At 40.4% G+C, this 243,793-nt stretch overlaps 2 protein-coding genes and 1 pseudogene across 47 annotated transcripts; 2 read left to right on the plus strand and 1 right to left on the minus strand.

Moving 5' to 3' along the window:
- The first annotated feature begins 63,710 nt into the window (after window positions 1-63,710).
- Window positions 63,711-177,476, plus strand: LNX1 (ligand of numb-protein X 1). Of its 4 annotated transcripts, XM_031687924.2 has the most exons (12): window positions 63,738-63,882; window positions 69,665-69,767; window positions 81,458-81,950; window positions 139,904-140,145; window positions 140,664-140,816; window positions 146,042-146,244; window positions 148,541-148,912; window positions 160,834-160,968; window positions 166,949-167,126; window positions 168,945-169,176; window positions 176,112-176,270; window positions 176,894-177,476. In XM_031687924.2, the coding sequence occupies exons 3-12, from the start codon at window positions 81,559-81,561 to the stop codon at window positions 177,027-177,029; spliced, it is 2,202 nt and encodes a 733-aa protein (XP_031543784.1). In that variant the 5' UTR covers window positions 63,738-63,882; window positions 69,665-69,767; window positions 81,458-81,558; the 3' UTR covers window positions 177,030-177,476. The 4 variants fall into 4 exon arrangements, with proteins under 4 accessions (XP_015105715.1, XP_015105730.1, XP_031543784.1 ...); XM_015250229.3 differs by lacking the exon at window positions 69,665-69,767 and having other exon boundaries at window positions 63,711-63,882; XM_015250244.3 differs by lacking the exon at window positions 69,665-69,767 and having other exon boundaries at window positions 63,731-63,882; window positions 146,072-146,244.
- Window positions 177,477-178,260: 784 nt separating this feature from the next.
- FIP1L1 (factor interacting with PAPOLA and CPSF1) lies at window positions 178,261-243,216 on the minus strand. Of its 43 annotated transcripts, none has more exons than XM_015250270.3 (19): window positions 242,731-243,198; window positions 241,550-241,594; window positions 241,407-241,446; window positions 238,262-238,319; window positions 237,035-237,138; window positions 233,854-233,918; window positions 233,197-233,307; window positions 232,647-232,777; window positions 232,288-232,356; window positions 225,252-225,355; window positions 218,661-218,768; window positions 209,816-209,909; window positions 207,956-208,112; window positions 197,368-197,394; window positions 195,284-195,338; window positions 194,194-194,249; window positions 186,025-186,238; window positions 179,369-179,506; window positions 178,261-178,626 (listed from the first exon to the last, which is right to left on the minus strand). In XM_015250270.3, the coding sequence occupies exons 1-19, from the start codon at window positions 242,813-242,815 to the stop codon at window positions 178,479-178,481; spliced, it is 1,809 nt and encodes a 602-aa protein (XP_015105756.1). In that variant the 5' UTR covers window positions 242,816-243,198; the 3' UTR covers window positions 178,261-178,478. The 43 variants fall into 43 exon arrangements, with proteins under 43 accessions (XP_015105756.1, XP_072799976.1, XP_015105753.1 ...); XM_072943875.1 differs by having other exon boundaries at window positions 233,197-233,304; window positions 242,731-243,197; XM_015250267.3 differs by having other exon boundaries at window positions 225,252-225,361; window positions 233,197-233,304; window positions 242,731-243,195.
- Window positions 188,819-190,250, plus strand: LOC102534546 (cyclin-dependent kinase 1 pseudogene; annotated as a pseudogene).
- Window positions 243,217-243,793: the final 577 nt, after the last annotated feature.

Below are 243,793 nucleotides of genomic sequence, written 5' to 3' on the forward strand. Positions count from 1 at the left end.
CATATGTTTGGCCTGGTCCAAAGCAGCTGGCGCAGCATTGTTTACCCACAGTGGGTGCGTGACTTTGGTTGGCCTGGTGTCCTTGGCTCTGCAGTTCTAAAATTAATATGAGGCTAGCTGGGAACTTACCCTCCTTCAGTGCTGTAGGAGCAGAGATTGGAGTTCTGTGATTTGCTTGGTAAGTCCTTCCTTGCATTCAGATTTCACTGAGATGCCCAGTTTGCTCTCTATCAATGCGGTCAAATAGAAATTGAAATGTTCCACCCTATAAAGTTTAGCTGGCCCATCCTCTTGCCTGCAAGTACTTAACACTAACCTCTACCCATATGTTTTATCATTCCCTTGGTCAGGCTGTCAATTTTCTTTTCTTGTTTAAGGGAAATCCATGGAGTCATTAAGCTCGGAAAATATTCTGAAATGTTTTCTCAACTTTCATTTGCATTTGGCTTTTGATGAATTACAATGTTTTATACATAGTAGCTGGGCAACTTTTAAACTTACTTACCAGCAAAATATACTTGTGTGGTTGAAGATAGGTAGATAAATAGATAGATAGGATATTTCTCTATGATATATAGCTATATAATATATCTATTTTATATTTATGTATGGAGATATATGTATATATATACATATATATATATAGTCCATGAAGAATAAAGGGGGAAATTGCTGGAGAAGGTGGAAAGAGACTTACACAGCACAATTAAAATGTAAAACCTGTCAAAGAGCTACACAGAAGGAGGATTGGGTAGGAAGAGCTTCAGCCTGCAGTGCAGCTCTGAGAGTCTGCCAGGCTGATGGAGAGTCTTGAGCAAAAGCAGCCCATTAGCGGAGCGCACACTGGGCAGGAAAGCCCAGCTCCGGTGCCCCCAGCTGCCCTCAGTCATCAGCAGGGAGCAGTCTGGGGCACCGTGGCCTTGGTGCGAATGCTGTCGTGGACCTGATGGTGGGAGCAGGAAGCTGTCAGTCCACAATGCTCGCTATGGCAGGTTCTCTTGAGGGAGATCTTTCCAGACACCTTCTTTTATTTGAAGGGAAACTCTTCCCCAGAAGTCCCCCAGCTGACTTCTCCTAAATTCCCATTGCCAATACTGGGCCCCATATTCTAGCTGCAAGGGAGGATGGGAAGGGAATGCATCTCCATCCTCTTCCAGGAAGGAGGAACAGGAGCCAACAGGTCTACCATGCAGAAGTTGATGTGATCAGAGCCTCTGGGATCAAACTGATCAGAATGCTGGCTCCTCTACTTAATACCACTGTTGAGCAAGTTGCTTAGTTACTCGGTGCCTTAGTCTCTTCCTCTGTTGCGTGAAGTAAATGCAACAATATATGTAAAGCCCTGTATAGTATCTGCCACATGCTTCCTGGTAGGAATCATAGCTATTTGCATATCTAGGATCACAGAGGGTCTCCTGGGACCCAGGGTTTGTCCAGATGCTCTGGCTGAAGGTTTGGCTAAGCTGGATTTACGTTGTTGTGATGCTAAATTTTTATTGCACCTTGACCCCTATAGCCATCTTTAATTCTTCAGACTTACTGCCTATCATTGTCATATATTTTTAAAAGCTTTTAGCTGGCAGCCTTTTCTATTAAACTTATTTCCAAAGAAGCTCCTAGAGATAGAAAAAGTGTCTTTGGACCCTATGGGAGGTGCCAACCTCCTTGGAGATTCCATCTACTCCTCTTTTGCTTTGCTCCTGTGTCTGATGCCTTGGTCTGTTCTCACGACAGATCAGAGCAAGCACTAGTTTCACACATCCCTATGCCTCATCTCAGCTCTGTTTCCCAATCACCTTGCTTCAAAGTAGGGCGAATTCAGAAAGAGGACATAAAGGCGCTATTAGGATTTTCCTTTAAAATTTGATACACTGTTAAATGGGATGGAAATTGGCACAACCTTTCTGAAGTGCAGTTTGACGCATCAAATATTTAAATGCACTGTCCCTTGACACAGCAACTCCACTTCTGTAAGTGTAAGCAATAAATTAAGTCCATAAAGCATTGCTTACATTAGCAAACATTTCCGACAACCTAAATATCTGTTATTAGTAAATATGTTAAATAATTGTGGCATTTCCATATTATGAAATTTCCACGTTGGAACTTTTTTTGAAACATGAGGAAGATCTTTATGTACTTCTATGAAAGGGTGTCTACAACAGATCGTTGAATTTTAAAACAGCGAAATATAGACTATTGTTTATCACATTGTATCAGTTTTCCATTACTTCATAACAAACTATCCCTAAAAGTTTTATGCCTTAAAACAACAATATTTATTTATTCATGATTCTGTGATTTTATGATTTGAGTTGGGACAACTCAGCTTGTCTTTCCTGTATGTGGTGCTGGTCAGACACACTCATATATCAGAGGCTTAAGCAGGGATGATTGGGACGGGTCTCTCCACCTGGTCTCTCTCTTCCCATCCTCTCTTCCTCAAGGAGGCCAGTCCAGGCTGTGCACATGCCAGTAGCATTCCAAGACAGCTGAGAGCAGAAAAGGGAAATCTGGTAGTTTGGCTCAGGAAACTTACAATGTTATTTCTCCCAATTTCCGTTGGTCAAAGCAAGTTGCAAGGCTGGACCAGAATCAAGGAGAGGAGAAATAAGACTCCACCTCTTTTTTGTTTTAATTGAAATGTATTTGATTTACAATGTTAGTTTAAGGTGTACAGTAAAGCTATTCAGTTATACATATACATACATATATACATATATTTTCAGGTTCTTCCCCATACAGCTTATTACAAGAAATTGATTATAGTTCCCTGTGCTGTACAGTAGGTCCTTATTCTTTATCTGTTTTATATATAGTAGTGTGTGTCTGTTAATCCCAAATTCCTAATTTATCCCTCCCCCACTTTCCCCTTTTGTAACCATAGTTTTTTTTTGTCTATGTCTGTGAGTCTATTTCTGGTTTGTAAATAAAATTTGTATCTTTTTTTTAGATTCCACATATAAGTGATATCATATGATATTTGTCTTTCTCTGTCTGACTTACTTCACTTAATATGATCATCTCTAGGTCCATCCATGTTGCTGCAAATGGCATTATTTCATTATTTTTATGGCTGAGTAGTATTCCATTGTCTATGTATACCACATCTTCTTTATCCATTCGTCTGTCAGTGGACATTTAGGTTATTTCCATGTCTTGGCTATTGTCAACAGCACTGCTATGAACATTGGGGTGAGTGTGTTTTTTCAAATTAGAGTTTTCTCTGGATATATGCCCAGGAGTGGGATTGCTGGATCATATGTAGACTCTGCCTCTTAGTGGGAGTTGCTGTCTCAGCCATCATCCAAAATGTCCCTCAATCATCCTCATTTCCTGGGATCTATGCCTTTGTATAGTCCCTCCCTTACTGAACCTGGACCAACCATGTGATCAACAGAACTTCTGAATGTGTGACGGTGTGTCACTTCTGAGGCTAGATCATAACAAGCCTTGCACCTTCCACCTTGCTCTCTTGGACTGCTCCCAGTGCGGGAAGTCAGATGCCATTTCAAAAGGAAATTCAAGCAGCCTCTGAAGAGTCCCACATGAAGAGGAAATAAGGCATCCTGCCAGCAGCCGGCACCGATATGTTGGCTGTGGGAGTGAGCCACCGTGGAAGCAAATCCTCCAGCTCCATCACATCTTCAAATGACTGTGGCCCCATCCAACGTGTGAGCCCCCAAGCCCCCCAGAACCACTCAGTCAAGCCACCCCCTAATTCCTGGTCCATAGAAACTGAGAGATAGTAAATGATTGGTGTTATTTTAAGCCACTAAATTTTAGAGTGATTTGTTATACAACATTAGATAATGAATAACAGATGTAAATAATTCATGACCTATGTGTGTTTGTACACCCACATAAATATACACATATACATACACACAGATATAGTCTGTCTCCTTATCTGTCTGTCTGTCTATCTATCTAATGGTTATCCCTAGAGACTGGGAATAAGGGTGTGTGTGTGTGTGTGTGTGTGTGTGTGTGTGTGTTTGTGTGTGTGTTGTTGTTGTTGGGCATTAAGAGGCAGGCAGACTTATACTTTTTGCTGGAAACCCTTTTCCTTTCACACTTGTTTGAGTTTTTTCAGTAAGAATGTTTTGCTTCTACAATTTTTTAAACAAAAAAAAATTTCTCTTGATGTTTCAAAGCATTTGTATGTACACATGAATATGAGCAACTTGGCCGGGAAGGAGGTACAACTCCATGCACGAGAGTCTTCAGAGGCCATCTGGCACGATTGCTCTGGATATTTCAGTCCGAGTAACTGTACCACACGCCCCAGAGCATCAGCACAGGTTTGTTGGACCAAGACAAATGCTCTCCAACCAAGTATCGCATTGAGACTGTGCTAATAAGGCAACTACAATGAGATTTAAGCATCCATTTTCCTTTGAAATGAGACTTTCCCAAAAAGACATCTAACCTAGTCAGTGAAATGCAATTAGTACATACAGCTGGATCTACTTTAGAACACTAAGAATCTGTTTGAAAAAGCAAACACAAAATGGTGTCCAGCTGTCTGAACCAGTTTCGAGAGCTCCACGTTTAAAAACACAGTGCTCCTATCTGTTTTCTAACAGCTTTTTACATTGCAATGTGGTTTTAAAAATCAACCGACCCAATTAATTGATCAGTGCAAATGACCGAGTCTTTTCAAAATGAGGAATCTAAAGCCTTTTGTCCCCTGAAAATAGAGGTGTTATAGAATCTTTTTTTCCCCTAAAGTCTAAGATAACTCTGTGAATTTCTTTCCAGATTGTAAGAAACCTGAGTCCCCTGACATTGTTATTTTCATCCATAACATTTATTATTACTATTTTTATTTCTTATTTATTAAGTATTGACAGTGTCCTCAGGGCTGTAAACAAAATTCTAGAGGAGATGATCACTTTTACCTGATAGATTGTAGTTGGGTTCTCTTCTCTATGACTGTCCCAGAATGTACAATATTTAATCCATGGCATTTCTCAGAGCCCTGAAAAAGTTAGTTTCACCTCAAGGGGAAATACCCCTAACTTAAAAAAAAAAAAGCATGAAATAAATATATGTGTGAAGATGACATCTTCCTAACCCCTGGGGATCATAAGCAAATTGCTCAGAATTTCTAGTGTTTGTGACTTAGTGGAAGACTTTAAATCTATATGTTCTTCCTCCTCTGATTAAAAACTTAGAGACATTGCTATCAAGTTGGATTTTTCTTGATGTCACAACTCCTTTTATTTACCCTTATTCCCCAACCGTTGCCCCAAAATTCCCTTGAAGATGGGAATCTGGGGCACCTAATGTGTATAAATATGAAAAGGACAGTCTTTCCCCAGGGACTGCAGTTTTCTCAGGAGCCAGTTAGGAGAAACTGGAGCCACTGCCAAGTAATTTGGGATTTCTAGCGTGCAGGTTTGAGAACTGCATATCTGATTCGTACGCCCATCTCCAAGACTCGCGTGGTTTCGAGCAAGCCCTGTACATCCTTCTAGGCCTGTTCCCTTCAAGGATATGACACTTATTTGTGAGCGAAGCATTATAAAACTGTTGTTATGTAGATGACAAAGGTGTAGAGCAGGAATCACTGGACTGGAGATAGGGTGCCTGGCTGTGTGCGCTTGTTTGTGTGGACTCAAAGCCGCTTAGCAGAAAATTCTTAAGGAAGTTTTTCTGGGTTGTGTTGAAAAATCTAGGATGTAGAAAGACTTCATTTTTAACACTGGTTTTGGAGTTGAGGCAAACACCTGACTGACACACTTTGGAATTTCAGTGTAAGATTTATTTTCACATGCATTTTATATATAGGTATAGAAAACTTGTTTATGTAAGAGACAAGTTAAAATTCAGCACAAATTCATGAAGTTGCAGGGAAGAAGCGCCCCTTCTGGTTGGGGACAGAAATATGGATAGAGCAAGAAGGATCTTCTTTTTTTTTTTTTTTAAAGGAGGTACTGGGGATTGAACCCAGGACCTCACACATGCTAAGCATGTGCTCTACCATTGAGCTATCCTCTCCAAGTGGGCACTTAACATAGCATCTGTTTTCTGAGGAGCTGGATGGGGAACGATGCAGACCTTCCTGCCGTCCTCTCTGGGCTGTGATCCCCACAAGAGTCTGACTCCTCCAACCAGTGAGAGGGGAGTAAATGGAATCAGGAGAGTAGAGACCTGTATCGGCTTGCCTGGCTTCCCACATGGCCTGCCTTTCACCGGGAGACAGAGGCTGCACAGGCAGCCTCCCTTCATCCAAGTCTTGCCTGACAAAGTCCAAGAGGCAGAGGGAAAGAGGCCCTTGCTTTTCAGTGCAGCAGCCCGATACCCAGGGAAGGACCTGTTCTCCCTGCCTCACCGATCAGACTGGTCATTACTGGTCCTTTTGGGAGAGCAAGACTGGAGCCGGGGAGGTGGCTGGAAGTGTGATTCCAGATTGCTCCTTCCTGGGGAATGAATCGGAAATTCCTTCTGAAATAGGGACAGGAAAATCAGTGTTTCCTGGCTCTGCCTCAACACGAATAAATGCAATCCCTGAGAATAAATTATCACAAGGGCATTTGCACTGCCATCAACGCATGCTCACCAGAACCCATCTAAGAGGAGAGGTCAGGGAGGGTGTGGCTGGTCATGAGTCACCATATATCTGAAAATTCATGTAAAACACAAAACAGGCAGCTCCTGCTTAGTAAGTTATATATTAAACAAATAGGCAAATAAATAATATGCTAACAAATCACATCAAGTACAACAAAGGAAATGGGTGTGGGGGGATATGTCTCTAGGAAATGACATTTGAGCTGAGACCTGAAAGATGAGAAAGAGGCGAGAGAGCGAGTGTGTGCTTTTGGCCGGGGAGGTGAGCGTGTGGGGTGGAGGTCATTAGACGGCAGTCCAGGAAGAGCAAGCTGCGAGATGGAGAAAAGTTTGGAGTGTTCAAGAAACTGACAGCAAGCTAGTGTCGCCGAGGTAATGCTGGAGAAGTGAGCGGGGATTAAATCATGCCAAGCCTAGCAGGCCAAGTTGGGGATTTTATATGTCGTTTCTTCCTTATTGCACTGGAAAGCTTTGAGGCTTTTAGATAGGCTAATGGCATAATCTGAATTACTTTTTAAAAAGTCTACTCTGGCTGGAATGTGGACTGTAGGTCAGGTGGAGGGACTGAATTTGGGTAGATGACCAGTTAGCAGACCACTGCGGCATCCAGGTGAGGGCTGATGGAAGGTCGGCAGTTGCAGTAGTGGAAATGGAAAACAGCGGGCGCGGTTAATCATCATTTTGCAGGTGGAATTGACGGAACATACTCATACATTGGTTGTGGGACTGAAGGGAGAGACTGAACAATGCTCCATCCAGGCTGGAGCACTTGCAGGGATGAAAGGGCCATTTGCTGAGATGGAAACAGCCGGAGGGGTGAGAAAAGATGAAGCATTGGCTTTGGATGGTGGAGTTTGTGATGGTTGTGAGACTCTGAGAATGCGGTCAGAAACTCAGAAGAGAGGTCTGAGCCAGAGATATAAATATGGGAGCTGTTGGCACAGAGATGACATTTAAAGCCTCGAGGTGGAGCTTTGGACTTCTCGTTGCCTCGCCCATGTGTGTAGGCTCGGGTGGTCTACGGCCACACCACCCCGAACGCGCCTGAGCCTCCATCTGCCGGCCTTATCGCCATTGGCGGGCAAACGAGTTATGTGCTTGGAGGAGGAAAAGAAAAGCAATGAGTCCACAGCAGTTTAAGGAAACCATTTTCTACCTCCTATTTTGATAAATCCATGTTATCCTGAGCATCTTGTAAGGGTGAAAACGGGCCTGAGACAAAGCTAGCTCAGGTTCTGATTTCTTTATCGCAGAAGACTAAAATAGCTCCTCCAGCATTTTACATAGCTCAGATTTAATATTCCCTCCCTCAAAATGCACCAAAAACAAGGACATTTTCTCTGCATATAACTGGGCATATTACTTTTCTGGGACACTCTAAAAATGGGCCATTTTTCCTTGCGTGGCAAAGTTACGTTTGCTTTCCCATAATGATGAAACGCCATGAGGATTTTAATTGCCTCTGGACGTTTCTGCTGAGTTGGAGCCTGTCACTCATCTGGAAGATCCCACACCAAATGGAGTGGACGCTCTAAAGCCATGGAGCTTGAGCAGACCCAGGTCCCCACACCAGAAGCTGCCAGGGAGTGAGTAATTCTGGCTTTGGAAAGGGTACATTTGTAAAGCTAAATTAATACGTCCTGTTTTTCATCCGTGACTTCTCTGTTTCCAGTTTTAAACAGTCAGCTGCCTTGGTTACATGACCATGCAAAAGATTTTTCTGGGAGGTTTGTGTGTTTATTGTCAATCCCAGAATGGACTTAACTCTTGGAACCAATTCAATCAGTACTGATCCAGATGTTCAAAGGAGAGGAAGGAGAAATGAGATCCGTCTACCTCACTGACCTTTCTGAATGGAAACCCCCGAAGCTTCTGACAGTCCCCAAATCTGCTGTCTGTATTTCCTGGTTGTGTAAAGCTGTGAGGCAGATGAGGAATATGAAAGCCTTCATTACCCCAGCTCCTTTCCAACATTTTGGTTTTTCGTTTCATACGATAAGGTTGAAAGGCCCATTTGATGGTTATGAACTGCGTTTCCTCATCAAAGAACTCCAAGACCAGAGCCTATAAACATATTTGGGCGCTGTGTTTAGCTGCAACCACTGGGAAAGAAACATGAAATGACATCTAAACTCCATGCCCAGCCTGTCTCCCATCTTCTTTTTTTTATTGCCATGAGTCTGATCAATAAGCCTGTAGTCTCTGTTGAGAACCAAAAGCTGACCAGCCTCAAGTTTAAAGGCTTAACGTGGCCCCAGAGCAAAGTACCCCCAAGCGCCACCAAACCAAATACAAGTGTTCCACGTGCAAGCAATTGCCCTAATGTCACAACTCCTGTATTTACAAAAACAGATGACTTGGACCTCACTGGGAGGCATCTCCTTGTCTCCTAATGAAAGGTTTTACTTTCCTTTGACCAGCGGCCAGCTGCCCTGGGTAACCACACACGAGAGCTACATGCTAACAATTGGAAGTAAAGATGAGGCCAAAAAAAAAAAAATTGCAGTAGGACTTGAGGACTGAAAACACACCTGCCAATTTCTTCTCATCATGCAGAAATTTCCGGGCTGGGACTTAGAATCGTTCATCCCAGGGATTATTGACTAAAAGAAGCTCGTAACTATTAGGCTTCTAAAGTCAAAAAGACAACCTTGTGATCAGGCCATGACAGAAGCACACACAGAGGCTGAGAGATTTACAGGGCACTTCCTTGTTGGCAAATCAGAATCACGGTGGAGAGCCACGTGCCAGCAGCCAGCAGCACCCCTGGGATGAGAGAGAAGAGAGGGCACGGGCTCCGTGTGGTCTATGGACCAGTTACATAAAGGCAGCACCAATTCACAGCCCTGGCGAGAGGCCACTGAACTAGCCGATGATCCATGTTTCTGTTAAGAATTCTGTTCCCAGAACTAAGAGTTTTGTTTAAGCAAGCTTTTTGGCCACTGCCAGAGCTGTCAGTCTACAGAAATGCTTAAGCAGACCGGTGGGAAAAACAAGACTCAGAAGACTACACTTGAAGAAAGGCAATTTCTGCATTTTTAACTAGCTGGTTCTCTTTGCAGGAGTGATTTAGTCTGTCAAATCCTCAGTTTCTTCATCTATAAAATGGAGCTATTTATAGGATTATGTTGAGAATCAAATGAAATAATGCAGGTGAGGTCACTGGCACAGGATCTGGCAGACAGTAAGCTCTCAACAAGTGCTGACAAGGATCATGCTGCTGATGTGGCCGTGACTCCGAAGAGGAAGTGAAAGGAATCCTAATTTAAACGATAATCCTGTATCTTTAGAGGATATCTTTGAAAGTCTCATCTGGATCTTTAAGGGTCTTACCTAGAGTCAGCCATAAACTTGCTCATTCTTTTTCTTTGTCTACAAAGCTTTGCCAGTGTTCGCTTATGAGAGATGCTGTCTATGGAAAAATCTTTGAAAGATTTGGCAAGACATTGGAACGAGTCAGGATTGCTTGACTTGTCTGATACAGATTTCATGCCTCTGATAGAGATGCACGCTTCTTTGCACGTTTAAAAATTAAAAGATGCCCAGGATTCTGAGGCCTGTCCAGGCAGCGGCCAGCTCCTGCCTCTTTGGGAAGTGGCCCCCAGCATGATGATGTCCCAGCCTGGTGATGACCTGGAGGGCCAGTGACCCTGTGTTTATTTCCTTGTTGATTTCCTTTCCCCGGCTCCAAGCTCATTTTCCCACTGCCTGCAGGAAAACAACAGCCAGGGGTGCGGTGGGCCTGACTTGGCAGCCTCAAAGGTGAACAAAAGGGTCCTGGCTTTGGCAAGAGCAGAGGGAAGTTGGAGGGAGCCTCAGCCCCATCCAAACCATAATAGAGTTGTCGCCAATGCCCCTGGGTGGCTGCTCTGTGGGGACCGCGCTCCCCGGGTGTCCCCAGGGACTGCTCTCAGATGTACAGGTCAGCTCTGTGCAGAGGCCTGCAGAAGGGGCAGAGGATGAGCTGGTGAACTCCAAGGCGGAGTGGTTCTCATGCATGTCTGGAAGACGGCGCACAGGGAAGAGAAGGAGAATTTCCCTGGGCCACTGCTGAGTCAGAAAAACTCAGCTCCCAAATGGACTTTACCTGGAGGCCTCCTGTGGCTGGGAACTGATGCGCAATCCAGCAAAGGTAAGAGGCCTGCTTCCCCCAGCTGGTCACAGCTCAGGCAATTGAGGAAAACTTTACCCCTGACTTCCCGAGCCCAGCCTCCACCCCACCCCTGCCCCCCCCCACACACACACCAGATTGTTGGGAACTGACAAGATAGAAATATCATGTTCTGTCTCTTTCAAAACAGTCTAGAAAGGCCTCAGGACATTTGTTCTCTTTCTGCCTGATTTTTTTCTGCGCCAGTTTTCGTGCATACCTTCGTCGTTTTACTTTGAAAAAGAAAAACTGCTTTTTTATTTAACTTTTTACTGGCCAAACAGGTCAGTTAAAATGTAAGGTCACTTAATCAATGGTGACTAGGTTCCTATAACGTTATTCTTCATCAATATTGAAAACACAGTCACGTATTTTGTTTCATTTCTACGGTAGAAATAGGGGTCACCAGTGCAGTTTTACCCACGGAGAGACTTTGGTCCAGAGAAACTGGGACTTGCCCAGCAGCGTGTAGGTAGTTGAGTGACAGACAGCAATCTTGTCTCCACTCGTGTCTCTTTTCAGTAGAGTGGTGACTCCATTTTCTAAACCAAAATCCAGACTGCGTATCCTGGCGAAAGATCTGATGAGAGGAAGGAAGCTCAGCCCTTGGAACGCTTCTGGATGATTGGGAAGTAGCCACAGCGCCCGATACAACACACCACTGTGTTGCTGACCCCTGTTTATGTCCATCCCTGAGCATCGAATCCGGTTCAGCAAACGTTGATAAGCGATGGCCCCGGTGCCCGCCTCTGGGTCACAGGTCAGGGCGTGGTGCAGACCGTCCGCCGGGCAGTGCTGAAGGCATCCAGAGGGGGGGCTGGGGGAAGGCTCTCCACAGGAACGGGGCGTCACACTTGGGCTTAGCTCGGAGTGGGGACTGGCTTGAGGGAGAGCGTTTCAGAGCCGCACGTTCCCCCAGGCAGGGAAGGAGTGCACGCTTACAGTAAAACTACAGTAGCAGAGCAGGGGGTGAAGCACAGGCTGGGGAACTGGATTATCTGGATGTGAATCCTGGTTCTAACACCCACTAGCTCTGTGTCCCAGGGTCACTCAGTTCATCCCTGTGACCTCAGTTTTCTGACACATAAAATGGGAATAAGGGTGACGCCTCCCTCCTGGAGTCGTCTTATGGTTTAAATGAGATAATACCCGTGCAGTCTTTGCCCACATCTAAGTGCTCAGTAAATGCTATTTAATCACCTTGTGCCTGGCTCCATGGGAGATGCTGAGAATACAGATAAGAGGAGCCTCTCTTTCTGATCACATCTTGTGGTTTGTTGTGTGCAACTAACTGTACGCAGTGTGGTAAGTGCTGTGGAATCGCAGAGGGGGATCTGCTAAATCTGGGAGATTCTGGATGGGTCATTCTGGGCAGCCTGTTGAGGGAGACGGGGAGAAGTTTTACAGCAGAGGCCCTGTGTATAGGGAGGTGGCAGAGAACAAAGCTCCACAAATTTAATTTTGAGTACACACTTCATCTCCCCCAGATGCACAGCATAACTGTGTTAGTCTGCTCAGGTTGCCATAACAAAACATCACAGTGTGCCTGGCTTAAATGACAAAAATGTGTTTTCTCGTAGTTCAGGAGGCTGGAAGTCCAAGGTCAGGGCTAGGCCGCTCTCCTTGGCTTGCAGTTGGTCTCCTTCTTGCTGTGTCTTCCCATGGCTGTCCCACTGTGCGCCTGTACCTCTGGTGTCTCCCTGCATGTCCAAATTTCTTCTTACAGGGACACCAGTTTGATTGGATTAGGCTCCACCCTAAGGACCTCTTTTGAACTTCATCACCTCTTTAAGGGCCCTATCTCCAAATCCAGCCACCTTCTGAGATACAGGGCTTCAGCATACGAATTAAGGGGAATACCATTCACCCTGTAATAATGAGCCTGCTTCTTGAAGCCTTATTTCCTCATCTATAAGACGGAGGCAATACTTAACAAGGAGAACCATCGTAGTAACTATAAAAAGAACAAATGAAACACCGAGGCCAGTTTCTGGCCCTTAGAAGGTACCTGACAGACAGTGGTGGTTCTTGTTAGCACTTCAGGCCAAGCCTCAGATGAACATGGGGTTCCCTGAAGAAGCCACGTTCCAGATAGTCACAGAAGAACTGGCCTCCATTATGCCACAGATTTCCCCAGAGGACAAAGGGGCCCTCTGTGTTTCTACTTTCTTGGTTCTGGCAGATGAACCCAGCATCAGATAAGTCAAGTAGTTGGCACCATCAGCCCTACAGATACTGCGTTCTCTCTGTCTAGTTATTCTGGAATCTGTCCATCCTTTACTAACAGAGTAGAGTGAGAACGCCCATCTCTTCCACCTCATGCGAGAACCAACATGCCGCAGATAAACCCTGGTTCTGCTCCTGGGGCAGCTGCTCCATGCTCTGTGGAGCTGTCTCTGGGTACCTGTGCCCTGCAAATCTGGAAAACATAATCATTCTAATCTAACATACTCATTACATGTGGAGATAGATAGATAATAGATAGATAGATAGATATAGAATAAATGAAGATATATATACTACTTTGAAAAACCTCAAACTTACAGAAAAGTTGCATGTACAGTCCAAATAATTTTGTACTATATTTTCCCTGAACTCTTTGAGAATAAGCTCCCAGGATGATGCCTCATCTTCCCCCAAATACTTTAGTGTACATTTCTCATGAGCAAGGACATTCTCCTATACAACCAGAAAATCAGGAAATTAACATTGATTCATGACTATTATCCAATCCTCAGACCCCAGTACATTTTCATCAGTTCCCATTGCATCCTTAGACCAGTTCTAGTTTTTGTCCATCATCCCAATAATAGCCTTTCTAGTGAAAGAGTATTCTAGAATCAAGAGTTGCACTTAGTCAGCACCTCTACTTAGTCTGCTCCAATATGGAACTCTTCCTTGGTATTTCCTTCAGTTTCACGACCTTGACACTTAAAAAATACAGGCTAATTATTCTGTAGAATGTTCCTCACTTTGGGTTTGTCAGTGTTCTTACCCTTAGATTCAAATTCTACAACTTTGGCAAGAATATCACAGAAATGATGCTGTATGTACCCTTAGAAATGGTTAAAATGGTAAATTTCATATTATGCGTATTTTACCGCAATTAAGAATAACAACTAAGAAATACGAATAAAGCCTGACTGCTTTTCCTTAACAAAGTGATTCTGGGACAAATGGTTAGGAGAATTGTAGAAGGAAAAAAAATCCTATAGTTTTAAAAAATTGAAGTAGAGTCAGTTTATAATACATCAATTATTTCTGATGTACAGTGTAGTATTTCAGTCTTACATGTATATGCATGTATTTGTTTTCATATTCTTTTTCATTATAGGTTACTACAAGATATTGATATTTTTCCCTGTGCTATACAGAAGAAACTTGTTTATCTATTTTATATATATACTAGTTAATACTTGCAAATCTCAAACTCTCAATTTATCCCGTCCCACCCCTTTCCACCCCCCCACCCACTGGTAACCATAAGATTGCTTACTGTGTCTCTGAGTCTGTTTCTGTTTTGTAGGTAAGTTCATTAGTGTCTTCTTTTCTCTCTTTTTAGATTTCACATATGAGTGATATCATACGGTATTTTCTTTTTCTTTCTGGTTTACCTCACTTAGAATGATGATCTCCAGGTCCATCCATGTTGCTGCAAGTGGCATTATTGTATTCTTTTTTATGGCTGAGTAGTATTCTGTTGTATAAATATACCACAGCTTCTTTATCCAGTCATCTGTCGATGGACATTTAGGGTGTTTCCATGTCTTGGCTATTGTAAATAGTGCTGCTGTGAACATTGGGGTGCATGTAACATTTCGAACTAGACATCCTTTGAGATATATGCTCAGGAGTGGGATTGATGGATCATGTGGTGAGTCTATTATTAGTTTTTTGAGGAATCTCCATACTGCATTCCATAACGGCTGCACCAAACTGCATTCCCACCAATAGCGTAAGAGGGTTCCCTTTAATTCGCACCCTCTCCAGCATTTATTATTTGTATACTTTTGAAAGATGGCCATTCTGACTGGTGTGAGGTGATACCTCATTGTAGTTCTGATAATTAGTGATATTGAGCATTTTTTCATGTGCCTATTGGTCATTTATATGTCTTCATTGGAGAGTTGCTTGTTTAGATGTTCTGCCCATTTTTGGATTGGGTTGTTTGTTTGTTTGTTATTTAAGTTGTATGAGCTGTTTATATTTTCTGGAAATTAAACCTTTGTCAGTCACATCATTTGCAAGTAGAAAATCCTATAGTTAATAGAGAAATTTTACATATCTCAGAGTTTCCTAGAAATATTAGAGAACTAAATTTCAATACTAAAATTTTACTGTAAAGCTCTTCTCTGGGAAAATAAATACATAAAATAAATCTTGGTCAGAACTTGGGTATGCGCTCAAAAACTTGGATGAGACATTCTCTGCTAAATCACAAAGAACTTACAACTCTACCAATGATATCAGGAGATTGTCTCCTAAAACAAATGAGATCAATATGGTATGGAAGATCCAGAAATGAAAGAGACATTGTGAGATATGTTTGATTATTCAGTTGTGTGTGTGTGCTCTTGAACTATTTTAAGCATGTAGTTCTTGACTAGTGGCAGGTGAGCCAAGGCATATGAGAAGGACACTGATGGTCCCTTCTGCACTAAAAGGTGGGGAAACAGACCCAGCACAAGGTTGACTCTGAACTCTGCTGTTAGAAGCATCCTCCTAACTTCTGGTTCTGGGACAGGAAGAAAAGAGGAACTGGAGCAAGAAGGGCTTTTCCTCCCTCTTTCCTGAATATCTGACCAGGAGGCCAGCTCTGACAGTCTGCGGGGTGGCCCTGACTTTCATAGCTTCCTCCTCCTCTAATCTCACAGATTCACGTCATCTCCTCAGGGGCCTCAATTTCCTTACATGTAAAATTAGAACAATAATGAAATACTAGAGGACCATGATGCATTATAAACCATAAAAACACTCATGGGTTTTTATTTATTTGTATTCTACTTCATTCCACAGAGGAACATTCTTCATTGTGGCTACAACCAGAAAATACAAATTAGAAAAGAGGTCACACACTAACATGGCCCGTTTCTGGCCAGCATGGTGTTTTTAATGTTTCATATTTGCCACCAACACCTAAGAATCAGGAGATTTCATATAAAATCCAAATTTCAAATTCTGTTAAAATGTAGGAAAAATCTAGCCACACTGGTCTCACATTCATTCATTAACTCACTCACTCCACAGATGTGGGTTGGGGGACAGTTCTGTGCCAGGCACTGCTCTGGGTACTGGTGAACAGATAAAAAAGATAATTACAGAAAATGATCAAGGCTATGAGTAAGCAGGTCTAGGGGATAGAGATTGGTTATGGGATCAGGGGACGATGCTTTTTGAGTAGAATCACCAGGAAAGACCTCCCTCTGTTAACCACAGTCTTCACCAAGCCCTATTACCCCGCTTGCTTCAGTTATTTACTGCTACCTGTCTGGCAATTGGAGGCATCTGAGGTTGTGAACACTGCGATAAAATGATGGGAAACATCATCAAGAATTTAAACGAGAAACAAGGGAAGTATAAGTAAGATTAGGATGATAAGACCAGAGGAATTAAGACTCAAGTGCAGATTCCGTAAGAGCCTTTTTCATTGGTCGAGTTGGGCATCAGCTTTAACTCTGAGCTTCCCAGCAACCGGAGCAGAAGGGAGATATACCCAATGACATCATTCTCACGTTCAGAAAGGAAGAAAGCAAGCCATTCCTTTACAGGTACAAAGGTTTCCTCATCTAAACTTGGAGTAGAAATTGACCGTGTTAGGCTTTATAAAGGGAACTGTGACTGATACAGTGATTAAAATCCTCATTAACATGCACAAAAGTTGGTATTTCCCACTGATTCGGTCATTCATTCAAAACACATTTATTGGGACACTGACATAAGCACTAATGATGCCAAAATGCCTGTTTCCTTTCTTTTTTTCTTTCTTTTTTCTTCTTTCTTTCTTTCTTCCTTTCTTTCTTTCTTTCTTTTTCTTTTCTTTTCTCTTCTTTCTTTTTTCCTACTGTCCATAGATAGGAGATGAGTGCATAGTTCTTCTAAACTAAACTCAGTGAAGGTAGTTATGTGAGAGGTCAAGAAAGAGACATGCAGACCTCTTGCCCCTGCTGACCTCAGTTCACAGAGTGTCAGAAGAAAGGACAGAATGCCTGTCACTCAAACTATCTCCCTTCCATAAGTCTATCTTTTCTCAGCTGGTTAGATAGAAAATAAAGAGTAGAATTAATAGTTCTTTGTCACCTTCCTCAGTGACAGCCACTCCCGTTACTAAAAGGCAATTTCTCTGGCCCTCGAACTCTTTGATTTAAGTAGATAAATCTCTTCCCTTTTCAGGACTAGCCCAATGGGGAAATGCTGATGGTTACACCCGCTGACTTCTTAATACTGAGAACAGCCCACCCTAGTGAAGGAAATTCCTAAATCTATTCATTCACCCCTTGGACAGGAAAATGCTGCCATACTCCTGGGGTGGCCACCAAATGCTGGGAAATCTAGCCTGTCTTCTGGAATGTTCCTAGGGAGCTCTGTCATGGCTGCAGTGTCCAAAGCTTTCTAAGAGTTCCCTTGCCAAGGGAGCCTGAAGGATTTTTGCTTTGTGTTAGCTCCATGGTGTATCCCCAAGTACGGAGCAAATCTATGCTTTTAAATATGTCTCCTGCCCCACGAGAAAACACACAGGCGGAAGTACAGTTAAGCTATATTTTCAGCCCTTATTTTTGGCCCAGAGGCTGCCTGCCTGAGTTCTTATCGCCCAGATTATCTCCTGGCTCACTGGTGATTTTGTGGGCTTGATCACCTGCAGCTGTCAAGAATCAGGGCATTGTCTGAGGGCCAGGGCCAAGCATTGCCTCTCCCTCACTCTTTTGAAGATGGAGAAGAGCATTTTGACTGTGCTGCGTGTAATCCTTACCCAGACTTCCTCCACTCCATTGCCACACCTCTCTGTTACTCTAAATACCCTCTTTGAGCCAACCTCACAGAACTGGTTCTCTGAGTTTGCAACAGTGACCTTCCAGAAACACCCTGAGCTCAGTCTGGCACGAGCCTCAGAGTCTCTGCTTGGCCATCTGTCAAAGAGGCCCTTCTGGTGCCCAAGTAACTGATCCCACCCGAGATGTCCTCCAGGTCACCTGACGTGGAATCCCGCTCCGTCCTGGAACAGGACAGCCCTAGAGTTCCCCAGGCTTTGCTACAAGAGTCCTGGCTAGTGCTGTGTTTTCTGACAGACTTCATCGTATAAACTTCTTTCCAAGGACCATAAACAAATACATAGGCTTATACCTACACGTGTGCATAAACACCTCAATATAGACTACATTGTTTTCTCTTAGCTCACTTTTAATTTGCCTTCTTTATCACTAAAGTGAAATTTGAAACAGTGAGTTCAACATACTTTTTGGGCTTTATTCCTGAAGAGTGAGGCTTATCATTGTTAAGACTCTTAATGTTTTGTAGACTAATAAAAAGTTGTCACCAGCTGGCACTGAGTGGCTAGGAAATACCTGGAAAAGGTGCCTTGTGTTCAGCAGGTACTCAGTTCATGGAATAATAATAGTCACTGAGTTCTTCTCATGTGCAGATACTGTCAATCTCTTTACAAGACTTAGCTTATATTGTTTAATTCTCATGATTCTGAGAAGTACTATTGTAATTTCCATTTTTTAGGTGGAAAAACTGAGGTTTAAAGAGGTTAAGTCACTTGTCCAAAGTCACCAAGCAGCAGGACTGGGTTTGAAACCAGGTCTGCTACTCATCCAAGCTCTTAACAGGATGGAAGAGGGCAGGGAGGGAGGTGGTGAGAGGGTGAGAGGTCTTGGGCAGCCCGCCCTTCACATCCCCTCAAGCTTCCTGACCAGCCCTCTATGTCCATACTGTGGTGATTGTCTGCTTAATGGACAAAGAACTGCTCTTTCAGAATTGGCATCCATCATATTCTCCATGCATTCGGTTGACATCTGATTAAATGATCAAGATCCAGGTTTCCCAGCCTCGCCAACACCAGCACTCAGGGCTGGATGGTTCTTGGCTGTGGGAGCTGTCTTGTGCAGTGCAGGATACGTAGCAGCATCCCCAGCTACTGCCCACTAGACGCCACTGACACCTCCCAAGTTTTGACTATTAACAATGTCTCCGGATGTTGCCAGATGCTCCCTGGAGGGCAAAACCCCCCTGTATGGAGAAGCACCGCACCAGACATTGTGACAGACAGGAGGTGAGAGGAGATAAGAGTTCCTGGGAGGGCATGCCGAAATTCCCCAGAGAGTAAGAGCTTCTGTGGGTGTGGCTGGGAGGCCTCTGGGAATTCTTCAGACAAAGCAGCGCTCTCAGGCACCGCACCGTTCTGACCTCAAACTAACTGACAAAGGCCAAGACTCTGACCACCCAAAGGAAGTCTCAGGTCCTGTAGGCGTGCAGATGTGTGGAGCAAGGGGGTTCCTCTGAAAGGACCCAAGGGCTGCGATTGACCCTCCCCATGTCACCATTTAGGTAGGAAATTTGTGTCTCTCTGGGAAATGGTCCTTTCTTCCATAGCCATCTCTGTAGTGTTCATCTGACCCCAATCATCAATGGCTACAGAGTAATTATGGCAGATATGAGTTTAGGGGGCATGGGGTACATGAGAAGTGCCCAAGCTGTCCGGTCTCTCATGGTCTTTCACAAGCTGGCCAGCGGGCCAGGAGAGCCCTTTGTGTCAGGCCCCACACTGGGCCCCCAATTTAAAATTTTGACATCATCTCCGATGTTATATACATGCTGAGTGTTTGCATACGGTCCAAAGCACTAATTTGTTCAATATATACATTTAAAATGTACCATGTTTTTCGTATGTCTATTTTGCAATTTCTTTTATTTTTAATATTCCAAAAGCCTCAAAAAGCCCAGGCCCAACTTGACTTCTGGCATGGCCTGCTTTCATCACTATAAGGCAGAGCAAGGCACATAGGGAGTGTGACCTCCAGGGGCTAGAAACCCTGGGCCCCCAAATTGTTCCCCATGTGCTCTGATTAGTGCTAAAAATTCCATGAAAACTGTCTATACAATGTCTTACATTTCAGGATAATTCTGTAAATAAAAAATATCCCTGGGAGAATGTATAATGACCCCCTCAAATCATGAGAAAATAGACAAGCCAATTTAAGAAATGATCAAAAGATTTAGAGTCACTTTGCCAAATGAAGATATATAGGTAACAAATAAACACATGGAAAAGATGCTCAACATCAGTAGTCTTTAGGGAAAAGCAAATTCAAACCAGACACCATTACATACCTATTAGAATAAACCTAAAAAAAAATAACCATACCAAATATTGGAAAATATAAGTAGGAACTGGAATTGCTGGTGGGAAAAAATGGTTCAACCCCTTAGGTGGGCAGTTTCCTAAAAAGTTGAGCATATACCTTCCATGTGATCCATCCATTGCACTCCTCAGCATTTATTGAGAAATGAAAGCTTATAACCATACAAAGACTTGTACACATATATTTATAACAGCTTTATTAGTCATCACTCCAAACTGGAAACAACCCAAATGCCCACCAACGGGGTAGACCATGGTACGCCCATACAATGGAATACTACTCAGCAGTCAAAAGGAATGAACTATTGATATACACAATATGAATGAATTGCAAAAGTATTATGCTGAGTGGAAAAAGCCAGACCCCCCCCAAAATAATACTGTCTGATTCCATTTATTCTTTAAAATAAATGTGCATTGGTTAATTCTAGCTTCTAGAAAACACAAATAATCTGTAGTTATAGAAAGCAGATTGATGGTTGCCTGGGGATGTGGTGGTGGAGGGAGGAGCCAGAGGAGGGATTACAAAGGAATATAAGGAAACTTTAGGGGGTGATAGACATGTTTATTAGTTTGATTGTGGTGATGGCTTCATGGGTATATCTGGATGCCAAAATCAGATTGTACATGTTAAATATGTGCATTGAGATGGAACTCGGGAGCTACGCTGCTGTGAGGGGGACAGAGGCGCAGTCATTAATTAAATCCCCTTGGGTGATTTTTCCACATCCCTCTCCTCGGGCTCAGCGCAGAGGCTGTAGCCATCGGTCTTGAGCACTGTCTGGTTAGTGTTACTGGAGTCAAGGGTGAGAAACTCACACTTCTGAGTGGGCGAAAGCCCTGCCGTGACACCCTCTCATACTGCCTGAAGGGCACCTTTTATCTGGGTGAGTCCTCATGAGGCCAGAAGAGATTAGCTCAAAATACATCAGATGTATTTGCATGGCTAAAAAACCCCTCCTTCTTAGAGAGGAGAGACAAGAGGGTGCCTCCCCACCAGAGCGGAGAAAGTGGCTGAGCAGCTTGGATCCCCTCCAGCATATTCAGGCCAAAAAACTGTGCAATGTCCCAGTGTTCATTGAGGAAATCAAAAGCACACACACACATGCAGCAGCAGCAGCAGAGCTGAGACGCCTCCGAGGCTGGGGTCTGCAGGTGCAAGCTCCAATTAGAGCAGCCGGCCTTCCAGTACCTTTTCATCCTGAACAAGGGCTGGGCTTCAGCCCCCGCCAGGGATTGAGGAAGGTCCCGGAAGGACTGCCGACCAGACTGGAGGAAACAAAGACTGTCCAAATAAAAGCAGCTCATGTGAGTCGAACCTGAAACCCTCCCTTCATTTTAAATACTCTTGTGAGAATTAACCAGTGCACATTTTGTGGAAAATCAGTCACTGGCCACGAGGAAACGAACCGCCTTCCAAGGCCCTCCATTTCCTCAGTGAAGTTGTCCTGGGGAGTTTTCTTTTACAAACCAGTGAGGCGCGGTATTTCTGTAAATGGCACAGTCTCGTTGTTTGTTTCCACTGTTGACAACAGTTCCCCCTAAACTGATGTGTTTTTCAGGGTTACGGATGCAGAGTGATCCCTCTGTAACTGGTGGCTGTTGATCATCAGTACTGCATCAAGGCTTAAAACAAATCACTTGTGCCCCTTATTATTAGCAAATGTCTGTGTTTGATATGCTTGCCAATGATCTATCCTCAACAGAAAAACACTAAGACCACAGACTCATTTTCTCCACTCCTCTCCTTCTCCGTCCCAATGTTTCTTTTATTGATTTTTTAAAGAGATGGCTAGAAAGGTCAAGAAGCTTATATAGAGCTCTGTGCTTCCTCCATAATCAAGTCAGCTTGTCCACAGACAAGGAGACTTTCTAGGAAAAGGACATTTCTGCAGGAGGGCCACTTCCTGGTGGGCTCTCTGAGCTGCTTAGCCACTGTCACCACCCTCTGTCAGGGGCTGCTTCCTCCCTTTCCTAACCATCTCACTTGGTTTTTTTTTTTAATATTTAAATATCCAAAGGAGTGCCAACAAAAGAGTGTTAAAAACCTATATTCTCACCACTGCTGTCAAACTATTCTGTGTTTCCTTCCAGATTTTGTCCTTGGACATACATTTTTATCTACTTAATAAATGCATGTATGTGTATGTATATGTGTGTATACATAAGTATAATTATTATTATTCCTCTGACTTGACTTCTCCACTGAGTTTGTAATCATGAGATATAAATGAAATGGCTGGTAAGTTCGCAACAGAAGAAAGAGTCCTTTTGATACTTTAATATCCAAAAACAGCCCATTCTCACTAATAAATAAGTAGTGCTCCTAGGGGAAATACAGAATTAGGTTCCTATGTGCCTCTGGTTATAGCAGTTTCATTAATTTATCTAACATAATCTTGTTTTATCTGTTTCTGTATAAAGACACCTTATTTAACATGTATCGTTTATTCATTAACATTGAACTCACTGCCAGCAGTGCTGTAAGTTGTGTCTGAATAAAGCTCATCTAACACACCTATTTTCTCTGGAAGGCCCATCACAGGCTTCTTGCACGTAGGAACACGTGAGAATTATATCTGGGGGCTATTTTAAATGGTAAAATCACTAGCAACAAGCACAAAAATGCAAAAAAAAAGTGGCACTGAGTATGCTATGAAAAGGACACTTTTGTTCACAGTGTGAGAACTGAAGCAAGAAGGCATTTGCCTTGTGTGACCTCAGCTGGGAACATGTGCATCAGGCAACTCAAATTTTTCACTGTTCTGCAAATGATTATGACAGTGCCATGAGTCTAAATTTGGGCTTATAAATAAACTTTAGTGAGTAAGTAAATTTGCAAATATGGGATCCATGAATAATGAGGACTGACTGTACTTATGTTGTATTAATGCAGTATATTGTGAAGACAGGAGTTGAGTGGCCTTTCATATATGTCCCTTTGAAAATAATTTGTTGTTGCTAAAAATGCTACCATGGTGTCTCCCTCCTATCATGATGAATCATTTCCTGCTAAAGTGGTGGTTTCAGGAGAACCTAGTGGAGCCTTATGTCTTCCTTCCAAGATCATCTTTAAAAGTGTAGGTCTGTTTGAGTGGAGTCCACTTGGTTTGAAGTCAGGAGGTCTGAGTTTGAGTGATGCTTCAGGTCTCAGTCTCTATCAGCAGCCCGACCTTGAACAAGGCATACATTTCCTCACCTGTAAAAGGGGAAGTCCAGAGTTCATCCATTCTAAGACACTCATTCTTTCACATCTTAACATATCTGAAACTGTATGGTCTTTTTATTTTTGTTTTGTTTTTGTTTTACAATTGATGGCGTGTCGTGGTTTAATTGGCAGCATTCTGTTTTCTCTCCAGGTGATATATATTCTACCGTTTGGCATCTTAGAGGTGATGAAATACAGGAATAATACTACCTACCTCATGATATCTTGAGGACTGGGCAATGCTACAGCTCCTCAGTGTCATTGGGAGCAAGTAAACAGTCTGAAAGGATGTGTACAGTGCAAAGCATTTGCAAATTAAGGAATTGTTATCATGATTGGGAGTATTTCCTTGCTCCTGGAATAGATCCATCTTTTATTTTTGAAGTTCCTTAGGAAAGTTCATAAAACTTGCACCGTGATCCCCTTTGATTCTATGTTTTTCATGCAATTTTTGGTACAAGCAGATTCATTTAGTGGATCATGAAATGTTTATGTCATTGGAAAGAGATTCCAAAAAGAGTTGGAGAACTACTGCTTTGGGAAAAGCAAAATGCAAGCTCCTTGGGGGCCAGAGCAGTCCTTTCTCCATGCCTATGATGTTGCAACTGTGAGGCTGCATGGGACCTGATTGTTGGGATTCTCTTATTTGCATTATGAGACTCTTTGCCAGTGGAAGTTGGATTTCCTCTCATAAAACTGTGTTTGCGTATGGTCTGTTGTCTCAGTAGTAAAGGAATGTGAAACAATTGAGGTAGTAATTCAGTCCTAAGTGATTAATACAACCCCAGATTCTTCCATGTAGGTCATCACCTCAATTGCTCTTTTTGGGGGGAAGGGTTGTTACTTAGATCCCATGTACCAGAGAAAGCTGACCACACCTTCAATCCAAACCGATGTTTTAAACTACAGCCTTTGGCCATGTGTCCTTGTACATGTTTGTTTGTTCCTTGGTATAAAGGAAAAATAAAAATCCAAGACATTTCTCTGGAATCTAAATACGGACATATGGTGGGATGAGCTAACTGTGTGCGTAGGGCTGAATGTCTGCCGAGGGTTTTCTCCCTCAGAGTAAAATATGGAGGTCGCTTTGTCTGCTGTCTTGTTGCCAAAGTACTTTTTCCAAAGTGCCATTTTGTTAGGTGCCTGTGTGTGACTGTTTCAACACAACGAAATATGAGCATTACCATTTTCATGTTCCTAGTTTCAAAGCCTGGCCCTCGAAGGTGAAATGATTTGTGTAAGATCACAAGAGCAAGGAACAGAATCACCTTAACACCCAGATCCTGCCTCAAAGCCCTGCTTATTCTGTTCTAAGGGGCAACAAAGGGCCAAACAATGTCCCCAAGATGTGGTTACAATAGCCCTGCCATCCACTTTTCCTACCACCTTCTCCGAGGGGAAGTACAAACCCGGCTACTTTATCCACATTGTTGTCTTCTTACCACAGTGACGTGCATAAGCAGTTACTTGCTAATTTTTCTGAGACAGTGTTTTGTTTTCCTTCAAGCCTGGCATGGAGACATCCCTTTCACCCCATCACTCCTCCTCCCTTAAATAAAAGGAGAGAGAAAAAGTAGTAGATGTGTGGTCTCCATGACGTTCCTCTTTGATTTCCATCCTCGATAGCAGGTATTGTCCTTGGAAGTTATTACTTTTGAAGAGCTGGCCAATAATGATTAGCATCTCCTTTTCTTAAATGTAGTGCAAGAACACAGAGATTTTAACTGACCTGCCCAGAGTCACACAGGAATTAGCAATGGACCCAGAAGAGGCGCCCAGGCTCTCATTCCCCTTCATTGGCCGTATCAGCCCACACTGCTGTTTTATGTACACTTAGTAAATATTTACAGCCCTAGATATCTTCCCCATCGTGGTTAGCACAAGCAGTACTTTCATATACATGCATGTGCATGCAAAGCAGATGTGAGAACTGTAAACCTGAATTAAACGGACACGATGCCCTGATAGTGACAGTACTGGACTACACCCTGGGAGAGCCAAGATTAAGACTACTGCTTTGTCCTTTTCCATCTCTTGGTTGTTCTTTAATGTTCTGAACAGAGAGTACACCTTTGACAACGAGACCTAAAATCTGCTCCTACACTGCACCTACCATGCACTAATGAGAAAGGACAAGGAAAATGTCCACTGCATTGCAACCCTCCCAAATTCATGATACCCTAAAACATCCTATGTTGGGAAAAGCAGTAAAAGATGTAAGGCAGCTGGTTTTTGTGTTGGATAGAATATTGATCAAATCATGCCCCTACTTCCCAGGAGACATTCTTCACATTAAATCATATATAACTTACACCAAGATATGGGTTCTACTTTTCTTAATAATAATATTGAAATACAGTTGACCCTGGAATGATGTGGCGGTTGGGGCACCGAAGTTGAAGATCCACATATAACTTATAGTCAGCTCTTGGTATCCATGATTCCTCCATCTATACAGTTCACGTCCACAGATTCAACCAACGTCCGATCATGTAGCACTGTGTTCACTATTGAAAAAAATTATGTAGGAATGGATTCATGCTATTCAAACCGGTGTTATTCAAGGGTCAGTTGTAATTGCAATATATTAACATTGAATGGACTCATTCGATTCTAATCACATATGTTCTTTAATATGAGATACTCGAGGAAGGAGAACACCTATCTAAATGGAAGTTTATATTGTTTTAAATTAGATTCTTTTAAACTTTGTAGTAAGTTCTGTGACATAACCTCAATTCAGACTAACTAAAGAAAAAGAGAGATTTCATTGACTTACATAACTGGAAGGTCCCGAGGTGGGATCTGTCTCAAACAATCTCAGTGTTCTCTTCTCTCTCCACATCTGGCCTGCATGTCTCTCCTGCTTCCGAGCACTGGTAGCATTCTATCCTCCTCACCCCCGGTGACAGGAAAGAGGGGTGGCGGGCTCATCCTAACTGCTTGTTTTAAAAGCAGGTGGAGGTGCTGTCCTTCTTCCTCTTATTCCAAAATGCTGGGGAAGGATTCTGATTGACTTGATGAACGAGCCATCCCTTGGACCAGTCCAATCCCCGTGACCAGAGAGAAGAGGACTGTGGTCAGTGGAGGCTGGGTCATTTGCCCACCCTCCCTGCAAGGGGTAAAGGTGAGTTGGTTGGGCAATGAGATGCCATGATCACAGCCCCACTAGGACCAGGGGTTGGAGGTGGAGCTCCCCAGAGGAGAGGGAGTGCCGACGCCAGAAGAAGGAGAGAAAGACACAAAATATTAATTAGCTCAGGCTGTCCCACTGGGCTTATGATGATGATTATTATTATACAAATCCACTTGAGCAGCTGGTATTGGGTACTCAAGGCTGATATGTGACTTTCAGATTTCCCACCGCCTTCAATGTAGAGTGTGACACGTGACAGGCATGACTTACCATATACGGCATGCCCTGCTGAGTTGCAATGCTTTCATAATATCATTAACACGAATACTAGTAACAAAACACATTGTGTTCATTCGGTTTCTGCCCAGGGTTCCAGTGCTTCCCAAATAACATTTTATGGATTCTAGGAGGTCCCTTGTGATGTAGCTGGCACGTATTTTGCTACAGAGCCTTTCTCGTGATGGAGAAACTAGGCCCTAAGGAGGTTATGCAATCTCCCCAAAGTCCTGCAACTAGTTTGTGGCTGAGCCAGTAAGCACTTGTCTCAAGTCCTGAGTGTGGGGATCAGCTCCCTTCTGCTCCACCATTTGGCCCAGAAGTTGAAGATTTATGTTGACGAGGGTTCCTATGTCAAGCACTAGTGTAATTGGTTTTTAATGGCCTTTATTTTCATCTTATAAAGAAAATAGCATATCCTGTCCTGGCTAAACACTATTTCGGGAAAAGCCACAAACCATCCCCCTAAGTCCTATTTATAACACTGAACCCAACCTAACTCTGCTGAGCTGGTAAAAACTGATAACCTCACTGCAGCTTCCCTGGCCGTGGCCCACAGGACGAGAATCTGTATTCTGGTTATTACTGTTATATCTGGTTATATCTTTCTTAGTCTGTCATGGCTGGAGGAAGTGAAAAGCACTACCAGAATGAGGTGAGAAACCCTGGGAAAGGGAAATAATAAAAGGAAGATATAAAAGGGAAGGAAGAGAATGGGAGAAACTAAGAAAATCATAGTGCATGGGGACCAAAGAGGTCAGTGGAGAACCAAGGAGAACCAAGAGGGAGGTGGCAGGAAGGTCCCAGGAGGCAAGAGAAGCTGACATTACTGAATCCCTACTACCTATGTGCCATGGACTTTCACATCCATTCTCTTATGGCTTTTAATGTCATCATCACAATGTCCTTGCAAGGATGTGTGGCCACTCTGTATTGTATAGAGAAGGAAACAAGATCCTAGCATCCAGGTAACTTGATGGGTTCATACAGCTAAGAAGTGATGACATTGGGGCTGAAGCCAGATGTAGCTGACTCCCAAGTCCATATTCTTTCTGCCCCACCCTTTCCATCACCCGCGGTCTGTCTAATCACTATTTGTTTTAAGACAGGTTATGTAGAAGCAGAGCCTGAGACAAGGATCTCTGTACAAAGGATTTCTTGAGGAAGTGCTCTATGGGGAAGGGGTGAAGGAGCAGGACAGGGCAGGGAAGTTCGAAGCAAGGAAATAGCCTTGCTCTCACTTGGGCCTGAGCTGACAGGGAACACAAATTGCCCTTCAGAATTCATCCCACCTTGAGGCAAGAGAGTCAGACTTTGGCCCCTCTGCTAGTCAGTCATTATCTCTGGGCCATCCCTCTTGGCCTGGGTGGAGAGGGGTGTGGCGGGTGTAAAATCTCAGGGGAGTGGCTGTTTAGCAGAAAGCAGGTCTCTGGAGAAGGAGGCGTCTGTAAGCCCTTAGCAGCCCGCTCCCAGCAGCTGGGGGATGGGAGCAGCAGCCCAGCAAAGGCAATCTGTGCAAGGCACCAGCATCCTCCTTGCACTCAGCTACCAGCCTCTTACTGTGCGAGGAAAGAGAGGAGAGGAGGAACAGCTGCCCCAGTGGTCCCTGAGGACCCACTCCAAGTGCCAGGGTAGCTCCAAAGGCCTGGCCACTGCAGCAGCCAAACTGTAGGTAGCAGACGTTACACAGGGACAGTTCCTAGGATAATGAGGTCCTAGATCTGCCCCCCAAACCACCCTGCTCCCCTCAATGGCCGACCTGCCTCCCTTGTCAGGTCAAGATTCAATGAATTAGAAGAACTAGAGGACCAGGAGCTTAGAAGGGACCCAATGGCTGATTTCACTTTCACGTGACCTTCATTCATTTATCACATTCAAACATTTCACCATTTTCATATTTATCACCAGTTCGTTCTCCGCTCTCTCTTCCTTGCTTTTCTCCAGCAGATTTTATTTCAAAATTTCAAGCGTGATAACTGGCATCTCATGGAACCAAGAATTCTCAAGCACTTTAAGAAATTTACACCCAGGCTTTTTCCACCTTCAAGGGCTTCTGAATCCATTCACCTGGGATTTCTTTCTTTTTTTTCTTTTTTATTATTGAAGTATAGTCGGTTTACTATGTTGTGTTCATTTCTGGGGTACAGTGTAGTGATTCAGTTATACATATTCCTTTTCATATTCTTTTGCATTATAGGCTATTACAACGTATTGGATATACCTTATGCTGTATATACAGGTATATTGAATATACCCTGTGCTATACAGTAGGACCTTGCTGTGTATCTGTTTTTTCCTGGGATTTCTTTTAAGATGAGTCTAATTGCAGTCAGAATCGAGAATCACAGTGCCAGGCATACCTCAGTCATTTGGGGCCAGTATATTACAATCACCTGGGCACTGAAGATACCACCCATGCTTACGTCCCATCCCCACAAAATTCTGATTTGTTTGGTCTTAAGTGAGAGTCTGATACCAGAGTTTTTTAAAGCTCCTCAGATGCTTCAGATGTGCAGTACAGGTTCAGAACCATTGGCTGGTGGAGCAGTGAAAGAGGGGTTTTGGGTTGTGCTGTGGGGAAACTTGTCAGGGTTTGGAGCTGTGTTGGGATCAGAGTCCTAAGGAAAAGGAAAGAAGCCCCCACGGACAGGAGCAGCAGAGGTGAAAAAAAGAAACTCTCACTTTTAATTTGACAGCTAATAGCCAGTTTGATCACATTTTCTATCAGGTGGAAAGAAAAACTAGATTTTTCAGAAATCTTTTTGTTTCTTCAGGCTTCCCCTTGGAGAGCTTTCTGTTAATAGTTTTCTGTGGGAGGTCCACAAGGAGGATCCTCCCAAAAATGGTGGGTGGAGAGGGGATTATTGTACCTGAGATTAAACCCAGAATGAATTTACTCAATCCAGGCAGGTCAGGCTCCTGTAGTATCCCACTCCACTCCTGATCCTTCACCCCCACTGGGTGTACAGACCCCATGAAAACCAGCCATTGGATACAGACATTGTTTCCAAGTGGCTGTATCCTTCATGTACACGGCCCTTTGCCCTCCTTCCACCCATCTCACACACACACACACACACACACACACACACACACACACACCGCTCCGTATTGACCCAACCCCTAGGACTCCTCGCCCAGTGGGCCTTCCTGCAAAGTCTTTGCCTAGTTCTCCTCGTTGGCTCTCCTGGACTGGCTTGCTTGAGCTGGTCTCTGCAGCCAGGTAGGCCCTGACCCACCCAGGTAGGCTCATGCCCTGTCCGGAGTCACACTTCCAACTTTTAAAAGCTGATACAGTCAATTCTCCATATTCCCAGTAACTGTATTCTGCAAAGTCACTGCAAACACTGAATGAGCAAATACTGAACATTGCTCCCAGGAGAAATACAGGGTTAGCTTCCTGCAAGCTTCTGGACACATTTTCAGCACCCCAGCAATATATAGCCTTTTTCATGCATGTCTCTGTTTACAGACACCTTATTTAGTATAGATTGTTGATTCATTCACGTTGAACTCATGACCAGCAGCACCATAACTCGAGCCTGAATGTAACTTACCCGACATACCTGCGTCCTCCACAAGGCACATCACGGCCTGTCTTACAGCAGCCTGATGCTTGGGGGCCACTGTAAGTAGTGAAATCACCAATGGAAAGCACAAAAATGCCACAAAAAAAAATCGTGACACTAAATAGACCATGAAAAGGATGCCTGTTTACAGTACGAGAGCTGCTGAAAGAAGGCAGATGTATCTGAGCATGTCCATATGTAAAAGGGCCACGAGCATTGAATTTGGGGTTACAAATGACTTTCAGTAACCAGAGGAATCCACAGCTATGGAATCCACAAATGATGAGGATCGACTGTGTAAGCATCCTGTTCTGAGTGACAGGATGTTTCAGTGCCTCGTTACTAATTTAAAAGCCTCTGTTTTAAGCAAGGGCTCCTGGAATATGATAGAGCTCAGGTAAAAAGATAACTCACACAGTGCTGTTACCCCCTCCCCTTTTTTAACTGAGAAATTATTCTTGTGGAAAAATACTCATTTTCCCAAAGATGATTGAGGTTTCCCCCTACCAACCAATGAAACATAATAGAAAAAAAAAAACAATGTCTGTATATTGTGTAGATTTTGGCTTTTCACTGGAACAGTGCCTTGGAGTAATAAGAAAAATAGATGTATTTGTGGTCCTTATTGTGGATACATAGAGAGGATCTTTTTTTTTTCTCCTTCTTTCAAAATGATACGATCCATTAAAAAAAAATCAAACCTGTAATGTAAAACAAAGTAAAACAAAAGGCTTAATCCAAGCCAGGGGAATTGGTCCCAGTGTTGTCCAGCTGAAATCTGATGGAAAGAGGCACACACTGAGCGCCACCACCCTGATCACCCCAAAGACTGAGCAGGCATGGGGAGTGGGTGTCTTTTCCCACCTCCCAGGTCTGAGCCTGTCCCTGACCTCTGGTTCAATTCTGCTGTGACACCCGTGGGGCAAACATCTTTGATACTGGTTCAGAGACCCTTGGGCTGGGCTGCAGCCCGTGGGCAGATGAGCCATTTGGAAAGCATATCGCATCTTTTACAACATTCCTTCTTTCCAGGTCTGGGAGTGAAGGCGCACTTGGCACTGCCTGGGACTTATTTGAAAGAATGGGCCAACACAGGGCAGAAGGAGCCAGAACGAGCTCTTAGCACTGAAACTCTGCCCCTTCGCTAGAGTTGGCATGAGCTTGGTCTGTTTCTTGGTGGCAAGAATCTTGTAGCCATTATTCTGGTTTCTGGAGCAGCTTCCAGTCCTGTTTCGTTTGTAGATGCGCCGAGGGATGGCTAGAGGCGGGGAGGTGGGGCTTCCCAACCCCTTCCATCACAAGTAGCTCCCTCCTCAGCCCAAACAAATATTCTAAACCTGTGCGCCTGCCACATGGGCTTGGCTTCAAGATGTCTTTACTTACCTTGTCCTTCCAACTGAATGGATGCCTTCAAGCTTTGCCTAATAGAAATCTTTGAGATGATTCTGTTCCTAGTGAGCTTGAATTTCATTCCCACGTGAAAACGTGAAGAGGCACTAAAGAAAAATGCCTTCAAGTTGGTGTCTTCTCTGTTGGTGGCTTCCCAAATGCAGTTTCCCTCAGAGACTTGTGAAGTCGGAATTAGGTAAACCCCGGGTCCTCTTGGCCCAGCGCTGAGCACCCCCACTGAGCATCCGTCCTGGAATCCTCCTGTGGGAAGTGCAGAAGGAGGGCTGACTAATGAGGAGGGCACAGGCTCCTTAAAAAGCTCTTCTAGATGCTTCAGAGGGGCAGCTATGGCAGTGGAGATTTCAACAGGTTCCAAGTAAGCTCAGAGAATGACATTTGAGCAAATTGTGGCATCCATCTTCAGAAGGATGCTAACCCAAGACTGACACCCAAAAGCACATTTAAAAAAGAGAAATAAAATACTTTGCTTCCATACATTCTACAAGTATTTGATTTTTTTTAATGTTTGAAATTTTCCTTAGGTTGAGAGAATTCCGTTTGTGATTATTTCATTTGATTGGAGTCAAAGCAAAAAACCGACTCAAAGCAAGAAACCTTGTCTTGGTTTTCTGTAATGGAGTTCCTCTGCACACGAGAGCTTACTCTTGGTAGGAGTTCTCGTGGAAATGATGTGAGAGTCCATCTAAGTTATTTGGAAGCAAGTTAAACTTTCAACAAGATTGCTCAGCTCTGTTAGGATCAGTTTAACAAAACTTGATTAGGCTTTTCTTATAAATGTTAATGAGCAGTTCACATCGGGAAGGAAAATGAACACATCCTGAGGACCACGCTGTACCACCTAGGATTATGATGAGAGAGTTAAGAGGATAGGGAGGCCCATAGGTAATCGACAGCTCCAAACCTGGTCCTCTTCACACCATCTAGGGGGTTCTTATTACACTAGCTATACTTTCTTTCTCCATGAAGACACCACTGTTCTAAGAGACACAGGCTGGGTGCAAAGCTTTGATTGTCCCATGCCACAGCCCCATGAAAACCTGTAAGCGTACCTGGGGCCAGTGAGGCTGACGGGTACAAGCAGGAGCTATGCTGGAGCAAGTGGTGCTCCCCTCCTGTACACCCAAGCCGGCCTTGGATCCTTGACCACTCATCACACAGTGTTTTCCATCAAAGATGTGTGAGGAATGAAGGTCCAGTCATCCAGGCTACTTGGCCACACTCCCAGCTTCACTTTTCATTTTATACTTTTAACAAAGACAGGCATACGGTGTACCTTTTTTTATTAGATTTCAAAAGTAAAATTAACACTCAAGTCTGGTTTTTATGATTGTAAAGCTCTTTTCTGAAGCCCCTAAGGAAGCATGGAGCTTTCTCTGGATCACAAAAGAGCTGAAGAACTTGTTTCCCTTCCTTGGTTTGTCTCTCTGTGGTGAAAAGAATGTAAGGAAATGACTTCTGTCTGAGCAGAGATGTGATTTTCTCTGTATTGGCTAACTCCACATTTTGTCAGCTGTCCATATGGCTTCTGGTGCCCTTCCAATCTGGCTGCCACGCTGAAGTTAGAGGATCTTTTCAAAATGCTCTTATGCCCAGCATCTGACACAGTCCCTTGCTCAAAGGATATTCCACAGAGGCTCGATAAATGCATGAATGAGGAAATGAACATGAGCTTGCAGGTAGCTAACCCCTATTTATTTTTTCTTCTTTTAAAAAAGCTTTATTGAGTTATAATTCATACACCACAAAATTCACCCTTTTAAAGTGTACAATTCATTTACAAGGTTGTGTAACTATCAACACTCAAATTTCAGAGCATCTTTATCACCCCAAAACAAAAACCAGGCCCTGTCACAGTCCCTTTCCATCTCCCCACCTCTGCTCAGCCCCTGAAAACTTCTAATCTATTTTCTATCTCTGTGGATTTGCCAATTCTGGACATTTATTTTTTTAAGTATTTATTTATTTATTATTGAAGTACAGTCAGTTACAATGTGTCAGTTTCTGGTGTACAGCACAATGTCCCCATCATGCATATACATACGTGTATTTGTTTTCATATTCTTTTTCATTAAAGATATTGAATATAGTTCCCTGTGCTATACAGACGAAACTCGGGGTTTTTTAAATCTATTTTCATATATGGTGGCTAACATTTGCAAATCTTAAACTCCCAAATTTATCCCTTCCCACCATCATTCCCCCTGTAACCATAAGATTGTTTATTATGTCTGTGAGTCTGTTTCTGTTTTGCAGATAAGTTCATTGGTTGGACATTTTTCAAAAGTGGAATCATATGATATGTGGCCTTTTGTATCTGGTTTCTTTCACTTACCATGTTTTCAAGGTTCATCCATGGGTAGTATGTATCAGTACTTCATTCTTTTTATTGGTGAATAATATTTCATTTTATGGATATACTGCATTTTGTTTATCCATTCATCAGTTCATAAAAATTTGGGCTTTCTCCATTTTTTGGCTATTCTGAAGAATGCTTCTATGAACATTTATGTACACATTTTGTGTAGATGTATATTTTTAATTCTCTTAGGGATAAATATATCTAGGAGTGGAATTGCTGGGTCATAGGAATCTCGGTTTAACATTTTGAGGAACTACCAAACTCAGAAGTGGCTGCTCACATTTTACAAACTCAGCAGTGCTTTCCAACATTTTTTGTTTGTTTGCTTGCTTGCTTGGTTTTATTTTGTTTTGCCATTTTTAAGTGTATGGTTTAGTGGCATTAAGTACATTCACTCATTGTGTAACCATCACCATCTCCAGAACTTTTTCATTTAACCAACCTGAAACCCTGTACCCACTAACCAATAACTTTCCATTCCTCTCTCCCTCAGCCCCTTGCAACCACCATTATACTTTCTGTGTCTATGAATTTGACTACATTTGGTATCTCGTATAAGTGGAATCATACAGTATTTGTCCTTTAGGGATTGGCTTATTTTACTTAGTGTTGTGTCTTCAAGGTTTAACTATGTCATAGCCTGTGTCAGAATTTCCTTCCTTTTTAAGGCTGAGTAATATTCCATTGCATGTCTATATACTATTTTGTTTATGCATTCATCCATTGATGGATACTTGGGTTGCTTCAACCTTTTTGCTATTGTGAATAATGCTGTTCTAAACATGAGTATACAAATATCTGTTTGAGGTTTGAGTCCCTGCTTTCAGTTCTTTTGGATATATACCCAGAAGTGGAATTGCTGGATCATATGGTAGTTCTATGTTTGTTTGTTTGTTTGTTTGTTTGAGGAACTACTGTTTTCCACAGTAGCTTCACAATTTTACATTCTCTTCAGCAATGCACAAGAGTTCTAATTTCTCCACAACCTGGCCTGATATTATTTTCTGTTTTGTTTTGTTTTGTTTTGTTTTGTTTAATAATAACCATCCTAGTGAGTGTGAAGTGATATCTCACTGTAAGTCAGCATTTGTGTTGTCTATACTTTTTATTTCAGCTATCCTAGTGGGCATGGAGTGGTATCTCATGGTTTGGTTTGTATTTCCTTAATAACTGTGATGTTGAGCATCTTTTCATGTACTTATTGACCATTTGTGTATCTTCTTTGGAGAAATATCTATTCATATCATTTGCCTGGTTTTTAACTGGCTTGTTTGTCTTTTTGTTGTTGAGTTGTAAGAGTTCTTTATATACTCTGTTTTTTTTATTGTTTCCACTTTATTGCTCAAACACAGAACTTGAGGCGAGCCTGGTGAGTTCTTTGTATATTCTGAAGACAAGATCTTTATCTGATACAAGATTTGCTAATATTTTCTCACATTCCATGTGTCCTCTTTTCATTTGATGGTGTCCTTTGAAGCACAAAACTTTTAATTTTGATAAAGGCAAACTTACTTATTCTTATGTTGTTTTTTCTTATGTTTTATATCTAAGAAACTGTTGCCTAATTCAATTGTCAATTCATGAAGATTGACTCATGTTTTCTTCTAAGAGTTTTAGCTTCTTGCATGTAAGTCAATAATCCTTTTTTTAAAATTGAGATATAATTGACATATAACATTAGCTTTAGGTATAAAACATAATGATTTGATATATGTATATATTACAAAAATGTGTATATATTTCTGATTCCCAGAAAAAGTTAACATCCATCACCACACGTAGTTACAAAATTTTTTTCTTGTAATAAGAACTTTTAAGATCTAATGTTTTAGCAACTTTCAAATATACAATGTAGTATTTTTAACCATAGTAACCATGCCAATGATCCATTTTGAGTTAATTTTGATGTATGATATGCCTACAATTTTTAAAAATATTAACCAAAAATATATAAATCTTTTTTAAAACAGCTGAATTTAGTCTGCCAAGGAGGGCTGTTGCTTCAATGCTGGGCAGCTTCCCTAACTAGAATCCTTTTTTTATGAATTCTTTAAAAATGAACAAGGATGTTCATATGTAAATTTTTTCTGGTCTTTAGCTGTATATACATTGTATTTATAGAAAATATTTGAATATTTTTTAAACCAATTATTTAATAAGTTTTTGTGTTCCTAAAGTGCATGCAGATCTCCAAGCAGTGGATGGTCCTCAGGGCCAAATACTGCAGAAAGGTCAAGGTGAAGGACAACCAGGAAAGGCCTTTGGGCTTGGTGGTTAAAGATCGTATGTGCCCGTGAGGATGTAAGTTCAGCAGAGTGGAGGGTAGGCAGTGAGGGCCATGAAGTCACAGCAAGACACTACTTGTTGAGGAAAGGAGAGAAATAGGATAATGATTAAAAGGTACAAACAGTCAAGTAAAGAATCGTTCGGGAAGCTGGAACATGAGTGTGTTGATGAAGATGAGCTGAAGATGCTCAAGAAAAGGAGGAACTGAGAACCCATTTCTCAGAGGCAGGCAGAAAGGACAGCGTGAAGAGCACAGGTTACCCAAGTAATCTGGAAATCAGACAAGCCTATATTCCTTTGAGGATGTAACTATCTGTATGTAGATCTTCCAGTGAAAAGTTGTCATTTAAACTAAAAGAAGTTCAAAACGTAGAGCTTGAGCTCCAGGCGCCAACAGACATGGGATTAAATTATGGTTTTGCTACTCATTAGCTGAGCAACCTTGGGTAAGCTGTGAGACTCTTCTAGACTTCAGCTCCCTCTTCTGTGAATTGGGAACAATAATAGACCCACCTCGTCAGGTTGTTTGTGTGAGGATTAAGTGAGGACTACATATAAATCTCTTAATAGTTACAGAGTCTCTGTAGCTCTCACAAGAATAAAACACATCCATGTGACTTCAGTGGAGAATTCAATTGGCTGAAATGATATTTTATTCTGTCACAACCCTCCTCCTACCATTTAGTCATAATACTCCTGGCAAATATCTGAGAAGCACATATGGTTAGCATAAGAAGGCTCTTGACTCATCTTCACTCATGTTATATGGAGTCAGAGCTCTTTCCCCTTCCATCCTCTGGTGTGAGGGCTATGATATTAGCCCTCATTTTAGCCAGGCAAGTCACAGTGGCTGACCTGGATGTATTGTAGCGGCACAGTGTATGCAGCGCTGCGTGGGTGCGCGGTCCAGGGTGATGGACCCTGAGTGGTAACATCAGAACACCATTTTGAAATCTCTTTCAGCCCTGAGCTGGGGTAAGTTATTGAGGCTCTTTATAACTAAATACCGCCATGCAACGTTTTCCCTAATCTCTGGGTAATGAAAAGGCAAGCTGTTTTCACCTTTCTTGTACAATCCTATTCACAGCTGGAAAAAAACTCATGAAAGCTCCCCTCCCAAAGAATAATATTTTACTTCTAAGAGAAATGAAATTGTGAAAGAAAAGGCCATTGACTTCCAGTTAATGTGAGTTAGATTTTCAACTCTGGTGACATACACAATGGTGGGCGATCTTTCCAGCAACATACGCATCCGCCCAATACGTACTCTCTCCAGCAGTGCTGTTTTTTCCCAGTAAATACAAGTAACTGCACTGCGTTAGGGGTATTTGGTTCTCTCATAAATGTTTCATTTACACTTTTAAACCTTTCCTTCTCATGAGCTTCCTTCTTTGTTTTCTTTACTGTATCCTGTTGTAATAAGAGGATATTGTTTTTATACCAATTTGGAAAGCTTCCTTCCTGGCATTCAGATTTCTCCTCAGATGTCAGAATGAGAGATAATGGTCCTTTGCTAGCCGTCGGATGGGGGAGTGATGGAGAAACAAGGACTGCTGTAGTGTGTCCGGGCTGGCCAGGTTGGCGTCTCCATGTGTGAGAGCAGCCCAGTGTGTGCCAACAGCGCCTTACTGTTTACTCCCACGACACCGGGGCATTAACATGCAAGGCTAGTGTTTCGAAAATTGTCAGCATTTTCTAATCTACGCACTCTTTGAAACGTCAATGGGTTTTCTAAAGAACTTAATCACTCAGAACAAAGTTGGATTCATTGCAAATGCCAGCGTTCTTGATCAATATCCGCTCTTCCTGGCTTACGACATGCCCACATCTTTCTGAAGCAGGTTCCATTCAATAGTTTCCTTCTTGTGAAAAACTGAAAATACCATAAATCATGCTTTTTAAAATATCTAGGCAGGGGAGGGTAGAGCTCAGTGGCAGAGGGCGTGCTTAACATGCACGAGGTCCTGGGTTTAACCCCCCAGTACCTTCATTTAAAAAGTAATCATAATAATAAATCAATCAATAAATCTAATTACTTCCCTCTCCCCCCAAAATCCAAAATAAATAAATTTAATTTTTTTTAATGTCTAGGGAACTAGAGGAAACTTATAACTTTAGTGTAACTTGCCTATGAAAGAGATTTTGAAAACTTACTATCCTCCAGAGCCCTGTTCAAATAAAACCTTAATTTCCCAAAGTTGTCTACATCAGATTATACTAATATCTAACAAATATTAGAATTTTAGTGTTTAAAGCAACTCGTGGTGGGTGAGGGAAGACCCAGGAGATTGATTAGTCCAACTCCCTCACTTACTAACAAGGAGACAGAGCCCAGGGACGTGAGATGAAATTACCAAAGTAACTCACCCCAGATCAGCACTGTGTTCAGAACTCAGCTCTCAACCCAGAGCTGACTTCATGTCAGGCCCTACCTTCTGTCTTTTGAGGTAGGATCTGGTAAATTAAAATATAATAAGAAAACATAATATGGTCTTTTCAAAAGTATAAACTAGATTTTCTTTTTTAACCCTTAGCCACTGCCCAGTCTCCTGTTGCCCTAACTGTCTGGTCCTCTCTGATGCTAGTAAACTAGATAACTGACCAGAATCATGTGACTGTGGCAGAAGGGAGTGAGTCCTGAGGTCAAATCCACCCAAGATGTGGTACCTACACTTGGGTGGATTTGGCACATCTCATTGATCCACATGTTGTTCCATCAAACGAACATTGACTAGGCACCATTACATGCAAGGAAGCAAGTAGGGCCAGAATCCCTGCAAATAACAGGAAAATAAAACCATCTCTCTGCCCTCGAGAAGCTCACAATCTAGTACTGAAGACTGATAGGTACATAAACAACCTGCAGTCCGAGTGCTGTCATGAAAGGATGTCCACCTTCTCTGGAGGGTTCAGAGGAGCCTAAAGAGGGAAGAGGATTCTGGACAGAGAGAGGATGCTACAGAGGATGTAACTTTTGGAGGATATAATTTGGCTCAGTCCTCCATAGTATAGAGCTGTGCTTCTGAAACTTTAATATGCATGCAAATCATTTGGGGTTCTTGTTCACCTACAGATTCTGATTCTGTAGGTCAGGAAAGAGCTCTAAAATTCTGCACTGCTGACGAGTTCCCAGATGATGTCACTGTGTTCTGTGGCTCTTTGAGTAGCAAGGAGTTGCAGGGTGGATCAGGTAGGAGTCAGTTAGTAAAGTGTTTTGAAGGTCACGTTATAGAATTTGGAGTCTCTCCTGAAAGTAACAGGAGTAACAAATATACTTGAATAACCTGAAACTGACGTTGGCTTTGTAAGTTTACCGGAAGCTCAAAAGACATTTCCTCCAGGAAGCCTTCTCACGCTTCCCTGGATGGAATATCACGTGCATACCTTCATTTAGAGCCGGTTGCCCTATAAGATAACACTGATTCACCCATTTATCAGATTCACTTACTAAGCACTGGAAGGACAATCCTTTTCAGCATTGAATCCTCAGACGGAGTGTACCTAACCCCCACCACCATATCTGACCCGTTGGGATTTGTCTATAAACTGTGAACATATGACGTTCTTGCTCTAGATCAGTGGTTTTCAAATGTTCACGTGCATCAGAATTACAGAGGGCTTATTAAAGCAGAGATGGCTGCACCCCACGCTCAGCGTTTGTGATTCGGTAAGTCTGGAGTGGAACCTGAGAGTTTGCATGGCAAACATGTTTACAGGTGATGCAAATGCAAGTGGTCTGGGGACCACACTTTGAGAACCATTGGTCTAGAGGAGACCACTGATTGCTTTCTACCAAGTAGTGTTATGAGATAGAGGAAGTTAATGGCTTAAAAGCATGGACCCTAAGCTGTGGAATCTCAGGCAGATTATTGAACCTCTCCAGGCCTCAGAGTGTTCATCCACAAAATGAAAATGGCAATTACAGCACCTACCCCCAAGGGCCAGTATGAGGATCCAATGAGCAAATAGATATAAAACCATCAGGAATTGCCAATAAGTACTAACGGTTATTGCTAAAGGAGCTCACCTCACTTGCTGATGGCACAGAGAGACTAAAACAGCTTTTTAGCAAAGCTGCAATGTGTTTCTTTATAAGTCAACTTGACAAATATGAGCTGAATCCCTAATCTTTTAAATCTGTAGGAATGTCATAGCCCCAGTTGCATTTTTGTAACCACAGTTTTAATATTTTTTAATCTTTAAAACATTGACTCATGTTTGTTAAAAAATGTATGCTTCACACCCATTGGGATGATTATAATAAAAAAGACAGATATTAACAGATGTTGGTGGAATTGGAACCTTCATACTCTGCTGGTGGAAGCGTAAAATGGTGCAACCACTTTGGAAAACAGTTTGGCAGTTCCTTAAAAAGTTCAACACAGAGTTACCATGTGACCCAGCAATTCCATTCCTGGGTATATACCTAGTAGAACTGAAAACATACATTTTCACAGAAATGTTCACATGGATGTTCATGACAATATCGTTCATTACTAGTAGCCAAAATATGAAAAGAACCCAATGTCCTATCAGTTGATGAATACCTAAACAAAACGTGGTCTATATGTGTACGGTGGGCTAACATTCAACCATAAAAAGGAGTGAAGCACTAACTCATGCTACAACATGGATAAAACTTGAAAACATTATGCTAAGTGAAAGCAGTCTGATGCAGAAGGCCGCATATGGTAGGAGTCCATTTACATCAAATGTCCAGAGAGACAGAACGCAGCTTAGTGGTCACCAGGGCTGGGGAAAGAAGGAAATGGGGAGTGACTGATAATGGCATGGCATTTCTTTGGGGATGATGAAAATGTTCTGGAATTAGATATTGGTGATAGAGCACGGTGATGCACAGTCTTGTGAAGATACTAAAAACCACGGAATTATATGCTTAAGAGGATGAATTTTATAGTGTGTGAATTATATCTTAAAGTAAAACAAAAATTTTAAGAACCTATAATCCTACTTGGAGAGAATAACATGTTTATCTTAGAATTGCACCATCCAATAAGGTAGCCACTAGCCACGTGTGGCTCTTGAGTTCTTGAAATGTAGCCAGTCCAACTTGAACTGTGCTGTAAGTGTGAAACAGACACTGGATTCAAAGACAGTTAAAAAAAAGAATGTTCATTATCTAAATACATTTTTAACATTAAAATGATATTATTTGGGGATATATTTAGTTAAATAAAACATAATATTAAAATTAACATACCTGTTGATTTTTACTTTAAAAAAAGCGGCCACTAGAAAATGAAAAATTCTGTATGTGGTTTGCATGATCCTTCTATTGGCCAGCTCTGCCTCTGAGATCCTCCTTGGTAGGTTAGTGTCTTTGTAGAGACGCATGAACGTTGTGCATCTGGGGTTAGTGAATCCGAGGCTGGTCCTTCTCCTTTACATAAAGGGCTTTGTAGCGAAGGTTTGATTAGCTCTGTTCCATTAGCATGACTCAACGCATGTAAACAGGGCAATTCAATGGATGTTTCCAGTTTTTGTTCTTTGAGGAGAAGGCCACCTGCAAAAACAGAGCCTTGTTATCTCAAAGAGCAAAGTTCTGGACCATTATTTTTAAGAAAGTACTTTTTGTGTCTCTTGCTAATGAACTACTCAGCAAGTCATCTGAAAAAGAAATTTTTAAGGCATAAGTTTTTTCCTCCTTACAGTAATTTTTTTCCAAGACTCAAGTCCTGTGTCAAAGTTTTCTTAGCCTTGACATAAATTTCTAGAGACCAGTGAAAATTGATCATAAGAATTCTCCTAGAAGGGAAATTGTTTTCCCACGACCTGAAGACAAGATTTATTTAGTAGGCAAAATAGTTAAGGGCAAATTATTTAAATAGTATAGGAATGTCTATCAGTAAGAAGTTAAGTAGATTGATTGCTTTTTAAAAATTGTATTCTCTTTTTATTATAAAAACAATGTATGCTATTTTGAAATTTTTTGAAAACAACAAAAAGCAAAGAGAAGCAAATAACTAACACTCTTAATCACACTACCAGATATAATCATTGTTAATATAAAGATGTCTATCCTTTCAAGTACAGAAAGGTCTTGACAGGTCAAAATTATTCTATATAGAGAAAATTAGCCCCAATTCTATTAGCTATTGGTCAAAAAATAGTAGGAGAGTTACTTTTCATCAGATAAAAATAACTCCACTGGCACTCTAAATTTTGAGAAGATAAATACAATTTTTATAGGTTGGGTTATAACATCCCTGTGTTACAATTTAGTGGCTGGGCTGAATGTAATCCTTTAGCCTTTACTTCAATAAAACAAGAAAGATATTTACATTACACATATCAGAGATGTGGGTGGGCATGTCTCTATACATTTTTCTTTTCTCTTCACCAGCAAGGTTGTATAAAAATATTTACTGCTTCCCCATAGGCTCATGTATGTGGTGTTGTGTCCACGTCATAAGGCAGAAGGATGGATTATTCACTGGAGTTTTTATGAACCCACATTCAAGTGTTTCCCCAGCTGTGTTTACAGCTTTGGGTTTCTAAGCCTCTTGAAAAGTAATCAGTTTTGATCATCTTAAATCCCAAAGTAAATTTTCTTTTCTGGAGATTATTCTAGTTGCTAACCCAGGTTAGTCTGGCCTATGGAACCATCATTTAGTGCCGTGACATCCAAACATGAAAGCTGGGGTTTTGCTTCAAGAAGAAAGGGAGATTTGAAATATGACTCAGACTCTTCCCTGCAAGAGGTGAGGTCTCAGAACTCCTTTGCTCTTTTGTCTTTTTAAAATTGTGTCTTGTCTTGACTCTTTGGTCATTTTATCGTGTAAGTCTTTTCTCTTCAAAATAGCATAAATACCTTTAGAGACAAGATTCTTACATGATGCCATTTTTTTGTATTAGTTTATATCTGTGTATAAGCGTGGACACGTTATGCTTTCGGTACTACCTGTTTCTTGACTAATGAGAAGTGCAGTAATATATAAGTTTCGGAGATTATAGAATTATAATAGGTGATTTCTTGTTAGATCACTTTTATAAATGACGATGTTTAATATTCCACAGTTTAAACCTTTCAGCTGTAACTATACAATTAGCCACAAAGAGACGGAGCGTTTGCTAAGAGAGAACGCTCTTAGCTGTGTAACTGTGTTAGCGTGGGCAGGTAAATCAGCCCATTTGTACCTCAGTGTCCTTATGAAAATGATAAATAACTAATAAACTGCATTAGTTAATTTGTGTCAAGTGCATAGCGTGATAACTGGCATATTGACAAGGTGTCAGTAAACATTTCCGGCTGGGCTGCTTCTGCAGTCAGTGCACTCCTGACCAGTGAGCCCAGTCCTCCTCCAGCTGGAGGGAGGCTCTCATTCCAGGCTGGGACCTTTGAGAGAGCTTTCTACGTGGAAAAGTGAGGCAACAGGGGAACATCTGTAGAGCTGGCCAGGTAAGCCAAATCAACCGCGAATCACCATTCATTTTGTGACACATGCAAGTACTAAGAAAAATGAGATGAAAGCAGCAACTGGGGTCCCGCGAGACACTTAATTCAGTCAACACATGCTGACCCCCCACTGGCTATTCGGTGCTGACCTGGGTACAGGGACTGAAGGAAAGACCTAAGGTATAGTGCCGGCCTTTGCAGTCGTCTGTCTCCAAGGACTTTTAAATGTATGGTACTTAGAAGTTATTTGTGTCCATGGGGAGAATGTGTTTTCCTAGATTTCTAGGGAAAAAAAAATTTAAAGGAGCCTTATTATATACAACAAATTAGAAAAGAGGGGAAAAAAAAGACAATTAAAATGTCCAAACCTCTATATTCATCAACTTTGCTGTATGATAAACCACTTCAAAACGCAGTGACTAACCAGCAGCCATTTATTATTTCCCATAATTCTGGGGGCTGGCTGAGCTAGTCCTCTGTGGGCTTTGCCTGGGATCCCTCGTGAGGCTGCCTTCAGCTGGAGTCCAAAACGGTGTCCCTCACAATGGTGTCTGGGAGCCATTGGTGAGAGGTCTTTTCCTAAGGCCTCTCATTCACCAGCAGGCTAGCCTGGGCTTCTCTACAGCATGGCCATCTCAGGGTTCCAAGAGGGCAAGAGTGGAATGACGAGGCTGTGGAACTCCCACAGCATCCCAAGGCCAGCCCAGGCAGATCCACAGGGGTGGAGAAGTAGTGCATAATTCTTGTTGGGAGAAGCATATTCCATTGCAAAGGGGTTGGACACAGCATCCGTTAACTACTTTGGCATAACAACCTACTCCAAAGGTTAATGGCTTAAAACTAATCTCCCACAGCCCATTCACCTCCCTTTAAATTGTGTCATGTTCTGTTGAGTGGCATGTCCAATCATCCCTCCTGTTTCTGCATTTAATCGGTTTGAAGTGTCATGACAAAATTAGGGTCAATGACTTAAGGAAAAAGGAAAACGACATTTCTTTCTCACTCTCCAGAGTTCAAACGCAGATGAGCGAATTTAGGAATAGCTCCAAAAGTCAGCTTGGGATAAGATGAAGAGAGGACATGTTTCATTAAGAAGAGGAGCCAGATTCTGAGGCCAAGCCACGCCCCTCGGGTCCTCCCTGCACCTGGAGCTTCCTTTGAAGTGAAGGAAATTGCTCCACCACAAGGGGATGGAGGGAGGCGACAGATGTGAGCATGGAATGTAAAACTAGTAAACATTCTGTAAACATCAAGGGGGCGAGGGACTCATGAGCAGTAAACAGCGTGGGCTGATGAATGGTATCTGAAGTTAGTTTTCTTGGCTTCTTATATTTTACCTCATATTTGATCCTGAAGAAAAGCTCACAGTTTGGACAAATTCAAAGTCCTAGGACTTATGATCTAAATAGCAATAGGTCATTTTCTAGGTACCTTCACCTTCCGTCTTCTCTGTTGTAGACAGAGAAGGACCATGGCCCGACAACACAAGAGAATCCACCCAGAATGACCTGATTTGCTTTATTTAGAAAGATGAACCTGGGAGTCATTTCACAGAAGGAAGTATGGGCAAGGAGGGACAAAGGATATCCATTTCCAGAAGGATGTGGAGCCTTCCTGAGTGCTATTTCTGAGATGAAACACTCTGCCTTGGGAGGGGTGGTCTTAGAATTAAGAACAAGAATCTCAGAATCAGAAATTCCTCCCTGGAGAATGTGTTGGTGCAGGGATACTAGTGGAACAGGAGATTTTCCTACAAAGGAAGCAGTTATTTGGGAGACTGGGTCCCTTGAACTGGCCGGGTGAGCTCTTTATATTTGCACAGCACACAGTCATACATCTTTCACAAATGCATGTATGTGATCGATTTAAGCATACGTACATGTGTGTGGTCATGCGTGGGTGTCTTTTTGTTTATTTTCCTTTTTTTATGGGCTTGGCCTCATCTCTTCTCTTACACACAGCAATTCCCAACCCACCCACCTAACCAGATGATCCATATTAATAATCTAATATGTATCTCTCCTGTTGTTACCCATGGCTATATAATCATATGAAGAGGCACACACACATACACACACAGGCGCTTTCTGATCATTGTTTGTTTTACAAAAATAGAAGCATATTACCTTTTATTTTCTGCATTGTGCTTTACTCAGTCAACAATACTTTCTGAAATTCCTCCTGTCAATCAGCATGACTGTCATTCTTCCTAACATCTGTGTTGTTCCATTGTACAGCATTGCCATAATTTATTCAGCCATTCTTCTCTTGCTGGAAACACATCATAGCTTTCACAGATAAGCTGAAATACAGAACAAAACAAAACAATTCCCTCCTTCCAAAAAGACCACTTTAGATGAATCCTTATGTTCTGGTGACTTTATTTCTGTTGGAGAGACTCCCAGGGACAAGACTGCTGGCCCAAAGAGGATATATATTATAAATTTTAGTAGATATCACCATATTGCTTCCCGAAGAGGTTGTAGCATTTCTCATTTCGTCCGTGAAAGTGATCCCTTTTCTACAACCCTGCCAGCAAGAAGTGTTACAGATCTTTAAAATTTGAGACAATCTGGTAGGTATAAAATGATATCTCAGTGTTAATTTGCATTCCCCTCACTTTAGGTGAATTTGAGAATCTTTCCATGTTTCTTGGCCACTTGGATTGCTTTTCTATGAATTGTACATTCGTATCTTTGCCCATTTTCCTACTGGTTTGTTCTTGTTTCCCTTGTCAAATTATAAGAAATATTTGTATATTATAAAAATTAAATGTTATCTGCATTATATATTTCTGCAAACCTACTACGGTCAATGATATTTTTATGATATCTTTGCCTTAAAAGTTACGGTGTTTAGAGCTAAATACGCCTATCTTTTCTCTCATAGCTTTTGACTTCTTAGTTTGTGATCAAGAAAGTTTTCTTGCAAAATATAGTACGTATAATCGACTAGATTTTCCTGCAAGAGCTTTGCTTTAACTTTATATTTTCACTCATAATATTTATACTATACCCTTGGGTGTGCAATAAAATTCGGATTGAATAAGGTACTGATTTGAATATCATGGCTTTATAGAGAGTTCTAATAACTGGTGAGGAAGTCCCTGCCCCAGGTTTATTTTTCTAAAATTACTTATCTTTCCTTCAGTTTTAATCTTTTTCTAGAAACTTTAAGATCACTTTATCCAATTGCCAAAACACACCAGAACAGCCCCTTCTTGTGAGTTTTAGTGAACTACATACACAGTTTGAGGCAATTTAATATTTTGATGGCATTCTGTCTTCTCATCCAAGAATATGGAACCTCTTTCCATTTCTTCATTTCTCCTTTTACATACTTTAGTATGATTTTGTTATTTCCTTTTTTATTATATCTATCTTTAAGTATTCCATAGGGGTCTCTTTTTCATTATTTTAAATGATTTTTTTCCATGCCTATTCTTATTGCTGGAGTAGAGAAAAGTTAATGGTTTTTTTTGCATATTTTTGGATCCATCTACTTTCCAAAATTCCCTTTTTAATTCTAGATTTTTACCAGATTCCTTTGGGTTTTCTAGGTTTACGGTCATATCATCTGCAAAAATAGATCATTTTTCCTCATCTTTTCCAATGTTTTTTCCAGTTTTCAAATTTGTTACCGTGAAGTTTCATATTATATTCTCCTTTACTACTTTTAGTCATTTTAATATCTGTTCTTTCTACTTCCTGGTCTTTTACAATTTTGCTTTTTTTCCTTTTTAAAAATTGAGTTGTCTATCAAATGTATAGATTTTTAATATAACAATATTTAAAACTTATATGTTCTATTTTTTTCTTTCTATTTCATTAACTTCAGCTTTTACCTTTATTAGTCCATCTTTTATTGTTCTTTTTCTAATTTCTTAATGTGGATTTAGTTTCTTCTCATCTTCCTTCTTTCACAAGGAAAGCTTTTTGGCTATAAAATTCTTCTGGTACAATTTCACAGAGCCTTAGAAGAGTATATGATAAAGTTTTCCTTTTCATAGCTTTCAAGATAATCAGTAATATTCCTTTTGATTTCTTCTTTGAGCCAAATATTTTCTAAGTATTTCTTAATTTTTAAGTAGACTATTTTCGGGCCTCTTTTAATAATTTTTTTTCTTATTCAATAAATTAGGATCAGATAATGTAAGGTAAATAAATTCAAATAAATCTTAATTTGAATTTGCTGAAGTTTCTTTGTAGCCAGCTACATGATCAGTCTCTGTAAATGTTCTGCAGACATATAAAAAGTAATAAAAATTCTCTGTATTTGGAATGTAGGTTTTTTAAAAATTGAAATACCATCAGTTGCAATGTGTCAATTTCTGGTATACAGCACAATGTCCCAGTCATGCATATACATACATACATGGAATGTAGGGTTTTGTTCAGCTATTATGTTGGGAAGCAGTGTGGCACAGAGACTAAAAGCAAAGACTTCAGAGAGAATATGTTTACTTTCAAATCTTGAACTTACCATGTGACCTTCACCGCATCTGTAAGATGTAAATAATAATAGTATCTACTTCGTAGGGTGTCTGTGAAGATTAAATTATTTAATATTCATAAAGTACTTAGAATAGAAATTAGAGCATACCAAATGCCATATGTTAATTGTTATATAAACGAAAAGAATTAGTCAATTCATCTGTCTTTATTTTGTGCTTTCTACAGAATTGTCTAATACAGTCCAAAGAGATACATTGAGTTAATACAAAATTTTGGCTTGTGTGTCAGAACGTTATTCTGCTACTATTTTTTTTGAGTTTAGATTTTAAATTATTAAAGTGAGAAATTTTAAAATGTAAAATCTTTTTTCTTTAGATTGTCAATGATCATTTTAATTCCTTGAATTTTTCTTATCTTCATTTTTTTTTATTTTTTCACACCTGCCCACACTTAAAATTTCTTTGCCCTTAATAAACTTGGTCCCAATCTCATTCTTCCTTAACTAAGTTGCCTTTTCCTCCAAATAGTACATAAATAACCATTTTTGTTACACTTTAGAATGATGGATTTCCTTCAGGCTAATTCAGTAAAGTAAAGTAGCCTATGTAATCAGATTGGATTACAGATATGCTCCCAAATGATGTTAAGTGTACTGAGTTCTACAGTCCACTCATGCTTACAATTTCCAGTGCCCTTTGTTTCTTTGTGTAAATCCAAGTTTCTGTCTCATATCACATTCCTTCTGCCTGAAGAAATCCTTTTAAGATTTCTTGTAGATCGTGTCTGTTAGTAATAACATGTCTCTGTCTTTGTTTATCTGAAAAAGTCTCAATTTCCCTTCATATTTGTAAGACTCACTGGGTATGGAATTTGGGGTTGACAGTTTTTCCCTTCCAGCACTTTAAAGACGTTCCTTCACAGCCTCAGGCTTTATTGGTTTCTGGTAAGAAGTCTGACCTTTCTTATCTTCCTTTCACGGGCCATGAGGAAGGCTTTCTCCCACCTTCTACCCTGCCCCCATCTTTCTCATGTGGTCTGCGCAGAAAAGCCTGTGATTGGGCATGAATCCTCCTTTCATCTGTGACTCCCAGGGTTTCTGTCCTGTCACGAAAGCCCAAACTTGACTTTAAAAATTTACTACAAATTTTAGCTGAATTTTTCTTACCCTACTTTTATGGCAGATCGTCCTCTTCCCACGCTCTGATTGAGATTAGCTGGTGCCCGCCTTATAGTTGTCCTCGGAGGTGCCTGTTTTCTCATAGATTTCAGGCTAGTCGGTTGCCTTACAACCTCGGCTCTCTACTGCGCCCCAGGAGAGTTATGACTTTGTGGATTAGTCTGCTTTTTCTTTTTCTTAGGGTGTGAGTGATGCTCTTTCCAGCTTTTTATATTCTGAAGGGAAGCCACTTCCTTAGATTTTAAGTTTAATTTACAAACATTACTATTTAATGTATAAATCTAGCAAAGAACATACAAATAGGGTACTTCGTAACTTAATTTATTAAATTTCTTTAACATGTTCAGCTGCACTATAAATTGTAAAGATCATATGTTAACATTCCTTTTGAGGTATTCCAGTTATCTGTTGTAGTAGGCTGTATTTCCCAAAATGGCTCCCATAGCACCATTCCCATCCCATATGCTCTTTCAGTGTGATCTTGCCACTTTCCATCAAGAGGCAGAAACTATTTTTCCATCCCTTTCAATTTGGGTGACCTGGGACTCTTTCTATCACCAGAATATGGGAGAAGTTCTGCTATACCAGTCCTGGGCATAGCCCGTAACTGACCTGGCAGCTTCCCTACCACTAGGTTAGTGGGGACTCCAAGTCTTGCAGTGACCTTGTCTCCAGGTTCCTTGGATTCTCCCTTGATTCTTTGATGAGTATGCAAACCAACGAGGGGTTGTGAGGAGAGAGAAGTTGTTTCCGCTCTTGTTTACCGTCTGTTCATCTTTTTGTTACTAGATTCCATTCTCAATTATTTTTACATTCTTTTTACAACTCTTATTAAATTACCTCTCATTAATTTTACATATCTCTTCAGTCTTGTCTGATTTTGTGTTCACAATTCCCAAGTCATTCTAATGACACCCTAAAGTTACCCACCAGAATTGTATTTTCTTTTTAATCGAGTTGTTATGTTCCTTAAAGTGTTTGGTTTATAGTCAGATGTTTGATGCATACTTTGGTGTTTGATGCCAACAGAATATAACTGTTATATCTTCTTTATAAAAAGTGTCTTTTATTATAATGAAATACACTTTTTCTGGTTCTGTTTAATAATTTTAAACTTAAATTTTACCTCTGCTGATACTAATATTCTACTTCAGATCTTTTTACCTTTGCGGTTATGTGTTTTCCTGGCTTTGTTTTATTATATTAACAGCATTCAGTTAAATTCTTTGTTGGAAAGCCTCTGCTGTTGATTTATTCAGCAAATATCTATTGAGCACTGGCTATGTCTTAGATTCTATTCTGGGCATTGGTGTATAAAACAAAGATCCCTGATCTTAAGAAATGTGATGGGAGGAGATGGACAATAAGCAAAACATGTAATAAATAAGCAATTAACATAGCATGTTAAAAGTGCTAAATGATGTGGAAAAAAATAAAAACAGAGCAGGGTATGTAGGATTTGGAGTACAAGGAGGAGGAGGTTGCAATTATAAATAGAGTGGTCATGATCAGACAGATTGAGAAGGTGACATTTGAGTAAAAATTAAAGGAGGGAGGTAGCTGGCTATGTGGACATCTGCGTGTTCCAGGCAAGAAGAGCAGCCAGTACCAATCTGTAGGGTGGAGGTCGGCTTGCTGTGGACAAGGGAAAGCAAGGAAGCCCGTGTGCCTGGAGTACAGTGAAAGGGGAAGGTACTAGATTGAGACTGAGAGTCATTGTTGAGATGCAACATGGTCGTACATCATTGGTGACTCAGCCAAGTTTTGATGGAGTGGAGAGGAAAGGCCACGTTTTTCATTTAGTATATGGTGGATATATTTTATTCTGTTTCTTCTCTCTAATTTATTTATTATCGATTTGCTTTTACTTTTTACACTTTTTCTTTTCCCTAGTTTTCACAAGTTTGCTCAGTTTCTGAGGCGGGATATCTCCAGGCTGAATTCTTGAGTTTTCGACTGCCTGGCCCTAAGCTCATTTCTGTCCTTGCCTGCCGCAAGAAAGGGCAGGGATTTTTTTTTTTAATTGAAATATAGTCAGTTTACAATATTGTATCAATTTTTGGTATACAGCATAAGGTTTCAGTCATACATACACGTATATCCCTTTTCATATTCTTTTCCATTATATGTTACTACAAGATTTGGCAAGGATTTTTAGCTATTCTTTCCTGCAGGCCCTGGACACAGAAGAAGACGGCTGTGTGTGACTTTGGGCCACTCTCTCAGTCGGGGTGGAAAATGGGTGTCATAGTCTATTAGACTATATCAGGTGAAACAGCTGAAAAGGGGCCATTCTCAGAGGTGAGCAGAGGGACAGTGCAGACTCGGTGCTAGTCATGGTGTGTGTTCCAGTGGGTGGGGGAGCCACTGCCACTCAAGAGAGAAGCAATGACTAGAACTCTAAGAGGAGAGCTTGTGCCCTGTGTCAGAAAATGAACCAATCCATGCATCTAGAAGGGGAGCTTAAATGATCATAAACAAGCACGTCACTTCCCTCCAAATTCTGCACATCCAAAGCATCATCTTTTCCCGTTTCCTGCTCTTGCATCACTCTTTTCTTGGAAGAGGTGACCTGTGACCTACTATCCCCACCCAAGAGGTTCAGCCCCATCCCAGACATGAGTACAGATTTTTTTCTCTTGGGGAATTATATGAAAGACAAATAAGTCTGTCTCTGATTTTGGACTGACATTCATAATTCATGTATGGTTGCAAGAAGCAACAAACCCAGCTAGGCTAAGTATCCCCAGATATCAGGCGTGTCCCCATGCACACCCTTTAGAGATCTAATTAAACGTGGTCCGAACCCCAGAACCACCACCCGCGGGAGTTCGGAGTCCACAGTACACTCTCCAGGGGTGCCTGGTTCCTTTCTCTAACTCCTCCCTGTCTCCACACTCCCACCTCCATATGGTCTCGTCTAGTTCCGCTTCTTGTCCACCTGGCTTTTACATCTAGACATTTCATCAGTTTGCCCCCAAACATCCCTATTATTTCAGCATGTTGTGAGTATAAAAACTTCAATGACAGGTCACATTTCTTTTAGTCTCAGTTCATTTTTTCCTTCAAACATTCTCCAGTTTAAGGAGGATGTCCTGTGCTTGTGAGGAGAGCACAGAGCAGAAGGGCACCAGCGTTAGTTGCTAGTATATTTTTAGTGGGGCAAAAGTAATATAAATTCTTTCCTAGGTAGAGCTGAGCAAAAAAATCAGCAGCTCATCAGAAACCTGGGACAGACACAGCCTCAATTTGATAAATCGCCTTCCATCAAATTCACAAAACAACAAGTGGGTTTGGGCAGCCCCCCTTGTTCTGGTGCCACCACCCTCTGTGAGAACTGTTCATGTGCATGGTGGCCCTACGTTGCAGTGAAATGGCCATCAGAAATAAATTGTTTTCCATTTGTGAAACCATTGCCAAATATTCAAGGCAATTTGATAGGTCCTATAACGAGAGATGATTTTCATAATTTTTAACAATCAGTACAGCATGGGCATCAACCAGCCAGAATAGACCTGACCAATCAGAGGGGATGTCAGGAGTGAGCACCCAGTACAGCCCGATGGTGGACACCAGCTGAATATCTGCCCTGCCTATAATTTAATAGCAACTCTGCTAATTCACATCATTTTGTACCCAGATGCTTCCTTTCTCCTTCTTTTTCCAAACAATACTTTATTCATTGATTCATTCATTCAACAAAGACATGATTAAGCTTTCCCATGCGCTGTCCCAACCTTTCTCAGTTCCTGTCCCACTGTTGCTCACATGGGTATCTTCCCTAATTAAATCCTTGCATGTTCAGTCTCTCCCTAGCATCTGTTTTGCACAGGACCCAGACCCCGCCACGACATCCCCAGTGGTGGTGTCAAGATCACAGACAGCAGAGCTCACTTGTTGCATAGGATCCATCCCAATATCACTACAGAGGGTAACTTCATTTCCATCACTTTGGGCATGCACAGTGACAGACCCTGATTGCTCTTTCTCACTCTGTTCCTCTTTCCATCATACCAGCAGAATTCTAAGGCTTCCCAGTGAGGATCCACTTTTGCTTTTGTATGAAATCTCATGTGATCATGTGTCCACGGGAGGACAACAGTGCAGAGGGAAGTCAGCCATTTAAACAAGGGTGAAGAAGGTGGGTAGAATACAGGCTCTATAGAATGAGAAGGTTTGCAGGAGAGGGGGTAGGGGCAGGGAGAAATAATGGCAATCAGTTTAGAGCGTTTGGCTTTCAGATGACTGGCACTTGGGACTGATGTACTGGTGACCCCTGGTATGTGGTTCCTGGTGCCTTTATTCTGGAGATGTTACCTTATTGGGTAGAGGGTAGACCAGGAACCTCACAGATCTCCAACTTCAAGTTCAAAGAAGTTGGTATGTGCATCACCCCCTAGGGGCAGAAATGAGGAGGGGACATGCCCAGCACCACTGCGGTACCCCCTGCCAGAACCCTGCAGCGACACAACACTGAAGAAAAAGCATCCCTCGGGCCATCTGGTGTGCTGCCACACATACTCAGCAGTCCCAGCTGCGAGGTTGTGGGTGGGTGGGCAGGACACAAACAGTGTTGATCCAAGTGCAGTCGAATCACCTAGGAGGACTGGCCACCCTGGGGAGGCAAGTTAGTGAGAGTCACCCAGCGCGGGGGTGTGAGTGCAGCTGCGGCAGGACTTGTCAAAGCTGCACTTCCAGTCTGTCTCCTGGGGCAACTCAGAGAAAGCGGGAGAGAGGACTGCTAGGGCGGCTTCCCTTTGCCACGTGGACCACGCCACTTCAAGGGGCCGGCCTGAGCTGGAAGGACCAGCCTGACCACCCTAGGCTGATGGCCAGCACTGATATCGACAAAGCCTCAAATTAAGACAGTACAAAAAGGGAACTTGGAGATCTGGGGCCTCTATTACCCAGACCGGTTAATAACACTGCTCCTAGTTCTTTAATCCCCATATGTGTTCATTGAACTGAGCTGAATGGATTTGAAAATAAAATGCAGGCTGCTTCTCAGACATCCTCATTCCCCACGGGGAGTGAGTTCCTGCTGTCTCACTTGGACTTTGGTCCCTTGGTTGCAGCCGAGGTCAACATTTCCAATGCAAGGTTAGTTGAGCCACCCAGGAGGGAGGACTCCAGGAAAGGTTCATGGGGATAACAATCCCACATTCTCGTAATTGGCCAAGGATAGTGGGAGGGGAAAGTATTCATTACTCTGCAATAATCTGAACTTCGACTAGAAGTGCAGCTTCCCCGCTGAACTTGGGAGGAGCTGGCTGCTCCTGGGACCAGAGTTACCAGGACCAGACATGGCGATGCTGTCTCCACATGCCCTGAGCGCATGTCCACCACTCCATCTTGCTGTGCCTTCACAGCCACCAGGAAGTGCTCTTGTTTACTTCGGGCACCTTATCATGGATTAGTGGCAGGACCCCAGGGGAATTCAACTCTAAGAAGGGCTGAAAAGAGAGGCAAGCATCCAGGTTCATTGTCAAAGTTGAGAAAGAACGTCTTCACCTGCTCATGATTTGGGAAAACCAAACAAACTTCCCTTTGCTAAGACTGTTAGTCAGAATCTGACCAAGAACCGTCTCCCCATTGATGGTGAGTGGTTTTCATGATATGCTCTGTCTTCTATTCTTTGACTAAGGAGAACTGAAGGACAGGCTTCCTGGTAGTGATCCCTGTCTTTGAGGACCTGCCCTTTCTTGGATGGAAGCAAAAGTCCATTGGGAGGGAAAACACTTCCCCACCTAGAAAGTCGGCCCTTTTTGTGCTTATCACACCTGAGGGGACCAGCAACACGACTCCCTCTTGCTTTTGCCTTTTCCACTCCATCCTTTGTTGGGATACTCTGTGTGTGTGTCTGTAAGTCACTTTATGTTACTAATTATTAAGAATTTTCAACTATCTTGGGAAAAAATTGGAAGAAGTTAGGCTCTTAGACGTGGCCAGAGCACCCTATTAGACAGGATAAAAGACAAGTATATGGAGGGCTTGTAAAGAAAACAGTAATTCAGTCTTCTTCACCGAGGACTGAATATACAAAAACTAAAATTAAATGGGATTTAAATTACACAGCGGTTAAAAAACTCATGAAGTTTGAAATGGGGATCTTTAACAAAGGTTTACTGAAGTCACCAATGCTACCTTAAAGGAATTTTAATTCATCTAAATATCTACGCCTGTTACTGAGAGAGCGAGTCTTCGAAAAGTGCCAGCCAATCCTGATTGTGGGCACGAAATGACCGCGTTTGAGAAATAGTCTTTCTACCCACTTAGAAAACCCACCTCTGTATTTGTGAAAATTGTAAAGGTGTAAGAAGTCTCAGGTTCTCTGGGGTGACACACAGAAGCACCACAGGTCCCTGTTCCCATGGGCCCCCTTCTTGGTGAAGGGCAAGGCGAGGCTGTGTGGGGCCCTGGGAAGGTCATGGGCTCCAAAGTTAGCGGAACTGCGCCCCAGCGTTAGCTCTGTCATTTACTAGCTGGGCGAACTTGGGCGGGACTTTTTTCTTTTTTTAGCAGAGGTGCTGGGGATTGAACTTAGGACCTTGTACGTGCTAAGTGTGCACTGTACCACTGAGCTATAACCACCCGCCTTGGGCAGGACTTCTTAACAACATGAAGCCTTTAAATGAGAAGAAACAATGCTGACCTTCCTCCTTCATGCAACTGCACGGGTACCTGGCAATTTCCACCTTGTGCTTGAATCCTTTGTCTTGAACTTTGCTTCTCTATTGGTTATGATTCCTCAAAACATAGACTCTTTTTATCCTTGACAATGACTAGCACATTAACAGTGTGTAATAAATTTTTTGAATAAGTGAATACTGAATGTCTAGATTGTAGTATTACTGTGAAAATTCTATGTAATAAAGCTAGTTCCCCTCCCAAAGCCTACAGGCCTAGACTCCTGGGAAAAGGAAGGGGTACTTCTAAGATGTAACCTAACGATGGGAATTCCTTCCATCCCTCATTCCTCTCCTTGTCTTATAGTCATCTTTAGTTCTTTTAACTCATGTTTCCGGAAGGCTATGTTCCTCCCAGGCACAGGGCTAAGTCCTGAAGGTCTATGAAAGTCATGTCTAGGGAACAGACCGTCTTTAAAAAATTACCATCACTACAGTGACTGCTGTAGTAGAGCATACGCAGAGCCCAGCGCCAGCCAGTGTCTGCCTGGGGAATTCAGGGGAGGTTCTGTAAAGCAGGTGACATTTGAGCTGAGCCCGAAAGACGGAGCAGGAGTTTCCCAGGCTGAGAGGGGAGAAATAGCTGAGTCTCAGGTCTGCCTGTAACCAGCTGAGCATGTTGGACAAGTTGCTCGACCACTGGGAGACTCAGGTTCTTCATCTGCTGAGTAGAGTTAGCTGGTGGAGTTTCTGCCAGGATCCTGTAAGAGAACATATAAGAGTGCAAACCATCAATCCGGCGATGGTAAACGGCCACAAACTGTCAGGATGGTGCCACACGGGCAAGAGCCCAGCAGCGAGAGACCCTGGTTGTTATGGGAACCACACTCAGGTTGGGGAGGGATACCCAGGGGGGACTCCAGTAGACAGTGCCTCTCCCACCTAAGTTTGGGATAATTGGAGAAAAATTCAAAAAAGTAATTATGAAGGTCAAAAGATCACCTTGTAAATGGTAATGGCTAAACTGGAGAACAAGGACTGGAATGAGGAAAACAGCTTGAAGGCACCCAGCCCGGGCAGATCTGGACTTGGCGGCATCTCAGACAGACCCAGCCCGGGGGAAGACCCAGCACATGGAGCAGCAGAGGAGAACTCACCCCCAAGATGGAAAGATGAGGGGCGAAGGCGAGCTTACCTGATGTTCCTTCCTACTGTTACCCCAGAAGGTAAAGACCCCGGTTCTTTTCATACCCGAAAGATAAGTTTACAGTCCAGAGATGGTGCATTGTGTAGTAAAAGATTTTAAAAGGTTTATGTAAGAAAGGAAAAGTACACCTCCAAGAACGAAAGGCGGGCTGCTCCAAGGGAGGAACAGCGGCCGTCTTGGTCTCCCCTCACTCCTGCACCCTCACTCAGAGGTGGTCTCTTGATTGGTGACGGCTCTTGTCCCTGGAGTGCTTAGTCGTGTTTGGCCCCTTTGCGCATGTCTTTACCCATGGTGCACACAGAAAAACCCCTGGCGTTGGGGAGCTAAACTGCAATGTTAATTATAATACAGTAAGCATTGGGTTGTGTCCAGTTAAGTCCTTCCTGCTACCGCACAGTTGTGGCTATCAGGTTCTAATGGGTTTCTTGCTGACACTCATTTAGAGGAAGTCCCTTTATGCTGGATGTGGGCATAACATCTTCTGGACCATCCTCCCTCTCCTCCACCTCTCTGCCCAGTACCCCCACTTACCTACCTAACACCATCTTTGCAGTGAGGGACTCTCAGGGGCAGAGTGACTGAAGGATGCTGCATGGTCAGAGTTTGCTTTGGAAACCACTTTCCGTTGAAAATGAGGTGGAGGGCAGTCCTTTCTAACACAGTGTTATGAGGGCATGGGGGCTGGGGAGTGGTTGGTATTCTGTGGATGGAAAGGATATGGAGATGTTGATGAGGTTTGATAGGCAGGTAGGCGCCAGGTCATGAAAAGCCTTGTGCACCAGGCAGGGCAAATGAGCTGAAGGTGGGATGGCTGCAGAGAGCAAAGGAAGAGGTGCAGACCAGGACTGCCGAGGAGACTAACAAGTGCAGCTGGCATTGCCTGGCATATGTACACAGTGGCACCAACCCTTGTGCTTAGAGGAAGAGAGAAGGCTGGCACCCTGGTTCTTCCAGGCCACTAGAAAGTTGAAGACGCTGGCAAGGAAGTGGAATCTGGGCCAGATAGGCTTGAAGCGAACACAGTAGGGAACAAATATTCTTGGGCAGCCTCCAATAGTCAAGAACCAGGGGTCACAATTAATTCAGAGAAGGCAAAGTTTGAGTAGAGTGAAAAATCTGAATGGTTAAGACAATACAGGTGACGGTAGTATTTTCAGATTTTTTTTTGAAATGGAAGATTTTTAGATGTTAAGAAGTTCCAGGGGTTGGCCCTGAGAATGGTTAACTCAAGAGGAGTAGAGGCAAAAGTCCTCACAGTTAAGAAGGTCAAAGATACTGGAGGGGTCATCTACAAAGTCATGGAAGCCCCCAGGTTGAGGCCAAAGTTCAGAAGGAGAGGAGACATTTTACACCTTTGGTATATGGTTTCAGGGCAATTATAGTAGCTGTACATGATGGAACGAGGAAAGAAACAGAGATATGACAACCTTCAAAATAGTAACAACCATCACCAAAAAATCAAATAACCAACCTGGTTTATGCAAGGATGGAGTCAGATATTTACAGTTGTGAAACACGGGCCTTGTTTGACAATTATAAAGACAGTAACAATGAGGTCTTTTTTTTCTTGTTTTCCTACTAAAGAAGAGTGTGCTGGCCACAGATCTGTGTAGGAAACCTTCACAAAATGCATGCCATCTTTAATGACTCCCAGAAGCACGTAACCCAGAGAAGTGTCTGCTCTCTAACTGTAGATCCATAGAATATCCTAGAAGCTCATCTGCAAACCAGACAACACAAAGGCTGTGAGTTTGTCAGGGAGATGCAATCTCTTCCACATACACAGAACCAGATGTCCTCTGTCTCAAATGCTGATATTTGTGGTTATTTCTGTTATTTACCATAATTGCCCTTCTGGGTTCTGCTTACTAGCACCATGCTAAGCACTCGTAATTAGCCAGTGAAAGATTTGTAACTAAGCTAATTAAAGGGGGAAAAAAATAACTGTGGCCAACCTGATGGAATGTGTACAGCAATTCCATCTCACAATGCTAAATACTTTCCGCTAAAGAGATGCCTTTTATTAAAATCAGATGGAATATGTTCACTTTTGTTGTGGCATTCGGTCATATGAGACAACTCTACCAATATGCTACAAAAAAAAGGGGAAGCAAACAGGGGCAAAGTAATTCCGACGAGTCTCCGGGTACTTACGGTCTTAGCAATGATTCATTGCCAAGAAGAATCCTTGAGAATGCCAACCTTTATTGTGGTGATCTAGAAGGAAAGAGCTTTGAAAACAGACCTCCTTTTCCCCTCTAGATTTTCCTGTCAAGATGCATAAAAGAATTCAGACGAATCAAAAAGTCCAAGTGAGCTGGCTGGGTAACTAGGACAGGCCCAGCCTTGAGTTCAGAGAGCTTTCTCTAATGCGTTCCACCCGTCTCTCCAAAGAACAAAGTTTACAGGATACGTTGACTGCAAAGGAAGCTTGCAGTCATATGGTAGCTGAAATGGCATATCATGGAAGTTTAACTCAACACTGAAAATATTGTCACTCTTAATAAATTACCCATGCCCAGGATACTGGATTTCTTTCTCTTTCTCCTTCCTCCCCTCTTTCTTTCTTCCTTCCCTCCTTTCCCTTCCTTCCTTCCTTCCATCTCTCCCTCCTTCTTGTTTACTCATAAGAAGAGAAGTAGCCAGCAGTGATGGGAAGACCATTACTCATCCAAACTTAGTATAGGATGAGTCCTCTTCAGTCCAGCGGGGTGAACATTTCATTGCTGTGTCTTCCCCCTCCTCCCCCACTACACACCTTCCTCCCCAGCTCACACAGGCTGTGATCATCCCTGCCTCCATCTGCTTGTCCTGCCTGCATATGATTGTCTTTATCAACTATATCTCCAAATCCTTCAAGGTCCCATTCATGTTCCATTCTCCATGAAATCTTGCCTAATGACACCAGCCAACAGCAATCTTTTCCTTTCCTGATTATCCCTCCCACTTACTTTCAGACCAGGAATAGAAATTGCTGCTGTGCTTGAACTTGTGTCTTGAAGATTCCAAGGTTATGTCTGAGCTCCAGGGCACCACCTTCTAGCAATGACAATGAGAACAGTATGGGAGGAGGGAATGGAACAGTGTGTGTCTGGTATTTACCAACCCTGGTCTAAAGCAGTTAAAGCAGTAGTTTGTATGGAACTTAATTTTACACTGTCTCATATTATCCAATTATATGTCGTTCTATGTTCTTATGGCCCTTCTCATAGATTTTTTTCAGATTTTAAAGGGATAGACTGTTAAAGCTATAGAGAGAAATAATCATAAAAGATAGCACAGACAGTTAGAACTGACCATTCTGGAGGGGTCCCTCAAGTTGGCCTTCCCTTCTTTGGGATCTATCAAAAAGATGATTTCATGGATGCCTCCAGGAGTGATGGATTTCTTGGTGAGTTTTCTCATCAATATATGTATAAGTGTATCCGTATGTATATATGTTCTATACCTACATAGTGTATAAATCAGATTACTAATTCATTTACAATTGGAGACATTCCTTCCCAGGGCTACTTCTACAGGCATTTCCTTCTGAATAGAGAGGTAAGAAGTTTGATTAGTGTCCAGGAAGTTGCCCAGGGAGCGTGAAGTCAGAACTTTCCCCCTTTTTCCCCAGGGGCTGAAACTACCCAGGCCCTGCCACTTACTGGCTGTGCTGTCCTTAAGCAAGTAGTCAGCCTCTCTGTGCCTTGGTTTCCCAGCTGTATATTCAAATAGACGAGAACCGGGCTTATACAGCTTTTGTAAAAAGTGCTTGCAATAATTAGCACCAGCTAAGCACCTATTCAGTGCTGGTTTTTTTAATGTTATTATATATATCTTTGCACCAGTACTTTAGAAGTAGTATTTCCATAATAATGCAACAGCTCTCAGGGAGTAATGAAGCCTGTATTCATTTTTTTAAACTTTAAAGATGATTGTAAATCCAGGAATCCTTAGTCGAATGGCCTACTGTATCAAAAACATCTAATGTTTTCTTTCCTTTTATACACCATTCCTGAGAGTGAGCTCCACTCCTGGGTGAACTTTTGTTCTCAGTTTTTACTCATCAAACCAGAGGAGCAGAAAGCTGCAAGTCTGTGAAAATAGCAAGTGAAGCCCCGTAGCCTCCAGGGCTTTGGGTAAAGCTTTCTGCGTTGTCACTTCCTGCAAGCCGCATTACCCTCCTCCCCTCCCCCGCCGCCGCTGTGACCCGAGGTCCGCACCCCCCCCCCCCCCAGGTGGGACCTGCTGCCCTTCAAAGGTGACTGACACACTCGGGCAGGCAGGCCGCCACGACCGCCGGAGGCAGGCTTTCTAGGCGATTCATCGGGCTGGCGGCTCGCCGTGCCCCTCCTCCGGTCCCTGTCCCGGGGACACCCAGTCCCGTGCAGGAAAAGCCTTTGTTTCGCCGATGTTTCTCAATTGAGTATAAGCTGGTGGGCTGTACTTATTCTTGCAACACCCGCAAGTAAAAGGTTTTGCTGCCTTTATCTTTTGTTTTCATTGTTAATTATAAAGGAGTAGCCACACCCACCATCGTTTCTATTGGGTAGAAACGTGAGTGGGGATTTTTTTTTTTTAAGCTTCCAGCTCTGTCCAAAGTGCACCCAGTTCCCAGGTGGGGAAGGTAGTCTAGAGCAGTCCTGGGCGGCTGCGGAGAGGAGCCAGATCTTTTGCCAGTGAAGAATCCAGAACCCGCCCTGCACCCCAGCCCTTGACTAGAATTTCTCCTCCTTCCCTCCCCGGTTGTTTTACAAGGTATTGAATGACTGGAGGCACCCAGTCAGTGTCGAGGCCAAGGGAACGAATCAGGACCTTCCTCCTCCCATCCTTGCCCTCCCCTCCTCCTCCCTCTCCCCCTCCCCCTCCTTTTCCCCTTCCTATTTATCCTTCCTCCACCCCTCCCGAAGCCACACCACCAACCCACCTACCAACCAACCCATTCAAAGACCTCCTAAGAAGTCCAGTCTTAGAACGTGTGGAACCAAAGCATTACCAGTCACAAGAGAAGAGGGAGACGGAATAGGGGGGAAAATAGGAATTTCAACATTTCTTTTTCTTCCATCTACTAAAATATAGTAGATCTTTCTGAGCAAGCAGGCCATCTTCTTGGGAGGGGGAGCCCACGATTTCTCCAGGTAGCACATTCCAGAGAGTGAGTAAATTGTCCAGAGATGCTGGACAGGGGGACCCCAGAAATGCAGGACGCTTAAATACAATGATGGGAGCTGTTTACAATCCTCTGAAAGATGCCAGAGGGTTTAACAGTCAGTCGTCACAGTCATAGCTCACAGCTGCCGCTGCGTACGGGCTGGGTTGCTGCTCTCCTGTCGTTTCCTGTTGGCAAAACTGCAGCAAAGCAATGACTTGCCCAGGGTCACGCACCAAGTTGGGGACAGAAATAATCCTGACTCCTCCTTCCTGGCCCTACCCAGCCAGCAACGCCACCTTATTACTGTACTAGCATTCGAATCTGAATCATGTCAATTGCTCCTAATTGCAGGCCTGCAGTGAACTGTAACCGCCATGTGACACCCCCGGGCCAGGTGGGAGTGACTGAAGTTTCACAGACTCCTGAGTATGGGGTGAAATGCTGGGACAGGATGAGGCTAAGGAAAATGTGTTTGAAAACTTGACTCTGAAATTGCTGACAAGCTTCATATTTCGATTTTTTAAAAAGGAGTTTGAAATACCATTTCTCATTTATTATATTGGAACAGAGACACACACTTGGGATTCAAAGGGATGCCGTTCAGAAAGGCATTTGGGGATAAATCTCAGATCTTTTCCAAGCAGTCAGTCTTCACAAACTTCCTTTTTATGCTCATTACACAACCGTCTGTTTTTGCGTTTAAACTTCCTATGTTGTCACTTATATGTGGAATCTAAAAGATAAAACAAATGAATGTATATAACAAAACTGAAACAGCCTCATAGAGGATAAACTAGTGTTTACCAGTGGGGAGAGGGGAGGGGAGAGGGACAAGATAAGGGTAGAGGATTAAGAGAAACACACTACTATGTATAAAATAAAATAAGCAACAAAGATACATTGTACAGAACAGGGAAATATAGTCATTTTTTGTAATAACTTTAAATGAAATATAATCTATAAAAATATTGGACCATTATGTTGTACACCTGAAACTAATATAATATTGTAAGTCAACTTTACTTCAATTAAAAAATAGAGTTTTAAAATGAAAAAAATAAAGAAACTATCTTTTTAACTCTTTTGTAGGCAGTTAGTAGGAGCGGGTGGGAGGAGGGGGCTGTGGACGCAACCAGGCATATACATTCAGATCTGTCCACGGGGCTGGACACGTGCTGCGCTCGGGAAAGTAAGTAAATTCCATCCAGCAATTTGCTCTAACTGATTCATTTTTCCACACAGAGACGCCACCTACCTGCTCGCAGGTATTCAGGTAAATGACAGGTGGGCGGGACCTACTGGCTGTTTCAATAGCTAAGGTCCCAGCAATGTTTTATCTGTTGAGGCGCCCGTGATGTCACACATTTCCTGCTCTCCACCGACCAATGCCCTCCTCCTTCCTCTAGGCACCTGTTCGCCGAGGTGGAGGCTGGTCACTGCTCCTCGAGTGGCCCGAGGAGCTGCTGGATTCACCCACAAGGCGGGAGAGCTGCTGGGTTGCTGCTGCTTTGAGAGCCCCAGGCAACACTTGGGAAGGTGAGCTGAAATTCTCCATTTTTCTCTCTGGGCATTTAGACCGCTGGCTCCTGACGGATCTGAACAAGGAATTTGAGTGAAAAATATAAGCCGAACGACTGAGCCCTGGGTGTTTGTCCCAGAGGGAGAAGCCCTTTTGAAAGGAAAGAGATGCTTTTGACATTTTAGTTGCACAGGAAAGTTCTCCCAGGCCAGATAGTTAATCCTTTTTGTTTCTCTTAATCATTAATCCAGCCTCTGCTTGTCTGGGAAGTTGAACTGATTATTATTATTTTTTTAACCCTGAAATGGAGTGGAGTGGAAACTTTTTGAAACTTAAAGATGCAGACCTGCTCAGCCCGTGTAATGGGGGTGAGGAGACAGACTGAAATCAGAGTTGCCTTATTTGCCTTATTTTGCCTTATTTTCTGTGTTCATCTCACCAGAGGCAATTTCTATCTAAACCTGTAAGACAACTTTAATTTTTTTTTTTCCTGAAAGTCTCTTCCTCCAACAGGTAAATTCTGTTGCCCTTACTCCGAAGCCCTCCACTCCAGCGTTCCTCCTTCTTTCACAAAGTCTACTGTTTCCTTTGTTCTTTGTCGAACATTCTTTTTAAAACTACTTGGCGGTCTGGATGAGGATTGTTTGCATTCAGACGTGGAGAGGCTGCCTGCTGACCTTGGGTTAAAGTAAAGACTATTTCCTCAATGTTTACAAGAGTATAAGCTCAGGTCTGATTTGTAATTGTTTTTGAACTCTTCCATTTTTTTTCTCTTTTTCTTTTCATAGCAGATATACCAGGGAGATTGTTCTGCCAGGACCTTTTTTTTTCTTAAGTAATTTTACCTCTAGGATCCATTTTTGTTTTCTTTATCCTGACCACGCAGCTGGTTACTACTCCTGTTCTCGACCACCCAATAGCCACACTCTCCACCCAATACTGTCGCTCCAAACCCAGTTCCCCACTGGGACGAGCTGGAAAACTGGGGGAGAAAAAATCAACCTGTGTGGGAGATGTTGCATTCTGGGTGCCTTCATGGGCTATTTTTCTGAGATTTCAGTTTGCAAGGGAATCTGTTAGGAATATTCGTATCCTAGGAATATTCATCTCCATCCACCCAGAAATTCTAAGTGCATGTCAGTTCCCCAAAAGTATAAATTGAAACAAGCTGACATTTTTGTGTCCGACAGTTGCTTCTCCCCGACTGAGACTCTGCCCTCTACTTGTTACCAGTCTCTCTTGCTCCTCAGAGGCTGAGGTTGCTCTTCACCTGACCTTTGTGTCTGTTCTTTCCCCCAGCAATGTGTTTGGGTGGTGGCTGCTGTTTGTCCTCCACTAGTGTGCTCACTTGATTCAGAGTTTTGTCAGCAGAGGAGAGAAAAATATCTCTTAGATCCTGAATCTTCCGGATAAAACTGTGTCTTTAAAGTCACAAACCTCTCCGCAAGATTGCCTTCCCTCTGGTTGACTGTGGTTCATTAATTCTTTGCATAGAACTTAATGTATGATTAAACCAATCATTTCATCACTGTATGTCGGGGTCCCTGGGTATTAAAGGAACAAAGCTGTGGACTCTTCACCCCCAGATGTAAGAAAGGGAAAAAATTACAGAGACAGGAACTCAGAGTCAGGTCATCTAGAATGCAGTTGATCTCTTGGATAATGCATATCGGACGGAGAGTGTCAAAACGTCCCAACTGAATAGTCAGTTTTATCCAAAGGGGTAAAAAGACCTACAGTGGTTCCCTTCCTGTAGTAACTCCATTCCTTGATTAAGTGGCAATAAGGCCTAACTGGGAAATGTACAGTCTCTCCCATTTAGTTATTTTATTATTTCTCTGACCTTCAGTTTCTTTATCAGTAAAGTGAGAGGTGGTATCCCTACAATATAAAGCAGTCCTGAGAAGTACATGGTGTAAAATATATGGAGCATCGAGTGACATATCTGGTGCTAATTGAGCTATCCTTCTGGAAGGCATTGTCCTGGGCTGCTAGGAGGAGATGGTCCGACCCTTCCGAGATAAAAGGTTACAATTGTTAGGAACCCCGATAGTTCTTGTTACAGTTATTGCTTGTAAGTAATTAACGCCAATGTTCACAGTTCAGAGAAAGGAGACAGGCAGGAGGCAGGAGAAGGGTTAAACTGTGTCATTAAACAGGCCAGGCAGATTGATCTCTGCCCATCTTCCAGGAGTGTTTAGCAGCTGCTAGCCACTGCTGTTACTCTCATCCCACAACAGACCCACAAAATGTGGTCCTCCGCGGGCCTTCGGGGGAAATGTTTTGTTGCTATTTGCTGTAATCTGACTTGGCAGGCAGCCCTTTCTGCTTTCCATTGTGCTATCTCCAGGGCAGACTGGTGCTTGGTCTCCTCCAATCTTGCAGATAAACACCCTTCACCGCAGCCTGGTGAGCTGGCAGGCCAAGTTCCTGGGAGAAGGAGGCTGCCAGTTTGGAGTCTGCCCTGTACTGAGGAAGGGAGACTTGTGTGTCCTTTGGCTATGATTGTCTCCCTAATGGACTGTCCTATGCCCTTTGATGACCTTGAGCCATTGCATGAGAGCAGGTGTGTTTCCAGGGCCCTGGGACCTTCTCCAGGTCTCAGCCCATCCTGAAAAGATAAGGCATCTTTTCATCATTTACAAGCAATGTAACAGCCTAGTGGATTGAGGCCAGGGGTTTGTAACCTTGAACTGACTACTAGCTTGCTTAGGGGAACCCAGGGAAGCACCTCAACCTCCCTGTCCATCAGTTTCCGTGTTTACCTTTTCCCTGCAAAGGGATGCTGACATGGTGTACTTCACACCTCCGTGGGTCCCGTAACAGAAGCTAGATGCACATTAGGTTGACTGCAGGGAAGTGGGCAATGCCTCACTTGGAAATATTAGCCTTATTTATTTAATTCTAGGTGGAATGGTGCTGCTGCTTTAAAACAGTGGTGTGGTCTCTGCCACCAGAATCCCTGGGTTTAAAACCCATCTCCACCTTGTATGAGCTGTGTGACCTGGGCTGGGTTATTTAACCTCACTTTACCTCAGCTGTAAAATAGGCTTATTGTGAAGTTGAAATGAGTTGAAATGTATAAAGTGCTTACAATAGCCCTTGGCACAGTGCCAGCTATCATTCGTATTATTTTCTTGAAAAGAAGGCATAGTGGGTAGAATCAGTCCGATCTGGGTTTGAGATCCAGTTCCACCGTGCAATTGCCAAGCTAAATAAGTAAGTTAATATCTCCTTGTCTTGGTTTCGTCATCTGGAAAACGGAATATTCACGAAAACCAGTGCTGTTGTGAGGAATAACTGAAATGGTTTCATGTAAAGTGCCTGTATATAGTAAGTGCTCAATAAATGGTAAGTCTTGTGTTACTATAGGAAACAATCATTATATTGGGGACAGCTAGACTTCTTAGGCCACGTTGAAGTTTGGATACAATAATGATAGAAACAGTAGTAATTTGAGGGCCAAAAAGTCTCTGAGGAAAACAGGTTTCCCGAAAGGCTCCCAAAGGCTCAGAAGGAAAACCTGGTGACAGGGATGATCTTGGAGTTCCAGGGGAGTGTAGCTGCCAGTTGAAATACCTGGTCCTTGGCAGAACTGTGAGCAGCAGGATTCTATGATGTAAGTAACCAGTGGGTTTTCCTGGAGCAGGGATTCCTGGCTTCCTGGCTTCCAGTAGTGTCTCCTTTTTAGATTTGAATTCCTCACTTAAAGTAGAGAAAACAGAGTTTGCTAGGATTCTGACTACTTAAAAGGCCATTTGGTAAGATGCTGCCAAGAGGGATCGGATGAAGGCGACTCTAAAATGTGTCCTCCTCAGTGCCTTGCTATTCATGGACTTCCTGGTGGTACCCAGCTATTCCTGATATTTATGTGCTGGCATCACGTAGACTCACTTTTATGTGGGTGGCAACTTGATTGTCCTCTGACAGTACCTCCAAAGTATCAAGGGCTTTTCATAACCATTTGAAACTACATCACCCTTTCTGGGTTAATGGGATTTAACTGTCTATCCTCCCCAAAGACTAAAGATTTACATGAAAACCATACAAGTTGCTAAGCACAAAAACTGCACTGAGCTGAAATCAGAAACAGAAAATGTTGGTTGTCCCCTATTAACTTCTTCCAGTCACCATTTCCTCTTATCTCGTTTTGTTCTAAGGGGCACGTAGACACCACAGTGGCCTTGCTTAGTTACCCAGAGATCTATTTCAGATCAATAGAAGGAAGAAATTTCTAAGAAATAGAATTGTCCAAAAGTCCAGTAGGTTGCCTTTTGGGGCACTGAGTTCCCTGTCACTGAAGGTGATTGTTTTGATATATTTGGTATCCAGTACCTATTCACTAAATGAATGAATGTATGAGTGAGGGAATGAATGAATGCCAAAGAAGACTTGAGGGATTTTTTAGTAGCACATGCCACTCATTTATAAAATAAAGATTATATCACTGATCTCATAAGGATCATTCTTAGGATTTAATGAGAAAATACATGGAAAGAATCTAGCATAGTATCTTTTTTTAAAAACAAATGTTATTTTCTATCCTGCAACTTTTTAAAAATTTATTTTTATTTATTTTTAAAAATTTTGTTGTGAGGGGAGGTAATTAGATTTATTTATTTATTTTTAAATGTCAGTACTGGGGATTGAACCCAGGACCTCGTGCATGCTAGGCATGCGCTCTACCACTGAGCCATACCCTCCCCCTCAGCATAGTATCTTGCACTTAGTGAACTGCTCATTAAATAGTAATAATTATTGTGTTTTATTTTATATTCTATTCTAAAAAGAAGGGGAGAGAAGGAATTTCTGGGATTCAGGTAGAGAGTAGACACGATGACCTCTAAATTTGAGGTTTGCAGTTTTTATGACAGTCTTTTTTATTCCTGTTCTCTTCACCCCTGCCCTTCCATGTCTGCCTTTCTAGAAAAACTTCTCCCCCTGTTCCAGGGAGCCACACTCCTTGACATGGTGGATCGACAATACACTTCTAATAGTGGCAGTAGGTTCTGTCCCAATTAACCGGGGGCATTTTATTCCTCATCAATAATATGTGACTTGGAATGTGTGAACTTAAATTCCACCATTATTTTCCAGTGACTCTCAGTTGCTTCTTGTGTTTGATGCATTTGTCATAGGGACATAAAAGACTTCAGCAACAGCAGAATGGAAACTCTCCAAGAATTTTCTTTAATAGCCTCGTGTCTTAGTGTGTGGCAACAGCATACGCATGACGGTGAGGTCTAAATATGTCATCGCTATCTGTTGAGATGATTTGCATAACTTGCTTATGACTGCTTCTGTCTGTCTGTCACATGGCCTTTTTTGAACAGTATGCTGCGTGTCTAGGCTCCTGCCTGCTCACATTAATAGGTGAATCACCTGGTGTTTTCAAACTCCTCGTTAAGTATCATCATTATGCTTGTATTATGTCTTCTACGGCACACACACAAAATCAGCTCTTCTCTCTGTAGTCTTTTTTTTTGCCCCTTGAGGCTCTAGCAAATTTGGTTTAACAGTCCTCTCTGAAAACATCTGTGTTGTAACTTAGCAATGAATTAAAAGAAAATTACCACACTTTTATACTAGGGCAGAGCTGCTGTCCTGAAGTATCTAGCTGTCTAAGTGGCTGCAACTCAACACATTGTCCCCAAACCATGTAGAGAGGCGTTGGAAGAGGTCATTGGAAATGGGTACCTAGTTCCTGGGAGAATACCCCTCTATTAGTTCCCTATTGCTGCGGTAACACATTACCATAAACTTGGGAGCTTCAAATAATACACATTTATTCCCTCACAGTTCTGGAGGCCAGAAGTTTGACATCAAGGTGTTGGCAGAGCCTTGCTTCCTCCAGAGGCTCCAGGAAAGAATCCTTGCCTCTTCCAGCTGGTGGTGCCTCCAGGTATCCCAGGCTTGTGGCTACATCACTCCAATCTCCATCTCTGTCTTCACATCACCTTCTCCTCTGTGCCTGTGTCTTCTCTTCTTCTCTCTTATAAAGACACTTGTCATTGGGTTTGGGTAAATCAGATAATCCAGAATGATCTCATCTCAAGATCTCTGACTTAATTACATCTTCAAAGACCCTTTTTCTAACATGGTCACATTCACAGGTTCTGGGGGTTAGGATGTGGGCATATCTTTTGGGGCTATCATTCTACCCACTACAGCCCCCCAGGTGACATTCCTACACATAGGCCCCTCCCATTACTTCTGGAGTAATTTCTTTTCCACTTGGAGGCTGAAATATTGGGCAAAATATAGGCAAGGAGAGTTAGACTTGGTAGCCTTCACCACTACCATTATTTATTCCTCTGTTCAAAGCACAATAGTTAAGTTTTTTATATTCTAAAGACCTACTGAATTTTATTAGTCAATCGTATGATTTATCTACAAAAAGCAAATCAGTAAAGGTCATTTTAGGTTGCTTTAAGAGACAAGTAGTATCCTGATTAAGGAAGTGATTATTCCACTGAACCCTGAGCGCAGACCTCATTTGGGTAAGTTATCACTTCCAAGTGCCATGTTTTCAATGGGACCTTAACAAACTAGAGAGCATCCTAGGTGGACCCTTCAGTACCACCTGGACTACCCACAGAGACAACTGGAAGAACCAGAGACAGAAAGACAAGAGAGAAACCACAGTGCTATCTTTACTTTGGTGGAGGCGTCCTGTTATGAGGGGATAAATGTGATCTATTTTCCACTGCAAGACAGAACAATGCCCTAAGTTCATACTAACAAGAGGGAGGCATTCAGCTGTTGGCAAACTCATGAGCTCCCATCATTGGAGGTGTTTCAAACAGAAGTTGGTAGGTGAGCCCTCCAGGATGTTGTAAAGAGGATCCCTGCACTTGGTGAGAATCTAAGATCCTTACCCAACTCAAAATCCTGTGGCTTCTCAATAATTTTAAAATCTCAAATACAAGTCATCATGTGGGAACACCAGATACCAGGGGGTGTAGTGCTCTTCCTCTCACCTGGATTTCTTCCCACTTGTCCAAGTCCCATTTCATGATTCACCCTGAGGACCATCTATTCCTTGAACTTGACCTGGGCCACACTACACTGCTCCCTTGCTCCTTTCTCTCCATGCTTGTCCATGGCTGCTATTTTGTAAGACCATGACCATTGTGTATTCTCTTGCAGTGTTTTATCTTTTGTTCTGTATATAAGGTCCATTTTCCTAATTAGACTTACACTCATTGAAGGTGAAATTGAACTGCCTATGGGGATTCCCACAGAAATGAAGACGAATGTCAGGCATGTAATAGGTGATACATGGACACCTGTAGAACTGAAGCAGTAGAAAAATTTTGAGAATTCAAATATCTTCCTCCACCTTGTCCTTCCCTCCATAAATCTTGGATGTCTGTTAAAAAACATGTTTCTTGAGTATATTTTTCAGCCTTGGGTGACAGAAGGCCAGTCTGTCTTTACCCTGCTTCTTCTTGGACACCAGGCCTGCCCAGGGCCCTGTGACAACTGGTTGCAAGGGCCAAGGGCCCTTGGTCAGTGCAAAATACTCTGCCTTCATTTTTGTTGTTGGCAGGGGATCAGCTCCATTTCACCATGTTGGGAGACCAGGAAATGGAAGGACATCTTCTGTGGGCCAGAGTTCTTACCAACCAATCCGAGTTTGAAAGGTGTGCAGTGGTGACACCCCAGGGGAAAGGCAGTAAAAGCTCCTCTCTAACAGGCTTGTGAAAGCCCATCCCTGACTTCTAAAGCTTGTATCTAATTGGCTAGCTCCTGGGACTCCTTTCACCTAACGCTTCCCTTGTTTTTCCCACTTTCTGAGCATCTATGTTCTCAGTTACTGACTCCAGATGTATTACACAGTCTCCTTCTAGTTCAATTCTTTAATTTCCCGGCCATATTTCAACCTCTTCATAGGCCATTTATATATTTTTTCTCTGTCTTTTCTAGTGTTGGCAACACTGTGCAGGCTAGTGTCATTCACAGACTGTATTAGTGAATTGCTTACTCCCTCTGGAAGACCACTGATTGAGATATTAGGTAGGAGCAGAGCTAACCCTGACCTTTGCAGCAGCCCATAAGCACGTGCCCTTCCTCTGGTCCCTCTCCCTTTCCTCTGCAACATATGTGGCTCCCCTGCCTCCCCAGCCTCCATATCCAATCCAGGCTCTTGGTCCAAAGACAGTTTTTAATCTGATGTGTGACTCTTATTCAGGTCTCTAAAGCACCTAATTTTTTTTAATTTGCATTCTTTTTACTCAAGTACAGTCAGTTTACAATGTTGTGTCAATTTCAGGTATACAGCATAACGTTTCAGTCATATATATATTTATATATATTCAGTCATATATATATATAGTATATTCATTTTCATATTCTTTTTCACTATAGACTGCTACAAGATATTCAATATAGTTCCCTGTGCTATACAGAAGAAACTTGTTGTTTATCTATTTTATATATAGTAGTTAGTATTTGCAAATCTCAAACTCCCAGTTTATCCTTTCTCACCTCTATTCCCCCTGGTTACCATAAGTTTGTTCTCTATGTCTGTGAGTCTGTTTCTGTTTTGTAAATAATTTCATTTGTGTCTTTTTTTTTTTTTTTTAGAATCCACATACAAGTGATATCATATGGTATTTGTCTTTCTCTTTCTGGCTTACTTCACTTAGAATGACAATCTCCAGGTCCATCCATATTGCTGCAAATGGCATTATTTTATTCTTTTTATGGCTGAGTAGTATTCCATCGTATATGTATACCACATCTTCTTTATCCTTTCATCTGTCAATGGACATTTAGGTTGTTTCCATGTCTTGGTAAAGCACCTAATTTTTCCCCATTACATATGTGTCTATAAGCTAAGGAACAGACCACAGAGCATTGGTCCATCTTCTTGTATACCTTAGTTCACAATTGATATTTATGAAAGAATTGATGGCACTTTAATACCTCCAAGTCTCACACAGTTTATCTATAATTTAAAATGTAATTGTAAATTCACTTTGTGTAATAGGAGATAGAGTTTACCCTAACTTTGGCATTTATTTCCCCCCCAATAATCTAATTTAGGAGTTGAAGCTAGAGCCAGGGCAATGGTGAGACAAACATGCCTGCCAGATAGTCATTTTAGAAAGAGAGATAAGGCCACTGGTGTGAAGAATGAATCAGCACTGGTCCATCCTAGTCCTCCATGGGTGTATCTCTGGCCTTCATGGTTCGGGATGACATGCCTGACTGTGAATGTGACCTTGGCACTGAGGTGTGGCCTCAATGACCTGTTTGAAAGCAACTTGGCAAGCCATTCTGCACTGCGTAGCTTCACCCAAATTTTAATGCATCATCAACAACAAAAACATCTTAAGTTCAGTTTCTTGAAGGTAAAAGACTAAGGGATTCTTGGTCTGTATGTGTGTGAGACACATGATAAAACATTAAGGTTGGTTGAAGGGATTAAAGATTTTGAACAACATTAAATAAGTCAGCAAAAATTACAAAGCAAACCGAGTGCAGAGCCTCACACTGCTTGTACAGCTGCAGTCTGCACAGGGTCCCTGCTGGAGAGAATGCTTATGTCACTTGACTGGGCTCTCCTATCTACTCACGAAGAGAAGCTCTGTCAGGATCCAAATGTTTCGTGATCATTTTGGGGACTTGGCTTCAGATTACACTTTTCCCCTCTCCTTTGAAAGTTCTTCCTCTTGCCTCATGAACCCTTCAGCAGACTGCTCATCTGGCGCCTCTATCAAGTACAACCATCAGCTAGAGCAACAGTTAATTTCCACCTTGGTTAAAATTTAGTGGCACACCTGTGACAAGGTTGTAATTCTCCACTTTTGCCACTGCACCTGGCTGGAAACCAGGGCAGGTGGAAGGAAAAGATGGAGACCCACAGAGGTGGTTTAATGCAGAGCTGGATCCTAATCACAGCCTTGACACCCCATTCTCTTTACCTAAGTCTCTAAAATTAACAGTGGCAGGGCATTGAGTAGGTGAGGCAAGTAAGGTGCTTACCTTTGGGTACAAATTTTAAGGGGCACCAAAAGCATTTTGTAAAGACTTACCACGTGATCTAGCAATCCCACTCCTGGGCATATATATATCCAAAGGAAACTCTAATTTGAAAAGATACATGAACCCCAGTGTTCATAGCAGCACTATGTATAATAGCCAAGACATGGAAACAACCTAAATGTCCATTGACAGATGACTGGATAAAGAAGTTGTGGTATATTTATACCATGGAATACTACTCAGCCATAAAAAGAAGAAATTAATGCCATTTGCAGCGATATGGATGGACCTGGAGATTGTCATTCTAAGTAAGCCAGAAAAAGAAAGAAAAATACCATATGATATCACTTATATGTGGAATCTAAAATATGATACAAATGAACTTTTTAAAATATATCCTGGTATATAGGTTCTTTATTTTTCATTTTTTTGTATATATATTTTTATGGAAGTATAGTCAGTTTACAATGTTGTGTCAATTTCTGATGTACAGCACAATGCTTCAGTCATACAGGAACATACATATATTCGTTTTCATATTCTTTTTCACCATAAATTATTACAAGATATCAAATATAGTTCCCTGCGCTATACAGCATGAACTTGTTGTTTATCTACAAATGAACTTATTTATGAAACAGAAAGAAACTCACAGACATAGAAAACAAATTTATGGTTACTAGGGGGGAAAGCAAAAAGAGAGGGATAAATTGAGTGTTTAGGATTGACAGATACAAACTACAATGTACAGAATAAATAAACAACAAAGACCTACTATATAGCACAGGTAACTGTATTGGGCTTGTAGTAAACTGTAATGAAAAGGAATATGAAAAAGAATACATATAACTGAATCACTATGCTGTACACTAGAAACTATAGTCAAGTAAATTGACTATACTTGAATTAAAAAAACCCCAAAAACTTAGTAGTCACGATAAGTAATATTTTAAAATAGTATTTTAAAAAACCAAAATTAATGCAAAAAATCCATGATAAACAATAGATCAAAAATTTTAAATTATTCAAGATGATTAGTCAAACCTGGCAATTTCCTCAGCTGAAAATCAGACAAGCAAAGAGATAGATTTGGAAAACAGTACTGATGGCCTTGTTTCCTTTAAAGCCAGGAAAGTAAAACTATGGAGGAAAAAATTCTGGTTTTAGTATAAGTAAAATATTTAAATTCAAAATAATGCTGTATGCTTAAACACGTAGTTTTCATGTTTCTCACTTTTTTTTTCCCAACTACCTTAATGATTACGAAAAACAATTTAACCACTAAAAAATACACAAAACGTGTATATTAGGACTCAGGTTTCCTTTTGCCCTAGGCTGCAACGTGGGTCACATGGCACTGGTGGGATAAGTGTATCTGTTACTTAGGACTGTCTTCAGTGGATTTTTAGGACCATGTTTGTCACAGGAGAAGTAGAAGTTTTCCATAAGCAATGCTTTCTGGCAGGTAAGGGGAGAACCCTAATGGTCCAAGGTGACTGATTGGTAAAGCCTCTGAGGACACTTTCCTTGTCGAGCACTTGTGTATCTTTTTTTTTTTAACTGGTGGGAAGGAAGAGGAAAGGAGCATCTGGAGCTGTAGGACTTCTAGTTTATCCCTTTGCTTGCCCCCCATCAGCTGCCCTAGGCCTGTCAGTGTTTTAATTTTTTCATTTATTAGTGAATGTCAGTGAAAGCTCATTGATGCTTATGCTCTGGATGAGAAAAATTCTCTTTGATTTACCATTTGTTGAAATGGTTTCCATTTCTCTCGTGTTATTTATGTCAGGACATTTTAGAACAAGAGTTGTCAACATAAAGGAATGCTTACAAACAAATGGTGGAGCCCCAAATTCCCCAAATACCATTCGTTCTTTGAATCAGATTATATGCTGAGAATTCCAATACTGGAACTTCTTAGCTATTGAGGCCTTCATTCTGTTTGTATAAACCTCTAAATATCTTTGCATTTTCTAAACTGTGTTCCTAGCATTTGATTTTGCTTTTAAAAGCATCTACCTTTCTATTAGTCTTGATTCTTTTCCCCATCTATGGCCAAGAATTGCTGATAGCTTCCTCTAGGACTCAGGGCAGCGTTCCCTGCTCAGCTCTGGCAGGACTGCAGTACCAGCCCGGGTGTGCACTGCTGCCCGGGGAGCAGATGCAGTCTTTGGCTCTGGGAGTGGTTAGTTACTCCCACTTCACTTTGTCCTGGAGACCTGGGGTTCATGCTATCCATAGATTGCAGGAAGGACGCTGATAAATTGGGGAGCTTGCAGAAGAGTGCAGTCAGGCTCTTGGAGTCTGTAAACCTGAAGGAAGGTCGGATACACTTCAGGCTGCTGAACCTAGGGGGCACTTGGAGTCTGCCCTCAAATAATTGAAGGATTTAAGGAATTAGACATATTCTAAATAGGACCCATGGAGGTGGTGGGTGAGGTCTAGGGGGGTGAATTTTGGGTCAATACATGGACTTTCCCTCACTAGTAGATTAGAGCTATTCAAAGGCAGAATGATCTATTTTATAAGGAAATAAAGTCCTGTTTCATTTAAGGACCATTTCTCAAGGCTCCCTTTCAACCTAAAGAGCCTATGGCTATCATGTTTCATGTTTGTCAAGGTTAAAGTACCAATGCAGGACACATTGCCATTTGACTACAAGGACAGATTCTTTTGAATATCATGAGATCCCATTACTATTGTTGGAAAGCTATGACTCATGCACCTATTCAAGAGATGCTCTGGAGTCAAGTCCCTTCAGTAGGAGGAAAATGTGAAATTGTCTGCGCAGCATGCCAGGTGACATGTTTATCCATCACTTTTCCAGTGCTGTATATGGTTTATTCTGACTACATCAGATAACCACTTTTTGTAAAGCCAGTGTGCATTTAAAGGAAAATTAGTGGGACAATGGCCACCAGAGACCCCATTGTTCTTGTAGATTATCTCATGCAAAATTTTTTCTGCTTCCAAACAGGCTGTATCCCAAAGGCTGTTCTTTTTGTGTGTGATTTTTTTCCACCCAATTTTATTGAGATGTTGTCAACATACAGCACTGTATAAGTTTGAAGCGTACAGCATAATGATTTGATGTACATACATCATGAAATGATCACCACAATTTGTTCAGTGAACGTTCATCATCTCATAAAGCCACAAAATAGAAGAAAAATGTATTCTTCCCTTGTGATGAGAACTCTTAGGATTTACTCTCTTAATTTTCACATGTAACATACAGCAGTGTTGATTATATTAATCATGCTGTACGTTTCTTCCCTAATACATACGTATGTTATAACCAGACGTTTCTATCTTTTCACCACTTTCATCCAGTTCCCCTCCCCCCACTCTGGTAACTACATTTCTGATCTATTTTTCTATGAGTTTGCTCATTTATTGAAGTATAATTGACCTACAACAAACACTATGTTAGCTCCTGGTGCACTACATAGTGATTTGATATTTCTGTGCATTACAAAATGATCACCATGGTAAGTCTAGTTACAAAATGTCACCATACGAAGATACTACATCATTACTGACTATACATCCCACACTGTCCATTTCATCCCCTGAGTCATTTTGTTTTCTTAAAATCTATTGTGTCTGAGATAAGAATTGCTAGTCCATCTTTCTTTGTCCATCCCCTTACTTTCAGCCTGCATGTGTCTCTAGCTCTGAAGTGGGTCTCTCTGAGTCATTCATTTTGGAGCTGGAAGTTTGTGCCTCTTTATCTCCCTCCCAAAGGCTGTGCTTAAGGCTTTTAAGTCTTCAGTCTACTGGATTTTTCCAGTGCAGGAGTCAGTGTACATACGCCCTCTGACGACCCTCTCGGTTGCAGACACTGCTGACTCACTTTTGCTCTGAAATGCACCTTTGTTATCAGGAAAGTCTAGAATTTGCAAGTTAGGGAGAAGAACTTCTGTAGCAATTTCCAGCAAGATAAACGAATGGGAACGGAAGTGGGGATTGAGGGAGATTTTTACTTTTCGTGGTACTTTCCAGCACGACATTGGTGGACGACACTTCTCTCTGAAAGTCACCTCAGGCCTCTATTCCACCCCAAATCAGAGAGGAAGGAGGAAGGTTGGTTCCTGAGCCATAACAGGGCCTACCAAGGAGGTGTAAGTTCTCCACCCCCACCACCCTACACACACCCGAGGAGAGAACCCACTTCCTGCTCTTTCTTACTCCAAACTGCAAAGAAGCCCCACTGCGGCTCCCTCCTCCTCTCAGCCAGGGCCAGCGTGCCCACACACTGAGCACCGAGGATGTACTCAAAGCTGACAGGCCCTCGCGCTCACTTTTAGGGGAGAAAATTGTTTACTTTTGAAGCCTTAATGATTTTTGATAATTTCTTCTCAGTCCCTCAGCAAGATAAATATATGTCTAAAAACATGATCCATCGTACATGCTAATAAGATGTAAACTGGAACTAAGAAACATCAGGTAAATGATATTAATCATATTTTTAAAAGTCTACCTAGTTTTTTCCTTTGGAGCCCCAAATTGCTTTTTCAGCCAACTCTCTCATCTGTGTCTATTCATATAGGCTTTATTTAGTCTAAAGCAAAGTTGGAAAATATATACAGTGATGTTTACATTAATATTATGTGAAGAATCTGGTTTACTCACATGAGTAAGTGCCCGAGAATTCAAATTGCTCTCAGAGAAAAAAAGGAAGAAAAGAAAAACGAATTGGTGTTGGAACTAAAACCGGCCATTTTTGCTTGTCCCGGTCCACTCACCCTGCCTCAGGCATCTTACACTCAGTAAAGTCAGAGCCCTTTCATTCAGAGACCTTGGGAAAGGGGGTCCCCCTTGCAAGGAGGCTGAAAGAGATTTTTAACCTTCTAATTTCCTGGGGCTCCCATATTTAGTTAGTCACATTTTGGGAGTCAAGAAAGATGCCAGGAGAAAAGCAGCAAAATGTGTAAGAGCAGTAACTGGAGTCAGCAGTTACTCTGGGTTTTTTGTTTTTTGTTTTTTGGTGTGACTGGCAAGTTTCTTACCTGCTTCACCTGTTTCCTCATTTGTTAAATGAAAAAAAACCAAAACAAAACCCCTGGGGATTTGTAAAGATTAAATAACAATATATCTAAGGCCCCAGCATAGTGCCTGCACATGGTAAATGCTCAAAAGTGTGTCAGAAAGAAAAAAAAAGAGATTTTCCCAAAATCGAACCGCCTCAAAATAAAACACCTCTACTTTATTAGCGCAGAACCATAGGACTCCGTTTCTGAAAGGGATTTCATAGTATGTAGTCTGGTTGTTTGCTTTTATTTTCCTTAAGCCAGGGTTCTTTGAAGAATATATTATGAGGAAGCTGATGTGTGAGATAAAAGTGGAGCTGGGACTGGGCGGGATGGAGAAGTGGAGACGGCCCACCGTCCCTCCTTTCCTTTTCTGGAAGACCCTGAGGCCTCTGACACACCTTCCAGAGCACAGTGTGCAAACCAAAAATCTGGCCATTTCACCGATAAAGGAATGGCCCAGAATTGTGACGTTTTTTTCAGTGGTTCGACCAGAGCACTCCTGTCACTCTCGGGCCCAGCACAGCGAGAAAGAACAGACAGAACCCAAACCCAGGGAAGTATTCCACAAAACTCTTACAATTTAAAAGATCTAGTGTTTTAGTTCAAAATACGTGAACTTCCTTTCCTAGAGTAGATGATAATCTTTTGGGTGGCCCATTTCCATTCTCGTGTTTATTTTTCCACTGTTTTTCATGCCCCTTAAAGCACTTCCTGTGAGGTTCCAGGACCTTCTATCAGCCTAAAGGACACACAGCAGCTGTGTAGGTTTCCATGAAACTGAGCTAGAAACAACTTCACCCTCTCCTGCACCCTCTGCCTTAGCCTCCCGTGGGCTCTTTGGATGCTAAATAAAATGCTGTGATTCCTACATGCTTTCACGTTCAGGGCCTTTTACTTCCACCTCTTGACCAGACTGTTCTTCCACGCGTATTAGTGCGGCCCAGAAATGTAAACAGGCAGCTGACTCAGTGAAAGTTTGAAGTCGATGGATTTTCTTTTTGAGATAAGTCTCTGTTTGTACAAACAACCTCGGACTTTATTTGGAAAAGAGAAAACTAACACAGTTTATGACTGCTGTGCTATTCCCAAACGTGGCTAGTTTCCTGTTAGGTTATTCATGTGTCTTTATGTCCCCGTGGAAAGCTGAAAGTCGTTTTATTTACTTTCAGAAAATTAGAAAGTTGAGTTGGGGGATAGGGATGGGGGTAGCTGCGGGATTCTTAATTGTCCTGAGAGTCGACCCAGAGTCTCCTAGCACTTACCTGCCTTTGCACTGCTTATCTGGACTTCTGATTATAGTGTTCACGTCCACCTTCCCTGGACTTGGGACTCCATGAAGGCAGGCATATCCTTTAAAGCTCTCTTGAAGGTCTCTTCCACAGCCAACTCACTACCTAGCTCAAGTTGGTGCTCAAAAAATGTTTACTGAAAACAGAGATGTTTATGATTCTCATTGTTACAAATCTCATTCTTCTGCAGCTCATTAATAAAGATGATTGAAGGCCAAAAAAAAAAAATCTTTGACTGATCATCCAGGAGACTTTCTGGATGTTAATCAGGCATGTTAAACACTCCATCTTAAACTTATATACCAAAGGGAGTTACATGCTGGGATAGTACACTCCTAGTTTGAAATATATATATATATTTTTTTTTTGAATAAAAGAGATGATTAGAACAAAGGCAAACACACACACACACACACACACACACACACACACACACACACACACCTTTATAGAAATTTCAGCTTTTAGTTTCTAAGCCAACAGAGCTAGACTGGAGACAGAATGAATTCAGTAACAAATATACATTATGTAAGGATAGTTAATATTCAGTGTGCACTTACTATATTCCAGGGACAATTCTAAGAGCTTTATGTCTCATATCTCTTTTAATCCTCACAATAATCCTATGAAGTAGGCTATTATTATCCACATTGTACAGATGTGGAAACAGAGGCTTAAATCATTGGCCTGCAGTGGTGGCGGGACTGGCCCAGGTGGTGTGGCTCCAGAACCCACTTTACCACTAAGTGACTGAGTAAATGAAATGCATGTAGAAGAAAACACTGCCTTTATCATCAGAAACATACAGCAGCCTCAACTTCTCAGATGATTTAGTTGAAGACTCCAAGGTCCTATATGTTCTGAGTTTTGGAGAAGGGTGGGGAAGCTAAGAGACAGCCATCAGAGTGTTAACTGCTTTTCTTCTTGTCCTTCTCTGACAGAGAACTTTATAAATCACTGGTCTTTTTAATTAACAAATTACATTTCTTAGAGTGTATTTCTGGGCATTTCCCAGATGTTACCCAAAGGATTTTCACCACATCAACATGAGGTTGTTAAAGGTAAACGTGGTTGCCGCTGGGATAGGTGGTTAAACTGAGGCAGAAGGAGGCAAAGACGCTGGCCCCGGGCCATGTCAGTCACCCGAGTGGGCACTCAGCCCTGGCTTCTGAGTCACCACTCACTTCTGGCCACCGGCTGCCCTGCCTCACGTTCATAACAAACCGCGTATTCAGCGTGCTGTGCAACCCAAGATGAGATGTCTTATTCTCTTTCAGGTTAGTGGATGGCTCCAGGAAGACCTTGATTTGCTCCCGAGGAAGCTGTGTTTTCGTGGGTTGGCTTCCGGTCATACTGCCTCGCCCCCACCCAGCCGACCATGAGCCAGGCAGATCCTGCCGATGACCCAGATCCCAGCCCCGCACCCCTGTGCGTGGCGTGCGGCCAAGCCCACTCGCCCGAAGAAAACCACTTCTACACCTACACAGAAGACGTGGACGATGACCTCATTTGCCACATCTGCCTGCAAGCTTTGCTGGACCCTCTGGACACTCCCTGCGGACACACCTACTGCACGCTCTGCCTCACCAACTTCCTGGTGGAGAAGGACTTCTGCCCCGTGGATCGCAAGCCTCTGGTTCTGCAGCACTGCAAGAAATCCAGCATCCTGGTCAACAAGCTCCTCAACAAGCTTCTGGTGACCTGCCCGTTCACCGAGCACTGCGACGAGGTGCTACAGCGCTACGACCTTGAGCATCACTTTCAAACCAGGTAGGGAGGGCCTCCCGGGCGACCAATCCCGAGAAGCCCCGCCCTCGCGGCGCCGCTGGAAGGGCGGGTTGTTCCGGCCTGCGCGCTTTCTCTGCGTTCTGCTTTGCAACCAAGGAAAGGATTCATTCAAAATAAGACACGTTTTAGGTGTTTATGGCTGTAGTTCAGTATGAGAAAACAGCAGGAGGTAGAGTTTGGTACAGGAATTTTTTGGTAAAATATACGTAATATAAATTTACCATTTTAAGCATTTTTAAGTGTACAGTTCAGTTGGCACTAAACAGATTCGCATTGTGCATCCATCACCACCATCCATCTCCAGAATTTTTTTCATCTTCCAGAACTAAAATGTCATATCCATTAAAAAAAACAAACAAAAAACCAAACCAAACCCAAACAAAATAACCTCCCCATTCCCTCGTCTCCAGCCGATGCAAACCACCGTTCTAATTCGTGTCTCTATGATCTGATTGCTCTGGGAACCTCATAGAAGAAGCATCATTCAATGTTTGTCCTCTGTGACTAGCTTATTTCATTTGTGTGCATTTGAAATGTGAAAGATCCTGGAAAGATCGGATGAGCAGCTTGCTCTGAGGCTCCTGGTTCCCCAAAAGGTGTCCTGGTGGACATGGCTTGTTTTTTACCTGAGAAAAAAATGTCTCCCAGTTTGGCCCATGAGTATTAGAAGTTCCTCTGTATGGGAACTGGCAAAGCCCACCTGTCCTTTGGGGAGATGTGAGGTATTTTCAACTAAGTTTTCAAAAGGAGAAATTTAGAAAACGTTTGTCTTCCGACCTATTTGTTCTGCAAATTTTTCAGCCAGTGGTCGGACCACCCCTGCTGGTGGCTGACATCACCGCTCCACCTGTCTGCCTCTCATTTTGTCCACTCACACCGTCCTGTTCCTGACATTCTTCGTGTGGACAGCCTCAGGGTCTGCCCGGGGTCTCACGCACGTGAGGTTCTCTCTTAGAGCACTTAAGACGCTTAATAAAGCGCGAACAATAATGCCACAGTTATTTTGTAAGAGGAAACTTGGAAGCTGTGTTTATCTTGGTTCCTGTTCTGACAAGGGCAAGAGGCAGGTGCAGGTGTTTTTATCTAAAGGTCACATTCTTCCAGTCATGAAGCTGAGTCTTTGTCTTTGGAGACATGCGGATTCTCTAACGTGGACGTTTGTGTCCAAAGCAGTGGCCTGGGTGTAATGCTATGCACATGGTTTCCATACTGAGTACTTCGTGAACTCACTTTTCTCCCCTAGATGTTGAGCCAGATGCATCTAACTCAGGTTGGTGGGCTGCCTCTGAGCCTCTGCTGTTGTTGGTGTTTGTTTAAACTAGGATGCAACTCTTCTCTGATGGCCCAGAAGGAAGTGCAGGCAGAGGAGAAGGGGCAAGGGAGTCTATTTGTGACCTCTGCTGCAAGTTTTGCCCAGGGAGGAGAGGCGTTGTCTGCAGGGGAGTTGGTCTGGGGTCAGAGGTGAGGTGGATGCTGACAGGTGCTGGTGCAGGGCCAGGGCCAACACTGGGGCCACAATGGGGTAGGGAGCTGAGGAGCATGGGGAGGAGAAAAGGCCCTAATAGACCTCCCTCCCCATGTGCCCGTCTTTTGCCACCTATGCATCTGTGTTTGGGTGCTGTATTCATTTCTTACTGCTGCTGTAACCAGTGATCACAAACTTAGTGGCTTAAAACAACTCAAGTTTGTTATCTTACAGTTCCGAGGATCAGAAGTCCAATGTGGGTCTCACTGACATCAAGGGCTTGGGAGGCTATTTCCTTTTGGCTCTAGGGGAGAATCCCTTTCAGCTTCCAGAGGCTACCCGCCTTCCTTGGCTGGTGGCCTCTTTCTCCATCTTCATTTTTTTATTTTTACTTTTTAATGGAGGGACTGGGGATTGAACCCGGGACATCATGCACACTAAGTGTGTGCTCTGCCACTGAGCTCTACCCATCCCCCTTCTTTCTCCATTGTTAAAGCCAGCAGTGTAGAATCTCTCTCTCCTTTTCCTTCTTTCCCTCTTTCTCTTTCCTCTCCTTCCATCCTCACATCTCTTTCTGTGGCTCTAATCCTCCTGCCTTTCTTATATAAGGACACTTATGATTACATTGGGATCCACTCAGTGAATCCACCTGGATAATTCAGCATCCTTTCCTCAGGATCTCAAGATTCTTAGTCATATCTGTGAATCCCTTTTGCCATGTGAGGTAGCACATTCACAGGTTCTGAGGATTAGGAGGTGGACATCTTGCAGGGGGGTGGTCATCCTTCTGCCCACCACTGGAGGTTTGCAGGGGAGGAGCAGAGAGGAGAGAGACAAGGAAAGAAACAGAAGCAGCCTGTGGAGAGACAGTGAAAACACAGCAGCCCCTCCCCATCCCCTCATCAAGAACTGATTTGGGGTCAAGGCTATCCCTAAAAAATGGGATAAGGTGGCACATGGATCTGAGAGCAAGGCCAGGACAGCAGTGGTGCCAGGGAAGGACTGGGAAGAGGCAGCGGGGCGTCTCTGGAGCCCCCAGGAGAGGGGTGATACAGGAGGGCCTCTGCTGCCTGGAGTGGGAATTTCATTCACCTGCCCACGCCGGCTGAGTGACCCGGACACCTCAAGGAAGCCTGGGGGGAAGGCCTGATGAACGCTCAGCTGATAATGAGATGCACGTCTGCAAAACAGCAGTCAGGAAAGAACCCCAAACTGTCATCACCTCTCTGAGCTGCGGCCTCCGCGGCCTTCACAGGCGCTGTGGGCAGCCCTGGGTGGAGGGGAAACTCTCCCGGAAGGTGTTGGGCCTCCACACTCGTTCTCGGCTCCCTCCACACTTCAGCTTCCTAAGTAGGTTGAAACCAACATTTCCAAAAATACATTGTATTTGTTAGTCATCAAATGCTTAATATACACTTCCTTTCCCCCTCCCCGTTCCCAGGGTATGCCTTTTTTTTTTTTTTTCCTTTTGGCCAGGATTAAGAATTTGGAGCTAATCCAGAGCCCGACTCCAGAGTTCTCTTGGGCCTGTGACTGGGCCAGTAGACGACCTCTTCCTCCCCTTGGAAGAGATGTGAAGACAAAGTAGTTACTACCTCTGGAGTCCCTAAAACTGGGAAAACTCAGAGCTCCCCAGGGGACAAGTGTTTTTCCTTCCGCGTCTATGTGAGGCCTCCAGGTTGGTGGCTGCTTGGATGGGAGGGTTGTCATATGTTTGCCCTTGAAGGTAGCTTTGTTTATAAAGTTTGCATTCTTGGTTTCAGTGTTTAAAACACAATGAGTTAAAAAACATTCTTCTGCTAGTGCCACTTTGATGAATAGAAACTAGGCCGGCTGAGAACTAGTATGGAGAACTTAAGTGCAGCTCCGGTTGAAAGCCACTGTGAGACTGATGAGGATGCACACACACCCTCCCCGGGGTCTTGGAGAGCTGACAGTCCCTGGCTTCCCGGGAAGCTCCACATGTAAGTTTCTCCACCTGCATGATGGGGACTTACTGCAGGTGGCTCCTTGAATACAAGGCTCTTGCAGAAATGAATCACATTTAGAATGTTTCGGTTGTTCTGGTAGGAAAGGCCGTGTGCTCCAGAAATGTTTTCGAGGGCTCTGCTCACGGCCTGTCCGTAGGATCACTGCTAATAGTAACAGCGGCCCTGCGTCAGGGGTGCTGCCTATTTTCTGCAGAACTCATTTTAAACATTGTTATTTTACAACTTCAGACCCTGAGTTGAATGTAAATCCTTAACTAAAACATTTAGGACCAATGGGGGGTGTGCGTGACTGACCAGACCAGTGATGACTTGGAAAACTATTTCTGACTTCAGACCAGAGAGGTCTTCTGTGGGAGTCAGTCTGCACATGTGAGCTACTGTTCGGAATCTTCTGGCTAATTCTGTTGACCTCTGCCCTCTTAGATGCCTGCAGACTCCCGTCACACGAGCCTCCTGTAAAGAACTCCCACGAGAGCGACGGGCTTGCTGGGTCCGGCGGCAGCCTTCCTAGCCAAGGGACACTGCCAGCGGTCATGGTGGGGCGCTGCCCAGGGCCAATTTGATGCGTGTCTCTTGACCCAGGCCAGCAGTGGGAGGGTGTGTGGAGGCAAAGCTTTTCCTTCCTTAATCCGGAGTGGGAGTTATGTTAACCTCAAGGTGCCATCTTCATTTTGCAATATCATCATCTGCATATATAATATTTATCAAGGATCCACAAGAGGCCAGGCCCAGAATGAGAGAAAAGTCTCTACAAGTCATGATTTCTGTCTCTGGGAAATGACCTTTTAGAGGTGAAGGAAGAGAATTTGAAAACACATGCATGTTGAATAGTTTCTTGGGACGAGTCGCTTTGCCCTGTAATTTCTCTCTCGTGGCAGATAGTAAAAATGGGAGATGATAAAGCTGACCCATCTTCAGTGTTTACGACCTCGGATAGAGAGCTTATTGTTCAGTTTTGAAAACAGCCCTAAATGAAAATGTGATGTCACTGGCACACCTGACTGAAGGCTCTCTGGGGTTATTTTCTTGATTAACTTGAAACCCAACGTCCTGGAAGTTTCTTCTCCAAAGACCTACCCTGGAACTTCTCCTGACCTTCTCTTCCCTCGGGGGCTCTTTTCTGTAGTGTGTTCAGTGCAGCACAGGCTCAGCTAGCTGTCCACATGGCAGGGAGGGGTTTACTGCTGGAGAGAGGATCCAGGGGGGTGTGACTCTATAGAACAGTGGGTGGGTGACAAGTTTTGTTGGTCATTTCAGCCTGGCTCAACATCTCCACTCACTGTGCCTGACATACATCCTTCATGTGACTTTCCAGCCTTGAACCCAGCTTCCTCCTGGCCCTACCTAGTGGAGAGCTGCTCTTTTAGCTCTCCTGGGCACGGAAGAGATGACGCAGTTCCCTGCATTACTTTTTGAGAGAATCATTGAGTGTCCATCAGATTAATCTCCAAGTAATTCTTTAAAGAAACCACATCGTCCACAACACTCATACCCAGAAAGCTCCCTTACGCTTTTCCTTTCTTCCTGGACATTTATTATTTATTTGTATAAATATTCAACCCCTGCCATGGCTCTTGTAAAGTCTGAAGTCCTTTTTTGCTAATTTGCCTGTGATCAAGAAAGACTGGTCCAAAAAAAATGGACTCTTTAACTGAGTTGAATTCTCTTTCATTCAATAAACATTTATTGAGCATCTACTCTGCTCTAGGCACTGTGGTGAGGATATAATAGAGAACAGGACCAGCAGAACTCCTGCCCTCAAGGAGTCCCCTGTCTAGTGAAAAGAAGCAAGAAAACAGGAGGTGATTGGTCATGTCTGAGGTGACAATGAAGAATAAATAAGAATCAGACAGGCAAAGGCTGGGGGCCAGGATTAGGGTTAGGATCGTTTACTGCAATCCATGACCATTTGAAGGTGGGATTTTTATCCCCAAGGGATTGTATTAGTTAGGATTACATCAGATGGCAGGTAGTAGAAAATTCAAGTTATATTGGTTAAACTCTGTAAAAGTTCTCTTTTTCTCATTTGACACAGCATCTGAGGCTAGGAAGTCCACAACTCGTATGATGTTGCCTTGATGCCATCAGGAATCCAGGCTCCTTCCTCTTTTCAGATTAGCACCATGTGTCACCTCATGGTCTCAAGATAGCTGTTCAAGCTCCAGCATCACATCCAAGTTCCAGGTATAAAGAATCAGGCAGGAAGGGCAAAATACAATGTGCTAACGGAGACTCCCGCCTTTAAAGAGCTTTCTGGGATGCCTCACCCAGTAATTTCTTCTTAAAACTCATTGGCCAGCACTGTTACAGGGTCGCCCACCTGTGGGAGAGACCAAGTGCATTACCACCATGAACAACCCTGGGGGCTGTTACAAAGAAGAAGAGATTAGACGTTGAATAGGAAAGCAGCAGTTTTTGCAAGAGTGACAGAAGCAACAACAAAAAACAGTACCTTTATTTCTGTATTGTATTCATACCCAGCAATGTCATAGCCTTTTGAAATGCAAGGTGAAAGGCAGGCATTGTTCATTTTCCATAGAGACTTGGAGAAGCACCATGACATGCCCAAGATGATAAGAAATACCATCTAGTACACCTTGAAGCCCATGCCTATATTATATATGATGCTGCTTATGAGTTATGTGCTACACAGTAGATCCTGGACATTCAAGAAGAGTATGTCCCAGGACTCTGTGCAGCTCTGTATGCAGCAAAGGACTGTACCATGTCATGTCCCTAATAGCGCAGCAGGAAAGAAAAGCCAGGATGAGAAGAGCAAAGCCTCTTGGAGACAGGTGCTGAGCTGCCAACTACGCTTATCCAGGATCATTAGTGGCTATTAATAACAACATTTATAGCAATAGCTAACACTCATTGAGTCTTTTGTTCTTGTAGGCATTATTTCATTCCACCTTCATAAAAACACTGTGAGTTAAGTATACTATTGTCTTTCCTTTACAGAGGAGGATACAGAAGTTCAGAGAGGTTAAGGAACATTCCCAGTGTCACACAGCTCATACGTGGCAGAGCTAGGGTTCAGACTCAAACCTGTTTGACTCCAGCATCTAAGTTCCAAACCTAACTTCCTCTTTCCTGCTCTTCACCAGCTCTGACACACTCTTGCATACCAGACCTAAAGGAAATGGAATTCAAATTAGGGCCTCAAAAAATTATAAATTAATGGATGTCAGGCTTTATCAAGGTTGCTTCTCTCTGATCCAAACTGTAGAAGTTAAGTCTGTACCTCCTCAGGGTCTAGTGCAGTTTAAGTCTTAGCCTTGCCTCAGGTACATGCAGATCTCTGACGCCAGATTCCTACATGGTTTATTACAGTTGGTCTCATCCCATAGATTTTTCTCTGGTCTTCTTCCTGTGAAATGTAATTTGCTGTAATAGCTTGGTTGTCATTAATGTAACTATCCCTTTGAGCTATTTCTATTAAGATTTAGGCCTTCAGTTAGCAAGATGGATTTTACTCTTCTTAAATATGGAGTAGGAGAGGAGACCTGGGGCTTCTGGGGCATTCCAGAGCTTAGGCGTGCAAAGTCCTGGTGTTAAGGAAGGTAGTAGAGTCTAGAATCACAGATCTCGAAGCTGGAAGAGATGGTGTGGTCCAGCTTCTGCAGAACCAGGCAGATAAGGCTTTATTGATTCCATTTCAAAGATGAGATGACTGAGGCTCAGGGCTTCAATGAAATGCCCAGGATCCTACAGCTAGTGAGAGGGCTTAATTCAGTTACTCAGGGGAGCAGGAGGAATGGAGCAACTCCCCCCCCCCCCAGAATAGGAGGCTATGCACTGTTTGGACAGAATTTTATATCTGTCTGTCAAGGTTCTCTGTGAGTCTCAGAGAGAATGGCACAGCCTGTTCTTATATAGGGACAGTTTGCAAAATTAACAAGGAAGCTGTCACTTCTCTTAGCCTCTGTCAGTATAGTTGGGAGAGTGACAGGGAAAATATCTTAAATGCACATTCTAAATATACATGTAGAGTGGAGTTGGTTCGTATTAACATTCCTGTGTTGCAGTATCTGAAGAAGGCTCTCTGTAAGCTAAGATCTCCAGACTGTGTTCCAAAGATGCTAATTTTGTCCGGGGTCTTCCTCTAGCAAGCTGTAGGACAGCTTTTGAGCGTTTGCTTATTCACATGGTGGGCTCTGAACGTGCCATGTTCATGCCCTCTTCCAACACAGATTAGCTTCCAGCCCATCTGCTCCCAGCCAGTGATGTAAATGTACCAGCTGCTTCCCGAGAACCAGTCGGCATCCTGCAGGAGGGGCAGGTCCCTTTCCCGGGCATCAGCCTGCTTGCTCTCAGCCTAAGCCTTCTCGCCAACCATGGTGGGTTCCTCCGTTCTCTCATCTCCCCATCTAAGAATCAGAGCACACAATCCTCTTACGGGCCCGTGATTTATCAGCGTGGCTCAGCTAAGGGCTCTAAGTCTCATTCTCTGTGATCTGCTGATTGTGGGAACATGGCAAGTATGTTTTAAAGGGGCTGGGCTGGGTTGGGCCCCTGCAGCTGACGGAGAGAAGGTGGCCAGGAAGAAAGCAGAATCCTGCTTGGAAAATGAAGGCACTTCTGTTGCTGGTCCTGCCTTGGCTCAGCCCTGCCAACTACATTGACAATGTGGGCCACCTGCACTTCCTGTACTCAGAACTGTGAGTCCCCCTCTCCCTGTGCCTGCCTGTGTTTGTGTGTCGGGTATGTCAGGGGTGGGACCTGAGTCCATTCCTTGGCTGGTATGTTTGTTTAGAGGAATAAATGCCACATACACTAGATGCACTTGGACAAAACACCCTGCCAGTGGTTTAAAGCAGCGTGCAGAGCTGTCTGTGACTTAACAAAAAAACACCATCTTACTGATGCAGTGCTTTCCCAACAAGGCATTTTTTTTTTCCTGCTTCTGTGCCAACACTGCTTTCTTTCTTTCTTTCTTTTTTTTTGGTTCTCTGCTTTTTCCTCAATAGATGTGTCTTCTCTTCCTTCCATAAATAGAACCAAAGAACAGTTAAGAACAGAGCCTGCATGCACAGATGTTCAGTCTCTGTCAGGCATTTCTAAATTGTGACCAGATATCATCCCTTTTTGAGACAGTCTCCATGCTTGAAAACACATGGAGTATCAGTACATAGGCGAGACAGCCCTATATGGAAAAAATATACATCCCTTTTGTTTTTATTTTTGATAATGTTTGTACATGAAAAAGCAGAACAAACCATGCAGTAAACACCCATATTCCTTCCTGTCGTCTGGATTTAGCAATTAACATGTGGCCACTTTTGCCTCGTTTATTTTATTTTTTACGGAAGTGATTTGGAGTCGATTGCAGTCATCATAACATTTCACCTCTAAAGATTTTTAGCATGCATCTCTGAAAAAGAAAGACATTTTCCTCCATGACCTGTGTCCATTTTATAAGAGGAAATGAGTCATATCCCCAACCTTTACAGTGATATTTTTCTGGCTCTTTTTATTAGTAAGCCTTGAAAGAGGATTGCAGACTGATGTGAATAGCTTCTAGCAATCAGATGAAAAGTGCTGCCGTGTGTGCCTCAGCGTTTGGAGCACTTGCAAAAATGTAGTCCTCCTTACTCACCGGACAGGTAAAGAGAGCAAGAGTTGGCTTATGTGTAAATTAGAGTCAGTGGACAAATGAAAATAGGGACATTAAATATAGTCCAAGAACCCAGGCTAGGAAAGCTTGGCTGGTCAGATTTAGATAGAGATCCCCGCGTGCTTAGATACGTGGTAATAACCAGTGCCTCTGTTATAATTAGCCAGACTGACCAATTCGCCCAGCACAGTAGATGCTCAATAAATACTCAATAAGTAGAGGGAACGACGAATAACCGGGGTCCTTGGAGGCAGGTCATTCATTTTGAAGACTCTTCATTTCAGGATTTCCTGGTCCAGTTTGAAGAAGAAGGTTCAAAGAGAAAGTATGTGGCTTAAGCCTGAATAGCGAGCATCTCTGGGGTGATCATGACATTGTGGAAGCTCTTCTAGAAAAATATACGATGGCAGAATTAGTTGGGATTGTGAAAAGTTCCCTTCCTCTCTCTTGATGGATGCTGAAATTGGTATCTCTGAAATCTGGCACCAAAGCATGCCTCCCCATCCTCTCACCACCCACCATTGCCCCACCTCTACCCTGCTGGCCTTGTAGGTTGCTATGTTAGTTTCCTAGAGCTACTATAACAAATTACCATAAATTTAGTGGCTTAAAACAACACAGGTTTGTTCTCTCATAGTTCTGGAGGCTAGAAGCCTGAAATCAAGGTGTCAACAGGGCTATGCTCTGTGAAGTCTCCAAGGGAGGATCCTTCCTGGCCTCTTCCAGCTTCTGGTGGCTCCAGGCTTTCCCCAGCTTGGGGCTGCATGACTCCAGTCTCTGCTTCCACCTTCGTGAGGACTCCACTGTGTCGGCTCTCCACCTCTATGTCTTCTCCTCTTCTTAGAAGGATACTTGTCATTAGATATAGGTCCCCTCTGGATGATCCTGGATGATCTCATCTTGAGAAGCTTAGCTTAATTGCATCTGTAAGACTCTTTATCCAGATACGGGCACATTCACAGGTTCTGGGTTACGTATATTTGGCGGGGGTAGGGGGCATTATTCAACCCCTGACAGGTGCTAATGAGGAGCCTTTCCATCGTTACTTTCCTTTTTATAGCCTAATTGAAGGAGGACTCTTTATATTGGCTTACAGCTTCCTTTTCTACAAGTACATGAATCAAAGGCAACTTCTCTGTTGAATAACTGAGTGAATGGAAGTAGGCCCTTCTTTCTGAAATGCAAAGCCATCCAGGAAGCATGATGCCAGGAAAATGCTGGGACAGTGTTCCCGAACTGATGTGAGCTTCCTATTGCTGGGGATGCTTTATGAGAGAGTTCTGTGCAGCAAGTCCCTGATGCTGCTGCTGATAATGAACTAATCAGTGAATTCATGCCACATTTCAGGTACTGTGGCAGGTGCTGGAAGGAACACAGGCAGTAAAAAATTAATCATGGTGCCCACCCTTGAAGAGTTGAGGATCTAACTGAGAAGATACAATTTATACAGATAAGAAATATAAACAATGATCCAAGGCATAAGAGGGTGAGTCTTTACAGTAGGGTAGGTAATCAGTTGAGAGGAGGTGGAGAACGTGCATTTCAGTGAAATTGATCAGAGAAAGCATCTGGAGAAGTGGGAGGTTTGAGTGGCATGTTGAAGTAATTAGGGAGGAATTAGGCAGAATCAGAGTTGGACAGAGACAGCGTGTCAGGCAGGGTCAACTGCACTGGCAAAAAAAGGTTGGGAGGTGGCTGTGGGTATCGCAAACCTTTGGAAAACAATTGAGAGCAGTGAGTGGCAGTGCTGGGTCTGCTTAGAGTTCTCGGAAGCAGAGGCCATGGGGAGGGGAGGTGAAGACCCTTCTCTTGCCACTATGGCTGCTGGGATCTTGAAGGCCGAGTGGACTCACCGGGAAGAGTGGGAAGCCAGGCTTTCTCCTGCCACCCCAGGCTTAGCTCTGGTGTCCCGGCCTTGGGCAAGGCTTGTCCTGTGTCCCTGAACTTCCAGACCCAGAGCTCCTGGGTTTTCCTTTCTCTCTGACACCAAGGTGCTCAGTCTGGATCCTGTTCCCTAGGGGCCCAGCTGGAAAAACAGGAGCTAATCCTGTAAACAGGGTCGGATTTAGGATATGGCCCCTGGGGGTCACAAACTCAAATGCCTACAGAAACCAGGAAGGAATTATTTAAAATATGTGAATCATTCAGGTATGAGTCCAAAGGAAGTGGTGAAGCCTCTGGTCAACTGCTGAGAGAGGGTAATATATATACATACCATATAAATATATGGTATCTAAAGGCTTTCAAATTTAATTTAACCCAAAATAAAACAAAAACACCTTGTCCAGTCCAGCAGATTGCTTCAGCCTGCCTGGTTTGGCCTTGAGAGCCAATAGTTTATGACCCTGGTAGGCCCCTTCCTTAAACATGTCCATTGGCACCTGTGGCTATGACCCAGAAGAGAGTGAATTCCACAGAAGCCTAAAACCAGAGTATTTGCTATAAAGGAGTCCCAATCCATAGGTTAGGGGATAGGGAGTCTAGGATTGCTCTTGGGGTCTACAAAAAGCATACTATAAGGATCAAAGACAATGCTTTCATCTACAAGCCCTCACCCCTAAACTCCCACGAATCCGTTCTGAACTTCCTAGACCCTGAAGCAAATTTAGGAAACAGACTTTGAGTCTCATGCGTACGAGCCTTCTTATCTTTCTGGACCTATTTACAGCCCCACGCATGACGAGACTTGTAGGTGAAGGGGCAGCATGGATTCTGAGGACCACTCACATAAAAACTGAGGGCTGGGTTTTTGTTTTTGTTTTAATACAGATGCTTAGGCTCTAAATCAATTCCCTAAAACAAAAATCTTGGGCAGGGAGCATCTATTGTCATCCTTAAGTTCCCCAGGTGATTCTTATGGGGGCCATCCTATTTTGACTCTGAACAAGCTCCGCACGTGATCCTTAAATTGGCACTACAATTTAAGAGCCCTTAAATCCAGCTCAGATGGTGACTCAGCCTGACTTCCGCTGTGGAAAACATCCCTCCGCTCCCCGCGTCTTCTCTGCTGGGTATCCTCAGCAGCTGCCGTCTCCTCTGCCTGGTGAGTCCTTAGAAGGAGAGCTTTTTGAGAGATTTAATTTCTGTACACCTAGCTGCTGCCCAGGGCAGGCGTGAGTTGAACTAAACGAAGTGAATTTGCCTTATGTCTTGGCCTAGTTCCTAAACATTGTAAGCTGTGATCAAGACCCTGGTTTGGTTTCTGTGGAAGGGAGTGTGACCCTGCTCACAAGGATGTAAGCTGGCCTCATCTCAGGTTTTGCAGAAAGCGGCACTGTGCTGAGATTGTCGCTGCCCTGGGCAATGATCTCCCGTGGCCTTTGTAACATTGTTTTAAATATTCTGTTTAGCAAGAATCCCAGGGGGGGAAAAAAACCTTAGAGTTTGGTGGGCTGGTAAGATGCATTTTATGGTGCCCTTCAACTCCCAAAAGCCATTTACAGAAAATTGAAGGTTTTGTCATCTTTCCCCAACCTTTCAAATTTCTAACTCCTACAACCCCTGAAGATACTTCTCACTTTGTGTCATACTCTGGTGGATGCTGCGTTCATGCCCATGGTGTCATGTCTGAGCGAGTTTTGAGTAGGCGTACAGTCAGTTGGAGCCTTACTTTTCAAAGTAGGAAACAGTCCTTTGTTTTTGAGATGCAGTTATCAATAAGACAGCCAGGCACAGTCGTTGGAGGATGACAGGTTCCTAAAACTAGTGCTACTGCTAGATATCTGTGTGGCTTCTCAGGAAGTCAGGAAATGCTGCCTTTTTCTAGCTTACAGTTAGATATTCTTGGCTTGGAGCTGGCATCACTATGAAGAGTCTCTGTGCCAGTATCTGGAGAGAGAACTTACACTCTTTCCTGACCTCTGTAGAGAGAGCAGCTCTAAGCCGGGAAGGTTCATTCCCCCTGGAGTTTTATGCTCGGGAAATTAAAATGAGCAACTCCAATTTTGCAACTTGAATCACTCACGGCTGTGGAAGGATGTCTCCTGGAGAAACTGCCAAGAGCAGCAGGAGTTATGAGGCAGCCCTGTGTGTGTCCTTCCTGGGAAGAGGGGTAGGGTCAGGAGTCAGACACAGAACACCCACCAAGTGTCTCGGGTCCAAGGAGCCCAGCCGCCCACCACTTTCCTAGCAGAACTTTCCGGGCCAACCTGCAAAACACACCTCTGACAAATTCTCCTGTCTTTGTTGTGGTTCACAGGCCAAAGAGAGCCTTAAATCACAGCCAGCTGGGCATTCTGGGCTTTCAAGTGAGGAGAGAGCTTGCTTTAGTTTCGTATATCACGCACGAGGCCCTGGCCCGACTTCTCCATTTCGCCTTCTCCAGGTAAAGGTCAGGCCGCTGCACCAGCTTCTCCCTGACGGCTTCAGCCAGACTTGGCCGTGAACTCCATAGCCTGGAGAAGCATCTCTTTTCCAGGCTTTGTACTAAACGGAGATCCACACAAGGCACGTCTAGGTTGTTGCTGTGGAATCTTCTTGCGTGAATGAGGAGGCAGAGGGGTGAGGGAGAGGAGCACAGTGGGATGACCTCAGCATCCATTTCCGCCTCACTTCATTTGCGCTGTGTTAACTACTCCCAACACTTTCCAAGTTTAAACCAACAGGGTGAACTCTACGGGCTTGCCAGGAAATGCCTTCCAAGTTGAGTCTCAAAGAAATTGTTTCTTTTTCATCAAAATTGAAAAGGATGGGGGAAAAAAAAAAACTGCTGACTTCTGATTTTTCTTGTGCTATGTTTTGAGAATCTGAAGACGAGTTTAGATTAGGATTTAGAAGGAAGGAGGTAGAGTTTACAGAGGAAATGGGGTGAAGTGGAGATATCCTACTCCAGTGGTCCAGTCTGGGGGAGCAAAGCCAGAGCCCATCTGGGTTCAGTGATTCTCAGGGTCTTTCAAAGCACTGCAGCTCAGCACATGTCTCCTAGGGCATTATTCCTTAAATCTACAAACTCGTGTATTTGGGAGGAAATTGAAGCCGCATGTTCCTGATTCATTTACACTTAACTCATCAAAACGGTGCTTTGTAATGATTCTGTGTCCAAACATAGTGATCCTGTTCAATGGTCTTATTTTTTTCTCCTCGGGAATTAACCAGTTCTCTTTGGCCAGCGGTAAAGCAAACCATTTGCTTTCTGGTCCCAGTCCCAGACCATTTGCTTTCTGATCTAAATGCAAAGCTCAGGGGGCTTCAAGGCACCACTCCAATGCTTGGGAATTTGTGTCTACCTTTCTTGGTGTCACGTAACTATGTCTGGTGGATGAAAGACAAAGTGAGCTTTTTGTGGGGGGTGTTGTGACTGGTGGGGTTTTTGTTTGTTTTAACCATCAGACCTCACTGATTGCTTTGTGTTTGAGATTTTCATTATAAAAAGTTAAAAATAAAAATCAATGGAAAAGTGGAGTGTAAGGAATTCCCCATGTACCCTAATACCCATCTCCAATAATTTATGATTCATGGGTATCTTTTTTGATTTATATCCTCCTTTGAAGCAAATCTCAAGCATATTTAATCTGCAAACATTTTAATATTTGTCTCTAAAGGATAAGGATTCTTAAATGTAACCATAACACTAATATCACACCAAAACAACCACACTTCCTTAATATCAAATAATCAGTTCAAACTCCCTGTTGACTCATAACTTCTTATTTAGCTCATGATTCAAACAAACTATAAAGTTTACACATTGCAACTGGATGCCGTATCGCTCAAGTCCTCCCAACTCCCTCTGACTCCACTGAAGCAAAAGAGTTCTTGAGATAAATTCTGAGGAAAATAGCTTTGGCAAACTCCAAATACTGGGTTAGTAGCTGAAAAAGAGAGAAATGCTGCAATTATTTTAATTTACTATCAAGTTGAGGGAAGACAAGATCAAAAACACTGAAGAATATATGAATTTAACTAAGTTTGACCAAAATGGGGGTTTTTGATGATGTCACACAGAAGCTTTAAGAGGGAGAAGTTAAAGGGAATGGGAAGTATCTGCTCCCTAAGGTGATAATCTCCCAACTTCTTTCATCACAGACCTATATCAATATACTTGTTCATATGTGTGACATATGTATAATTCTCTATAAATTACATGCATGTATAACAAGACATACAAAAATATTGAAGGGTCAGAAGATTCTACATAAGAGTTCTATTACAGTCCCCCCACATTCCTCATGGGTGTCATCACTTTGGAGACCACCGCAGAGGAGCAGGCTCTCAGGACTGGTTGGCATCAGAATACAACCCCTTCATTAAAGTAAACAGAGGACATTTCCCACTACCAGTCTGTGGGATTGGCCTTGGAAGGAATGGGGCAGGAAATGGCCCATGTCTGCAGGCCAACAACAACTTGCGGGCAAGAACCAGACATCTAGTTTCTCTTAGTTATTTTCCCCCTTTTTGACCATCATTCCTTCATTTACATGGCCCATGTGTTCCCAACTCTCTTTCAGCTTTCTTTCCCCTCGACCACACCTGCTTTCATAAACGCCAAGAGTGGGTCCTGTGGGGAGGGTCCAGGGTTGTGAAACTTGAAGCATTTAGAACTTGAGTCCTCTTTTCAAAAAAAAAAAAAAAACCACGATCATGAATCCACAGTTGCTAGGTCCCCAGCCAGGTTCTCGGAGGGGTTCATGCATGCCTTGAAGTATAATCATCAGTCTTACGGTAACCCCCTTTGCTGCATGAGCACTCAAATACCAACTGTGTATCTGCATGTTCCCCTCCCTCCTTATTTCTTATTCTCCTTTATTTCCCTACAGAACCAGCTCTGGGAATTCTGGTGCCCCTCTAAGCCCACTTCTCCTATGTTTAACTCTTGTATGTCCGGAGCTAGAACAGTCTTCTGGATGCACCCTCTTCCTTTCTAGCAGTTCTACCCGGAAGAATAAGGGGGAGGTAGGAGCCAGGGCCCCACGACCATGAGTAAGCCCTTTTGTCTTCCTGAGAACCGTAATCAAGTGGCCCATTGGAAGGTTGGAGGTGAGATAGATAACTTGGTGATTAAAGGCACATGCTCTGGGGTTGGGCTGACTCAGTTTCTGCCAGCTGGGAAACCTTGGGCAATTTACTTAACCTCTCTGAGCTTTTCTCATCCGTAAATAGGGGTGGTAACACCTATTTCAGATTGTTGTGAGTATTGAATGCAATTATATAAAACATTTAATGCAGTTCCTGGTACATATCCAACCCTGAAATGACAGATTTCATTATTAGTAATAGCAGTAGTTATAAGAATACTTCATCAATTCTAAGCCACTAAATAGGAGGCAGGCTGTATCTTATTCATGATGCCATACAAAGATAATGGACAGTGCCTTTTTTCCCTAGTTCTGTAAAATAATGGTGTACCTACAATAGATGGAATCCGATTTAATGAAATTTGGTAATAACTAAACTTCATCCTTGGTGAGCAGGAACAGGCTGAGATCAGGAAAATGGAGTTGCTGCCACCACATATTCCTTCCTTTCTTCCCTCCCTCACTGAAAAGGCAGCTGAGTGACTTGCCTGAGCTGAGAAAGGGGTGATTAGCATCTCAAAGTGAAGCCTGGGGGAAAGGCCTGAACCATTTGTCAGTGGACCACGCCCCCCCCCACCCCGCCACTGCTCCACCTCCACAGATGGGTCCTCTCTGGACTGTCTCCTACCCTTCCTCCCTGGAGTCATTCCTCACTTAGCTCCTTGTTTTGATACCTTGACCTGCATCTCCTACTTCCTTCCTCTCTTCCTTTCCTACCCACCTTCCCTCTTTCCCAACTTGAGGAAGGCTGGATCTAGCATGTTATTTGGCTGGTGGACTCTGTGGCCCAGAACTGTAGTTTTTGTAGAGCCAAAGGGGGCTATGGAGATGATCCAGCCTGATCTGGCCATTTTATAAGAAGAAGAAACTGAGGCCCAGTAATTCACCCAAATGACTCAGTCCTGCCAGTAACAAGCTATGTGACCTGGAACAAGTCATGACACTTTGAGGGAAACAATGATAATGCATTCATTATTTTAATGTGTCCTCAGGACAGCATAAAACTAGAGGTAGTTGTTAAAACTTCAAACTAACAGCTTTGGGCAAAGTGATGCCATAGATGTGATACAATGATGCACGTGACCACGCACATTGCCTATTAGGAATTCTGTGTCCTCTGAGGGTGTGTGACCATTTGGGCATGCTCAGAGAATGCAATTTTGTACAAATGCAACCTGGGGCCATCTGACAATAATAAAGCTTTACATTTGCATATGGCATTCCAAGGATTTTCATATGATTCCAAGGATTTCATATCCAAAGGATGGGGGCAGAGAGGCAGGGCAGAACCCAATCATGAAGCAGTTACAGGCTTCAGCTGATCATGATTAAAACCGTGGCCTCTGAAGTCACTTAGATCTGAGTTCAAGTTCTGGTGCATCACTTATCAGCTGTGTAACCTCAGATAGATTAATTACTAATCCTCAGCTGGGCCTCAAGCCTCTCATCCTTAGATCAGTTCTTAACCATATCCTTACCGCGTGAGGTAGGTACTTAAATATACACATGAAGCACTTAGTAAATGCTTGGGACAGCATAAGGACACTGCAAACATTAGCCCTGGTAATGATAGATGAACTACTTCATTTGAACCTCATAGCAAATGCAGTGAATGCCCATCTTGATGAGAAAATTAAGATTTATTGAGGTTAAGGAAGCTCCCCTAGACGATCCAGCCAGCCTGGAATGTAGGCATCCCGATCCTAGGACCAGGGCGTTTTTCTCCACGGCCTCTCCTTTGTTGCCATGGAGATGGCGTTGCTGAGGTGTATCTCAGGTTGCTCCAGGCCTTTGCAATTCATTAGAGCCAAGCTGGGGGTCTGAGATGGATTCTGAACCCAGAAAGTAAATTGCTTTATGGACGAAGTCTTTCTGGGTGAAACATTTGGGTCGTTTCTCTGGCCATTTAAAACTAAGCTGGAGACCGAGCTTTCTAGCCTGTACAACTTTTTTTTTTCCCACTGGAGTGAGGCATAAGGGGGCAGACTACAAGGGGTCCTAAAGACGGTCCTTAAAGTGGTTAGCCAAAAATGTTTTTTGGACTCATGAGCTAATTGATTATAGATTAAAAAGGATCAAAGGGATTCTGATGATTCCAGATACATCTGGAATAATCCTTCCCCCCAAGATGCTGCTACAGTTGTTATTAATAAACATCTGGGCACCATCAAAAGTGGAAGCCTTCTCCACCCTGCTCTCCCCGTGAGACAAACCCTGTGAAAGTCTGAAATGTCATCAGGGATGTGCAGGTTATATAGTGTATGATCATGAGCATAGACCTGCCCCTTACTAGGGGCGTATCTTTGGGCAGCTGCCCTAACTTCTCCGAGATCAGCCTTACAGGGTGAGTGAGGACCAGGTGAGGTCATGTAGCCCCAGTACCGTGTCTGCCACACGAGCATTAATGACCAAGGGTAGCTCTTTTTATACGTCTGTCTTTGCTACACTACAAGCCAACTTCCTTTCTTTGCTCCCTGCACATTTTTCTCTTTAAAAAAGATACCCATGTGGTGTCGGTGTCTGATAACTGAAGGCTCCTCCCTGAAGAGGTAACCCCTCTTTTGCTCTCCTTGGATTCTACTCAGGACAGCAGCCCAAACCCATCAGGGAATGAAAGCTCCTTTTAACATTACAAAAGAATGACTAACCCCCCCGAGAGGTACTGATTCTCCATAAAAAGCCCCCAAACACTTGGTCTGTTTCAGAGAATTAGAAAGTCCAAATGGCAACTGGACAGGAATGGTGTCAAATACGCGACTAGGGAAGGTGAAGGAGACAAAGAAAAAGTGTTCTCTGCAACTCAGGTATAGTTTAATTACAAAATAACCAGAGAGCTTAGGTTATTCTGTGGAAAATGTGGTCAATCTTTTTTTTTAATCCTCTGTTCAGCTGCTTGGTATCAGTAAAGAAAGCATCTGGGCGATGAATTTGTTTTCCACGTTTCAGTTGGATTCTTTGCTCATACGTCCATTTCTTACTTTCTTGGTGTGGTTGGTGGAGTTGGATCAAGACACATAGACCTCAAAGGAGCCCAGTGATTGGGTTCTCCTTCAGATTCTTTAACATTTCACAAAAGCAGGGAATTTCCGTTCATTAAAATGGTACCTTACAGAAACAGACTGACAGCTTGATCCAGTAGACATAAATTAATATTCTGAAAAAAATCCAGCAAGACACTTCTCAATTCTTAGAAGTTCTTATCCTCTGTTTACCATTTTGTTTTATAAGTGATTTTTTTCCCCAAATGAGACAACCATTGGTAGATGAATTAGTGTGCTTTTAGTTAATAATAAAAAGAAAGCCTTCATTTGTGGGAAGTGCATAGTTTAACAGCAAATACTTACTGAGCACCTATGACATGTCAGGCATGTTTTAGGCCCTGAGGATTCTGCAGTACACAGTCCAGTGAGAGGGCATATTGTATATCAAATGGAAGTAAGTGGTGTGAAATCAAACAGCACCTCCTTACTCTGGTTTCTTGATATAAGAAGGTCTCTTTCATATAAAGGAAGTGGCACTTGAGCAGAAACTAGAAGGCAGTGAGGGAGGGAGCCACGAGGGCATCTGATATCCAGCCAAGCGTGGACTTTGGAGCTGGGCTGTGCTGTTTGCAAACCCTAGATCTAGCACTTTCCATCGCTCTGCCTCACTTGGCCTTAACCTCTGTGGCCTTGGTTGTCTTCTCTGTGATGTGCAAATGCTGATTCCTACAGCACAGGACTCCCGCAGAGAAGGCTGGGTGTCTGGGTGGGACGGGTGCAGGTGGGTTCCTGCTACTTCTGCTTTCGTCTTTGCCGGCTTATTCCTGAAGCAGGGGGAGCTTTACCTGGTTAATGGCACTGTCGGTCACATGCTCTGAATATAGTTTTCAATAAAATCTCAAATACCAGTGGCCTTCCTCTTCACACACCCACCCCCCTTGCTCAGTGTGAATTTATGTTTAATTTTCTCATTCCCAAATTGTATTGCTTTCTAAACATCTCCGTTCTGTTCATATCGCTCTCTGTTTTCAGTGGATTCTCTCTAATTGCAGATGTGTCTGTGTCTAACCTAATTTATTTATTTTTCTTCCTCCTGTTTCACGTCTCCCCACCTGAGTGCCATTCATGAACTTTATAACACCCTGTCCTGGCTCATCCGTCAGGGTCTAGATGAAGACTTACGTGTTGGGGGATTGTTAAGACACCTTCTGAAACACCTCCCTATGACTGGGCTTAATACCGTGTTTGTTTGAGATTTCTGTCCATTTTCAGCTCCTCCCCTCTTTTGAGTCTTTAATAGTGAAAATAAAATCTTTCCCAAGACGCTAAATGTTCAACTTAGTGCTGCCTCCGCCCCCATCCCTTTATAGGTTTGTAACTACAGTGAGAACTGTATTGAAGTCTTCACAATCATTCAGACTCATCTGTGGTCATTTAAATGCAGACTGTTCTTGCTCATTCATCCCTGGTATCCTGAACTCTTTAAATTTTGCTTCCCTAATATTCCACATTTTTTAAACCAACAATTGCATACACCGTACACTAATTTTTCACTACCCTTTCCTTCTGTTTCCTTTCTCCATCACTATCACATGGTGTTGGTCTTTTTCCAATCTTCTGACATCCCCCTGTGTGTGTGCAAGGTAATTCTTCAGAAATAATTATTCATCTTTACTGCACCATTGTTCAGTAAACATATTAGTCAAATTCTTTTATTCCCCGGGGGTACATGTCATCTGGAGCAGCTGATTTATGTGTACGTGTGTTTGCCAAATATTCCTTTACCTATTTTTTTCTTTTGTCCAAACTTATCTGTGCAAGTTTAATTCTCCAAATTTTTATTTATACTTTAAAAGATGTTTTTAAAGGAGTTGAGTATTTCATGTGTTAACATTTTCAGTGTTTGCCTCTTTTAAAAACTTAGATCTGTGTTCTTTCAAGCTTCTTGGCCTATTTTATTTTTTATGACTAGGGCTGAGCTTACAGATTTTAAAGCTATTACTAAGTGTTAAGACCTTCTGTTTCAATTCATGTATATTTTTCTCTGTTGAGCTTAATAAAGTCCATTGTCTGAGTATCTTACTGTTAAGTATTCAGGACTGTTCGGTGATCCTAAGAGCTTCTGACACACAACTGAGTAGATGTTCGCTTTTTCCATTACACATAAATGGTTAGAGACTGGAATTAAAGAATGATGAACTATAAATTTCTTTCAGAAAAAAAGCAGTGGAATATGCTGATCAGCTTCTTAGAAACCACCACATCTCATCTTCCCAAAGTGTAGAACTTTCCACTATGTGAATAGTTTGGCACAAATCATTCGTTCTTTTCCTCAGAGAAATCATGTTATTCCACCCAGCCTCTTTAACATGACCTTGCCAAGTCAACATGATTTTAGAGAGCATTTTGCTGAAGTTTATTCTGTATCCTGACTCCGTTGATACCTCCACCCACCCACTGGAGAATCCTGAGGTCATAGAACGCGTATTCCTGCCAGTTATTTTTAGAATCTAATCCAACGCCCTTATTTTACCAAAGACAAATGTTTGACCCCAATAAGGGAGGACACAAATCTCTAACCACTCTTTGCCAGTGACTCCTACAGAAGGCTCTGTTTCTAGCAATAACCCGTCTTCTTCATGAGCTTTACAAGCTGGTGTGGTACTGACTTGGTGGTTGGTGTTAAGAGTCCATTTAAGGGAAGCCCCCTTTTCATTTGGAGCTGTTGGCACGAACAGTGTAGTGGCTGTGCCATTTTATCTTAGTCAAATGGCATTAGATTTGGTGTTGATTAGTAGCCTGAGCAAAAAGAATTAGAGCAACTCAAAATGCTTAATTTCCAGTTTTAACCACATGGCCAACTCAACCTTTGGCATGGGTGACCCATGCAAGGGTGGCAGAAATTAATTCTAGCTCCAACTAGTGTCAGAGGAGCAGGCAGCCTCTCTGTGTGGACCCCCGTGCCGCTTACGAGAAGTGCCTGTCGCTGCCCTCTGAAAGCACACTCTTGAAACACACGGTGAACAGTGGCTTTGATATAGCATCGGTTTTCGGTAACAGAAACCCTGGTATCTGGAGGCTTCTGTATATATACATTCTAAAGGGATCAGAGCAGGGGTTAAACAAAACAAAGTTAGGACTGAATCATCTTCTGCAAATGAAAGAATGTTTGTATGAAGCATGCCTGTGCTACTAGAAGAAAAATGTCAAAGTTCTAAAATATTATTTACCAAAGTTCTAAAATCTTATGCTTAAAATGAGTCCTTTGAAAAGGAGGAACTGGGGAACAAGTGGGCGTTTTATCGGCCCAGGCATATCTCAGTAGGTGAATATTTATATACTCCTTTTTATGGATGGGGGTAAAATCATGTCCCCACTTCTTGAGATTCTGTGTGATTGGAGGACCAGAAGGGTAGGGAATATTGCTAGGGACCTTCCACAAGGGGACAGTGACATTTCTCTAGTCCAGACTCAAGCCTCGGGCAGCTTTGCTTGACAGAGGGCCCTTGTGGCCCCATTTGTGCCAGAAGGCACCCTTAACTCGTGTGGTTTCTGTAAAGCACCAGAGCTTCTTTGATGAAGCAGGATGGTTACACGGCTGATCGGATTTTAGTCAGGAAATCTACTTTATTTAAAGTTAAAAAAAAATTGAAACAGATTAAGCCCTTGGAACTGACCCCACTTTCAGTGGGACCAAGTTCATTTCATCCTCTTTCTGGATCCCCTTCAACCAGGCGGATGCCGGGACTTGGCCAGGTAAAACTGCACGAATGTGCATCGGCTGTTTGGCTCTGTCCCTCTGATTACTTCCAGAAGCTGCAGAACTTGTTGTCCCTACTGAGGGTCTTCGGTTACCTTTTTTTTTTTTTTCTCTCTCTCTACTCCCAAAAGGGCCCTTGTTCCAATGTGTTCATGTTTGCCTTTTCTGGCCATGTGAAAATAATGAGACTGGACGCTAAATGGTGCCTACATTTTGAATTTTTGTCTTGTGTCCCCAGTGAGTTGTACACCTGTGAGTTTGAAGGCTCTTTCAATCACAGCTTTTGAATCACAGATGAATCAAGACCGGGGCTACATGGGGGAAGAGCTTTTAACCAAACGAATGACATGCCATGACACCAGGCTTAAGCCATCTGGCAGAGCAAGCGGATTGACTGATTTTTCTAAAACGGAAGACTTACTCAGATTAATTAGACCTGAGTTGCAATTTAGTGGTTTTCCAGAGATGAACTCTAATTCATTCAGAAAAGAAGTGCAGGGGTTCTGGTCTCATACTCCACCTCCAGTTACGTGTGTCTCTTCCCTGCATTTCACCTGGACTTAGTAGGAACCCCAAATGCAGCAGAACTTGAAGGGAAAGCGGTTGTAAGTAGCAGAAGACAGTGCTGCCAGAAGTGTTTTTCTGTTACTGCTGATCCCAGCTCTTAGGCTTGAAGATGAGGTCCCACTCAACACAGTGGTTTTGTGGCCAGTCTAGTAGACAAGGGTGCAGGGGAAGCCCAGAAACCATAGAGTCCCAGCCCTGGGAGCCATCCAGATGTCCACCCTTAGGGCCCGGGTGTTACTCACGTTCCTTTTCTCTGTGTTCTGGCTGCTGGGCTTGGGAGTGGGTTTTTGTTGGGGTTTTGTTATTGGTGGTGGTTTTTTTAATGAGACATTTATATTTAGCCAATGGCTGATTGAAACCAATTGCTATGCAAATTTCTTTACATACTTTGTGTCCCCTAATAGTTCACATCCTGAATGAGACTAGAGAAGCAATCACTGTAGGCAAGCCCCACTCAGCCTTCAGATGCTGTCTCGGATCACCCAGGTCACTGCCTTCCTCGTATCATCATCTGAAAGAAGGAACTGGGTGGATCAGATTGTGTATTTTATGAAGCAAGAGTGCTACTCATTGAAAGCTCTTTCCATTTTCAGTGACAAAGACCTTTTCTTCCTTGGCTGTGTGGCAGAGTGTGGTTTGGTGAGATTCCATCAGGCGCAGAGGTAGTGCCAAGGAAGGTGCTCAGGGCTGCCCACTTCTGTGGGGCTCAGGCAGCACTGAGCCTCTGAGTCTGATGGCAGAGCCTGGTGTTGGGTGCAAAGTTGAGTTAGAGAAAATGGAAGGATGGAGAGGGTGAGAAGATAATAATGGAGCCTGAAAAGTGGCCATATCCCAATCTTTTGTAACTTCCCATGGGGTTGTGTGTGTACCTATAAAAGGAATAAAACTAACGAATGCTTTCCAGAGAACCAGCATCTGGCTCCCTGTTGATAGAAACACTACAGCCTCCCTCCCTCCCTTCTCCACCCAGGAACAAGATTAGACACAGGGAGGGTTAGACATCGTCAGACAAAAGACTCATTCAATTAAGGAAGGGTGGGCTGAAGGCTGTTGTACACATAGGACGTCAGGGGTGGTATTTACCATCTCAAAGCATTTTTCACATGGTTTAAGGTAAATCACTTTTGATAGGAAAATCAGTGTACCTTCTCCACTTCTACCCTAAAATGCAAAGGAAGCAGACCTCGAGGTGAGTCTCTTCTCTAGCAGCCTGCCAGGATAATGACCTGCTCAGGCTAGAAATAGAGCAATAAACAAAAAGATAGATTTTCTTAAATAATCAGGAAGTGATCACTGAACCATGTTAGAGATACTTAGAATTTGCTACTAGCAGAGAAAGTAACAATCCTGGGTTTGGGGCAGAAATTCCATCCTGATGCTAATATTTGTGTCATAGTGTAATGAATGCCATCTCCCACATCTTTTTGTGTGGTTGTTCAGCCAAGTGAATGCATCATTAGGTGGAGAATCAAGAAGAGGAAGAGAACCAGCTAATTATAGAAAAACAAAGGAGTAATTTCTTGTGAACATTTTGTGCTTCCTCAGTGCAAGCAAGAGCTCTTGAGAAGCATTTAGCACATTCATTCAAGGAAGCTGTGTCACACCAGTATTTAAAACTCCTTGTAACGAAGTGACGTGGGAACAGAAGCACGAGACCGGGAACGGAGTGGCCTGAGATCTAACCCAGGGTGGGTGGATCAGGACTGCTGAACAAGTTTCCATAAAGCGCAATTATAGAACACACTGTGTTCTAGGACGAAGGTGAAGGAGAAATGGGAAACTTTGCTAGGTCGGGAGTTGCTTTGGTCTGGGTACTCCATTCAGGAATATTTCTAGATACGTTGCTATGGCCATTTTTGTGCCTGTCTTCCAAAGTAACCAGTTCCTCAGGGAACACCGTCAGTGGCTGTGCCTTTTAAGTTAGAATCATCTTCCAAAGTGGGGGGTGCAGTGAGAATCTCTTCATCTTGGCTGGGTGATGGGTGACTTTAGAGGAAATCCTGTTGGGCGTTTCTCATGAGATTCTCATGAGTTTGTTTGACTTGAACTTGAGACTATAGGTGGTGTAGCCACAGACGGTGGGCGCTGCATTTATGTAGAAATGGCCTTATTTATTCTTTACCTATTTCTTCCTTGGTAAGTGAGGAAAACCATGCTCCCCTGTCATGTGGAATAACTAATAATACAATGAATGATAAGACAGTTACAGGGTGTTGTAAATGCTTGTTGAAAGCAGGTGGAAAGACTTCAGTCAGGGTCAGTGATTAACCCCCAGGCTTATGTGGGTGCAGTGCCTGAAAACCTCTCACAAGTACTGGCCTTGACCGAGTCTAAAATCCCAGTATTTGAGGTTTCCCTTCTGTAAAATGGGGGTTGTGGTGCCTTTGTCAACAGATACCAAGGGCTATAGCAAACATGGAGGTAAAGACAGTCCCAGCCCTGTGTGCTCATGAAGTGAGCCAATAGATAAATGAGAAATAATAGGAAATGAGAGAGAAAGAGATGTGGCATTCAGGGGAACTGACTGAGGGGGTTGGCTGGGAAGCACTTGGAGTGCATACAGTGCTGGGGCTGGGGAGCCGATTCAGGGATGAGGGACTGGCCATCGACCCAAATGGTACGCCCCCGGCTTTCATCACCCCACATTTCTTTCCGATCTATATCAAGGGATTGCCGTGTTTTTTAATAATAATGTTTACCTTTGAGAATATTAACATGCTGCTTTAAAGTAGTCATTAATAGAATGGTAAAGCTAATCACAATATAATGTTCAGTTTCATAACAATGCAATGAGCCAGGTTTTGTTTTATTGGATTGATTTCCCAGGTGCCCTTGCAGGTAAGCAGAATACAATAGTTTGCTATTCTGGATGGAGGGGAGATACTTCACTTGTGGCCACATCAAGGTACAGGTTTTATGTCATAGAAATACCAACACTTTAAGAGGCCAACAGTGAGTGCAGTAAGAGTCGTACCTTAAGCAACGAAAACAGCACAGCCGGGTCTCAGTTATTCCTGGGGTCTGCAGAACCTCATTAAACAGGCTTAGTTTGTAACGAAACAGCAACGTTGTTGGGTCTCATGTGACTTTGATTATATTTGTATTCCTTAAATAGAAAGTCTAAACCTTTAAATTGTGATGCAGAAAGGAAAGTCTGCTGCTGTTCCTCTTCGGAGCCTGGATAGCCACGAGGAATCCTCATTATTCCAAGAATATGACAAACACCTTCCACTAACTCCATGACTTAATAGAAAAACACTTCCGTTCATAACAGGTTAATGCTACTGGTTCCTTTCCTCCCACCTGCAGGCACAATCGCTTCTTTCTGTTGGAATTCCGTAGAAGCTCCTTTCTCAGACAGTCCCTCGGTGACCCTTACTGCAGGGCAGTGAGGCAGGCAGGTTGGGTGTTATCACGGGTGAGGCCGTCAGGGCCCCCAGACAGCAGCTCGGCCAGAGGATATGGCTGCTGAGGAGAGAGAGTAGAACAGCAATCACTTGACTCCCAGTACGGTGCTCGCTGGAGCACTAGAAGATGGTTGAGAGGTTTCTCCTGAATTTTTCACGCCTTCCCCAGAAGACCGGTTTCCTTAGCCTTCTGGGGCCTAGAACGAGCTCCTGTTCTCTCCGTGGCCCACCTAGGACACTGAGGGTTGAAGATTGGGCCCTCCCCAGAAGCACAGTGCTCTGGAGAAGCGGACCTGCAAACCATCTTAAAGAATCAGAGCCAAAAATGCTGTAATGAGGGGAAACCCGGGGTGAGGCTGATGCTTCAGAGGCATGGCTGCTCAGCGTTTGCTTTTCTGCCTGGGGCAGCTGGGCCCTAGGCTTACTCTTGCCCACAGGCCCACTGTGAGTCCTATTACAGGCTCCCATGGGTCTTGTGGAATACATTTGTCAAGTACACAGTGACTGTCTTTAGTGCTACTGATTTGCTCGTATTCCATGTTACTTCCTCACCTGCCTCGACCCGCCCTTCTGGCCCTGGCAACCTGGTGTTCTCAGCTGATTGCCTACGCGGGAGCAGAGGTTCCCAAGCCTCAGTGCATTGGAATCACCTGCAGAGTTTGTTAAAAGCATAAATACTTGGCACCCCTCTAACCAAGAGAGCAGGGCTTCTCACCTGGGATGCTGACATTTTGGACCAGATAGTTCTTTGCTGCAGGGGCGGTCCTGTGCACTGTAGGGTGTTTAGCAGCATCCCGGTCCCACCCACTAGATGCCAGTAGCACTTTCCCCAGGGGTGACAACCAAAAATGTCTTTAGACATTGTCTCTTGAGAAGCGAAATGGTCCCTGGCTGAGAACTACCATCTTAGGGATTCTAATTCCTGAGGGAAGAGTGGCACCCAGGATTCTCTTTTTAGCAAGTTTCTCAGGCAAATCTAGTTCCTGTGTGTGTCTTGCTGGGCCGCCTCTTCCCTTTCAACACTCCCATCCTTCAGCCTCTGATTCCATGGCCACCTAGAGGCTTACTGCAGTCTTACAGGGAAAGCGTGGTTTTTCCTTTCCCAGACCAAGCCAACTGTGCTGCCCAGACAGCAATTAACACAAAATCCTGCTCTGCACTCGTAGGTGGCCCTCTGTGCATCTAGGGAGTATATGTGCTGAATAACAGAGCCCTTTTAGAGGGACTGTCCCTGCCACTGTTGGTGTATAACCTAGGAAAACAAATAGGCTCCCTGATGGGGTCTTTGGTCCCAAAAGGGAAAACAGAGCATCGGTGTAGCTGGCTCCCAGAGAGGGAAATATTTAGAGCAGACAACACTTGGTAGCAACTCCCAGGACAGCTCGAGGCCCTCCCCCAGTGAAGCCTGGACCTGACTTCACCCGCCGGTGAGGCAGCCTCAGCAGAGACCCCGCAAATCCAGCAGGAATTGGGCCCCAGCAAAGACAAATCTGACGCCTTTTTTCTAGTGTGAATGACTTGGACGCTTTCACGAATTCCGCTGTTTAGTCTGTGTCCTGTGGTTGGAACTTCCTCTCCAAACCGTCATATTGGGGATGTTATTTTCCAACTGGCATGAGGAGAATTTCCTATAGGGCCCATCTAAGTGCTGTGCCCTGGAAGAGCTGGCCCATTCCAGGGGGAAAGGCCTTCTGTGGGGATTGTTCCCAAAAGCGAACATCCATTGAAAAGTCAGCCTGGTTGTAATTAGAGGGCACGGGGCTTCCGGTCTGCGGGAGTCCTGGAGGCTTTCAGCGGCGGTAGCCAATGTCCTTGTGTCAACGGGTGCTGCTTTTTTTTTTTTCCCCTTCTACAAATATTGGGGCTTTTCTTTATCTGTGGGGGCTTTTCTTAATTTACATACATTGCTCACAGACCTTATTTCAAACTCTAATAGACACTGTAACTAATAGATTGCTGAGAGTAAAGCAACATACGAGACAGTGAACATCAGTATTAAATTCAGTGAACTTTCTACCAAATGTGTTTGTAATCTGAAATTCCAATGAGTAAAAACAGAAACTTAATTTATCCAAATTCAGTAAAGCCTTCTGAAATGTTTAACTGTGACAAAGAGCAATCATTTTAAACATAATTGCTCTGCAGTTACTGGTAGGAAACTAAAAACTTCTCCTTCCAGCCCCTTCATCCCTGGCCGTTGCCCTCATACAAAAGTTTAGTTATGGATTTTTGTACTTTATGAAATTAAAATTCCTTAGGGGTTTTCAACACAATCATTCACACAAATAATACAGATATATGGCAACTCAATCCTGTTATCAATTAATAACTGAGAATCATACATGATGTGGAAAATAGATGAATATACAATTATATGCATATTTTCATACAGGCTTATATTACAGAAACACACACTTACATTAGCTCAGATATTATGATAGTAGGCAGATGCACATATAAAGTTAACTTTATCCACTTAAAGAGCCAACATTTTATTTTTAAAAAGTATTTATGGAAGGAAAGGATAGTTGCTAAGAGCTGTTTCTTTTTAAATTTAGATAATGACAAAACTGATCCTTCAATAGCCTTTTAAAATAATCTAGACTGAACAATTAAATTTTGTAATTGAAATAATTTGCCACCATTATTGAAATTAAGGAAATACATTAGAGATTCTTGACTCTTCAGTGATTGCTTTAGAACCACAAAGGCATCACAAAGAAACAGAAACAGGCTCCATAAAGAAATAAATTGTTGAGTTTATCAATCTGATACATCTTTCTAAAATCACTATGTTCCTTTGAAGTAACTACATTGAATATAAAAGCCGCAAATGGAAGGTAATCTCCCATGTAGAACATTTTCTAGACTTACAGGGGATTTAGGATATCTGCCAACAGGTGCTTTCTTGAAGAGGACACTGAATAAACTGATGGCATTTGTGTCCTTGGTCCACCCTTTCAGAAGCACTTAAGTTACTGAAGTTATATTTAGAAATAATATTGTCTTTAATTTGTTTCTCATTGGAAGACTGGCAAGGTTGCTTGGGTGTCGACTCATGGCTGGGATATTTCTTATAGCAGCACCAGAGGTCTTTAACTCCTTTCCAGCAAAAAAGAGCAACTGAGGCAGAAAGTGGTTTCTAGTCCTCACATAGGCCACACTGTGTCTCCTGAACATCCCTAAAGAGACAGAAATAAACACATCACCAGGGTGATGATGTGACGGGACGAAAAACACCACCCGCATCTGGAAGGACTTGCCCTCAGATCCCTCTTAGAAGTCCGAGCATGTACTCTGGTCCAATGTCAAGAAAAATGAAGTGCAGAAATCGTGGTTCACCAGCAGCTTGGTTCAAACATATCACGAACGAGGGCATTTCAGTCTCACGTTTAATCCTCGTTCACAGTTTATACAATGATCGCGAGTTCATTCACCTCCCTTTACGTTCTCCCCAAGCTTATACGTTTACATGGCGGGGAAGCATCAGAGCAGGCAAAACCAAACAACCAGCTTCAAGCTAAAATAATTTATACTAAAAACATTTTGCAAACTAAATATTGTCCTAACCACTGTCTGTTTCTGTGTGCCTCATCCAGGAAGCTGTGGGTGTCGAATATGAGACAGACTCGTGTCTGAGCCAGGCTGAGCCATAGAATGTTCGGATTATTGGGGGCAATAGAGAGGATCCAATTCCAGCTCTCACATGACTGATGAGAAGACTGAGACCCTGGAAAATTAAGTGGTTTGCTTAAGAGAACACGGCAAGCTGGTGCAAAAAAGGGACAGGTGGCATATCTTAATTTCTGACCCAGTTTTCTGCAAATCACAGAATTTTGTTGTCCATAAAGTGTCCTTTCCCTACCTCTTGTTCACAGTGCTTTCTCGCTAGAGAAAGGCAGAGAAAAATTCTCAACCAATGCCAACTGAGCTCAACATTCTAGAAAGAAGAGAAGGCTAAAGGTACACGTAGTGTGTATTTTTTTGCTTGGGCTACCATGACAAAGTGTCACAGGCCTGGGGGCTGAACCGGCAGAAATTTGGCTGCTTATGGTTTTAGAGGGGAGGAGACTGGGATGAAGGTGTCAGCGGACTTGGTTTCTTCTGAGGGCCCTGAGGGAAGGGTCTGTTCTAGGCCTCCCTCCTTGGCGTGCGGATGGCCATCTCCTCCCTGTGGCTTCCCGTGGCCCTCCCTTTCTTCCTTTCTGTGTCCTCATTTTCCCTAAAGACACCAGTCAGGTGAGAGCTCATTCTGATGACCACAATTAACTGCAATTAGCTCTTTAAAGAGCCTATCTCCAAAGAGTGGTACGGGGTGGGGGTTAGGACTTTAACTTGAACTTTAGGGGACACAAGTCAGTCCACACAGTGTAGGTATATGCATGTTTGTGGGCAAAAAAAGAAAAAGAAAGCAACAGAGAAAGAGAAAGAGAGAGAGAAAATAAGCACATGGGCAAGAGGTTCCTCGGGGGCCTGCCAGGGAGGCAAGGCATTTCATGCCAGGATCTTGGCGGGAGACTGAGGGAGAAAGAGAAGAAGAAACAAGGAAGGAGGAGAGGCTGGGCTTCCACCTGCCCGATTACGTGGACCCTCTAGAACCTTTGTTACTTCCTTCTACTAACTTTAGGCTTCATTTCTTCTTTCTTCTTGTTCCTTGAGGAGAGAGCTTTTTATTTGAGATTTTGTTTTTTGAGGGTAGGCGTTTATTGCTGTGAACGTCCCTCTTAGAACTACCTCTGCTGCAGTACATGAGTTTTGGTACGTTGTACTTCCATTTTCATTTGTCTCAGGGTATTTTTTTCTCTTTTGATTTCTTTGATCCAGTGGTTGTTCAGGAGCACATTGTTTAACCTCCACAGACTTTTGAATTATCCAGTTTTCTTCACATAATAGATTTCTAGCTTCATAACATTGTGGTGAGAAAAGATGGTTAATACGATTCCAAGCTTCGTAAATTTACAAAGACTTGGTTATTGGCCTAACATGATTTATCCCGGGGAAGATTTCATGTGCACTTGAGAAGAATGTGTATTCTGTTGTTTTCAGATGGAACGTTCTGTGTATATCTAAGCCCATCTGGTCTAACATGGCATTCAAAGCCCATGTTTCCTTATTAATTTTCTATCTGGATGAGTTACCCACTGATGTAAGTGGGTACTGAAGTCCCCTACTGTGTATTGCATCGCTGTCTATGTCTCCCTTTAGCTCTGTTAACATTTGCTCTGCATATTTAGGTGCTCCTATTTTGGGTGCATAGATATTTACAAATATTACATCCACTTGTTGGATTAACTACTTTATATAATACCCTTTTTGTCACTTATTACAATCTGTGTTTCAAGTATATTTTGTCTTCCTTTATAAATATAATTACCCCAGCTTTCATTGGTTTCCATCTGCATGGAGTATTTTTTCCTAATCCTTGACTTCCGGTCTCTGTGTGTCCTTATATGTGAAGTGGGTTTCATGTAAGAAACATATAGATGGGTCTTGTTTTTTTTAATCCATTCAACCTTCTTTTGATTGGAGCATTTAATCCCTTTACATTTACAGTAATTATTGATAGGTATGTACTTATTATTGCCAGTTTAATTGTTTTCTAGCTGTTTTGTACTTACTCTCATTATGTTCTTTACTCTCTTCTTTTGTGGTTTGATCACTTTCTTTAGTGTTATGCTTACATTCCTTTCTCATTACCTTTTCAGTAGCTACCATAGGTAGAGATTTCACTTTGTGGTTACTATGAGACTGACATAACAACTTATATTTATAACAGACTATTTTCAGTTGATAACCACTCAAGTGTGAACACCTTCTAAAGCTTTCCATTTTACTCTACCCCTCCCTCACATTTTACATCTTTTTATCTTGTGTATTCCATAGCTAATAATCGTGGTTATTATTTTTACTACCTTTTTGTGTCAACCTTTATACTAGCTTTATAAGTGATTAATTAATCCACTACCTGTACTATATATATGCACCTTTACAAGTGAGATGTATGCTTTCATATGTTCCTTGTTACTAATTAGCACATCTTCTTTTGAAGTTAAAGAAGTCCCTTTAACATTTTCTGTAAGGTCAGTGTAGTCGTGATGAATTCCTTTAGCTTTTGCTTGTCTGGAAAACTCCTCGTCACTTTCTCAATTCTGAATGATAAGTTTGCTGGGTAGAGTACTCTTGGAATTTTTTTCTTTTAGCACTTTGATATATTGTGCCACTCCCTCTGGCCAGCAAAATTTCTGCTGAAAAGTCTCCTGATATTCCCAGCAAGGGCTTCCTTGTATGTAACAAAGGTTTCCTTACATGTAACAAGTTGTTTTTCTCTTGCTGCTTTTAAGATTCCCTCCTCATCTTTAACTTCTGGCATTTTAATTATAAGGAGGCTTGGTGTAAGTCTCTGTGGTTCTTATTTGGAGCTCTCTGGGCTTCCTGAATCTGCATGTCTGTTTCTTTCCCCAGGTTAGGGAAGTTTTCAGTCATTATTTATTCAAATAAGTTTCTGCCTCTTTCTCTCTCTTCTCCTTGTGGGACCCCTACAATGAAAATGTTAGTCTAATGTTGTCCCATTAGTCCCCAAGCTATCTCCCTAAGCTATCTTCACTTTTTTTCATCCTTTTTCCTTTTTGCTGCTCTGATTGGGTGGGCTCCACTGCCCTGTCTTTGGGTTCACTGATTCTTCCTTTTGTTTCATCTAGTCTACACTTGAACCCCTCTAGTGGGGCTTTTTCCCCAGTTATTATATTCTTTAGATCCGTGACTTTGGTACTTTTATTTTCTGTCTCTTTATTGAAATTCTCACTGTGTTCATCCATTCATTTCCCAAGTTCAGTGAGCATCTTTAAGACCATTACTTTGAACTCTTTATCAGGTAAATTATCTCCATTTCATTAAGGGTTTTTCTGAGGTTTTATACTATCTTTCATTTGGAAAAATATTCCTCTGTTTCTTCCTTTTGCTTGACTCTGTTCTGGTTTCAAAGATGAGATGCTGCAGCCACCCCTCCCAGTCGTGAAGGAATGGCCTCCTGCAGGAGATGAACCTCCTCATTCAACTCTGCTCTTGGTTGTCTCCCAAACCTTTGTGATTGTCCAAGCAGCCCGTCTTATTTTTAATAGCTCCCAGTTGAGGGTATGCCAAGACCTGTCAGTGTTTCAAAGAGAAGGATCTTAGTCAGCACGTAGAATCAGGCTGAGTGGAAGCCAGACCCTCAGGCAGCAGCCATTAAAGGATGCAAATATATACAGTCCTGTGGGACTACAGGCATAAGCCCTGCTGACCACCAGAGCCAGGTGATCTGGAGGGGACCCTGTGTGCAGCTGCAAAAAAGTGAGACTCCAGATAAGTGTATAAGCTCCTTTCTGGGAGCCACCGATGAATTGTCAGGTAGAAGGGGAACACAAAGGTGGCACCCCATCTGTGTGCCCTAAGGGCATCTCCATAGGCTCCTAGGTGTGCACCAAACCTAAAGTCTGCCCCTCAGGCCAAAGCTCCAAGACTAGCAAATAGGCCTCTTTCACAGAAAGGTGGGGGGGGGGGGTGTTTCAGTCTGCTGTTTGTGCAGTGGCCCCCCGGGAGTGGGGGTAGCCTGCCAAGACCTGGCCCTGATTGTCACACTCCCGTGGGACCCAGGACTGCCAGCCCTTCTAGCTACTAGAGCGAAGCCATCAAGGGATATTACGTGAGTGGCGGCCACAAAAACCAGGGCACAATACGTAAAAACTGAGGTGCCAAGCATGTGAGAGCTCCCTCCCAGTGCTCTGGAGCACGGCCGCCGAGGGAGAGCGTGAAGATACTGCCCATTCTCCCAGGGCTCGGGAAGGGATTACAGTCAGCCCTGGGATGTGTGCTGAATTAGCCGCCTGCCCCTCAGGCTGCAGATAAGCCAACCAACAGGCTTCCCACAGGGAAAGAAGGAGCTCCTGGGTCTGTCCCTTGCTGTGCCCTGCAGGTGGGAGCTGTTCAAGAACCATGTGACGTTGAGATGTCCTCTGGCAGCAGCCACAAAAATCCAGGTTCCAGACCGGGGCATGGGCTCCTGCCTGGGAGATATTGGTGAGCTGGAGCAAGGCAGGTGGGGAATGCAAAGATGGCATCCTCTGGTCTGTAGGGGAACACAGCGGGCCAGTGTCACAGACGGTAAAAGAATTTACCAAAGACAAAGGATGAAAATAGGAAAGGAGTTTATTAGGTGCACTGTCATACACAGCAGCAGGCCACACAGACAAGAGGTGCCTGGGTGAGCCCCGAGGGTGAGCACGCAGGCTCTCTTACTGGGGAAGGGGTTGTGTGCACAAGGGCTAGGGGGCTGTGGGATCAGCTCACGTACACGGACGTGACTGCTCACAAGTGAGGTGAGATTTGTCAGGATTATTCTGAGTGACAGGATTTATGACTGATAAGGGCAGGAGGTGCAGTGAGGCCTGTCCGCCTGGGCCACTGTGGGATTAGCCATTTCTTCGGGCGGTTAGTTCTGCAAGGGCAGGCGCATGCCAAGGAAAAGGGTGTACTTTGTGGGTTTTGGGAGAGTTTGCAGGCGGATATCTGAGAGCTCGGGAATGGGGGTCGCGGGGCGCCGGCAGACACCAGTTGGCACCACGTGCCTCCATTCCCCGAGCGCGCCTCTGTGGGGCCCTAGAAGCGTGCTGGGCCAGAGGCCTGCCACTCAGCCGAAGCTCCCGGGCAAGCACATAGGCTTCTTTCTCAGAAAAACGGTTTAGGTCTGGGCAGTGCCTTGGGGTGGTCGTCTGCCAAGAGCTGCCTCTCCGATTGTTACAATCCCACGGGACACAGAAGGCAGACTCTCCTGGCCTTCAGAGCCAGCCAATCAAGGGAGGTCCCCTGGGCAGCAACTGCCAAAACCCAGGCACCAGAGGTATGTGAAGAAGCTCCCCTGCCGGTGATGCCGGCCATCAGCAGTGCGGCAAAGCGGGGCGTAAAGATGGCACTCACCAGCGGACGATGGCGCCCGCGGGCTTCAGCAAGGACCCCCGTCTCTGGAGGGTAACTCAGGAAACCCCTACCCCCTCAGGCTGACACTCTAAGATTAGCAAATGAGTATCTTTCACATCAAGTCTGGATACTTTTCAAATGGCTGCTTCTGTGCTGTGCCCTGGGGTGGGTGATTCCGGGTACGAGAGCCCTTTACTGCCATTTCTCGGTTTGCTGCTGCTTTGTGGGTCTTGTGCACGTGTGCCCTGCTTTTTCCAAAGCTCAGTGTTTGGGGCTCATCTTTCAGGCACAGGTCTTAAAATATGAGGCACCTGATGTGGGGCTTTCAGGGAGAAGTTTCAGGTTTTGCGTTCCTTCCTGGTTGTGGGTCGCTGTGCTGGGGTGGGGCTTATGGTGAGATTGTGTCTCGGCCTCTCCTGTATCAACATGGTTTCCCTCTCCCTTGCCCAGTGCACAGAGGTCGCTCAGCTAGTTCTCGGGGGTTCTTTTTTCCATAGGAAATTGTTCCAAATTATAGCTATAGATTCAGTGTGTCTGTGGGAGGAAGTGAGCTCAGGATCTTCTGGAACTTCACACTTGCTTTTTAATTTTATGTTGTGGATATCATCCCTGGGTCAGCCTGCGTGATGGATGGATTGAAGTCCCTTCGAGTGGGAGAGTCATTCTCAAAGGGAAAACATGGACATGAGGGAAGTCAGACAGACGGTTAGGCCAGAACAGTTGTGTTGCTGTAAGGCATTTTAGAAGACAGATTGGAAGGACAATTGAACGTGGGTGCTAAGTTTAGGTAAACTTAGAAAGCATAAAACTGCGTTCACAGGAACTAGCATGTAATACGCTCAAAAGTAATCTGGGTGAGGGGGGAGTAAACTGTATTAGACCATAAACATCACCTAATTGCTGGTGGCGTTTTACCTGTGTCACAGGACTAGAATCTCTCTGCTCGTTCCTTGGCTTATTGAGGAATATCGGTAAGGGGGTAGCTATCACAAGGTCTTTGTTTTCAGAGTCCTTTAGCTGACAGCCCTGGTGCCCCTTCCCCTGCTGAGGCTCCCTGCTGCACCCTACACCCTCTGCTGTGGTCCCGCTGACCCAGTGAGGAGTCAGGATGCAGCCTTGGCTGAGTGATGGGGACAGGGCAGAGGAATGTGTACAGAAGATGTGTACAGAGGAGCCAAAGCATTTCCAAGGCACAATGAAGAGTTTGAAAGGGGACTGGAGCGTGCCTGCAAGACAGAGCCAGGGAATGCCCCCGGCCTGTGAACCTTTACAACATTGGAGCCAGCCCCAGGGCAGTGGAAACTGGGTTGGGGAATCTTGCAGACCCTCCTCAAGGATTTTGAAGCCAGCAGAGAGTGAGTACTACACCAAACTAGGAGAACACAGTTAGGGGGGTAAATTCCTAAAATAGAAGAAAGGTAGTTAACAGTGGATAATTTAAAAACCCTTGAGTTAGAAAAATAGCTAATTGTATGGTGAACCTGGGAATTAGCTGGCTCATTGACTGTGTAGTAGAATTTTCAGAGAATGGGTACAGTTTTATCTCAGTTTATAAAGATACAATGAAGAAGCTGACTTTGGTGCTGAGAATATAGAACTGAATTTCTAAATTCCTAGCGATATATTTTATTTTTTGGATTCTTTTTTTTTTTTGGTTGAAGTATATTGATTTACAATGTTGTATTAGTTTCTGGTGTACAGTGTAACGATTCAGTTACACATACATTTTTTCATATTTTTTTCATTACAGGTTATTACAAGCTATTGTATATAGTCTCCTGTGCTATACAGTAGGATGTTTATCTATTTTATATATAGTGGTTTGTATCTGCTAATCCCAAATTCCTAATTTATACCTCCCACCCCCCCTCTTCCCCTTTGGTAACTATAAGTTTATTTTCTATGTCTGTGAGTCTGTTTCTGTTTTTGTTAAATAAGTTCACTTGTCATTTTTTTTAGATTCCACATGTAAGGATAATCATAATATTTGTTTCTTTCTGACTTGCTTCACTTAGAATGATCTCTAGGTCATCCATGTTGTTGCAAATGGCATTATTTTTATGGCTGAATAGTATTCCATTGTATATATATTCTACTTCTTTATCTAATCATCTATCGATGGACATTTAGGTTGCTTCCACGTCTTGGCTATTGTATATAGTGCTGCTTTGAACATTGGGGTACATGTATCCTTTTGAATTGGAGTTTTCTCTGGCTATATGCCCAGGAGTGGGATTTCTGGATCATATGGCTACTCTATTTTTAGTTTTTTGGGGAATCTCCATACTGTTTTCCATAGTGGCTGCACCAAATTACATTCCCACCAACAGTGTAGGAGGCTTCCCTTTTCTCCACACCCTCTCCAGCATTTATTGTTTGTGGACTTTTTAATGATGGCCATTCTTACCAGTGTGAGGTGATACCTCATTGTAGTTTTGATTTGCATTTCTCTGATATTTAGTGATTTTGAGCAACTTTTCATGTGCCTGTTGTCCATCTGGATGTCTTTATTAGAGAAATGTCTGTTTAGGTCTTCTGCCTAGTGATATATTTAAGCTGTGACTAATGTTTATAAACACAAGCTTGGGTTGGCTTTTTGTTCTTGTTTTTCTTGTTTTTTTTTTTTGAGGGGGGTGGGTAGTCTGAAACTTTATTTGACCCAGCATGTATTTGGTCTTTAATCCATGTGTTCCCTACCCCTCATTTAGGCTTCATTTTCTATTACTTTAGAATGATGAGTGTATACCTTACAAAGAGGAATTTGCTCTATATTTTAATTCATCCTGTAAACACTGTGAGCCTTCCGTGGAGCCAGCTGCTGGGGGGATATAAAGATTTTAAGACACCCTACCATTAAGATACTAACAATTTAACTGGAGAGACTGATGAATTCACAACTAAAAAGTGCCAGAAGTTACAAAGTTTCAAGATAAAAGAATAATTTTACCCTGAGAAAGCTGAGAAGAGGCTAAGCAAGCAGAGACTAGAGCAGATGGAACCGCACTGAGATGGTGGCCATTTGGCTGCGTGGGGGGAGCCTCTCATCGCTGTGGCTGTGAGAGCTTGTGGATTAGTTTGTTCTGTATCTTTACAGGCTGCTTGGCCAACAGTTTCCATTGGGCTGTAAGATTTCTTCCAAAAGTTGTCATTCTAATATGAAGTTACACTTGATGATTCCCCCAGTTGGTGCCGGGATTTGGTAGGTTGATTGATAATTCATACATGAGAATTCAGGGTTCTGGGAAAAGTTCAGAAGTAGCTGTTGTGTCTCACTAACGTACTATTTTATGTCAACGTTTATAAATTCCTCAACTTGAATTGCTGATGTAAATGTAGGGATGGACACTTAGGAATGTGTCCACTGATTGAGTTTTCTATTTGTTCATATCATCATTGATTAGAAGAAGTTTCCTGTTGAATGTGACTTAAATTATCCGGGAATGTTTATTAAATTTTTTCTTAAAAGTTCCAAAATATACTATGTTTTTCTTTTAGGCAGCTTCCAAACAAATGGTCTGTATTTTAAAAAAACTGAACACCCATAACCAAGTGATTATTTTGATTAAACAGTAATTAGATAGATACCAACAATTTGGAAAGTTCAATTTGCAAATTACCCCTTTGCCCATTTATTAAATGACAGGGTACATGCTAGCACTGATCAGGTGGTATTTCTTAAAAATGTGACTGAGCTAACAAAGAGCCACATTATTTTAACAATCAGCTCCGTTTGCCAGTGCCTTCCCCTGGGCACACCCCTCTCCTGCCCTTCAGAGTACTCTCCCTGAAAGGCAGATGCAGTTTCAGCCACAGGATAATAGCGATGCCTACCACGCTTCTGATCCAAGAACCTTCTGTGACTGAGTCTCTACCTCTAACAAATCTTAATCACTTGATCTGTTTCCAGTCACCAGCATGACTGACAGTTCTCTCCTCATGGTAGTGATGGCCAGTCAACTTTGTAGACTGAGGGACAAACATATTTCTGAGATTTTCCAAGATCAAAATAGAGTTGGAATTGTAGGCAAGAAACCAAGCATCTTTATGTGTGGTTAACTAGGTAAGCTGAAAGCATGCAACTGAAAAAAATAGAAGGTGGGAAAAGACATGTTTAAATCCTCTTGATTTACCAGCTGTATGACTTTGGGCAAATGGCTGCACTTTTAATTTTTGCAATCTGTGACGTGGGGGACTCAGAGCCCACATCGAGTGGCTCTGTGAGCTCGACATGTGAGTAAAAGAGAAACAGGGGAGCATGTGAAGTATGGGAAGGCCCTGGGGCTGCCGAGGGCTGGACAACGTAGACGACTACTGTCTACACTACTCAATAGAGCTTCCTGGAAGCTTCCAAATCAAGCACAAATGCCCACCTACACACGGTCAGATTCCTTCCACACTAGACCTTCAGATGGTGTGTAAATTAGTAGAAAGCATCCCCATCCCCTTGCCAAGTGGTCAGTTTTGTTTTGTTTTATGCAAATAAAGAGCCTCTTCCTCTTGGAAGATGAATCCTTTGCTGGTGCTTGGCTTGGGAAGCAGAGCCCTAGCTGGATGTGTGCCCCTCAGGCCCTCACTTGGGCACCTCTATGCAGGACACAGACTGCCCAGCTGTGTTTATTTCCCAAAACCCTTACTTATAGTCTCCTCAGAAATGTAGTGAACTCTCCAGGAATTGGATTAGTCCTAGAGGCAACGTTGATGGGTAGAAGGATAGGGGCTTGAAGTCACAGGGACCCATTTTTCATGTCTTGATCGGCCATTTACCAGCGGTGTTAGAAATGAGTGACTTCCGGGAAAATCATCTTGATCTTCTTGTGTGATCTTGGGTGAGTGACTTAGTTTCTTCGAATCTGTTCCCTCAGCTGTAAAATGGAGAACCAACAATATGTCCGTCCCCATAGGTGACGGTGAGTAGTACACGTGAAAGATACCGTGCATGGAAGGGTAGCACAGGGCTCAGCACATGGCCGTGCCCCTGAGTACCACCTCCAGTGCCAGTTCCTGGGACAGGAAAGCTCACTCTCCATCACTAGCTCTTCAAATCAGTTTCAACGAGATACTGACCATAGTGCTGTGAGGTCCAATGAAAGCCTTGCTGACTTTAATTTTTAAATGGGGGGAGGTGTTGCTACTTTAGCTTAAACCATTAGACTGTTTCCTATCAAACCATATCTTCCCAAAACACATCAATACTATTAACACTAAGAGAGCAGACCTGAGTGAGCCAGATCTCCTGGTTTTCTGGGAGAACAAAGACCCTTATCCAAAATGTCAATTTTAAGTAATCCAGTTGATGGTCGATTTAAGAACAGGCTGAGCAGCCAGATGACAACTAAGTTAATAGGAAAAGTTGTCCTCTGAAGATAAGTTCTCAGTATCATAATTAATGAAATCCTCCACTAGATTATTCAAACCCTGTCAGTGACAGGCAAGCGGGAGGATGGGGGAACAGAGTCAGCGGAGCCCTTGGAGGGTATTTTAGGGCAATTGGCAAAGTAAAGAGAGCTGCTCATTGTTTCAGTGTCCGAAACTACCAGAATCCTGAGTGATTTCTGCAGTGTCTCTGGGCCTGTCTTCACTTGAAGAGGCCAAAAATCTACTTCCAAGTTCACCTGTGAATCAAAAAAAATCCATGGTTTCCTTTTAGCAGACCACTGTCTGATTTTACATGAGATATGCATATTCATATTTGAAAACTCATGATACAGCTTGAGATAATCATCTTAAAGATGAAAATACAACGTTCTTTATAACAGTCCTTTTCTTAGGAACATAAACTCTTGCCGACGTTAGTCTGTTCCTTTGAAGATTTCTGGAGGGTCCTGATGTTTTAGCTGGATGTCTGTGCAATTTTTATATTGTGATACACAGCTTATAATGCCTACCATCTTAATAAAAGCTTAAAATATCTAAGTGTTCAGATCCAAAAGACCATTGGTACCAAATTCCATCGTGCAGAGATGTGAGTCCCTGCAGTTTGTGCTAATACTCTGCACTGATGTTCGGTGCACCCACCCCAGAGGTTCTCATTTGGTTGGTCTAAAGTACCCGATGGGCTGGATTTCTTTTAATCATCCCAGGTGATTGTTCATCTAAGGTTAAGAACCACTGGATAGGGGAACAAGCATGTTGATAATACTGATAATAGTTATTTAGTAATCGATCTCAAATGCCTTAAATATGTGCATTTCACTTGGCCCAGTTATTAAAAAAACACAAACATGTATATGTGTATGCACTGAAAAAAGAGATTGGAAGAATAAACACAGATTAGCAGGAATTTCCTTGAGAGGGTAGAATTACGGGGTTTTTATATCCTTTTTCTACATTTTCAAAAATTCCTTCCCTGAACTTCTGTTGCTTTATTATTATTATTATTACTATTATAAGTATAGTTCATTTATAATAGTGTTTAATTTCTGGTGTACAGCATAGTGATTCATTTATACATATATATTCCTCTCCATATTCTTTTTCATGATAGGCATTGAATACAGTTCCCTGTGCTATACAGTAGGACCTTGTTTATCTATTTTATATATAGTAGTTAGTGTCATCTAGAAATCCTGAACTCCTAATTTATCCCTCCAACCCTCTTTCCCCATCTAGCCTTGGGCCTTCTATTTGGTAGCCATTCAGATATTTGTGGCAAGAACGAATGAGTTCAGAGAGCAGAGAAATTACTGTGAAGTTCAGTGGAGAAAGTGAGATTAGATTTACCGTTGGATAAAATGAGTTTGGCCACCATTCAAACAGAGCCCAGTGAGAGGCCAGCTGGGGCAGAAACTTCTGGTGGAGGTCAGTGTGAGCGAAGAGGGACAGTTTGCAGATGTGCTCAACTGCAGAAAGCCTTGTCCAGTGGCTATGCCACACCACAGGCATCGGGCAGAGCCGCAGCCCAAAGGCAGGCCTGGCAGGAGAGAGAGAGAAAGATGTTCAGTTACCCTATAAGTAAATAGGAGTTAGCACTGTCTGCATCTGCTCCCTCCCCCGTTTGCCTAATAGTTTTAGAGAAATAAAATAGTCACAGGAGTAAGGTGGTTTCCCTTTAATAAATTGAAAGGAGAGAAGCAGCTATTTAACAAATAGAAGCTGGCTGGAAAAAGAGGATTTTTGTTTGTTTCATACAAAAAGATTTGGCACTAAAGAGCCAAATAGCTTTCCATGACACATTTTCAAACACGGAGTGAGGAGGAACACACTTTCTCCATCCCTGAGAGTCGTGTCGTGCAGGCAGAAGGGCTCTGGACACCCAGCCCAGAAAGCTCAGGGCCTCTTTTTTTTTTTTTTAACTTTACTTTTTTTTTTTTTTTCCTGAGGGGGAGGTAACTAGGATTTTTATTTATTTTTTTTTTTGATAGCAGTATTTGAACCCAGGACCTCTTGCCTGCTAAGCACACACTGAACTGTACCCCCGCCCCCCACCCCCACCCCCAGCCCCTCACACAGAGCCTCCCATACTTTTCCTAAAGGCTGAAATGGAGGGCACTTTGAGGAAGGAAGGAAACGCTTTAACGTGCCATCTGGGAATGATTTCCACTCGAATGTCCTGCTACCTTCTCCCACCCCTGCCCCATCTCCATGCCAAGCTGTCACCTCTGGAGAGCCCCCCACCCCCCGGCTTGTGCATTCATCACTGAAACTGCAGGCCCTCGAAGACTCCGCCCAGGCGGCTGGAAGCCTAGGTGGCTTTCAAAGCTGGTTGTAAAACCTCACTGGGCAGTCAGTTCCGATCTCTAGAAACCCTCACCACCGTGACATCCACCCTTTCCCATTACCCTACAAACATTTCCTAGTCATCCTGAAATAGAAACACTGTTCATCCACATAGGCCAGTTTCCCGAAAATAAGAAGCTAGACTTTGGGCTTTACGAAGTATGTTAAAACTACAGATAATTCTGAATGAAACCAAGAATTGCAGGGCTCTAAATGTTAGCCAAAAAGATGACCTCCCCCCGCCCCTCTAGCCACCACCACACATCCCCTGACCTTGTGGACAGTTCACGGAGAACTTCAGTCAACTGTGGCATGGGAATTGTCTGCTCTCCCTCCCCCAAAGCATCCAGGAAAACAACTCCGTGACCCCAAAGATGTCGGAGACTCACAGAATGGATAAACTATTCTGACGTCTCTGTGAAGAATTGACCTGGCATGTGGACTGTGCCCAAGCCCTCCACCATCCCTCATTAACCACTGTCAAGCTCACATCTGGTCTGGGCTTTGGAATTCTGAGGTGTCACCCCAGGGAGCAGCACTGGTATTTATCAGGCCCTCCTGGCTATCAGCGTGGGTCTTCCTAACTAAACAGTGGAGTCGATTCTTCCAGTTGCTGGAAAGCCCTGCAAGTGTTTTGGACCTACAAGGGCTGTCAGGAAGCTCTGCTGAAGCAGGAGTTTGCAGGGTGGACTTTGGGAGGCCCTGCTAAGAGGGTGTCATGTGAGCACACACAGGAGGAACCTGAAACCACAAAAGCCCCCACCTCACTCACTTCTGTTTCTATTAAATCTTTGGGCAAAATATATGAAAAGGAAAAAGATGTCAGAGGACCATGGAATACTCTGAGTAATCATATTATTTGGAGTTGCAAATCTGACTTTAAACTGTTTCTGCCGCTTACGAGGTGATCAGCTCTTCCTGGTTTACCTGGGACTGACCTGGGTTTAAAACTGAAAATCCGGCATCCCAGGAGCCCAGTCAGTCCAAGGCAAACTGGGACAGCCAGTCACCCTAAATGCTGTGTGACCACGGGCAAGTGGACCTTTGTATTGTGTTTCCACATCTGCAAAGTGGGGATGATAATTACATTAGGTGGTTGTGAGGATTAAATGAACAGAGGGGAGAGTGCTTGGAACCGCCTGACCACGTTAAGCACTTGGGTAATTTGATAGTTACATACAGCCTTTAAATCAGCAGCAAAATCACAACCAGAGCTGTGTTTAATTTTCAGCTCCTTTGCCTCAGTGCTGTGTCATCTTGGATAAAGACTTAATCACTGAGCCTTATTTTCCCCATCTGTAAAATGGGGATAATATAACCCAGCTGGGGCAGTATTTGCTGGGGTAAGTCCTACTCCCCCAATCCCATAGCTGGTGATAAAGACCAAGCATGGAACAAATAACAGCTCAGGTGGTTTCTACTGTGACCTGTTATTAATAAGACAGAAGATGGTGTACTCCTAGCTGGCATGGGATGGAAACAGCTGCCTCTTTTCTCCTGATAAATTTTGTTCTCCACCACAAATGCTTTGCATTTCAGTATCTAAATACCTAGACTAAAGAGCTCCCTCTAGAGGAGGAGTAAATCAATCGCAGGAAGTTACCCACCCAAGCAGACAAGATCATTTTTAGCTTCTGCTTCTTGGGATGCTTGGGGCCACACCTACTCTTAGAGATAGTTAGGTTATGTCTGGAGAGGAAAACTGGCAGGGAGACAGCAGGCCAGAGGGCATGTGGGGACCGCAGCAGCCGCCTCCTTCCACCACCGACCCACTGAGCATGCTCCACTGACAGATGGTCCTGTTGACAGGGCAGAAGCCAAGGCACAAGCAGCTCGAAGCTTGCGGCTCATGCCTGTCAACCGCAGGCCTGAAGATGCCGACTTGATTAGAACTGGCCACACTTGCCAGCTCCTGCTGTTTCTATTTCTCATAGCAGCCACTTACTAGCTGGCAGCAAACAATGGCTGGAGTAGAGAGTATAGGGTTATAAATAACCTTCTAATTTTCCTTCTGTTTTCCCTACCTCCTACACTGCAATCACCTTCCAATCATCTGCCACCCGAGTGCATGGCACATTACAGTCTTGAGCTGCATGCCTCAGCTGAACGTCTGTCTGCTTTGAATCCAAATTTCAGCCCCTCCACTTACCAGCTGTGTGACCTTGGGAGAGTCACTTAACCTCTCTGTGCTTTAATTTCTGTTTTTTTAAATGGAGGTACTAGATTGAATCCAGGATCTTGTGGATGCTAAGCAAGCGCTCTACCACTGAGCTATATGTACCCTCCCCTGTCTGTGCCTTAATTTCCTATTAGCAAAGTGACAGGGATCTTCCTCATCAGGATGATGTGAGGATTGAATGAATTAATACTCATAAAGCCCATAGAATAGTGCCTGGTCCATAGTAAGTGTGTTGTAAGTGTTGGCTATTTACATTACAAGCTATTATTAACAGGTGGGTTCAGATTTGAAGGATAAAAAGATGAAGCCACAGGTTGTCTGACAGACTAACTGCAAGCTAACAGAAAAACAGAAATGGAGAGCCATTAACATTAGGTAAAAGAAAATCCACTTTTCCCTGATTTCCCCAAAATAAAAATTAACACTGTGCCGAGACAGGCCAGCTGTTTCTCGTGCCTGCACAGCATCAAGTCATCAATCCCACAGGAACATGTCGGCATCTTTGGCAAACCAAGTCACCTGTGCTGGCTTCGTTGTCATTGGAATATTTGTTTCTGGAGCCAATCCCACCATAAGAGCACCCTGCCCTTTTCCCCACCTCACCAAACCCAAGAGACTTAGGTTCCAGCTGCCCAAAGCCTGGCCTGCATTTCCATGTCGCTTTCCAGTTTGTCTGTAATTTCCCTTTCTGGGATTCATTAACAAGTGAGGCAGGGAGGGGGGTTGGAACTGCTGGGGAAGTTTTCCCCTGTGGTTTGGAGGCAGAAGAAAGGGGCTAATGAGAGGCAGGAGCACGTGGTTGGCGGTGATGTAGGACGTGCCTGGCTTCTGCAGGGGAGGGCCTTTCAGGCTCAAGTTCACACTCAGGGTCCAAGCTGACTCCCAGACGGTGGGCTTGCCCTGCTGATAACCTCTTACCTATTAACCGAGGTTTGCTTCACCCGTGAGTACACGAAGGTGCTAATGACTTTTTTCAGGTATGGTTTCTGGTAGCTTTGTGAGTCGCCATGTAATTTGATCCCAGGGAACATGGATTTTAACTTAGAGGAGAAAAAGTAATCCAAACAAGGAAGAATGACTTTACCTAATGTTCGTAAAGCAAAGAGAGGTAAGATAAGAAGCTGCAGGTGAAATATAGTGAGTGAACTACAGAAAATAATTATCCAGTCTGAACTCAGAAAATTCCCAAAAGAGTTCCTGTATTTAGGACCAGGCTGCCAGAAAACCAGAGGAGTCAAGTTAATAGAAGTTGTATTACTGTTACTTGAGTCTTTTCCAAGTGAAGTGATCAGGACTTAATTAGCAAGGGAGGGTCCTACTCAAGGATGTGCTCAGGGAGCTCAAATGGGACTGCTTTGGAAGATGACTGATGCATTTATTTTTGTCTTAAACATAGTAAAGATTTCTAGTGTCCTGTATTCGGAGTCATGAAATATTATCACGTATTTTAAAAACATAGCCTGTCTTAGGCATATGTAGAATAGATAAACAACATTATACTGTATAGCACAGGGAAATATATACAAGATCTTGTGGTAGCTCACAGCGAAAAAAAATGTGACAATGAATATATGTATGTTCATGTATAACTGAAAAATTGTGCTCTACATTGGAATTTGACACAACATTGTAAAATGACTATAACTCAATAAAAAAAAGGTTAAAAACAAACAAACAAAAAACATAGCCTGTCTTCCTGTTTAAAAAAAAAAATCAAGGCAGCCTGCAACAGTGAAAACATATCTGGGCTAGCACAATTAAAAGTATAAACAGAAAGCATTTAACAAAAGAAGCAAGAAAAATCATAGCATAGGACATTATGCTAAGTGAAATAAGTCAGAGAAAGACAAATACTGAATGATCTCTTATATGTGGAATCTTAAAAAAAAAAAAACTCATAGATACAGAGAACAGATTGGTGTTTGCCAGAGGTAGGGGGTGAAGGGTGGGCAAAATGGGTGGAGAGAGTCAAAAGGTATAAAATTCCAGTTACAAAATCATTAATTCATAGGAATGCAATCTACAGCTTGGGGGCTACAGTTAATAATTCTCATTGCATATTTAAAAGTTGCTAAGAGAGTAGATCTTAAAAGTTCTCATCACAAGGGGAAAAATTTGATGAATGTTAACTAGATTTCTTGTGATTATTTTGCAATGTATACAACTATTGAATCTTATGTTACACAGCTGAAACTAATATAATGTTATATGTCAATTATACCTCAATTAAATCCATCAAAAGGAGGAAAAACCATATCTGGGCCAGAACAAGTAAAAATATAAACTGAAAACATCTAATAAAAGGAGCAAGAAGAAAACATAGCTGCTCCCAGAATCTCTCAGCTGCTCTAACACATGGTGGACTCTGTGTCTGTGACTGCTGTTTGCAGTGTGGAGGACTTAGTGGTGAAAAAGACATGCTGGACTTTCACTCTTATGGAAAATATATCCTTTTGGGGAGGAGATAGAGATTTAAAAAGAAAGCAAATAAACAAATCATTTCCAAAGATGTTAACTGCTGGGAAGGGAAAGTAGGGGCTGGTGGGAGAGGCGGTCCCTCCCCACTTTAGACTGAGAGTCAGGGGGCCTCTGGGAGGAGGTGACTTTGAGCCTCTTGTTAACGTTATCCCTTCTGCTCCCCTCACCCTGTCTTGTGTTGGCATCAGATTTCTCAGTGCCCACTTGTGTTCTGCACCCACAGGCGTGGCTTGGCCCTGATGAAGCCTAGAAGTGGTGGCAGGCAGGTAGTCAGGTGTCCTGGGTTTTCTGCCCAGGACTTGTCCTCCTCTTTGGTCTCACTTCTGCTCTGTTCTTCCCCATCAAGGTCACTTGGGACCCAATTATCCTGGTACCTGCCATGCGCTTGTATGCTTAGGGCTTTTGAATGTGGTGTTCACACGCAGTCTGCCAGGACAGTGTCACTCATTTGCCCAGACTCAGCTCAGATTTCACCTCTTCTGGGAAGCCGCCTCTGATTACCCCCGCAGTGAATGGCCTCTTTCTCTGAGCTCTCCCAACTTTTGGGTGTACCTCCATCTCTCTCTGATGACATGGTCTTGTGGCTGTCTGTTTTCATATTAGTCTCCTTGCATGCATACACTGTAGAGTAGTTTTCTTTGCAGCCATAGTGTCTAACATTATGCCTGATATATGGTAATTACATTGATTACTGCTTATTGAGTTGTTCCTATATTCCAGGTACTATTAGGGACTTTGCATGAATCTTTTAAGTCTCACTGTAAACATTGTGCCTATTTTACATTCTGGGCAATGAGGCTCAGAGGAACTAAGGAACTTGTCTAAAGTGGCAGAGCTGGTGGTGGCAGACCTAGGATTCATATCCAGATGTTTTAAACTTGGAAGGCTGAGCTTTTACCACATCACGTGCCCTCTTTCCCAGGAGGCCCTCCACAAATGTTCATTGAATGAAAACAAGTATTTCAAAATCACTCACCCTGCTTGTAACAGCATAATCCATCAAAAGAAGGCATTTGATAATGCTTTATTCATCTTTACATACATAATTGTTTTAAAACTCAGATAAAATAAAATCATTAAAGTTATCAGGGGAGTATGCGAAAAAGATAGAAGAATTGAAAAAAGTCATTTCCCCCCTTTCCTCTCCCTTTTCTCATCTCCAGTGGGAGTGCGGGGAAATGGAAAGGAAAACGATGAGCTTGCCGAGGGCAAAGGAGCCCCAGTATCACAACCAACCGCAGTTACACCCCTCTTCGGAGCTTACATTCTATAGAGAAAAAATAAGCAGTGAGGAAGAGGGAGGGAGGGTTAGGATGCGCTAGGAAAACTGCTGTTTTAAGAGGGTGGTCAGGAAAGGTGGACTTTAACCACAGACCTGACGGAGATGAGGGAACAGACCAGGTGAGAATCTGGAGAAAGTGGTCCAGACAGAGGGCAACAGCAAAATACAAGGCCCCCAAAGCAGGAGGCTGCTGGGCAGGTGTGAGGACCAGCAGGAGGCTGGATGGGCAAGGGATGGAGATGAGGACAGAGGTGACAGGGACAGAGAACACAGGGCCTGGTGGGCCATCGTGAGGACTTTGTGTTTCAGTGACATGGAGACATGGAGAGCCAAGTTAAAAGGGTCATACCGCTGCTCTGCTGAGAACAGCTGGGGGAGGGAAGTGAGTGTAGAAGCAGGGAAACCTCTCAGGAGGCTGTTGCAATATTCCAGGTTTTGATAACGGTGGCTTGGACCAGGGCGGTGGAGGTGGAAGTGATGAGAAGTAGTTGGATTCTGGGTAGATTCTGCTTGATTATGTTTGGAGCATTGAGAAGAAGAAAGGAGTCAGGGATGGCTCTGAGGGTTTTGGTCTGAACAACAGGCAGGATGTAAGGTGCTATTTAATAAAATGAGGAAGAGGCAGGAAGAGCTGGTTTGGCAGGAAAGGTTGGGGTGTTGGGATGTAGGTGAAGACATGGAATAAGCAGCTTGACTCAGGAGCCTGCAGCCTGGAGAGGCTCGGGGCTGGAGGCCAGGTGGTACAAGGGGAGAAAGCATGGAGGCCCACAGCCAGGATCCAGCTCCCCTCTGTGAACTTGGACAAGACTTTCTTCCCTTCCCACTTCCATACCCTTGTCTACAAAGTGGAGTTGGTTTAACTGACATGACAATTGGGACAGTTGGGAAGGTTAAGAAGACCAGGGATGTAAATGGTAACACACAGTACGTGTTAGACTAAGAGATGTCAGCCAGCCTCTTCCCAGCCCCCTTCTGGATTGCCAGACCGTGTGGTGAGAATGTGATCCATACGGCTCAGGGATGGCTAGGATGTCAGCCTGGGGAGTTGGGACTTGAGCAGTGGGAAATATTTCCATGGGAAAGTTTTGAGCGAAAAGATATTGTGTTGGTGTCCTTAGGATGGATTGGATGGCAGGGGGGACAAGGGGAGAGGTGGGGAGCAGGGAGATGGGCTGGGGGTTGTTGCAAAGCCCTGGAGGCATGGTGTTGGGAGGGCCAGAGTGGGGGCCCTGGAGATGGAGTTAGGAGCCAGGCACGCATGACTGACGCCCACCTTCAGCCTCCAGGGTCACCTGCATCTGGACAAAGACTTTCTCTAAGCCTGAGCACTCTGGATCCTGAGGCTCCCAATGGCCCATCTCCCAGGTCTCCTCTGTGACAGCGGCCGTCTCCTCTGCAGCAGGCTCCCAGCCTGGCTCCAGGGAACCCACTTTGAACACAGCTTCAGAGTCACTCATCTGGCTCAGCCTAAGATCCCACTGTTAGCAGGGAAACTTGCTTCCCTCCCTAGCCCCTAATCTCAATTCTCTTGGTCTGAAAGACTGAATGTACCCATGAGAGTTGAATGTCTCCTTTCCCTATTATATAATAACTTTGGGCAAGTGATCAGCTCTCCCAGGAGTGAGAGACAGTCGGAAATGCTATCTCCTCCTTCCACTGGAATTAAAAGTGGAGCTGGGGCAAATACTGAAAGGGAAGCCCCCCTTGGGGCCATCTCCCCTGTGCCTGCGTGCACACCCTACACGAGTGGGAAGAGGGGAGATCAGGTGGAGACTGAGAGGAGGGTAGGGTTGCTCCCTGGAGGAATGAAAAGAGAAATGGGTCTGCCCTACCCACACTGGCAGGTTTCTTTTTATTCCCAGAGGTTGAAATTTGTCGTCCCTTGAGACAGATCTGGCCTATAGATGTGTTTTGTTTGCCCACACAATAGTCTTAAAAATCTTGAATTTATGGCCAATTTTTAAAAATCAAGAGATTTCACATTCAAAACTGGATTTCGCCTTCCAAATTGATTGCTCTGGCAACACTGGGCGACTCTTATTTTTTTCTTACAGTTGTATTGAGATACAGTTGACATATAGCACTGTATAGGTTTAAGGCATACAGTGTAATGATTTGACATACAGATGTCATGAAATAATTACCACAGTAAATTTAGTGCACATCCATCATCTGATATAAATATAAAATTAAAAAATATTCTTGTGATTAGAATTCTTAGGATTTACTCTAAGAATTTTTATATATAACACAGGGAAGTGTTAATTATATTTATAATTTTCTACATTACATTCCTAGTTCTTAGTTATAACAGAAAGTTTATACCTTTTTGACTGCCTTCATCCAATTCTCCTTCCTCCAAACCCCTGCCTCTGGCAACTACAAACCTCTTTTTTTCCCCTTAATTGAGATATAATTGACACATAACATTCTATTAGTTTCAGATGTCTAATTTGATTTGCTATTTGTGCTGCAGAATGATCACCACAATAAGTCTAGTTAACATGTTATCATATATAATTATAAAATTTTGTGTATGACGAGACTTAAGATTTAGCAACTTTCATATATGCAATCAGCATTATTAACTATAGTCACCATGCTGTGCATTACATCCTCCCGACTTATTTGTAGCTTTTGACCCTTTTACCCATTTCCCTCACCTCCCTGCCTATGGCAACCACCAATCTGTATGAGCCGGGGTGGTTTTTTGTTTTGTTTTTTTAACATTCCACATATAAATGAGAACATACAGTCTTTGTCTTTCTGTCTGATCAATTTCACTTAGCCAAATGCCCTTAAAGTCCATCTATGTTGTTGCAAGTGGCAAGATTTTGTTCCTTTTTATGGCCGAATAATATTCCATTGTATATACACACCACATTTTCTTTATTCATCCATCAGTGGACACAGGTTGTTTCCACACCTTGACTATTGTCAGTAATGCTCCAGTGAACATAGGGGTGCATATGTGTTTTCCAATTAGTGTTTTCTGTTTCTTCAGATAAATACCCAGAAGTGGAAATGCTGGATCATTGTGGTAGTTCTATTTTTATTTTTTTGAGGAACCTTCATACTGTTTTCCATAACTGCTACACCCATATACATTCCCACCCACAGTGTACAACGACATCTTTTTTTCCAAATCCTAGCCAATACTTACCTCTTGTCTTTTTGAGAATAGCCATTCTAACAGATGTGAGGTGATAGCTCATTACAGTTTTGATTTGTATTTCTCTAATGATCAGTGATGCCGAGTATCTTTTTATGTACCTGTTGATTATCTGTATGTCATCTTTGGAAAATTTCTGTTCAGATTTTCTGCCCATTTTTAATCAGATTGGGTTTTTTGCTATTGAGTTGTATGAATTCTTTATATATTTTGGATATTAACCCCTTATCAGATACATGATTTGCAAATATTTTCTCCCATTCAGTAGGTTGCCTTTTCATTTTGTTGATGGTTTCCCTGTGCTGTGCAGAGACTTTTTAGTTTGACCTGGTCCCATTTGTTTAGTTTTGCTATTTTTTTGGTTTTTGGTGTCAGATTCAAATAGTCATCTCCAAGACCAGTGCCAAGGAGCTTACCTTCTGTTTTCTTTTAGGAGTTTTTTGGTTTCAGGATGTACATTTAAGTCTTTAATCCATTTGAGTTAACCTTTGTGTATGGTGTAAGATAGGGGTCCAGTTTCGTTCTTTTGCACGTGACCGTCCAGTTTTCCCAACACCATTTATTGAAGACTGTCCTCTCCCCATTGTATATTCTTGGCTCCTTTGTCATAAATTGACCATATATGTATGTGGGGGGTTATTTCTGGATTCTCTATTCTGTTCCATCTACCTATATCCAGTTTTCTTTTTCCAATACCACACTATTTTGACTACTACATAGATTGAAGTCAAGGAGCATCATGCCTCCAGCTTTTATTTTTCTTAAGATTGCTTTGTTTATTTGAGGTCTTTTGTGGTTCCATACAAATCGTAGGATTGTTCTATTTCTGTGGAAGTTGCCACTGGAATTTTGATAGGACTTGCATTAAATTTGTAGATTGCTTTGGGTAGTATGGACATTCTAACAATACTAATTTTTCCAATCCATGAACACACAATGTTTTTCCATTTATTTGCGTCATCTTCAGTTTCTTTCGTCAGTGTCTTACAGTTTTCAGTGTTCAGATCTTTCACTTCCTTGGTTACATTTATTCCTAGGTATTTTATTCTTTTTCATGCAATTGTAAATGGGATTATTTTCTTAATGTCTCTCTCTGATAGTTTCTTATTAGTATATAGAAATGCAACAAATATTTGTGTATTGACTTTGTATCCCGCAACTTTACTGAATTTGTTTATTAGTTTTAACAGGTTTTTTTGGTAGAGTATTTGGGGGCTTCTATACATACTAGGATGACATTGCAAACAGTGACAGTTTTACTTTTCCTTTCCAATTTGAATAACTTATTCCTTGACTAATGCTCTTGAGCTTGTTGTCTTGAGTGAGACAATAATTAACAAAGGTCTGTAGGGGTTGTTGCACCCATGAAATAGAACTGCTCACCACAGTCTCCCACCCAGCCTGACTAGCGTATGAATTTGCAAGTACTGATTCAAAGTAGGATCAGACTGAGCAATTGATGAATTCAATATGAGAGCAGACTCGAGGTTTACTTAATTCAGAAGTGAATTTATAAAGAAGACATTTCTACTGTACAGCACAAGGGGACTCTATTTAATATCGTGTAATAACCTATAATAAAAAAGAATGTGAAAACAAATACATGTATGTATATGTATGACTGAAACATTATGCTGTACACTAGAAATTGACACAATACTGCCAACTGACTATACTCTCAATAAAAAAAGAAATTTTAAAAAGTGAATCGAGAAAGAAAAAACGTGAAGGAAGTTAGAAGAATCAAAGGAGACTGTGTCCTTACCCAGATTGCAATAATGAGAGCACTGAAGTTTCAGTTTCTTGTGGACAACTTTTATTCTTCCATCATAAGTGGATAAGTTCACTGTCAGAAAGGAGACCTTGCCTGCAAACCAGCTTGTGCCACCAGGTTGGCTGAGCTCGGCAGAGAACACCCCGTCAGAGCCTCCTCTGTAAAGTCTTCCTGGGGTCCATCCTGCTTCAGGTCAACTCTCATGGCCTCGGGAGTTTTTGCAAGGAGGAGGTTCATTTTTTTCTTCTTACTTACCCCCTCCCTTGCATAAAAAAATTCCATGCCACACCCAGTGTCACCATTCTTACGTTAAGGCAGATTTGCCTCTGCTCAGTTTGATATAGGAGCTCAGCATCTCAACTCTGTTATTAACAAAAAGGATTTGCAGAGTTGCTTGGAACGGATGGCATATACAAAGCACGTGGCTTGATTGAAAAATGGTTTTCCACATGTTTCCTTGTGTACATCCTTCAAGTTCATGGCCATCCCCCATCACCACCTGAGAGTACTTAGTGCTCAGGGTAACTAAAAGGGAGAATAAATCTGCTTGCTTTGAACACAGCCCAGGGTTTAGCGTATGTTCCTGTGCTGGCCAAGGCTAGTCAGCTCTCTCCCCCTCCGCCCCTCTTTTGTGCTTGTAAATCAAGAGGCCCCGGTATTAGTCAACACAAAAGAGATAATTAGTAAGTACAAGCTGCTACCTTCATAGATCACCCTGTGCCTCAGTGTCAGGCTAAGCCAGGAGGCCAAAACAAGCAACATTGCACAAGTATGAGTCGCTTCAGCAGAACATTTCTTACGCAGGCTTATGAGTCTGAACATTTAAATCTAGATTCCGTACCGTCCCCAGCTATTGTAAGGATATCTGTTATTTGAGGCCAAAAGAGGAGGCTACTTAGCCATTTTATGAGGTTTTCCTTTCCTGGACTGAGATGCATCTTTGGAACCCCAAGGATTTGAACCAGCAGTGGTTTCTTAATGGAGTAGTCTTGGGATTCAGATGTAGTTAAATACCTTAACCCTCTTCACGGACGTGGTTGCAGAATAAGATTCCCCTTTTTTCCCACTGGGATATGCTGTGTACCCTCAGGAAGCCATGGCTTGTGCCTTTATCAGCCATTTGTCCAATTGGAAAACTCATTTCCTGCTTTGGCAGAGCACATGGGCAAGGGCATTGCTGCCCCAAGAAAAGAAAGACTGTGTCTAGTCCAACTAAATCGTCTAGGAACTTCCTTCCCGTGGACTGCTAACCAGATACCGCTGGCTTACAGAGAAGAGTTCCACTTGTATATTTATGACTTTGGAGCCGTTCAAATGCATGCTGGCTTGTATTTTTTCCATCACACAATGTTTCTTCCAATTTCTGAGTTTCTCATATCAACTGCTTTGCTATTTTTAAGCAGAACAATTTGAAGCCAATGTAGCTAATCAGAACAGTAAAACCTCACCAACTCAAGCAGGGAGCTTGCACTCTTTCAGTGAAGGAAAGACAGGCACTAAAAGCTGTTTCATCTTCTATAAGATAAGGATGTAGGATTATATAATCAGAGTCCTTTTCTACTATATTAAAACCACATTTCATCAAATCTAAGATGCCATTGATTATAAAAAGCATCAAGTTTCATGTACCGACAAGAAAAGAAAATTTTAAAAACTGCCACTGGTTAAATCATCCCCAAACTCCTTCAAAGCTATCCCTGCGATGCATGGATTGGCCACGTCAGCTTTGAAATCCATTCAGACAAATTTGGTGACCTCTCCTGCCCTCTAGTTGTGTTGTTTGGCATGAAACAGGCCAATTCTTTTGGATGATCTCAGTAACAAAATGTGACACCACTTTTCATCTCCTTGGGGTTGTCTTTCTTTCTAAGCAAATAAAGCATTTGCTTGGCTCCCTGCAAGAATATAGGAAATTGTTGACCTCCTTCTAATGATGAAAATTTGCTTCATTGCTATCAAATGTACATGCCACTGCTGTTTTTGAGACTTTCTATATATGCAGTAACTTTTCATTTCATTGCTGAATTGTCATGTAATATTTTCTAAGACATTTAACGGCAAACTCAGTGGCATAGTACCAAGAGTGGACACAACTCAATCAAAGTGGCGTGATGGACACCTGTGACTGTGTTTGCCATACTCAACAGCATCTGTGTCATGACTGCAGCTTGGCAGCTGAACTCTAGGACCACCCCCCCCAATCACCTATGCATCCTAATCTCAGCCATGTTAACGTGTAAAAAAACAGACATCTTAGAATTATGGATGTAGCTACAGTCTGTTGAGAACTTACTATATATCTTGCAGGGTACTAAACCCTTGGCAAGATTTAATGTCAACCGGACCTCACAGCAACCCAAGATGTATGTGCAGATAAGAAAATTTAACCAGGTTAACAAAATGGTTCCAGATCACACAGCTAGGTAAATTTCAGAGCAAGGATCTTGTCCAGACAATAGGCCCTCTGCCCACCAGCTCTGTGGTCCTATAGGCTGTATATCGTACCATGTGAACTTCCACTGCCAATGGCTGTTGGATTCTATCTGTAAGCATCTCTCCATATCGGCTCTCAAAGGGTTATTTAAAATAGCTCAAACATATGAGGTTTTCTGTAATAAATTTGTATCAAGGGTATGCTAATTTATAATTATTTTTATCTAAATGGCCACTTCTTAAAGGGCCTCACCCACAGGATTTCTGCCCTCACAATTGGGAAGCTGGGGTTGCTCTCTGTGGCTACTTCCTCACCACAGTGCAATGAGGGTAAATCAGCTGCATTTTCTGATCAAGACCTGAGCTGAGACAACTTGCCCAGTGGCAATGGAAGTGCACTCTCAGCAAAACATGGGCCTAGATCAAACCTTGGCCTCCTGGCCCTGAGGGCTGCTCTTTAACATGGATGGTGAGTGGATAGAGACAATTTTTTTTTAAAAAAGACCATGATTGTGGTTTTACTCTCCCAATATTAGGAGACATGAATATTCTTAGTGCCCAGGAGCCCCCAGCCCTGGTCCTGGACACTCAGAGACCAGCCCAGAGGTAGAGAACAGAAGGCAGCAGGCCTGCCTCTGGAGAGTAGTGACACTGAGCAAACTCCTGTGGTTTGTAGTGAGGGCGATTCTGTTTCCATGGACAGTTAAATATGGAATCTGGGAGGAGCTCTGTGTTTATGTTCAGTGGTTTGGGAACTAAACCCAAAAGAAGGGACTTAGTGTGACTAAGGGCTATTGTGGTCAAAACAAACAACAGCAAGAAGGAATTGCCACATCCAAATAGTTGAAGACTGCCAGTCTCAAGCCCCTGCCCTGTAGACCCCCGTGATCACTCTCATTATCTGCATTCCAGGGGCCAGGGTAGAGTGTGCTTTAAGAGAAGGCAATAGGCATCTTTTAACAATCGTGTTCTCAAATCATTCATTCATTTGGTCGGCAAGTGTATCCTTAGTTACATCCATGTGAAACGAGGGGCTACGGGAGCCAGCAAATCAGCTTCCGAGGGTTGCGAGCACGTGTCCTTGGAGAGCACAGCCAACCCTGCGCAGAGCCCAGGCCTTCTCTGACCTCCCGCTGGTTTTGTTCCAGCTGTAAAGGTGCCTCCCACTACGGCCTGACCAAAGACAGGAAGAGGCGCTCCCAGGATGGCTGTCCAGACGGCTGTGCCAGCCTCACGGCAGCAGCTCTCTCCCCGGAGGTTTCTGCGGCTGCCACCGTCTCCTTAATGACGGACGAGCCCGGCCTGGACAACCCTGCCTACGTGTTCACAGCGGAGGACGGGCAGCCAGCAAGCAGCCCACTGGACTCTGGCCGGAGCAACCGAATGAGGGGTGAGTCAAGGGAGTGCTTGTCCGGGAATGGGCTCCTTTGGTCTTGGGATTGCCCTCTGTAGAACAGTCACAGTGGAAAGTTCTAGAAATGTTTTTTTAAGGGGAAATCGTTCTGGTAGTTTTGGCAGCAACCCAGCATCCAATTCTCCAAAGTGAAATGAAACCACGAGGACCTCGGGTGATTAAAAATGTGTGTAATCTGACTTGGTGAAAGGGGTGGAAGTTAGAGCTAATGATTCATCACTCCCGTGGTGGCCGTACCTTCCCATCCATGTGGCTCGGAGAAGAGCTGCTACATTCCATCCAGCCCAGGAAGCAAAGAAAAGCAGATTTTAAACTGAGGCCTCCATATTTTGTTGTAGAAAACTGAGAAAATACAGATTAGCAAATTCTATCACCCCACCGCCTAGAGGTAACCCCTGTTCCCATTTTACCATGCGTGTCTTACCAGCCGTGGACATGAGAGAGGACTTTTGTGGATGTGTAGCCACCCTTCCTCTCTTCTTTCTTGTCCTCAGCACGGCCCTTTGAGCGATCCACCATCAGAAGCAGATCTTTTAAAAAAATAAATCGAGCACTGAGTGTTCTTCGACGGACAAAGAGTGGAAGTACAGTGACCAATCAAGCTGACCAGGGCAGAGAACATTCTGAAAACATCACTGTCCCTGATGGTACGTGAGCTTCTCTGCAAGGCTGGGCTTCTGAAATGACTTCAGGGGTCATGACGACTGGAGCACCACCCTCTTTCTATGACACCTCTCTTCCCAAGGGCATACATATTTTCTACCTTAGTTAGCCTACTTCTTGCATACGTAACTAAAAGCAGAAATTATTGTTCTTTTTTTACACAGGTTGAGGGAAAAGGTTTTGGAAGCCTCACCTTCAGATGCTGGCTTAATGCATATAAAGAATAATAATTATAGTTGAAAGCATTTAGAACAGTAGTTCTGGCATGTAGTAAATGCTATGCAAGTATTCTTGTAGGACTACATGTGATGTGCGGTTCTGTTTTCCATGCATTAATTCATTTAATCCTCACAACAACCTTATGAGGTAGCTACTCGTATTATCCCTGTTTTACAGATGAGGAAACTGAGGCACTGGGAGGTTACTTAGTCTGCCCCAGATTGTCTTCCTAAACTTGGAATCCAGGTTATGTGTGCAAAGGAAGTTGTCGGATCTTAGATCCTGTATGTTTCCCCAACATAAATGGAGCTGAGGAAATACTGTCCTGTCCTTTTTTTAATCTTATCTTAGAACTTTACAGCAGTGATATTAATAGCTTAAAATTTTTTGGAGCTTTCCTGGGTACCAGGTAGCACTCAAAGTCATTTAGACATCACAACACTAAGGGAATAGGGATCATGATTCTCATTTTACAGAAGAAACTGAGACCCAGAGAGGCTGGGTTACTAGCCCGAAGTCACCCAGCTGGAAGATGGCAGACCTAGGATTTTAACTTGGGTCGTCTGGTTCCAGAGCCCACTCGTCTACCCACTGGATTAAGTGCCCTCCACTCCTTTGAGATTGGGGGGTAAATTCCAAACCACTGTCCTTATCATGCCCTTAGAGAACTTGTGAGCAGTCCTTTAAGGCCCCTTCTTATGTATATATCCCCTCCCACTCTGCACACACACACTACATCCTCTAACTACTCTGAACTTACTGCAGTCCTATAAATACTGTGTCTTTCTCTCACCTCCATGTTGTCCAACCTGTACTCTCATTCCCCTTCAGCTGGCATCCTAATTCCTCCTTCCAGGCTCAGCATCGGCTTTGTCTCCTTCTGAAAGCCCTCCCGGACTCCCTCAGACCGCTTTCCTTTGTGTTCTCAAAGCACCTGTATCTCTATTATAGCAATGCCACCTTTCATTGTAACTGTACCAGTGAGGGCAGGGGTTCTTTATCTGAGCCTTTGTGTTCCCAAGGCCAAGCACGTACCTGGCACATAATAGTCTTCTCTGAATGTTTCTGCAATGAATAAAAGGATTATAACTTCCTTTCTGCTGGTCTCCACTTCTTATTAAAGGATCTTTAATTTCATTTTATGTAAAATTTTCTCCACCTTAAATAAGATCGATTAGCATGTTTTTTTGCAGAAACTTTTAAGAGACTACTGTGTGTAAAGCATTGGACTAGGCTCTGTACTTTTTTTATTGGAGTATAGTTGAATTACCATATTACCATAGTGACTCAATGTTTTTATAGATTATACTCCATTTAAAGTTATTATAAAATATTGGCTATGTTCCCTGTGCTGTTCCCTTATGGCTTATTTGTTTTATACATAATAGTTTGTACCTCTTAATCCCCTTCCCATATCGTGTCCCTCCCCCTTTGCCTCTTCCCACTGGTAACCACTAGTTTGATCTCTATACCTGTGAATTTGTCTGTTTTGTTTTTATATTTTAGATCCCACATGTAAGTGATAACACACACTATTTGTCTTTTTCTGTCTGACTTATTTCACTAAGCACAATACCCTCCAGGTCAAATGGCAGAATTTCATTCTTTTCTTAAGGCTAAGGAGTCCTCCACTGCGTATACAGACCACATCATCTTTATCCATTCATCTGTTGATGGACACTTTAGGTTACTCCCATATCTTTGCTATCTTGGTAAATAATGCTGCTATGAACATTGGGGTGCATGTATCTTTTCAGATTAATGTCTTCATTTTCTTCGGATATACACTCAGGAATGGAATTGCTGGATCATATGGTAGTTCTGTTTTTAGTTATTTGAGCAACCATTATACTGTGTTCTATAGTGGCTGCACCAATTTACATTCCCTTTTCTCTATATCCTTGCCAACATTTGTTATCTGAAGACTTTTGGATGATAGCCACTCTGACATATGTGAGATGATTAGCAATGTTGAGCATCTTTTCATGTGCCTGTTGGCCATCTGTATATCTTCTTTGGAAAAATGCCTGTTCATGTCTTCTGCCCATTGTTTAATCAAGTTTTTTTTGATATTGAGCTGTATGAACTGTTTATATATTTAGGCTCTGTACTTTGTATAGGTTACAAAATCCAGTTCCTGGCTTCAAGGGGTTTATTGAAGACTGAAAGAAAATAAAATACCATGAAGAATGAGATATAAACCAACAGCAATGGGAGCCATAGGGAGAGAAGCGCCACTTCCAAGAGGGACAGTGTAATCCATTTTTAAGGAGTGGTTTATGGACCTGGATGGGCATTGGGATCTTGACTGTGTGTTGGAAAGTAATGAGAGATGAGGTTAAGGCCAGATTAGAAGGGCCCTGGATCCCATTTAGGAGTCTTGACTTGGGACAGTGAGCACACCTGGAAGCTTTTGCATAGAGTTGGAGCAGGATCACAGCTATGCTTCAGGAAGACAAAGATGGCAGCTATGTTCTCTGTGCAGTGGGCTTCGAGTGGGAGAAAACAGATTTGCTCAGGCACTCTAGGAAGCTATTACTCCACAATGGGGTGAGACGTTAATGTAGTGATGTCTTCACAGGATTTCTGAGGCAACAAATTTTCAAAATGGCCCTTGGGTCTCATTGCTCCAGTAACCTGTGGTTAGTCTGGCGAACTCTCATGGCATGGTTTACCCATTCTTCTCATATCGGTGAAGAGCCTGGCTTCACTGTATCAGCTGTGTGTCTTGGCCGGGTTACTGGACTTCTCTAAGAGTTAGTATTTCATCATCGAAAAAAACAGGAATAATAATAATCTAGTTCAAAAGGTTGTTGTGAGGACTAAACAAACAAAAAAATGCATGCAAATTGCTTAGCTCAATGGCCAGCATATAATAAACATTTCATAACTGATAATATTACATCTTTTAGTCCTTAGGTAAGGACACAATATTGAACAGCTGTTTCTTTCCAGACCAGCACCAGTTTGGCAGTTTAAAAATGACTTTAACTCTTCAAGGTCCCTAGGGTTTCGTTGGTGTGACTCTAATTAACATCATTTCCAAGTGTGACCGGGTATGACCTTTCAGACTGTCAATTCAGCTGTCCTTGAGTGGTTTAGATTTGGGAGCATGGTTTTTGTAAATCGGTTGGGAGAATGAGTAGAAAGGGAGGGGGAGGAGAGAGAAAATCAGCAGCTTTGCTAATTCTTTCCAAATCTTTCTTTGCTCAAAATGATTTTTTAAAGAACTTCCATTCCCTTGTCACCAGACCTGTTCCAACAAATGCTTGTGGGTAGAGCCCACTTAATGTAATCAACGTAGTTTAAACATTAATTGAACTCAATCACCCAAGTACTGTTAGCACCAGGAACTGACAGATTAAGACTGCTGCCCACAGATGTGCAGCAAAACCCAATTGCTTACATTAAATTAAATCCCAGTGGGGGTTAAAGACCCACATTTGCAACCTCTCAGCCTTCCTCTGGTCGCTAAATTGCTTTGTTTATCATGATCCACAATACTTAGAAATGATCTTCATCCTTTCTGTATTGTTCTTGGAGAGCTGAGTACTTGTTAATGAACTCATAGTTCATTAGGGAAAATGGACTAAGGTCATGGGTTTTGAAAACAACCACAAAGAATGTTTTATGTAGAACCAGACCTGCAGTTTTGATCTTTCCAGATGACATAATTAAGGGAGGGTCTTAGGGCGGAGGCAGCTGTCATCAGCTACAGGAGACAAAAGCATCTCTGCCCTCGGCATCCAAACTCAAGCTCTGAGCAACTGGGGAGGAGCTGCAGCTCCCACCACACCAGGTGTAGTGTGGCCGGCATTGACAGGTGCCCCTCTGTGTGCTGCTATTCGAATCGAGGTGGAGAACGGTGCCAGTTGGTGCTGCTGGCTTTTAGGTCTGTGGAGCAAGTCGCCTGTGGGACTGTAGCCAGCTGTGAACCCCTGGCTCCGGGGGAATCTGAGGGAGGTGACAGGAGGGCAGGTCATCAGGAGCCCCAGGATCTGACCTGGCTCTCAGGGCCACCGAACTGCCACCTACAGCCGGTCCTGTCACTTCCCCTCTCCAAGCTCACACCTCCTCACTTGTAACATAAAGGTTTGATGGTCACTAGCAAACTACACAACTAGAGAAGCTCTTCCAGGTGGGGGCCCAGGGGGACCTGTGAGAGATTTCACAGGGAAAGAAGAATCCTCAGTGAAAAGGTCAAGTTGGAAAACACCAGCCTCCATCTCTGGACCTCCTCTTGGCTCTGAATTCAGCGATTCAGGCAGACTAGGGACAAATCTCTTGATGCCACCAACTGGACCTGGGCCTCTTTGCTTCATTGTGAGCCAGGCCGTTGGATTTCCCTTTACTGACAGCAGGGTCGGGTAGAGGGGACTGGTGATTCCTTAAGCTTGAAAAGCAGGGCCTTCCAGGAGGAAGTCTTCAAAATGATCTGAGAGAGCAGAACAGGTTTGTTCTGTTTTGCCCCCTGAAGAGTAAGTGATCAAACTGTGATCCATCCCCAATTGACCATTCGTTCATTCATCCCTCCTCACTCAATAAACCGACTGAAGTTTCCCGTGTAGAGATCTGGGCATAGAACTACGGAACAGCCAGATATTGTGTCCTCAAGGATCTTAGAGTCAAATAGGGGGTATAGGAAATGGGCATGAATAAGAATGAGCACAGAAGGCAGGGTGCCATGGGAAATAGAAAGCTTTATGGGAAATGGGATATTTAGAGAGCAGGGGAGAGGGATCAGGGTAGAGTGTAATTGGAAGGGATCATTTCATGCAGGCCTTAAGGGAAAAATTGGGCTCAGGCCTAGAATGGAAAACATTCCAGGCAGAGAAACTTCTGCTGGCACGGAGGCAGGAAGATGGAAAACATGTACGGCGAACGATGAATAGTTTAGTTTGGCTGGAACCAAAGTTTGGCAAGAGGAAGAGTGGTTGGAAATGTCGGTTGGGTGGGTGTCTTAAATAAACACTGTCTTTGTCCATTTTAGTCTTTCCAAGGTTGTATCACCTAATTCCAGATGGTGAAATTACCAGCATCAAGATCAATCGAGCAGATCCCAGTGAAAGCCTCTCTATTAGGCTTGTGGGAGGCAGCGAAACCCCGCTGGTCCATATCATTATTCAGCACATTTATCGTGATGGGGCCGTCGCCAGAGACGGCCGGCTGCTGCCAGGAGACATCATCCTGAAGGTAGAGACCATGGCTGTGGAGCCATCGGGGGGCTTAATGAGAATGACCTGAGGGCAAATAATTGGATCGGTGGATGAACAGATGGGTGGATGGATGGGTGGATAAAACACTAACACGTATGTGAAGCTGTCACTTCCCATAGTTATTGTGTTGATATGACTTCATATGAGATTTGTAATTTGAGATCAGTCTTTGTCCTTCTGTCTTTCTCATTCTCGCTGTGCATGAATATTTCTGTCTCTGTATCATTTTGTCTCTGTCTTCCCCTCCTTCCTCTTCCTTCTCCTAACTTGTCCTCCCCTTTCTCTACCTCCCCTTTCTCTCCTCTTACCCCTTTCTCCTACTTTAAGTAACAGAAACATAAAACTAGAGTATGTATCTCCTTAAATTGTTTTTAGAGCAAATTACTGAAACATTTTGTATTTTATCTAATCGCTCACATTCACTTACTCCTCTAAAGTAAATTTTCTATAGCTTAATGGCCCGTCAAGGAAAAAAAAAAATCCCTAAGTTATTCTGCCAACCCACAGACCCTCCAGGGGAGGCAGATGGTGGAACAGAATGCCTTGGGCATGACTGTCCTCTAAGGCTTGGTTAAGGGGAAGGATACTGGGGAGGGATTTTCAGAAGACAAGAAAGGATGAAGGAAGAGTTGTTTATCAGACAGAAGTCCACCATGAGCCAAAAGCGATAAGAAATCCCTCCCTTGGTCTAATTTCCTGTCTGATACTCGGATGACAGTTTCATCCCATCCCTTCTGGGTTGCTGAGGGGCCAGCTCCTGACACACCATGAGCTGTTTCTCTGGCAAAGAAATTCTTATTCTTTGGAATAAGAGGAGCAAGAATTTAAAGCAGTTATTGTAGAGACACTGATATTCCCACTGGCCTCGGAGGTGGAGTACAAGGCAGGGCCCATCATCCTCGAGGGGCAGTGAGCTGTGCAATCAGCGACTCTCCACACGGCTTCCTCCCAGTTCTATGGAAACTATGCTGCCTGGGAGGGTTGCATAATAATAGATATTGATTCTCGTGGCCTTCAACTGGCACTTGCAGGCAAATGAGCTGCCAAGACTATTTAGAAGGTGACCTTGACTTTCTCTTGGCCTGGGTACGATGGGGGAAACCAGACACAAGTTAAGGTGACAGAACAGAGCAAGGTCCTTGAGCTCACCTGGGCTTGGACAAAGGCAGTGAGCCTTGTCTGTGCACACGGGAGCCTCCATCCATCCCTGTGGATGCAGCAGAGGACCGGCAATGGCTGCAGGAAGGCTCATGAAAGTCTCACTCCAAGACTGTTCTAACTGTTGGCTGCACGTACAAGAAATCTTACCAAACCATAGAAATTCAAGAAGGTTGTTTCTCTTCTGTGGGGGCCTCCTTCCTTAAGCGCAGAGCGCAGCGCTGCTGTGAAATTGTTTTCTTTCTGAGCAGTGACCACCTCGAGGGGCTGAAGCCTTCAGGCTGGGCCTGGGTAATTAAAACCAGAACGCCCCATGCAGCAGTCTGCAGATCATCAGTGAGGCGCAAATGAGAGGGCCAAGTTGGAGGACATTTAAGGAGCTTAATAAAGTGATCCAGCCTTTTACTAAAAAAGCCTAGACACTTCCATTCATATCAGTTTGTCTGGAACTGTACAGAGATTTTTTTGTTGTTGTTTTATTGAGAACATGGGCAAAAGATCTTGTAGGCGACCATCTTGAGACTTGACATACTCTCACATACATACACACTTTCCAACACACAAATATAGTCACACACACACACACACACACACACACACACACACACAGACAGAGTAGTGGGGCCTGGAAGTTCCAGTATGGGTGACCCAGGGAGAAAAATTCATTGGGAGATTTTTGGAAAGAAAATGTCAACTGAGTTTGATTTGAACAGCAGTTTAATGTGATCATTTGAACTCAGTGGGCAATTTTCTTTCTTCTTTGGCCTTTTCCCACTTTTTCTTCCTTTTACGCCCCCTTCAACTAAAAAATAAGTTTAGCAAGCAACAGAAATGAGGGTTAAGACTGTGTAAATAAATTTGAGGTCATGTGTGGGACAAGGCTGAACAAGGATGACATCTACGAAGACTTGGAATGTGTGCAGGTAACACTCGAGGCAAGCAGGGTCAGAAGTCCTGTTGGAAGATGGGGATATTTGGACATTTGGGTGGAGGATGAGGTGATAGAGCAGAGTGGCCCTTAAGGGAGGGCCCCGGTGATTCTGTGGCGGGGCCTCTTAGGAAGGGTTGGAGCTGATGGCGTGGTCACTCCTGATTCTGAGCTCCCCTCCACCCAGGTCAATGGGATGGACATCAGCAACGTGCCTCACAACTATGCCCTGCGCCTCTTGCGGCAGCCCTGCCAGGTGCTGCGGCTGACCGTGCTGCGGGAGCAGAAGTTCCGGACCAGGACCGACGGACAGCCCCTGGACACCTATGGACCCCAGGGGGACAGTTTCCACGTGATTCTTAACAAAAGTAGCCCTGATGAGCAGCTTGGAATAAAACTGGTGCGCAAGGTGGATGAGCCTGGGGTGTTTATTTTCAACGTGCTGGATGGTGGCGTGGCAGACCGACACGGCCAGCTGGAGGAGAACGACCGCGTGTTAGCCATCAATGGACATGACCTTCGGTACGGCAGCCCGGAAAGCGCAGCTCATCTGATTCAGGTGGGTCATTCCTAGACTCCAGTCAGAAACTGGCGGCATGGGTGGGAACGCTCATCACCCTGACCTACCTACCCCAATTCCTACCCCATGTGAGTGCCTCCCTTTCGAGGAGTCAGGAGTGAAGGGCCAGGTAAGAACATGACTTGAGCAAGTGATGTGTCTCAGGGTCATGGCCATTCCCTTGATGTTGCCAGTTGTCCAGTCTGACTGCCGGTAAACCCACTGGGCTATGGGTTGCAACCTCACCTGGTTAAGGTCACTCAAGGACACAGAGTTGTGTCATCCCTGTACACGGTCTGATAGTTGCAGACCCAGGGGTCACCCCGATACATTCTGGACACATCTAAGACATCCAATTGTACTAACTCCCATAAGAAGCTGTGCCACTTGCCTTCCAGGGATCCTGTGGACAAGAGACTGCCATAGGATTGGCTAAGGCTGAGCCCTGTCTCCATGGCTAAGTCCAACCCCTTTGGAGAAACCATGCGATCTCAAATATGAACCCAAGGAAGCCCCCCCCCCCAAGTAAGAGAGGCATACAGATTATTATTACTCAGTCAAGGTAGGGTTCATGATTGCCTGAGATTGGTTCAGACTCATTCAATCTCCTGACTGGCGTGGTGCTACCAAGCACCAGCGTGCATCTTGTTGATTCTTGCTGGGTCACCATGAGTTTTTCTAATGTTCACTGAGCTGCCAGCTTTATTCTAAAAGGGACGGGCTTTGTTTTGGACTCATACTCTCACCCATTTATCCACTTCACTTAGCCAAAATGTGTTGTACTTTTGCCACTTGCCTAGTCCTGGGTGAGGTGCTGAAAACAGGGAGGTGATGATCTCTTAGGCTGCCCTCCCAAAGAAGCCTACGCTCTAGTAGAGGAGGTAGATTTTTTCTAAATGACTGCTGTGTGGTGTGATAGTATATAATGGAGAAATTAAGTATAGTGCTGGTGCAGACAAAGGAGAGATTTTTTTTTTGCTTGGATGGGGTTAAAAATTATTCACAGAGGAGGAAAATCTTAAACTGGGGCTTCAAGGAATGTGCAGAAGTTCTCTAAGTGGACGAGGCAGGGAGGGTCATTCTAAGGAGAAACAACCCGAAAGAATGTTTCCCCAGAAGCCAGTTAGGGAAGTGGTTAATACCTGGAGCGTGGTGTTCATGTAAAAAGCAGCGAGAGATAAGGCAGGGTGGTCAGCAAGGGCCAGATCGTGTGGACATTAAGAGACACGCTAGGGAGCTCACACTTTATCCCCAAGGCCATGAGGTGTCGTTGGAAGGGTTTAAGAAAGGAAGTGATATAATTTTCTGGAAAGATCTTTCTAGAGGCAGTGGAGAGCTGATAAGAGAGAGGTGAGTTTAGAGACCTCGTCTTAAGACGCATTTGTAATTACCCAACATGTCATGTCAGCTCCCACTTAATGACTAAAGAGTTAATACCTCAAGAAGAGACAGAGTCAGCAGCAGTAGTTGACTGGACCTTGTGCCAAGTCCCACAAAGGATGACATTCAGAAGTCAGAGGCTGCCCTCAAGGACTTGACGATCTAAGTGCAAACAAACCTCCCTATCGTTGTGTTCTCGTCATGGACTTCTTCCTGGTGTTGGCAGCTCTTTTCACTGTTGTGTGTAGTATCTTAGCCCTCTTTTTTGAGGAGAACCAAGTAGTGGATGAGATTATTGTCATTTTAGATGTGGGAAGCCTGAGGCAGAGGGCGCAGGGGACTTGCCCTGCTTCTTCTCTCTGCCAGGATAGGAAGCACACGTGGTGCTTTGGCCCCTGAGCTGGGGCTTTGAGTGGTGTCCAAGTTCCAAGGTGCTTCTCAACCTAATGGACATCCATCTGCCCTGCAGGGCTGAGGCCATGCCCTGAGAAGCAGGAGGAGAGCAAAACCAGAGTTACAAGAGGCATTCCCCTTCTGGAGTGTCTGCCATCTATTCCCGAATTCATATTCCTGGCTCAGCTTCTCCTCTGAACGCCGCACTTTCATATTCAACTGCCCACTTGATATCTCCACATGGATGTCTAAAAGGCATCTCAAATTTAATACCCAAAAGTCAACCCTTGGCTTCTCCCGCCTCCATGCCTAACCAGACCTGCTCTTCCATCAGTCTTTGCACATCTGTAGAAATGATGCCACCATTTACCTAGTTGCTTGGACCAAAAAGAGCCTTGACTCCTTTCCACATCCCCTCCCTGCAGTCCATCTCTCACCATCTCCATGGCTTCCATCAGCCAGGCCACCATCAGCTTTGTCTGGGCCACCGCAGGAACCTCTTAACCGACCTCTTTGCTTCCAAACTTGGTCCCCACCTCTGCTCTCCACACAGCAGTTAGAATGACCACTTTACAAAGTCAGTCTCACCCTATCATTCTCTTGCGGTCCACCCTCTGATGCTTCCCAAGACACACAGGTTAAAATTCCAAATCCTTACCGTGGCCTGCAGAGCTGTACCAGTCTGATCCTGAGTTCTCCCTCCAACCTCATCTCTTAAACGAAGGGAAGAATTTCTGGCATCCTGCCCCTGGCTCAACCAGGCTCAGTCACACTGCTTGCTGTTCTTCAAACACTCTAAGAACTTCCTCAAGTCAAGGCTGATCTTCTTGCTGTCCCTTTGATTGGAAGACTCTGCCAAATGTCTGCATAACTCCGGTTCTTCATTCAGTTCTCTCTTCAAATCTCACCTCCTCAGAGAGGCCCTCCCTGATGATTCCACTTAAAGTAGCATCCCCCACCCTCAGCTCCATATCCTCTAATCTTCTTTATTTTCTACCAGCAAATTATCTTGTTATTACCTGGCAGTCTAGTATAGTATATTACCATAGAGTATTATATCTCAGCACTTAGAGAAATGCCTGGCAGAAATAGACACTCAAAGATTTGCATGAATAAATGTAGTCACATTATAAAAGTGTGTGATTATATACAATTTACACATTGATTCCATCTCATAGGCATCCTTTTGTCAAACCATTTACCAAAGAACAAACACCAAATTCACATTTACACTATCCATCCCCAAGGTAGAATCTCTATTTTTCTCCTCCTTGAATGTGTTCAGTTATTACTGGCTGAGCACCTTCTAAGTGCCCAGAGGTGTGTAGCACTGTGGTGAACAAGACTGACACAGTCCTGGCCTCGCAGAGCTTGGAATACGTTCCCATCTCTCCCAAATACAGTCGAGTCAGCGCTGAGCAGGTGGTTCTAGCCTGTGTGCCAAGGAGTGAGAACAGGAAATAGACAGTGTTTATGAAAACAACTCATGGGAAAGGGAGAGTCCTTGGGTTTTTTCTTCATGAAGAAACTGCACTCTAAGCATGATTTTTAAAAACCAGACTCTTAGATGACCATCATTTTTTTCCCCTGTGTTCCATTTGTCAACTCCCTCTGTAGGTCAATCAGTGCAGCTCACGTTCTAGAGAAAATCTGCCAACTATCCTTTGCAACAGGCAAAAGAAAAACTCCCTTATTCGTGTCACTGGGAAAAATTTTGATGACCTATGGCATTCTACTTTTGTAGATTAGTAACAGAAGAGGAAAAAATTTTTTCCCTGAGAAAGTTAATTGATGAAATAAAATCTTGCCTAATAGTGGGATTTCCTAAAAGATTTTTCTGCTTACCAAACAAAGCCAATGTGCTTTATAGGTAGCGGAAGATGAGGTGAGAGAAAAAAAGCTTGGGCAGAGCTAGTTGGAAAAGAAATGGAGGGGGAAGGATATAGTTCAGTGGTAGAGCACATGCTTAGCCTGCATGAGGTCCTGGGTTCAGTCCCCAGTACTGCCATTAACTACATAAATAAACCTAATTACCTCCCCACCAAAAAGTTTTCAAAGATAAAGAAATGGAAAAGGTAGACTGCTGGGCAAACTCAGTGAAGCAATCTCAAGCTTGGATTTCATTTATGAGATACTCATAACACACACCAGGCTGGAGGGATTAAATTAAATTCCCTTCAAAGTTGAGACTCAAATTTCCACCCAATCCTTGGCTGCATTGGCCTTGTGCATCCACTCCATGAATCACACTTGCCTTACAAAGGAATTCCCAGACAACATGTCCTTTTGGTCATGTTTTCTCCCACAGTACTGCACATTCTGGTTTTTTTCCTACATTATTTCAGGGAAAAGTTGTTACAGAGAAGCCACAACTGTTTTAAATTTGACCATCATTACATCTGTGAGGCCTTAACCTCGACTTACTCAGCAGCAGCTCTAAGTGTCAGACCCCAGGGTTAGAGGAGTGTGACCCAAGATGTAAGAGAAACCCTAAGGAGACAGAAGCTTCAAATATGGGGCAATTTTGCCTTATTTAGCAACTTAGTACTACTTTATTTTTCTCTGCTGTCAGTTTAAGTTTTTTGAGCGCCGTGACTAGAATGACTATGAAAGAACGGCTTTGTGGAGCTTTCTGGTGTCATACTGAAAATAATAGAACCAAGAAATACGGACTAAAGAACTGAGACCCTAAAGGGGGAGAAAGACACCTCAGCATCCCAGAAATGGGAGGTTCAGCATATAGCTACCCAGTATGTAATCTGAGAATGATTTCCGCTGAGAGTTAGTCGATTTCGAGATGTTCTCATCTGTCCGCCATTCCAAATCAGTGCCTTTGTATTTAGGAGTTCAAATATATACAGTGAATAAATGCAGGAAGCAATGGTGGGTTTCAAAGGTGAGGATCTCTTTTGTGCCTTTTTTCCTTAGCCGACTTCCCAGACTTGATACAGAAATTGAAATAATTCAGAGCCATTTGTGGAGGATGTGATAAGATGGGTTTTCATTAGTACCGGCATGTGTGATTCTTGTCCTTACATAAATTCATAATTAAGTGAGAAGCTATTTCACCAAAGAACAACTCACAACCAGGTTCTTCAGACTTTTCAAAAGAATGTGATAGGTCTTTAGACAGAGCCAGAGGTTAAATAATGGACAACTCACGTTACCTGTATTTGTTGTAAATACGTGATTCCAGCTCATGAGTCCTGTGACAGAACTTTTGTGCCCTGGAGCCAGGAAGAACTGCGATGAATTAAGACCTGATAGTTCTGTGTGTGTGTATGTGTGTGTATTTTTTTTAATAGATTAGCATAGCTAATATAAAATCAAATTCCTATTTAAACAAAATTTCATAGCATAGCATGGGAGTAAATTTAATGCACGTAGGACTAAGCAGTACACAGATTTTAAAACATTCTTCTTGACCTGAATTCTTAAAGTCCACATGATTTTTATGCAGAGCTCCAAATTCCATGCAATCATGATTAAAGCATGACTTGCAAAACTGTTCAGCTTTTCAACTCAGAATTTTATGAGCGAATCTCCTACACAGCAGTGCTGCAAATATCAGGGGAATCCTGAAACTTCACTACCGTTCCCCAAATCGCATGTCCCCCACATACATGATTTTGTTTTGTTTTGTTTTACCACGAAACAGAATTAATCAGCGTAACTTCCAGATACCATAAAAGAAAAGATATCTGAAGGCTTGGGTCATTCTGCTGACTCAAGAACTAAATTCTCTTTTTGACCTTGTCACTGACATCTGTATGACCTCGTATAAGTCAGACTGTCATCATTAATTTCTTAGCTCTTAAAAGATATGCTTCTGGGAACAAAGGATAAATACGAGCTAAAGTCTAGTGGGAAAAATAGATCAAATTGCTGTCTCAAATCTCCCTACCCTCATCAAATCCTGAGGTCCTATTCACCACTTTTGCTCAAAGCCTCCTTAATTTCTTTTTCCTTGGCCAGACTCTGGTTGCCCATAGCTCACTGAAGTAGCTGCTGCCTCTCCAGCAGGAGATACTCACAATTACTTTTCAAAATGTGCCAGGCTCTACGCATGTCAGGCACTAATGTCTCAATGGTGAACAAATTGACAGACACCAGACTTGCTTTCACCAAGCTCATTTCATAGGGACCGTCAACTCAGAGTGCACTGTTAACTCATTCGGAAGTCATCATTCTGGAGCTCCCAACTTATTGCTCAGTGAGAGAGATCTCTCTGTTTCTCAAAAGTTCTCTTGTTCCCTGAGGGGGAGCGTTAGGCAAGGGCTTCGTTACTGTACCTCGCTCTGCAGTATGTTGCTAGGTCAACAGGACTGGTTGACGACCTTGTCACTTTTCTAGCGTGTCAGTTGGTCACCCTGTTCTGATGCTTCCTGTTGTCAGGATTGCCATGCGGGCTCTGTGTGCCGCACGTGGTCTCAGTGCTAGGCAGCACGGCTGTGCTGTGTTTGGCAGCAGGTCTTGAGAGTCTCCTGTCATCTTTTGATTAATCAGTACTAGTGAGGACAGACGTCTATGGCATTCTTGGCTCCGCAGGACACAGAGACCACCCCTGTGCACGTGTGAAATATGTGAAATGGCAAAATGGGAACTCCATCAATGAGGTCTAGAGTGCAGCTGGTCCATCAAAAAAAAAAAAAAAAGTCCCTACCCTACTGGTCCAGACCAGGAGTCCTCTTCTGGGTCTAATTCTCATACACACACACTACTAACTTTGTTAGAGCGAGTTCGTTATGTTTTTGAAGTGACTTGAAAACATATTAAATATTGAAGAAACCAGGATGAGTTGACCTGGAAAGAAGAGCTAGGGGAGGGCAATGAGAGTTATCTTCAAATAGCTCTGTCACATGGAAATTGACTTGAGGTTGCCCTAGAGGGTGTGACTAGGACCAATGGGCAAGCAAGAGAATGGCAAAGTTCACCTCCACCTAAGGACAAACTTTCTAATTAGTGCTGTCTAAAAATGGCCTGCACTGCCTTGGGACACAGTGAGGTTACTGTCATTAGAGGCACTGAAGCATGAGCTGGGTGACAAATGGCAAGGATTTTGTAGGGGAATTGAAGCATGGGCTACAGGGGAAATGTTGGAGTAGATGATGTCTGACGTCTTGTGTGTGACTTCTGAGCTGTGTGGAACCCATGCTCCGTGGTTCCCCGGGGCTCTGTGAGTGCAGATGGGTGAACTGAGAATGATATTGGAGCCATTGCTGGAAGGGAAGCCAAAGTGGGGCAACCCCAGAATTGCAGGAAGAACCATCCCCACAAGTATACATTGAAAATTGGTTAAAGCCAGGCTGTCTCATGCTGGGATCCTTAGAAAAGAAACCAGCGGGGAATGCAGATGCAGGGGGATTTTTTTTTTTTTTAAAGAAATGGTCATTAAGACATCTGATTTTTTTTCTTTTAATTATTAAAAAATTTTAATGAAGTGTAGTTGATTTATAATGTTAGTTTCAGGTGTACAAGCAAAGCGATTCAGTTATACATAACATATATATTTTTTCTTTTCAGATTCTTTTCCATTATATGTTATTATAAGAAATTGAATAGAGTTCCATGTGCTATATAGGATAAGACCTCTGATGTTAATGCTGGAACACTAAGTAGAGACAAACTCTGTCAACAGCTTATATTATTATAAATCCAACTACAGCTCTTACTTATCTCCGTAACAAGAGGGCCACCCAGTCATGTGGGCCTATACCGTGTTATAAAGGGTGCTATGTACATGATCTGCCTGCTCTGAGCAGCACGATCTCGATGCCCGGCAGTCAGGTTGGAGTTTCCATTTGCGGCGTTGATTGGGGTCCGTGTGGTGACTCTTTTTAACTTGAAATTTTATGAAGCTAATGTAAGTAACACAATGACTGAACCCACATGAGTTGCAATTTACGAAACGTTTTATGTAAGCATGTGCGTGCATGTATTTCAAAAGCAGCAAATGCTTGAATGCATTTGCTTTAATGCCAGTCCTCATTACAAATGAATAGGTGGAGCCTTTGGCTAGGTGAGGTTCACACCGTGAAGTACAGGCACGCTGTCAACTCTCGCTCTGCCCTAGTTACTACTGGCTAATTAGCCACCATGTGGACTGTGCAATGCTGGGTCAGTACAAAGATCCCTCTCTGTTCCAAGGTACAGCTCTGCAAAATGCCTCTCCTGACCCACTGTGCGGTGGCATCTTTTTATTTCCATCTCTTTTTTCTGTGAAGTTTCTGGTCTATGTTGCCTCCTGACAACATAAGCAGTTCTTATCAACCAGAGTAGATTTTGTAGAGAAAAGAGTCATTTCCAAGCTGAACATGATGGAAAAAGATACTTGCAGCACTCTGACTCATTCCAGCTGTAAGAGATGGGATTTTATGATTTTCAAGTGGGCTACGTATAAATGAGGCTGTTAGACTCTGGTTCCCTCTAGACATCTGTTTACTCCCATCATGTGCACATCAGTGGCAGTTTTGAGTCAAATCTCAAAAGAGCAGAGAAAAAGTCATTAAACAAAACAAAACCAAGCCTTTCCATGAGAAATCTTACTTAGTTTTAACCCTCTGGTTTTCTCTGAATATTAGATGTTTCCTATTTTTGCAGCTAGAAGTAATTGATCTCACCTCAGGAAACCCCTCACGTATTGTTACCCTTTTCTCTTTCCTGGCACCTGCTTCTTCCTGTCCCTGAAGTAGGACAGCCTCCGTGAGGTACCCGTCAGCCCTGGGGACCGAATGTGTGTGGATGGAGAAGGCTGCTAAGTCCACAGGGGAGAACTCGGAGGCCATCAGAATGGAGATGAGGGAGTTAATGCTCTGGCTCTTAGAAGAGTAAGAATACGGTGCAGCAATTAGGCTATGCAACTTGTAACCACTAGATCCAGAATGTGTCTAGGTCAAAATTTAGAATGTTTGAAAAGAAGGGGAAACCTCAAGTCTGGTACTTGAGTTGGTAACAATTGCTAAACCATCCTTTGTCAAAATTGCTACATCTCAAGAGACACAAGAGAAGCTATGTGATATGTGTTGCATAGAGTGCCCTTCCTTTGAGTGCTTGTTATCCGCCACCCCCGTCTTCCTGGCACAGATGACGTGGGAATGAAATAAACGAGTTCCTGCCACTCTATCCTTCATTCAGTCTTTGTGACCCCCACCCCCTTCTCACACTCACTCCACATTCACACCAGATTCACACTGGTGGAAAGAAAGTCTATCCGGTGCTAAGAGCTGTTTCTCGACACTGAATCCAGCTGCTTCTGAGAGTTAGAGCCAGGACAAACACCGCAGCCCATTTTCCACCTTCAACTTCAAACACTAGGAAAGAAAGAGCATCAAACAGAGTCTCCCTGAGAGCAATTTATAAGGTGGCAGTCAGAGCGGGGGATCCAGCCTTGCAGGGAATTTATTTCCGAGTAAATTGATACCGGGGTTATTTATTAGCGTGTTATTTCTGCCAGAGTTGGCATTTGAAAATCCAGTGAGAAATTCACACTGGAAAATGTGAATTAAACAGCTCTTCCTGACTGCTCCTTGGCATTTGGGGTTTTGCCTAGCAAGTCAATTCACTATGTAAGTCTCAGGTTTTCTCAATTCGTACAAGGCGCTTAGGCCAGCGGCTGTTGCTGGGCCAAGATGAATACAGTACAACACGCAGACCGACACAAACCCACCACTGAGATTCTTCACAACATCGGAGTTTCCCTGAAGATAAGGAGCAGATCTGGGCTCAGCAGTTGAAGTTTTGACTTGAATGTTCGCTGCTTCTTATCTTTCAGTAATTTTTGCTTCAGAAGGTTCCCAGAGATAACCTCATTTGGATAAGGGAGGTTTACGGTATAAAGAGGCAGTTATTACAAAATACTCTTCCAAGAATTGTGTTTAGTTGGCTAATCCAATACTTCTTCATGTCAGCTCACTTCATTCTTGTGCCCTGGGCTTGTTATTTTTGTTCTGACACAGGCTTCATATATGATGAGCAACCCCAGGGAATTCAGGATAGGCCAACTAACAGGGAGGGATGTGAGTAGGGGATGTGAGCGGAAGGCTTCATGCGAAGGAGAGAGTGAATGAAGGACTTAAACTTTCTTTGGGGGTCCTGTTTGGTAGGATTTTTTAAACTCAGGTGAAATGAATCAACTCTCCTGGGCCACCATCTACCATAATGTTTACAATAGACATTTTTTTTCTTTTTTTTTAATTGAAGTATAGTCAGTTTACAATGTTGTGTCAATTTCTGGTGTACAGCACAATACTGCAGTCATATAGGAACATACATACATTTGTTTTCATATTCTTTTTCACCGTAAGTTACTACAAGATATTGAATATATTTCTCTGTCCTATACAGTATAAACTGGTTGCTTATCTATTTTTTTATATATTAGTTAGTATCTGCAAATCTTGAGCTCCCAATTTATCCCTTCCCAACTCCTTCCCCCCATAACCATAAATCTGTTCTCTATGTCTGTGAATCTGTTTCTGTTTTGTAAATAAGTTTGTCTTTTTTTGAGATTCCACATATAAGTGATGTCATATGATATTTTTCTTTTTCTTTCTGGCTTCACTTAGAATGACATTCTCCAGGTTCATCCATGTTGCTGCAAATGGCATTATTTTATTACTTTTTATGGTTGAGTAGTATTCCATTGTATAAATATACCACAACTTCTTTATCCAGTCATTTGTCAGTGGACATTTAGGTTGTTTCCATGTCTTGGCTATTGTCAGTGCTGCTATGAACATTGGGGAGCATGTGTCTTTGCAAATCAAGGTTCCCTCTAGATATATTACCCAGGATGCACTTCAGCAGCCAGTTTTAAAACTTCATCTAATTTACAACCACCCAACTGATGACCAACAGAGAAAAGATGTTTATTCATATAAGGATGTAAAGTCATGAAAGCTGGGGCTGGACAACTGTGGGGATCTGATTTCATTGGTGGGGTTCTAATTGCTTAAAGTTTTAAAAGAAGAGAATGAGAGTGAGTTCTGTGCTGTGGGAAAGAAGACGCAGAGAAACAGGGAGTAAATATCTCCACTCCCATTGTCTGAGCTCATGGAGAAGAGCATGGGCTGTCCATGACCGCCTTTCATGACCTGACTTGTCCATGGTCTGACGACCATGCCTGTAAAGGCAGATGTCCATCTGTGCTCTGATGCTGAGTGGTCAGGAGATGGGATGTCGAGGGGAACCCCCAGAACTTATTTCTCTCTTCTGTGCCTTCCTTGTCCCCACACCTAATCTTTCTGGTTTCTAAGCAAATCTAGCAATGCCTCATGCACGGTCAGCTTTTCCTATAGTGATGTGGAGGTCAGTGAGCTAGTTCATCCTGGGCCATCAGAGAGCCTTGTTATGTATCATGTTTCCCACGTCCCAAGTTTAGTCTATCTGGTCTGCAGATTTGGAACCTCAGGAGTCAGCATGTTTGGAATAGTGACCCACACTCTCAGACACAAGTGAAACTCATCTGTGGCAGAAAGCCAATCAGTAAATTTACAGTATGGAATGAACCTCCCTAATAAACAGCACATTTGCTATTTGGGAAAGCTCTGTCCAAGTGGCAGGGTACATAGCAGAGAGGACTAGTCATCAGAATTAGTGCTGGTCACATAAAAAAGGATCAAGGCAAAGGCCTTTAATCAAGCCGTGTTATATAACCTGCCATCATCCTTAGATTTCTGATGCCCAGATGTTTGAAACTGTCAGAAGCAGGATTTCTCTTCCTGCAGTGGTTGTATTGCTGCCAAGAACTCCCTTTCTCCTCCTTCGCTGTTGCCCTTTGGTCTGGGGTTTGGATGGGGCTACTACCTTACCCTGCACACTCTGTTCTAGCTGGAAAGCCCTTCATCCATGGCTTGTGTACGATGGAGCCATTCATTAAAAATGGCAATGTCCGACAGTGTCTTTTCAAAGACTGTTGAGAGAGTCAAACCTTCCAAAGTGATATTTATGACCTGATTTAAGGATAAAGGAAATACCTCTCAAGTTCTTGCCAAATTACAAAATGGGCACAGCCATGGAAAATACTAGAAATCACCTCCCCCCCCACCAAAAAAAAAAAGTAAAACCAAACCCACATGTTGGTGAGCCCCTGATGCTGGATGCTGTGGCTGGGAGCTCAGAGTGGCTAACACTGGTGTCTTATCACGCAGGCCAGTGAAAGGCGCGTTCACCTCATCGTGTCCCGCCAGGTTCGGCAGCAGAGTCCTGACATCTTTCACGAAGCCAGCTGGAACAGCAACGGCAGCCAGTCCCCAGAGCCAGGGGACAGAAGCAACTCTCCCAAGGTGAGGCCCAGCCAGGGCATGTCCACGGCTCCAGCAGGGAGCTGTGTGGGAAGGCTGCACACTTGAACGTTTCTAAGTGTACTCTCTGGACTACATCATGTCAACACTGTTTGACTTGTCTTGTAAAACTCAGAGCCCCAAATCCCATCTTCAAGACCTAGTGAGATAGCAGGTGTCTCCCATCCAAGCAGGAGAGAGGAAGGTGCAGGAGAGTTTTGAAACCTGATGTTGAAACCAGACCTCATACGGGGACCTAATTTCTAGTCGAAGCCAAATGGATGTCATGTTTTTTTCCAACAGTCATTTTGTTTAAGGACTGCTTCCATTCACTTTCAGATGAAACAAGAGGTTTACTTGGTTTATGGTTTTTGAAGTTCCCAGTCTGCCTGAAAATTAAAGGGATGATTCCCCTGCTATTTTTAGTATGTTTGTGTTTTCAAGAAAGACCCAGGAAGATCATAAAAACACTTGATGTTCATGTAACATTAGGGAGTGGTGGGGGTTGGGACAGACCAGAGAGCACACGTCCTGTTTTACGGCATTAAACTCCAGGAAAAAACAAAACAAAACAAAAAACACCGTGGATGAAGCTGAGTGCATTTCTAGGCAGAATACCTCCTTCAGGCCAGTAATTTGTAGCCTGCCTTTAAATGTGGTGACTCAGCCCAATTTGCACTTCTGTGGTTTTTATTAGAGGCAATGCCATAACCTCTCCATACGGATGGGTATCTGAGCAACACAAACCTTGTCTAGTTCAAATTCAGCTTCCTACAGCCTTGGCTTGGCATCCTGTTATGATGGAAGTGAGTTTCTAGCCATCATTTCTCCTGGGATCTGCTTTCATTAAATCGCTTACAACTGAAATCTTATAGATAGTTCGTCCGTCTTGCAACAGAGACTACAGAATGCCTGCATCCCACATCAGGCTCTGTTTCAGCTTGGAATAGCTCAACGAGTTTGAGTTTTTGAGCAACATATGCAAAAATAGTACTCAAAATTTTGCTTTTGGAATATCTCTGTTTTATAAGCTGTTAATTACACAGCCTATAAGGCTATATTGCCTCTCCTTTCAACAGCCAGGCAGCCAGCCATGCCCCATAAATCCATAAACTCCAGGTTTACTTACAATAAGCAATCTACACAAACCAAGTACCTCCTGCTAAAACTTTGTATGAATAAAGGACTCCTTGGTGTCTTCTTGCTAATAAATACCATTAATGGTGTTTAAATTAAACTAATGGTATTTATTAATGGAAAACTAGTTTATTAGCTTAATTAAAGGTTTAATCTAATTATAGTTGAATGAACTAGACCATATTTTTTTCTAGTTCATTGAACCACTAAGAATGAGGCTTCTACCAGCACTGTGGTTTCATAATCCCTTCCACTAACCATCATGAATCATGGAAATAGCCAGACTGATCTGATCACATTTTTGTTGCAAACTTCTGTCGTGTGTCCAATTCCTGGAAAACATACATAACAAACTGGCCTAGAGGGAACTTGTGATTATTTTCATTTTAATTTATAGTTCTATCTGCCTTCTGAAATGTATACACACACACACACACACACACAGTGGCATATTTAAAATTAAACTAAGACATACAAAACACTTGGTGATTTAGTTTTTTATGATCCTACTATAGTTTTATTTAGGGAACAGCATCGCTTCTTGAAAGTAGGAGCGTAAATGATTCAAAGAAATACCAAAGAAGGCAAACCCAGATTTGCAAAACAGAGAAGTTTTTAGCCAGTTGAAAAGTTAAAGAATGCTAGGCATCAAATTTAGGAGTGTGGCACCCCTGTGGGAGAGGAAAGGGGGTGTGGCCGGAGAGAAATCACAGCAGGGCTTCAGCTGTGTGCAGAGCATATATTCCTGATGCAGGTTGCAAGGTACACAGGTAGGTCATTATGTTCATCTTTATACTTTTATTATATATCTGAAATGTTTTGTTTTAAAAATCCAAAGCAAATATTCCATTATGTATTTTTAATAGTTGAATGATGAGTACACAGGTGATACTTTTTAATCAATTTGAACTATGTCATAAAAAAATTACACTTTTAAACATAAGGGAATGTCCTGAGGTCTCTACAGTAGGGAAGGGGGTGGGGAGAAAACACAGATGGAAAAGATCTCTGTCATACGTAAGTGCTCTCTGCAACCAAAGTGAGGCAACTCTGGGTGTGAGGGGTTCACAGGGGAACTTGGGTTTTTGCGTTCCTAGCGTGGGTCTCTCCCCGGTGGGGAAGGCAATGGCTGTCGGAGACACAGGGCACATGGACCACTTCTTACTTGCGTTAGTCCAGTTGTTCGTGTTGAGCCGGTGTGAGCTCACCGGAACATCCCTTTACTCAGCGCAGCAAGGCTGTTGGGTAAGCACTGAGGACGTGTGAAAGAAGACTCTGCCCTCCAGGATCTTGTATCTAAAAGTGTAAATAATGCACAATGCAGCCAGGAGGATGCAGGTTTCTGCATTCAAATCTTAGATGTCATCTATTTTGTTTGACAGCATTCAGTTTGGTTTGAGTTCTCTAGTCAGTGAGAGAAATTCTTTCTGGAATAATTGGGTACTTAATTCTTTCATGTGTGTTTTTCTGACAATTATCTGAAACTCGATAGATGAATTTCTGTCACGTGTTTGAATGGTACCTCTAAAAGCAGAGTGATGCATGGGGGGAGAGCAAGACCTTACGGCCGGATAGCCTACATTCAGTTTATCTCCTGAGGGTTGTGTTTCATTGATCAGATTTCTTAAAATGGTGAGCCTCGGTTTGCCCTTCCTGACACATTGAAGTAGACAACAAATAGTATTTCTTTCCTTGTCCTAAAGGAGTGTCTGGCCAATCTGTACATTATTCAAGCAATATTTATTCACAACAAAATAATTAAAGTGTCTCACTAATAATTCCTATTAACTGGAGTAGCAGGAGAGAAGCCAATACAACTTCTGGGGTATTTCATTAGCTATGTAATTTTGCTACTTTGAAATGAATTCGATAGCACATTTTTTAACCAAAATATTCTTAGATCAAAGTCATATCTTCCATTTAATTGCTTTTTTTTTTTAGCCACAGGTTTGTAGAACATGGACATTCTTACCCATTTCATAGATGAAGTCAGAGAGGGCTTGAGTGATTACAGTGTTAGAGAATCTCATATGCTTATTGCCATCAGAAACCCAAATAATGATAAATGATGTTCAAACTTTGTACTAGAAAGGCAATTAAATTATTGGAAACTTTTTTACCTGAGTAAACATAAAAATTGATTAAACCCAATTTTGGCAGAATTATGGGAAATTTGCATTTTTATGATGTATTAGTGAGATTATAAATGATGGAGCTGTTACAAAGGTAACTTATCAATATCAAAATGTTAAATGCTCAGGCTCTTCGATTTAGCAGTTGTACTTCTAGGGCATAAGCCTAAAGAAATATTTACACCAGTGCACAAGATGTATGTCTAAGGATGTGCACAGTGACACTGTTTAATTTTGCAAAAGACTGTTAAAAAAAAAAAAAACAACCCAAGTGGTCATTAATGGTAGATATGACATATTTACACGATAAAGTACTAGACAGCTGTTGGAAGAGATAAAGCGTATGTGTGTATTTATTTGCATGAAAAAGATGTCCTTGTTGTCCAGAGTATTCCATGCTGTGTTTAAAACAACACCTTGAGAGATTGACCACTTACCCCTACAATACCCCAGGCCCCCACCTGGAAATGATGGAGTTAAGCCCTTTGTGAGGACCAGGGGTAAATGCTTTATGAATATTTGCAGGAATGAGCTGATGCAGTGGGGCAGCCAGGGGAGTCTCTGGGTTTAGAGCTTTGCCCTGAGTTTCAGAACTGCCTGCATCTCCAAGCCAGGATCTTCTGAGAGATGATTATGGTTAAAGGAAGAGACATCCTCAATCTAGCTGCTTTTAAGAAAGGAAAAGTCGGGGGAGGGTATAGCTCAGTGGTAGAGCGTGTGTTTAGCATGCACGAGGTCCTGGGTTCAATCCCCAGTATCTACATATATTAATATATATGTATGTGTATATATACATACATATATATTTATATAAATAAATACCTAATTACTCCCCCCTAAATAAATAAATACTATTTACCAGTCCCAAAAAGAGAAGGAAAAGTCATATATGGAGAATAGATCTTAAGATCCCCTCCAAATCTACTCTTTGGCCTTGACCAGAATGCGGGGAGCTCTGTGCTCATGCTGTTACTACTTACTTGTCTTGTCTTGGAACTTATCTCTGATTTCAGTTTTACAACCCTCATCTGATAATCAGTCTCTACAGGGCACTTCAAAGGTCCAAGGTTTATATAAACACAACTCGGACCTTATAAGTATTCATTGTAACATATACTTTGCTATACTTATTCTTAATTTCCAATGTATTATTCTATTACTATCAAAAACAATTTGGGACAATTTGCAGTTTATCCATCCATTTATTCAACAAACATGTACTTACGTGTTAAATGCTATGTTCAGTGCTGGGGGTACAGTAACAGGGTATTACTGTATACAATAAGGCCATTAAAACAGGCATGGGTATGTATGACTGAAACATGATGCTGTACGCCAGAAATTGACACATTGTAAAAGTGACTATACTTCACTTAAAAAATCAGGCATGGGTAATCATGAGATAATAAATGCACGAAAGTCCTAGGCTTATCTTGCTTTATAATGAAGCATTACAAATTGATTCTGTGCATGCACGCAATAGTTTTATATGATGTCAACCATCAAATTTACAGAAGTTTGTTTAATTATAATTCATTTGATTTGTTGAAGAGATAATATAGTCACAGGGCTCAAAAACGGAAAGTATGTAAGTATGTATTAAGTCTCTCACCCCAATCTGTCCAGTTCCTTTCTCCACCCCAAGAAACCTCTTTTTCTTCCTTGGTTTATTTTATGAAAATGCAAATACTAATACAAATTCTTATTTATCTCCTTTTTTAAAAAAACAAAAGGTGGTATATTTACCCTTTGCTCTGTAGCTTATCTTTTGTCAGATGTACTTTTAAGTTTTCTTTAAGTAGAACTATAAGCTATGTTTTGAACCATAGACGACTTTGAAATTTGATCAAGTGTTATAAATATTTATTTGCAGTGCTCATACCCACTTAGTCTCCCGGGTCACTGACCAGGAAGGAGAATTAGTTTTTAGAAAAATATGTCTTGATATGTATTCACTGATAAGCAGTGCCCTTGACCCACTCTGTCTTGTTGCTTCCAGATAATGCTGCGTATTGCTTGCCTAGTGTTTCTAGTCTAATGTGGAATCAAAATCACGATTCTTGTAATCTGCTTTTGAAAAGTTGGTCCAAAGTGTATGCTGTATAATGTGTGTACTATATTTTATGTAATGAAATTAAAGGATATAATTACATATTATTTTGAAGTGCTAAAGTAAGCATGAATTAGGGGAAACCTAGATATTGGTAAGTTTTTAGAATAGAGTATTTGTGAAATTCATTATTTTTCTTTGAGGATTTCTATAATTGATTACCTGCATACGTTAAACTGGGACCACTTAATTTAAATATGGTTACTTTTTTTTTTTAACTTAGAAGAAATTCCTAATTGATGGATGACAAGACTTTTATGAAATGTTGACTCATTGTATCAGGAATAAATGAGTCACTTGAAAAATTTTGCAGGCAGTTCATTTTGTACGCTTAATATCTCTTCAGTGGTCTCCAGCCTATTCCTCCTTCCATTTTTTAACTGGTCCCATTTGAAGTGTAAATTTTCTCTGAGTCAGCCTGTGGAATTTGGGGTGAGGTAACTCTGCTGAGGGTGGGGACCAAGTGAGTTCTCTGTGTGTGTCTCTCTTTCTAAGACTAAGAACCACTATTACATATCTATGCAATCTTGGTTTTTGTATGTAGGAAATGCCACCCCACTTGTGAACAAATGTACCAAATTTGTTTTTCTGTCTGTGCCTTCAGCCCCTCCATCCTGCGGTCACTTGTCATGAGAAGGTGGTAAGTGTCCGAAAAGACCCCAGCGAATCACTCGGCATGACGGTTGCAGGGGGAGCGTCCCACAGGGAGTGGGACTTGCCAATCTATGTCATCAGTGTTGAGCCTGGAGGAGTCATAAGCAGAGATGGAAGAATAAAAACAGGTAAGAAGCCAAGAGACGTAAGATACTGGGCAGTAGAGTTTAAAAGGAATTAGCACCTTGCTGGGTTAGGTAACTGTTTCCACAATTAACAAGAGAATGTGAGGGTATCTGGCTGGGACATCTGTTACCCACTGACCATGATTAGTTTGCGTATAGTTGCTGGACTGGGTTTCAGCCCTCTTCGTGCGCGTGGATGTGGGCCACCTTGCTCACTGGTAACGTGAGTACCTGCCAACTATGCCAAGAATTAATAGAGAAGTGCTACAGTTATGAGCAAGTTGCCTCAGTTAAGTGACATAATTTCATTCCATTCGTTCTAAGTGAGTCTTTGCTGGATTGATCCAATGATGAAAATGCTCATGAATTGTTCTGTCTTATGAGTTGGATAAGAGAAACAATTTGATAGAATTTGATTTAATGAATATTTAGTAAGTGAAAGTACCAAGCAGGGTACCTTCCAATTGATGACAAGTGTTTCACTACTTGAATCTTAGGTGATTTGGGGCTACTTCCAGTGAAGGCAAGTGATGTCCAGTTTGCATCTTTAATAGTATTGTCAGTTCCCATGAAGGGGCAGCTCAGATGGCAGTTATGCCCTTTCAGGTTTCAGATTCAAGAGCTAAAATGTGCCGTTTCTGAAGTACAACTGCTTAGCCACTGGGGTTAAACATGTTAAGGAATTCAGTCAGCCAACCTAACGGTGCTTCTTTTGAGGTCAGGATGATCTCGAGATCTTTCCCATCTTTCTCCTCCTATCCTTTTACTCTCGCTGCTATGATTATTCTGTGTAAAAAAAGATGGAGGCAGAAAAACAGAGATATAAGAATAGAAAATGGAGATGGGGAGGTATGTCTTTTAGCTTCTCTTGCTTTTCTTTTTCACCCAAGCACCTGGGTAGAAATGATGCCATCAACCAAGAAGTGGCTTTATTAACAAGAGAACTTGAGCAAAGGATTATAGGATACGATGGTTCTGCACGTAGCAGGCGCTTGACCAGTGGTAGCTGTCGTCACCTTGCAGTGACTAGAAATGGGAACTTTTCTCTCTACCTCTTTAACAGCACAGTTCCAGACCCATTTTTCTTAACTGCTAAGACAACTCTGCCAGACACTCTCATGGGGACTTGCTTATTTATTCACTCAATCCATATTTCCTGGGTGCCTGCTACATGACCACATGCCAGGCTCTGTGCAGGTGCAGGGAGCTTTTCCCAAGTGTTCTCCCTTGGCCCTAAAAACGGGAAAGAGGAAGAAAAAGGAGATTTTCTTTGATTAATAGTGAATGTGGCTATTTTTTCTCTCTTTCTTTCTTTCTTCCTTCCTTCCTTCCTTCCTTCCTTTCCTTCCTTTCCTTCTTTCCTTCTTTCCTTCTTTCTTCCTTTCTTCCTTTCTTCCTTCTTTTCTTTTCTTTTCTTTTCTTTTCTTTCTTTCTTTCTTTCTTTCTTTCTTTCTTTCTTTCTTTCTTTCTTTCTTTCTTTCTTTCTTTTCTTCCTTTCTTTCTTTTCTTTTCTTTCTTTTCTTTCTTTTCTTTTCTTTCTTTTCTTTTCTTTCTTTTCTTTTCTTTCTTTTCTTTCTTTCTTTTCTTTCCTTCTTTCTTGACAAGAGCCACACAGCAATAGGTATGCTTTAGAAAGCCCTACACATGGTTTACCAACGCCTTGGAACGAGCACATTGTTCGCCATTTGCTATAAGAGAACCCAGTCTCACAGCAACACCAGGCTAATGACATGCCACCTGCCTGCATGCCCCTTTGCCTCTCCAGTACAAGTTCCCGTTTGCACTCTCACTAAGAATGGCTTCTGCTTCTCTGGCCACTAGGTGACATTTTGTTGAATGTGAATGGGATTGAACTAACAGAGGTCAGCCGGAGCGAGGCAGTTGCTTTATTGAAAAGCACATCCTCCTCGGTGGTACTTAAAGCTTTGGAAGTTAAAGAACATGAGCCTCAGGAAGATTGCAGCAGCCCAGCAACCTTGGACTCCAACCACAACAACACAGCCCCACCTGGTGACTGGTCCCCCTCCTGGGTCATGTGGCTGGAATTACCACGGTGAGTCCCAATGTGACATCCTCGGGGAGGTGTGGGAGGAAACAATTACAGCTCTTAGACCACTCTTTCACTTTCTTGGGCTGATTCATGGCACTAGCATCTTAATGAGACCCAGGCTTGGTTGTGGGAATATTTGAAATGATTGTCTTTCCTTTTGTAACTGAAAATGCATGCAGCAATCTCAGGCAGGTACAAGAAGCCTGGTTATGGAAACACTGTTAGGCACTGATGTGGAGAAGCTCGTTGGTCAGCCATGTACGGTTGTGTGGGTTGTACATGCAGCAAGAAGCTCAGCTAATAAGGAGAGGAGGCTGTGATCCAGCCTGTGTTCACACATCCTGGAGCAGGGGAAGGTCACCTTTCCCTGGTTGGCTAGTGGCAGCTCTAGGAACTTGCATGAATGTAAAACCCCTCTGGTTTCACCTCTCCAGCTTCCAGGCAGCCCTGGCTAAACGCATGCAGAGCAGTGCAGCAGCACATTTTGCCTTTGCCCAGATGTTGGGGCAAGTGTTGATTGAGGACCTGTCTCAGATCACCTCTCCCTAGTTGCTCCTGTTGTAAAGTTCTTGCATAAACCTTTAGGAATCAGCTAGGTTGCCATTTCAGTGAGATGTAACTAGAGCCTTACAGGGAAGGGAACTTAAGTGTTTCAGTCAGTTCAAGAAAGGATTTGGGGGCAGCCTTGCTAAATGGCTAGATCCAGAAATTGAATATTCCAAGGATAGATAAATTGGGGTTTACCCACCTGCATCAGAGCATAAACTCTTGGCTTTCAAAGAATTGCCTTAATAACTCCAAATACATGGTTTAAACGTTCAACATTAGAGTCACTGATGATGATATGCTGGCAGAGGATTAAATGAATGAAAGTGAGATGTTTGATTTTAGGGTGGACATTTTTCTTGAGGGTGTAGATAGGTTGGTGTCTCTTCTTTTTTCTTCTAAATGAGGTTTTAAAAAATACCCCTACCTCAGATACAAACTGACCTCGATTCCTTTTCAAGCTTTCACTGCTGGAGGTTTATAATAAAAGGAGGAACCAGCTCCATCTTCCAGGTGGTGGAAACTTCTCTTCATGACACAGGGTTGTGTGTTTCTTTTCTTCTCCCACACCAGCTAAGGTCATCCTTGCAGGGCACTCACGGTTTCCGACCCTGCCACACAGACAGGCTGCTGCTTCCTGTCCTTCTGTCCTTCCGGGCATGCTTCCTGAATGGGTTATCAGTTTGGGTTTTCATTGCCTCACTCATCCCCTTCTTCTCTGCCAAACTGGGCTCTGCCGGACAGCCCGCCTGCCTCTTTCTGGTGGTCCCTGTGGAGTGGGCGTTCTGCCCGTCAGAGAGGCCGCTCACCATGGCCCCAGGGCCCTGCAGGCTGGGTCCGCACTCTCCAGGCTGGGCAGTCTCTCTTCTGCCTTCCCGCTTTGACTTTCACTGCCTTGGGCAGTTCTCCTTCAGTTTTGTTTCATATGGAGTTTGCATGTCCGTTTCCAAGTCTCCTAGTCGCCTTTATAATAACTTTTAAAAGCAGAAGGGGAAACACAATCTTCACTATGACATTTTGGAGCTAGAAGGATGTCCACCTGGCATTTTTCAGAAGTCCTTAACACTCAGTCTCACGGTCCTATACAAGCCCCCAGACAGTCCCAGGATGTGAGTCCCAGTCGTAACACTGCTTCCATTTTCATGGGTGGGAGATCCACTCGCATTTCTAACCTTGACTGCAGAGAGCCCCGGAGACCTCAGGTTCTCCCCGATTAATGCAATATCATCGACTTAAATGTCTCTAGTCATTTGGCATTAGAGATGTCCTAAGAATTTTGGCCATTTGTTGTACATCAGCAAAAGTTACTTGCCTGCTGGAACTTCTAGAGATTTAGGCTACAAATAGATTTTTTTTTAACTCACAAAGAAGGCATTTCCCTCCAAGTTATACATTTACTCAGTCAAACTTTTTCCCCTTTTGCTGAACAGATTTTGAGAGAAACTATTTGCCCTAAAGTATGATCCAGCCAGTTACCTAAGATTCTTTATCAATGAAGAAAAACGGTGACATGTCAGCAAGTCTAGAAACAGAAAACCCCTTCTCTGGGACATTGTGATCGTGTCCTCAAGTGCAGTCCATCACATAGAATGAATGTGTGTAAAGAGCGTACTGTTAGAATGCTGACCCAGTGGGTGCCTGTTCTGAACCAGTGGGTGTTAGATATAATGAGCAGTAGTCGAGAGTAAAAATAGGTTATTATTAAGGACAGTGCAAATATGTCTTCTCCTTATCAGGGGTGCCTTGGGTCCCAATAGTGAGCCCTGGGCAGTAGCTCCAGACACAGTCTCTAGGCGACACAAATTACCAGATGCCATTCAGTTGGAGGGGATTCAGAAAACACTGAAGACCTTCTGCTTTATTCACTGTTGGCTCTCAGGACCCATGCTCCACATCTGGAAGTCTTGCAAAACATGCTCTCATCTGGACTAGTATGATAGTAATAACACATTAACTCATTTCTCTCTCTTTTTAAACACTCACTTCTTTCCTTGCCCAAGAATTTAACCTTTTGCTTTCCTGAATTTCACTTTCCTGAACTTAGAGCAGTTTGATGAGGATTGTCTATACTGAAGAGCAAGGAGGCAGATATCATGGATTTTTATTTTTAAGTCAAAAACTTCTACATTTTAACTATAAGATAGGGACGCTATCAGGTACATCCAAGCCTGTAATAAAACTAACAACTGCAACAGTAGCTCACACTTATATCCTTTTCTGCATGCCAGGTAATCTGCCAAGTGCTTTACATGTTCTTTGCATTTTTCACTCATTTAAAACTCACGTCAGCCCTGTGATCTAGGTACCAATATTATCCCCACTTTAAAAACGGGAGATTGAAGCACAGAGTGGTTAAGTAACTTGCCCAAGGTTACATGTTGGTTACTATGCAGAACTGGGGTTTGAACTAGGCTGCCTGGTTTGGGATCTTAACCACTGTGCAATTGGTGAGCATCCTTAAGAAGACTTAAAGCCTGATTTAGTTCTTATAATTTCAGTTTTACCATTTGTTTTCTCTCTACTGTAAAGTGAGTTCTGCAGGAATGTGAATGATTCGGTGGATGTTTCATGTAGCCACCAGCATTGTATGTATTTTTTTTAATTGCTTAACCTCTTAAGCCTCAAATTTCTTGCCATTTCTCTCCCATTACTCCCTGTGTGATGATTGCTAATAAGTTACAGTCAATCGGGAATCAAATGAGTAACTCACTGTGAAGTCATTTCAAGAGAAAAATTATTTTTTCTTTTACACCTACCCCAACTCACCTATATTTAATGTGGGATATGAACAAACACTTTCATGTGTTTGTTATAATAATGCGTGGAGCCTCCACAAGAAAAGGCTACTTAGTGTCTCTGTAGGTCTTTAAATGGCTCTGCTCAACAGGCATTAGTTGAATGAAATAATGAATATAGCATGTACCAGGAGAAGCCCCCATGGACTTCATAATATAATAGGCAACATGTCACAGTAAATTAAAGATTATGAATTACAAAAGTTACAATTAAAATACATAGGCACAGGGTGCTTTTGGAACCTAGGAAAGACACTGGAGTGAATGGTGGTCTGTTTTATCTAGCTGGAGGATATAACCAAAATAGGAGAGTAGGAATATCAGTTGTTTTCACAGTCATGATACATAACAAACCAGCCGCAAAACCTCGGTAAGCAGGCAACAATAGGTTTATTTAGCTCGTGAGTCCGGGGTGGAGGTGGGGAGGGTGCCTGTGAGCTGATCCCGGTCAGGCGTGGTTGATCTTGGCTGGCTCCCCTGTGCGTTGGCAGTCCTCTTTGGGGCATTCAGGGGGCTCTGCTGATCTTGGCTGGCCATGCCCACGTGTCTAGGATCTGGCTGGCTCTGGCAAACATCCCACTGATGATCTTATGACTACATCCACAATCAGTAGGAAGGCACCACAAAGTTATGCCGTAAGAGGCATAGATACCAGGGAAGGGTGATGACTTTGGGCCATTAATGTAATTATTTTGCCACAATAAGGAAGAATGATGAGATATTAGTTGTTTTGGACACATTGAGTTTGAGTTACCAGTGGGACAGTGGGACATGAAGTTTGATAAACGGGTCTAGAGCAGAAATTCCCAAAGCTTTTGCCTCAAGACCCCTACACATACTCACAAAGAGCTTTTGCTTATATAGGTTATATCTAATAATATTTACCTTATTATAAATTAATCTGAGAAATTTTGAGTTTTATTTATTCACTTAAAATAGTAATCCCATTATATGTAAAAATAAAATAACATCTTTCATGAGAAAAAATTTTTAAATGACAGTATTTTAAAAAATTACAAGAATGGCATTGTATATTTTTTGCAAACCTCTTTAATATTTGGCTCAATTAAAGGTAACTGGATTCTACTCCTGCATTCAGTCTGTTGCCAGATCACCTATCACGTGTCCCCTGGAATATGCCATCCTATGCTCATAAGAAAATAGGAGTGAAAAAGGCAAATAATGTCTTCCCATTGTGACAAATATTTTTTGACTTCCAGACTCCCTGAAAGGCACACACACTGTGAGAAACCACACTTTGGTAGTATAGGGGCTCAGTGAAGAGGTCCGCTGAGGAGTGGGCTGAGGAAAGGGGAGCCCTTGAAGGAGGCTAAGAACAGCCAGTGAAGGAAGAACAGAAAAACATGTAGCTTCCTGAGAAGCCCAGGACTTCACCACACCCGCCAACTCCTTTCAGTGGAGGTTAAATTTCTTTTTGAGGTAACCATAATGTTCTCATTGGGAAATGTTACCAAACTCCTTGCTATTCTTTACTCTATGCCAAATCTTCAACTAGGCTGTAATTTAGAGAATTCAGAATGGGAAAAGAGCTCACATTTAAATTTAGATTTTTAAGTCACAGTATCTCAAAGGTAAATCCTTAACATTAATCAAAGACAGCTCCACATTTCCCGGTAGGGAGTGAAGTGATTCCACTGAAGAAAAAAATGCCCTAAAACTTGTAAGTCCCAACTAACCAAGGTCTGACTAAAAGGGTTTAACATACTGAGCTCTCTCTCACCACTACAATGAAATTAAAATACTTACCTGAAGGAAAGCCCTTAATGAAATAACATTATTATCACTGAAATCCACTTGAATGCTTGCTACTGAGGGCAGGGGTTTTGTATGTTTTGTTCACCCATACATCCAGAGCACGGGACACTCATCAAAATAAGAGTCTAGAAAAATAGACACACTTGTGACTTAATGTTATGTTGAAATTTTTATATTGGTACTTACAGATTTTAGATGGTTAATTTTTATAGCTTGTCCATATGGAATAAAATTTTCAGTAAGAGTCAGTGTAAGGCCCAAGGTGATACTGAAAAAAACCTAATGGTCAAAAGTGTAAGACATACTTGGTTTTGAGTATTGCTCTATGTACCCATTTATGTGTTTTAAAGAATGTTAAGACAGATATTTGACCATGACCCTGAATAAGAAGCATGCAGTTCTTCACCTGCTTCCCCCCCCAATATTGGGGATAGGTGGGAACAAAAGGCTCTGGTGTTTGGGGAACAATTACCTGCTTTGAACATAAGCAGGCAGTGAACCACTGTGTAAACGTGGTACGAACATGCCATGACTCCTACAAGATGAATATACTAACATGAAATCTTACTGTGAAATACAGAAGCAGATAAATATTTTACAATATAAAATGATTGTTTCATTTAATAAAATTTATATTTTCAGCTATCATTTCAGCGAAAAATTAAATGATACATGAAAACAGATACAAAGCAAAACTGAGCAGCACTGCATTTTAGCACATTTTAAAGTTATCCACCAAACTCAAAGCTTGTTTTACTTCAAATGGGAGTTGCAATGCCATGAAAAGAAAGTCATGTTACATTGATTAGCAAGGTCAGTAACAACTGTAATGACTAACTTCACTTAACAAAACATTTCACGAGACATTTTATTGATTTTTCAAAAAGCAGTTCATATTTTAAGGTACAATTTATAAACAAAACAATCATATCTTGATTTTTACCAACATGAAAATGCTAATTTTCCTTCACCCCAGTGCCTGGACTGAGGGGTTTTGCAAATCCAGCTCCTGACAGCTCTGTCACAACTGTCACACAGTTTTGTACTTACTTAGCCTGCACTTACGATAACATGGATGCAACTGCCACTGAACAGTAAAAGCAATAGCTTCTTTGATCTGATTTTCTGTTTTAGCTGAGGATTCTACTCACTTACAGAAAACCTGTGGTCTTTCTTCCCATTCCTTTTATAACTTGCTGTTCAGTTTATGGCTAATTTTTCCTCCTGCAGTATGAATTGTTCTTATCTTTAAATGCACCTCTATCTCCATTCACTATAATTATGCCTGCATGCTTCTCTATAGCCTATCAAACATGTAGAACTACATATAAACTGGTATTTTTCAAAAGTCAAAACTTCAGTCAGTCTGTTAATTAGGGTTTAAATTTTTTTTCACTGAGATTCAAAGAATTTTTGCCTTCATTAAAAATTTACATCCATTAAGTAAATAAAAATATGACATCCGTAAGTATGCTTGAATTTGGTTCATGAGTAAGGATTTAGGCATATCCAACTTTTCAATATAAATTAAGGCATTAAATCATCTTTAAGCCAAAAATATGATTATTTCTCAGTAGACATATAAGCAGAACCTAACAGATGGTATCATTGTTTTAAAGGGTGTTTAGCTGTGGAAAACAGTTCAATTAGAAAAAGCCAGCTAACAGCACAAAGGTTACTGGGCTGTGACAGTTTTGAGTAAGATCCATGCAGTGCTATTAAGCCTAAAAAAAAGCCAACAAAGGAAATGGGAGATGAATCACAATAATTACAAGGAGTTCAATTTTACTGTGCATTTACACTGATTACATCCTGTTTCAGGTACCTGTGTAACTGTAAAGATGTTGTATTGCGAAGAAACACAGCTGGAAGTCTGGGCTTCTGCATTGTAGGAGGTTACGAAGAATACAGTGGGAACAAACCTTTTTTTATCAAATCCATTGTTGAAGGAACACCAGCATACAATGATGGAAGAATTAGGTAATAATAATGACTACTTAATGAAAAACTGATATTCAAAGACTTTTTTTCTGCCGATTTTTAATTTAGAAATGTTCAAACCGCCAGAAAAGTTGAAAAAGCATAAGCCCCAGATTTTCTTTATCTAGAGTCACTAATGGTAAATAGCTTACCACTTTTGCTTTCTCTTTCTCTCTAAATATATATTGATATTTATACATATTGCAGAATTGCTTGAATGTACATTGAACACGTTAACATGTCACCCCTAAATACTTCACCACGTACAGATTGTGTTGCATACGTGCAAAAGCTTGAACCCACTTGAAATAAGGCATTTGTTTATCATACCTTTTTTATTGGCAAGAAATTAAACACTTAAGTAGCATTCAATTTCTGAGAAATCCAAAATGATGAGTTACTCTTGTCCCATACAGCAACTTCCTATACTTTCAGTATTCTTTCTAAAACAGGCTGAATAGATAGAATTTGAAGAATTCAAGTGAGGGGGGTGAGGAGAACCTTAATTACAACTAATAAAAGTTGATGTAGCAAAAACTAGGACCACCAAAAAAAAGATGCATTAACTTCAGCTATGGCTCAAAATGTTAATCATATACCTTGTTTTATTTATTTATTTTTAGATGTGGTGATATTCTTCTTGCTGTCAATGGTAGAAGTACATCAGGAATGATACATGCTTGCTTGGCAAGGATGCTGAAAGAACTTAAAGGAAAAATTACTCTCACTATTGTTTCTTGGCCTGGCACTTTTTTATAGACTCAGTGATGGGTCATAGGAAAAAGGAAATCACAAATAAGCTAAGTTGAAACAACATTTATCTTGTCAATTTTTGTATTTGAAGGCTACACTGTAAAAATGTAAATGTTAATGTCAGGAAAAGTATAATCGAATGAAAGCCACACCTCACAAAATATAATTCTCAAAACATAAACATTACTAATAGTTTTTATTCAGTGTAGAGAATTTTTCATTACTCTACAACTTTAAGTTTATATATTTCTAGTCATAAAAAGCTCTTAAATAGCTGAAATGGTCTGTTTGCCACCAATGAATTCAAATCATACACTTAAAAATTTGGTATATGCTGAGGTCTGCAAAGGTACATTATGGGCATTTTAAAAACAATTTACAGACAGAGGATTTTGAAAGTGCATTGTTGAAAAATGTTCCTTTCATCAAATGAGAAATAAATATTTTTCAAAACTTATATAGGTGTCTTCTAGTACATGATACTAAGTTCATTTCTTTTATGACTATTTAAAAGTTCCTAGTAATACATTCTTTTAAAACCATGTTGTTACCATCACTGGCAAATACCTCCTAAGGGTCACCCCTAAAAATGCTCACAGAATTATAAACTTGCATTTTCTTAGATTTAATAGGAAATGACTAATCTACAGCTGTCATTTATTTTTATTCACAATATAGCTAGTAACTGTATAAAAACTCCATGTGCTGCTCAACCAATGAGCCTTGGAAAAAGCATCAAGAAAGGCCAAACCAGCTTGACCTTGGCTCACATGATATGGCCTTGAGGCAATTCTGATTTGTGTCACAGTGACGAGTATCTGTCCACGTGCCTGACAGAAACTACACTTAGGGCAAGTTATTCCAGAAGCCACCCAAATGCCACTACATTTTATTACTTTGGATAGAAAAGTTCCCCCCATTTAGTTTTACCATGAACCCAAATTTAGAACACTGAAAAACCTGCTATCAAAAAGTTACAAAAACTGTTATGTGAGTTCTCTAATATGCTAAGTAACAGTGCCACAGCAGTGATAAGACTAGTTTTAATCTCAAGACTCAGAGGTGCCTTTGGATGCATTCTGCAGTGCAACCTCTTAAGAAATTGGTATGTGATTAACTCAAAACTGGCCAAGGCAGTGGAACCTTGACCTTAATCAGATACTGTGTATGTACATAGCTAAACGTAGCTCTTTGAAATTCCCTGCTGAGTGACTCATTCACATTACTTTCTTGGATATAAAGTCATTACTGTCTTTTTATTTTTTAAATATTACAAGACAAAGTTTTTTTTTAAGTTAACATGAAAAATTTGCTCTTTTATTTTGGAAGAAAAAAAGTGAACTTTTCATACTAACAGAACAAGATTAAAGGCAAATTTCTTCAACATTATTCAGAAAAATAACAAGATCTAGAGTATCTACTTCCGGCACTGCTGTACACAAGACACGAGCACGCCTATTCCGCAGGGGCAGCCTCGGTGCTCTCCTGCTCGGGGGCAGGCTCGCTGCCAGCTTCTTTTCCTTCTTTGCTTCTTTTAGATTTTTTGTGCTTGTGCCTCCTATGACTGTCTCCTTCTTCACTTTCATGGCGACGTCTACTATTACTAAAGAAAAAAGAAAATATGTACTTAAACATTTTTACAAAGAATGTAAGTAGTGACAGGTATCAACCCACTTTAGGTAAATCCTCAGTTTAACACTGGTTTTTAAATAATCTAGTAACATTCTTCTTTTTCTCACATTTTAGGGAATAATCATTTTTAATGTGACTTCTATGCCGATATTTGAGTTTTCGGCTCACCTCCACAGATACTTCCTAGGACCCCAAGGCCCATACCCTTTAGATCACGAGGCTGACGTGCTGCCCACTGCACCGAGAGGGCCGCTAGGCCCAGGTAATTTATCCTAAAAGACTAACTACAAATCAGAACAGGAAATACTTTCTAGAGTTGATTTTAGGCAAACAATAGGCATTATAATTTAATTTTTGAGACTACAATGCCCTGAATTTTCCTTAAGTTGAACATTGCTTTGTTTAATGATATTTACTGTAAAAACTTACTCATATGACAAACTCCCTTTCCCAACAAGATCATGCAGTAAGTCTAAGTCTCATATTTTTCATTCTCTAATTTTGGCTTCTGGGTATTAAACATAGTCTTGTTAGATTTCAAAATCTTTGTTGAAAATTCTAAAGAACCAACTATTTCAACAGATTATTCTTAATCTTCCAATTGGTTACACATACGTTCTAGTGGTTATTTGGAAATGTTTTTTTTCTTCCCAAGGTCAAATCAGTTTATCTCTTGGCTTCAAAGTGATTCACTATTTTATTAAAGAGCAAACCTTCGAGAGGACTTGTGTCTGGTCTCCTCCTTCTCTCTGTGCCGTCTCTCCCTGTGTCGTTCTTCTTTCTCCCGGCTTGCTCGGTGGCGCTCATAGCCTCTTTCGGCGTACTCCCTGTATCGGTATCGTTCTTCATCACTGAAAGCCGAACAGAAACAACTTTTCTTGACAACTGGACTGTTGATTCTGAATGTTTTTAAACCATAAAAGATGAGAGATCCAAGTCCAAAAAAGAAGCCCCAATGTTAGCATTTTATACAGGATAGGTGCAAAGTAAGTATCTGCTGAAATGAGAGGAAAACAATGCTGTTCCCAAATTAGGACTAGATCTAATACAAGAATACAAAATATATAATAATTTAACTGTCAAAGGACCAAGTTTGTTCTGTGCTTTCACAGTTGGTATAGGGTAGAAATTTAATGTAACAATGCTGTTTCCTTCAAATACTGGGAGCTGTAACTCATTTAAATTTTAATCAACAGCTTCATTTTCTTTTCCTTCTTAGAATTAAAAGCATGTTTATTATTCTTTTATTGTACACTCAGTTATAATGTGTCAATTTCTGGTGTACAGCACAATGTCCCAGTCAAAATGTACTTTTTTTATGTCAGATTTCCAACCAAAATTCTTACATTTGTAAAATCTTAGGTACACGGTTAAGATTCTAAAAATACATTAAAAATATATGGCTCACAATGGCTACAAAATGGAAAGTAGATAAAGGATTCTTAAATGCTTCAATCATATTAAATAGTAATTCATCTAATGAAGAGGTATAAACATTAAGAACAAGGGACATCAAAGCAACTTCCACAATATCCACACAAAATGCAGGGAGAAAACTGCTTGTGGATACACTTGAATTTTGACATCCCAGTAACTTAAGGCTATGTATGTGTGGCTGGTGGGGAACAACTTCAAATGCGTATTAAGCTGCACCTCCATTTTCTGATTTTTGGGGGGAATGGGCTGGAGAAACTGGGACTGATGGCTAGAGTTAGAAGGTAGGCATCTTTACCTCCCACGACCTGTCTCTCTCCATTGTCCTTTCATGAAAATGAACAGATATTCTTCTCTCCATTTTTCTCTTAATCCTTCAACTGTCTCTTTTTTGTTCAGCATAGAAGTCAACACTTTCTACATCCTAATGTCAGTGAACTCTCTTAGAATGAATAAAAATATCTTTTAGAGCACTGTGTGCTAAAAAGCTTTGGTTTCTAGAAATGTATGTTTAATACAAATGATTAAATTAGTAATTTAGATGAAGCCCCGAGATGTTATGGAATCTGAGTTAACAGGAGACAGAATCAGGTGAAAGTATAAGCTATATAAAAACAAATCAGGCTAAGTTTGGTTTCTCAGCAAGAGTAATGACTCACTAGTGCTACACCTGATGCCATGTCATATTGCTGACCAACTTATTATTGCCCGTGACACATTTTTAAAATGTGTTATTAAAAAATGTATTCCTGTATGTATATGCTACATATACATATATAAACACTTGTATATGTACACAACCACAATGTTTTGCTAATCACACATATGTCCTTGGTGTCTGGAAGGGGGAAGCATGTCACCTCAAAGGCGGTGCGTGTGACAGGCAGTGTGGTACAGGCGGGAAGAGTAAGGGCAGGGCAGGCCAGGAGCACGTCCTGATTCTGCTACTAAGTGTGTGACCCAGGGTAATTTACTTACCTTCCCTAAACACTCAGTTTTCTCACCTGTAAAACTGACAATCTTCTTCAGGGTTGCTGGATAAGTGGCAAGAACACTTATAAAGTGTTTGAAGTAAGAGCAGACCTCAATAAATGGTCGCTAATATACATGCTTGCCATTTTCATTAATGCTTAATTTTTCATAAGCAGAACCCTTTTTGTGAAGGTGACTGACTGACAATGTTTCCAGAGCAGAATACACTAGCACCTACCATGACAAACATTAGCACTAACATTAGCCTATTTAAAAATGAGGTTGTCTTTGTAATGATTCCAACTGGCTTTACATAAAAATAATTAAGGTCAATTATGTCATAATCTGTCATCTGTAACCCTCTCTCTTCCCTCTCACCCTAACTAACACCAATCCCTGCTAGCTTTGAGGCCTTTGAGAGTCGGAAAGCAGCCATCTGATGGGACCCTTTACTCCACGATGGTGGAAGATTTGGTGTCACGCTTCTCTGATAAGCAGCTGCAGCACAAAGGTTCCTCTGGGCCTGGAAATCATTAGAGCTCATTTCAAACACCCTAGAATGACCAGCCTTCTTTCTGGCCCACAATTAAGTGGCCTGAAAAACAGATGTTGAGACTGGTCTGTAATTTTCAAAACAATGACCCTATAATTTGTAACACAACATAGACTACATGCCATACTGCTAAAATATAAGTCTTATGGGAAAAAATGGCCTTTACTTATACTTCATTTGGATTTTCCAGAGAACGCTTTATTTCTGGGATAATTCAGAACAATACAAATTTCTTCTACCTTTCCTGTCCTCTCTGGCCTTGAACTTTCAGTGAGATGTAGGTGAGCATTACTCCTGATGCCCTACAGCTAGCAACCTGAAAATCAAATGTGGCTTAGCCATTAACACTTTTAGCTTCAATAAAAATTAAACAGCATTTGTACATGTGTGTTTGAAATCAAAGAACTCAAAGAATTTTACAAATGCTGTATTATTTATGCAAAAACGTTACAAGCTCTATCTAGCAAAGCAGTCCATCTTAGTTTTTCCTACCAAGTTTTGCATTTAGCTCCTTACTTTGTGAACATGTACATTCTAAGATAGCAGTACTATTTACATATATTCATTTTAACTGTATTAGAAGCAATTCAACTTTCTGGAAAGTAATACCCTTGAACTTGGCAGAATTCATGCACTTATGTGACTAAAGTTAGCAGCACCTGTCCCACCATACAAACACAAAACATACACACAGAAACGTGTATGTATCATACCTTTACTTATTTAGTCAAAAAAATTTTACCAGCTGCCTACAATGTATAGGTCATATTATTAGGAGCTATAGGCAGGAAAGAGATTAATAAATCCTGTTGAGTTTCTTCTTGCAATTTTTTTAGGTAAAGTTTTAAACTTCTAACCAGTTCTAATTACCTTGATAATATTATACAGTTAAATCTATAAGGACAGTGTATGAATAATCCTGTATCCTCACCACACAGCTCTGTGCCTAGTACATAACAGGGACTCAAAAAAGGACAATTATGTGAATTTGATTCCGCACCACCCCCAAAAGAAGAAAAAAACAGAAAAAGAAATCAAGTGCAGAGAGAGTAATAGGGAAAATGAAAAGTAACAGAACGTTTCAACTACCTAATTTCAGGACAAGAAAGGACTTCAAGTAGCACCTCAACCGTGTCTCTAGTAGACAGTGTTGCTGTGCCGCTGTCTTGATTTCTCTATGCTTTCACTCCCTCACATGACAAGTCAAAATTTAGACTGGATAATCCCTAAGGGCCTTTTGGATTAGGAAGTATACTATTATATGATCACATCTAACAAAACAAATGCTTCTGAATCAAGCATATACTCATATCCTGAACTGATACATTGCTTCATCTCATCCAGCAAATCAAAAAACTGTCTGTATACCTTATATTTACCTCAACCATAAAAATAGCTGGTATCAAAAGGAAGTTAACTTATTTCATTCTACATTGTGAGGGTACCTAGACTAATATGTTAATTAGAAAGAGACCGAAATTAATGCTTTGATAGTAATAAAAGTTGATTTTTATCCCTTTCAAACTAGCTAACACAGTTTCACCAACAGTTTTCAAGACTGTTTCTTCTCTGTTGTATTCGTCCTCCTCCCCTGATATGTGTAAGTCATTTTATTCATTGACACATTCGTTATGTGCCAGGCATTACTATACAAAGTACTGAGGATACAGAAATGAGAAACGGTAGTCAACGAAACAGGCTTACTAAGAAAGACATGCTTTAAAGAATCTCACAGAAGACAAACGTGAGCTGGACCCTGAAGAATGAATAAAAGTTCGTGAGACAGAGAGGAGAGGAGTAACATGAAGAAAGGAAACGTTAAACTATGAGGGATTTTCAGAAGAGCAACTAGTTCAGTGAAGCTATAACATGCAGTATAGTGGCTTGGGTGAGAACTGGGGTTAAAATATAGGAAGGTGCACTGGACCTGTCAATCATAAAAGAATTTTGAATTTATTCTTTAGGCCAACAGTACATAAATTCTTTCCAATGGTACAGAAAGTTCTAGGGAATCAATTTCCAGATCCTCAGCTTCCATATTTATTCTTTCCTAAATCTAAACTGCCTAATGATACACAGGTAAAACATCATGCCACTTTTCCAGCGAACCTCTTCTCCACCATGTTCCTGCCCTTTTACAAAAAAAGGCATTCTTTTCATCAATGTTACTATAGTATATTATTAGCTCAGGCTGTAAAAACCACCATAGCATCAAAAAGATCCAATTTAAAATATCAGTGTCAATAAGACCTATTTTATTCAAGGAACCAGAAAGCATCTATAGGGCTTTAGGTCTTTCTTACACATCTTTCTGTAAGAGACAAAATATGAAGTAAGAAATGGAATATTTTGGGTTGTGTTCTGGGGTGTTCTAACTTCAGATATACTATAGTGTGGTGGGAGTCGTAATTTTTCCTGAACTAGTTAAAAACAAAAACAAAAACAAAAACTCCTTCTGAAGAAAAGCAAAACAGAGTATTTAGGAGGCAGCATGTTATTCGAGCTCGGTGACTATTTTGTTTATCTTAGACAGGGAATATGGATTAACTCACTAACTGAACTGAAAAATGAAGTCAGACTTTTTCCCCATAGAAATTGGGTGTGATGTGGCCGGCTGGCTTGACAATATAAGCTATCTTTTACTAATTTAAGTTTTTTGGTAGTTATTTTCCATAAATGGAATTGGGGAAAACTGTAGCTCCAAGGCTGTATGAAAATAAATACCAAACACAAATAAAGGTGTTTCATTTTTTAAAGACATTTTGGCAAAGATGTATTAAAATTAACAATATTTTAATTTCCCTAATCCTTTCTGAGCATATTAAGTTGAACAGGGTAACTCTAAAAGAGTATTAAGCGTAATCGGTCGTCTTTTGGTAAGTCTTAGCAAAGCCCTTCTGGTATCCTTCCAAGAAATTGAGAAAACTAAAGACTTTAATTACTGGGTTAAACTGTATCCCCCTAAAAGGATATGTTCAAGTCCTAACCCACATACCTGTGAATGTAACCTTACTTGGAAACAGGGTCTTTCAGATGTAATCATCAAGCCAAGATGAGGTCAACTGCATTTGGCTGTGCCCTAATCCAATGACTGACATCCTCATAAGAACAGGGAAATTTGGACACACAGAGAGGAGAATGCCGTGTGAAGGCAGAGACAGACTATAGTGATGCATCTACCAACCAAGGGACACCAAGGACTGCTAACAACCACCAGAAGCTACAGGAGAGGCATGGAACACATTCTCTCTCAAAGCCTACAAAAAAGGAACTCAACCTGCTGCCACCTTGATATCAGACCTCTACCCTCCAGACCTGTGAGAGAGTAAATGTCTGTTGTTCTAGGCTACCAGTTTGTGGTATTTTTGTTTCAGCAGTCCTAGAAAACAATTACACTGAGTAGCAATCAAGTGGTTTCCAGTTCTCTGCTTTTAAGAACACTGAGTCATGAGCTGATAGATCCTTAAAAATAACTTTTGGTGACAGGGTAACTATATAATTTTAACATCACTAAATCTCAAAGTGCTCAAATAATTTGGTGACAGAGCCACAACAAAATTCCATCAATTCTGATTTACATATTTTATGTGAACAAGGTTTTTCAATGCTTACATCTGCATATTTAAAAAAAAATAATAATCAATGGCAGAACCTGTTTTTCCCTAACAACAGTAATATTCATTCATGGATACAAATATTAATTGCGGATGGGTAGAAGCACTCCCGTAACATTAAGGAATGCAGTTCCGTTATTTTCAGAATATGCATTATTTTTATATATAAAAATAATGATAACTAATTAAAAAAATTTAAATATTTTAATCTTATAGTCATTACTTTTTTTGCACATTTTAATTTATAGGGATGTTGCAGGAAAGATAGGATGGATGAATAAACAACTTTTTTAAGAATGAAAATATTTTGTATTAGAATTTAAAAATTGTAAAATTTCCAACTGTTAAAGAGAGCTTGTTTATTATACATTCTAAAAAAGTGGATGATGAAGTTTAACAAATCACTATGGTGTTCTTAATCCACTGGATATATTTAAAAGAGTAATGATAATTTTATTTTAAAATTGTGATATTTATAATAGACTGGAAATTATATCTATATTGCCAACTGTTTAAACTTAAGGTGAAAAATTTTAGATGGCAATATAAAAATACGTGAGGGGTATGACGTTTTTGAAGTTCTTATAAGGGAAAAATGAACAAATTTAAAGACCATTGCTTTAGATAATGGGAAGCCTCTATAAATTAAATAGCCTTGATGCTTTTAAAACGGCTATCCCAACTACTCTTCAAGCAACCCTTTCCCAATTGCATTGGATTTTCCATCCTCGCACCAAATATAAATTCAAAAGTGCATATAAAAATACATGAGTACAAACTCCTGCACTGAACAAACCTGTTGAAAACACTTGGCGTGGGGCTGTGATCACGCTCCCTCTCTCTTTCTCTGGTGCGTTCTCTTTCTCTGTCCCGGTCACGATCTCGCTCTCGGTCTCTATCTCTATCTCTGTCTCGGTCTTTCTCTCTTCTTGCATAATAGTCCCATTGCTTACTGGTGTCCACAAGACTAGGCCATGAGGGAGCAGAACCAGGAAGGTGGGGAAAGGCAACTACAGAGAAAAAAATAATTAAAAACAAGTTATAATACTTAAAAAACAAAACAGACAATGAAAGGTTATTGAAAAATAAGACAAAACTCCCACAAAAGTGCTTTATTAGATTAAAAAGAAAATTATTTTATAAATAGAAAAGAGAAATAACATTTGGTAGATACCCACAATTTAGGGAAATAACCAAAAATAAACCTTAAAGATCTAACATACAAAGACTCTTCATTTTGCAAGGTGAACAGCAAACAGAATTAGATACGTCAGAAACTTCTCAATATCAAAAATGTAAACCAGAATACATCAGGCCATCTTCAAAGTGCTGAGAGAAAGTAACAATCAACCTAAAAAGGTCTGTACTCAAAATTATATTTTAAGAATAAGACAAAAGCATTCATAAAAAACTAAACAAAGCTTATAAACAGAGTTCACCAAAAAAATTCTATCAGATATATGCATAATACATTTCAAGAGTAACCACTAAAAAATAGAAATGTATTATTTTAAAATAAAACAGGGAAAAACAATTTTTAAAAATCACCCAAAAAACTCAGTCAACTCAAAAAAGACTGGAAAGAATGAGTAGGGGACATAAGTTTGAATCACTGAAAGTTGAAAATCACAATGAAAAAGGGACTGAATTCATCAGTTAAGTGACAGAGATTGTTGATTTGTACTTTAAAACATTCTACCTATATTCTGAATATAACAGACATAAAAACCCACAAAATAGTTGAAAGTAAAAGGACAGGAGAAAGAAGAGGAAAATACTGATATCCCCCAATTTCCGTGAGTTATATTAATGACAAAGCAGACTCATACATAAAGGATTAACTGGGGAAGAAAGGACGAGTATATGAAGACAGAGGATGCAACTCACCAAGGAAATAGAACAATTAAACTTCCAGTATCCAGCAACATAGAATTACTTTTTATAGAGTAAAAACTAATAGAAACAATACAGGTAGAAATAGAAAAATTCACTATGATCATGGGAGATTAATATACTTTCTCAATTACCAACACTAAGCAAACAAAAAAATCATTATAGATATATGAGAACTGAGCAAAACACTGCTAACAAGGTTGATTTAATGGACATAACATGGAATACTGCCCAGGCCAAGTAAAGAAGACTCATTCTTCTCACCCATATGAAACATTTATAAAAAATACACTGTGTACTTTTGAAGGATAAGTATAACAGACACCATGTTCTCTGATCACCACATCACTGAAATTAGAAGTAAAAGTTAAAAGTTACTATTCAGCCATAAAAAACGACAACATAATGCCATTTGCAGCAACACGGATGTCCCTGGAGAATGTCATTCTAAGTAACCCAGAAAGAGAAAGAACAATACCATATGAGATCACTCATATATGGAATCTTAAAAAAAAAAAAACAAAAAAAAAACAGAAACAGACTCATAGACATAGAATACAAACTTGTGGTTGCCAAGGGGAGTGGGGGTGAGAAGGGACAGACTGGGATTTCAAAATTTGTAGATACTGACAGGCATATGCAGAATAGATAAACAAGATTATACTGTATAGCACAGGAAAATATATACAAGATCTTGTGGTAGCTCATAGCAAAAAAAATGTGACAATGAATATATGTATGTTCATGTATAACTGAAAAATTGTGCTCTCTACACTGGAATTTGACACAACATTTTAAAATGACTATAACTCAATAAAAAAATGTAAAAAAAAATTAAAGTTACGGGAAAATAATCTCCATATAATTCAAATTTAAAACATATTTCTGATAACTCAGGGGTCAAAAAATTCATAAATTTAAAATAATGTAAAAATCAAACATAAACAAAAATACTATGTATCAAAAGGCTAGAGATGAAAACTGTTCTGGAGGAAAATTAATCTTAAAAAAAACACTACATTAGAAAAGATGGAAAGTAAATGCATTAAGCTTCCAACTTAAGAACTTAGAAAAAAATAGAATAATCCAACAGAAGGGAGATAATATAAAAGTAGAAATCAAGTGAGTAGAAAACTACCACACAATAAATAAAGCTGAAAGTTGGTTTTTAAAGACTAGCCAAATGGAATATGATAATCTTCTAACGAGATTAAGAAAGAGACATAAAAATATCAGAACCAATAAGGGACCACAACAACAGATACTGCAGAGATGAAAAACAGAGAATATACTATACTTTACACAAACACATTTAAAAAGTTAGCTGAAATAAATCAATTCCTTAAAAAATAAATAACAAAAATGACTCAAAAATAAAAAGAAATCTCTTGAGTAGTCCTATAATTACTAAAGACTTTAAATCAGTAATTTAAAACCTTTCCATAATACCAGACGGCTTTTACAGGTGAGTTTTACTAACTTATAAGGTACAGATCATTTTAATATTATACAAACTGTCAGAGAATAGGGGAAAAAAATTATTCCCCTACTTATCACATGTGGCTTGTATAACCTCAATACCAAAACCAGTTAAGCACAGTACAAATAAAGGAAAATCAGGCCAATCTTATATATGAACATAGATGTCAAAATCCTAAATAAATCAGTGGTTATTTAAAAAAAAAAAAGGTAACCAATCATGACCAAAAGAGATTTTTCTTATTCCGACATAGGGTTCTATCAAAAACCTAAGAGTAAGCACTTAGCTTCAAAGCTGGTGCTTGGAAGTTAAGGGAGAGCAACAACAACCTGGTAGCCACCGATGTTTTCGCCGTCGGATAATAAGCTGGGACTTACCATACCCACTGATTAATTATGGAAGACTGTACCAAAATAGAGAAAACTGGAGAAGGCACCTGTGAAGTCTTCTATAAGGGCAGACACAAAACTACAGGTCAAGTGGTAGCCATGAAGAAAATCAGACGAGAAAGTGAAGAGGAAGGGGTTCCTAGTACTGCCATTCGGGAAATACCTCTATTAAAAGAACTTCGTCATCCAAATATAGTCAGTCTTCACGATGTGCTTATTCAGGACTCCAGGTTATAGCTCATCTTTGAATTCCTTTCCATGGATCTCAAGAAATACTTGGACTCTATCCCTCCTCGTCAGTTTATGGATTCTTCACTTGTTAGAGTTACCTGTACCAAATTCTACAAGGGACTGTTTTGTCAGTCTAGAAGAGTTCTATACAAAGACAAATCCTCAAAATCTACTGATTGATAATAAAGGAACAATTAAGCTGGCAGATTTTGGCCTTGACAGAGCTTTTGGAATACCTATTAGGGTATATACACGAGGTAGTAACACTCTGGTGTAGATCTACTCTAGAAGTATTGCTGGAGGTCAGCTCTCTACTCAACTCCAGTTGACATTTGGAGTATAGGCATCATATTTTCTGAATTAGCAACTAAGAAACTATTTTTCCATGAGGACTCAGAGGCCAATCAACTCTTCAGAATTGTCAGAGCTTTGGACACTCCCAATAATGAAGTGTGGCCAGAAAAGTGGAATTACAGGACTATGAAAATGCATTTCTCAAATGGAAACCAGGAAGCCTAGCATCCCATGTCAAAAACTTGGATGGAAATGGCTTGGATCTGCTTTCAAAAATGTTAGTCTATGATACTGCCAAATGAATTTCTGGCAAAATGGCACTGAATCATCTATATTTTAATGATTTGGACAATGAAATTAAGATGTAGATTTCTGACAGTTTCCATGTGTTGTGTAAGAACAGATAGCTGTACCATTACTGTTAACTGTTTTTGTCCTGTGTATTTTTTCTTTGTTGTAAAACTTAAGCTGTACTTCATCTCCTGATTTCAAAAGTGTAACTTAAAAATCTAAATACTGTTCTATATGAATTTAAATATAATGATTCTGTATATGTTTGTAGATCTCACTGTAACAACTATTACCAAAATAAAACTATAAATCTAGGGGAAAAAAAAACACCTAAGAGTAAAAAAAAATCTAGCAGCATAAATATAAAAGCATCTTCTTAAAACGGGAGGGGGGCAGTCCCAGACAAGAACTCAACTTTCAGTACTTCAACATCATATAGAGGTCCTAGCCAGCAAAATAAGACCAAAAACAGGGGATGTAGGGTGAGGAATAAGAATCTGAAAGGGAAGGATCTGCAGGTGATACTGCCTGAAGAGACTTTACAGACAAATTATAGTGAGAGTTCAATAGGTAAACGGCATATATACTGATCAATATATACCTATTTTACATAGAAAAAATTACATTCCTAAATATAAGCAAATACAAACAGAAAATGAATATGCCATTTAGAACCAAAAACATTAGGTACCTATAACAAACTCTAAAGATGTGCAAGACGTATATGGGGACAATTACAGCATTCAACTGAGACACATTAAAGAACATCTTCCTAAATGGAAAGAGAGTCCTTGTTCATATATTGACTCAATGTTGTAAGGTATGAATTCCATACAAACTGGTCTACAGCATCAATGTAATAACAATATGGTATAGCAGGAGAAAGAACACTGGAGCCAGGCTGCGCGGTTTCAAATCCTGACTCTGCCACTAATTGTGTGACATTGGGGAAATAATTTAATCTGGCTATTCTTCCATTCCCTAGCCCATAAAATGAGGATAACAGATGCCTGATTTATAAGGCTGTCAGGATTACATGAATTAACAAGTGTTTGTCATATTGTAAGCATAGTATAAGTGTTAGTTATGAATCAAAATCTTAACAGAGTTTTTCATGGAACTTGCAAAGCTGACTCTAAAACAGGTAAGTAAGAGCAATGGCCTAAGGATACTTCTGAAGCAGAATAAGGTAAATAGATTTTGCTGAACCAGGTATCAGATTTCCTATAAAACTCAAAATTAAGATAGTGTGGCATTATTAGCACAGAGATAGTTAAATTAACCAAATGAATAGTCCAGAAAGCTAAGAAACAGATCCATGAATACAGGGAAAGTTGATACACGAATGGAGATGACACTACTACTTAACAAATAACCCTAGGACAATTATATCTTTACTTTATAACGTAGGCAAGAATTAATTCTAGATGGCTTAAGAACTCATAAATGAAAAACAAAATTTGAACACTTTGTGGGGGGAAAACGTGCTGAAGAATAATCTTCATATACTTGAAGTAGAGAAAGCCATGGTCCAATCATGAACCCGATTAAAATGTGGTATGACTTGGCACACTGATAAAGTATCAGAGGAAAAAATGATAATTTTTATGTATTTGCCACAGAAACTTTCTCCTTTGAGGGGCTTGAGTATAATTATCTCTCTAGTACACAATATTTACATAGCCATAATAATATAAATATGGTTTATTGTTTCGCTTTTAGAATAAAAAATATGTCAGGGCACAGATAATTTTTGTTACAAGACAGAATATAAGAAATGTGGTTGATCAAAGCTGGGAGGCAGAGTGGGAAAAGGAGACAAAGGCTTAGAAACAGAGGGTAGGTATCCAAATAAAAACAGAAGTAAATAAAAACACTGGTGGGGAAAAGGAGAGAAGCAGTGATGGTAAGTGAGCAAAATACACATCTATCCTACTAGGAAGACAACAGATGGTATCTGAAGTTATATAACCAAGAAATAGTGTTAAAATAAGCTTATGCAGAAATGCCATGTAGAGCATCAGAAAAACTAAAAACCATTAAAAATGTCTGTCTAGACAGTTCTTTAATATGCCTACAAAGATTACTTTTTAACTAGGTATTACTTCATGAGCACAATCTTAACATGCACATCAAGAAAAATTAGTATTTCCATCTATAGTTACACAGTAGTGTTTGAGGATAAATTACAAAATTCTAAAATAAAAAAAGGTAAAACACAAAATTACTAACAAAGAGGAAGCTGTATTTATCATCTTAATTTCAAGGCTTTGACAGGATAAAGAAAACTTTTAACTTTACTTAATTCTTGCACTATGCTTTATCATTGTTGGTACTGAAGTCCTTCATTAAAGAAAAAAGAACCCAAAAAAACACCCCACCTCTGAGAGAGGAGTTGGGGGTGGTAAAGAATGAACAGAAAACTCTTGATTTTTTATTTAAAATGTGCATATATTACTCTGAGAAAAGGTTAAATGCTTAATCAGCCGTTTTTCAAAAAATGAAATCTTCCACAAGGAAATTGTGTAGATAACTTCAAGAATAAAGTCATATTCTTTCTGATGTAGACTAATCCTCACGTTCATTTGTGCTGAAACAAATACACAAAGAATTTAATGACAAAGCAAAAAATGACAAGTGCTACCAAAGAGGTTAAAAATAAAATTTAACTTAATAAGTAATGCTTATCGAGTACTTACATATTACAGGCACTGTGCTGAGTACTTTATATTCAAACTTTAACAGATGAGAAAAAGGATTTTGGCTTTTTTTTAACTTATCCAAAGTTACTAAGATAAGATGGACCCAGGACCCAAACCAAGGCTGTCTAACTGCAGGGCCTTTGCTTTAACAATTATGTTACACTGCCTCAAAGTGCAGAAAAGGGAGAGAACTCAAGAGCTTACTGGAGATGGTGGGGAGAACCATAAAAATAACAGCTAAACAGAGTGTTTATTAAATGGTAGGACTACGGTGCTTCTATGTATTCTCATTGAACTTCACCTTATGAGGAAGAATTATGCTCTCGATTTAATGGTTGAAGATCCATGAAAGTCACATAAATAATGAGGGGGGAAGCAAGATTCCAACCCAAAGAATACAACTTCCTGGAAGCCCAGGGGTGGGGGGTTGGGGAAGTGATATAACCTTGCACAAATAAGTCAACAGAAACACTACCTCTTGATGTGACTGAATGGAGTATGTGGCCTGAACAAGGTGGGTCTGAAGGACAGTACAGTACACTTACACAGATACCTAGAAGGTCACTGAAAGTATAGACCGATACTATGATCTGATCTCTCACCAATATTTACAAATTCTACTGCATAAATGCCTTTAGAACCACTAATTTTCTCCATCTCCCATGGTACTAACTGAATACAGGACCATACATTTCTTCCCCTGGATTACTCCAACAGCTTCTTGTTCTCCCAATCAAGCAGGCATTCCCTACAAATCCACAATTTCCTCACAGTAGTAGCCAGCATGGACCCTTTTCAAATGTAAACCTAGCAATGACACTACTCAGCATAAAACTAAACGGCCCCTCAGAGCCCTCTGAACAAGGTCTAAGCTCTAAGACTCAGCTATAAACGCCCTGCACAATTTGTCTCATCTCTAGATGTTCACCATGCATTCCACCCACACCATACTTCTTTCAGTTCACAGAGCCTACCATGCTCTCTCTCAGCCCCATGTTTCTGAACACGGTTTGAACCCCAAGTCAAATCAGCCACACTCCATTCCTTGGGATTGGGAGACCCCTCCAACATGCCACCATGCTCTTATGACACCATCTTCTGTCATCTGGTTGTTTCTTCACTAGCGTATAAATTCACTGAAGGCAAGCAAACTTATGTCTAGTTTACTGTATCCCTAAAATCTAGTATAATACACAGCATTTTTAAAATAAATAAATGGATCAATAGATCTAAGCAGAAAGTGGTATCAGAAGCCCTTACAATGGATAAAGTTGTCAAGAGTGACCATGAAAGAGGACATGGCCAAATGATCTAGAAGAAAAAATAAACCAGTGAGGGTGGAAAGATAAGGTTAGCTGGACGTCATCAGTCAAGAAACAGAAAGATTATGGACAACAAAGATCGACAATTTGGTGACAAATTTTAAATCCTTTTAGGAAAAGGCAAGGCATAGATACCCCTCATGTCATCTTTATTAGTTTTTAAAAGTATAGTTGATAAAGAAAAGTATACCATTAAGCAACCTGGAATGTACATAAGGCCTGGTTATTCCTGTAGTTAATATTTTTAAATTGCACTGTAAGATAGTATTTTAAACCATGGAAGTATGTTTTTATTGCTTTAAAAGTATTTATGCACTTTACTTATTAAAATTGAATCTGAGCAATTAAAAAACTAACACTTACCATTGCCATATGGAAAAGCACGTGCAGAACGACTGTCATAACCAGAGGAATGTCCACTGTTAAAGAAAAATGTATTTTTATGTGTTGCAAGTAAGTTCTGAATTTTAATAATTTGGTGCAAATGCAGAACATAAGACAGAATTACGAGTGTTCTTTAACCATCATATAATGGTAGCTGTAATTCCATAATTTTATTTTTTAATACTAAAAACCCAGGCTTTTTAACCTCAAAAAAATTAAACCTAACACCTAACACATTGTAAAGAAGATATAGCTTGTTAGTACTATTAAACATGAATAATCCAACCAATATTTGCCACTTAAGAGGAAATAATAATAGCCACCATTTATTAGTTGTTTCTAACTGCCAAGAATGGTGCTGATGCTTTATAGTCACTAGCTGTTGTAAATCTTCACAATTCTATCAAACTCGTTCAGTAAAGAGGAAACAGTCCCAGTGGATAGTTATGAACCTTGCCTACTAGCAACCCCAAACTGGGAAATCTTGAAGCCAAAATTTGAACCAGGTCTGTGTGATTCCAAAGCCTATGCTGTTAAACATGGCATTGCTATCCACAGCATTCCAAATAATATAAATCGTAAGTGCAACGTATAAAAATTAAGGCTATTGCTACGCAGAAGGGATCTGATCTGCCTTTGCGGAAGCCGAGTTGTGTAGGGTAGCAAGGAGTAAGGCAGTTCTTCTTTACTATATGGTCCCTAATAATAGCTGTCCTTACTTAATCCTAAAGCAGACATGCATTATTCATGATCACTAGTCATCTGCTTGTATTTCCCATAAAACTGACTATAACCAAGTTTTCACCCATTTAGGGGTTTCTTTAATAAGAGTGTCATAAATCAAAGCAAGGTATTTCAAAATACTATTATTTAGTTTTGTCTGTCCTGTTTTGTTCTTATAGGTCTAAAATTTTACATAAAAGTAACTAATATAGATCTAGACTTATGAATTAAAAGGCAGGTACTATTGTTTATAAAATTAAGTCTTTGAAGTATTAGCAAGATATATATGATTCTTCTGCCAAAAGCCTATCAATAATAAAAATTCACAGTATCCATACTAATTTACCTTTCTATTGTTGGTATAAGAGATGGAGGTGGAGCGCCTGGTGGAGGAGGAAAACCTGAAATATTCAATCATAAAATAAAAAAAGTTAACAGAATGTACATTTAATGTCAAGAGTTAAAGTTGCTGTGTGTCACTAAATTTCTCTGAGGACATAACATGCTTCTCTATGTTATAATGGACAGAAAAAAAATGGAGCTTAAAATTATGAACAGATTTTTACAGTAATATAAGTATAAATGAACAATCTGGTCTAATACACAGAGCACAAATTGGGAGTCAGGACACCCGGTCTTATTTTCAGCACCACACACAGCCCATTTTGTCAGTATGAGAAAGTTAATCTCAATGCCTTACCTTTTCCATATATAAAACAGTAGTAGTGTTGCCACAGGTATGTTATACTTTAAATATTTTAGAAGAAAAGCAAATAAAATAGCATTTACCTTCCAAAAAATATTTTGAATTTCGGATGTATAGAAACTTCCTTAAAATGTATAATTTATAAATAAAATCTTACCAGTAAATATATAAATGCTTAAGGCTGAGAACATCCACCATAAAATATGTTTTAAATAGCACAACCCTGAAGAACTATTTTACAAAGAAAAGCACATAATGTAGTTTCTGAATGAGTTTGGAAAGAAAATAATTTGCACCTTTATATCGTGAGGTCTGCATTCTAAATAATTCACAATACCTAACGAAGGTATGAAATGAAACACCACAGAATACGCTACAAGGGACCTTAACAGTTAACTTCTCTGCACCTTCTAATTCAGATAGGCAACAAAGCATCCCAACAAGACTTGAAGATTCTACAACTTTTGATACTAATTCCTTATGACACCAATTCCTGCCAAGCTTTAACAACCCTCACTATTAGAGAGTGTATTAAATTATATAACATAAATCTCTCACACTACAATTCATATGCTGATCTGAATGAAGACAAGAAGCAATCCATTGAAATACATATTGAAAACCCTTCAACTAAGCCTCCTTTTTGTGTTCTATGTAAAAACGAATCCCAGTAATCCTAACCCTTCTCAAAAGTCCACTAAAATCAATTTTTGGCCTTCCTTCAAGTTGTTTCCAATTCACTATGCTCATCTTCACTGTTTCTAGTTTTAGGTTCTACAACTCCTCTATTAAACATCTTAGCAGTGTAAAATTTAGCAATTACCACTTTAGTCCTAGTGTCCACAGTCCTATTTATACAGCCTTACAACCACATTTCTCTTTAACCTAAAAAGACACACCAATGATTCCTTTGACTCTTTCTGCTAAGTCTTTTTCAGCCACATTCATACACAATCAGTGCTCTCTATCCCACATTTAAATACATACACTATCGCATGCTATCTGAACTCCACTATTTTGTTTATCAAGGTCACTTTGAATTTAGACCTACCCTTCTAATAAGCACTGTCACTTCTCATTCTCTTTATACTTCTTGACTTTTAATACTGAACTCAGTAAACACACTTGCTATCATATTTGCATCACACTTTCAAAAAAAAAACCTGAAAAAATGTGAAAAACTACACTGGGCCACATATAAACTCATATTGATCACATCATTACAACAATGAACAATTTAATCACATGCTCTAAGAACAACCATCTGACCAGTTGTCAACCTATCTAATTGTGTGGTCCAGAACACATTTTCTCACAGTACTGAGTTATGCCAGCAGGGTAAAAAAAATTAGAAAACACAATAAAGTCAAGATAAATGAGCTTTCTCTTCTCTTGCAGTCACTTTATTATACAAAAAATTCACTGGTCTGAAAAAGTAATTTTTAATAAAATATTTTATATACTATACTGTTTTCTTCAATAAATTGATATGGCAAAAATTATCTCAGAATCTCTATTTCTACAGAAATGGGTAAGACAGGTATAAGAAAACTAAACATCTTAATCAAAACTGGAATGAAGCAAGGCAGAGCTGAAAATAGGACCTTGAAATCCCAAAAGCCTATTCCATATTCTAACCACATCAACACTGTCCCTCCTGTAACTATAAGCTTGAAATTTCATGTTTATTAACAATGATGGAGAAAACATGAAAAAAGTTTTACCTGGAGGTGGTACAGTTATTGGAATACCTAAAAAACAAGTGATGAAATTTAATATAGTAAATGGATTTCATAACCTGTTATGTATTTATGCCATCACCAAAGAAAACTTTGAAATAAAACCCCTCGCCTCATTTCCTGGCTTATTCACTCAAAAGCAGCATTCTGTTTTCTTGCAGAGGATCAACAATTCAAGTGTAACATCCAACTTCCTGATGAAAACCCAGTCTAACAACTTGATAACAAGGCTTCCCCCACTAGTTGTAATCACAAACAAAGTGAGACATTAGTTAAAAAAGCACACTTGTGCATACACAAATATCAAACTCCATGAAATTAACACTAAGTTTGATAATAAATGTCTGATCTTGTTATTTTAACAGTTTAATAAAGAAAGTGAACTGTGGGCTCCTCAATACTGCAAGTAGTGCAAGGTAACTCTGAAGATGATGGATATTCGCTTTAGTAAAGCTGTGAGGGACATTCAGGTGTTGATTTGAATTGTTTTACTATTACTGATAGGAGTAGGAAAAGGCTATTATTTCCCTTGATTTGTGGGAAGAGAGATGGGGGTATAGCCAATTCATATATATATACACCCCCAGGGCACACTAAGATAAATGTGGTCAGTTTACTTCTATAGAAGAAGAAGTAAATACTAATTTGAGTGACTCTCACTCATTTGCATATTATAAACTTTAAGAAATAAACTATGTATAAACATTCTCAATTTATACTGGTCAAAAGTGCCCTTAAATCCTAATTTAAAATATATATGTCATGCAAATTATTTCTCGTACGAAGATTTAAAATGACATTTCTAAGTAGGAAAATTAAAAAAAAAACTTTTTCATGAAAAATTGTATACCATAAATAACTTCAATAAAATCAGAATGGTTTACTAAATCCAATCTTAAAAATTACATCAAAATTATTCCCAAAGAGGAAAAAGTAATCTAATTCATTAACTAAATGTATGGGAAAAGATAATGAAAAAAAATTGCTTTCAAATGTTTGTCAATGGAAACATCTGCTAATAATTTATTTTAAATTTTCTATGCATGTTTTCCCAGAATAAGAGGTTTATACAGAGAGATCTTAAAGTGGCAAGTGGCCTTAAAATGGAGAATGAAACACCTTATTTAACCACCCTTGCAATAAAAGGATATGCTAAACTTATAAAACCAACAAGACTGAAAAAGATATATAAGGCAGCCATCATGTTTCAAAAATCATTACGCCTCCACAAGTCTATGAAAATGAGCTACACTTCATGGTAGTTCCCATCCATCCTAAAGTACCCCACTGCTTCCTATTTAACTAAGCTAAAGAATCCAGGAAACAATACAAACTAGCAGAGTCCCAGACACCAAACTAAATGGGAAATTAAGGAAGGCAAAGCATATTAAATGTTGTTAATATCCACTATCATTTGATTTTCTTTAGAACAGTATAGATTTTTTTATAGCACTATTGAACTTCACTGTGTGACCTAGTTTTCACATTTAAATTCACAACTATTTAAATAAACGACTATTTTCTCAGTTGTGTAAGATAAAGAACTATACCAAATTCAGCAACCCACTCCATAATCCTAATAACTACTTCAGTAACTACACGAGCAACATGCATCACTGCAGCTAACTACAATGTGAATTCATGTAAAATAACTAAGAAAATACTAGTCAGCCCTCTCAAAATTTAGTCCTCAAAACATGTAAACTGTCAAACTTTCACTAAACATAAATATAAATGATATAACCAAATTATTAAGTATGCTATGAAAGGTAGTTAAAATCACAAACATTCTGCTTTTAATTTCAATCTTCCTACAACAGTATCATAGGACAGATTTTTTAGAAATCAACTGGAAGGAATTAAGAACAAAAAGAAAAACTATGCTACACAGACAGGTAGAGATGTCTTCTTTGCAAACAATTATCTACACATCAGAAAGTTGGCATGAAAACCAGAAAGGGCCCTTCTTGTGAGATCTCTATTTCATCTAAGATATTTCAATGCAAATTTTTATTGGCAAATGTTTACTGAAACAGAACTTCATAGTTGATGAAACACTATACAATCCACTCTAGGAAAATTAGCAAATGTGTTTTAAAAATGCAACTAAGAAAGCTTAATGTGATGTTAGACTAACATAATTCTCATCTGAAAAAAAAAATCACTATTCGGTATTTGACTTTCATTAACAAAAGAGAAACTGTGTAAGGAAAGAGAAGATTCATCTCAAAATTCCCTGTCCTCTCCTTCAGCAACACTCCCAACTTTCCCCACCAACAGATGTGCTGTTCAGCCAACAGACTTGAAATACACAAGGCAAGTATTGTGTTTCTTTTCCGTATCCTTTATCTGTAAAGTGAGTAGGAAAAAAATGTTTGTTTTCCTGGAAAGCTTTGCATACAGTAGTAAAAGTAAGATTTCTAGTACTGGTCAAAAGCTTTTGGGAAAGTAATATTCAAGTTCTAAAGGGACTGAATAGATTAGTGGTTTTGAAACTTTAGCAACAATTACAATCACCCAGAGAATGTGTTAAAACACAGACTGCTGGGCCCCTCCCCTTGAACTGCTGATTCAGTAGGTCTGGAGTGGAGTAGAGAATTTTACATTCCTAACAAGGAGATGATGTTGCTGACCTGATAACATATTTTGAGAATCACTGGATTAGATTCAAACTTCTAATCGCACTGCTGAGCACCTCAATATTCAGAACAGATAAATTCCATTTGAAATTTTTATGAAACAAAACATGTGACACTTTGAAAAAATAACACAGCTATATCACAGCCTATACTATCTGGTGTCTTCAAAAGAAAGAGAACAGGATTTAACTTTTCCAGTGTGTAATACACTTTTAAATGTAAAGAAGCATGGGGGTTGGGGGGCCTGAAATCCTATTTGGGGACTGAAGGAACTGAAGCAAAGACATAGAAAGGCAGCAGACCTGCAAAACGTCTTATCAAAAGGAATTCAACTATATTTTTAAAATTCTCACAAAATAGAGGCTCTGTACTCAATTAAAAAAACTGAATAAAAACTATCTATGAACTCATTCTCAGTGTATCCCATTGTTACTCTGAATAATCAAGGCAAAAAAGTTACGTGATGGCAGCCTCAGACATGGCTTTCAGTGATCCCTGCCTCGTGGTATTCATGTCTTTTTATACCTCTGATACTTATATTTTCCTCTGGAGTGTGGTCTGGATATAATGACTTACTTCTAATGAACAAAATACAGCAAAAATGATGGGATGGCACTTCCATGCCCAGGTTGCAAAAGACAGTGACATCTATTTTGCTGGTTTCCTCTACTGCGTTCTCAGAATTCATGCTTTGTTGAAGAAAGCTGCCACGTTGGAGAGGAAGTCAATCTTTTCAACAGAGGTCACGAGTCCTTTCTTAGTTAAACTTTTGATGTGATTATCTTAGTCGGTGAGAGCCCTTGAAGCAGAGGACCAGCTAAGCTGCCCCCACAAACACTGTTCAATAATAAATGTATGTTGTTTTAAGCCATTATGTTCTACAGTAATTTGTTATGGAGCAAGAGCTAACTGATACATACAGTAACTACCTATCATATCTCTATTAAGTTCAAATGAAATAAAAAAAAGCACAGGAGAACTATGTGAACTATGTTTCCTATTTCTCACTTGGAAATTGCAAATTTCATCAACACTACTATGTTACAAATAGGTAAGTCTGATCACTTTCCTTAAGTCTCATCAACTTCTACTTTAAAGCCATCAAGCTCATAAGTAAGTTCTGCACAAAAATAACTGAGTACAAAAAGTCAAGGTTTATAAAAATCTTTAGATACTACTACCATCCACCACATGCTTTTCTATATATCAGTATTTTTAATATTATATATACACACACATCATGTGCCATCTACCCTTAAAAAAATAAACAGTAGAATACCATAAGAGTATTTCTTAAAACTGTACAATGATTAATCACAAAGGTATAAAAAGGGACGGAAGTAACTCTGAAGAAAAAAAATGTTAAAAGGTACTTAAGTCACAAAACTGAAAGCAACAAAAAAAGTTATCAGCATACTCCATACCTAAAAAGTAAAAAAGATAATTTTATGTTAACTATAACACAGATAAACTATTTTATCTTTATTAGGATCTCTTACTCCTCTAATTTATAAAATAATCTAAAAGCCTACAGAAAAACATTCTGTTAGACAAATAAAAGTATCTCTGATAGAAATATTAGTATTTTTTACAAATAACTTGTAAAGGAATTAATTTGTATAAACTCATATCTAATGGAAAAATAACTGAAAGACAAGCACAAACAAAAACCAAATATTAAACCATAATTAAATTCTATAAAAGACAGCATCTATGGTGTATTAAAATATAACTCTTATAAAGGGAGCATCTCTGGGGAAAAAAGACATTCAAAAATCAACATCCCAAAAAGGCTTTTAATTTCTATTAAACTTACATTTAAATTAATTTTAATTGTGCCAAAAAATACTGCTTATTACAGATAATTAGCATTATTCCCTATTTTGAGTTTACTGAAAACACTGGTAGACTGTTGGGGTTTTTTTTTAATATAGGAAAATGCAACAAAATAGAAAATGAGTACAGTTCTCAAAAACTTCAAGAAATTATTTTTCAAAAGGTACTTTTAGAAAATACATTTCTGAAATGTCTACATTTTTGGCAAACAGCATCAGTTAATATGCAGATTTGCTATTAAAATTCTTCATGGAACTATAAAATTAGCTTAATAAATGTTATTCACAGAATAGCTTCTCAAATAAAGGGACAAAATAGTACTTCCTCAAGGGTGCATATAATATTCATCCAATTCAAGCCATGATTCTGCCAAATCAGCAGTTCTCAAAGTGTTATCTGGAGCTTCCTAAGGGGTCCCTCTGGCCCTTCTAGGAATCAGGAAGGTCAAACCTTTTATAAAAGCACTAGAATGTTATTTGCCATTTTCACGTTCATTCTCTTACAAATGCTCAATGAATTTTTTCCAGGGGCTACATGACATGTGAAATCACAACAGATTAATGAAGAAGCAAATAAGAGAATCCGGTTTTTTTTCTTTTAAGCCACACAGTAAAGAGAGCTGCAAAAGTGTACAACAAGGCCATTCTTTGCACTAAATGGCTTTGGTTATTCTGGAAAAATTAAGTTATTTTTCATAAAAATGTTGTCTTAATATTAATACATAATGGGCTTATTATGTATCTCTAAAAATATTTGAAATATAATATTTTAATTTATCAGTTTTACTTTTTACTGAAAATTAGATATAATACAAATAAACAAAAGCTCTTTCAGGTCTGCGGTAACTTTTAAATAAAAGAGTCTAAAGGGGTCTGTGACCAAAAAGTTTGATAGTTGCTGTGCTAGAAACCAGATTATTAACAGGAAAATAATCTAAAGACAATGCAGACCCTAGAGGAAATGCAGAAAGACTCCAGACTTGAGCTGCTTTCCTCCCTAACCCAATGTGTCATCAATGACTCAAAATCAAGGTATTTAAGGAATAGATAAGATTTTTAAGCTCATATAATTTGTAGTACTAGATGACTAGTAAGATACTAATGTATCTAACAACAGTCTTCTAGGAAGAAATGTACTTCCTTCTGAAACACAAAATTTTATACATTTTGAAATCTAGATAAACAGCTAAACCCCAGATCCAACTTTAAAAGCAGGGATGACTTATCTGTGTTCTGCATTCACTAAGCTACATCTCAGTAAAGCAAAAAGCCTTATTCAGCTTTGGAGAATTCAACTCATGAGCTTGATTTCAATTGTTCCCAAGGCTTACAGAACCAGAGCCACATGACGCTTAATATTAAGGTAATAAGAAGTAAGTTAAATTGAATCTCCCTTGTCTTGTTCAACAAACTTCATTATTAAAAAAGGAAGATAAAATATGACACTAAAGTAAATTAACATTTAAAAGCCTAAATTAAAAGTCTACCATAAAACATAATAGTTTGACCATAGTTTTAAAACAGCTTGTTTACAATTATTAATTATTTTATTTAAATAAACCAGATATAAGCCAGACACAGAAGGACAAATATGATTCCATTTATACGCGGTACCAAGAATAGGCAAATTCACAGAGACAGAAAGAGGCCACCAGAAGATGGGGTAGGGAGAAAGGTATGTTTAACGAGTACACAGTTTTTGTTATGAATGATGAAAAAGTTTTAGGTATAGATAGTGATGGTTACACAACACTGTAAATGTATGTAATGCCACTGAATTGTACACTTACAAATGGTTAAAATGATCAATACTATGTATAGTTTACCATAAACATACACACACACACACAGTCAACTACTCCATAACATCAATTCTTCCAATTTTACAATTTTTCTTCCAACACACATGCATTTCAAAACTGGTTTATTCAGTAAACAGACTTAACACTAATCAGGCAAAGAGTAAAACCTCAGTTAACCGGTTTGTTTTTTTTTTAATGTGATTCTTGCTCTTTACAACCTTCCTAACTTCCTTAACCACAAACATATATGCATGCACTTCAACATCAGGAAATTAAAAAAAAAAAAAAGCTTTTAAGCCATGTTATTGAGGTGAACACACATAACTCAATAATGCAGCTTTCTTGACGTAGGTAATGATTCACTTCTTCACTTCAACATAGTTAATAAAATAGGCATTCAAGCAAAAATGCCTAGGTTAGAATTCTGGTTCTGCAACTTTCTAACTATTACTTAAGTCTCTTAAGCCACAGTTTCCTCATATGTAAAATCAGAATAATATCTGCCTCAGATGTTGTCGAGAATCAAATTGAATTTTAATACGTGAAATGTGTTCAGAACAGTGTTTTCAATAATAAGCATTCATTAAATATTAGCTATTATTTCTATTATTGCTCAGAGAAAGCATGAAACCATACTAATTTCTGAAAAAAATTAATTCATCAGAAACTATTCCCTGGTTCACTAGAAAATGAAAATAACATTTCTGAAAGTTAAGGAAGATCCTGAATAACCAGTGTTTGTTTTCAAGTTACACTGTTAGTATGGTGGCAAGGAACTATATTAAATACTTTTCCATTCAAAAGCCACAACGTTAATGTAGGACCAAAGTCCCTTATGTGCTTATTGTACTCTCCAATACAAGGCCTCCTCTGCTCTTCATACAAATCTATCGTGGCCAGAAATACAACTTCATCCTTTCTGTTACTAATAAAGCTTCATGTATGTTGTAGATGTGTGTTTGAGGTGAGACGAAGCAACACATTGCTTCTTTTCTGCTAACTATTTGACAATGAAAGTCCCTTGAATGAAGCACTCTTTATCACTGCTAACGAGTAACTGTATACTCATTCAATAAGCCACACTTAAAATTTCCAAGAGCTGACCATATATTTTATTATCCTCCGCATCAGGGAATTTCTGAGAGTAAGTAATAATCATTAAGCTTGGTTAAAAGTTATAATAGGACTGTTCCAGGAAAATCTGGATATATGGTCACCCTATTCATGAAAAAAATCACACTCCAAAATAAGGGCATAATACATCATTGCTGTATTTGTTCTATCATATACAGAACTATAGCCTTAAAAACTTAAGCATTTAAAACCTAATGTTAACAAAGGCTACATTAAAATATGTTTAAATTAATTCTCCAAAGATTTTTTTCATTTTTCCTTTCAGCATTTCTAAAGAAAGCAAAAGGGTTTTCCAAGGTTTCTCTAAGACAAACGGAGTACTTAAAGCAATACTTACAGACTCCTGAGCCACAGCTTTCTTTCATTAGTTGCTTATTGATTCTTAAGGTGATCTAAATTACAGCAAACTCTACAGAACATACTGTAATCATGGGATTCTGTGGTAAATGGTAACTGAAAATGTGGCTTTAATCAAGGTCTATATTCAACTGGTTTATTTATCTGTGTAGCCGTACTGTTGTTTAAATCAGTGACCATTCTGATTGATAAATGCCTGTCTGACTGTACCCACTGTCAAGCCAAAAATCTCTTTGGTGTTATGGATACATAAATGTTGTGAACTCAATTAGGTAACATACTTAGAGAATGTCAAGTATACAGAAGACATCTGTGATTAGCACTGTGGGGAAACAGATGGAAATACACAGCCTATGTTCTCTCCAACAGCTCACAATCTAGTAAAAATAAGGATTAATCCAGACAGTCTTAACTGACAAATATTTGGTTTTAATATGAATTGCTGGGGAAGGGTTTAGCTCAGTGGTAGAGTGTGCGCCTACCATGCATGAGGTCCTGGGTTCAGTTCCCAGTACCTCCATTAAAAAATAAGTAAGTACACCTAATCACCTCCCCCCACCGCATTAAGAAAATTTTGGTGGGAAGAGACAAACTGGGATTTCAAAATGTAGAACAAACAAGACTGTACTGTGTAGCACAGGGAAATATATACAGGATCTTGTGGTAGCTCACAGTGAAAGAGAATGTGACAATGAATGTATATATGTTCATATATAACTGAAAAATTGTGCTCTAGACTGGAATTTGATACAACATTGTAAAATGACTGTAACTCAATAAAAAAAAAGTTTAAAAAAAAACATGAATTGTTATCTCCCCCCTCACCACCTCCAGCAAATATACCACAGTTAGGTACTGCTTAAACCAGCATTAAAACTCATCTGGATTTGTACTCCTTAAATGCTGACAGGACAGCATGGAATTATAATCTAAGGATAGGCATCAAAGGAAATCTGAACAGGTATTTAAAATATGGAAAGTATGTAGTTGAAAATTAACATTAAATAGCTTAAGCAATAAAAAAAAATCAGTGGTACTCTACAGTATACTGCCATAGATAATCTAAACGTTATTAAAAGATTTGTTATCATTATAAACAGGTTATATGGCAAAGAACTGTAAAGATTTTTTAGCATTTTGAAAAGAGGCACACGTCCAGATAATGCTGTTGCCTATCAATATCCTACAGAGCTTCTAAATATTCTTACACCAGTGAGGTATTTATTCTTTCATCATTAATTCATACCACTTCTCTCTCACTTACTTCAACAAACAGCAAGTATTGAAATATATAAAATGTTAGCTAGTAAATAAGAAAATCCTCTTAATCACCTTTAGTAGTTAGTAAAATTTAAATAACAAAGCAATCTAGTGTAAAGACTATTATCACATACATTGATCATCTTTTAGTCTCATTAAATCAGATATGTTCAGAATTAACTATTTCTACATCTTTTTTATAGAACAAAGGACACATTTATGCATCACTAAGTCATAATTACTTTCCCTTTTCATTTACTTAATTCTCACCGTACTCAAGAGACAAGAATCATATACCCAATCACAATTTCTGAATGGTTTGTGCTTCAGAACAAGTAATTTATTGTTGGAATAAGAAATTCACTGAACTTTAGAAACAATGTTGTCTGGAGTAAGCAACTCAAACTATCTAATCTTTTCTTTCATCTATTTTTGAGACAACAGAGTCCCTAAAGCCACAGTCATTTTTCAAAGTTTCCTTATTATTTTTGAAAGCAGAAGTGATACTGGAAGGAAATCAAAGGTGTTGTGGTTGTGGGGCTGATGCAATAGCTAAAATTTAGAGGCCAGTGATGAATACTACAGGGAAGGATTATTCATTCCCTCTGTACTCTGATCACAACTGCCACCTCTGAAAACAAAGACAACTCTCTTGCAAATGCAAAGTAAGTGGACAAGGCTCTCTAATATAAACTGATTTTACTAATAGAAAGCAAATTTTAACATAAGTGGCACATGTAGTTCTGGTTAGGACCAGCAGATTATTTACAACATTTACTACTGGCATTCTTCCAATGCAGAAAGTAATTATTACCTCAATCAATCCTGTGAGTTTCATTAAAAACTGGTTAACGGGTATAAATATTGAAAGCTTATTGGGAATAAAATAACAAAGGCCATCAGATGAAAGGTTGAAAAGTATAAAATTTGGGGATTATTTGTGACTTTTTTCCTGCCACTGATATAGTTTTTAATAAAAAAGTCAAAAGTGGCAAAGAATATGATAAAAATTGACATTAATTTTCTGTCTTGTTAAATAGAAGTAAATACCAGGTACCTGGCACCCAAAACAGTCTCCTAAAAGGAAACCAGTATACAAAGAAAGACAACCAGACTGAGATTTTAATTTCAATCTCTGCACAGGATATAATTTGCTGACCTCCTCAACTCTTCAAGTATCTAAATACTTTTTCAAAACAAGGTAACATGGTTTACAATTCAACGTGGATTTACACATTACAATTAGCAGCTTTAATGTGGGGATCACTATCGTATTTTTGGATTACAATTTAAGTATCTGTCCATTCTTCTCTATTTTAGTACACTGTCTCTTTGCTTTTCTGAAATAATAAGACATGTATACTTTTGTTTCAGTGTGAACCTACTGAAAATATAATGTAATAAATTTCATACCTGTTACTTTTAATGCGTTGCAATCAATAAAGATGCTATGTTCAAATATATATTTTAATTGTTAAATTAAAAATTTTAAAAACACTCATGGATTATTTTTCTTTCAAAATCAAATGTCTTATTTACTATTTACCTGGTGGTGGAATCAGAGGTGGAGCAGTGCTGACAGTTGGAGGAGGTGGAAGAAATGGAGGAGGTGGAAGATGGGTAGGAGGAGCTCCTGGAGGGAAAAATGGAGGTGGTTTGCTAAAATTGTTGTCTACTTCAGTAGCAGATCTCTCAGAAAGGACCTAAAATTAGAGCATAGTTAATTAAAAAGATGAATAAATGTTCCTATCTAAGATTAAACTTAGTAAATTAATTTCATTCAATGTAAGTTTTCTTCACAAACCTATCTTGGGGAGGCAGGAATAACTTTTCTATGTGTGTGATGTGTGTATACTCTCATCTGTATCATCTGTGTGATACAGATGAGAGTATACACTCACCACTTTTTAAGATGTTCATATTCAAAGCCTAGGAAAAACCGAATCATTACAAATAAAATTCTTATGAAATAATTAAGGGATTTAAGAATATTCTAAACAAGAAACAAGTACTTCATAAATAAAATGTAATGAAGATTATCTTTGTTATCCAAATTCAAATTAAGGCAATATAATCATTAGTCACAGATACTAGCATTAAGAAATTAACATGGCAGCAGAACCAGACAGTCACTGTACCAAGGCCTGTCATCACCAGGTTACAAAGAGGCGAAGGCATGCATCAGCAGGGTGCAAGTTAACAGGCAGCCAGATAAATAAATAACTTTTTCACATGAGCCTTGTAACTTTAAGAACAAGGATTTATACTTAAAACGTAAAAATATTTACAAAATACTGATCTGTGAGAAGAGGTAAGGGACAGACAACAAACCTACAGGAGAGTGGCACCTAGAAATTTGGATTTCTGACATGCTCCCTGAGGGATTCTGATGTGCAAACATGTTTGACAAAAACAGCAAAAACAGGCAACATAATGTTGTGTATTTAATTTATACTTTTCAAATCCTTGCTGGCTAAGCCATACCATTTAAACATATAATTCCTCCTTTCATTAACTTTTCCTACATTTAAGCATAGTAATTTTTGAAAGGCTTATGCTGATAAGCAGTTTTTTAAAGTAAAAAACAGAATTATTCTAAGAAATCATGGCATTTTAATGATGGGGCATTTTTAATGATAGGAAATAAGAGGATTATCTTCCATTTTAGAAATAATTTACCTTTAAAGATGCTAAAAAGAACATTTTACATGATTAATTTATTAAAGGTAATAAGGATCAAAAACACTTTGGACATTTTTAAAAGTACTCAGAGAAAGAAAATAGTGAAAAGCATGTGATCAAGCTAATAGCTTGAAGTCTCAGTTATTCAAGTTCAAACTTCAATTATCCATGCTACTAATAACTCACCCCCTTTCATTCTTTCACTTGAAAAAAAGGAGATCTACTTCCCCCAGATATGTCACATTAAATAAATTACGGAAAGCCGTATGATAAATCTATCATGAGATTTTAAACCATACTTTGAGAATGTGGGAAAATGCAAATGATAATTTCAAATTTTAAAAAAAATAAGGATACACAAAAATATAATCACAGTAGTATCTATCCCAATCTTGCCCACTGACGAGGAAGCAATTTACCAGAACGTTAAGAGTTTCAGAATTACTGATGGTTTTATTTTCTCCTTTAAACTTTTCCCATATTTTCCTTTTTCAGTCCAATGAGCCTATATATCACATTTACAGCAAGGAAAAGGAAATCTTACTGAAAAAGATTCAAAGGTTACAAATTCTAAATGGAACAGCTTTTGTAATAACAAAATGATTGATTCCACATTTTAAATCCCTTTGTAGCACCTAACACATAGCATAGTGCTATGAATATATGTAGAGCACAGATACATTCCTTCGGTTAAAAAAAAATAATAATTTTAAAAATACTAAACCTGTATGTTGCTGTTTTCATTTGCCCGTCGCCTTCCTTCTACCCGGCTGATAGTTATAGTCTGACCAATAACATCAATTGCCCCAGGCAATCTCCTGTAACAAAAATTGAATCACTTCAGTTTGAGCTAATTAGATCTTTGAAAAATAATACAAATCGTAGGTAAGCAATAAAATCTAAAACCCTTTGCAATGTAATTTAAAATAAAATTAAATCACAACACACAATGAAAAATCTTCATTTAGATATTGCTACTTCACATTGTCATAAAAACTAAGTTTTATTAATAAGGTAGAACCACCACTCCCAACAATGATCATAATGCTAAATCTTAAGTATTTTTGCATGTTTTCTTTTAAATTTACTATTTTTTAACAGTGTCTAACTGAATTTATCTTTGGGCAATTGAATCGGGTAGCAAATGCTGAACAAATAGAAATAAAAATTTAGGCCCTTATAACTCTAACACGTATCATGGTTTTATTACATACAGAACTTTAAAAAAATTCTCCAAAACGGCTTGAAAAGAAATAATGTTCATTTTAATACACACAGGATATTTTCCTTAGTGATTTATTCTGACCATTAGAGAGATTAAGGGAACCACTTTTCCATTTCTGATAACTTGCCTTTAGAGAGAAAAATTCAAATGTTTAAATGGTAGCTCCACCTCCAATTGTATTTAGAACTGTTAAAGTTTGTAAGTAGATGGAAAAATAGTCTATCACAAAAATGTTGCAAATTTAATATGAAAATCTAACAAGTTAAATTTTAAAAAGTAAAATAATGTTAAAAGCCATTTAGTGTAGTTAAGAACTTTAAAAATACATACATACTTAACAAGATATAGAAGTCACTCGAGGGAATAGGCAATGAAAAATGGATGCAAATTAGATGAATTTTTTTTCATCTAATTTCAGTTCTGAACAATTCTGCTTTTAAAACTTTACAGAAGTAAACAAAGTACCATAGATCCTTCCACAGTCACCACAGTTAGGTTCCTAAAATGACTGATAACAGCAGTTAGTCTGCTGAATGACTACATTTTATACCTAAACCTCACAATAACACAACTTAAAAAATTAATGTGTACTGTTAAGAGATGATAAAACTAGAGCCCAGAGTGATGTCATGAACCTCAGTAATAATTAAATGGCAACACTAACTCTCACACCAGAGTCTTTCTGATTCTAAGCCTCAGACCTCTTCCCTTGAGCCATGCTGCCTCCCAGTGAGATAAGTGGCCTTTGAAAAGCTTAAGATTTGTGGAAAGAATTTCTGTCTCAAGTGAACCTTAAAAGCCCTATAAATAATTTTATGCTCACAAAAACAAAGAGCCCTACAGAAAGTCTATAATTGCATTTGAAATGTCTTCAAGTTCACAGTTAATTCCTACCTACCATCTTGCCCACTTAAGACTTATGTTCTCTATAATTTTAATACATTTAAAAAATATTCAAGCCTTTCTGATTTTATGCCTGGGTCATTGACCTCCTAAGTTCCCTCATGATCTCAAAGATCAAAAGTGATTTTACCTAACTTGTACCCTTCAGTATAGCTGGGAAACTATCCTAACATTCACATATTAGAAAAATTCAAATACCTCTGACATAATACAAATATTCCTCCAATTTTTTTCCTAAAACTTAAAATATTACAAAGCTATGACCACTATAATTTCATATTAAAGCACTCTCCCATATATACATACATTTTAGATTCCAACATCCCAAAAGATAAAGGTATATATTATGAGGCCAGAATTTCCCACCATTTATAGCTACCTAGACTTCATTGTAAAAATCTTTATTTCTAGTCTCCTATTTTCTTTTCCATTCTGTTCTACTCTCAATCGCTGGATTCTCCTCTATCTTCTTAAAATTTATTCCCTACAAGAATAAATTCTCACAAATTTGTTTGGATTTGCAATTTGGATTGCAAATTCTCCAAACTGTTAGACGTAACAAAAGGGGAAAGATTCTACAACCTTTGACCATGGATTTCTAAGGATTTCTGCTTTCAAATATTCTGGGACACGTGAGAGTACTCATTTATTAAAGTTTCTTCAGTATGGTCCAGAGAAGTCTGATCAGTTTCTTCAGCTTTAAATGGGTTATTCTATCACTAAGATTCAAAATGGCAAATACTGTTTCTAAAAACATACAAATGAGAAATTAGTCTTAAATGTATATTGTTAGAGGGAGTCTAGAAAACTTCAATTCCTTATTTTCCCATAAATATAACACCTCCTTGCTCAAGCATTTTTATCATACAAATTGATTTACCTTAATTAGAAAATGTGAAGTTTACCATTTTGTCAGAAATATTTTATAACAGATACATATGTATCAAAGTAACAAAAAGCCTTACTATTTGACACAGATGCCATATTATGGTAAGCAATATTGAACCTTACTACTCTTAAAGTTTACAATGTACTACTTTTTATTTTAATGCACAAAAAGATTTAGTAGAGCTTCACCATGAAGATCTACTGTAACTTAGATTTCTACATAGCACAGGTTTAAATGGGCTTATGTATCTGTTCAGTAAAGCAGACAGCTAATGCAACCATCAAGATTCTCTTCTATATTCTGGACTCAATCATACAGTAAAAAGGCGAAAGAGACAGCAACTAACAATGGTGGATATCTGCAGTTTCATTAACCTTCAGTTTGATACAGGCAATGAATATTCACAAGAACCTCTACCTTTCCTCCTAGCACAGATAAATATGAAGGCATCTGTGAAATTTTAATGGAATTAAATTAAAATGACATATTTTGATGATTCCGATGTTCCAAAAATGGTATGAAAGCTGCTTATATAGACACAACAGAAATCTTAAAAGTGACAAATTCAGAAACAAAGGAAGATAGACAAAAGGTTAGTTATTAATTTTTTGTCACAAATTTATCTCCGAACTTCCTATCTTTTAACAGCCAAAATAAAGGACATTCTTAATAACAAAGTCTTCAATGTGCATTAAGGTAAAAACAAAGCACTAACTCTAAAGACTCCTTTTCTTGGTAATAATAATAGCTAATATTTATTGAGAACCTACTATGTGCTAGGAAAGCACTGTTCTAAGCATGTTATATATACTTACTCCTCATAATAACCTTGAGGGAGCAACTATTATTTCCATTTTACATTTATGAGAATAAAAGAAAAAGATTTCTCCGAGTTCATCTTAAGAGAAAGTATGATAGAGCACAGCAGTTTTAAACTTTTAAAACCACAAAAGTTATTTAAGAAATACATTTTGCACAGCAATCCAGTACACACATAAACAAAAAACAAAAGTTTTACAAAACAGTACTTACTGTAAAGGAAAAAGTAACATTAAAATTAAAAGATTTTATTCATATTTAAATATAACACAGGAAAAAAACAAAATAAAACCAAGAAATATTTGGTGGTTGACACCAACAAAACTGATTTCACACCCTCCTAACGGATTGCAATCTCATGCTTTGAAATACACTGAAAATAGGGACAAAGTCTCCAATATCACTACAATAAAAATAAAAGTGAATGTCACAGACCTGTTTCTCAAAATGTTCCTCAATACTGGATGAGGCATAACAGTGTACAATTCAACAAAAGTAATTTAATAAGGACAGCAAAACAGTGTGTTGTGGTTTGAAAACACTGTCCTTTTGATGGCCAAGCTTAATCTAAGGATTTAATGGTATTTCTGAGCAAGAGTTCTTAACTAGTATACATGGGATACAGAGAGATAATGAAGTCACTAAACCTAAATATATGCATGTGTATACATGTATTTTTCAAGCAGGAGTCCACAGTTTGCAGCAAATTTTCAAAGAGCCTACTGCTTCAAAGTTCAGAACCACTATTCTTTTAATAAAAACCACTATTTTTTTAATTAAAAAATTAATGAATCACATATCCTTGCAGAAATCTATGAACACAGTTTTCTCACAACAGACCCTCTAGTAAGAACTGGGCAGCAGATTGTTCAAGGATGGAATCTCTAGATAAAAACTAGAATGTGACTATTTCATATTCCCAAATTAAAGACAAATGCACTTAGTATGATTATCTAACTCAGGTCATACATCTGAATAGATGGCTGTAACACTTCTGCGTGGAAATTGGTGTGACATCCTTTAAGCAACTTTAGGAAAGAAATGAGCTTTGAAAGACACGTAGAATGGATTTAACCACATAGGATGGGAAAGGAGGACATTTTAGATGGAGGTAAGAACAAGAGTAGGGAAAATATATTACAGAGGATTCCAATTTGGCAAATATACTAGCTACCAATCTGTGTGCAACAGAAAAAGCATGATCCATCTTTGACAGTGATTACCAACAGAAAGATTTTCAAAGGCAGAGACTATAAATTAAATGAGAACAACATACAGGAAAGAGTTCTCTGAGGCTGTAAAATGCTATGCAAGTATCCGTTCTCATTATAGCTAAATCTATCAACTTACTTCAAATTCCAAGGTGCTCAATTGACATTTGATTTTAGTTTTTATGCCAAGCCAGAATTCAGTCTCAAACTGCCTGCACATCAGAATCATCTGGGGAGCTTTTAAGCCTCCCAAAGCCCAGAGTGCACAACAAATATTTAAATCAGAGTCTCTGAGGCCTAAGCATCGATCGTTTTTTGTAGCTCACCCCATGTAATTCCAATATGTAGCCAAAGTCGAGGACTACAACTAATAGCATGCTCAAAAAAGAAACTTATATTTTGCCCTCTTCTAGAAAGAATTTAAAGAAGTTAATAGAAGTTAATATTTAACTCATTATTACTCAATAAATATAAAGTTATACCTATCAAGGTTCGACAGTTATTTTACGGATTTCATTGCATACATATTTTCATACTGACCTTTTGAGTTTTGTGGACTTGACAGTACTGCTTCTATTTTTTCTTTTTTCCTACTTTCACAAGCACGAGAGTAATATTCTCTATACTGTATACACGGTTTTTAAAAAAAAATCTTCTGTTTTTCAGGTAGAGACTTCTTAATAAAAAACTCTGTCTAGAAAAGTGATACATGTCCAAAATAAAAATAACAGGACTTAAAAATTGTCTTCAGGACATGCAGTTTATTTTCTATCAAACTATTTTTAAAGCCTATGATGGAAGCAGTGATCCAAAGACAGCTAAAACTTTAGCGGGTGCCCTGCAATAGTTCTTTCACAAGCTTAAAAATTATGTCATCCATATGTACATTGCAAGTAAGATACAAGTCCAATCAGTTTCATTTTCACAGATGTGGAAAGAGGATGATTTGTGAAACAGAGTGCCAACACTGGATTCAGGCTTGGGTATGAACAACTTTAAACCCTTCCCTTCTACAGTGTTGTTTTCCATGCTAATTTTCTGGGGCCTGAATTTTTAAAATATCAAGCTACTTTTTCAGCTATATTGAAAAAAAAAAAAACACCTGAAATATGCTAAAATTTAACTCACTGGAGAACATAAACGTGTTCATTAGGGCAGCCAAGTTTACTCATTTTTGTGCAGCGCTTGGAATAAAGCTTTGCCGGCCATACTTATGCTTAGCTGAATTTCTTAAGTGTATCATTGATAGAAAAAGATATGCTTCTACAGGTAGTTAAAAAAATAAATGCTTTCATATGTCCAATCACATAAAATCTTAACAAGCTACACAATACAGCAACATGCATTCAGAGTGCTCACATGCTATGAAGGTGCAGGTATATTTTTTCAGTGTATGATTTCATTAAGACATAGTGCAAGAACAAATGAAGTCGATCTTAGATTTCATGTTCATTCAACATTCTGCTTTATTGTAAGTTTTAAGTTTGTCTATTATAAGAAATGGAAGCAGGTTTAAATATTTCAGTGATTCTACAATATAAAGCAATTTTTACTATTCCTCTTTCAAGAGCCTCAATTAGTTAAAAAGTATTCTGATTTTGGAAAACAAGCTTAATAAAACAACCTAGAATTTGCAACTAATTACTAACAAGAGCACAGTTTGAAATTATAAAATGGAAACAAAATACAGAAATAAACTAGACATTATGATAAGATTATAGCAATCATCCATATTGCCAATTTCAGTTTTTTGTGTTCATTAAAACTGCTTCATTCTTCCAACTGGCTTTACAAGAATTACAAATCTGAATGTACAAAACAAACTCGGACCAATAGAATGTTACTGTTATATACATATAGTTAGCTTGAAGAGTTAAGAAAAAATACTGTGTTGTATAAATTAAGAGTAACAGGGTAAGAAAAGAAGTCTGGGTCTCCCAATATAGTAACTTATGAACAGGATCTCAACCACTGTTTAACTGTTCTTTACAAAGAGACTTAAGGAATGTTTCAAAAAAACCCTCCCCATTTCTCACTTACATTAATTACAAGACCTGGAATCTCATTTTCTATCTTATGCTGCAAGAAAGTGTGTTTCCTGTATTTTTTTTAATTTAATTTTCAGAAGCACAAAATACACATTGAAAATACAGTGTCAAATTTCCTACTACCTATATTCCCTGAGACTAATCACAAAATCAGAATAGAGAGTTTTCTGAGTTACCAAAACATCTTTTTTTGGTAGTGGTGGTGAAGGGGTAGTGTAATGGAAGTTGCACAGTCTAACTACTGAGATGTTTCACTTTCAGATATAAGAACTAATATTTTCCTTATAAATAACTACTTTATTTCAAGACATAAATTATTGTATTAAAAACACAACTATTTTAAGTAAAGATTACAAGTCAAATGATTGATATGAAAAGAATTTCAGATGTTAAAATACAACAGTAGCAAAAGAAACAAATGTAAAGTTTAAAATTACATCAAAATAACTGATTTTAAGTATTTCTATGGCTTTGCTTATGAAAGTCAACTTGCCTGCACTGCAGTATTTGAAGGCAAAAAACCTAGGAATTCTTGCCCTGGCTGTGCCTCTTACTTATTAGCCATGAATTTCAGCAAATCCCCTAATTTCTTAGATCTCCTATTCCATGTAAATCAAGGACTAGCCAGAAAATAAAGAATTTCAGGACTAAAAAGGTCTTCCAGATAACATAGTCCAGCCGCATCACTTCACAAATGTGGAAGCAGAGGCCTAGAGATTTTAGAGAACTATTCTACATTCACGTAAGTGCAAAACCAAATTTGATACCCAAATCCAGTACTTGGGCCATAAAACGCTCTAAGTTTAAGAAAGCAGTTATTCTTTTTACACAAAGATGGCTACTCATTCATTATCAACAGTAGCTTGATGAAAATGAAAGCTCTACTGTGCCCTTTTGGTAGAGTAAATAGGCTGTCCATGCTGCTAGTCGGGTTAAATATAAATCAAAGTGTTTATGCACGATGTACTATAATAACCAAATCAGTTATCATTTATAAGTATATTATTAGCACTGCTATTAAACTTTTGGGTTCCACAGGAACATTAAATGTGAAAAGGCTCATACACTCCAGTCAACACTTGTCAGATTTAACTTTTCTTTATTTAAAATAACTCCTGAAATTTCCTGTTGGTTCTTCAAGGAGAATTTTACTTTTAAAAACTAAGATCAATCTATACTGCATACTACATATGCAAAAATGTCCATGAATACTTTTAAAATAATAGTAATATATGTACATTTTCATTCTATAACCTGTTAAAACAATACATATAACTGACACTACTCTAAAAATATAAGTAATATATTTTTATCTGCATCAATTACTATACTTATCATTTGGACATCCATTAAAAAGTCAAAACATTTTTAACTTTGAGATGAATATCCTCTTGAGAATAACTAACTTATTCTCCTTAACAAGAAATCCTATCAAAGCAAGTTGACTAGAAATTGTTATTATTCATGGACAATATATAATGGAGATCAATCTCAAAGAAAAGAAAATCTAAGAAAATAAAATTTTGATGTGTTTCCTCCCTTTACTTTTCTTTTAGGTGTTATGATCAAAGACATATGATCATAACTTACATATTTAAAAGTTTGTAAGTGAAAATAATTTAAAGCACATTAGCATCAAAACTGCCCAGGAAGAAAGCTTAAAATTCTTTAACCACAAAAGCAGACAAAATAAACCCCCATATACTATCACCTTATTTAAAACTTCAAAAGATAAATTAGGAAGGTATCTTAGTCTTTATTTCTAAGGCAAGAAAAGTATAATTGCTTACACTGATTACTGTTGGCAATGCATTTTTCATACCCTAAAATATTTGCTTCTCATTACATCCCTTAGGACAGAAATTATTATTCCCATTTTATAGGCTCAGAGAATTTACAATACCCATCCAAGGTTGTATGCTTTTTAAATTTAAGATTTATAACACAAACCAAAATTCTATGGAGGGTGGATCATGAGTAAAAGGTACATATTACTTCCTAGGACAGCTGGTAGACCCACTTAATAGAATGGCAGGCTAACGCACTGTTGGGATATAAAGACTGAAAAGACTCAGTGGAGCCTAATTTTATAGGTCCTAAAGACAGGCTCAGAGGGCTAAATTTTATTCCACAGATAGTGAAAAGCACTCATGGATTTTTAAATAGGGTATGATATGAGAAAGGAAAATTAAACCTGCAGCAAGGGGAAGAAAAAACATTTACTAGCACCCACTAGCATGGTTCCATGCAACTAATAATATACTACAAAAGGCTGGAGAGATGAAAGGCAAGACATGAGGTGACAGGACCTGATTCATGAGGTAACTCAAAAAACCTTCAATTCTATACTGAAAAATATAATTTAGGGAGAAAATATGGCACAGTCTACTCAAAATTTATTATCTTTCTAATAAGACAAAACAACACTGATGATCTAAACATCAGGAGTATCCAATGTTTAAAAACAGCCTTACCTTAGGTCGGGTGATTCGGCCCTCCCATATCGATCCTGCCACTTCCCAACGCTTGAACTGGCTTTTCTGGAGGCAGTACTTGTCTGAGACTGAGAAGAGGTGCTGTTTCTGGTGAGATAAATTTTCTATGTTTTTCTTACATATTGTTGTCTCTGACCCCCCTTGTTCTGTTTCTTCTTTTCCTTGACATGCTTTTTCTAAAGTCCTTAAGCATGTTCCTATAGTATCATTCTCTTCAAGTCACCTGAAATACTTGCTGTGGGACTCAGACTGATAGTGGTATTCAAATATAGATGTGCCTGTTATCAACATTAACTCTAGAGTATTTTTAGGAATATTTTTCGACACAGACAGTATGATGTCAAAATGCAGAAATGAGAAAAGAACCAAACGGTTTACTTCAGGTTACATACAGTATCAAGAAATAAATTTCTGTGCTTTTATAAATTAGTAACAATTTCTGCAGTTTCACAAAACCGTATTCAAAACTTTGGTTATTTCTTTCCCTACTTCTTCAATAATATGAATAAATATTGTTAGTGTAACCAGTTAACAGCAACATTCTGATGTGTTTCATAAAAGCCTAAATACGTATTTCATAAAAATTCCATTTCAAAATAATTAAAGTCTTTCAAAGTAAAATTCTAAAAAAAGTTTTTTACCTCTGGTGTTCCGCTATTTATACTCTTGCCAATCCTTTAAAGGACTAATAAGACAGTCTTTCAAAGCAACAGAAAAAATATGTATGTTTATGTATCTGCTTATTTATGTAAAAAGAAACAGAGGAAGAATAAACCAGAAACTAGATGAAATAAAACTGTTTATTAATGGGAATGAAAAAACTGGGGAAGAGCAACTAATCTGAGTATACTTTTGGATGGCCTTGCCTTTGAAACTATGTTAAATGTTTTATAAATGCAGAAAATAACTAAGTCAATAAGCATGAGGAAAGAAATGCTAATACTAAATAAGTACAAACAGAAACAACGGATCATATTTTAAATGACTAATATTACCACTCTGAAGGAAATTTTTGAGTACAATATTTTGACTATATACCCTCAGTCTAAATAAGTGAAAACTGCCACGAAATCTTGAACTCTATTTATTACGTTTGTTTTCTGTAATGGTAGGTGCAGAGTTCTAATCTATTTTGTGTGTATTTCAGGATTAAGCAAATGAATATACATACAGAACTTGGGAACTCGGTTCCCACTTGGGAAAAGGAAGATGCAATATGGAATAGGAAAAGACAAGAAGAACCTGTGGTATCATACTGGAAGTAAAAGAAACATGACTGCATGATTAAAATTTTATAAAAAGAATATACATATGGCAGTTTCATACTGAAATTGCTTTTTTCCCTAGCTCTGGGTGCTGAAAAGGCCTAGAAATAGTGACACCCCAATAACAATGAGCATAACTAGAGCCAAGATCATAGTTACTAATTACCATTTCCCACTAAAAGGCCTCAGGGTCCCTTCAAGAAATGGCAGCTTCTAGGGAAGGGGCAGCAAAAAGTACAAGATAAGACTAAAATATCTAGTAATGCCAGAAAATAAAGAAATCCTCAAAAAAAAAAAAATGATGGGGACATGTCAAAAGATCACAGGAGCCAGTCAGAAGATGTTTCCAAAGACCAACTCTGGACAATTTGAGCACCAATATGAATTATAACCACATATATACCACATATACAAATAAGACATATTTATAAGCCATGTACACTCTCTCTCACACAAAAAATAAAAATTAGTCTAATAAGAAGTAAGTGAGAGAGGTGAAAAAGCCCATTTTTAAAAGAGAATGCCGACTAATAAACATAAGAGGAATAAGAGTTAGACAATGACTATTTTGTAGTCATTATAGTAATAACTGATTAAAGCAAAAGACATCAATGGACATAAAAATTCTTGGAAAGTTCAAACAGACAGGATATTTATGCAGTCTCCTTACAGATTACTTATTTATACAGTAACTTTGCAGAAGCCTGAAGAACACCACCACAACTAAGTTAAAGTTATCACCACTAATAATGGAACAAACTGACATCATGTACCTACAGGCTGTTTCACTGAGAAGAACACAGTATTACTTATACAGTATTCCTGCCCCCAAAGCAAAATCTGACTCTAATAGTTCAGAAACACCAGGCAAACCCAGATTGAGGGATGATTTACAAAATGACTGGATCATACTCTTCAAAATTCAATGTCAACAAATCCAAAGAATGTTTGAGAAGCTGTCCCAATCAAAGAAGTACAAGGAAATAAAAGTTAATTGTAATGAATAATCCTAGACGGAATCCAAAATGAAAGAAAAGAACTGTCATAAAAGATATTACTGAAGTAATCTGCAAAATTTATGGCGTGTATATTAAAGTACTGATTCATTAGATGTTGTGACTTTGATATTTGTTTCCAATGGAACAGAATGTCCTTTTCTTAGGAAATATATGCCATAGTATTTAGGGGTAAGAAGGTACAATGCCTACAACTAGCATTCAAATGGTTCAGGGAAAGAAATATTTTTGAGAACTTTTATAAAGCAAATATGGCAAAAAGTTAATAACTGGTGAAATCTGGGTGAACAGTATTTAGACTTCTTTTATACTTTTCTTGCAATTTTTTTAAGTTTCAATCTTTCTCAAAATACAACATTAAAAGATGGAAACAATAAATGAAGGGGGCACAACCGGGGCTTCTGGGAGTAAGGTAATATTCTGCTTATTGATCGATATGAAAACCTTCAAAGATTAAGCAAAACATTGTTATATTAGATATTAACATTTTTACTTAGGTATACCAATTTGCTGGGTAGTACAGAAAGTTAGAAACCTAGCATTCCTACTGATAGTATACAAAGAACTACCAAAAAAAAAAAAAGTTCTGTGCAAACAGCCTACAGCCTTATATATATTAGTAAGGAAATCTAAGATTTAAACAATAGAAATACAGTGATTAGGTCAGTAGTATACCTCATTATCACTAAATACTTGCTGTGCAGTCAGCTATTATGCCTTAAAGGACATTACTATCTTCTCCGTAAAGTCAATAAAATTTTACTTTGAAAGATACCACTCTAATTTCCTTAAGTATAAAGAATAAAACAAAAATACTTTATAAACAGTAAGACACAAATATTTATTAGGCAATACTTCACAATGACCAAAAAGCATCCTTTTGATCAAATGAAGATGAATCCAGAAGACAAACTTTTCTAATGAACAATGAGTACTGTTCTCTATACCCAAAAGTGGCAGTACTAATACGCTGGGTCTGTTCCAAGAAGCTGTGGTGGTAATTATCCATTCTTTTTACTAGTAGTGATGAATCTGCTAATTTTTCTATCATTTATCTCCTTTTTACTGTCCTTATCCACCAGTGTCCTCCCATCACTCTTTACCCATCTGGCCTTAGCTCTCCTTAGATCCATGATCCATCATTATAATCACTCCCTCAAGTACACTCTCACCTTCCTTGCCCCTCTAACCCTTTGTCATATCTGCCTGGTGTAACTTCAACCTGTTAAATCCAGCTCTAGCTTCTCTTCAAGAACACATGACTACTTGACAAGGGCAAGAGAAACACACCTAAACACACTGACTTGTCTCATTTTCAACCTATGGCCATTAATGTCAAGAAAAGCTGGAAATGTAGTCTCTTTGTGTCAATTTTTCACTCTGCTCACTCTATTCCCATCAGCATATAAAAATCAGCATATATAAAAGCTCTCTCTTGACCCCAGATTTCCCTCCAGGTAACTGCCTAGCCATCCTGCTCCTTTTCCCTAGTTTATTCACACACCTCTAAATAACTATTTCAGACCATCTCCTCTCCTCTCAAACATTCAAAACCCCCTTCCACTATTCTCCCTTTCACCAGACAGGCCTGCATCCTACGCTCCTGGGAAAAATTGAAGCAATCAGAAAGAGACCTTTCAGTTGTTCCCATCACCGTTATGTATCCACCCTCCTTCTCATTATCCTGCTGTCCCCCCTGTTACAAAGGGTGAATTGTCCATGCTCCTCCTTAGGGCTAAATCCTCTCCTTATACTTCCCACCCCCTCTGATCTTCTTAAGGACAATGCTCTTAACAATTGTCCCTTCTCACTTTTGCATCACCAATTTTCCCCCTTAGTAACTTATTCTCATAAGGATACAAACATGCTATTATATATATATTTTTCATTCTGGAAAAAACTCTCTTCCTGACCTCATATTTTCCACCAGATACTGTCCCATTTCTCTGCTCCCTCAAAAGAAAAAAGAAAAAACAAAAAACCTCCCTTTGTTCATTCAAATTCCTCATTCTAATTGTCTCATTTTAATTCCTCTCCTTTCCTCCTATTCTCTCTTGAATCCATTTCAAAAAAATCTGTACATCTTCACCTTATACCACTGAAAATGATCCTGGTCAGAATCATGAATGACCCTTATGCATTTTAAAATCCAAAATTCATTCTCAGTCCTCTTCTTCTTGGCCAATCAATATTACTTAATGGTTTAAATATATTTCCTACTTTGAAACATATCCTTTTCAAGATATATACAGAGTTTTCTTCCTACTTCACTAGTCATTCTTCTCTACTAGTATCCATCCTCTTATCAGTTTATTCTTATTTTTCTGACCTGCAATTAAATGTCCCAAGGCTCTGTCCTCTTACCATTTCTCTAATAATACTTACTACTTTTACAGTCTCAGTTTCATAGATTCATGTAAATACTATTTAAAACACTGAACACTCCCAAATTTGTACCTCCAGTCCATACCTTTCCCCTCTACTCCAGATTCATGTATCTACTTCCCACACAAATTTTCCACTTGTATGTCTAATAGGCATCTCAATTTTATTATGTCCTAAACTGAACCCTTGGTCTTCTCCCTCCAAAAAATCATTCCTTCTGTAGTCTTTTACTACTTCTGGAACGTATCCAGTTTCTGACCGCATCTTACCATCTGCACCACTGCCACCTTGGTCCAAGTTAACCATCTCTCGTCTAGATAATTGTTAGTCTCCTAACTGGTCTCCCAAGTACTGCCCTTAATCCTTCTGTAGTCTGAACTTAATAAAGCAGTTAAAAACTGCTGACTTTAAAAACCTAAGTCAGATTATTTCATTCCCCTGCTCCAAATCTGACGGTGACTCCCCACATATTTCACTTATATAAAAAGCCAAAACCCTTATAATGGCACAATGCCCTACATAATCTGACCCAAATTTTCAAAAAAGGGGGGATGGGAATGGCCAGGCAAAATATAGAAAAACCGCTATTGATTTTTAAAAGTTCAATTAGTTTAATTATAGAAACACGTATAGAATATTTATTATGTATGTACCACTGTTGTACACACCTTACATAAATTAATCCACTTATATACATAACTACCCTGTGAGGGTATTTATTATGTAGTATTATTATTACATAGATTAAGAAATGAAAGAATAAAATTAGAGGATGTGCCCAAGGACACACAGCCAGTAAGTAACAGAGCCAGAATCTGAACCCCAGAAGTCTAGATCTAGAATCCAAGCTCTTAACACCACTCTACAGTATAAAACACCATACTCAATGAATGAAAGTTGATCTCTTTTAAAATACAAAAAAAAAAAAGAATATTACATATTAAAAGAATCAGTATTCCTCAGCTATCAGTAACTTTTCAGTCAAACGTTTTATAAGGTTGCATTTAGTTTAAAAAACCTAATTTGGAATGTCCATGACTACTAATTGTTAAGAGACAGTCAAAATCTGAGATGGCTTTATGATATTTAATTTTGGCTGAAAGTTTCAAGAATCTTGATCTTAAGACTAGACTACATGTTCTCTTTCTGAATTCACATAGTATACAGTTATCACAATATCAAAACCAGGAAACTATATAAAATAAATTAAAGCAAGTAACACAAAAAGTAAATGATCTGGCTGAGAACTAGTAACAGCTGCGTTATTGATGTTTTAGGCCCAGATAAACAACTGTTTTAAGTTATTTTATCTAACCCAAGATTAAACTGCTGACATCAAACTTCGCCAGTCTTAGCTTATACTTTACCATTTTCCTGGTAACAGGCTAATCATTTGCCATGCTTAAGTTAAAAGGACATTTGCCACCATATTTGCCCCTTACAATTGGTACCTTGTGGAACTCAAAAGTTAGATATTATCACAACAAACCAAAGAAAAGAAAATGGTTTCAATTTGAAAGATTCTTTCAGCTGAAATTTCTACAATCTCTCTTACTAAAATCAGTAAACATCATTGAGCCAGTAGACATAGACTTGGCAAGTTCAATAATTCTTTATGTAAGAACAACAAGCACAGAAAACAGCAAGACCATTGTTGTCACCACCACTCCTGAATGTGAGATTTTTGTCTCTTTATACATACATGTAACTATATACCACGTTTCATTTCTTGCTTACCTAGGTTTTTTAGATGAATTTTCACAAAGAATTCATTTTGTACTACAATCAAGTAGAATGTTCCAGTTTTTCTGTGTATCATTCAAAGCTTTTATACTTCATACAGCACTAATACAAGATAGATATCAATGCTTTCAAAAAAACAGAATCATCAATGTCTCACTAACCTGCTTGGTGGGAGTCCAGTCTTGAACAAGGAAGGAGGAGAAGTAAACTCAGCTTTTGTAGATGGAAGTGCTGTTTCCTTCTCCGAATTTCCCGTTCTTCCCTGCTGTACCTTAAAAAAAAGTGTTATTAGCTTGTTTAATTTAATAGAACACTCAAACATAAATACAATAAAGATGTTAAAATAAATTTGTAACATCAGATTTGAAATGAAATATGAAGAATGTTTCATTGCTGTGTATATAATAAATTTAAACCTATTTTAGAATAGCACTAGGTGAAAGGCACCAAAGATGGATTATGCGATCAAAATGTTCCCAATAAGCCAAAAGTTTTACATTAATGTCACCTAAAAGTCCAATAAACTACAACTCGTAAGGATTTTCATAAATTCTCTCAGATGACCATTAAGTAAGTCCAAGGTACTTAGCTAAGACTCTATGTTTCACAGTTAAGAAAGACCTTAAAGAATTTTCCCCTTCTATGTTCACTACCCTCATCTAAGAAAACGACCAGTGGCAATTTCAGTCATTCTGACTATTTTCTATTCAGATTGATTTGCATATTAATAATTTGCTCCTGCACTTCCATACAGGTAAAACTGACAGAAAGTGGTAACAGGGAAAATAAACATGATTTATTCATCAAACATTTATTAAATATCTATTATGCACCAGAAACTGAGACCACAGAGAGAAATACAACAAAATCCCAGACTGTGACAGACACACAAACCACCACAGCAATACAATAAATACCATGAAAAAAAATACCTCTGGGATAAAAGATGCTATTAGAACACAGAAGAAGAAATGCACTGCTCTTCCTGGGGATGTCAGGAACACTCAGAGTTGACACTAAGGTCTCAACTGTTCCCCTGAGCTCCAGTAATTTATGTTCAACTTCTCACATGTCTAATAAGCATCTCAAACTTACCATGGCCAAAACAAAGCTACTGATTTCCCAACTATTCCCCAATCTGATCCTCTCCAAATTCTTCCTCATGTTAAGTAAATGGCACCATCATCTACAGAGTTGCTCAAGAAAAAAACAAAAATACCTAGCAATTATCCAATACATATGAATATCCAATGTCAACTTCACCTTGACAATATATACCAAATTCAATCACTCATCATTATCTCTACTCCTAAAACCCAGGTCAAATCTACCACCGTATCTCAGCTGTTCTGCTAAATTAACTTGTTTCTCTGCTTTGATCTTAACTCTTTAAAATCTATCCTGTGTACAATTTTATTAAAAATGTAAATCAACTAATGTCTCTCCCTGCTCAAAATTCTCCTATAGCTTTCCAGAATTTCCGATATTCCAAAAGAATAAAACCTAAACTTATAGCCTGAAAGGATTTACACAGCATGGGTCCTTCCTACCTCCCCAACTTTGTTTTCCTCTATTCCTCCCTGACTTATCTTGAACATGCCTTGTCACAATGGCCTTTTTCCTTGTTATTTTTAACACATAAGTTTCTCCTTTATGAGGGCTTCTGTACTAGATGTTCCCTCTGCTTTATAAGATCTCTCATGGCTTCCCCCTTCTAATCATTCAAGTATTGTTCAAATGTCTCCTTGAAGTGGCCATTCCCAATCTCTATCATATTATCATTTTGTATTTTCTTCACAGAATTTCTCACGAGTATCACTATCTGAAGTTATTTGTTTTATGTTTATTGTCTGCCTGCTGCTACTACAACACAGAATCTCTGAAGACACAGATGGCATCCAGTTCAAACCTGTATCCTAAGTGACTAAAAACATTGCGTGGCATGCAGTAAGTGCTCGAATAGATCTGCTATTTGACTGGCTTTGGGACTCAGCTTAAATGTCACTTCTTTAAAGTCTTTCATAGGACATGGAGTTTATAACTATACAATTTTTGGCATGATTATCTAATCACTACTTAACTTTCACATTAAGTCATATAAACTCTAAGACCACTGAGTCTATGTCTTTAGTGCTTACCTCCCCTCTCCATCCAAACCTAAGACATTTCCTGACATAGTCAATGCTCAATTAAAAACTGCGGAGGGAGAAAGGTTGGAAAGAAGTGGAAGGGACTAAGAAGTGAGGGAAAGAGAGCATAAATTAAAGAGTATTTACAACAGGTGAAAAAGTGAGAAAAGGTATCAGGAAGACATGGTATATTTTTAAACATGTAAAAATGGCTTGTTTTTCTAACTTATTTTCTTTTCTTATTAATTTCTTCAAAATATACTTATTATAGTAAACACTTCTGAAAATCTTCACCATTTTAGCAACCCTTCTAATCAACTTGCATTTTTATTATCACCTTGTTTGTCTTCTGATATTACACTCAGCATTACAGACTCAAAATCTGTTTCATCAGAACATAATAGCATATTCATGTCAGAGCTTACATATCCAAAGAAAAATTAACTGAAGTTTGTAATCTTTAGAAACTAAATATTTACACAAATTATGCCAAAATTTAAATTATTTTGTAAACTTCCTTTCAATTGCCCTTCATTGCATTATTTACAAAAGTTTAACATTACAAAACATCTAAAAAGAAATTGTTGTGAAACACCCAAATAATGGATTATGAACTATTTATAAAGTGTTACTTATCAAAAAACTTTAGTAACCTAGGAGAACATTTATCACATGTTAAGATGAAAAAAGAAAAAGCAGAAAATCACATAAATCATTCATTACAATTTTGTTTCAATCTACAAGGACAAAAAGATTGGGAAAGCAACAAAGTACAGAACTTTAAAAGCAGATTAAAAAAAAAATAGTAACTGACTTAGCCAACCAAAGAATCTGAAACCTAAGTCACAAATGAGAAAGCAAAGATATACTGATTTTCACAAGACCTCCAAAGATTCAGGAATTGACAACACTAGCTGCCAGTACATTTCAGCCAGCCAATATAAATATAAACCCTCTAGGCAGGATACTAGACTGTCTTCTCTGAAAACTCAAGATTATCACAAAAGGAAGAAACAAAAAGCAAAACAATGTAAAGATAATGACATCAGGGACTGTGAAAAATGCTTAGCCCTACAGTAAAGCTTACAATCAGCAAGTTCTACCCACAAGCACAGAGCTTCCAACCATCTTTTCAGTGGCCCATACTCTCATGAGTTAATAATGGCCAAGGATCAACAAATATTTGAGAACAGTCAAAGTCAGAAGCCAAAAATAACAAACTTAAAAAATCAACTTGGAGAAAATAGATAATGCACAAAAAGAAAACCTAACACAAACAAACACCCTATCATTAAGATCTTTTGAGAGACAAGAGGGAGAAGATAACATTGCATCATTGTATGCATAAATAAGAATAGGATGCTACAGTTAAAAAGTGAAGAGAAGCATTGTAATGCTGAAGAAGCAGCCCAAATAATGGAAAGCAAAGAGATACAGGATGAGAGAATATCTAAGAAAATTAAAGGACCAGGAGAAGGAGGTCCAATTTTTGAATAAGAGGTCCAAAAAGACAGAAAAAACGCAGAGAAAAAAGTTTAAAAATGATAGAAGGAAGTATCTCCAAAATGAAGGCTATGTACTTTTAGATTAAGAAGGTACAAATGAATGCTTGCTACAACAGATAATAACACATCAAGACATAGGCTTACGAAATTCACAACACTGGTGACAAAGCTCATACATCCAAAGGAAAAAAATCATCTATGCCTGTGTGCACACATAGACATAACACTTTCAGAGAAGGTTGTGGTCAATTTTTCTTATATACACATCACCCATTCTCACTAGTCACTCTTCTTTTGCCCTCACTCCAAATCATGTTAAAATGTCGATAAATCACTGAGGCATTATAATAAACACATAGGGGTTCATTTGTACTATTCTATCTACTTGCTAGTATGTTTGAAAATGTACTTACTAAAAAGTAAAAATAAAGATGCTGATGGGTAGCTTATCTCTCACTTGACTAAGGATGAAAAAATATCTTTACAGTAGATATGAAAATAACTTACAATTATTAAGTCTGTTCTTTTGTCCATTCACCAATATAAGTCTGGGTTCTTATTCATTCCACACCTACAGTACTCCAGCAGCTCCCTATCTGGTCTCTGATTCCCTGTTTTCCCCTTACATTCTATAGTTAATCCTGGTGTTAGTTCTTTTTCTAAAAACTGGATTTGCTCATGCTATTCTCCTACCAAGAACTTTCAAATGGCTTTCTATTGCCTACTGCCTACATGCCTGCAGGCTAGTTTAAGATTAAGGTCTTTCTCACCATGGCCCCATTTCTACCATTTCCAGGCTTTTCTCCTCCATTTCTCATCCACCCCAACTCTTCTTTCATGCTATCTGTTCTTGTTCGCATTGCTCTCTCTGCCTACAATGTTCTATACTTCTCTTTCCTGCTAATGAAAACTCATACATATTTCACTTATCACGTCCTGGTCAAACCCTTCTGGACTCTGCAAGGTAGGATAACCCACTCTCCCCTCTGAATTTTGTCAATACACCCATATAACACTTGTCACAATACATTATGGTTATTAGCTCACATGTACACATCACTCAGATTAGGAGATCCGTGAATACAGAAGACTCTGTTTTTACTACAGCATCTAGCACAGTGCTGGGCACACTGAAGATGCTCAGATACATCAAGAAAGTTGGGCAAGTTTTTTTTTCTCCCCTTCTATCTCTTTCTCATCAATCCTAGTAATTACAGTTCAAATGGTAGATAAGAGGACAAGAGCTTGGACTTCATCCAAACAAACCATACACTGCTACCAGAACAGTGTTACTTATAAGTCACTCTCCTGATCACTAACAGGCAGTGATCCAACTAATTCCACCAACTCATCATTCTGGTTTCTAAGTTTTCTAATATTAAACCATACCCTAAAAAACCATGTCTTCTATTTTTCTCCAAAAAGAACTCTCTGATCCAGTAAGGGTGATACTTAAATAATCCTCTAATCTACTTCTACTCAATTAAAACAAATTTCTCTGCCCAAGCCATTTCCTTAATCTGTACCACTTTTTTTCCTCTCTTCTCCACACTCTCAAGGTTCTGATTAAAACAGCATATGCTTCCCTACTATTGTATCCCACTTTAAACTTAAAAAAAAAAAGTAGAAAAAATCTATACATAGCACGAATATAATTTCTAATCCCACAGTAATCAACTCTCATTTCTCCAATTTCTATAGCATTTTTGTCTAAAATACACATTTTGGCACTTAATACCTAAGAAATTTACCTCTGCATATTTGGGATACCAATTAAATTTTTATAATTTTTCTGGTATTCTCCATAGTTACAGAATGGATAGTAAAGGACAACTAATACTTTTTCAAAGAATAATCGTCCCACAGAAATCTGAACAAGGATAATTCTTAAATTTATTTAAGGTGACAGAAACATTTCTGAAACTCAATGTAAATCAAGCTCCCCCCATACCATTAGTTGTAGATTTTGAGTACTATCAATAAAATATATCCTACAGACTACAATATACATAAAGAAAAAATGTGAGCCATACACATCATTGAAGTACACATCCTATTCCCAAATCAGTATTTCCAACAGACAAGTAATATCTAGGCACATTATTAAGACAAAAAAAAAAAAAAAAAAACCATGAGACTATACCCATCAAATTCAAGTCCTTATTCATTGAGAAGCAAATGAATCAGCATGGAACAAAGACCTCTCACATAACCAAAAGAAACTTCAAAATAATTTTTCGACAGACTGTATGTATATGAAAACCTCATTCACAATGACTACCTTTAACAAAAGACCAAACCATAGAAGTATTTTTTTATTTTTTAGTTTTAGAAGTTTACTTCAAAAAGACAAAGTATAGAGAAACTGGTAGTTTAAAAAGGCAGTTCTCATATTTGTTAGAAGAAAATAAAAAGCACCACTGCAAACAATTTCATCATCAAGGTAACTTTCTATCTACTCACTTCAGTAGTGAAAACAATATATTGAATGCCCAAGTAAGTACCTATCACCAAAAAGAACCTAATGACTATTTAAAATAAGATAGACATCATCACACATTTTCAAAATATTTATAGCAGAACAAGAACCAAATACTTACCCAAGTAGGATGTAAATTAAAATTAAGTTCTCTATATAGAACTGTGTCCAGCAGAGCGGTTACATCTGCGGATATAGCACATGCATTGCATAAGGCAGTATTTTGGTGGACAGGGCTGTAGCCCCAAAGGGACACAGAAAAGTTCCTGCCCATAAAAGCTCCCTGAGTATATAACCCAATCTAAAAGTTACTCCCAGTCTTTATCCCATTGTCATTCAATACAAGAATTAAGAATTAAGGTAAAGGAAGAAGAGCATACAATCAGGATTTAAGAAAAGTTTGTAGGTTGCCATGTACTAAGCAAGTATGAAAATATACTATTATTCTTTGAACTGATCATACGGAATGGAGAAATCAGAAGTCAGACTCGATACCCAAGCAGTAGAACCAACCTGCAAGGCCCTCATGAAATCTACTCCTTTTAAACATTAATTTAAAAAATCAATAGCTTTATCCAAATCTGTTGAGTCTTTCTTGGCAACTCTCAAAGCATGCCTACAATTCTTGAGATACCTTCAACTACAAGAGACATTACACCAATGATTTTAGTGTCATACAGATAATAAGCAGTACACCATCTACCTTACCAATTTTAAACAGAAAATTAGGAAAAACAACTCTCCAGTTCTGGTAAAGATTATAGCAGGGTCTACAATGAATGCTTAGCCTGTTGGCATCAACTTTTATATCCTACAAACAAACATACACTGTGACTCAAAATAAAATCACAACATATAGCAAGAATAGTTTTACTTGGCATTTGTTAGTATAATATACTATAATTCACATGCTTGCAAAAGTGGAGATAAAACAACAATCAGCAAATTTGTAAGTCACCAGGAAGCTGAAGGTTTGGAAAAAAGGTAGCTATTTCCACTTTAATCTTGTCCCTTGAGTAGTGGTATGGGAGCAGACTCAAGAACAAAAAATGAGAGCAACCAAGGATAATTTACTAAAATTCACCTTAAAAAGATTGAATCTGCCATCTTGGATCTCTGCACCTGGTGTAACTTCCATAGTACAGTCTTCGGCCTAAGTTAAATAACATATTCCCCATTAAGATACCACATAACGTTTAATTGACAGGCCACATAAAGACAAACTAGCTGTGGCTAGTCTGCAACTTGAAACTAAAAACATCAGATAATCATTAATATGAAACTCTGAAAGGGAAGGAAGGGAAAAAAACAAACATGGTAAAATGAAATTTTAAAACTATCATATAGCATTTAACCACCTTTATAGGGAAAAACTGATTTATTTAGGGAGTAAAATTGGGACAGTAGAAAAGGCTGGGATTTTTTGGAATATTTACTAATTACCGTAATTTTATTTGTAGTAGAGGTAACTGGTATAACTTCAAGTCCCATTCGTATCCTCTTTTGCTTTTCACAGTACGCTTTCCAGGTATCTTCATTAAACCCATAATTAAAATAATCAGAAAGATCAGCACCTAAAATTAAAACACACTTTCAGTGTATAAAGATTTCAATTCTATTTTCATGCAGCATATAAAACATAATAAACTATGAAATATAAATTTACAGTTCTGTCAGTCTAATCACCCCTTCTAACTTTACCATTTCTCCCAATTACCACCATAAAGCAACAGGACTATAAAAATTTTTGATCAAAATTATTTCCTTTAGAAATGGCACCATAATAAAACAATATGCAAAGTCTACTTTTATATAATGCTAGACCACCCATAAGCTTTTATAATACAGGTCATTATTACTCATCAAGTGCTTAAAGCAATGGGAATTACATTTAAAAAATAATATGCTAAACTGATGCTGGAAAAAAGCTTTTCTAATGACTGTTTATATATTACAAGTCTTTTGAAACTGGCATGATCCACAATAATCTTACCAGGTTTACGCCATGGTTTATCTTCAAAAGAATCCAAATCTACCTCCAAAAGGGGAACTCCATTAATGCTTCCAGGTGCATCAAGATCTACCCCTTTGACTTTCGTTCCTACTTTAGAAAATTACAGAATGGTGAAGGAACTACATAGTAAGAAGCTGAGAGATATCACAAACAGAAATCATTGACATCTTTTTACTCTTGCTAACACTAAACATGGCAAAGATTCCGAACAAAGCATAAATAAAAAGTGAGGTCAAAGTTTATGGAGTAGCTATAAGATAAAATGAATAGAGAGATTAGGGACTTGTTGACTTATAATAGTGAGTTTCTATACCAACAAGAAGTTGTTATCTTCCATGTTTTAAATCATTGTTTTTGTAAAGCCTATAAGCTAAGAAAGATTTTTACCTTTTTAAAGGGTTGTAGAACAAACAAACAAAACAAAAACACACAAACACACATGACAGGAACCCAATGTGGCCCACACAGTCTAAAATATTTATTATCTAGCCTAACAGAAAAGTATGCCCACTCTACGACATATGGTCAAAAACTGCTCTTTTTAATTAAGCTGTCATAGCTATCTATTACAATTCACACATGACCTATTCAGATATATGCCTTACTTTCCTACTGATGCAACAATATAAATTTTACCTGTGGTTCCATAAACTCTTCCTCCTGTTTTGATGTTAAGATTTACAGGTGCTGTACCATAACTCCTAAAAGCAAAATAATAAAAATTATCCTGAGACATTTAAAGTAAACAAAAACAGCAATACAGTCAACATGTACAAATAAATTATACACTCACATATTAACTGGATAGACTAACACTAACCCAAATATTTTAGAAAATATTTTAAACTAATTTAAAAAGTCTGTCACTTGCTAAATAAAAGATAAAAACAAATATTTTTTAAAAGTCTGATAACCTACCCACTACTAACTCAATATCCCACTATAACAAACTTCCCAGAAATTTGACTGGGAAGGGTAAAATAGCTTATAGGCCTTATTTTCATTTCCTCACCTCCCAGTCACTCAACTGGACTTGTGAAAACTCACTGCTTTGATCTACCTAATAATTTCCATCCTTTGTCTCCAATGTATTAAACTTATGAGACCTAGGTTATTCTGCTTAAAAAAAAAAGATAAATTCAATAAAATATTCCAATAATTGTATAAAGCTCCACTACTATACATGCAGAAAGTATGAAGTAGCCCATAAATAAACTCTTACTGTCAAGTATTACTACCATTACCAACTTGAAATGTTTAATCATCTCATTGACTATAATAAATGCTTGAGCACCAACAACACATCACATACAGTTCTAAGCTAAGGAGAGAGAATGAGGCGCTGGACAAATACGGTTCCTGCCTCATGATATTTACATTTCAACAACCTAAATTCAGCACAGCAAAAGCACTTTAACGTATCTACATATAATGTAAAAAGTCCTAGCTGTTTGAGAGTCAAAGTACTGAAGACAAGATCTGTTTCTAAATGATCCTTTTATGGCACTGTTAGAGAATAAATCAAAACAGTATTTATAAAAGGCTTACTACAGTTCATTAAATGAACTTCATTGCTTCCCAACCAGCTACTTTCCCTTCCCCATTCTGCCTTTTTAATACATTATCTTTCTTTTTCAAAGTCACCAAGCCCTCATATTAATTGTGTGTAGAGAAGATTAGTGGATGAATTTCAAAGATACAGCTGAGAAACCACTCCATTATACAAGGTAAATTACTCCCGTCCTAAGATTTCCTTTTCTTCACACCTTACTTATAGATAAAATAAACTCTGTAACAAAACTTTGTATATTATCTAAAAAAATGCTAATTTTTACTTTCCAACAGCCAACAGTAAACCACTTTAGCATTGCTACTTAAAAATAATTTGTTCTTTAAATTTGTTTCTGAAAATGCTGTGCATACACACACACAAAAAATTCATCAACTTTGTTTTTTCCCTGGCTTTTAGTTTTCAATGGATATATCCTGAGATATCAATGTTAAATATGCTTTACACTCCTCAGGAAGATCTTTAACTTACTCTGAATGTATACAGAAACAAACACACACAAAAAAGCTATAATGAGTGGGCAGAGACATATATATACGATAAAGAAAACACAGCAAGATGTAAATTATATAAGCTAAGTCATGAGTAAAAGGATGTTTACATCACATCTTTCAACTTTTTTAATGTCTGAAAATTTTCATAATCAAATGTTGAGGAAAAAATGTTCAAAGACAACTGTGCTTTTAACACGCAGTCTATTTAGTAAATATTTACTAAATACTATACGTAAAGTAATGTGAGGAATAGAAAAATTCATAAACCATGGTTTCTACACAAAGAATTTAGAGTCTAAAGGTGATAAACATGTGCAAACAACCTCAAATCATGAAACTGGAAACTGCTATAAGAAATAAAGTTCAGATAAAGTACTACAGGAGTCCATGTGTATTTAATATTTGCATGCAAGTCTACCCAAAATTTGGTCTCATTAATAAAAAAAAAAAAATCACCATTTGCTTTAATTGTTCTATACTTGCAAATATAAATAATTTTACAGAATATTTACTAAATATGCAATGATTATTATAGTATTACATTAAAATATTCCTTCTGCATAATGCAGATGGTAAAGGCCTATTAGCGTAAAGGTTTACTAGTGTCATAAGGTCAACACTAATTATTTACTTTAAGTGGGGATGAGGAAAACATCAAGAGTTATCCTAACACGAATAATTTAGTCTCTTCTCAATCCTGCTCCCTAAAATGCTGCTAGTCTTAAAATTACATAAGCAGTTATTATTATAATGCAAAACTGATGATGACAACAACTGAATTACTTGTAAGCTTCCTGAAATAACTTTTGAAAAAAATGGATCTACTGAAGAAATAAAATATTCAAAAATATGTATATATTGATTCATTCCAGATAAGACTGTTTAATGAACCACAGTGCAATTAAACAAAAGTTTATTTTATGTGCCCAATGCACAAGTACCACATTACACATCCAATCTGAAAAGCATAAAGTGTCAACTCTTATTCTACCACCATAAAAAAAGTCACAATCTGTACTTTATTCCCTTCCAATCTTTCTGTAAAATTCTTATGTGCTCAATGAGTCAATGACAGTCCATTTACTAGATCCAGCTTTACTGACTGTAAACCTTGAGACAACATATTGGCCTAAATAGCCTGCAGAATAATCAGCAACCTGAAAAATACACCATGAAAAGCAAAAAGAAATACTTTCACTATTGTTTTTATTGGACAGAAAATTTAAAACCTAAACTCAGATTTGGGTAAGTAATAAACTGTAAGAACAATATACATGCAAACAGCAACTTAAGGTCTTCTAATTTTAATTAAAGAATCTGGAGTACTCAATGCACTTATAAAAACACTTCAATTTCAAGAATCAAGAAACTGCTGCTTTCATGTAACTTCATTTAATTTATCTTTAGGAAAAAATATTTTCATGGTGAAATCCCTTTTTATCATGAGATGTAACTGATATATAACACTGTACTAATTTTAGGTGTGTAACAATAATTTGATATATATATATAAAAATTGCAAAATGATTATCGTAAGTTTAGTTAGCACCCATTACCACACAGTTACAAATGTTTTTCACTTGTGATGAGAACTTTTACTTACTCTCTCAGCGACTCATTAGTTGAAATTTTAACAAGTCCTTTCATATCATGGTAAGATGGAAGAATGTAAAAACAATGGAATCAACCACTAATTGACAGAGGCATACTGCCTTTGATTTAAGCACGCAGTTGTTACTTAAAAACAACTTACCCATACTGTGGTGCTCCCGTTTTAATGTCTCCTATAGTGACATGAACGTCATCCTCATCATCATCACTGTCACTATCACTATCATCTTCAGTCTCAGTCACTTTCTATACCAATATAAACAATCATAAAATACACTCAATAATCCATTTCAACATTTAATATGAATAACTGAAAAGGTAACCAGTTTGCATTTTTTGAGCTAGTTTTAGAGGAAAAAGTTACAGTGCTGCTAGCTATTTCAACTCATTTACAATTTTGATGTTTTACATGATAAAAATGGATAGGAATGTAAAGTAAAACCTTATTTCAGTCAACATCTTTTTGTAAATAACACCTCATTTTCCCCCTGCTATTTATAACTCTCTTGCAAAAAAAGATCTAAAGCAATGTACTAAAATATCTAGAAGATAAAATTATTTTTTAAAAAGTATTTGAGGCATTCTTAGCAAAAAGAACATGAAGGTAAGAGGAAAACAATTAACTTAAAGAGTCACAGTGTCATGGCTAAAAGTACCAAATAGTTAAGAAATAGCTCACTTATTCCTGGCATTCATTTACATGTAAAAGAAGTCCTGCATGCAAATGACTGAGGGAATACTTTGATTCTGAGTAAAAGTAGGGCCATTTATGAAGATTTTCTTTTGGCTCTAAAAGGCTGTTCTATGCTTAGTCACATAATAGTAAATTTAAAAAGTAGATCACCTAGGCTAAACAATTTTTTGTATGCAAGTTCAAGTTTGCAGAGTAACAATGTCCTCCTTTTCACAAGACTAAACTGTTAAAATACTCATGGGGACCAATGATTTGTTCACACCCAAAACATCACTTTTAACAGTATGAAGTCAGACGTCACTTATATATAAAAAAAGAAAATTGCTAAAAAACGTGACAATCAAACTTAAGTTGCAAGATTCAGTGTTTGCTTTGAAAACCAGGTTCACTGTGATCTATCTAGTTGATCTACAACCACTTGGTTCCTTGAAAGTTAAAGTAATAAATATCAAGCCTTTGCACATACTCTATTTCATCTGAAGTCTCCTCCCACTATTTCTTCTCATGGTTAAGCTTTTTTGATGGCACCAGATGACACAGGAAATATAAAAGGGGGGCAGATCATGCAAAATATTGAAAGTCACGTTAAATTTTGGTATTCTTTCTAAGCGAATGGGAAACTACAGATAAGGATTTTAAATAGAGAAGTAACCAGATCTCAAAGCCTTATGTTACCGGTTTAGGTACGCCGTTTTCAGCAGTTTCATCTTCAACTCCAGATGGAGGATTAGCACTAGAAACAACAAAAACAAGTACACGTCTATTACTTTTCTGAAGTACAGACATAGCATACTAGCATTTTTAAGCTATGTCTGATACAGTTTCCCGAAATTACTGTCTCCATTGGACGATAAGAAAAAAAGACGGTAGAAACTACTTGTCTCACTCCGCTGTTCTTAATGCCTTACGTAAAACATGAATATTCAACACTCGAAGAAAAATGGAATTGCCTCCACAATTTAATGATGTCAAATGTGCAATCTGATGGTGGGGTGTTGGGTTTTTTACATTTTCAAAATATGCATCACACTTAATCAATTTTACTTATCCTAAAACTGCTGAACATCCAGGTACGCTGGGAACTGATAAAGGCTATGTAACACACAGTTGCCCGTTTTCAGTGGTGCTCAAGGAACTCAGATTTGTGGTATTACCACATTAACTCAGTATTCAGTTAACACACATGCTTCTTCCTGGTTTTCTATTTCATCAATCTTACTGACTACATATTCTTTGTTGTTTATCTTCATATAAGGCTGCCTCTCAACATGATACTAGGAGCTCTAGACCTAATTTCTATGCATTAAAACTATAATCACTTTTTTAAGGCCAGTTAATACTTAACAGGCAAACACCCTGTTGCAGCAAAATTTTTTTATAACAATAATCACTCTCATTCTCATGAGATGCAAGCATATGGCCATCAACCATGAAATTCAACTTCTAGTATTACAGTACTACAGTATATTCTAACTTTTCTCTTAAATTTTCATTGCGCTACTGCTTTACCCAAGAAACCTACATGCAACTATAACTCTTCACTACATTTCTCAGGAACAAGCTGAGTTGCTTTTTATGCCACAAAACTGAAGTATGTCATCCAAAAGTTGGATAAATAAAACATGACAATTAGAGACACTGCAATGCAATGGTTAAGAACAGTTTTAATAATGGGCCAGTCACAAAGAAGCTGGGGAAAACTGTAATCGTATGCAGTTGGCTCAATAGGGCAATGCAGTGTGTACCACACTGGATACTAGAAAACAGGTTTGGCAGAGCTCTCTCCCCTAATAGACTTTTAAAAGTTTTAATTCTGTATTACCATTAAAATGCTAGAAACACAAAATTATAGGCTTTTTCTAGAAAAATAAAATTTTAAGGGTACATCTTTTCCTTTGGATGAAATAATTTCTTTCCAAATAAAGTGTTAATAAGGAATATAAAGGAAATAAAGGAATTTTGTCAGTGATGGGGAAAGTAGAAGGATTCCTCTCCAATCAATTTAATCAAGCTGTATATTGAGGAATTAAAATTAAGGAATGTTTAATCAGAAAATAAGCTTTCAGAATCATAGCCAAGAACTAATATTAACAAAATAGAAAAAAAGTTAGTTCACAAAAATGTGGGTATTATTATTATAATTAATTTCTTGGGCTTAAACAGGATATGAAAAAATATTTAACTACTTTCATAACTATAAACTATACAAATCCCAACTCTATGGTTAACTGAGATAAGGAGTTGGATATATACATTTCAAAACTAAATGACAAGATTTCAGATGATACAGCAATGCTAAAAAAAAAAAAACTTTCAATATAGGGGATATTTTTAAGTGAGGAAGAAAACTCTAATTTCAACAACCCCTAAGTTATTTCTACTTCACTTCTCACTTCTTCCCTCCATTCACTTTTTTTAAAATAAGTTTTGTAACATAATTCATATACCATACAATCCACTCATTTGAAGTGTACAACTGAAAAGTTTTTAAGTATGTTCACAGAACAGTGCAACTCTCACAACTATCTAATTTCCAGAACATTTTCATCATCCCAAAAAGAAACCTTATATATATATGTAGTATATATATGTAGTTGCTCTCCGTTTTCCTGTCCTGGCAATCACTGCCTTCTGTATTCACCTATTCTGCACATCTAATATAATTAGAAATAAAATATGGAGTCCTTCATGACTGGCTTCTTTCACTTAGTATAATGTTTTCAAGATTCATCCATGTTCTACCATGTATCGTACTTCATTTCTTTATAACTGCCAAACAGTATTTCACTGTATGGATACACTACTTTTCTAAATGTCCACTCATCATTTGACAGACCCTTGGGTTATTTCCAATTTTTGGCTATTATGAATAATGCTGCTATGAACATTCACATAAAGTGTTTGTGTGATGTATGTTTTAATTTCTCTAAGGAATATATCTAGGACTAGAATTCCTGGATCATATGGTAGCTGTATGTTTAACCTTTTGAGGAACTATCAAACTGTTTTCCACAGTAGCTGCACCACTTTATAATCCTATCATCAGTATATAAGGGTACCAAGTTCTCCCTATCTTCAACACCTGTTACTACCTCTCTTTCTGACTACAGCCACCTCAGCTGTTGTGAAGTGGTATTTCCTTCTCTTTATAAACGCAAATATTCCTTAAAAGCCCTTTTTGTAAAAACCCCTTCCCCATTATAAGACACTAAAGCATCTGCTCAGTGTAATGTCAGCATATCTATGTGCTTATATGCATGACTTGTTATGAAATTTAAAATAACTTTCTGGCTCCCTCTACGTGCTCTGTAAATTATACTCAGACTTCTCTAGTAATCTAACGGAGGCAATCAATCTTATAACAAATTCATTACTTCCACTTTGAATTTTAAATAACTACAAAACATTCAAATTATAACCAAAGTACATTACACCATCAAAAATATTTAAGAAGTTGTAAAAGTAGTTACCCAAAGAATTACTTATTTTTAAAAAGTTTAAGTTAAAAGTTTTTTCCTAATAGTCTAAGTTATATCCTGTATACTCCACTATTGAGCTCACTTAAGAGTCCAAAGTTATTTAATAGTGAAAAATATTCAAACCCTTACTTCAAAAACTTGTTGTTCCCTAGGCTACTACCAAATAAACAGATTTGGTATAAAATTTGGACCTGAAACAGAATACACTCTAAAGGATGAAATGTCTCCCAACACTTCAGTCAAAATGTAATCAATCCAATGACTACAATGAAATAATTCTGACAATTTGGCGATAGAGCCATTGTACAAGTACCACACAATCATCATGAAATTTCACTAACCTGGCATTTTCTTCTTCTGGCCTTTCAACTTCATTTTCATCTACCAAAAAAAATACATAAATAAATAAATAAAATTAACAAACAAACCACTCTTAAAGAAACCAGTATTATGAAAATCTGAAGTGATCATCACAAGCACTAACCTAGGTCCTTTGCCAAATCACTGTGCACATGCACGTCCCATGGGCCTATAAGCACATCCAAAGTTAGATCACCTTATAATGAATGACTTAACAAAATATGTCTTTTATGAAAAATAAATTAAAAAATCAGACTTTACTTCTATTAAAAAAAAGCTTAAGAAGTATTAAAAATTTCTAGATCTTTGTAAAAGAAACCCTACACATTTACATTTCAGAGTATTACTAATCTTGCCACCAAAGAAAATGTATTTTACAAGTTTATCAAAAATCAGTTTGTCGAAGACACATCACCAAGAAGCTGCACGGCGTCCAAACGTGCATTTGTACTATACTAAAGACAATCAAGAATATGCATTTCAGGCAAGGAACAAACATTAACTTTCCATACAGAGGGGACTATGACTTAATGGCAGTTAAAAACCAGATGTCAAAAAACCCCTTTCAAGAGGGCAGTAAAATTATTTTATGAAAAAGGTATACATGAGATACTGAAAACTATAAGCCTAAGTAAGGGACATGAGGTACTTTTATGATGTGGGTTAAAGAGCAGTCTCTTAAAAAATAAAAACTTCACCTTAATACAGGAGACACTCGGGGTTTTCTTTATGGGCCATAATGTATTCCATCTTTTTCTTTCTCTCTCTTTTAATTAATTATTTTTAAAGCACGACTTTCAGACAAGGAGGTACCCTTGCAGGTGCATTCCATACAAACTGACCATCAAGAAACAAGACGTTAGTTTTACAGCATCAACTTTATTTAGCTATTATTACAGAATGACTGTTTCTGGGAACAGGAAGGGCATCCTACAGTCAAGGGGCAAGAGACACACCAACACAGCTCAGAATCGATATAAAAAAACAAGAGGAAAGAGCGCGAAGGCGAAGCGGCCGGGAAGCGCCGAGGGGAGGAGGGCGAGGCTGGGGTCCCCGCGCCCGCGCCCCCGGCCAAGCCCCGACCCGGTGGCCGCGGGGTGGGTGCGTGTTGGGGGCGTGGGCTGGGCGGGAGGAGGCAGAGAGGGGCGGGGGACGCACACGCCGCGCTCGGCCTAAGGCAGGCCGGATAAGGCTCCGTACTGGAGGCCCCAGACGGCAGCGTGAAGGGCCCGGGACGCCGGCCGTCTGCGGACGGGAGGGGAGGCCTGAGAGAACCCGGGAGAGAAGGGACAGGAAGTTCCGTACCGCCATAGAGCCACTCTTCCTCCTCATCCCCTCCGGTCCCGCCGCTCAGCTCCGACACTAGGCGCTCGACCTCGCCGGCCGACATGGCCGCCCCAAGCACAACTTAAAGGCGGAGATCAACAGCCCCCTCCAACCCCTTCCCCAGCCTCGCTGCCCGGGGGCTCGAGAGGGGCGCGAACCCGCCGGCGAGCAAACGAAGAATGCTGGAGACTCAAATCCAAGGGACACGGCAGCCGCGGCGGCGGAGGCGGCAAAAAAGACTCCGGCGCCGCTCCGCTCGCGCACGCGCACGCGCAGCAGCACTCCTGCGGCGCGGCGTCTCTAGGTGGCTTCACTTCCGTGGCGTCCACCTGAGCCTGGTTGCGCATGCGCCTCTTAGTCGGCCCCGCCCTCAAGGAATCTCGCTCCGCTGTTTTAGCGTGGCTTCTCCCGTGACGTCATGCGTCGGCTAGGGTTCCCCTCCCCCAACCTTTCCTCTAATAATCCGTATTGCTCTTGCTGGAGGGCACGCCATTGTTCCTCTCCGCTCTTCATGCATTGTTTCTGTTTTCTGCCGGGTTTTTTTCTTCATCTTTCGCAAGGCCTTGTTTCATTCTTTACGTGTTGTATCTGACTTGATACAGAATCATTACCTCATCAGTCCCCTATTTCTCATTGGAGAAGAAATAATAATTCGTGCTCACTTTCTTGAAAAATTAGTTTTAACAGCAAACAAAAGTCAAACTAATAAATAGTTCATTCTCCTTATTAAAAAGTCAAAGACACTCTCATCCGTTACCCTCCTTTCCAGAAATAGCCCTCGTTTTTCTATTTTATGTGCAGCATTATGAAATTTTCTACGTATTTTGTTCATGTGTATTGTTTTGGTGGAAGTACTTGAGGTTAACGAGTATTAAAGGGTACAATACTGTAGGTACCATTGTGTGGATTGCTTTTTTTTTTTTTAAGCTCAGCAATGTCTTGAAGATCTTTTCCATGTTCTTGAACGTCAAAGTATATACATTTTTAAGTGCTTTCATAATATTCCATAGCATGGCTATCACAAAATGAATATGGCTATTTA

This window comes from Vicugna pacos, chromosome 2 (assembly GCF_048564905.1).
Source record: "Vicugna pacos chromosome 2, VicPac4, whole genome shotgun sequence".
In the NCBI taxonomy this organism is placed as follows: domain Eukaryota; kingdom Metazoa; phylum Chordata; class Mammalia; order Artiodactyla; family Camelidae; genus Vicugna; species Vicugna pacos.

Bases quoted from the DNA above. Each gene is read 5' to 3' on its own strand.
- FIP1L1 (XM_015250263.3), bottom strand. From the start codon at position 242,815: ATGTCGGCCGGCGAGGTCGAGCGCCTAGTGTCGGAGCTGAGCGGCGGG. The intron at 225,362-232,287 runs GTGAATTTTAGT...CTTTTTTTTAAG, and splicing joins GCAGATTCAATCTTTTTAAG to GTACAGCAGGGAAGAACGGG. The intron at 179,507-186,024 runs GTTTGTTCAGTG...TTCGGCTTTCAG, and splicing joins ACGCCAAGTGTTTTCAACAG to TGATGAAGAACGATACCGAT.
- LNX1 (XM_015250229.3), top strand. From the start codon at position 81,559: ATGAGCCAGGCAGATCCTGCCGATGACCCAGATCCCAGCCCCGCACCC. The intron at 146,245-148,540 runs GTAGAGACCATG...CCCTCCACCCAG, and splicing joins CAGGAGACATCATCCTGAAG to GTCAATGGGATGGACATCAG. The intron at 167,127-168,944 runs GTAAGAAGCCAA...TCTGGCCACTAG, and splicing joins AGATGGAAGAATAAAAACAG to GTGACATTTTGTTGAATGTG.